Raw genomic sequence first — 285,269 nt, 5'->3', positions numbered from 1 at the left:
TTCACAATGCCTCTCTCTTCAGTCTCACATCATTTGACTATGGTAGAACTGATCCTAGTCCATTCTGCAGACACAAGTAAGGTGCCTTAGCTGTGCCAGAACTGCAAGAAGTAGGAATCAAATTGTTCGGGCTCCTAACTTCAGTCCCTATATTACACATCTCCCTCTTACTGTGGTACTGTTGGAAGGTAAGATCATAGAATCATAGAATTACAGAATAGTTTGTGTTGGAAGAGACCTTAAAGACCATCCAGTTCCAACCCCACTTCCATGGGCAGGGATGCCTCCCACTAGACCAGGTTGCCCAAAGCCCCATCCAACCTGGTCTTGAAGACCTCCAGGGATGGGGCATCCACAGCTTCTCTGGGCAACCTTTGCCAGTGCCTCACCACCCTCTAAGTAAAGAATTTCCTCCTTACTATGAGGGTGGTGAAAAGTTTGTATATATTTTTCTTTCTTTTTTTTTTTTTTTTTTAATATATATTTCCCCCTGTACTCGGCTCTGGTGAGGCCGCACCTCGAATACTGTGTTCAGTTTTGGGCCCCTCACTACAAGAAGAACATCAAGGTACTTGAGCGAGTCCAGAGAAGGGTGACAAAGCTGGTGAGGGGTCTGGAGAACAAGTCCTACGAGGAGCAGCTGAGGAAGCTGGGCTTGTTCAGCCTGGAGAAAAGAAGGCTCAGGGGCGACCTTATCGCTCTCTATAGGTACCTCAAGGGAGACTGTAGTGAGGTGGGGGTTGGTCTGTTCTCCCACGTGCCTGGTGACAGGACGAGGGGGAATTGGCTAAAGTTGCACCAGGGGAGTTTTAGGTTAGATGTTAGGAAGAACTTCTTTACTGAGAGGGTTGTTAGGCATTGGAATGGGCTGCCCAGGGAAGTGGTGGAGTCACCATCCCTGGAGGTCTTTAAAAGACGTTTAGATGTAGAGCTTAGGGATATGGTTTAGTGGAAGACTGTTAGCGTTAGGTCAGAGGTTGGACTCGATGATCTTGAGGTCTCTTCCAACCTAGAAATTCTGTGTGATTCTGTGATTCTGTGATATATGTACCTTCATTCAACAGCAGCAGCACAGGCATAACCATACAAGTAGCAACACTGACTCCAGTTGCAATGAAACTATTTGCTAATGATTGTTTTCTTCTAAGAAATTAGAATAAAATAGAGACATAGGAATTGAATTGTAGATTTTAGATGTAAAATTATATTTGTAAAGGACAGATATCCACACATATATGTTAACATGGAAAGTATTGCTTCACAATAGGAACATCATACTACACTGGCACACAACCATAGCTGCAGTGAAAGTAAACAGTGATGAACTCAAAATGAAAGAGAAAATCGTTTACATTGTGACAAGACTGTACTAGATCCACAATTAATTTAGGCATTTATATGACTTGTTTTTATGTGTAAGAATAATCAGAATTATGAACTTGCTATAAAAGTATAAAAGTTGAAAAGAAATTAAGTAATTTGTATCAATTCAAACAAATTTCCCTTTGTTAGCATTTAAGATAAGGAATCATATAAAAGGACAAAGTGTGAATATAAAGAAATGGTATGGGAATACAGTAACAGCATCAGAAAGGCTAAGAGGCAAAATGAGTTTTAAAATCAACAATCTCAAAAGGAAAAAAAAAAAAAAGGCTATATTAATACTTCAGAATTGAGTGGAAAACAAAGAGAAGCACAGATTCATTACTTCACAAGGGAAGAAACGAACAACAGATGACTCAGAGCAGGTTGAAGCATAAGGCAATAAGGTAGACTATGCAATTAACAGAGTTGCAGACTTACCCACCTTGATAAATTGGAGTTTCCCCCACAGACAAGACACCCCATGTCTCCATAGAAAATCTGCATAACTGTGAGGTAGCTACATTGACAGTCACAAAGTTGGTGTTAAAATAAAATCTTTGCTGTGGCCATAAAGAAGTCTGGGAAGGAAAAACGAACCATTCTATCCATTTTATAGTGTGGTATACAGGTGTTTTGTGTTTTAGGGGAATGGTTAGGAATATGACAACAACCTGTGTTTCTATGAAAAGCACTCTCATCTTGAAAGATATCGCATCAGTCTCAGAAATGGCCTCTTATCCAGCAGCTAGGGGAAGGAATGAGTATTCATGAAAATGGCTGCTAATCCAGGAGAAAGAATAAAGCATTAGAAGGGAGAAACTTGGGACACCAACAATTCAATTTTGTCCTGTTTCAGTCACGCACAGCAGCTTTCAGCTATTTACTGCATTTGCTCTTTCTTATAAGATCATCCTATTCGAAAGTACACAGAAACAGCTTTTCCTAAAGCAGCTGATCTCCTCATACAGGCTTGTAAACTGCCAACTTCAGTTCAGCCAAGGAAGGATTTTAAGAGCTGGGTTCTGTTCCCCGTGGATCAACAGAATGGGATGGATGCTGCCCGCAGCTAGATCGGCAGTAACTCACTGTGCTCAACAGGTCTGTATAGACAAGATTAATCTGAACACTGTGAGACTGTATCACAGGAAAGAGACAGCATAACTCAATAGCCCTAGCATAAAGATGGAATTATTTACTGTCACTTTTCAGAAAGCAACTAGAACTTTTTTTCAATTACATGAGAGCACACAAGTTATAGAAAATATGGGTGCTTTTGTATACTTGAGGCAGATGGATAGCTGCTGTGTCTTAGAAAAACACAGAGCTGCATGCTAGAAAAACAATATCCCATAAGTTAGTATTTAAATATTTATATATCAAATAGGTGACACCAGACACTCAAACATCTTGCACATGTTGTTCGCATTAGATTAAGCTGTTTTGCTTGATGATGGGAATATGACATTAGGAAATGATAATGAGCCTTTCTGAGGAGTCTGACTGCCATCCGGGTAGTATCTCTGGAGCAAGACTGGCTTCATAAGTTGCTTACATCCCCAGCACCCACTCAGAATTTCTGCCATAAGGCTCAAATCTGCTTTCGTATTATAGAGAGGTGAGAAAACGTACCCAGAAAACATCAATGCATCAATGGGTTGAAGCAAGATATTCTAATAGTTACATTTCTCTCCCAGTTCTGCTGGGCAGTGTATTGCAGGGGGTGTGGGTGGTCTGAACATCTCTGACCACCTGCATCTGAAGGAAGGTAAAAGCTCCATAGTCCTTTGGAAAGACCAGGACTAGTAGTTCTCTCAGCAACGGTGTTAAGAAAATCCAAGCCTGCAAGTTGCCTGTTATTAAATATAATGATTATATTAATGGACAGCCATTACAGCTGTACCTCAGCCTTTCTAATGACTTCATAAGAATGGGGAGCAAAATGGTTTCTGTTTTCCACAGAGTTAAATGTCACATTTAATGGCCTGAAAGATAAATAAGAACCAAGCTGCCGAACCCATACTAGCATTCAGTAGCCATGATAAACAAAATGATCTCCATAAAGAGAAGGCATTATATATTCTCAGATCATAATCTGAAATTTATTATAATCTTTGCCCTGAAGGCAGAAGAAGGAGTAAACTGAAGTATTTCCAGTCGTTTCTGTGTAAGTGGAGAGAATCGCTGCTCACAGTTGAATCTGAATAATTCTGAACCCAAATTACTCAAAAGGACAAGGCAGCGCAAAGTTGTTGTGAACTGTACAATTCTTCCACTGACTTACAGTCAACTGGACTCTTACTGTGATTTGTGTTCTATAAGCAGATAGTTCAAAGTGCAGATTTTCTCCTACAATGAGACAGTGACGTGCTGCTGACTGGTATGCTTGAGGAGGGAAAGAGAGACTTTATTCTTCTCCAATTCACCAGGTGAGGAAAGAGTCAGACCAAAAATAGATCCTGTTTCCACTTTCTCCTGTCATATGCTAGTTCCACAGTGAATAAAAGGCTGTATAAAGATACAGAGGTGTCCTCTTACTCCTGTGCCACAAAAACATATATTTCAAAGCTAGCAACAGTCACACTAGATGAGAAGGAAGAAACACAGGCAAGGATGAATACAAGAGACAACTCCATCTGCATGGACTACAGCAACTTGGAAAAGCAAGCTAAATGCAGCAAAATTGCAGAAGCTTTCCTGTTTCTTGTCTGATGCAGAGCCATCAGAAGCTATGGCAGCTGCAATTGTTCTGGAGAGGACTGGGAAATATGTTGAGAGGCCAAAGCAACTCAGGTCAAGTTCCCTTTTCATCACGTGGTATCAGGATAGGAACAATTAGTCCATCTCCAGCCTTGGTCTCAACTCCTAACCATTGCAACAGAAATAAATACTATTTCCCATGTTGCTGGAAAGCTTTGCAGCAGCCCTGTCACAATATTGGTAGAAAAAAAAAAAAAAAAAAAAAAGGTCTTCAACTTATTTTCACAAAAATGTGCAAAGTACATCCGTGTGACCTTCCCTCTCACCAGCCTGTCACCTTACAGATTATTCCTGCATTTCATCCAAGTATTACCAGATCAACAAACAAACAACCAAATCATCACAAACAATCCAAAATCCACTTCAAAGCGCTAAATGTAACAATGTGATAAAATGGTACCTATTACATTACATTAAAAATCCAAGCACCTAAAAGCAAGAAAATGAATAATTAAAAACATCAGTCTTCTGCTGCCCACAATAAAGCCACATTATTCCTATTTCATCACATTGCCATTAACTGTCACACTTTGATTGTTTTTAAAATGTATAATTTTGTTTTCTTGATGTCAGTAGCTAAATGTGTTCACTGAGAAGAGTGGGATATGAACGGAAAGTACCTAGAAACAGCTTCATTAAAGTTATTAAGGAAGCATTAAAAAAAAAAAAAAAAAAAAAAAAAAAGGAAAAGGAAATATTTCTCAGCTTTTAGAAATAGGTTGTACTGAATATTAGCTTTTTACTGATGTCTAATAGGGAATGAAGGACATAAGGCACATTAACTGAAACCCATAAAGGAAAGGAGGTCTAACAGAACCAAAAAGTGTAAGCCCAAAATACAGAGACTATCAAATGCAGGGTGTTTTTTTAGCCAAGAGATAGGATTGCTATAGAATAGCTGCTCCAACCAAGACTTCATAAAATTGGAAATAAACAGATAACCATCCCCACCACTAAATCACATTTTTCACCAAGTTTCTCTTGCACCTAAGTAGTCGTATAATACCTTTAGGAGGAGGGAATGAATCACCTGCTATGTTGATTCAAGATCATTCAAGGTAGAAAACCTAATCTGACTTCTTTAATATAAGGAAGTTATATTTCAACCAGACCAACCTGAAGTTGTAGCACAAGGGTGATATAAAAAGAGTTCGAATAAACATTCATAGAAATATTTATAATACAACAACATTAGTCAGTTTTGCATTCTCTTTTATTTAACTGGCAAGAGACATTTGGTAGGGCTGGGCATTTCAAAACAGTATGAGCAATTCTGAATTTTACAGTCTCACATGCAAGAATTGGGACCAAACCTGAAGCCATTTTCTTTACAAAATGCATGGGAACTGTGCCATTCACTCCAGTGTTGTTAGAATATCAACCACGTCTCCACTTAATCCAGAGATTGAAACATCAGGGCTGAATTGTGCATTTTTGCCCATGCACAGCCTTTCTGATTTGTTTCTGTTTAAGTAGAACCCTTTGCAGAACTAGGAGCCAGCTCATACTATTGGAACCATTTTCCTGAGGTGAGATAAGCACAGTTTTAAAAGCATTCAGGTAGTATGTGGATAAGTACATGAAGGAGCTGAAACCTGAAGATGGATTTCACAAGCTGAAAGAGATCAAATAGAATTATTCATCCAGTTTCAAACATTGATTAAATCCATAGATAGTGTCTGAGGGCTGAAGCCAACACAGATTTACAACTGAACAAAATTTACTACCAGAACTAGTTCCACCAGTGGCACTTGGCACAACAGGCTGCAGTTTCCCCTTCTCTCATTTTTGAGATACGCTTTTTTAATATCTCAATAGCTTGTTTATGTCAGGGAAGGGGAGAAGGGGATTTCCATTTTTCTAACCTGCAGTTCAAAGTCAATAGATATTTCTTTGCTTTTACGAAAAGTATATAAAATTGTATTTATTTTGTAATAACATAAACATATTAATTAAAAACATAGCTCCAAATATTTCCTTAAAATAATGTTAACTAACAATCAATGAATATGGATAGATTGTTTAAATTCTCAGAGCTGTGATAAGAGCAGGCAGAAGTTACTTTCTGTCTTCAGCATTTTATAGTTGGCCACATCTGAATAGCTGCTATTTGCAACTCTCATGTATTAGGTCATGGCCATTGTAGGAAGTAAGATATCTGACTTTATCAATCAATAGTCTAATATGATTCAGAAAGTCATATGTCCCTATCTCTTTTAAAACCCAAAGAAACATAAATGTTACACAAGCGGATCTAATAGAATCAGGCTACTTTCATGGTCTAGTTCTAATATACAAGGCAGAATGCTACTGGTGCACCAAGCATAAACTCAATAACATCAAATGGCTCTTGAAAGATGCAGCTTGTTGTTTATGTTCTGCCTACCAAGAGTTTTGTTAAGGGAAGCTGGGTACTGTTGAAATGTCATGGCTTTGTAAGCTCACTCCTTTCTGATGACTACTTCTTCTGGTCTGCCAAACCAGAGTTCATAAACCAGAGTAAGGCACAGCAGAATGCCCTGCTAAGTGCTATGATTTCTAGTACAAGCAGAATGTATGCATATATGTTATTCATACTGAAATGACATTTGGGGCACAAGAAAAACAAGGAAAAACAATGGGAGGCACATTAGTTTTGCCTGTTTAAACAAAGAAAATAGGAAATGTCAGGCTTGACACGTGCATTGAGTTTCCTAAAGAATAAGAATTTCTTCGGTTGGTTCTCCTTCTACTTATATTTGTTTTTCTATTGCCAGAATCATATTTGCTGCAGTATAATCACTCTTAATTTACTTAAGTGTGAGAACAAAACCGTTTAAAATCAGCATTGTTGTGATATTCTCAATACTTTAAACACTTTTATGATATTCAAAAAATATCTTAGTCTTCCAAAAATTGCTCTTCTTTAAGTTGTTTTGGTCAAGTTCCAAACTTCATGTAATTTGCGTTGCTAATATTACCTCATTTCCAAACAAGACTTCATACATTTTTTCAGCTCACGACCTTTCTTAATATAATCTCTATAATTGTACTTTAGCAAAAGCACTTGAATGCTTGAGAAAAATATCTTATTAAATCCATGATAAAGTAGGGACTGAGCAATTATATGCTGGAAGGGGAAAATTCACCAGCAACTGCATATTACAAAGGTTGCAAAGTGCCTTGATGAGCTGACTGTTGCTCTCTGATTGATGAACGGCAGTAGATATGCATAAAAGAATGTGGGTGCCTCCAGCTTGTCTCTGCCTTCAGTGAAGTCAGAGAAGAGGGAAAACAAAGTGCTTTACAGAAACACACTCCCTTGCCTGGACTGATAAGCTTACAAAATAAATGATATGCATTAAACATAAGTAAGGGCAATAAAGAGAGCATATGTCTTCATATACACTACGTTTCAGGATATTCATCCAAATTCATCTCCTGTGCTGTTTCTGTGGAGCTATTAAAAAGGATAAATGTAGCTCACTGTTGAATTGTATTCTGATCTGAACAAGATCAGACACAATAGCTGTGTGAAAGCCTAGGGCTCAGATCCACTCCCTTAATCCCTGGTGGAGAAGTAGTACAGTTTCAATTGAAAGGGCATCCAGGCTGCTGTGTCAGAAGCAGGCAGGTAGATTACTACAAGCAGCAGGAAACATATAGTCCCCATCTAGAAGACACCACCAATGCTGTACTAAGCAGAATTTGAAGAGACAAGTACCCCACCTGTTTCCTAGACTCCATGGGACAACCAGATGTCAAGCCGACATGGCTTCTTTAGCTGCCAAAAATGTGGAAAAACCTTAATCATAAGAATTCAGCAGGCAAGGAGAGCTGTGAGAAGCTACAGAAGAATCACAGGAAAGCACTTCTCTCTCTTTGCAATACCTGTGAACCCCAGTGCTCACACTGCAAAACACTCCTGCAGAGCATCCCCTAGAAACAGCATTAGCTTCAGCGGTTTCTAAAAGTGAAAAAAGTGTGAAAAATAACAGGATTTCCACAGCATAGAAGAACAAGTCTTTAAGGGTTAGGGGGACAAAAATGTTATATTTAGAATTTTGGAAGGGAATGGCCTTCCATTTATTGTTTTTGAGAATGGGTGCGATCAGACAGCGGAGAACTGATATGTGAATACTTTAAGGTTAAACCTTCTTTAAATGTATCCTCTGATTTCTTACCTACACTCTGCTGTGTTTCACAGAAATCCCATGCCAATATTATTTAGCTATGACAGGAATAAATACTGGGCTACATTATACCACTACTTATAGCAACAAGTCCTCCATTTTTCTCCCCTCCAATAACTCCTAGAAAGAGTTGTAATTTTCAGCAATATACCATTGTTTCCTATAGTTACAACTTACATGTCATGACTATTATATACTGCACCAATGGCAAAACTCAACTAATTGGAAAAAAAAAAATACCAATAGTGTCCCTGGAGAAAAACCCACTTTTCTATTGGTCACAAAATAACCAAGTCCTGCATCTGTAGCAAAGGCAATACTACTTCTCACCACTGTATCACACCGAATTTCCTACTAAATTACTTCTGTAGCTTAAATGTTAAACTCCCAGTGATTCAAGAAAATGAGAATTTTCACACCTGTTACTTGTCAGCTGTGGAAGCCCCTTTCCTGCCATTTTTTTCCATCAATATCTTTCCACTACTGCCTCCTTCTGAAATGATAAATAAATTATTGTGAAAAAATAAATAAATAAATAAAAATCACATTGTATACTGGTCTTTTTAGGATTATGCTGCTTGCAAAGCTGTTCAAATTGCTTCAGTATTTAACTGTGATCTGACCAACATCTACCTAATCCTGAAAGTAGCTGCTTTTATCAATGTAAGGCCAAGAAGCATTGCACCAAACCAAGATACCAGGTTTTCATTTACATACTGCCTTAAAGCTCAAGAGCCCAAACAATTCCCAGCCCATCACAATTCAGTGGACAACTCTTGTTCTGTTTCACTCTCCACTCGCCGTTTCCCTCTGTCTGATATAAGCCAAACTTGTAAAGCCTACTTACCTTGCAAATGTTCTCACAGAAAGTTATCCTAAAATAAGTCAATTATCATCTGGGAACTGGGAACCAGAACATGGCCCTTTTGTGCATGGGTCTAGTGCAAGAAGGAGATCAGCAATCTGTAACGCAGCCCCATACCTCGAGAAGCACTTCCCTTTGCAATGAGATCAAAGGTATCTTGGCTTTGGTATTTAGAAATCTAGATACCGATTAAAATTCTGGAATACTCTGACAACAGCTGCTTTAAACAGAAGATACCAGATGGTAATATTTGTGTGGGTACCACATAGTCTGGCAAGGAACAAACTAATGATGCACAAAATGCTTTGATGCACAGCCTTCAAGCACTAAACTTAAAGAGATATGAAGCTTCATACAAGGACTCATCTGCCCTGCTGTTCAGTTGTGTGTGAAATAATTTTTAACAAGTGTACAGGTAAGGAGACACAACGTTATTCAGCGTGGTGTTTTGGGGATTAAAATGAGTACCGTCTCTCAGCATGACTAGTATTTGTGAACTTGTCCATAAATTTTGCAAAAAGCTATAGGCCACATTTTAGGCGTATTGCAGTTAAGATTTCCCGGTGGGTGTTTGGAATATAAAAATCCAGCAGTCATATGGAGATTAGAGCACAGGTCTCTTTCAATCATATTTGGGAAATGAAACACAATGACAGCCTAAAAGCCCCTATCCAACAAAGTCTGTCAAATTAAGGACCACAGGAAAACTCATGAAATACTACTCATATGGGTATATTATCAACACAAACAAGACTAGAGTTGTACCCTACAAATGGTTTAGGACAGAAAATTTCAGGGCTATCTGCTGTATGCAGATGGATAAGAGGCTCTGATTACATGCCTTTGGTAGGGATGATGTGATCAACAACAGAAGAATGACAGAAATAGTGAGAGGATTTCTTGGATGGTCTTGCCACAATGTGTGAAGACTCAGAAGGCCGTAAGCATCACCTATACACTGTTGTGGTTTTTTATTTACTGAAGACATCCACAGAGCATGGTGCAGAAGTAAGAAAAGTAGCAGTATCTATGAAGCTGTGTGCTGTTTAAAGGAATGTATGACAGTGGTCTACTTTTCCACTCTTACTCTAGAGTTCATGTACTGTATTTGTAACCATCCTGGCTAAGCTAAGTGCAAAGCTAAACCCAGCCTTCAGATGCACATTGATTTGTGTTTTTTTTTTTTTTTTTTTTGTGCGTGTGTGTTCTTTTTGTTTTGTTTTGTTTTGTTTTTACTCCAACCCTGAGCATGTACAGCACAAAAATAAGAACCTATGTAAAGTATATACATTTACAGCTCAGGGCTCAGGTGGGATCTGCATGAAAATTGCATGGGGTAGATAAACTTGTTGTTTTCTATTGCAATGCTGAAACTTTTATCAAAGAACACAAAGTAATGTTGAGTGATTAGTTCAGCATTTTTGTGTGCTGGAAAGCTTACAGATTTTTTTTATTATTATTATTATTTTGTACTAAAAAGTAAGTGCAGCAAACCTTCTTTGCATTAAATACTCTATTTCTCATAATTGATCTATTTATTATAAAATAAGCAGAAGTCTGCTAACAAGTAACAGATAATTAAAGCTTGACCAAGGTCAGATAAATTATAATAACCATTATAAATTATAATGGACGTGTACCTCTATAAAGCACAACTATATTACTCTTTCATATTATTTGTGCTCTTAGGAGAGACTCCCTTAAGTATGCATATGCTAAAGAACTGACTGTTTAAAATAATCTAGACTAAAATTCACTATAGATGATCTAAGTCAGCTACTGGACTGTGACTCCAGTGATGGTCCTTTTTTTTCCTCTATCTTGCTATTTAGGACTTCTGAGAAAGAAATTAGAGTGATAATTATTGTCCCTAGAAATTTAAGACAGAATAATCACATCAAATCATAAAAACTTATTTATGTACTTTTTCATTTGTTCTGTTGGACCATTTGTCCAGGATGACTATTATATTCAATATCCTCAGTATATTAGCATCCTGCAGTAATGTATTTAACTTGGGCATGTTTATTATATTTATTAACCAAAGGACAAAAATAGTAGAATGAGATGCAATAGAATACATACATCTTTTGTGTAGTTAGCAAGCAATATATTTAATTGTTTCTCCTACATATATGTTGATTTAAATGAGAGTCAACAACAGATTCTAAATCCAATACAATTTACTTGGTACAGACCACGTTCTGTGCCAGGGGTCTGAACAACCCTGAACTTAAGTACTGCTGTAACCATAGAAGTTTTTGCAGACACAGTGAGAAGTTCCCACTGGAAAGCAGCTGTATGTCTGCACTGGGGAAGGAAGAAGTGTCCTACACAGCTCTGCATCCATCTGCAAGAACAAAGTCACAAAGTTCTGTCCACCTGTTGCACATGGCACTGACACATGAAGTCTGGCTCATGTACTCCTGTTGTTTTCCCAGCAACTGAAGTATAAAAAGAGCTCTTTTGCAACCGTGAAAAGCCAGAGTGCACTTATGCCACCTGAATGATCTGGAGGACTAGAAAAAAGTATGGGAAAGCTACAAAATGCCCAGTGCTAGAAGGCCAGAGCCTTGCCAGCAGCTAAGACAAGAAGTGCCTGAGGTCACCATCACTGGTGTGAAGCCATCAGGTGAGGACACAGAAGGCTGGCACAGCCAGAACATAGCATAACCTGTTCCCATTCACAGAGGTACAAGCTCCTAAAAAAGGTACAGCTCCTAAAAAGCAGCCCAGACTAAAGGTCCTGCCGGCTCAGTACCTACCTTTGAGAATAGACAGAAGTATGTACATTAAGTAGAGGACAAGAACGGTAAGAAAAAAAATCATGTCTCTTGGCAGACCCTCTCAGATGTATCACTATACAGTTACCTTTTTTTAAATGGATGAGTTGTCACTGTTTTACCCTGACTTACTTCATCAACACTTCTACTTTCCCCAGAGATGGGTTTAAGCCACAAACTTCCCATGCAGCTCTAAATTCCCCTGCATTTTCAGATGAGGAGATATGCCACAAGTTTTAAATTTATTTTCCCGTAGCTTGGAAATTATTCTTACAAAACAATAGTTCTCTACATTAAGTGAGCACACATTTTATTCTCAAACTGTGCACAACTGTACACTGGTTCTATGCTGTTTATTATTAGTTCTTCTCATTAGGCATGATTTCACTTTGATCACATCCACATGAAGTCACTGTGGATCTGTCACAACTATTCAGAATGACAGAACAACTGGCTTTCTTTTCAAATAGTGAATGAAGAGCAATGAAAGTAGGGAAAATGTGCATCCAACATACTGCTGGAGTGTAGATGCAACAAAATACCTAAAATGTTAAAGGATCTTAGGGCCTAAGGACATCTTTTGTCTCCTGAATTATCATAGGACTATTTTTGAATGTTACACAGAATTGGGGTTGGAGAAAATACAGAAGTTATTTAGAGCATTGCAATCTTCAAACAAAACATAGCTGAAAATTGTAGAAACTCCGGAGGTCATCTTACTGTCATTGAAACAAATTGCAAAACTATTGCAAGACAGAGGGAGCAGAAGCCAGCTATCTGATAAGTTATTAAATACCAAGTACTTTTTAAAAGTACACAATTTCTTTGATACTCTCTTCAAAGCAATTTGTCATACGCTATCTAGTTAATTTTCATAACATAAGTACTGCTTCTGCATTTTGAAAATAGGGTAACTAGGGACAATTTAGCATTAGCAATCCTTTAGTGAAAGTGGGGTAACTAAGCCACAGGAGGTGCCTTATTCTTTCTGGCTATGAATAAATGTCAGTATCAGTTTTTAAAAACAGAATTTCTTGGCTCCTCTTCTTGAGGAACATATCCAAAATTCTATCTCACTTTCTATGCGGCATGAAAACAGAACTAAAACACCACTAACATCTTCTACCTTGTACTATGCATATTCCTTCATTTTAAAAATATTTTGTATAGTTCTATTCAAGCTAAATGGAAAGGACATACAGTCTGAATCAGAAAGTGACAACTATAGTACTGCCCAAGGTCATACCCTTGTTATTTTTATTATGTCTGCACTAGAATGCCTGCTAAAATAGTTATGTTATAGGTTAACCTCAGGAGAAGATCCTGCTTTTGCAGGTCTGCTTGTATTAGCATGCAGCAATACCAGAGTCATATAAGGCTTGCTAACCTTTTGATCGTCTGTACAGCTTGTGGGTAAACAGCAAGTGCAACCAACTCAACTCTATCTCTTACCTCAAAACTGCTGAGATCCAATAATTTCATATCATTGTAACAGTGAATTCATCTTTAACCCACAGCACTGCAACATGAATTGAATCTACAGTGGTCTTAATGTCTAAGCAAATATCCCAGATTAAAATTTCAATTATTTGTACTATCTTAATAACAAAGAAATGATAATAAAATAGCCATAAGATTAAGTAGTTACTGCCTAATGTTTCCAGTCTTGCTATGAATTGTACAAATTCATTACAGGTACTTCCAGATCCCAGTTCTCACAGAAGGAAAATGTAACTCATTTTTGTTCAAATATAATGCATTATGACAGGAAGCATTCCTAGTGATGCACAGGTCCTAACAAAAATAGCGGCTGGATTGAACAGAGGCATTGTGCTCCTTAAAGACATTTAGCAAATGGGATTTTCTTGTCAGTGTGCACCTGCCATTTTTAAGCGATCCCTCCTGAACCTCTGCAAGAATGGGCAGATGGCGCTAGGTGTTTCCTAGGGTTATGGACACCAATATCTACAGGTAAACATAACCATGCTAAGCGTGTTGCTTTTAACAGACTAATATAAAATTATGATCCTCATTTATTTTATAGAGATGTGCATAGGGGTTTTCGCTTTCCTGATCTGTGTTAATCAAGCATAAACTTGACCTCAGCATGAAGCTACTATGACCAGAAAAAAAAAATGGCCTCTTTTAATTACTTGTTTCCCCCTCTGTTTAGACCAGTAAAGTGCATTACAATGTCTTTTAAGTTGGGGTATTCCATGTCTTGTTAAATACCTGTGACTCTAGCATTTATACCCACTTCACAATCCCTTTGTAGCTTCCTGTGTAGGTAAACCGGGTTTAGCACAAATGAGAGCCCAACTACAAATATAGACAGCCGTGTTTAGCACATTTGTTACCACATTAATTTCCCGCATTCCTGTTCCAACATGAATGTCATTTCCCAGTGCAGAAGAGCTTCAGCTGTAGACAGTTCACAGAGATTAGCCTCAGGCCACTAATATTCTGGAATAAAAATGTTATTCTTTCCTTTGAGACCCATGCCATCTCTGGAATGAAGGCTGATGTGTCAGCATACAGACAAGGATGCTAAGTGTTTTTCGGAGCAGGCATTCCCAACATTTTCTCAGCAACAGGAAAGATTATTCTTTCTGTGGCATCAGTGCCAGGATTACATATTTTCAGAAGCAAAGGAATGACTTTGAGGAATGATCAGTTCTTCTCCTTTATTTCCCACTACCACCAAACATTTCCAGCCCCTTCCCCTTACTCTTGTCAGGCTGATCACTTTCGTTACCTCCCTATTTAAAATTGTGAGGGAGGAAAGAATGTTTTATTGGTGCCAGAGAGGAATGGTTGCAAGGGACAAGGGAAGAAAATTAGAAGAAAAAAAAAAAGGTGAATGGTTAGGATTCCCTATCTGTGCAATAAAGATCCAAACCACATCATCCTCTCATAGCACATATTGTCTCATGTAGAGTTAAATCATTTTTTAATTTGGAAACTTAACAATCAGCAAGAATGCTAGCTGGCAGTACACAGCAGCTCCTTCATCCAAGGAAGGCTTCATATCTCCAAGAAGGACATATTCCTTCTGCTGTCAGTGAGCCATTTCCTACTTTGTGCCAACAAGTCTGCTGAAGGCTTGTCAGTCAAGACAAAACACAGAGGTCCAAAAATATGGTGTACATTTGGCCATAACTTTCCCCACAGTCAACTACAGAACTATAGGAGATAGCAGTTGAGGAAGCTATGGGAGAAAAAGAGATCTCCAGTTCACCAAACTGCATGAGCGTTGAGGAGATATGCCGCTTATAGTGTCCTGAACGCACCTCAGGTCCACACCCACATTTACACACATCCATAAAAAACAGCGCTGAAACTCCCAGTGCAACAGGCTGCATTGCACTGCAGCCCACTATGCTACTAGACCAATCTAGTAGCTTCCATGCTTCTCTGGGATATGCCTCGCATGCAGCCTGCCCATCCTCACTGTATAGCACTGCGTGCAGGACTATCCCTCTCTCATACTGTCCTTGTTTCAGTTTTGGCATTTCCTAAGCTCTCCTGCTTTTCTCAGTCCTTCTGTGGAGGTGATTGTATCATTGCAATTGTCCGAGGGCAGCCATTCTTACCTTCAGATCTTGCACCAGTGTCTTCACCAACAGCAGCTGACATAGCTCAGGTGACCCATGGTCATAAGCCATGTATAACTTACATGGCATTGGCTTGGTTGGAAAGAAGCTTTACTTGGAAACAGAAGAGTGAAGAGACAAAGATGGATGTACCATTCATCTCTCAGATATGTCTGGAGGTACATGTTGCTGCAACAGATTTACAAGTAAACCAATTTTTTTTTTTCGATTTGTTTTCAGTGCTCAGGGTTATTTTTGGCCAGGAATGTTATTCTTTGAGTGTCTGAGCTCCTCTGGAGGCTTCTTCTTCCTGTGAACCATGACTGGTTCACTGAGCAGCCTCCAAGTCCTGTGTGGTAAGCTATCAGTTCCAAGAAGAATGAGTCAAGTGTTTGCCCACATGAAATTCATTCCCTGTTATTTTAGGAAAAGGCAGAGAGGCTCATAACTCATTCTCATCATTGCTGGGAAGCAATCACCAGGTCTCTTGCACAATACAGAGAAGAGGGCTTCATAGTGATTTAAGCAACATAATGTTACAGCCAAGGTAACACATGACATAGCAATGCCATGGAATGTGCCATTGTCATAAGAATTAAACACTTCAGTGGATATTCCTGAACTTCACTTCAACAGGGATCACCCATCTGCACCCAGCAGGAGATTTTTTGAAAAAATCATAAAACAGACTCTGCTAATTATTTTTAAACAAGTTAATGAAACAATTACATTACTAAAAAATCACAGCAATAATCTGACTTGCCCTCGATACCATGGATTACATCTCACAGATATCCATCAGCATCTATGTTAGTCACTTTTTCTTTAAGCGTGAAGGGCTTGGAAACCTGTAGTCTTGGGTTTCCTTTTGGAAAGGGTGAAGCTCAACCTGCAAAACTGTATTAGATCTTGCTTTTCTCTAAAAGAAACTAAATCTGTGTTAATCCTTCCTTTAGCTGTTTAGATGTAGATTCAGCAAAGAATGTAGAAAAGTGATACTCAGAAGAGTCCCAGGTGAAGGTTTTAATCCCCCCATTCCAAGCCTAACCTCATCACAGGCCCTAGAAATAATCTCTACTTGAGTGCCACTGCAGAGACTAAATTACTGCAGTGCTCCATATGGCTGGTGGATGGGTTCATCCAAGCTGAGGTACTTTACAACTGTAAAGCCTAATTAGTTTCATGAATCTACAACCTGCAGAATCCACCAGCCCTGTTTACAAAGTCTGAGAATGACAGTGTGCCCTGAAACTGGGCATTGAGCACAGACTTCTTGCACCAGCTCCCAAATCTTGCCTTCTTGTATGGGGTTGCATTTAGCCATGTAGTTTCCTATGAAGGTTTGAGGGACAATGTGCAGACGCACACTGAAATAGTAAATACAGAGTACAATGCCATAGAAAAAGAGTGGCAAATGGTAACTGTAGCTGCGACTGAGGCTAAATTTATTTCTAAAGCTTCTCTGTCAACAAGCTATTTAAGGCTTGTTGCTATATTTTTATCCTTCCTGCTGATTTGAATTCTGGATCATTACTGCAAATTAATGATAAAGATATTAGTAAGATACACTTCCTTCCAGTGGTTGGAAACATGTATTTTAGAAACATGTTCCTCTACTATTTTATTGCAGCCAGAAATTAAAGGTTTCCAAGAATCAAATCAAGCTATTTATATATTAGATGAGAAACACAAAGGATAGGCATTACTTTTAAAATTTCAACAACAAGAAGAGTAATTTATAATTGCATCATTAAGATGTACTCGAGCTAAATGAGCAGATGTAAGTACATTTGTACGTACCAATCAGGTTAGTTTGGTTATGAGTGAGAAGACAGATTTTTGTATGGTATGTAGTTTGTACCAAATATAAAAGACTATAAAAATAATCTGCAGTCTTTACAGTGTGTTTGAATTTGCAAGGTGCACAATCTCCACTAACGTTCACAGGGTAGTCTAAACATTGGCAGTTAGTTTGTTCTCTTGAGCAGTAAGACTTGTGCTGTAGAGAGCCCCTTAAGAAAATGGACTCCTTCCTCGGTGATAAATTTGTTTGTGGCAACCACAGACAATAATATTTTTAATTTCCTGTACTGCAAGTAACCTTCACCTAATAGATTGAATGTCATATTGATTCAAATTGGATCCTTCGCTACTGCGATCACTTCACAATGTAAGAGGTCTGTTAGTTAAACTCATGTGATTGCAGCTTCCTGGAAAGAAAATTTACAGTAGTAATGCCACAGAAAACTGCAGAGAAAAATCCAAATACATTACAGTACACCCAGCTTATAATGTTCACTAAAAATACACATAGGTAGGAAAGCAAAGGACTAAAGGATAACAGAAATTTCTAGGAAAATCCCACAAATTCGTTAAGATTGAAAAAGGTTAGGAGTCTCCAATTATTTATGTTATAAATATATATGCTTCTAAAGCCTCTGAAGAGTTTTTGCAGCACAACTACATTTGCAGTGTAAGTCTTAACATTTGTTTTACTCCAGCATTGTCAGCCATGGTTGGACTAGCCCTGTACACAAAGACAGTGACTAAAGAGTGTAGTCAGGCAGCTAGAGAAGCTCCTCAGACCTCTTTCCCTGCAGTGATTCAGCAAGAGGGAGACTTTTATAGATTGGTTTAGGTTTTAAGATGAACTAGCATCTCGCTTTTGCCTCCCTTACCAGTCCTTTGGGGTGTACCTCATGGAAGTAGGGAAAAATTCCCTGGTGTTAATCTGTTTGTGCTTTTAAGATAGAAGAGGTGGAGAGAAGTGAAGGAGGGAGGGAAAAAGGGAAAGAGGAAGGGCAAGCTGGTTAATGTTTTTCTTTTGGCTTGTTTTTATGAGTCACTCCACTAAGTATTTGCATTAGCAGGTCTCCTGCTGCTGCTAGATCATTCAATTGTTTGTTTAGTTGCTGTGCCTCTTGGAAAGTCCAACAACACTGAATTTGTATACAACTTTGTATTTTGCTAAATAGTTAAATCTTTAAGAACCAAGCAATTCCCCATTACCATGGTCCTAAAGCAACAGCAGTCACCCCAAACTTGGTCCTATTACTCACTTGAGTAAAGGTTACAGAACAAGACTGATATTTATTGTTACTTTTTCATGTTTTCTCCTGATTGAATTTTATCAGAAAAAGTGAAAATAAGAACATAACTGAAATGTCACAATAATCAAGTTCGAAGTTCAAATCTTTTTATTCTGGCTTGTGAATTGGAATTAAAAATTTCTTAATCTCAAACTACATTTGCAAAACCAAACTCTGAGTACAACTTTACCAAATTCCTTTGAAAGAGTTGTATTTCTTTCTTCAGGTAACAGACTAATATTGCTTAGAAATATATCTAAGTAGATTCTGCATAGCCACTGAGATGATCATTTCCTTATGCCTGCAGAAAAGGGTCATCAGAAAATCTTGCTACTGAATTGAACAAGATTAGAACTGTAAGCAAAACTTTACCACAGGCAGAATGAAAACGGTGGCTAAGTCTGAAGAAAGCAAAGGTAGCTTTTCTACAAAGAAAAAAAAAAAAAAAGCCAGCTTTTTCTGTCTTTATGAGGATAACCAGCATTTTTTTTTTTTTTGATGTCTTTCATCTCTTGCTTAGTCTTCAACTTTCTCAGTTTCTTTGTTTTAACAATTTGCTTCCAATAAACCTTTTTTTTTTCCTCTTTTCAAGAGTGCCAGCATAACATATATTAATTAAACACAAGCTAGGAACCTGTCCATTAGATTAAAAGGCAATAAAAGCTTCAGAACTTACCTGTTCACGGAGAAGGATGGTTCAGACAAGAGATTTGTGTTATGTGAGAGACTGAATCCCAAGAGGAGCATTTGTAAAGGAAGCTCTTCAAAATAGCTCTATATCTTCTTCATGAGGTGCTCATTTTGTTTTTCCTTTTCTTCAGTCAAAACAACAACTGATAGGAGAAAAGTGGTTGTTTAAAAAGACATAAAAGTCTTGTCCGGGTTCTAAAAGTATCAGCACATTAAGAGCAACTTTTCTTGATTGCAGACTTAGGATCTACGTAACTTTCTCTTAAGCACAGTTCAACCCCAAATAGCAAGTGTGTATAAATGGTATCTTCTTACTTATCGCATCTGTTCCCTGTGTGAATTCAGAGATGCAAGTGCTGACTTCAGTAACAAAAATACTTTTTTTTTTTTTTTTAAGTTTCTTGTTATTCTTACTGCACCAACATAACTGAGGGAATATGAGCTATAGCTCTTGTCTATCACCAACAGAACCATGGGATAATTAAAGGACTAGTCAGTTATTTGTTTGCAAATTAACTGCCTAGGTGAAATTTAAAACATAGCTTGCCTTTCAGAGCATTTGTCACCTCTAGTTATCTGCTAGAAGACATGAAGCTAGCAGATAAAATGTTTAGTTGCCTGATTTAATCTGAAGACTGTAAGGGAGGTGAAGTTTCTCCTCTACTTGCCACCTGGGCATATTTTATTTTGAAGCTGCTGGAAATATTAAATACAATTTTCTAAAGCTGAAAGTTTAAGCTCCTTCCTGTAGAGCTGTTGCTTTATTCTGTATATGTTCTTGCCCTGTATGTCACTTTGGCTCAAGAAAGCCTTAGAGAGGGGATGTCACCAAAATGACTCTGGAACAGCAGTGACGTTCTACTTAAAACTTAGAGCAAGACACTGCTGTAACTTGTCATCTGCAGTTTATACTATTTTCCAGGGCATGCTATTGATGTTTAAAACCCTTTAACTTTACATAATAAACACCAATGATCAGTATGCTACACACAGGGTCCTTCCTCATCTCTTGCTTTATAGCAGGTTTAACTCACTAGTTGGAACAAAGATGTTCATCTGCATTGGCTACAGCACAATGAGTAAGCATATACAATAACAAGCAGTTAATTAAATATTCCTTTAGGTGATATGGTAAGAAATGTTCTGGACTCTGAAAGCACCACATTTAATCCCTGCTATGAATCCTCGGAAGGGTTTGATTCAAAATTACATGAGCCTGTGCAGTTGCTCTACCTATGGTATTCAAACCTCTGAATGATACTGTGGCCTGTAATTCTTCCACTGCAGGTTCTTCAGTTCCAGTTTATCTGTGGCACCAACTCCTCAACAGTTTCTTCTGGAGATAACACAATCTGAAATGGAGGAGACACAAATATCTGGATAAGTACATTTTTAAATAACTGCACAAAATATCTGAGTAGCGTTCACATATCTAATTTATCATTTGGTCACCTAATGCACATAATGGACCCCGGTGAGGAATGTGTACGCCCTGGGCTATCCGTTGGTTCATTACGCACATGCAGCTCCTTTTAAGTTCAATGTAAATTTAACATACCAAGGAAAGAGAGGACATATCCTTCATGGTGAACACACTTTCTCCAAAAATAAAAAATAAAAAAAATAATGAACTCCTGCAATAATGCCTTTTTCTAAGATGTTAAAGACTGGATATTGAAAACTAAGCACTTTGATGACTGGCACGTACGCTTCAATTATTCATATCCCACGTAGTAGCATATCATTCTGATGACACAAAAATTTTCTTTCCTACAGCCTCCTTGCCCATCCAACCACATCCTTAGCATCAAGTGTGTGGAGTGCATTACAGTTTCTGAAATTGTATTTTTTTATAACACCTTCACAGAGAAACACTGCCAGGATGCACATTTCCAAGCGGGCTGCTCAGCCTGTAAACATCGCTGATCTGGTTGTTTCAGCTCTTCCACCCAAGACCATCCACAGAGGCTTGCCTGCAGGAGCATGATGTTTGCAGCAGCCCCGGCCCCACAGCTCTAAATATTTATTGTGATGAGCTGACACGTTTTGTTGCTCGCTCTTTCAGTCTCCCCACATGCACCCTGCCAACCTTTCCCGCTGCAGAAACCTCTACTCAGCACTAAAAATAAGACAGGTGAGCTATAAATAGGAGCTGCTGAAAGCTCTATCAAAAAGCCCTACGGGCATTGTGAGGGAGACCGCACCTTCAGGAGGTGCCCTGGGAGGTAAAGGCAAGCAGCCAGGGCCACAGGGCTCCTCCCCGGGTGGCCACGTTGCCAGGAGAAGCCCTGCTGCCTGCCAGCAGCTGCTGCCCAGGTCTCGGCCCCAGCGGGCTCCCCGTGCCTTTGAGATACCTCAGCACTGATAGCAGGGGCCTGAGGAGCAGCCAGGGACCCAAGAGTAACTCTGTGCCCTGCTGCAGGCATCCTTCCTCCGTGGCAACATTGCCACAGGAGAAGAGGGGGCTACGCGGCATCTCAGGGTTGCCCCTGTGCTCTGGTGACCGAAGAAAGGCAGGAGGGGAGGGGAGAAAGAATTCATGAGGTAAGTTTAATTAGAGGTGAAGGAGGAGCTTGTAAGGGTGATAAGAGGTGATTTGGAGAGCACGATACAGGATTGAATTGTGGCAAAATAAAATCGGAGACTGGAGCAACCAGAGATAGTCATATATATAAATATATATATATATATATAGCACATCCCTGAGAGCCTTGTGCAAACGCTTCCTGAACTCCATCAGGCTTGTTGCTGTGACCATGTCCCTGGGGAGCCTGTCCCAGTGCCAACCACCCTTTGGGTGCAGACCCTTTCCCTAACCCCCAGCCTGACCCTCCCCTGTCCCAGCTCCATGCCATTCCCTCGGGTCCTGTTGCTGTCCCCAGAGAGCAGAGCTCAGCGCCTGCCCCTCCGCTCCCCTCGTGAGGGAGCTGCAGGCTGCCATGAGGCTTCCCCTCAGCCTGCTCTGCTCTGGGCTGAGCAAACCAAGGGACGTCAGCTGCTCTTCATATGTCTTGCCCTCTAGGTCCTTCACCATTTTCTTAAATCTTCTTTGGACCCTCTGATAGTTTTATGTCTTTCTTATACTGTGGCGCCCAAAACTGCATGCAGTTGTTGAGGTGAGGCCACACCAGCACAGAGCAGAGCAGGACAATCCCTTCTCTTGACTGACTAGCAGTACACACACACACCTGAAGGAAGAGTGCAAAAAGGATGGTGCCAGGCTCTTCTTAGTGATGCCCAGTGTCAAGACAAGAGGCCACGGGCACAAAGCGTAGCACAGTAGGTGCCCTCAGCACCAGGCAGCCCTCCTGTGCTGTGTGGTGATGGAAGCACTGGCACAGGCTGCCCAGAAGCTGTGGTATCTCCTCCTCAGAGATGTTCAACATCCAACTGGACACAGCCTGCTCTGGGTGTCCCTGCGCCAGCCTCCAGAGGTCCCTGCCAGCCTCACCCTGTCAGAGATGCTGTGAAATTCTGTAGGGCCCTCTTCAGAAGTAATAGAGCAGAGAATGAGGATCCTCCTTTGCAAAGACTTCCAGAATTGTACCTAAATTTAATAAGAGCTTTATAGTTCACTGCTGCAGCTGCTTATGGCTTTATGGTGGAGAAGGTCTCTTAGGGCAAACTTTGATTGCAATGAGCAGGCCTCCAGTTGAGAGCTGCCTGTGCCTTAAGAGAGCAAGCAGCAGGGAATTACATTTAATACCTCCTCCTTTCAGTTCTGACGTTATTTCAGCAAGTAACAGCAGGGCTCCCCTACTATGCTGTATGATCTTGCTCTGATAACTAATTTCCCCTTGTAACAGGAATGCTTTTGCTTGCACAATGAAAAAAAAAAAAAATCATGTGCTTGTAGAGTCTGGTAGTTTAACAGTGCTGTAGTTTGAAACAGTGTTGTTTTGTCCTACAGCATGTTCTTCTTGCATTTTAATTTAACCTGTGGCTTGTGTCATTTGAAAAAAAAAAAAAAAAAAAAAAAAAGCAAATATAAAAACTTTCCTACTTTACAATAGCCTATTTTTATTTCTGAGAAAAAGAGCTGGGTATCCATGATGAAGACAGACAGAGCTTTTCTGCAGTAGCACAGACATATGTCCACAGAAAATACTCCTACACCTGATCATTCTCAGTCCCTCTTCAGACATATTCATTGTAATTATGTTCATTTTTTTTTGTTGAACTACTAGTACATGATGACTATTTTCAGAAAATGGAAATTTTGATTGCAATAGTCCAGTTTTGGTACATATTTTGGAGGGTTTATTTTATAATGTCTTCAGTTGCCAACAAAGTCTTTTCTTTTTTTTTTTTTTTCCCACCAAGCCCTAATGGAATTTGAAGAATCTAGCTGAGTACATAGCCTTTGAATACAAGACAGAGGTGTGACCTGCCTGTTGCTCCCACAAACAAACACACATGTACCTGCCCCTGTGTTTCTTCATACCTTCTGTCTGGAAGCACCCATAAGCTTCTAGAGGATCAAACTGTGACCTTACTGAAGTCAATGTCAGAATCATTATGGACTTCAGTGGGAGGTGATGCAAGCAAGTTTACAGTGTGTGGTGATCGAAAAATCAAAAGTCGAATGTAGTTCCCTGTTACAATCATTATAAATTTGTTACTTATATCACTTGTCTATTTTTTTTCAAGGAATTTTGTAAGGGATAAAAATGGAAAACAGAAGAATACCTAACATTAAAAAATATGCAGAAAGGCATTCTGGTGATTTCTTGACTACTATAATATTAAAAAAAAAAAATCAAGAACTTGCAACAACATAAAAAGATTTCCATCTAAATAAAGGAAATGGTTACATATTTGGGTTATGGGAATATGCTCATTTATGTAAAAAGCACTACTGGAGTGCCTTTTCTAAAAAGCACAATGGTGTATAAAGATGCAGATAGGTAAATAAAAGCATAAAGATCTGGACAGTGCTGGCACCTTGATCCATGAAAATAATGAGAATTCTTAACTCTCTTGTAGCTATTTACAACTGGTTGGCCCCATTCTGCACATGAAATGAATTCTTACTGAAAGCTTTTACGCCTGTCAGTCAAGATAGAAGCATTATAATATTGTTTTTGGCTTGCAATAGCTGTTATTCAACCTTAAAACACACAAACATGCCATGTTAACTTTACTGCTTAGAATTCTCCCATGAGCTTATTGGTCTCCATATTGGTGGAGTTTATCATTAACATCTGATATTATATATCTGAAGGAGAGGGCATATTTTGCCCTCTCCTTCAATAGCACATTGACTTTCGGTAGATGTAGATACCAGTGACTGCCTTTATTTAATTTAAAATTTGGAAGTTGTTGATTTGGCCTTGTTACTAAAAGGGTTAACAGGAGAAGCAGTTGGAAAATTTGCAAATTTTAAATTAACATTACTTAGCTTTTTAAAGGAATTTAAATGATTCCAATGGAGCTGCTGAAGTGATTGCTGAAACTACAAAGTATGGATAAATATCAAGATTTTGTGTCTCATCCTTTTAATTGTGTTTAGAGAAGACACAACCTGACATATCAAGTATTCTGTAATGAGTTCCAATAGATTTATTACAAAGAAGATTAAGCATCTTCCTTTATTCAGAAGATAACAGCAGGGTGTTTGAAATAAGGGACCTAATATGAGGACAAGAATAGATTATTATTACATATATATAAAAACTGATGGAGTTTTTTTTCAGATACCTGAAAGGCAGGTTCTTGGCAGCAGAATGATGAACTAGATCAGCTGTAGTTCTGGTACAGAAACAGCAATCATTTCCCTGATGTCTGTCACTAAAAAGTTACAGAAAGCTCAGCTTCTAAACTGGTTATTTATACTGGCTCTGTAGTTACCGCCTGAATCGGGCTTCCTACCTCCTCCTGTGGGTTTTTTTGGCACGTAGGAACAGACACGTTCCTGTTCCTGCTGTCCTTATGCTAGAAGCTTTATGACTAGATAGAGCTGAGCTGCTTCATTGGCTTTTGGCCACCGAGAACTGTTTGCCTGCTCTGGAGGAATTTCCAGTTTGCTAGCATCCAGTGCTTATCCTTCACTCGTTACGGTGTTAAATTAGCCACAGCTGTGGCCGATCTTGGATTTGCTCTGTGACACCTGACGTGGATGACTCCCCACCAGTCCAGAAGGTACAGAAGTAAGCTTCCTGGCAGCCCCACCAGTGCACAGCATGCCCCAAGTGACATAAAAAAGTTCTCAATTTTTCCTCCTCCCCTTCACCATCAATCTGTTATTTCTCTCTGCTGCAGCTGCTACAGGAAGAGGCTGCGTTACCTTTGTGAACTGCTGAAACTCACAGCTAACTGCTGTGAGCCAGCAGGTTTCAGATGTGAACTGCAGTCCCTTGTGAAGATTTTGTGTTCAAGATGGGCACCTTTGACCTACCACATGGCCCATCAGGGGTCATTTATACTTATTTACACTCCTGTGGGTTTAAAAATGGAAAGTAGAAATAATAGAATAATAAACAGTATGATAATTTAGCAGAATGAAATTATTATCTTCTTGAAGTCCTAACAGCATAAGTGATAGATTTATTCGTGTAGTTCATTCATGTAACATTGTAGTTCAAACAACTGTAGTGAATACACATTCACTGGGCAATACATTATACCTGACTAAAAGGGGGGAAACTCAGTAATTACTCATTGTATAGAAAAGAAAATGACTTTTAAAATTTCTTGCTTTGTCAAGCAATAACACCTCATTTTCATGTCATGTTAGAAAAAGTAGAAGCATGTGCATAAGCAGAGGGAAACCAATTGAGTAGAAGAAAAAAGTACCTAAAATTAGGGGAGAAGAGACAGCAATCACCAGCTGCTCAGTTTAAATATTCTTTTCTGTACTCTTTCATTCTTTTAATTATTTCTTTTCTTATTTAAGGTGCGTTGTTATTTTTAAACCAATACAAGATCTGCTATTCCTTGGCAGCTAGACATGAAGAGGCATGTAGATAAAATTAACAGTAAGACCATTGCAGTATGAGGTAATATGAGGTAAAGTGCCTTTTTCTTTTTTTCTCTTTTTTTTCTTTTTTAATATATTTCACTAGGCGTTATGTCTAGTTTCAGCCCTTGTAGACCAGAAGAGCCCAAACAGTAAATAAAACATGCAACACTGGTAGAGCTTGTGTTGCTTCTGGTTGGAGATCAGCAGCCCTGATTCATTCTGCAGTTCTATCTTGCTCAAAGCAAGGGTTAACAACCCAGCTATACAGACAGAAGAAACCAAGTTTGAATATTTCTTTTCTAATTTGTAGCTACTGAAAAGAAAGTGAAGAAGTATGAGAACACAGAAGCATTTTGCCAGCACTGCCCTGCATCTGACTAGAAGTTAATCTAATCAAATATGTATGCAACACTGGCCATAAGTAGATGCCTGGGAAAGTATAAGAACAGGGCAACAGTACAATACTTTCCCTTAATACTATCCCTCCTCCCTTTTTCCTTTCTCAGCCCTTTGGGAGAGAATGGCCTTTAATTTTTGGCTAACCAGTGTGGTGGACACACAAACCTCAGAGTTTTCTAACAGCTCCCGTCTCATGTTTCAGTGCTTATTTGTACTTAAATCAGTTCTCGTGACTTGCTGATTGTGCTGTCTTAGTGTTTTAATCTTACAGATCAAGGCTCATTGTGTGAGGCACCTATCTGTGCAGAGTGAAAGACAGTTATTGCCCCGAGAAACTTTAAATTGCTAGTTAAACTAGACAAGATGGATGGGAAGACAAAAAGGTATACATCGTGGTCTTTGATGCTCGAAGTCACACGCTAATTACAAACATATTCCTAGAGTCATTTCCAGGCTGGTAGATAGAACATTGCTGCAGAGCCAGGGCAGCAGAACCCTTCGCAGCAATTTGAAGTTCAAGGAAATTTCCACTGCCACAGCACTCGACCTTCTTCACAGGGAACAGAGAGAAAGCATTTGGTTGCTCGGGGAGGGGAGCTGAGCCTGCAGGCTGAGTGGGCTGCACATCAGTGGCTGGATGCTGCTGCAGACCTCCCAGTTGGTACAGAAAGGGACACTTCCAAGCCATAGACCATGGCTGAGGCAGTTCTTGGACACTGGGAGAACGGAGGGACCATACTGCACCCATCCTGCTAAAGTCAGCCTTTGTCCTGCTGAGAAGAAAAGAAAGGGGATTTTGGAAGGGGCATGGGGTTATAAGTGATTTTAAGGCTTGAATTTTCAAAGGAGTCTAAAATAAATTAAGTAACGTGCCAGCAGCAGGTTAGTATCCATCAGAAGAGACAGCATGAATTTATTTATATCTTGCTTTTACTTGCCCAGGATGGGGCCGTATTTCTTGTTGATAAATGAGATCTGAAGTGCTTCACTTACAACGTGCTTATTTTAGAAAGTCATAAAAGGGTTCCTACCTTTATTGAAGGAACCACTTGACTGTTGCCCACTGAAATCCACTGAGCTACCACAGCATGGCTGCATACTTGAGAGGCAGCTCAGTTACTTTCTCAGGCAATCAAGTCATTTGTTCTTCCTCAATTAGGGATTATATATTAATGAACAGACTCCCCACTGGTAAGAAGTTCTCTCATTTGGATACTGTGTAAAGAATAGCAATTTTCAGATGAGTTTTGGCCTGTGTTCCACAGAAAAGCCCGATGAGAGTCATTCTTTATCCTGCAGGGCATGAGTATAGGCTAATCAGTACTTGTGTAACCCTCAGCTATTTAATTGGGAAAAAGGGGCTGACACAGTTATGGTGCTCCTTCTATTTACTTGAGAGTCTTGAAACTTTTACTAGGAAGTTACTAATCTGTCCTGGATGAGAAGAAGTAATTGATATATATATGCAGCTACCAAGAAGTGTCGCGCAAGAGTGAGTGAAAATGGCTGAGCTACTACCAAAAAAAAAGGCATCCTTCTAAAATATATTGCTAGTTAAATGGTGTCCTGTTCTGCTAATGAAAAGAGATAGAGAGTAAAGATCAGAGTCAGCCTCTACAGTTAATTTTTCTGTACACTTTGATGGTTTTCTTATTATTTGTCTTCTGTTCCTATTTTTTCTGTCTGTACAGATACCCACCCTATAACATCTCCTTTTTACATCAAAGGGATTTGAGAAAGGACTGCCCTGATCTTTCCTCCTTTCATCCGTCTCTTCTTGCTTCCCCATGTTGTTGTTTTTTGTTTTTTTTTTTTCCTCTGTAGCTACAAGTGGATACCACCCAGTGACTGCAGAGGCATTTCAAAAGAAGTTTTGTTGCTCCATTGAGGGGCCTTAGAGCTGACAAGCACACTGTTAAAATTGGATCCTTCTCATCAGTGGGAGTATGGCCTGGGTATGGGTTCATGCCTATCTTCACAGGGCTCTCCAGGGTATCACTTACGTAGCTGTAACAGTTGCTTAATTTGCCTCAAGTTCTTTATAGTTAGTCACATGGTTTAATGCATCAGATAAGTAAATATCACAAAGTGCAAACATCTCAGTCTTCATGCAATACAAGTATGGTAGCTTTTGGTAGAGGTAGTCAAGTTCCACAGGAAGGTCCCAAATTAAGGGGGATAAATGATGCCATATTAGCATGCATATTAGAACTCCTCTGCTGTAGGAAATGAAATGATAAAAGGGTTTGAAATCATCTTTTTTTTTTTTTTTTTTTTTTTTTTCCCATTGAATCTGGCTCTGTCTTTTAGGTTCCCCCAGATCTTTTCCCAGAACTTTTGCCTTTTTGTCTCTTCTTACCAGAGTAAGCCCTGAGAAGCCCAGAGCAGGGTCTCCCAGGTGTGCAGGACTCAGAGTGTCCCAGACCCTGGGCATAAGCTGAGTTCTCAAAGGTTTTGGGTTTCCTACTGCTCAACTAGAAGGCAAAATGTGACAGGTAGTTTCCAGGTTCACAAGACAGAGAGGATGGCCCTGCTATTTCCACAGAGCAAGTGGGCCTGGAAATGGCAAGTGCCAGAGTGGCCAACGTCCCCTAAAGAGGAGCAGGCTATACAGTGGGACCATTTTGCAGCCATGGGTGCTGGGAGCCAGTGTGCTCCAGCACAGGTGAGCTGGTGGGATTCTTAGTGTTTTGTCTGAAGCTTAATGAAACCCATCTGTCTCAGAAATATTTCTGTTTTGACAAACTGAAAAAAGTACCTCCGGAAGTCCTGTTTTGCTGGAAATTTTTCAACCAGCTTGAAAATATTGCACAAATAACAGTAAGTTCAGTTTGTTTTAATGTTATGGATTAAGTCTGTGTATGCTGCTTCTGATGCTTGACATGGGACTCAAACTCCTGCAGATATTCACGTTTCAACAAAGAACAATGTCAGTCCCCTGGGAAATTAATGTGGATTTTAGGATGCTGAAAAGTGCAAGGTCCTGCACCTGTGTCAGGGCAATCCCAGGCATGAATACAGAATGGACAGAGAATGGATTGGGAACAGCCCTGAAAAGGACTTGGGGGTGTTGCTGGATAAAAAACTCAACATGAGCTGGCAACGTGCACTTGCAAAAAGCCAGCCACATCGTGGACTGCATCAAAAGCAGTGTGGCCTTCAGGTTGAGGGAGGTGATTCTCCCCCTCTACTCTGCTCTTGTGAGACCCCAAATGGAGTAGAGCATTCAGCACAAGAAGGGTACGGACCTGTTGGAGCGAGTCCAGAGGGCCACAGAGATGATCAAGGGGCTAAAGCAACTCTGCTATGAAGACAGGCTGAGGGATGGGGCTTTGGGCAGCCTGCTCTCGTGGGAGGTGTCCATGCCTATGGCAGGGGGGTTGGAACTGGATGATCTTTAAGGTCCTTTCCAACTCAAACCTTTCTGTGATTCTATTCTATGAAGCAATATGTATCTAATAATCAGTTCTGAGCACTAAATACAGTATACATATGTCTGTATGTATATACTGTAGATCTGCATTCCTACGGGTAAGGTTCCTCTCCTTTTTATCTAAACTTGTTCAATCAATAGGAAACACCTGGGAACACGTTCACTTATAAATTCCACTGCTAACTCTGTTTTATCAGATCTGTTTGTGTTTTAGAACAACACCAAACTTTCCACATTCCCATCAATGGAACAGCCTAATGTGTGATTAATTGTTACCCATGCTATAGTATTCACCAATAAATCTTTAAGTACGAATGAATATGTGAACCTGGGTATTTTATCACTAGTGAATAATAGTACAAGAGCCTAGACTGGTTCTGAAACCTTCTTAAAAATACCACTTGCCACTGACTTTTGCTTTGAGAGTTAAAGCTTGCAAGACAGAAAGCCCTGCAAGTCTGGGAGCTGACGCTGCTCAGCAGCCTAAGGGAGGCAAGTACAAAGCTACAGATTCAAACACTTTGGCTTCAGAGAGTGATCCTCTCACAGCAGCAACTGCTTAGCCGTATGCTTTAATCTGTTTCATTGTACGTCATTCAAATACTCAGAAAGAGTCTGTCTTGCATCTTCACTGAATGCCATTAACGATGTCATGTTGTACCTGTGCATTACTATTAGCTAGCATGTAAAGAAACATCTCTCTTCCCTGAAACTTCAATTCAGTGCTTTTTCTGACACCTTTTTTAGTTTTGCTGTGTTTTATATTCAATAGAAACAATTCCCAGTGCAGCATTTTAGTATCAGTCTGTCTGCTATGAGACTTAATTTTTCTTCCGTAATTTACAGCCTGGGTCTTCAGTTAAAAGAACAACACATAGATATGAAATAGCAAAGTATCACATGTACTGATTGAGTTGTTTTGTTATAATTCAATAAAATTAAATCAGTTTAGCACAGACGTAAGTAACTGCAACAGCATTTGTGTAGGGAGACAGATCCAGGTATTGCAGAAACGCAGACAATATGAAGAAACTGAAGAGACTGTGCTGACATCGGAACATGTCATTACATAAAACCAAGCCTCTGCTAGGGTTGAGGCTTGTGCCCTTTCCTAGTGACTGCAAAGATTTGGGCTTGATTTCCAAATGGATGGGAAACTATTGAGCATTCAGTATAGGTTCACTAGTGTGCTTTATACAAGTTTAACAGAGGTAGATATAATTTACGGCAGATCTAGGAGAATCATCCTTTCTGAAGTTGTCCCAAAACAGCAATTTCTGTTACCATACTTGACTACAAGCAGAGACAGGGCAAGCTCTCCGATCTCTCAGTTTGCTACAGCTCAAAGGACAAGCTTGACCAAAATTAACAGTATTCTTCCAAAGGCTATATTTATGAGTTTTATTGATGCTTTTTTATATTTTTTATTTATATTGATGCTTTTATGGCTCCACAAGTCAAAAATGCTTGCAGTGACTGGAACTGCAGCGTTTCTCCTTACGAGAAAGAAAATGCCACATATTAGATATGTAGATAACATTTAAAGTAGATGTCCTGAGATTTAAGCACTGGTCTGGTACCCAGTAAACCAAGTTTCATATCTCTGCCACTGTATCTTTTGATCTTGTTACAATGAGAAAATCACTTATTCTTTTTCAGAAAGTAATGAATGATTCTGAAATTCATTCTGAAATGAATCTCATGCCTTTTTTTTTTTTTTTTTTTTTTTTAATTCCTGCCTTCTGTTTATCTGGTTTGCAAATTTCAGCTATAAATTCTTTGGGTATGTTAATGAGTGACTGACTATTTATACAGAGCCTGGGACAGTGAACTGATTGAGACCAGAGGAAATCACCAGAGTCCAAACAACAGCAGCAGCATTATTGCGTGAGCGAGCTGCAGTAAATGCACACATAGATGAAAAGCTACTGCCATCATTGTGTTCAATCATAACAATTGTTGAGTTGCACCACATAATACCCATAGCATGCATATACTAATTAAATGCATTCAGGTCAAATGGTTACATTTTTCATACATGCTTGTTCCAATTTTATCTAGTCTTCAGTCAAAGCAGTTTCCCACTGATGTTTTTCCACTTAAAATCATAGCTGGGCAAAGATGATAGGGTTGGACACCAGAAGATACCAAATTGCCCTCTCATCTAAAGTTGCACGTGACTAAGAGCTCTCTTCAGTACAGTGTCCTTCTATCTGTCATGCCTTTCACAGATATTTGGCATAAAAAAAGAGAAAGCAATTAGGAGTGGAGGTTTAGCCAGAGATAATTTATACTTCAAAAGAAATTAAATAATTGAAATGATCATTAGTACTATACAATGAGATTAAACTAATTTGCTTTTAAGTCTTCAGCCAGTATATATGAAGGTATGATTAAGTTCCACTTAAAAAATGAAAAAGGCCAAAAAAAAAAAAAAAAAAAAAAGACCAAAAAAACCACTAATTTTAAAAAGATTCAGATGTTTTGATGTGTTACCTTGGCTTTGAGAGAGGTAACTTCCTTCGTCCATATCCTGTTGTGACTATAGAGGGATGTTTTCAAAAGATAAAAAAAATAAGCTGACCTTTTGATGATTCTATTAACTTAGGGACATATGACAATTAGAAATATGAGCACAGAGGAAAAGCAATAACATTTACTCAGATAACTCCCATTTATTTCATGCTGTTTTTATTTTAAGCCTGTGATCTAAGGTGGCAGAACTTGATCCAAAAAAGGACTGCTCATAAACAGCCTTGCCAGTGTTTGTTTTCTGAGAGCACTGTTAAGGCTCTCTTTGCCACCTGCATCTTTAAGAAGGCTTTCCCAGACAAGAGAAAAACTGAGCTACCACAGGTGATGCCTGAATTCCAGAAAAAGGTTAAGCACGTGTCCTCTGCAAAAAAAAAGCTTTGTCAGGTGCCACCAAATCAGGCTCTGAAACTTGTAATCACTTTCTAAACCTTCTGTTCTTAGGTTTTGGTTATAGCTGTATAAATACAAGAGGAGTTGTGGCAATGCCTTTGAAGCCAAATATTATCCTGAAATGTGCGTATGACAACACAAGTAAAGGTTCCTTTGTTTAGGAGTGAGATGCTCCTGGTTCCTCCCCCAAATAACAATGCTGTCTTGAAACCAAAGGAAGAATTGCATTGATTTTTCTCATTCTGATGGCCCCTGGCATGTCCTTTGACATTTGGGATCGTCTCTAAGGAGATGTTTCCTTTGCAACTCATAAATCTCATCAGTCAAATATAAGTTCTCAATTAAGCTGTTTCCACTGGTAGAAGGCCCTTTGCAATATAAAGTTGCTGAGCTTTGGGCTCCTCCATGCCAGTTGGCTTATCTGCTTAAGAAACATGAGCTTGAAGTGTGGTTTTAAAGTGGTAACAATTTATCTGATGGATAATGCACTTTGCACTGCTGACTGGTTGCTTCAGGTTAACCAGGAACAGGTTTAAACTAAACCAAAATAAGATTTTTAACTGGAGAATATCTATTTAAATTATGATTTAAATTATTACTGCGACTTTTATATATAGACAAATCCTAAATCATTTCCCAAAGTTAAATGTTCCATAAAAATGAGGACTCAAGTTCAGGCTTTATATCAGATTTGAAAATTAAAGAACCAGCTTCCTCTTGATTTCAGTGAGAGTTAGGGATTGCCTTTGCAGGGAAGGTAGGGACTGAAATCTCCTGGATTTCCTGTGAATCTGTGACCACCTGACTCCTGCGAACCCAGGTGACTGGTGAAGTGGCATCTTGGCCCCTTCAGCTGTTAAGGCACAGAGTAAAATTTACCCTGTCACTCACCTGAGATGGACTCAGTTGTCAGCAGTGGGACCTTTTTTCATAAAACTGGTGAAATTCAGTGGAGGTGGAATTTGTGGACTTGCAGCTTGCCCTTTATTTGCAAGGAGAGGGGGCTTGTGTGCTTTCTTTACTGTGCTTTCCTAGGCACCACTTCTGTGCTGTGTTAGCCTAATAACTTATTTCACAGATTATCTTCAGAAAATCTTTTTACGCTGTGCTTTCTTCCCCACTACTTCCCTTGGGCACAAGCAGCACAGTAGCATACTGCGCTGCTCCTTCTTTTGCCTGGAAGATTTATGTTCTGCAAAGGCGATGTTTCACGTTGCAAAATATGTGACATTTGCGCAATGCCATGGCTCATTTTTGTGGCCTGCGGGAAATTGCCCTGTAGAGGCTGTTGTAATAGGGAATATTCTCACAGAGCATCTGGTCAAAGTGGTCGCACTACTTGGTAGGAATTAAAACAAACAAAACTAATCTGGTGGGGAAAATAAATTTCAATGTGCCAGCCACTTCATACCTGTCTTAGTTGTAGCGGAACATTCTGGCCAGGAGATGACACTTCCGCAATCCCCACAGGGCCTGCAAATAGATGATCATACTTCTCAACTCAATGTTTCCTTCATATGTAACCAATACATTTTCCTTCCCTACCAAAGGTGCCAGATAACCACGGTGCCTACATACTCCATGATGTGGCCTTTCAGAGGACACCTGAGTCTGAAAAGTAGCAGTAAGTATTCAGATTACTACTTGAGGGGTGCCTACCTGCTCTGATTTTGGAATAAGAGCTTGAATATTATGAGATTATTGGAGATAGGCATTTTATTATAGAATCGATATAAAGTAGATAAGTGTTTCTAATATCTGTTACTGCAGAAGTCTCATCTTCTGAATCAGTCGATCAGCTTTCCTGTTCAGGATCTTTGCCAAGCACCTCTAGAAGAACCACAGAAAGCTGTGCAGCTGCCTGAAGCTTCTCTCCTCAGAAATGTTTTTCTGCTTTACCTTCTCCAGATCTACATAGTTTCAGTCCTTACCTAGACACTGGCAAACCACCCCACCCACCCCCAGTTTTCTCCTTTGTCCCTCCCTTGACAAAGCCCAGCTGCAGTTGGAAGCATTTAATTCTGCACACAGTGAGTGCTGCATGTCAGGGTGTTATCCTGCCATCCTTCTCTTCCTGCCATCCTTCTCTTCCCACCTTTTCCAAGAAACCCCAAAAGACCAGCAGAAGGACATTTACTATGTTTCCACCTCAGCAGTCTGTCAGATTGGTTTCTGTATGAAGTGATACATGCATATTCTCTGGAAGGGAGAGAAGCAGAGACACCTCTGTTAGATCCTCAATGCAGGAGCCAAAGCTCAGTGCCTGCCAGTGCTTCCTGTAGCTGAAAATACAGAGAACTACTCACACAGAAGGAGAGCAGCTTGGAATAATGAAGCTGAACCAAAGTAAGAAGATCTGTAAACCATTTGTCAGGCATTGACTGGGCCACTGTGCTGAGAGATTGTCTCACTGGTTACTATTTTATCTGCACTGAAGCAAGCTCTGTGGCTTTAGCTGTGGCTTTACCTTGCCAGGTGTGAGACAAAAGCAGTGAAGAGGTGGTCTCTCTCCCCTCCAGGTTAGGCTTTAAATACAAAATGAGGCAATAAATGTACACAGACGAATAGATGTAGAACCGTAACAGTGAACTGCTGCTTATGGTACTGGATAGCTCTTTCCTTGTAGTGGTAGAGGATGCTTTTATCAGTTTACAAAAGCAAGGCCAAGGATGTTGCAGAGATGTCCACTAATAAAAAGAGTTAAAAAGAATTTGGCGTTTCCAAGTTTTTGATGTTGCCTTAATTATTACTGGTTTTATTTGTTGATTAGAAGTACATGTAGCTTTGTCCCCACATTGTGAAACTTCCACTTGTAGGAATTAGCAGCTAGTGATGGTATAAATATAAGCTATTTGCAGCATGGAAGCACCACTGTTACACTAGCCTTTTAAAGAGTAACAGTTGACATATTCTTGAGAACATGCTTTTCCTCTTATAAGACACAAAAAGTCATGGCTTTCAGCCAGCAGGCTGGTGAAAAGCAAAGTCACCTCTTGTGTTTTGCAAAAGCATATTTTTGTTTTTCAGCTACACAGAAAAGACATGTTTTATCACTGTCATTGTGTATCAGTCAAACTTTAATACTGCTACAACTGGATTTATGGTATGACATTATACCTCTGGACATGATATATTCTCCAGACATGATTTGCAGGAGTAATCTGTTGCAGTTCAATCAGTGGAACTAAGTAAATTAGTTGTCACACAACTACACATTCAGGACTATAATAAATTACTAGGGAAGTTGTTACAAAGCACAAAATAAAAAGAGTCAGTGTTTAGAGACTTGTCACTGTTCTTTATATCTCATTCTTGGATCTGTGTTTCCTGGAGATCTCTCCTCAGATGTAGAAGCAAGACAGAAATGTCTTGAAGATACAACAGTACTCAATTATAGAAAGATTTTCAAAAGCAGACAAATTCCTGTGTGTAGATCTGTGCCCATACATAGAAAATGTCAAAACTCCTGAAACCTTGGATAAAGCAACAGGTTAAATGTTGTATGTGGAAGATGACAGCAAATACTGAAATTTGATTCTGTTCAAACATGGACTTGAGAACTCTGTCTGCCTTTACAGCACTCCAAAGGACTTCTTCAATTTGACCTGACGTGTATTTGCCCCATACAGACACAAACAGAGCCTCAAACAGGGCTAATAATATTCCCTGAGTATTTCTATTTAACATTTCCCTCAATTTAAAGTTATTCAAAGATGTAAACGAGAACAAAAGAAAAATCTGTATAAAAGTGTTAATTTGCCAGTGTGCTTGTATAAACCCTTTCTACGGGTTGGAGGTATTCCTGTGGCATCCCATCCTCTCCATTTTATTGTGTTTATCCTTAAAACATCTTTGAGATATGGATGGGTTTTTCATGTCCTCTTTTCAGAGGAGAGATTTCTTTCTTTCTTTCCATTTCTTTATCTCTCTCTCTATTTTTTTTCTTATATAGGAATAACCACAATGCTTCTTATTGCACAATGTTAGTAATTTTCTGGACCCAAGATAGATTTAGAAAATATGAAAGACAAAAAATTAGATTAAACTACTAGTGCCTTGTACATCTTCAGCATCTCAAATTTGGAGCTGTAATTTATTTTGAGAAGAATGTTCTTTTATAAATGGATTTTCCATCCCTTTTTAATCCTTGGATATTGTTTGGATTGTCACGTTGTTCTTCTGTCATGCTGTCTTTTTCACTTCATATATTGAATCCAGGCTGTCACTGCCAATTAGGGAAGTATTTGGGATATTTCCCAAAATACTATTTTATTTTCCTTAGTGGCAAGAGCCTCAGGTTGTTGTGATTTAGGATACTGGCATTACTTGAACTCACTAGTGCTGCCCCACTTTACACCAGCTAGGGATGTTGCTGCCTATTACCGAAGAGCTTGTTCCAGATACTTTTGCCAGCAGGAGGTTCATGAAAAAATTACATTTTTGAAGTTTTGGGAAGTGAGTAACTACTAGTCTCAAGTACATGAAAGCTTTGGAACAGAATAGTAGTGATTTTAACTATTTGATTTCTTTAGGCTGGTACTGACACCCATGAGTGGTTTCACTGATTGAAATTGGACTCATGGTAAATGCTTATGATTAGAATTTTTTTGAGCTTCACATTTGTCTGCTTCAAGTATCAGATCCCATTGTGGTACTTGTACTACACACTCTGAATTTCATTGTGACAAGAGATAAGTGCAATTTGGTCATAATTTTCCACCAAGTTCTCCATTGTTTTATAGCAAACATAGAGTCTTTATTTCAGTTGATATCTCAGCACCTTCTTGTGTCGCTGTGCAAGCATGCTGGCTGTGCACATGTGTTTGATGAACAATCAGAACCAGTGGTCCTAGAGTGGGAGTAACACCACGTTTCTCTGGCTGGTCACGTTGGGATGTGATGTGTACCTGGACAGGCTGTTGAAAGCTGGGTTTCATGCCAGTGCCCTTCTGGCATGCCTTCAGTCACTTGCCGGAGCACATTACTAAAATAATACTAAACGAAGCAACGAAAATGGCATTAGGTGTTCTGTCCCACTCTTTGTTATGGTGCTTGTCCAAAAGATGACACAACAAATTGAATGTAGTCAAGCTCCCTGGCAGTAAAAAACAGTTCATAGCACTGTCTCACTTGGTAGGCAAGTAATTCAGACAAGAAAAAGCAACACAGAAAGAAAGCAGCCAAACTGAGGTTGGAAGAATTGATTCCCAAACTCCCAACAGAATGTCTCCTCTTTTTTCAAATACAAATAAAATTTCAAATACAGACTTTGAAGCTAAGTCATTAACTGAAATTCTACATTGTGGACATGAATAATGAAATGGTCTTTTACTTCATTGTGTCAGAAAGACAAATTTGAATAGGTTGGATGGGTGATTATATCTGTGTAAGGGCTATTCGGTATCTGTGGATGAAAGGCGAAAGGCACGTTAAGTTTCTGGTCTCAAGTATTCTGACTGTATTTTAGTATTATTTGCTAGCAATTTTCTATATAAAAACCTTATCAGGTGATTTGAGAAGAAATCCAAAAATTATTTTTTTGTTGTTCAGAAACAGCTTGAAATAAAATAATCTATCCCTGCCACCGTACTAGGTTAAAATGACAAATAAGTGAATACCTATCCATTTCTTGAATTCTTCCCTGGGCTAATGAACTTCTGTCCAATATAGAGACAAATTCTTCCTGACTGAAGAAATCTTGCTGGACAGAGATTCAGAGGAGTGTCACGGTCAGTTTGTGCATAACACATTTCTTTTCCACATTCTGGTTTCTTTTCTGGGCCCACTTCTGTCTTTGCATATATTCAGTCCATTTTGCTCACTAAAAAGAGGTAGAATTAGGCCTGGTATTACCAAGAGGTGAGATATTCCTCTTCATTTTTTTCTAGTTCTTTGTCCTAGTCTCTAGTATTAAATCTTTCAAAATGTAAGTGTTTCTTACTATATCAGATATTATATAGTGAGAGCTGTTCTTCTCCACAGTTCTATAATGTCTAATGCTAGTGCATTACTTATTGCAAGCGATAATTCTCAGGTATTACAAAATATTCAAGAAATATCAATAATATACCACTTTTTAATGTTATATCTTCTGTTACCCTTACTTCTTGAAAGAAATGAAAGAATATAGACTTGATTTTGTTACAAGCAAGAGATGATAAATACTACAATGTTTTCAGAGCCATCTCTTGAGATATTTCTTGTCCCACTGAATGAACTAAGACTTTTTCCTTTTACAGTTTTTTCTCCTGGATCTTCCTGCAAGTTCTTCAGTCAGTACATCATTCGAGATCACATGGCTGCTCATTACAAGAAACTGATGTCTGCCAAAGGTATGTGTGGTCTTCAATGTTGATGTTATTCTTTTAGTTGAAAGGTGAAATGATATTCCAAGAGACCCTGGTTGTCCTTAGTTTTGACTGGCTGATGAATTTCTTCACCCTTTCTCCATCTCCCTTTCATTAACTCAAGAGGTGTAGGAGAATTTAAAGCTGAGACATAATACAGCATGCTGTAAAGGAGGAGATATGTAGACCTCTTGATCAGAACTGTAACCTTGCTTTGGGAGAAGCAATCCTAAGTGCTGAGAAGATTGAAGTATACAGAGTATGTCCATTCTACAAAAGGACGAGTTAATTTTAGGAAGGGAGATATTGTTTAATTCCCCTGGTTTCTTTTAATAATGGTTTCTGTTTAGATAGATATGGCCGTTGACTAACAAGAAAAGTAGAATGAGAGCTAGGACAGGTTTTTGTTTAATGGGGAGGATCCATTAGAAAAATAACAGTGAGGTTTCAGCTTTGGAAGTTTAGAAGGTTATAGAATCAGTCCTAAATACCCTAGAGAGAAGTTCCAGTAGTATGCAATTACATTTGAGAGAGCTTTTCAAACATCCTCTCTTCTGTAAATAGCTGCAAACTGCTAGAAGGAGAATTTGGAATTAAAAAAAATGTCTTCTGTTAGTTGTCTGGAGCTGTGTAAAGTTCCTGGTGCTTCAGGTGCAGACGAAAACAACTAAAGTGAATGGTCATAGCCCTAGTTAGGTTACTGCAAGACTTACAGTCCTTGGGCTCCCAGACTTTTTAACAACATTGATAACATGCAGCGAGCTTTATAATAACACATAGCTGTAGAACAATAGATCAGATTGCTGCTGCAATCATTTTTTGCCAGGAGAGCAATCCTTTTGGCAATTTGCAGTGCCAAGTGCTTTATCTTAGACTGCCTGCCTCAAATCAAGTGCATCATTTTACCATGGTATCAGAACAAACATTTAAAATTTGCACGACCTCCACCTCCCTATAGTTCGTGACCATCCCACTCATATTGGCGCCCCGAGGCTGGATTGCTGCTGCATACTGTTGTACTTAAGTGACTTTTGCTACTGCTTGCCTAATGTCACAGAAATAGAGAACTATAAGGGCTGTAGAACTCTAGTCCTGGTGCATTGCTCATAAATATACAGAAGCATCAAAACTAATTAAGAACAGCAAAGACTGCCACATATAATTGAAACTTGTTTCATTCTCAACTGGTGAAGCCTAAAATGAGGGAGTGAAGATTAAAAAATAAAAGGAAGAAAACAACTCAAAGATGTTTTTTCAGTTGTTTTGTCTATTACATTCTTAGAGCTCCAAAGAAAATACACAGAAGATATTCTTGGCATAAAAGAAGCCAAGTGCTTTGTTCCAAAGCAGGTTTCAATTTTCCTTTTCTCAATGTCAGTCCTGCACGTCTGTAGCACAATTCAGTCAGACTGGAAAGACCTTCTCACAGTAGATGTCAATCAAAATTTCCAGTGGCTAAAATTTCTAATTATCTTGTGTTTTACCACCTGAAATTATAGTTCTCAGAAGTTAGATTTGGAGCATACTAGAGCAGAAACCTCTAACATTAAAACACATATTTTACCTATTGTAATGCTTCCTCATTCCTTTCAGGTTCTCCTTGTAGAGTTAAACTCACAAACATTGAAAACCATGATAATGCAAGGATATCAAGGTTTTCATCTGTACATACCTTGATGCTCTAAAGTGCTGAGTTTCCACATGTTGCAGATGATAGGGCTTTGTACCTCTGAAAAATCTGGTCAGGGTTGTCTAGAGGCCTTCTCCAGCACCCTTCTAAATATTCACCAGTCCTTTGGAAATATAGCTGCTTTTTGAAATTCTACCTGTTTGGCCTCACTCCAATCAGAGCTAGACCTGCACGTCTGAAACATCGTTTGGAGCACTTTTACAAGCTCTGATTTGCTGTGACATTTAGCAGTAATCACCAAAGTGCCTTGGATGAAAATGGAGTCAATGTCCTTCAAACGAAACTGGAGTATCGTACTTCTCCTGAGTGATTACTTTTCCCTCCACAGTCAAAAATTGTATTTCCCCATATATTGCAGCTATCTCCAAGTATATGCAATCAGACATACAGCTCCATTAGCCATCTCCTGTACAGACATGTGACTTACTGAAGAACATGAAGCAGTAGAGTGACAGGGCTTTGTTCCTTGAAATTCACTTGATTTAACCTTTTGCAACAAAAAAAGAATAAGCAAATGACAGAAAACACTATATACAAACTGCCAATGTAATCATATAATCAAATAACTTCTCCTGATAGAAAGATGATAAAGAACTGATGACCTTGAGTCTCAGGACAACCTGAAAATCACTAATACACCACCACTTGCCACTTTACATTGACTGATAGCAGCTGTACTACTCATCCCTGAAGTATAAACTTTTTGGGAAGCAATAGAGGCTGAAATAAAATGTATACAGCTTTTCTTAACTTGTAAACTGAAAAGAAGTTATATATAAAGTTATATATAAAGTTAGCTGCACTAACTCTTATTTCTATACTGAAGTAAAGATGCGCTACAGCTGCAAAATTCAGGTCCAGGTTTGATATTGAATCAACAGCAGCACTGCTGAGGCACTTATCCTACTATTTTACCCAGCTAAAGACAAGGGTTCAAATCCTCAGTTGGTGTAATATAGCATAACTCAAGTGACTTGACTGCATCTAAGCTATGCTACCTTTGAAAGCTGACTGTTGGGCAATATAATAGCAGGAAGAAAATAGTAGAGATCTCCAGGAAAAAAATAGGATTAGATAGTTTGCAGATCTGCACTATGAATAATGCTAACATTGTGCATACTTGTACAACATTTCCATGGGGAATTCAGCACCTTGAGATGGCCAGCTTCATCTCTGTCCCTTTTTGGTAAGATTATTTGGGATGTTAGTGTTTCCTTGGACTGAACTTTCTTTTTGTTAATACAGCTGCTGTTGATTCATCTGCACCAAAGAGTTTGCATACCAGTGTTAAATGTGAGTATAGTTTTGTTTTGTTTTCAAAATAGGTCTGGCTTCATTTGTTTGGTTTGTAAATACTTGCCTTCTTTTATGATGAAGATATTCTGAAGAGGCATATGTGTGCCTAAAATACTCATCATTCCAAGTGTGGTTAAGATAATATCTAGTATCTATGTATCTAAGCATCTATGTATCTAAGTATCTAAGTATCTAATTTAATATCTAGAATAATAGCTGTAGATAGCAGTTGGTTCATGTTTGCACAGACGCATCCTAACTTGCAAACTGAGGGACTCTTCGATATACATACTTCAAAGCAATGGTTGTTTGAGGCATACATCGTTTGAGTTTTCTGGTCTAAACTCAGACCACTGTCCTATTGAATTCCTTGCTTATCCACATTGTGTTTTTAATTAACTTAACTGCTTTGTGTATCCCTAGGCATCAGGTATGCTGTAGTTAAAACAGGTTTTGAGAAATTAATGCTTTTTTGGTAAGAGAACATTGCACTGCATCTTAACGCCACCTCTTGGCTGAAGCCTGCAGTACCCAATGTGTAGGCAAAACCTCTTCTACCCTTCCTTGTCTGAAAGGAGGAAAATTGATGAAAAGCAATACATTCATCGCTACCTGAAAATAAAGAGTTCATTGTGGAATTAGTTTAGATTTCTTCATTCATCGGGTTGTGAGGCATATCCTACTGTCTGTTTGATAGTTACATACATGGAAGCACGCACCCTTTCTACACAGAAAACTGGCATTTTAAGAACAAATTTTAAAATCCAGAAAAGTGGAAGTGCTATTTTTCCACAGGGCATGCACAGTAGGTATCATTTATCAGAGATCTGCAGTAAACTATTGCTCTGAGTGGGGAATGCAGTTGGAAGCAAAGACAGCTCAAAGACAATACCGAGATGCAGTTGTTTAAGCAAGATACACCCAAGCCTTGAAGGCAAACATAACTCATTCCTGTAAAGATTCAGAAAAAAAAAAAAAAAAAAAAAAAAAAAAAAAAAAAAAAAGATCATAAGGGATCTTCAGTATAGGAGAGCAAGAGAATTAAATTCAGGATCACAACACATCACAGTAAAAACTCTCTTCTCTTTGTTTTTTAATACCTTATGCTCGATATCATATTAGCCTTTCCTCAGTACTGTCTTTCATATAATCATTTTAAACTTACTATTCTTGATTGATTTTAATGTTTCACAGAGAGATGATCCTCTCACAGAAGTGCATGAGGCATAGGATCTCCCTTGCCAAAGAAGATCAGGAGGACATAGTATTTGTTGAGCTACCCATGTTAGCTACAATAACAAGCTTTCCTAGAAGATGATGAATCAGAAGGAATCTGTGTTTGGTATAATGTTTTCCTAGCATTTCTCTTGTACAGCTAATTAGGAATGTACTGTTGTGTGTGATTTCTGTTAATTTAGAAGCCATGTGAGTATAAGACTCCTGCACACAGAAGACATAACATGAGATTCTCAGTCAGAGGAAGTGAGGACCCATTATCATTTGTGTCTTTTAACTATCAGTATACTGCTACGGAATCACCTTCTTCATTTAATATTTTTCTTCACTAAAACATACTGTGTATCAACTATGTTCTTTTTCTACCAGGTTATCTACAGAAATGTATGTCTTAGCAAAAGTAGTTTTGTCCCTGGAAAGATAAAACGCAAAATTTAGAAGTCATGGTAAAAGGACAGATCAGAATTTATTTCATGTGAAGTGTTAAGTAGGACAGTAGCACAATGGAGGTACAATCACTGCTAATAGGGTTGATGTGCAAATCATTTCTACAGCATAAAATGACTATGCCTACAAAAATAGGCTTCTGTTTATCATTAGCATATTCAAAGACAAAAAAAAAAATGAAGGCTTTTTTTTTTTTTTTGCCAGCCTTCTAGAATAATATGAGAACAAAACTAATTTTCTACTTAGTTGAAGATTATGCATTTTCTTCTTTTCATGTAAAATTCTCTCCTACAACCATTTCCACTATTGATACTACTAGCTGCTATTTACGGTGTGTTTCTAAAACCTTGAAATTTAACAGAACACACAAGAAATTTGACAGATGCACATTCTGATGCAGTACATTTTACCTGTCCTCAATCCATACACTCATGTAGTTAAAACCTTGATTTCCAAACGTGCAATGTGTGTTGAACAGCACCCATTTTACCAGTCAGCTGCAAGGAGAAAATTCAGGTCACTTGGTAGTGATGAAGACATATGCAAACCTCTTAAAATAAAGAAAATATAGTGAAACAAAAATAATAAAATAAAATAAATGAAACAAAACAAAACAAAATGAAACACCTGCAGAGATCAATTCTGAAAAGCCAGAACAAAATACAGTGTTTTGTTTCATTTTAAGAATAAATACACTGTAGATAAAACACTAAATAAAATGTAAACACTGTAAATAAAACACTTTTTTGACAATGTGAAAATGCACCATTTCACAAACTCTCTGCATTAGTGCACTTTAGGTTAAAAACTGCATACATGAGATGGGAAACATGCAATGTGTAGGGCTATCTCCTGAGTGTCTTCAGGTATATCCTGGATTTTCAATTTTAGGGGTAAAAAAAGCATGGTTTTAAATTGGGCTTTTTGCTGTTTTAGGTTTGCGTGGAGTTACTAATGTTGCAGTTGGTAAGAGTGTCATTGAGTTAGCTGTTTTTATTTTATATAAGGAATTCTGCTCATGACCTTTACATCTGGTATACAAAGCATTGAAAGTGCAAGCTTTCTTAGTCATGAGAGCGGCATAACTTTTGAAACTACTATGAAAACAGTGATTCCATGGCCATCCCAATGTTAAAAGTGCCTGACTAGGAGGATGTTTACATTTTATGTTCTCAGCAGAAGCCACATTTACTAGAAAGAGCATCTAACAAGTATGGAAAGCGCTTAAGTTATGCTGAACACAGCAGTAGCCAGGTTTCAGAAGATTGTCTTAGCAATCAAAAAGAATTTCTGTTCCAAAGGAAATGTTAAAGTTCTAAAATTTTACACCAATGAAAGTGAAAAATCAAAATAATTATTTATACAGCAGTGAGCTTGAGAATTAAACTTACCTGTTGCACACAGGAAGTCCTCCAAGTTCCTCAGTTATTAGGCATTAAGAGCTATAGCTGAATTACATTTCATGGAGCTTGAAAGCAGGAAAGAGTGTTCCCATGGCCTGTAGGCTCCAGCAGTCTCTTCCAACCAATATTCTGTGATACTGTGATGCTTTGTCCCAGATTCACAGAGCCCAAGTTTGAGTCAGATCTCCTGAGGCTGCTCAACTCAGTAAGACAAGCAGAAACCTTGGCTGATATGCACATGAAGCTGTCCCAGATGAGCTGGCAGGAAACTGGGAAAAACTTAGCACTCATGGAAGATTTATCAAAAACAGACATAAATGGAGGAAGCCATAAAGGTAACCCACACTTCGTGCAAGAAAATGAGCCACCCAAACTGTTAGTTGTTAAGTCCTGCAATCTGAAAAGCCTGACTAAAGCTTAGCTTTTCGGCTCCATCACAGACACAGCCCACCACTCCAGGGAAAGGTGCTGGCTCTGGACACCCTGCCCTAAATCTTTTCCATTCCAGGGATGAGAGTGACTCCACCAAGGCCTGCTTTGGTGTATGGTTTTCCTCACAGTTTTGTAGTCCCTGCTCTGCCTCCATTAGCATAGTATTGAGTAATGGTTCAGCAAAACAAGCACACCTGCACTGTCAGAGCTGTGGTAGGGTACAGCAATTCACTCTACCCAACTTAATAAATCTTGCATCTGAGGACCTAAATTAAATTTGGCTCTCTGGGACCACCCTTAAATCTCCAAGGTCTTGGTTTTAAGACAAAGCCATTCCTTTGCCTATTGTACCAGGATCTGATTACTGAGCCAAGGTCAACTACCTACAGTGTCAAGATGAGAGTGTTGTATGTACTGCACGATTCCCTTTTCCTTCTCAGAGTACAGTGTATACATTTACCCAAAAGGAATTACGAGTAATATGGCTTGTAAGTACATGAGGCTAGATGTGGCACACTGCTTCTCATTCACCCTTTGCAGGGTGTTGATCGTATAATTGCTCCATGGATTGTGACTCATTTTTATAAATATGAAACCCAAACATACCAACAAGTATGCAGATACAGATGCTTTAGTAATTGGAAAAAAAAGGAATGGTAGCTTTCCTGAAGAGAAATTTTATTTTTCTGTCTACCAGCAGAGTAGTTAAGTGCTTAGATGTGGCACACAGTGGTCTTTTTATAACCTGTGTTTATTCCTTTTTAATTTTCTGCATGAGACAGACATTAGTCAAAATAGTAATTTCTATTTGTGTTTTTGAACAGTTTAAAATGAAATTTCTTTGTGACTTTCAAGACCATAATACCTGAGAAGAAGAACAAGTTGTTTCTCCAAACAGTTCAGACATACAAAATTGCAGCATTTTATCTCAGGAAGGTTAGAGTTTGTGTGAATAATCTATACAGTCAATTATATAAACATAATTTCATCCTTACAGATGTAGAAATCCTAGTTGTCTCTGATCTTGGGCAATTGAATGGATCATTTAGCAATCAGTGAAAATTAATGTGTTTATATATGCAAACATCAATTTTCTATCATTGCAAGTTTATGGAGCATTAGTGAGATGTTTTTCAATAATAAATGTTGCAGTCTGCTGAAAAGAAACATGTATATCAGCATTACAAGGGAGCCACAAGGAAGGGAATATTGAACATGGCTGCACTGCGACATTCAGCTAGCAGTGATTATTAACCAAGCAGGCTGGTTCATAAATTCTTCTCCCACTTTGAAGTCTGTGCTAGTGCTGGCAGCTCCGTTTGGGATCTGAGTTCCTCTGGGGTAGCCACTGCATGGTCTAAAGATCATCTTCTGGGTATTTCTGCCCAAAAGGATGAACCAGCTGGAATGAGTAAATGTGTACTATTATAATATTTTACAGGGAGGAAATTAAGACACCAGAGATTAATTATCATACCTGTGATCACACTAGAGCCTGATGTAGAGCTGGGAATTAAACAATAGTTTTCTAAGTCCTACTGCAGTCCTTTAATCACAAAACCTTCCTTCCTCACAAAAACATCCCTCCTTTCGATTTCAGAGTCAGTGTGGTTGAAAGCAGGTTTTTTTGAAAGGGGAAGAAGAAAGTACTGGGAGCTACTGGAGGGTGCAGGGAGCAGGAGTCATGACTATTTCATGACCACTGTGCCCTAACTCTATTTTAACTTTGCATTCCTACTCCACTGCCAAAGGGGAAAGCAGCCTACTTCAGCAATCAGTACTTTAAACAGGGTTGAAACATTTTGACATTTCTCTTGTACTTCAGCTTCTAGAATTCCCTTCCTCCTTGAATACTTATGTACAATATCCACAGAAAAAACCTGCCCATACCCATTCAGAGGTTTGTATGTTCCTGCCAGTGATCTGCAAACATATGCAAGTCTTCTTCTTCTGGTCTTACCAACTTACCAACAATGTCTTTCAATCACAAAATGTAGAGTTGCTTCAATTAATTAGCAACTTAGCTATAAGAAATTTTGTTTGCTAAGGTAATAAAAATCTAAAAAAAGATTCTTGATAACTTCCTGCCATAAAGCAGAACTGACAGGTCAACATCCCTCCACCTGCTGCCTTTTGGCTTCAGGTAAGAGACAAAAATCTATCTTGGATAAAGAGGTTTTACCAAATTTTAGTAACTTAGGAAAGCAGAACCTTAAAAAATCAAAAACAACAATGCTAGATTTATTCTCCTGTTGGACCACCTTCTCACAGGTGTAAATGACCATTGTACATTTGTACTGACACAAAAGGGAGGAAGAGAGATCTGGTTGATTTTTGATCTTTCGTAACAAAAAAGTGCCGAAATACACTTCAGATGAGAATCAGGCTGAAAGAATGGGAAGTGCTCTAAGTGAAAGAGTTTGATCTCATTTGCTTATGCAGGAAGTTCTGCATACTTAAAGGTTAAGAGTGGGTGGTACTCACAGAGCTGTGAATCTCACCTTTTGTATAAGTCTAATTTACACTGGCTAAAAGGTTAAGAAAAATTGATTACTTCCCCATATAAGGAAAACAAATGCCAAATCTTGACTTTGTATTCTCAAATAAAAGAAGAGACAGTGTCCTTTCTTTATTTTGATAGAATCTACAATGGAATAGTGTCAAATGCTGACATCTCCATCGATGTTTGTGAATTTTTTCATAAAGCAAAACCAGTCACAGCAGAAGTGGGTTACGGCCAAAGGTTTCGAGAATTCCCAGATTGGATGGTTTACTACAGAGAACTGATTCCTTCTTGCCTTGTTCATGCGGAAATTCCTGTTAATGTCAGTATGAGAGCACTTACTTTAGCAAAATAAGATGAATTTGGCATGGGATTGGAAAACAACATGGCAAACAGCAACAGGCAAGGCTGCTTAGCAGTGTTTCCTGAGTATATCTGATGTTTGAGAGGATTTTCTTCCTCTATAAAAACATTGTTATTCATTCACTTGATAGTATTGCAGCATTTAACTATTGATGAAAACAAATAATGCTGAACCAGAGCTTGGGGCTTAAAAACACCCACATGCTGTAGATTAATGTGCCAACGTGGGCTTTTCACAGTGATAGCTAACATGGCAAAGAGCATCTGAAATCAAAACAAAGCATTTGAGCCTACCTTAACACTGGTTTCTGTTGAAAGAGTAGTATTGTTTGCTCTGAATTGCCAAAATAAGCAATCCCCACCAGACAAACTATTATCAGTGCAGACTGCCGTGTTGGGCCCACGGATGTGAACATCACAAGTAACTGTTCTTGTATCCCTTTGTATTGCTCTGCCCCAAAATCAGAGACGGTATCAGTTAACAATAACAGCAAAAACAGAAAAATGTAAATTCAGAGAACTTGGTAGGTGATCCATAATGACTGACACATCTCAGAGTTTCATGGACACAGCAAGAATAAACCATGTTATCTATCCTGCTTTTTCCCTAAATCTTCCCTCCATGCATCACTGCTTTGCAGAATTGGGGCAGGGAGCTAGAAATATGTCCAACCTCATTTGTTTACATCCCACCTGTCATTGAACTATTCCAAAGGATAATTTACCTCACTATGAGGGACGTGTACCTTTCTTTAAGGTAGAATTTGTCCAGCCTTGGTAAATCTTTGCTTGACAGACTGGATTGTCTAATTTCTGTTTCGTGTATAGGTGCTTGTACACTGGAATGAAGTTACTTCTTAACACTGCTTTTGAGGAACTAAATATATTAAACTTCTTAAATCTGTCACCGTGAAGAACGTTTTCAAGACTTCATCATTCATATGGATCTTCTCTGCATCCTTCCCAATTTATATACTCTTCTTGAGTGGTAAAGCTTTAGAGCAGGTTACGTAATTCCAGCAGCAGTCATCCACCTGTCAAAGGATACTGCAGTAAAGGCTCGCTGTACTTACACTTCAGATTTCCACTCTTTATAGGCAATGATTTTACACTAGTTTAGATTACACTATCGTTGCAGAAAATTACAAGCAGCTGTTTTTGTAGGAGAAGGTAGGAGTGTTTTGGAGCAGCACTGATTCCCTGGCTAGACCCGCCTCCTATAAGTAAGGACTTGAACTGAGGGGTTCAGTTATCCATGCTGAAAAGTGTACTACTTGCCTGCATATACCTTATGTGAAACAGAATGCTTTGTTACCATAAATGACTCCTTTATTATTCATGAGTTCCCCAACTGTAATTGTTCGATCTTTACAAGCAGTGTTTTTATGTTTTTACAGATAACTGAAAGAAATAATTTAATAACATAATATCAGAAGTTATCCCTGTATTAAAAATGCCTGCCTTGCAAGGAGTCCTCACTTCCAGTAACATTTTCAGATAAACCAGTTAGACATTTCGCAAACACATGTAATTTTGTTATGTTGTAGTTTCTTTGTCCAAATGTCATGCAGAACAAAGCCAAGGAGCTTACAAAAACCTTTTAAACCAACACATTTTTACCACTCAACCGTAATCAAAATCACAGTTTTTTTTTCTTATCAAGTTAGCACGGTGATTTTTTGTAAACATTTTTGATTGGCATTGCTTATACTATTTACTTTAACTGAGGCTTCTAACAGCCATTCAGTTTTTATATGCTCAGGACTGTTGTCAGTCTGACAGGTCTGGAGTTCATTTACCACTTTTGCTGTGCTTTTTCCCTGCAGTCCTTTGAAACTTCCTTGTTGTTACAAAACTCATCAGAAGTTAAACATCAGCCAACTCTTTTAAAATACTTGGTAGGAAGTAAACCAGAACTCCCACTGCGAGTCAAAAATGAAGGCATGAGCCAAGGTGTGGATTCTGTTTCTAACTATAATCACTGAATTTTGTAACATCTGGTAAACAACTTAAGGGAAGCCTGTTCTGGCTTTATATCCCATTCTCATACTTGGGCCACAATGTTCTGTTTTAGACCTGAAAATAACCTTCTCTTTTAGAAGGCAGCTGTGGAATCAGTCTAAGGTGTTTGCTGCCTCTTCATACTATTTAGAACAAATATAAGTAGACCTGAAAGCCTGATTAAAAAAAAATAAAATGTTTGTTTTGGGTCATTCTGATAGAGCCATGTTATCAGCTAAACTGTTTCTACTAAGCTGAGTAAATTTGTGTCTGCTTGTTCTGTATGCGGGCCTTTCACACAGCAGCAAAGGAGAAACAAGATTTTTTATTAACTAGAAAGAAGAAACAAGAATTGCCAGGAAAACAGAGCAGGGGCTATAGCATCGGAATCTTTCCGTATTTTTGAAATGACTAGATTTCGACTAAATCCCTTTTATTTTCTGTACTTCCTGTTACATTGACAAGTACCAGGTACCAGCACAAGTACCAGTAAAATTGCACAATAGCACTAATAAATTAACATCTGCCACAGTAGGAAGGATCATAAATTAGCAAATAAATGAGTTTAACATGAAGGCTGTTGAATACATTTGCCTAAATAACTGCTGCACTGGCCATGCCATGTGATCGGATTGCCTGGGAAGCAGCAAATAGGTAGCCAAGAGATACTGGCTGTTGCAGGAATAAAAATAGTTGCATCCTGTAAGAGGATTCAGGAAAAACACTGAATCATGATACGCTTCGACAAGTGAAACCCTTTCCCACCACCCTTAGGTTGATGTCCACAGTTTCAGTTTTGACTGTAGAATACAGCCAGTTCTTAAACACCTTGGCTATGATGTGAGAGCAGAAGGCACAGGATGTCTAATTTTTGCTCAAAAAAAAAAAAAGACCTCTCATTTGGGATACATAGTTTCCATGTTCTTTTTTGTTGACGGTCATTATTAAGAAGTATTTTGAGAAAGGAAGAACAGGAAAGGGATCTGGGGGTTTTGGTTGATGGTGAGTTTGGATATGAGTCAGTAGTATGCCCTGGCAGCCAAAGGGCCAACCCTGGGGTGCACCCTAGGGTGCATCGGGCACAGCCTCTCCAGCTTCCCAGGGAAGGAATTGTCCCCCTCTGCTCTGCGCTGGTGTGGCCTCACCTCCAGGGCTGTGTGCAGTTTGGGGCACCACAATATAAGAAGGACATAAAACTATTAGAGGGTGTCCAAAGGAGAGCAAGAAAGATGGTGAAGGACCTAGAGGGGAAGACATATGAGGAGCAGCTGAGGTCCCTGCGTTTGCTCAGCCCAGAGCAGAGCAGGCTGAGGGGAAGCCTCATGGCAGCCTGCAGCTCCCTCACGAGGGGAGCAGAGGGGCAGGCGCTGAGCTCTGCTCTCTGGGGACAGTGACAGGACCTGAGGGAACGACATGGAGCTGGGACAGGGGAGGGTCAGGCTGGGGGTTAGGGAAAGGTTCTGCACCCAGAGAGTGGTCGGCACTGGAATGGGCTCCCCAGGGCAGTGGTCAAGGCACCAAGCCTGCCAGAGCTCTGGAATTGCGTGGACAAGGCTCTCAGACATAGGGTCTGTTTTTTGGGCAGTCCTATGTGGAGCTAGGAGTTGGACTCAGTGATCCTTATGGGTCCCTTCCAACTCAGGATACCCTGTGGTGCTATAACTGTGATCCTCTACATAGTTCTTGCTGCTGAGCAGTGCATGTGGCTGGGCCAAGCTGCTAAGTGTGGCAGGGTCACAGCTAATTTTCAAACAGAAATTTAGGGTAGATATGAAGACCAGCAGTGTGACCTGGAAAACTAAGAATGTCTTCCATTCTTATCTCCTTTGTTCATGCATCAGGGGAGAATGCCAGGTTAGCATGGGGTAAGGTCATTTCAGGAAGAGACCTGGAGGAGGGGAGAGACTTGGAGAAGAGGCAGCGCAGAGCACAACTGGTGCCGGGGTGGGCAAGACACAGCAGCCCTTCAGTCATGGGAAGGGGCATGGGAAAAACATGAATGGGGAAAAACAGTAGTGAGGTAAGAGAAACTGGAGAGAGCAGAGCTATAAGGTGAGGGAAGCAAATAAATCCCTTAGCAAACGTGTGTCAGCAAATCTGGCTGTGGTGTAGGACCCCTCAGTCTGTCTCGTGGCTGAGGCTCATACAAAACCTGACAGATTTTTTTGGAAACCTGGTGTCTATTAGGGAAAGGAAGGGAAAGTTGCTACAAGGCACTCTGGCCAAGGAGTTTTTGCTAACTACTCGAAACAAAAACTATAATGCAGTGGAATAGGACTTGTTTGAATAGGCTTAATGCCACATGGCATATTTATAACCCACATTTATAGTAAAAATATCAGCGAAATACTAGATGAAGTCTGTTTAAAACCCGTGACTTTCTGACCTGGAACATTTTATTTTCTTGTCCTTGGCATGGCTGGGTGAATGCTCAGCCTTGCCTTGGGTAGACAGCTGTTGTCCTGCTTCACCTGCATGCAGACAGACAGCACGTGCAGAGGAGCGGAGAGGCACTGATGTGGCTTTTGCCCAAGGCCTCACAAAAAATCCCTGGCAGTGCTAGGAAAGAAGCCAGGTACCCTGACTGGCAGTACCGTTGCGTAGACACTACATCAAGCTGCCTTGTCTGTTGTTTTTTTTATAGGACTACAGAACGCAAAGTCTTTAATCAGGGTTGGAGGGTAGTTTGGTTGGGCCCTGTACAAACCTAGATAAAAGGGAAAGGTATTAATCTTTGCACGAATGCAATTGAGCAAGTACATTTTGTGTTTTTTTGTTCCAGTGAGTTGTATAATCCTGCTTCCCAGTCATCCAAATAGGATTTAGCATTGTCAACATGTTTTTCTTAATAGGATGATGCTATGAACTCATGTCTGTGCACGACTGGAAAGCCAGATTATATGCCTCGGGAGACAATATATCCCATTTTAGCTATTAGTGAAATCTATGTGTTTTTTTTCAGTGGCCAGGCCACAGCCTTGAGGCAACCTTACAGGGTGTCATGCCCCATACAACAGCTATCACAGACTTCTTAGGAACCAACCATTTAGTGCAATATCTAAGTGCTTTAAAAAAATAAAAATAAATAAATAAATAATAAATAATAAATAATAATAATAAAAAAAAAAACTCAGCTATTCCTTTTCTAGAAGAAATATTACTTTTATTAAGACTTACTAAAACCCTATATCTCTTCTGTGAATACAGAATGATACAATACTAAACTAAGGGCAATGCATCTCCCCTTCAAAAGAAAACCTGCAGTAAGTGCTGCTTTGCCAGGTTTCAAGCATTATTCTGCCACATTACTAGTGAGATGCACAGCAATTACACTATTTCAGTGGAAGATGAGCTGCTTATTAGCAAAAAAAAAAAAGAAAAAAAAAAATCCAGCTTCTTGTGAACCTAAATTCTAGTACATTGCCACAACAGCAGTGTAAGGACACTAATCAAGAACCAGTCATGCATGTTATCAGGACTAAGTCAATATTTTTCACAGTAACATCATACAGGCAGAAATCACATTTCACCAGCTCACCCAAAGCCTCTCTAACCCTCCAGAAGTGCCTGTCTGTGGAGTCTCGGCCACTGCATCCAGAGGGGAAGAAGCAGAGCACATCTCTGCTGGCCTGCCTGTCCGTACTGGCACCTGCCACCATGTGCTAGAGCTCCACAGGGCAAAGAAATTTTGACAGAGCTGCATTTTCAACCCAAAGGGGCCATATGCAGCCTGCGGGACCCCATTTTACCTACTTTGTGGGTGAATCCTTAGTTTCAGCTAGCGCTGCTGGGGTTATTGTTTTTTAAACACCATTTTACACAGAAACAGATTTTGTTACACATAACAATTCATAGCCCTTTTCTCTGAGGTAAGCCTGGGAGGAACACAGTGGGTAAAAAGGGTTGAAAATTTTGGTCATGCATCATTCATGTTTGCACTGCTAAAAGTTCGGTCATGGCAAAAGATGATGAATTGTGATATGCTCATGAGGGCATCTATGGTCTTGAACAACTTATACATGTATCCCCTTCTTATTCCTACATATTTTTCTTCTTACTGTTATATATAATAAGTATATAATACAAACAATAATAATAATGGTTATTTTAAGTATTCTTACTCCCACTCTCACTTTAATTCCATATTTTCAATGATATTTGAAGATCCAAGGGACTAGGCCTGTTTCGTTCCTTTTCATGTGTGAGGTGCTAGCAGAAGTGTCACCCTACTCTTTTCAGCCTGAGTTTGATGAGTACAGAAAGCATGCCTTCTTGGCAGTACAGTCTGCCATAGGCTTGAATGTCAAAGACTTAATTGCTTCAGCTTTTCCTCTGTTTTGACCTGCATCAGCCCCTGTCTAGGACAGAGGAAAGAGTAGGCAGGAGATGGGAGCGAAATGTTGTTGTACTCTCTTACCCTTCCACAGCTCATTACTTACTGCATGAGTTGTATAATGAAGTCCTGGGTTGCATTCATTTCACATACAGATGTGTGCTTCTAAGCACAGAGGCAGCAAGCACCAACTGTTAGAAGAGGAGTGGTTGTCTTCTTTGTAAGGTGTGTTTGTCTTCTTTGTATGCTACCTGCTATTAGAAGAGAAGGAGACAGAACAGCAGTGGGAAAAAGATGAGTGAAGGGCTGTAGTCTGTGACTTGACCACTGATTAAACTGGAAAGGGTTGTGTTTACATTTTTACATGTGCAGACAAGGATCAGCAGAAACGAGACAAATTGATTCAAGCCCTTGAGAAATATGAGAAGGATCTTGTACATGTTCTTCGTGCCTCATCATCCAACTCCAGAAGTTTTTCTCCAGGCCAGCAGAAGGTATGTGAGATTCTGACAGCGTAGGACCTGTCACACAGGTTGTACTGAGTCGTCCGAAAGAGACCAAGTTCCTCGGAAATAGCTGCAGTCTGAAGTGCAGGGCAGTGCCTGTAACACAGCAGTAAGTGCAGGCTTGTTCAGTGTCGATTTTTATAGTCTAGTCAAGCAGAGATAATATTTGACTCTTAGTTTTGCCTGAGAGGAAAGGCACCAAAAAACACTTTGTTCCTCTCACCGTCTTAAAACTAGTGAACGTGTTTGCCCTGATGGCCCACTGAGCTTTCACCTAAGCTGCAATGACTTAATCATGTTTTTGGCTAGATATGGCAGCTAACCTCTCATCTAGCTGTTGTTATCCCTACGTGACCTATGCTGTAGACCTGCGATGACATGTAATTGTGTCAAGTACATGTACTCATGCACTGACAGCACGTGTTCTCTTTGCTCCTTTGACAAATGGGATTCATCTTTATCTATTTAACAAAGTATTATGTGTGCCTGGAAAACAAAAATAGAGTGAATTTATTGAAATAATTTGGTGACGTCTGTGACAATATTTTTATTAGGAATATTTCTGTACACAATATTTCAAAAAAAACTAAATCCCAATGATTTTCATAGAATTGCCACTGAATGTAATGCAATAACATTACTTTTTTACAGTATCATCTGCATTCTAAAAAGGTGTTTATTAGTAAAAACAAGACAATAAAGTAATTAATCCTAACTCCTTATATTCTGTCAGGTAACAGAGACTGTACAACCTCATGCTAGTGTGAGTAGGTCTGTTTTTCACCAAATTCTGCCAGTGGACATCACCACAATAGACAAAGTCATCCAAAACATTTCATTCCGCCATAGCCTTGAGTGTCTTTGGGGCAAAATTCCTCAGCAGACTATATTTAGATTGTAAAACTTTCTATTTGTTGCGAATTATAGTGGGTTTACCACTAGATTACCAATGACGCTGTTTATAAAGTAGGTCATCCAATTCAAACATCTGCATTATTTTGATTTGTAAAATCTTGCTCCCACTGAGATAAACAGTGAAATGACAGGCCATGATTTCACCTATGGTATTTATGAGAATAACAGTGGTTCTGTTGGAATCCAAACTCGTGAGGTGGAGTCATACTGCACTGGCATAATACCAGTGTGAGCATACAAGGAGAACAAATAAAAGATGCCATCCTAGTGCTCCCAAAGAGGAGCTGTAGGATTGCGACGAGAATGCACAATGTCCAAGGGATGAAAAACTCTCTTCTCTGCCTGAGAGTGCTGGCAAGGAAAGTGGAATTTCTGTAATTTCCTAAGATTATCTGTCATTAGAAACCTCAACCTTGCAAAGAAAATGAAGGAAAAAGAAACTAGGAAAGGGACATGTTAACCAGCTCTAGCACAGTGGCAGGGTGGCTTTACTCCTAACTGCAGTTCTTGAAATCCTGCCAGTCATTTAGACCACCTGAGACAGTTTGAAAACTGGTTCTTATACTTCCTTGTGAGTGACTCAGTTTGTAGGAGGCACTGCCTTCAGCAAATTCCTTCTGTGATTTTTCTGTCAGCTATTTTCTTTAACTTACAGGCAAGATGGTCACTGTTGGAAAATGGTCACCGATATTTGACATCTGCTCAGAACAACTGTTCCAGGACAAAGGGACAGCAGTCCCCCTCTGTATCTTTTCAGAAGCTCACATCAAAAACCCTGTTGCCAGCTTCTACTGCAAAGAAGACTGCCCAAAATACTGCTCAGCATGCTTTGTCTCAGATTCCTGTTCATGCCTCTAGCACAGACAGATCATCTGCTTTGCCACTCCAACAGCCTCACATACATTTAAGCAGTCACAACAGGAGGAAGGCATTTCAAAACTCTTTTAATAAAACATACTCTGGGGACCTCCTTGACAAACATTCAGCTTACTTCACAGAAAAAAAGCTTTTTACCCCTCAAATCTTAAAGACGTCACACCAATCTTTTCTTGTAAAACACAGGTACTATAATCCTCCTCCCTCAAAAAGGAGCTCAACTCCTGGCAAACGATCACTTAATTCAGCAGATGTCAGTAACGAAAAGGAAACAGAGTTACACAGGTACTTACTCATTTTGCTGATGCATCAATGCTAAAAATTAAGTAACTTCACTTTCAAGCACATTCATTTTAAGCTGAAATAATTGTTTTTTGTTGTGCTTTTAACCTTGCAGTTTTTTAGAAGATGCACATGTGAGACCACACTCAGATAACTTCTCTCAGCAGCCAGTTAAGGTTGGTGTACCCAGTTTGTCAAAAAGAACAGGAATGGAGCCCACTGTTCATACACAAAAGTTGTCCTGGTTGTGTGGAAATGAAATGTATAGTGTACTCTTTGGCTTTGGGGAATATACAGTAAGAGCAAAACTAAAAAAATTAAATCACCTCGTGAGATGTCACTAAGATTGCAATTGAGAAATCTAGCATATGTGGCTATATAGGGTCAACAGACTTCTGTGAATCAAATAGGAACAGATTAAGTAACCAATCTCTCTGAGAAACATAAATCAGCTATTATGCAATGTGAAAAACAGTGTATTCCAACACAAATGCACTCTTCTGAAAGCAGAGCTTTTTCCTGCTTGACTAACATCTCGCTGTACTCTAACTTAATTTCTAGCAGTGGTTTCAGCTTTTGCTTCATTTGCAGCCTTTTCATTCAATCCAAATAATAACTTGGAGCATAGAAATGTCCAGGCAAAGTGCTAAGCCCTCAGCCTCCAGTCAGCACTGTAACACACCATACAAGACTGAAAGGAAGTTGCACTCTACTGGTCACCTGGAGTTTTAGGATGAACGGGGGATTAATTTAGTGAATTTTAGTGCTCTTAAAAATAAGTGATGGTTAACTGTAGCATAAGCCATGCATGCTAGAGAAGTTGTGTAAAATTCCTTGGCTTGCTCACCCCCTTATGGAGCCAGTGTTGGACTTCTGCACAGCTCAGCCAAGGCAACACAGGCCTGATGTGTGTTAGCTCTGTGCTAGCTGGGACTATTCCACACTTTATTCCAACCATCAAAGCTTTCTTTTTACAACATTAAAACAGAAGCTCCTAAATGCAAGAGTATTCCCAGTTGATAATCTGCAGGAAAGATAATTTCAGTATCAGTCTGCTTTTGTAGGTCTTCTGTGTCTGCTTTTTTTTTTTTTTTTTGCACATCCTTTTAAAGAAAAAGGTATCTTATTTAAATGAGCTCTGCAAATATCTCCCATTTTGTCAAAACTTCTGATTTCATTTAGACTGTTTGCATTGTTTTTCTCAGTTTGTACATGCTTGTTTCCATTTCTGCTAACATGAGCCTACCTAGTAGTAATATCCTTTCTTTATTCATGTGAATGATTGACACTAGACATTAATTTCACATGAGCTGGCCTGTCACTTTAGTATGATTTTGTTGTGATTTTGATATATTACAAAATCAGATCCTTTTCCCCAGTGCTCTAAATGGAAATATGAAATGTTAATACAAAGATAATCGAAAACCTGCTTTTCCCCTTTACTTGTTTGTGGCAGAACCATGAATTATGGATTCCAGATTCTGAAATGCCACTTTTTCCAGGACTGCAACTTAAAGAAAAGTAAGTTAAATATTTGTTTGTCTCTTTTAACTGCTTCTAAGTTTTATATCAAAATATTAAAGCAGGAATCTGATGGAAAACTAAAATCAGGGCACAAGAACCAATTACCAGCAGCTATATAAAGTGGAAAGAAGTGAATTAGGGCTACAAGATTCAGATACTTGCTTGGGAAGTGTGGGATCAGAAAATTGGAAGGGATTTTCTGAGTCGTGCCACCCAGTCACCTCTTACTGTAGGCAAACTAAATAATAACAAAATAATGTTAATAATTTGCCTTATGATACCTATGCTTTGTCCATTGGAACTATTTTTCTTGAATTAATTATTTTAAAAAGGCAAAGATATTCTTGATTAAAGAAATTTATGGATTAAATTAAATTAAATTAAATTAAATTAAATTAAATTAATGGATTAAAGTAATTAGAAAGCTGACCAATAAAACATGTGAAAATAACTCATTTAAAAGCGTATAAACCTGGAGAGTAAAAAAATGCAGACTAGTAAAGAGATTCATCACTTTTGAATATGCTGGCAAAATTCCTTATCTGAGATAGTTTAATTACTTTAGAACTGCCACCTCTTTGGACGGTACAGTAAATCTTATTTGTATTCTGGGTATGCTAAAGAAAGATGCTGACAGCTTATGTATTTGTGTAGAGGAGAAGAGTATCTTCGTTTTCTTCAAGATCTTACAAATGATATTTTGACTAGAAGTTGTTACCACAAGGAGTAAGTGCTTTGCATTTCTTACTTACTTGTTTGAGTAGGAAAATTTTGACCAATTATTCAGTCAGAGTAAGAAATTGGTGCTTGTAATGAGATTAAATTGAAACCTGAAGTTAGTTTATCTTGGTTCACACTTCTATGACTGCACTTTATTGAAGTCATGATTTAAACTGAACAGCTGAACAGAAAATACTTTCATTCACTCTCCTCTTTCCCAGTAACTTCTAGTAGAAACATGGAAATGTCATGTTTTCTGACCCTGTACTCAATCTTATTCCCATACAAAATATCATGATAGGCATTATTGCTACAACACTCTCATTCCCATTCCCAGTCAATCCTGGGCTATCAAACCAGTGAGCTACAATGAGTCATCCAGCAAAGTGCATCGCAGCAGAAGATTTTGTATGTAGAAGTCTTCCTCCTATGTATAAGAGCAGAATAAATAAATGCAATAACTGCTTCCTGTAGGATCCTAAATTAATGATGCACACATAAATCCTAGAGCCAAGTACACCCAGTACTGCTGACATCCAACTGCAACATCCTTTTCTGGTTTCAAGTTCTGTAGGTGAAATCCTGTTGTGCACACACACCAGTACGGATTCACATTCTCTATCACATTTCTAATAGAAAACTATCCTGTTTGTAACATTTAGAGAACTGTGACAAACCTTAGGTCCATTTGTAGGCCTGCTCAAAGTTCCAACATATTTTACTCTTTCTCTATAACATTGTCTGGCCAGCATTTTAAATGGGAGGCATTTTTCCTTTGACAGAGAATTTAACCCAAACATTTACAAGTCCAATCTTTGTCAAGTGCTGTGCTTTTATGCTTAAGAGGTGCTAACCCCCCTGATACCAATCAAACCCATTCTGAAACTGACCAAGATATTTCCTTGTCAATCTAGAGGATTTCAGTTAAAATTTCTAGGGCTCTTTTATTTTTTTTTTAAGTGGTCATTATTATGAATGGCTAGTTTGTCTTCCAAGCAAGCAGTTAAAAGTAAGAGTTTTCATTCTTCCTTCTAGGTGTAGCAGTTTTCAGACTGCCTTCGAGGCCCAAATTAGAAGTGCATATGTCAGGTTTCATTTTGAGTTTTCTGGTTACATCAGGAGGAACAGTAGTAGCTTTGAAAACCACTGACTCAGCATACATTGCAGAGGTTGCTGAGCTTCATGCCTGCCCATACACACAAAGATAATATTAATATAAAATAAAGCCTCAAAAAGCTACTGTGTGTCAGCCCCCAAGTTAACAGGAGAATTGGTATCCTTCAGAAAATGTCTTTTCCTCTATAGATAGTGAAAACCAAACAAAAGAACCCAGACTTGTACCTGAGCGATGTGACAGCAGTGGGGGTCGTGTGTGTGCTCCACGCTCAGCCCAGCTCAGAGCACCGTGGGGCACCAGGGTGTCCGTGCTCAGGCTTATAGGGTGAAAGTACCAATCTGTTGACCTCAAGTGGAGATTGCTTAGATGCTGTGCACTCTTGCCTCATAACTAAAGGTTACTAAAAATATATGAATAATCATTTTCATGGGTGATCTTTAATAACAGAGCTTAATTTTATGCAGAATAAAAGCAAATGATCGGTAGTTGCCTTTCATTTTAAATCCAAAGTTCAATTTTTAAACAGATTTTTGTAAGACTAGGAAAGACACAACCAATAGCCTTAGCTACCCTGCTGCAAGATTATTATGATAGGCACATATTTTAAAATAGCTCTGTTTATTTTAAAAAAGCTTCTTTACAGATAGAGTTGTAAATGCCCTCCCAATTCAGATAAACATTATACAACCAAAACAGCCCTGCTAGCACCTCCAGTTCATTGCAGGCATTTTCATTTTTTATGATTGTCTGAAAACCCAAACATTGGGTTAGATTTAACTGAATTACAATTGCAGAACCTGAAGATCTAATTTCCTTGTCAGTTAGGTTTATTTTTCACAGCTTCTCATCACAGTGAGTGCACTTTTTGCTTGCAGCTGATCATACCATCAAGAAAAACATTCTGAGTGCTTTTGGAAGGCATCTCTCTTGGCCTAGTCCAACTGATTAACAGAACTAAGACCATGAAAGTTCAGCCTTTTCAGTGTTTCTCTTAAAAGTTACTGGAAAAGAGGCCCAAGAACAAGGAGACCATACAAATGACATGTAGAGGTGTAAGAAGTATTGACTAGAAGCAATTCAAAAGTCAGCTTCAAGTAATGCAGTATCCTGGACAAAGGAACTACAGCTATAAATGAATCTGGGAAGCTGCTTCACCAGTTTTAGCTAGTTAACATGGAATGGGATGGCAACAGAGAGAAATACAGAGGGGGACTACTGTGTTGCCATGGAGAGCTCCAGCACTCTTATTAAATGCAGAAGAAGAAATTGGAGTTATATACATGAAATACTGTCCCCATCCTGCCAAGCTGCATGCATTTGGAACAACCTTACAAATGTCAATACATTATTTTTTCAATCCATTTACAACTGTGTTAGGGGCAGGGGGAGGAGAGGATGGAGCAAAAGTGAAAAGTTGGGATATGTTTTAAGGGATCTGAAAGACAGGCTGAGTGGTATTTTTCATATGAAAATATAAGGCCTTTGAATAGTTTTGTGTTTTGTTTTGTTTTATCACTGATTTTCCTTTTTATTCTATTTTAAGGGCATTAGAAGATGTATTTCAGATGCATATTAAAAGTAAGAGGCATAACCTTGATGAGGTGAGCAAAAACTGTCTCTTATTAAATACTCTGTTGCCTCTAGGAGAAATGTTGTATATCAATGCTGAGCAACAATTTATGGCAGACTGACTGCTACACAATTTAAATACAAGGTGAGGAGAAATTACTTCTACAAAATCAACAAGAAGGGTGTTTTCCATAGAGGATTGGAAAAGAGATTTTTCTCTAAGTTTGTGCACTATTCTAATAAGATTTCCAAAAGGCAGGTAATGTACTTAGTGTACAGAATAGCTTTAATTATATAAAGCTTGTTTATGAAGAATGTTTCTTGCAGCACCTTTTTGCTGTGACTGCTACTTTCTGGAGTAGAACAGCAAGAGAGCCTTGTAGACTGTGACTAGACCCAGAAAGAAAATGTTGTTTTTTAATAGTTTGCTTTTAGGAGCTTGGTCACCAGAGCAGAATAAAATTCCAGCATTCAGCATTAAGAATCCCCATGTGGTTTCTGCCAAGAATTATACATCTTAAAATGCTTGTCTGAAAATCTCACATGCTGAGAGGGAAGTTGCCTATGGAGAGACAATAGGAAATGACAGGCACAAATATGCATGCACAGTCCTCTCTCTCTCCTCTGCGGGTCTGGCATCCTATTTAGGATGAACAAAAGCACCTCTGCCTGATTTAAGCCTGATCTTAAAGCCCTCTCCTGAGAGCAGGACTTATAACTGCTCTTTGAAAAACCTGAAGGAACACACTGTTTTCCTTTTAAAGTCATTCACAAAGACAGTGGTGTTACTGGCTGCTATGTCAGAGCGGTTGAAGTGTTCCCATGAAATGGGGGATGCAAATCCCAACACCTTCCCCAGACTGGGGAGGCCCAAATCCAACACCATACCTCATGAGCAAATGCTCCAACTGGGCATTTCACTCTACAGGTTTTGAAATTGTTTGTTTGTTTGTTTGTTTTTGTGTGCAAGGTAATAGGAGCAAAAAAAAGAGATGCTAGCACTCTGTGTTAAGGCTGCAGCACTCATTTAAGAGGTACTAGATTTTTCTCCACCCCATGACTATAAAATGTAAATTCTTCCATCTTCGGAGTCTCTATATTAAAATAAGAAAGAAAAGGAAGAAAAGGAAGAAAAGGAAGGAAGGAAGGAAGGAAGGAAGGAAGGAAGGAAGGAAGGAAGGAAGGAAGGAAGGAAGGAAGGAAGGAAGGAAGGAAGGAAGGAAGGAAGGAAGGAAGGAAGGAAGGAAGGAAGGAAGGAAGGAAGGAGGGAAGGAAGGAAGGAGGGAAGGAAGGAAGGAAGGAAGGAAGGAAGGAAGGAAGGAAGGAAGGAAGGAAGGAAGGAAGGAAGGAAGGAAGGAAGGAAGGAAGGAAGGAAGGAAGGAAGGAAGGAAGGAAGGAAGGAAGGAAGGAAGGAAAAGACATTCCTAAGAGCCTGAAGGGTGCAAGAATTTAGTCACGTCTTCCCACTCTTATTGCCTGCCTGCTTGCCAGAAGGTCCCTGCTCAGCACACAAGGTTTGGGCTTGGGACCTCTTTCATCCCACACTTCTCCCATGTCCTGCAGGGAGTGAGGCTGCTAGTTCCAGCCTGGAGAGGGAAGAGGGATTTGGTGTTTGAGTCCTTTTCTGGATCTGACTTTAAGGGCCTTGATACAAGAAGGCATTTTGTTTGGTTTGATGATCAAGAGGAACTCGTGGTCAGGGGCATGGACTTTGCCTTCTAAAGCTTGCATTGCTGCAGCAGATTCAGGAGGGAGCATTTCTGAGAAACCGATGCAGTGCAGCACTTAAATATGTTACCTTTGCTTATTTGTGTCTGTGAATTTGCAGCACTGCCTTTTAGCATTGTACTTTCTTCAGCAGTAGGCATGTGGGAGTTATGCATATGCTTTGCACGATAAATAAATAGCAATCAAAGAGATTATAAAATAATTAGAACTCAGAAGGTTATTTTGTTTTTCAGAGTGCCGTGATTAGGAGATAAACAGTGTTTTGGTATCTGTTTAGATGCTGGTCTGACTGACAGTCAGTAGGCAGCAAAAGTGTTTGGGGAACAATCTAAGCTCAAATTTAGTGAATTTTAGGTCTGTTTTGTGGGGGAAAAACTCAGCATCAACACCTCAGTTTGAGAAGATACATAATTCCCATCTGCCTAGGGGATGCAGAGCTTATTTCTAAGGCCAGTGCCTGCAAGACTCTGAGTGCCTAACAGAGAGAGTGAAGAAGCCTTTAATAGGCTATTGAAGGTACTTGATTCCTTCCGCAAGGATGAGTTTGCAAACAGTAGTGGATTTGAACTACGTCCCATTGCAATGTGCGATATCTTGTGTTGCTCTGTATTTGGGCAGAGCTTAAACCTGCTGTTGTCTTCTCAAAAAGTAGTGGCTGAAGGCTTTGAAGAAACTCAGAAAAGAGGAATAAAACTAACTGGCATAAAACAGGCTTAAAGGACTTCTTTTTAAACCACAAATTAGCCTGTTTAGTCACACGATGATGAAAGGAAAAATACCCAGACTGCCTCTATCTGTTAGAAGGACGTAGCAGGCACAGAAGGAAGAAAGGTTCTTTGGAAAGGCTAAATGAGAAGTGTAAGGACAACACTAGGAGAAGCCTGTGGGCAGTGAGATTCATTAGAAGGGGCACAGTTCCCACAAGGAAAGTAATGGAAGCTGAATTGCTTTGAGACTTTTACAAGTGGATTCGCCAGTGGATGGAAGGGAATTACAAAGTGCGGGGACTTTCTGTCCTACAAAAATATATTGTTCTCTTGTAGTTTGTTGTCTTCAAACCAAACCCTTTTTTAACTCACTATGTTTTCTGGACCAGGCAGACAAAATAGGATGACAGAAACATTTGTCAAGGCCTTTGCAGTGTGTTTTTCACCCATGTTGGATGTCTGCCAACGTGTTATTTGGGTACTTGCTTCCCTGGGCTCTGCTCTGCTGTGCGCTTGCTGTCTAAAGCCAACACCCCTCTGCAAGTTCCTGCTGCTGCGTACTCTAGCCTAGCATTGGAGACCATTCCCTAAAACAACCTCCACTCCAGCCTGCTGCTAGTTCATGCATCACAATGATGCTTAAACCCCTCTGGCTATACTGGCTAACTGTACATGGTACAGTTATAGGTGTGAAGTGGGGGCACAGAGGGCAGCTCTTTCACTGGGCTCCAGCCCAAGACAACTTTCAACGTGGTTCATCAAGGCATGTCTGAGGAGCAATTTTCCTTGCTTTAGGCCATGCCACTTCAAATTGCGTGCCCCGGAGAAAGCATGCACTGCTCCTCCCATCCAAGACTCATTTCTGCTCTTCATGCTGTTTTACCACCTCTGCATTCTGTGGTCTGCTTGGGTGGTTTTGAACTTCCCAGGTTCAAACATACTCCTTTGTGGCTTAGAACTACATTTTTTTCTGCAATACTTACTATGAAACTGGAGAGTTTCTCTAACATTTTTACAGAAGGGAAAGGTTCCCCTATTTTCTAATTAGTTACTAATGAAGTGACGTCTACTCAGGAAAGCTTGAGATTTTTACCTAGCCACTGCATCAAAGCCAGCATTAGGCAGTTTTTTTACCCGTACGAGTGTGAGGATGACATTCAACTGCAGTGCAGTGGTCTCAAAATTGGATTCATATGCAGTTACAATTCAAGAAGCCATCAATTCCGTGACAAATATTTTCTTAAAAAGAAAAGAATACTGGTTCTTGCTAGGAGGTACAGGTAAAAGAACAGTTCTTAGAATCCAGGAGACTAGAAAAAAGGTCACTCCTGGGTTTGAAATAGTCACTAAAATGTGTCTGTAAGTGCATCATTTCAGGAAACTGATGGGAAACTAACACAGCACCTGCAGGGGGTGGGGGCTCTGGTGCCAGCCTGTCTTCCACCAAGCAAAACTGTTCCAAGTAACTTATTTCCTGGAATTTTATCATATAAATCCAAAAGCTCCCAAAGAAGTAACAGCTGATACTTTGCTTTTAGGAGGATCATAAAGTGTTCGGTCCACCCAGAAACACAGTGTGAAGACATCAGGTTTACCTCAGGAGAGGAGGTGGAAGACAGCTGTTCAATGGCATCCAGCAGCACTACCAAACATTTTAAGACAGGAACATAATGAGGTGTAGGCAGTTGAATGCCACAGTGGTGTAGAAGCTGAGGGGCCTGCCTTCCTTGACCAAATAAAATGATTTGCTTTGATTATTGAGCGAGTACAGCCTCAGTGATAAGAACTGGTGGGAAGTGTCACAGGGTCTTTGGTAGCCAGTAGTGGAAAGGTCTATTTTTACATTCTTATGCAAGAAAATCTATTTTGGTGTGCCACGTCCCATCACCATCTTAAGTCACACTGAAGCAGACATGGAAGAAAGCAACCACTGGCCCAACCTCCAACATGTTCCTTGCCCTTCCCTTCTTCAAGTGCCATACCCTCCCTACTTGGCCCACCACGTCTCATGGGATTGCCTTAGAAGGAGAAGTATCGGCAGACAAGTGCGGTTTAGAATCACAGAATCACAGAATCACAGAATCACAGAATTTCTAGGTTGGAAGAGACCTCAAGGTCATCGAGTCCAACCTCCAACCTAACGCTAACAGCCCTCCACTAAACCATATCCCTAAGCTCTACATCTAAACGTCTTTTGAAGACTTCCAGGGATGGTGACTCCACCACTTCCCTGGGCAGCCTGTTCCAATGTCTAACAACCCTTTCAGTGAAGAAGTTCTTCCTAACATCTAACCTAAAACTCCCCTGGCTCAACTTAAGCCCATTCCCCCTCGTCCTGTCACCAGGCACGTGGGAGAACAGGCCAACCCCCACCTCGCTACAGCCTCCCTTGAGGTACCTAAAAAGAGCGATAAGGTCACCCCTGAGCCTCCTCTTCTCCAGGCTGAACAAGCCCAGCTCCCTCAGCCGCTCCTCGTAGGACTTGTTCTCCAGGCCCCTCACCAGCTTCGTCGCCCTTCTCTGCACCCGCTCAAGCACCTCGATGTCCTTCTTGTAGCGAGGGGCCCAAAACTGAACACAGTACTCAAGGTGCGGCCTCACCAGAGCTGAGTACAGGGGGAAAATTGCATTTAGGATGCTAATGCAATAATTACTGGCTTAATCATCAAAGTAAATAAGCAATTTACCAACAGTCACTTTCAGCACTGTGCACTGTTACCATGTAAATACAGATTTTTGTATACCATAATTAGATGTGGCACATGGGAAAGTTTTAAATGCAAACCAGTAAAAATGAAAATGACTGCTCTGAGATGAGCACAGGGCCCATGTTTATTCCTCTCACAACAGATAATGTCAGTGGTCTGGTATGCAGAAACTTCCCTCTGAACCAGTACTGACCCCATCACAGGCAGAGGGGGAACTGCCCTGTGAAACAGGTTCATTTCTGTGTGGCACCTAAAGCAGGAGTCTTGTACTTTGGCGAGGTGGCATGGGTAGTAATTTTAGAAATTCCAGTGGAAATAGTTTCGTTTCTTCTGAAAATTTCTTCTGAAGTTTTAACTGGACATATTCATTTCACTGCCTGCCCTGGCAGGATATACCTCATATCTGGGCATGTTCTTCCCATTTCATACACACATCCCTTTGTGTGTGTGCAGTGGCAAACACTGATAGCTTCAAGTATGGAGGTACCCGTCTACATAAATCAGGATTTCCACATACAAAGACAATTGGAAAATATGTAGAAAGTATATGTAAAAAATATGACCGTCATTAAACTTGGTCCACCTCACAACCTGCACGTGCAGGACACTGCACACTGGAATCTTCACACCTGCGTAGCTGACAGCTTTGATTATTTTTGCTACTGAAACCAAGCCAACCTGTTCTCTAAGATCATGCTTTAGTTGCAGGTCAGCAAGCTTCAGAATTAGATTAGAGTGGAAAAGAGGAAAAAGTGATATGTACGTAGTTAAAGCACTGGATCAAATTCTGCTGGCTCAGCACTATGCAGGTCTGGCCATAAACACTCAGTCCTCAGCCTTCCAGCCCTGGCCACCATACAGATTCTTCCCTTTTGTTGAAGCTTCTCTTTAGCAGTCTGTTCAGCAAAACAGAACATGAGATATAAAATTACCTTTTACTATCTACAAAGAGTGGTCTTCCGGATAGTTTTTTTTTAATAACGTGTACATTGTCTCAGAAATTATGCTAAAAATTGCTTTAAAGTCATGGAGAAGGTATTAAAGTTGTTCTTTTCACTGCTCTTGGGCATTTCTAAATGTTTGTCAAGGCCAAAAACCTCTCAAAAGAGAAAGAAATCCCTTGGCTTTGTAGACTGCAAATATCATCTGTTAGTTTAAGAAAAGATGTGCACATTGGATTCATGTGCACAAAGACTGTGATCCATTCAATCCCTATCACAGACACAAGGGATTGCTCCATATCTCCTTACACCGCTGTGCTGAGCTAGAAGAGTGAGTCAGTTCTGAAGCACTGGCTATGACATGCTTTTTGCTCAATGAGAGTGGATTATCCATTGTGCTTAGTGTGTTTCAACAAGATGAATTAATTTTCTGCTGAGGATTCAAAGCCCAGTATAATGACCTTCAAACTGAGCTCAAGCCTTAAGATTCTCCCAATAAATTCCTTGGAATCTGCTGAGTCACCATCCCCGGAGGTATTCAGGGGCCATGTAGATGTAGTACTTACAGCATGGTTTAGCAGTGGACTTATCAGTACTAGGTTAAAGGTCGGACTGGATGATCTTAGACTTCTCTTCCAACCTGAACGATTTGATGATTTGAATTCCACCCATCCTTTTTGCCTTCTACCTGACAGCTTCTGAACTCCCTTTTGTGCCACGAATACCCCCAGGTCACCTTCCACAGAAGAAAAAGAGAAGAGATGACAGGGCCTTCATGGTTACTCTCTCTTATTACAGCAGAATTCCTTGGGGATGCTCAAGCAATCTTAATTGATTAACCTATAAACCATTTTCCTCTTGATTCATTCTGACTATATTAAATATTAATAATTTCTCAGTCTTGAGCAAGTCACTCTGCACTGGCTGAGCACTATCAGTCCATTTTACAGTCATCTGCCATTCAGAATCTACTCTTGTATTTTTCCAAGATAGTAAGCAATCACAAAGTCCACCTAACTGGCTGCAACCCAAACTGCACACCACATATTTCATCACGTCCTCTGTTTTCCCTTCTCCCGTGATGGTTATACTGGGTCACTGATGTTTGCCTCCCGCTTGGCTCTTCGAAGGCTGAAATAGATAAATTACACGGGGGCACCACAAAACATGCAAAAAAAAACACCCCTTGTTTTGTGCCAATTAATTAATTTCACTGGAATTTCAAGGCAGTGCCTTACCTCTGAGGAACCTGTGCACATGCAAGGCCTTACCTTAAAATACGGGGAGTCCCAGGCTATGATGCAGTAGCAATGTTCTGCAGCAGTCATACAAAGGCAGATTTGCTGCTACCTAAAATGTTTTGTGGATTTGCTGCTGCACGGTACCTTACTACATGCTGGCTCTTAGCGTCCCATGGGCACTTAGGACAGAACAGCTCACACCAAGAGAATGAGATAAATGTGAGAGCTTCCGAGGAGTTACCTGCACCACAGAAGCCTGAAGACATTTGTGTACAGCCACAGAAGTACCCCGATGTTGCTCAAGCACTGCTACCACTGTAAGAGTTGGAATTTTGTAAGGCAGTGCTTGCCTCTAGCGTCAGCTGGTAGACAGCAGAGATGGAAACTGCATTTGTGACGCTCAAACAAGACTTCACCACAAAGTTCCAGGAACATTCCCACAGCATGCCGTGACTCCTGGCTAACACCGCTCATGGTCTGCTTGTGCAGCAGCGTTTCAGGCACACGGCTTCTAGCCATGGCCCACGGAACAGCCTTCTCAAATGACCAGCTGTGTTTTGCTTCCCTACACCGACTGCAGCTTTGGTTTGGTATTGGGCAGCTTTTCACCACCTCTGCCGCAGCCTTGCCTCTGTGCTTCATGCCACCACTGGATGCATTTTGCAGGGGATTTAGCTGCAGAGAGGTAAATCCAGAGTGCCGAATTTCTTGCAAAGGAAAGATAACATCTCATAGACTGCTTCAGTGAGCTAAAGGAAATAAATGAATGGGGTAGTGGCAACAAAAGTGAAACACCTACTTAACTGAAAAATCATTTCAGTCTTTTTCTGCAGTTAATTAAGTAGTGAGGAAAATGGATGTAGAAAGCACATTTTAAAGCAATCAAGTACTGCCAGAAATCAAACCAGCAATTTGAAAAGAGAACAACACTGCTCTCTGGCATCTGACAAAATAAGATAGTTGACAGGGAACAATATGTGCAGTACTGGTTAATTGAGAGGTGAGGAGAAGAATAATCATAGATGCATTATTGCATTTATAGAAGTGTCTCCAGCATGCCACAGGGACTATGCAGGTTTGTGGAATCCTCCTGCCTGCTACAGCAAGCCAGCAATCTCTTACATTCCCATCAACATTTTTACTGTGTACCCTCGGCAGCAACGCAGAAATAGCAACTGTGTTGGCTGAAAATGAGAGACTTGCCTTTAAAAGGACTGTAAGCACAAACTTCCTCAGCTAGTGAAGACATAAGAAACAAGAGGGAGAGAAATCTTCATTAGTTTGCTCTGTCCACAGCACCCTTTGCTAGAGCTCCTCAAAGCACTGTACAGCCCTTCACTAGGTCCTGTGGAGGGGAACGCGGCTATTTCTCTGCCAGTCCTGCAGCTGGTTAGGTTGAGTGTGTTTTCAAAGTGTCAACATTAGAACAAAGGCAAGACTTTACATCTCCCTCCTTTGGCTCAGAGCTGTAGCCAAATGCAACGTCAATCCTTCCCATGAACTTATCTATGTTTTAAAGGATGATGCTCTCTACAGCTACCTGAAATAAAGGTGTGGAGAGCTGGGGTCGGCCTCTTCTTGCAGATAACCAGTGGTAGGACTAGAGGGAATGGCCTCAAGTTCCACCAAGGGAGGTTCAGGTTGGAAATGAGGAGACATTTCTTCTCAGAAAGAGCAGTCAGGCACTGGGACAGGTTGCCCAGGGAGGTGGTGGAGTCACCATCCCTGGGGGCGTTCAAGGAGAGGCTGGATATTGTGCTTAGGGGGTGATGTTGGCAGTAGGGGGATGGTTGGGCCAGATGGTCTTAGAGGGCTTTCCCCAGATAAAATTAGTAACTTCCTACTCCTCTCTTTTACCTCTGGAAGCAGTAATCTGATGTGGATACAGACTTCACAAAAAAGTTAATTTTCCTTCAAAACTTCAGCGGCATTTGCGCTGCATTTCCTATGGCAGCCAGCAGGCCTCCAGCAAAAGGATTCTGAAACACCACTCAGTGCTGGGAGCACATTTTCACTCAGCTTTCATCTATTTCATTTATGAGATGTGATGGTAGAAAAGCAAAACACTGAAAGCTGCTGATCTTTACGTGCACCCATCAATCATCACTGCATTCACTTAAGTATCTTAATAGCTGAAGTGTGAAGAGTGCACGATCTGTCTGCTGTTAAAAAAGCTTCAAGGGAGACAAATAATGCAAAAAACTGAGCAGATTTAGGTACTCTATAGCTCAATCCTGTTTTTCTAAGTTCCATCTAAGTTCTGATTTTACACTGAAATAAGTGTTTGGGTGTGCACGTACGTGGCTGCAGATCTGCACGATCATGGCTGTGTGTGAGGTATCTGTCCCGTTACTGGATTCATTTATGTTCCAGGCTGTATTTTAAGCAAGTCCACAACATTGCCTTTGAACACTGCCAGCCCACTTTCACAGTAGTGTACTGCGTGTTCAATTGTCAACATCTTCCAAGAAGCTCAAGCAGCTGTTTTGAATTACTGCTGGGGTTGGCTGGTTGTTTTTCAGAAGATTGCTGGCAGCCTTATTATAATTTGTGGCTATTTAGGATAAGGTGACAAAAGCAGAAGGAAGGGGAATCATTTTAATGGTTAGCTGAGATCTCCAACAGCAGGAACAGGGACCAGCAGCTGAAACCAGTTCTCAGATAGATTTGGGGTGTTCTCACCAAAAAGAGGCAGCACCTGGTCTATGGTGCGATGCTACGTCCCATACTGTACAGAGAGGTTACATCTTTCTGCTACATTATCCTGTCTAAAAGGAAGTAGTCTGCAACTTACAGTGCAGAGACAATCCTCGTTAGATGTATGTTGCACTTTCCTCTGTCTTTGCCTTCAGGTTTTAGGAAGGAAGGAAGCCGGTGCTTCGGAAAGCAGCATGAGCCCATGCTCTGTCAATGGCAGCTGGTCCTGCCATCTCCTTTAATGGGTTTCTTTCATTAACCAGGTGAAACGGAGAAGAATAGTTGAGAGTCTGAAGAGAGAGATGAACATTACAGATCAGCCGGGCCCATCTGTCAGCTGCAACCGCACACAGTGAAAGGACAGCGGCATTCCTGCAGCGGGTCTTCAGCCTCCAGCTCTTGGTGTTTCAATCAGCGTTGGAAATTAGTTAGGGCATCCAGGTAGTTTAGATAAACACCAAATACAATGTAAACCTCGGGCAAACAGGAAAATGAGGAAGAGATCCAGCAAATGCATCTGCCTGTGATATAGCATGGTCAGGTTACCGTGCTCAGAACAATGCCAGAGCACCAAGGAGGGCATTTTTACAGATTTTCACAATCCAAATAGAAAGCCAGATGCAAGTGCCCTCTCATTAGTTACTGACAGCTGACACCAACACTTCCTGTGCAATCCTCTTCCTAGAAAGCCCGATGAGGCATTTTGATTTTTTCCTACCACACACTTGATTTACAAATAAGTTAGAAATTAAGTTTTAGGTACAGTTTTCAAAACCTTACATGAATTGTGACCTAAAGTCTCACTGGTTTACAGTGGCATGTAGAATACTAAGTCCCATTTTCAAGTGCTTTGGGTATTAATCTAAGTAATTTCTCATAAAAACTTAACCTTTATTAGCTCATATGCACAAACCTAAGATGAGCTAGTACTACAGTAGATACCAGTAACAGAGCAAACAAACATTGTGATCTTTCAAAATGTAAGGTTCACATTTAAAAGAACCTACAGGCTCGTAAAATATAAACATGGCCAAATAGGAAAATATGTAATTACAAAAGCCTCAATCCTTTCTTTAGTGATATTTACTTCATTATAACTTAGTTGTTTAAACTTTTCTGGTTAAGATTAGGCAGCTTTCTAAACATAGATTTTTTTTCCACACTCTTCTCCAAGTGGGACACTTTTCAAGGCATCAGATGAAAATAGAAAAAGATTGGGATAAATAAAACACTCCAGTGTTGTCTTTTTTTCTATTGTCTGTTACCAATGCATTTTCCTACTCCTGCTTCTACCTCAAAATCTGCTTTGTAACGAGAGTTATTTAAAAAAAATGCTATAATTCTTTGCACAATCCCTAAACACTTTGAATATACAAAGCTTTATCTGAAATAATTGAACTTTTATGAGCAGCTCTGTTGGTACACTGACAGACGCTGAGGCAATCAAAATGTGTTCTTTAAGCTGGGCCTCTTTCAGGCTCCCTTGAAGATGCCTCTAGGCATAGGGCCACAAGGAATTGTTTTAATTACCTAATATCTGGGTTCACAAACAAGTGGAGAAGCTTAAGAAAAAGCCACAAGATCTACTGATCTGATGCCAGCCGTAGGTGTACCTAGTTACTGAAGGATAACTTGATGTTTTTGTTCCTTTTAACTAGATGGAATATTTTAGTCTGTGTTATCATTAGGCTCATTTGAGAGAAATGTTGAATTTCTTTAAAGATCTTTCAGTTAGACTGATGAGAAAATCAATTTGTTCTCATAAACCGTATTGTAGCAGACAATGCTGTCAGCAAGGCAGAAAGCTGGTTTGTATGTGTTTGTAAGAGAAGAACACCAAGTGGAACACTGACACAGCTTGGAGCAGAACCTTGTCTGTATCATTAGGGAAGAAGCACTTACTGTATTTTGAAGTTCACCTTGGAACAAAAATATTTTACTTTAAAATTAAGAAACTTCTTTCAAGGAGTAGAAAACACTGATACCCACCTATGTTAAAAGAAGAAGTGACACCTTTCTGATGGAAGAACAACATGAGAAGGTTCCTCTGCTGCACAACTTGAAGTCTCAGAGGACTATTGCTCATGTAGAGCAGCTTGGTTTTCCTAATACTTGGGTAGGCAAGCATAAGCAAGATGAATTATTGGAAAAGTAATTTCTCTTCAGTTGGATAATGACTGATTTAGTTGATGTAACCCTCTTCTCCTGTGCAGAATTACTCTGAGCTACTGAGCAAGCCCAATTAGATCTCTGAAATCAACAAGCACAAGCTTGCTGTGCTGAGCTTATTTGTAATGAATCATCGTAAATTCAAGTGCACAGTCATAAACTAGACAAATTTATTTTCTTACATTGATGATACCAGAATTTTAGATGGTATTTCCAGCTAAATTATTGCTATCCCTACCTTCTTTTAGGATATAAACTAGGATTTTTCTCAAATGAAAAGGAACCAGCTCAAGGATTTACATGCAACTATTTCTTGACACCTGACCATTTCTCCAACACATCCACTCCTGTTATATCAATTACAAGTCAGCTATCTGCAATCATTTCCATATAAAATAACACATTTGAGGACAAGGATTTTAAGGGTAAAGGGTGACTTCCTGCAGAGAATCAGCAGGCAGCCACTGCTTGTAGAAGGAGCACTGCTTGTCATCACGGCGTCCTTCATGGCTAGGTACACGGCTCCCACCCACCCCAGCTTGCTGGGGATTGCTGGCTGGCCAAAGGCCAATTTGCAGAGGTGAAGATTATCGTTGTAACATCTTCAGCTACAGCCAAAGCCAGAGCATAGTGGGCAGTACAGAGAGATGGACTGGAAGGTACTTAATTTCAGGGAAAATAGCTTTGTTTGGAGCAGGGTTCCTCTCTGCACAATGTTATTCTACCTGGAAGAAGGGGTACCAAGAACACAGTGGACTGAACCTGTGCACTCCAGCCTCTGTCTGGTTATATATATGCTTTTGCAGTTACAAACAAAGTCAATGCCTCATTATAAAACCTCTAATAGTGTTTGCCTCATTTTTCCTGGAACCTAATAGATTGAGATGCTCAGGTGAGTTTAATTTCCATTTGCAAATCATCATTCAGTACACAGAACAAATGGTATCAATGATGTACAAGGCAACATGTAGTCCACTTTTTGGCTTAATGGTTTAATTTTATAGCAGGTTTATGTACAATTCTTTACAGAAAATTCAAAGAAGATCTGTTCCTTCAGTATCGTTCCACAACTTTTAGTGACTTGATATTACTAAATATTCATGAACAAGATCTGAAGATTACTGTTAATCATTCGATAAGAGAAAATAGTGTCCTCCATATAGGTCTGGTATCTACATGACAAACTGTTTTTTGTCATCAGTTGTTCTGCATGGTAATTAAATTGAAAGAAATTTACAGCACCTTATAATTTTCTTGTTTTTCATCTTGCTTGGGTAGTGCTTGCTTGTTTAGGGAATTTTTGGCTTTGTGAATCATAAGTCTCCCTAGTATTGTCAGAGACAGTGCTTGTGGATTGCTTCTATGGGCAAAGTGGTGACCTTGAAGTAGATTTCAGTGCTGGAAGAGCTGTCCCTGCTTGGGGCTGCTGTTCACCGTTTACCTGCAACACAAACATAAGTGTTCTGTTTGACTTGTAATGGTAAAATGGTAGCTTTCTGCAGTAAGTCAAAAGGCTCATTGCAAAAAATTAACTATTGGGAATTTGAAAAAAAAGCGCACATGCACAATAACAACAATACAAAATATTTTGAAGACATTTCTCTCTTGAATATACAATGCAGTGAGACTTAACATCACTTGTTTTGCTGATGGGTAAGATGGAGTATCTCCTACACAGCTGGCAAGCTATTTTGCTAGGAGCAGAAACAAAGCTTAACCAGGGAACAGACAGTACCCTTAGTGTGTTTATGAAGGTACCAGGTATTGCAGAGATCTGTATTTCATTTCCTCTGCACGTATTCTGCAAACATAAAACAGTTCTCACATTTTTACTGCCATTTGAACAGAAACCACTGCTTTCACATTTAGCTGATGTGCAAAGCACTCGAATTCTACATTAAGTCTACATACAAAAGTGAATAAATGTGTATGACAGAGGGCACATTTTAAACACCTTGAGAAGTTTGCAACAGTTTGAATCTGGGTGTCTGAAATGAAGTATATGTAAGTACCTGTCAGAGAAGAGAAGGAAACCAAACCTATTTCACTTTAAAATAAGACACAATATTTACTGTATTAATATAAAGCATGAAGCAACACATTTTGATAGTTTCCACAAATGATGAAACAATACTCTGAACAATTCCTCCAGAAATTCCCAGATGTTCATGGATTTGAAGTAAAACCAACCCATATATCTCCAGCAGTGTCCAAGAGAGAAGTTGGACACAGATTCCAGGAACTGGTGATTCTGTATATTTATACTTGTGGGAAAAAAAAAAAAAAAAATCCTGAAACCTTAATTTCTCCAACGTAGTTAAAAATCAGGAGTAGCTTGTCCTTAGAGCCAGACAAACACAAGTTTAGGCAAAGAGAAGGACTGTTTGGGAATACCTCCCCCTAGTTAAATTAAAAACCATTTATTACTGATTACTTTTAACTTGCTGTAGCCTTGACTATGGTCAGTGAGAGCCTCCACCTAGCTTATGCTCTGACAGCAGGTAATTACTCTGCAACTTCCTGAAGCCAAGGTTTCCTTTCTTTTTGCACTATGGAGTTGTTTTGGTTTTGTGTGTGTTTGTTTTCGTTTTTTCCTCCAACAAACATGCTCCATTTGTTTCTAAGGTTATAGGAAAATGTATATAAATGAATGTAAATAAAACTTATTGGCATCACTTAAAGAACTAATAAACCACAGGCCTTCAGGCAGTACCTGTGAGAAGCAGCATGTTTTGACAAGCAGGGTAATTCACCCTGAAACATGCACGCATGCAGGGGATTCACTCTCACTTTAATATATGGATTTCCTAACACTACAGCTCAAAACAAATTATGGCTCTGATCTGAGTGGTCATTCTAATGATGCTTTCTGGCCTCAAAACCTATACATCTACTAATGTACGTAATCATAGAATGGTTTGGGTTGGAAGGAACCTTAAAGGTCATCTAGTCCAATTCCCGTCATGGGCAAGAACATCTTTCACTAGATCAGGTTGCTCAAAGCCCCGTCTATGTGGCTTTTGCTTTTACTTTTGGTATCTTGCCAACATGCTTAATGTGCTAACAGAAAATAATTCAATTAAAAAAAAAAAAACTGTATTTATCCTTTATGACTTCGTATTTAGTTGTGTGGCAGACTCCTCTGATTGCCTAGAAAATATTTTTGTGTAACGTGGCACATTGGAAGGATTTGGATCTACTGGCAAATTTCTGTGCAGCTGTCAGGTAAAGAAGTACCAATAGATGGTAACTTCTCAAATTCTCATTGCTCAGCTTTAAGATAGTGCAGTTAACAACTTTGGAGAAGATATCAGACAAAGGTTTATTTCTGTTCTGAAGCTGGAACATTTTCAATAGTCTGCAAAGCATTTTCATTGGCTTAGAAAGAATGTCCTACCGTGAAATACACCGTAGTGTGTCATGTTACTGAAAACACTTCAAACTTCATGTAAATTTCATTTACTGAACTTTTTTTTTTTTAATAAAATCATCCTTCAAAAACTTAACTCAGTTGTATTTATGTTAGTAACCTCAAAATCTGGTAATCACTTACATTAAAGTTAGCTCCTTTATCATCTAAATGTTCCCAATTTACATGTTTAACAGCCACTCAAACATCTGTAGTTATTTTATAGCATTCAGAATGAGGAATTTCAAGAAAAGCTGTTAGCAGAAAAATATAATCCTCAACTCTGACTCCCAAAGGTTCTTTTGCTGATTATTTTTTTTTTCTGAAACCTAAGAAATTACAGTAAAATGAGTACCTGGCCTTAAATATCCATCAAAAGAAACTGAAAATATACGTGTATTTCATTTACATTTCCCAACAGATTTCCCAATGAAGTCAAAAACTACATCACAGGAACAATTTGCAGGATGCTAGCATGGTCAAGAGCTCTGCCGCATTTGAGTGATTCGGTATTTATGATCTTAACTTCACTGTACTGCTAAGAAATTTAAAGAACGATGATATATCCTCAAACTTACCTGGCAAGATGAATAAACTTAGTGAACATATTGGCTTTCCCCATGGCCTTCATGTACAGATATATTTTTTTTTAAATTACCTTTTGTGATTTGCTGCCACCAGGTGTCGAACAGGAGCGCTCACTGAGATTCTGATCCTTTCTGTACATCTTGTGTCTGTAAGAGGAACTTCTCACTTGAGGAACCCACACGAGGACTGGTCCCTAGATTTAGGGTTGTTCTGCGTAAAATGTAAGGAGTAACCTTTCCGATGGGGATATCAGCAAACCCTGGAAAATGAACAGCTTCTATTAAACACAGCTAAATAAGTTACACTTTTTCTCAAATAAATGGACTTTTTTTTTCCCCTCTTCACACTGGGGATAAAAATACCTGATTAAAATAAATAATTTATTCTCCTGAAGATCAAAAAGATTACTGAATAGATCTTCTGTATTCCAAATTCCATATGCAAGCCCTGAAAATTGCAGGCAAGGTACAACAGTAATTCTATAGTAAAGTTTTTCAAACAAGTTCTTGGTCTTTTTTTTTTCCCCATAGGCACATCATCATCTGGAGAATAATTTTAGTCTGAAAACACACGTATTGTTCTACTAGAATTCATTAAGAACACAATACCACAATACAACATTCTTGGTTTTTCCTATTTTCTCCATGTAGAACTATACTGTCACAGATTCTGTTAGAACTACGCTATTATAGATCCTCCATTATCTTTCCATCTAGCCTAGAAGTCAAACACTAACTGGCACATGTCCTCAGAACAGGTACATTTCCAGAAAAATACTGATGCTTGTAAGAAAACAAAATGCAACTGATGTATAAACTAAGAATTCCTGACTTCTGGGAGTGATCACTGAAGCTGAGGTGACTCAGTACCTCTGCAGCTTGTCTAACAATTACAACTGCATTTATTACAGAGGCACCTCACCAGTAGTCTGCATCTATTCTCTTGTAAGTTTGTTACTAGCCCACAGAATAGTTTTAAATGACTAGAACAAGTCACCTTCCAGCAAAACTTCATTGCTACTAACATATCACATGCTTAGTGTCTAATACATGTGCCACCAGAAACTACAAAGTTGTGACTGCCAGGATCATTTAACTACAATTAACTTGGCAGTAGTGTAAATGTATTAAAACGGTCTAACGGCACAGTTCCACAAGTGCTGAATTGGCATTAAATGGCACAACTCCCACTGGCTGCTTTCACCTGCCATCACTGTCACCAAAAGTTTTTCACATAGTCACCTACTTACCCAGATTAAAATTAATTCAGCTGAAACAGGAAAAAAAAAAAGTGAGAGAGAGAGAGAGAGAGTTCTATCACCTGCTATGGTGATAGAACATTTGCCTTTACCAAAAATTCTAAATACCTTTTCTCACTACTTCTGGAAGCCCATCCGGCTCACAGTCTGAGTTCTCCTGACACAGCAAGTTTTGACAGATAGAATCCTTCCTTTCTTTTTTTGATGAAGGCTCTGGCATAGGGGATCTTGGTTCTCCATTATCCTTCCAGGTGTCTTCAGACCGCTGCCTTTTACTTGAAAGCTCAGCAGAATCTTCATCTCTTGGATCAGACTGATTGCTCACTGTTGATAAGTTGCCTGAACTCAGCAAAGGGCTGCTGACAGCATCTCTCGTTGGCTGTTTCAGCTGACTACTCAACAAAGTGACTTGTGTTTCTAGCATCTCGTTTACTTGCTCTAGTTTATAATATTTAACAATCAGAGAGGAGTATTTCTCCAAGTTCTCATTTGCCTCTCTGGTTTTCTCTTCTACAGATTCCTGTAATTCTTCCAGTTTTAACTTAGTTTCTTCTGTAATGGCATTCTCATCAGCACCTTTCAAAGCAAAGTACCGTTGTTCATATAACTACTTAAAATAAGGATGAATGTAAAAGAATTTATAACACAATGATCACAGATCTTTTAATTAATTACACATGCTCTACAACTGTACAAGAACAAAATAAGTGACAGGATATACAAATATCAGTGAAATGTTATACACTACAGTGGTTTGCTAAATAGTAAACAAACATGCCAAATTTGAAAAGAATCTGTGATTAGTGCATGGACAAACATTTCCTCTGTCATTTTGTAACTTCACAATACTTGATTTTGCAACCCTAAATTTGCTTAAGCATCATTTAGAGTTCATCTCATGCAGTGAACTTTAAAGGAAACAAGGGAACAGGAGTCAGAGGGGAAAGCTAGGGGAAAAATGACAAATATTGTTATCTTGTTAATCTTGTTAAAAAAAAAAAAAAGCTTCTCCCTTTTTCCTTAAGCCACTTTTGACCAAAACAATGTAATATTTAATATATATTCATAATCCGTGGTTGCTTCTGATGCTTTGAGATAAAGGAGATGAATTACATTTTCAAAACTTCTGACATATTTGCAGTGGTACTTACTTGTGCTAATTAAAAATCATGCTCTGTATTAGTGCTGCATATGCAAATGGACATTCTAGGAAAAAAAAGTTTTGCCAACTAACTCATTGCTAGAAAAGCATTAAGACCGAATCTAGCTTCAGTTACCTTCTTTCTCTGACACATTTAGATCTTTCTTCTTTAACATTTCTTCGCATTTTGTTAGTTGTTGTTGCAACCATTCCTTTTCCTTTTCCATATGCTTACAGGATTTCATCCACAGCTGCACTTTACTCTCTGCAAGTTCATTTTGCTTCTTTAGTTGAGCTATAACGTTGGCGTTATTAATCTACAAAAGAAAAAATACAGTTGTTATACTAGAAGCACAATTTTTCTGTTTAAACGACACACTATCAAATGGAACCTCCTCAGCTGCTATGCAATATTAGTTGTAGACCATGGAGGTAATGTAGATTTGTTTGCTTGCTTCTGTACAACCTCATTATAGCTGCCCCTTTATCCCAGACCCAGGAAAATCCTTTTACTGGACAGATATGTACGTGAGATTAACTATGCAGAAAAACCCAGGGTCTGACACAACAGTCCGTCCATTTGCTACCTGTTATCCCAGCACTGAGGCATGCTAGGTAATGTATTTCAAATCAATATTCTGAATTGTAAAGCACTCTCCTCCTAGTTTGAGTTTCGTTGGTCTTCTTTTTGTCCCTACTGCATCTCACTAGCGCAGAAGCAAGAAAACCCAGGCCTGCTTTGCACTCTCAATCTCAGCTCAGAAGTACCATTCTGAGCAGCAGCACACCGGTCCTGGCTATCTATTCCCACTCTCCTGCACTGCTCCCTATTCTGGAGCAAAGCTGGGTGCAAATGCCACAGCGAGCACAGCTGGAAGCCTTCTATCATAGTTACAGTGCCATGGGTACCGCGCTTTGTCACCAGTACACATCCTGGAGTTTCCTATCAGCCCCTTGTTGGTATTAAGCAGAATAATTAACAACTAACACTACACTGGACACCCCTATTGAATACGGAACTTTTGAGCAAGGGAAACATTGTAATTCAGCATTTAATTGCAAATATGCTGAATCGATCACTTATCTCCAAGAGTTCTTTTAGAGAGAGAGAAACTCATTTCTGAAGTGGAAGCACGAGATTGAAAGCCAGAAATCAATCCCAGACAGCAGCAGGACAAATAACGAAGATAAGAAAAACGCAGGGAAAATTAATAACCGGAATTCCAGCTACAGGGACAGTTAAACTTCACCTGTGCTACTAGAAGCCAACCAAGCACACCTAGAACTGTTCCCGAGCTATCAGTTGTTCACAGAAAGTGGAGCTCCAATTCTACCATCGAGTTCAATCATTCACAGAACGACGCTAGTTAATCATTTTAATGAGAATTCTGTATGAAATGGAGTCGATAAACTCTCAAAATCAAGAGCAAAGCATCAAGACATGCTTAAGACAGAACATGGTATCCTTTATCATTGACGTAATTCACAAACAGAAAACAGAGGCATTGCAAAGCCACTTTTGACTACAGTCTAACCATGTTATAACCAAGTCGAGATGTTCAGTGGAGACAACAGATGGCTGTGCTTCGCATCACAAACCACTTGTAGGTGCTCTAAGTCATGGCATGCATAACAAAATTTTTCTAATGTAGATCAATAGTAACAACATTTCTTCCGTGCTCTGTGCTCTCATTAGTGAAACAAAGGCTGTATATTAAAGTCAAACCAAATCTCTGGAGCACAGATTCCTACATTTACATTAACGTACTCTACCTTAACGCTTCAATATTTTTTTCTTACCTGAAGATTTAGGAGCTCTCCTAAAGTCTGATTAGCTAGTTTAAGAGAATTATTTAATTCTTCATTAGCTGACATCAATTGCTCAAGTTCCAATTTTTGTGAGCTGTTAAAGAGCCCTAATGAATTCATCTTATCTTGACAGGCCTCAATTTGCATTTCATTCTAGAGAGACAAAATGTGCCTAATTACTATGATGCTAAAAAGGACACTAAGCTATATTTTGAAGATATACTTAAAAGCATATCACTGCCAATGGGAATTCCATAGCAAACTTGCTTGGTATGTTTTGAGGAGTTTAAAACTGAAAGACTGATTTGTCACAAGTATGTATTTTTTTATACCAGTTTGCCTCTAAAAAGTCTGCCATTTGAAAGCCCCTATATTTTACTATAACTTGCTTTTAAATTTACTTCATAGTCATAGAAATGGAACTTACTTAAAAATTAATAGAGCAAATTGTTTTTCAGTGTCTTCCTGGTCTCAAGTACATATTTATAGACGTTTATGTCTCCTCCATACAAAGACACGGCTCTTTGTATAAAACACAGAACTGTAGAATGGTTTGGGTTGGAAGTGGCATTAAAGACCATCCAGTTCCAACTCATCTAATTCCATGTTGAGCTTCTCATCAAGGAACACCCCCTAGCCCTTCTCCTCAGGGCTGCATGGCTAAAACTGTGGTATTTTCATCAGATTAGCCATTTATATTCTTCATTTAACTGTTCCCTCACCATTCCTACCAAAACAACTGTTCCCTGGACTGAAACATACAGCTGCTCTCCCTTTTTCAAGTGTATAGCCCCAGCTAAGTTTATATATATCACTTAACACTAGCTAAGTTCTGAGGTAAATTCATCTTTCACTGTTTGCTAAAAGAAAAAACAATTTAACACTTCCTGAGTTCTGAGGTAAGTATATAGAGAGTTTGGAAATGTTGTTACCAAAACCAGGTTCTTTTACAGTAGGATCTTTTTTTTTTTTTTTTTTTTAAAATACCTAACATTTAATTAAAAAAATCACAACACCAATCTTCCCATTTCCTGATTTACCTTTCTGTTTGCTTCTGTCAAAGCATCCTGAAGCGCTTTCTCTGTTTGAAGTAGTCTGTCTCGGTACTCTGCTATTTCTCTTTTCATTTCACTTTCTTTTTCTTGTAGTTCTTTCTGGACCATCCCCAAAATCTTCGTCAGTTCATTTTTTTCTGACATAGTTAGATGCAGCTGAGTCTAAAAACAGTAATAGAACATTATTCGATATTTAGAATTTTATCAATGCAGAAATAGCCAACCTGTTAAACTATTTGACTGTACATCTGAAATTTTGAATTTCCAAAAACAACTTGGTAAGATAAATGTATTTTAGAGAGGCTAAATAGACTGTAATTACAGAATGTAGAACCTGAGCACAAAAGGCAGGATAGGAGGCAAAGGAAGGTCTTCTCAAATATTAGGAACTGAAGGGTACACTGAGTGTAAGTTTGCCAACACTGTTAAAAAAAAAATCAGCACTGCCAAAACCAAAGCTTAACCTCTCCAAATATAAAATTGTTCCCTCAGAGTGACTTGAAAGATTAAGGGTCACTTCTCTCACCCTCTCAAAGGTAACAAATATTTAAGCATTTTCATTTTGATCCACTTTTTTGATGGTACTTTTTGGACAGCTGGCCAAAAGGAAAATTTATTTCCATGCAGGACTTCTGAAAGCTGCAGAAATCTCAGTTCTATTTCCACTCAAAATCTTCAAGGCCACAACAGAAAGAAGCCCCTGGTTATAAAATTTTGTAGCTGTCATTAGCATATCCTAAGGCCATGTAAGCTTGTTTAAAGATATAATATTGGCCACAAATAAACAAGACCTACATTTATCTCCACAGTAAATCAGCCTCTGAGAATTAAATATTAACAACTTAAACTAAGGACTCATATTCTGTTTCTTCCTTTACTTTGTCTTGAAAGTTTTAAAGAATAAAGAGACTTGAGAAACATTGCATTTTTTATCTAACATCCTCAGCCTAACGATTGAATGTCTGCACTAGAGAACTCTTGGCACCAGATTTCCAGATAGCCACCTGTGGCATTTACGCTAAGGAAACAATTCAGTTCCTTCAGTGGAAGGAAAAGGCATAAAAACATTAACTAATCATCATTCCATCTCAAAATAGAACATAAAATATTCAGAAACTTGGAAGCAAGAACCTGGAATACCGGTCAATAGAGCACAGCTCCCTTGACCAGCCCACACACATTCTCAGCTAGAATAAATCTGGCCTTGAAGACAGAAATAATAGAGGTGCAGTAACTAACTTTGTTCTTTTCTGAGAGTTCTTGAAGAAGCTGTATTTGTTCAGCAAGCTTGTTCTTTTCCATGGTAAATTCTTCCTGTAATTTGGAAATCTTCTGTTCAGTATCACTTAGTATGGCTTCCAGCTCAATACAACTTTCAGTCAGTTCATTTACCTGAAATGAAATTTTATTTAACATTTTTTCTTTAAATTTTAAATTAGATGCATCATGACCTCCCAAGAGTTTTTGTACATAAATATGAGCAGTTTTAAAGGTGAATTACTTTATTCCCATTGTTGTTCGCACTCCAAGCAAGGGTCACAGCAGATTAATGTCATTTTGACATAGCACTTGTCCAATTGATGTTTAACTTTCTGTTGAGCTCTCCTAGTTATCCTTGATATAAAAACTCACTCACCCACTATTCACTTGTCTTTCCTTTTTCCTTCGACAGGAAAGAGGTAAATATCCTACATTATCTGATTCAACTTCTATGCCTACTTCCAAGCAACTGTTTCATTTGGCCTACATAAAACACAATCATGCTTTCCAGCTCTAAATACAGCGCAAACTTGTTCTCAATTTGATCACATAATTTTAAAAATAGGAGGCTTACTGTAAAAGTCTGAGGTTAAAGTTATTTTAACATATAATTTATTAAGGAAGTGGTAAGCCCAGAGGACACTTTATCCTCGTTCTTAAAAAGGGAACTGTGCCCTAAGGGAAATGGTATTACCTTTTTAGATAAAGCAGTCTTTTCACAAAGAGTAGATTCCAGCTCCTCCTCAAGGTCTTTATAGGACACTTTTAGAACATTCAGGATATCCGGGAAGCTTTCATTATTAGAAAAACGTTGCGCCTTTAGCTTCAGCTCAGCAACCAAGTTATGCAGTGCTTCTTTTTCCTGGTGCCAACATTCACGCTCTTGTTCCATGTGTGTCAACTGTGAAGACAGCTCCTCTGTTTCTTTCACCTGCTGCTGAAGAACACAGTTTTCCTGTAGTTTTTCATCCAGCTTTTGTTTACAATCCGTAAATTGTTGAACAAGTAATTCCCTTGTGTGACCCAACTTGATATTTTCATTTTTTATTTCCTGACATTCCTGCAGTAATATTGTTTTATCTTGCTCAAGAAGAGCAACCTGATTAATCAAGACTTGCTCTTTTGCTCTGGCAACTGCTTCCTCCTGGGAGGAAACCTCTAATTTCTCACTTACATCTTTCAGCTCAGATTTCAGCAATAACATAGAATTTTCAAACTCCTCCTTGAGTTGCATCTTTTCTTTCTCCTTTTCTTCTACCAGTTTTGCTGTAGCCAAAATTGAAGACCCCAGTTCGAGGATTCTTTCTTGCTTTTCTTTTCCATCTTTTGCCAAACACTCGTTTTGTGAAGTGAGAACATCAATCTGTAATTGAAGACATTTCAACTTTTCAGCCATCTCTTCCATCTCTACTGTTAACGTTTCTGCCTCTGTTTTAGCAGTCTCCATTTGGATGATGACACCTTCTAGATTTTCCCCTGACATTTCCAATTCTCTTTCCAGCCTCTCGATTTTATCCACAAGAAAGTCAACTTTCCGTTCATGCTCCTTCAGCTTTTCAGCAGCACGGCGTTTTTGCCTCTCATCAGATTCAATTTTTACTTTCAGCTTCTCAATTCCGTGTCGCATTTGATCTACCTCTTTCTGTGCTGAGTTGAGTCTAGCAGCAAGTTCACTTTTTTCAATTAACAAGCCTTCCAAAGATCTAGAAAGCTTTAAGTTTTCCATTTCTGATGCACTTAACTTATTCTGCATAGCTTCAAATTCTCTTGCAAGCAGCTCTTGCTCCTTGTTCACATCTGCTGCTTGGTTTTGAAGCTTTTCTTCTAAACTGGAAGACACTGCATCCTCTCCTAACTTCTGCAGAAGGTTATCTTTTTCATTGGATAGCTGATTTATATCAGATTTAGCAAGCTCAAGCAGATTTGTTTGCATCCTCACTTCATCCTCTAACCTTCTAATGATTTCAGTAGAATCCACCTTAGTTGACTCTAATTCTTTTAATTTCTCTTGTAACTTCTGATACTTTTGATCTAATTCTTCTTTAGTATCAGACAAAACACACAGTTCTTGGCCGATATGGTTTCTCTCAGCTGTGACTGAAACAAGCTGCTCTCGAAGGACAGAAATAGCTTTTAGGTCAATTTCCCTCTCCCTTTCTAACTGCTGATATTTTGCCTGAAGCACTTCAGTATTGTTATCTACGAAAAAGTCATGGTTCTTAATATTATCATTCTCAGATTTTGGCTGCCTTTGCTCATTTTCAGCTCCAAGAAATTGTTCATGACAGTTTTCCTTGGCCATTTCAACATCATCCAGTGTGTCTGCTGCATTAGACAATTTAGCTTGATATATCTCCACCTCAGACTTTATTTTCTCAGGTTCTTTTTCTAAAGACAGAACTTCAAGAGATAATTGTTGGTTACTGACAGAAAGTGATTCCAGTTTCTCCTTTATACCACTGTCCTCTTCCTTTGCTACAGTAGTTTCCTCCAGTTCTGCAAAAGCTGAGCTCTCCAGAGCTAATTGTGCATTCTGAAAGTGCAGGTGAGAGTTTAACTTTTTGACTTCCATTTGTAAATCATGGCTTTCATGGCTTTCTTCTGTCTCGCAGATCAGCTTCAAATTTTCAGGAGTTTTTTGCTTTGCCTCCTCCTGAAGAGCTTCAGCGCTTATTTGATTTTCAAAGAAATCCTCTGAACCCAAAAATATGCCACTATTAGAAAATGACAGTGCACTAACATGATGGGAAGGGCTGGTGATTTTTCCTGATGTATTTCTACATTTTTGTTCTCTAGAAAACTCCTCTGAACAATCTTCTACTAATCTTGCTTCAGGAGTCGCAGTTACATTTTCACACACAGAGCTGTCTCCTACAGGAGATTTCTCAATGGGGATTAGTTTTGGTTTATTGTTTCTCATTTCTGGACTTCCAGTAGGGAAGGGCTTCCAAAAGGGGCTTCCCGAGTGATAAAGACTATCGTTTTCCTGTTGAGCGTTCTGCAAAGTTTAAGAACCAATTAAAAAGATAAAAAATATATGCATATAAGTAAAAACAAAAGAAGCAAGGTGAGTTTTAAAAACTTTCTTAAGCCAGCGAAGCTTCCCCCTTATGCAAAATAAATAGATAGCATCCTTCTTAACTTCAGAATCCACACAATTTTCCTACGTAAAGGATTTTACACTGCATGCACACATCTTTGGCCAAAAGATTTTAAAGACATCGAGGGAGAAACGTCAGCCAAATTTACAAAAGACAAAATACAAAAATTGTGAAAAACTTTAAGTATCACTAATGGCAAAACTGCTTACTGCTCATCTTCTATTAGGTGCTAAAGAATCTTGAAGGGGAACAAGACCCAAATCTTCAAAGAATCCCTTCTCTCAATTGCCACTGTCTGTCAGAGCTGGCTTACACATGGCGCCATCTCACGGTCTCATATGAAACAAAACTGAGTGACTTTGAAACCTGAGGACTCCAAAAAAGAACAGGGACCACAGGGAAAAATTGAGTGACATGTACTAGGTACTTCATCTTGAGGGAATTCCAGCTATATGTGGTAGGAACAGTCTTCTTCAGGTGTCTGTGTGTCAATGTGGACACTCCAAGTGAACTGTGAGCAAAATATACACATGAAAGACTTTCTCCTCTGCAAGGAGCAGTTGCTCAGCATTGCAAAGTTGGACAAAATGGAGATCTTTGAGATGCTCGGTCTGAGAGAGCAGTGTTAAACTATTATCTCCAAGCCTATGCTGACCAGGTGCTGGAGACCATTTGTACAGGACTTAATGACCCAGACTGGAAGTTCCCCAAACAGAAAATAAATCCGTCAGATTTACGTTGGAGGGAATTAGTTGAATACACTTCGTACATGAACTAAAGTGGTTTTCCTCTAATCTGACTGAAATTCTGGTTCTGTCATAGAGGATACTCTTTACAAGGAGCAGGAAAATCGAGCTCATTGGTTGCACATCACCTACTGTGCTGAAAGATAGGACAGCACTGACTTCCAAAATGTTCATCCTCTAAGGTATTTTTGAAGAATTTACGCAGAACTGAGAATTAGCTGTTCTGCTACCAACTAGCTCTGTCCTGCTGTTGAGAACGTTAAAAGGAATTAGGGGCATGGAAGCAGTCCTAGCTTGCTCTTTATGGTCCCATGAAGGGGCGTGGGAAGTGCAGGCATCTTCAGCAGGCTGTATTAAATCAGAGAAGATCTAAAGCTTGCAAACGCAGTACAGGTGCATACAGCACACGTGCACCAGCTAAGACAGCACTTGATGGAAAAACAAAGTGGCACACGCTGTGCTACTCTCACAACTCTAGTGGACTAAACCCATTGACTTTATTTCTCATTATCCCTGGGATGCATAGGCCAGAATTCACGGTACAGATTATTGGTCTACTTTCTTTAAACGGTACCAAATGGCTGTGGGTACTACTTTAAACATATTTATTTTCAAATCAGTAAAATCCTCATTTGGCTTTGCCATAAACCAAGAGGTTTACGTGAAACTGTTTTGCACAAGAGCAATTACTTACATTTTCTGTATCAGTGCACAGCTGTGAATGAGAACTTAAATCAAGGACTTGTAGCTGGAGTCGCGCTGCTTCAAAGTCCGAAGACAGATTCTCAGTTTGTTTTCTTTCTTCTGCCAGTTTGCACTCCATTTCTGTAGTCAGGTTACTCAGTTTCTGCTGCCACTCTTCCCTGTCTGACAGATTTTGTTGTTTAAGATGATCTATTTCTTTTCTCTCTGAAAGTATAATGTTTTTCAGCTCTTGTATTTCCTCATTTTTCATATTCTCTTGAATGTGAAATTGGTCTTCAAGCACTTTGAGGGCCTTCTCATATGTCTGACAAAGCATTTCAAGTTCTTCAATTCTACCCTCAAGGTTAGATGTGCTAGGAGTAATGCTCCCAGTCTCTTTAACAGAGTCCAGCGTGGTATCATTATGACAATTTTCAACCAGAACATTTGCTGCACCTTCTGAATTTATTTTTGCAGAACTTTTCAGCTGATTAATTTCCTCTGTCCATTTGCACATACCACTGTTAAAAGAATTATCAACCTCACTTACTTCTGAGAAACAGAGACCTGAGAAAGAAATTGTGGATTTCGTTTCATCTAATTTAGATTGTGTGCCATTTTGGCTAGAAGATAGTGGCCCTGACAGATAATCTGTATGAGCACTGCTCAGACTTGTTGACAATGCAGCATTTTCTGCCTTTAGTATTTCAATGCAAGACTGTAGCTCAGATATCTTTGAGATCATACCACAATGATGTTCATATAGCTTTATATGCTCATTCTGGAAAGAGAAAATTTTCTCTTTCACTTCAGCAAAGTGAGTTTTAATTTCTTTGCTGGACAATTTTAAGTCTTCATAGTCAGAACTAGGTCCAGCACTGCATTCTTTGAAGGACATTTCCTTATTATCACAATGCATTCTCAAATCGCTGTTATCACTTGGATCCATAACTTCATTGAGAAAAGTAGTTTTCTCAGCTCTTAAATTTGTATCTGCACTATTCATTATGTTCTCTTCTTCCTCTGCCACCTTATTAATATCTGCGATACCATCAGTTTTTAAGTCTTCAAATCCAGAGGTTAATGCAATGTTCTCATTCTGCAACTTCTCATATATTTTTTCCAGCTCACTCAGTTTGCTTATTGTTACCTGCAAAGAGGATGACAACAAGACTGGTGAATAACTTTCATCCATTTCTCGTTTTCCACAGTTCTGAGAAACATCATCATCACTATACTCCAATGAGTGGCAATCTTCACCTAATACCGTAAGCTGAGAATATGAAGCTTCCAATTTTTTAACAGACAACAGTTCTTGCTGCAGTCTCTCTTTCTCTCTCACACTTTCCTCAAGTTCTGTTTCCATTTCCCTTAAAGCAGTCTTCAGTCGTATCACTTCTAACCTGCAGTTCTCTAGGGAGAGTTCTCTGTCCTCAAAATCCATTTGAAGAAGCTGAAGCTTAAATTGGTGTTTATTCAGCTCAGCATCTTTTTCTTCCATGCATTTCCTCAAATGTTCTGAACAGAGTCTCCTTTTGCAACTAAAGTCACATACCAGAAGTTCATGTTTTGTCTCGATTTCCTTCACCAATTGCTCCTTGCCTTGAAATACAATGTCCTGTTGTTCTTGCATTGCATTTAGTCTTGCCTCAACATTTATTATTTCCTGTCTTAAACAGTCAGGCTCATGAGAGGGCACATGTTGGATGTCAGAAAATTCTGATTGTAGTTGTTGAAGTTCTTGAATCAAATCCTTTTTTATCTCTTCTGAGGCTATTAGTTTATGTAAGATATCTTTATTCTCACTAAGTACTAGTTTCTCTTTTTGTTCTAATTTTGCTTTCTTTTCCTCAAACTCAACGGTCTGCTCTCTCAGAATACCCATTATGCCTACATTTTCTTCTTCTACCACTTTATACTTTTCTTGCAAAATTTTCAGCTCTCTTGTGATTTCTTCAGTTCTTGCTTCAATACATTGTTTTTCCTCCTTATGTTTCCTGGACATTTCAGAAATGATTTCTTCTTTTTCCTTTAAACTATTAGAAATATTTTTATTTGCTTCCTGTAAAGTTACTTGGTTTTGCTCTAAAGCTCTGCTTAAATCCCTAATGGTTGCATTTTCTTGAGTAATTTCCTCAATTTCTTTTTTATATGAACAGATCATTGAAGACATGCCCTTCTTTTCTGAATCCCATGTCTCAGACATGAGCTTCAGCTGTCTTACTGAATCCTCAAGCATTTTATTACTGATCTTTAAATCCTGAAGCTCTGCTTCTTGGTTTTTTAGTCTTTCATTCAGAGTTTGCAGTTGCATGTCCTTTTCTTCAAGAATAGCTGAAGTTTGTCCAACAAATGTCTGACATGCTGAAATATCTGCTTGCAAATTACTAACGTGCTCTTTAGTTTCTGTCACAAAGCTTTCATGCACCTGTTCTATGTTACTTTCTCCTATTTCACCCTTGATTTGCAGTAAGTTGTCATTTTCATTATTCCGTTGAGAAAAAGTATTAGTCTCTTTTTTTAATTCTTCATATTCTCTCTGTTTGAATGCAAGGAGACTCTGCAAAGCTTCTGATTCCTCCTCCATTTTATTTATTTTACAGTTCAGTTCTTTAATATGATTTTCTTTTTCCTCGATCAGGTCCTGGGTAGAATCTCGCTGCTTTTCCATGTCAGCTAAAGCTAGTTTCAGTTGCTCTACAGAAGATGAGCTTTCTTGCTTTATACATTTCTCTTCCAGTAACTTCAGCTCTGCTTCCTGAAAAGCATTCTTATCTGTAAACAGAAAACACCATCACATCATTGTCAGACAACATTGGCCATCCTACTGATAATGTTTAATGAGAAATTACTATTTTTACTCTTTTCAATGATCATTTCAGTGCAAAGTATTACTCGTAAGTTATCTCACAGGATAAAGGATTAGTTATGCCATTTCAGGCTATCAGACACTGTGTACTCCTAGACATTGTTAACGTTCTGTTCTGCAGCCTAATACAAGTCTGCACTCCACTCTGGTAAGTACACGTTTTCTCAGGTGACTAGCTACCTGTTATTTCTGTGTCATTTTCACATTTTTTTTTTCTTTTTACAGGACCTGTAACAATATGACCTTTCCATGGATCATTCTTGTGTTCCTTTTCTGCCAAAAAAGATGCTTAATTCTACACAGCCATTTTTCAAAATTGTCATAATTGTTCCTCTGCTTTAATAAGAACAGAATAAGAAGCAGCATGTACAAGTAGCAAAAAAGAAAGAGATAATACGTTCCTCCAGATGGCTCGTAAGGACTGCTAATTGTCTACCCAATCAAAAACAAATCAACAGTTGAAAGGCAATGAAAAGTGTGGGCATTAATTTTCAGGAAAACAAAATCAAATTCAAAATCTTCGTTCTAAAAGCTCACATTAAGTTTGATTTCCACACAGAAGCAAGTGGGAATCTATCCCCTTTTATTAGTCAAATCCAGCAGAACTACAAAGAATATTTTATATTTCAATTTAATTCCTGAAAAATTGTGTTCTCGATTAGAAACAAGCACTGCAAAGAAGAATCAACAATTAGTAGCTCCATAACGTTTTCCTTCCCCCCCCCCCCTTTTTTTTTTTTTAATTCAAATAAACAAGAATTATAAAACAGAAGTTTCCTGGTTTAAACGCATTCTCTGAAATTTTGTTTGTTGGTAAGTTCAGTATACTTCAGTTAATTTCAAAATTGTGTATCTTCTGGAATTGCATATGTTTAGATAAAAATTCATTTCCATTTCAGACAAACTTAATGTTGGTTAAAAATACCATCATAATCATATCTCACAGAGGAAACCCTTTTGCTTAATTCACAATCAAGTTTAGAGGATTGCAGCAAACATGCATTATTGAGCATCCATCAGGAGTCCTGCAAATGTGAATACATAACTCACTTTTCATCTCTTCTGCAAAATTCCGGCTCTGCTTTAAAGATTGCTTGACTGTTTCTAGTTCCTCTTCAAGCTGTTGGATCTCTTGCAATTTTTTCTCAAATTGCAAGTCCAGAAGGTTTTTTTCCTGCTTCACTTCCTAAAACAAAAAATAAAGAAGGACCAGATTTTGTAAGGTTTGCCAAGATCAAAGAATTCAGTTCATTTCAATCAGAAGACAGATATTCCACTAGGTCCTCTCTGGGCAGATGGACATTGATTCCTAAGCCCTGTTCGAGAACATTAGCTGAGCATAAACTTAAGTCGTTGACAGCATCTGAGGGATGCTGCCGGTTGACACAGTCAGGACACCCTTTGTTTGCATACAACAAACAGCTCCAGATGACCTACCCCAAAGAGGCAGGACAGAACATATCCTACAAAATAAGAGGTGATTAAGTTAGGGTGCTTTCCTAAAGCAACAAAGGAAACAAACTCCTGAAATGGCATCAAATTTAACAAGAAAATTATAGATCAAATTTCACTTATCTCATGCAAAGTCCTCTTTCTACTAAAAAATATTATCGTGGCAACACTGTTCAAATTTTATTTAGAAATGCTTATACTTCCAGAGGGTTATTTTGCCATTAAGAGCATTTTCTTCCAAATAAATTGAGTTTTAAAAAAGCAAAAAGCCAACTACATAACTATATTGCATCTAGGAAGCAAAACAAAAGTTCTTGTAGGGAAACTAATTTTTTTTCTCTAAACTCCTGTGCTGCTGGACAACAGATGGCATGGCTCTGGCATGGCCCGATTGGAAACAGGCCGTCAATTATTCATCCGTTTACTACTAGCAGATGGACAGCAATTCACAAAAGCCAAGCTCAAGAAACAGAAAGGTCTGGATGAAAAAAATTAAAAGCTTGCTGGCATGGCAGGCTTGTTTTTGAAACAACATAAATAAATCACCCTCAGAACATGATTAAAATTGTCACTGTCACTAGCAGTTACCTTCCCTTCTACTCACAGCCTTCCCTACACAGAATTTATAATAAAAAAGTCACATAAAAGTTTCAAGGAACAAAGTTTTCTGGCAATCTCAACAATAATTTTTCAAAGTAGTACTCAAACTTCCTGCTTTCAAAGCACCGCATGTACATGCAATACGAGTCCATGACTGAACAACCCTGTTCATTAGAACATTTAGGGTGATCTATGGACAGAAGAACAAACAAGTTTAAGAAATTAAAAAGGCTGAATGGTCCAATTATTTTGATTCAGTGCAAACGTTTTCAATAAACAGCATTCAGTAAGACCCAGGAAGCCATGCTTTAACAAAGTATCTGGTAACAATGAGCCGTTTGCTCTTTCCAAAGCTATAAGCAATAGAATCAATTTGGTTTCAATCCAGTTAATGCTTCTACTTGTATGTTGTTTTACCCAATTTATCCATTCTGCAACTATGCCTTGAAAAAGCAAAAATTAAACCAAAGTCCAGAACCTACATACTGGTGGTACTGATTTCAGGAGGAACTTCAAATTGTTTTGAAGTCTTAAAGGCTTCGTTGACTTTCCCCTGATGACTTTTTCTGCTTTATACTTATTTATGAGAGTAAGGATAACAGCCAGGCCTTAAATTCTGCTAACTACACCACATTGTCTTGTGTGAGTCAAGACAGAGAAAAACAGTTACTGATCTCTTCAAGTGCTACTTTCTCCCCCAGACTCAGCTTCTTCATAAATATATTGCTCGTGTTCTGAAACATCACTGTCACCAGCTGTTCAGTTGTCTGGCCAACACAAATACACATGAAGAAAAAAATATTATAGTTACAGACCAGTAAGGTGGATACAAGATTGGTAGATAAAAAGAAGCTTTTCCAAGAATTTGCAGGAAAAATGCTATCTCCACAAATTAAGGCGCTCTCTGACAAAAGAATTTAAAAAAAAAAATCCAACCCTAAAACCACCTGTACCAAATCTAACCTCAGTCTATAATTTCAAAATAAGAAAGGGTATGAGCCCACAATATTTGATATACAAAGCCCTTTTTTTTTTTAATTAAAAATATGAAAGATCACACTGAGAATGAGTAGAAGCTTTCTAGATGTTTTCCTCTGAGATATGTTGGAAGAACAAGCACATTCTTGATTAGCATTACCACTAGAAGGCACTGGCTACATTTATTTGCTAAATAAATATGTGCCAAGGACCACAATCCAGCATTGAGGCCAAGTGGCACGGAACAGCCTGTATCTGTACCACTAAAATCTTCTATCTTCCAAAACAGGTGGCTGTAACCAAACTGCTTGCTGGGAACAGTGCCAGGCTCGTGTGAACTCCCAAACTGTGCCTGGGAATTGTACAAAAGAGTGCTAGTCAGCTGGGCCAAAGCCTTGTGAAATACTGTTCTAACAATTAACACTTTAAATAGTCACATTCCAATACCTGGCAATGCTTCCAGATATTGTAATCCACCAGCAGGAATGCACCTAAACTTTCACAGTATACTAAAGCTTTATCAAGGCTTGTACTGATCTGGTCAAAAAACCCTGGTGTTACTTTAATTTTTTTCATAAAATTTTGCCGAGTAATTTTTTTGGCAGAAATTAAGCCAGATTATTTTATACCCGCTCATGATAACAGGCAACAAGGAAGATAAGAGTGTTTAAATGAAACAAATCAGTGACAAGGATTACATAGCTATCAAGCTCTCTTCCCTTTTTTTGGAGAATTAGAAGTAGAAAATAAAAGAAATTCACTAAGAGGTCTCCTAGTAGCACAACTGTAAGTGTTTCTAGTGTTTCCACTCTGATTGTACCAAAGCAAAATAATGTAACAGAAGACCAAGGAGATGCTAAAGTTGAAAAGATTTTTGCACAAGTGAATGAGGTAGTATGTCCACAGCCAAAAACTTCTCTGAATTAAACTTTATTTTGAGGGAAGCATTAGGAGCACTGTGTATGTGTTGAACTGTATTTCTTCTTAGAATAATGCAATTTTTTCAAAAGAGGATATAGTAAATCTGCAGAAAATCTTTGAGTTTGGCAGCATGCACCAAAGAAACTGTCAATGATTCTGGAATTTACTTCTAAAAATCAGACAAATATTTATTCATTTTTATTTCACGACTAAAAGCAAGAATCTCTTAAAACAAAAAGCTACGTTTGGTAACAGAAGTCCAACATGAACTAGAAGCTCAGCAGTAATGCTACAGTATTGTAATCCCAATCCTTCAGCCAAATATGCAAATTCCATTAGTCTACATGAAGTTAGTGAAGACCTTGTTTTGTGTCATGACTAAAGTATTAATAAGATAGTTCATAAAAACATTTTAAGATGGCTTATGTGGAAATATGCTATGTGGGTAACTACTAGACAGTCCGAGCGTTTACAGCTTGTTAATTTATATTATTAATTGTACCCATTACTCCTCTGCATTATTTACCTCAAAGCTTCTTGTCAAGTCACTTTCCTTAGCCTGGGCTGCTAATAGAGCCTGCTCTGCTCTGCACAGCTTCTGAGTGAGATCACTGCTATCACGTTCCAAGCGTTGCTTTGCTGCCATTATCTGCAAGAGCGAGCATTGAAAATTCACATTGTGTTTACAGGCATAACATTTTTTTTTAAACCTCCTATGCTTAAACTAACACTCTATTACAAAAATTACCCCAGCACAAACCTAAGGTTGCTTTAGAGTGGTTTAGAAAACAGCTTCTTATTGCATTTCAGTTCCTTTCCCTCTGATCAGAAAGATAACGTCTCTAAAATACATATAGACTGTCTGAGGTGGGTTAATACATCCAACTTGCAGCTACATCACTGCAATGATAACTCTAGGCTTAAAATGAGATTGGCAGCATAATAGCCTTGTTGGTAAGCTATGTGAATCAGAAAGGAAGAATCACAACCATTCTTCTCACTCCATGGACACAGTATTTTGAAGAAACTGAATATGTCGTAGCTCTTTGAAACAGTCCTGTAATGCTCCAGATTTAAATAGAAGGAAATGGCATTATCAAGCCAAAACAGGAAAACAAACAATAATATAAAATCTACTCTTAGATCATTAGATAATAAATTAGCTTTCCTGGAGAAAGAACTAAAAGCACTTCTTTTTCTATACAAAATCAATTTATTCAGTAAGTACACGTAAAATAAAATGTGCATAAAGAAACCTCCCTTGAAAACACTTGACAATGTTTTCACAGAACTACATTTCTAAAATAAAACAAGCTTGTAAGAAAGCTGTTGTCGCTTTCAGAAATACTGTTTTCGCTCAGCCTCCCTGCTAATGGCCCTTCTCAGCATGGCTTTCAAAGACTCATGGCCCTTTTTAATAATTCAGTTAGCTCTGCTGCTTTATAGCTGCTCGCAAGAGTTTTTTGACCCATACATATGTATCTTTTTTAGTCTCTCTTTAGGCTGCTGCTGCTTTCCAACTTCCTTAAAACTGTGGTCCCATCACAACTAGTGGAATCTAATGGTCAGTGGGAGAGACCTCCCTTGTAGTCAGGTTCCTCCTCATACAAGCCCCGATTCATCTGGATTTTGTGGAGAGGAAGTCCACAGAGTTAAACTAATGGGAAACTCTTATTATTTATATATTATTTATATATAATTTTTATTTGTTCTTTTAGTCCTTGTTTCATCTCTCTGTGTGTTCAGATGAGTGAGGATGCTGCTACAAATGAAGTAACAGGAATGCATGAATAGGGAGCATAAAGTGGGGCTGTGGTTCCAAAAGGCAACTACTTGTTGATCAGTTTAGCTCTACAATCAGACTGCACCTCTGCAGGTTTTTTGTACAAGCTGTCTCTTGTGATCAGCCCCAACTAGTCCCCCCTCACACAGCAGCTTTATTTCAGTTGCACTGTTCCCTGTGGAAAGTAGACTAGCCCCAAACATTCTAAACCCTGCAATTCACATTTAAATACATAGTACTTCAGTGAGAAATGGTAAATACAAAACAGCTAATACAAACTGCACAAAACATCAATATAAGCTTCAATATTAATTATTATTTATTTTTTTTTTTTTTATGTAGAATTAACTTAAGGCAGTGCTGTCAAGATCAGTAAATCCTAAGCTTAATAGAAGATATTAGCGTAAAAAGCCTACTTTGTCAAATTCTGCCTGCAGGGAGTTGAAGTCATTTTTGGCTTGCTGTAGCTCCTGGTTCAGTTTGTTTCTTACATGGTTGCTCTGCTGATCCAGCTTTTCTAAGGAACGTTGCTGACAAGCTAGCTCCTAGAAAACAGTGGTACAATATCAAAGAAATAAATACACAAATTAAAACAAGTTTTTATTTCGGTTACTGAACCAACAACAGAATGATTTTCATTAGCTGATACTGCCTGCTCTGAAACACAATAAACAAAAACTTGAAAACAACTTTGATGCACACTTCTTTCTCATGGGCAAGAATGGCTGTAACACCATTTGTGTCATCTGCTTAAAAACTCCATTACAGCAATGTTCATATCATGAAAAGGGAAAAAAATCTAAAACTAGTAGAAGTATCAGTATTAAAATTTGTTATCTTCAGGATGTGTTTCAAATAAAAATTACATTAAAGTACAAGTAGACAAATTCATCTCTTCTTTGCTATTATATGCATACCATACAGTAGGGTTCATTTTTTTTCACTGAAATGGGGCCTTTATGTCCCACAGCAACCCAACAATTATGGAAATTTGAAGCTCAGATGGAAACATTCAAACAAAAATTGAGAGAGAACATTGGAAACTGTTTAGACTCTGAAACCAGTCTACGTTACCATCTCTGAATAAAGCCTGAGAAGTCCCAGGCCATTGCCTAGAAGTTAATGGAATGCATACCTGAATCTCACCTGACTTTTAGAAACAGAAATGGGACAAGGGACACACAAACAAGGCTTCACAGGGCAGAATTCATTAGGACCAGGACAGGGCTTAGGTTTCACAGAATAGAAAAGTCTCCCCTGAGAAAAACGCACAGATGAGATATTCCCAAGATAGGACACATATTTGGATGCCCAAATGCATAAAACAAAACCTTCACGTGGGATTTGGCTGCCATGCATAGCATCCAGTTCATACAAATAAAGGAACATTAAACAAACTTCATAATAGCTTTTAACAGCTTACAGATGACAAACACTACAGAGAAAGTGTTCCTCACATCAGCTGGCCTTGTTGAACAACCTAGAATGACAGTGTGTGGATTTACATAGTAGCCTTGTGAAGGCCTTTTTAACAAAAATAGTCTTCTTCACAGGAGCAGTTCCTGTGCATGGCACCTAGACTGCCTGGCATCCAAGCAAGCAGCTGCTGAAGCAGGCTGTAGCACCAAAGCACCCGTGAAGCAGGGTGCTGTGCTGCTTCTCTGCTCTCAGCACCGCCACCCCCATGAAGGATTCCGGTCGGTGCATGCACCAGCCAACATGGATTGGATTTGTAGGGAGAATCAACAACATAATGCTTCTTCAAACCCAGCTTTGGATGAATACAATTACTGCTCTGTTTGAATCTTATGACACTCTTTCTCATGCAATAATTATTCAAAGATTAACTCTTATTTATCACTTCTAGACCAGGCCCTGTATCTCTCTGAGATCCTTGGTTAGCATCTACTGCCAGATTTTATGAAACCACTTTTTGCACTCACGTATCAGTATTGTTTTATAAAAAGTTCCGCCTTACCTCTTGGTATTCTTTCTCCTTAGCCTTTATTTTCTGTTCTAAAGACTGACGAGTACTCTCAGCATTTTGTCTTTGACAATTCAGTTCTTCAGACAATCTTTTCATCTTTTGCTCCATCATTTGGACCTACAATAATTAGTTATCAATCCCAAACGTTAAAAATGCAAGAGATGTTTTACGTTCATAAGCTGGACAGAAAAAAAAAGGCAATTATCTTAGTCTACCTGAACAACAAGTGGGTCTTTTCCACAATTCAGACTTTAATTACGAAAAAATCAGTGTATTTTCTGGTTTAACCTCCACATGAAGAATATGTCAGCTTGCTGTCTCATTTAGCTTACTATGTTAATATTATGTTATCTAAGAGGGTGGTACAATGTCACCCAACTCCCTGAAAAGTAAAATCTGGTTTTATTCCAAAAACAGCCTGTTAAGGCTAAACACCTTTTTTTTTTTTTTTTTTCCCCCCAGAGGGTAAGAAATAATGGGAAAGTGTGAACAGGACTGGTTTTATTCCCCAGCAACAAAAGCTGGTGAATGACTTACTGAAATAACAGTGCCTTTACGCCATAAGAAAACAAGATGCAGGTAGCAGTACAGGGATGCTGGGTTATTAAGAAGACCGCAGGGACCGTGAGCCCCTGTAAGATCCCATGGAAACTTGCCTGCCAGTCAGAACCCTGCCAACTTCATAATATGTGAGAACGTCTAACACAGGGGAAGTGCTGCAGTCAGGGAATGGTGGTAGTGACAACCATGCAAGAGACATGCCAGAAATTAAATTTGGGATATGAGGCTGGAAACTAAAATCCAGAACCTCAGCGTCATTCGTACAACGCACGAATGGTGGGCAGAGATCCAGTTTCAGTGCGAGAAGGAAAATGTAACAGAACGGAATAACTTTCAGCTGTCAGGACCAAAGGATGCCTCTGAGCTAAGGAGATGCTGCACGGTACCTTAAGGACAGGCTGTGCCTCAACTCAAGCGGGGCCAGCCAGTCCTACTCCCAAAGCCAAATGTTACACGCTCTCTCTCTCTCAAAAGACATATGGGTTAACCCTCAACACACAAAGGTTTATTTTTTACAGACCAATACAGGAGCTGTGGGAAACAGCACAGCTTTCCAATATACTGAGGTAGCAGGTAGAAACTTGCTGAGAAAAATGGATAATAATCATTATATCTGGAGAAGACACAAATATTTTTCTCCTATTCTGTAGGCAAGTCAAAATAGTAGGAAAAGAAAAAAAATAGATGGAAATGTGAAAATTCAAATAATCATGTGTATACTAGTCACTGATTACTTCAGGGTACTATTTTCATATCTGTCAAATGATGTGAAAGAGGAGTTAAGGAAGATGCTGTCACTCAGCTGATCAGTAAAAGGGAACTTCTAACTGGTTATCTGCAGTTTTAACTCAATGATTTTAAACAGTAGTGTTCTCTTCTTGGCATGATCAACAGCAAAAATCAAAGTGGATTCATTTTTATGTATTATATATTTAAATACACTCTAAATCGTCAATTAAACAAACTGAACAAATTGTACTATCTTTTTCTTTACTTAGTGTGCCTACACATGCAAACTGCTTAGGATTAGATCATGGAATCTTATTTTAAAACTACATACATTCTCAACATCATCTTGCATGGCATTTTAACCCAGATTTTAGTTTATACAAGTCATTTAAAATCCAGATTATCTCACCACAACATACTGTATTTTAGGCAACAACTTCTGATTTTTCACTTTTTTTTTTTTTTTTTTAAAAAAGACTTGATTTCAGTTCTCAGTTACACGACAGTCTGTTCAGTGTCACAACTTGCCACCAGATGTCACTGTTGCTCTACAGAACTTAATCTAAAATTATTTTTCAAAAATCCAGTCAATCTTGCCTGAGGGCTATACCTAATGGATGAAAAATATTTCTTCAGGTGGAGTAAGAACCTTCCAGAAAATGGCAACTGCTTATGAATACTTACATTTTTACAGGTAATACACAAACTAACAGTCTTCTCAAAACTGAAATCTCATCAAATGTCCAAGAGACTTAGCAAAGTAACTTGGTTCTTACTAAAATGACTGAAAACTGACACACGTTAATACTGGTAATGGATTGTAAGGATGTTCAGAAAATGTGATGCAACATCTCACCTGTGTCGTTGCTTGATTGAGTTGCATTGTCATTTGAGTTATTTTATCTCTAGTTTTAGTTATGACTTTATCCTTCTGTGTTAATTCCAACTTCATTCTGTCCAGCTTGAGTTCAGCCTCTTGATGTTTATTCATATGGGATTTCTTCTCTTTTTCTAGAGCTTGCAGTTGTTTTTCTAGGTCTTTAACACTGGAATTTAGCTCTGAATTTTAAAAACAGTTAAGATAAAAGATAAAAGTTCAACTCTTTTCTACTACTGTCATCTTAATGACTATAACTATCAAGACAATAAGATAGTTGACTAAATCAACCAATTTCGTTTTGCAACGTATGAGAGCACAAGCAAAATGCAAAGTCAGGCACAAATGTTGCAAAAGCAAAGACAATTTGTTATTCTGCTGTTATTTTTTTTTCCTTTGTTGTTTTTAAAAAATACAGAAAAATGTACCCAACAGATTTTTATCTTTGTTTTATTTATTTTTAAAGGAAAGCTATACACTGCAAACATTTATTTGGGGCAACTGTAAGCCTTTGCTTCAAAGAGATTTTTGAGCTATTGCACATTTTAATGCTTTTCTTGCCCTTAAAGCTACATATATAAAAAGTAAAAACCAAGTGACCTTATTATACTATACAACAGCAGGAGTCTGCCTTCCAAAATCACAATGCAATTTTATGGTAAAAAGCATTAGCCGGCTACAGGACTGTTATCAAGGATTAATATTAATTGCTAAATTTTATTTATTAATACACAAAAACCTGTTCTCCTGATACTGAATTCATATGGCTTCCAAACTAAAAAACATTGCCCAGACTGAAGTTTTACATGTAGACATTTGAATAAACATTTGGAAAATACAGAAACCAATAAAATAAAAAAAATCCTGCAAAAAGCAGTTAGTGGAAAACCTGGTCCAAATAGCAGGTTTAAGTAAATGGCCACCAAATCCATAACTAAACAAATCCTTGTTCGCTTCCAATTATCAGATATCAGAGAAAATGTATTTCTGCCAACATGCAGAAAATAACATCATATTTTGCTTTTTCATTGTATTTTTAGTATCTTATTCTATCCCAGGCTTCCTGTAACATCCTTTATGGATGAACTCAGTTATGCATTAAGCACTTTCAATCAATGAATTTTTAAACAGATATTGCTCAGCCATAAATCTCAATAGTCATACAAAATTAAGGAAAAATATAATTGAATTTGAATACAAGAGAATTTTTAATACACTGAGATGGAATGAAATCCTGAAAAGTTTTAACTTTGTTTTAAGAGAACTGTTCCATAAGCAATGGAATTATTAGAAAAGGTTGTTCTCCTTCAATTTTGGTGTGATATCCCCTGCCCACGCCATAAAATACAAACTCCCCTCCTAAATCCCACACCCATTATGTAAAAGCTACCACAGCTTGTGGATAATCTCCACGTACTGGCTGGTCATTGTGAATACACACACCAGTAGCCAGCTGAGCTAGCTGCCAAAGGCAACAACAGGTATCTTGCTCTTTTCCTCACTAAAGCACTAATTGCAGTGCCTCTCTTCTATCCGCTCAGCAGCTCTCCTGAAGCCATACAGGAGGTTGCCTCTGGCTTTTAAAGAAATATACCAGATACCTTGGTTTTGTGCTCTGAGCGGGGTGATGAGTGAAGAGTTATAATTCTCAGCAAAGCTGTTGTCAAACTCCTTCTTCTCTGATATTATACTAGAATTTGTTTCCTTTTCCCATGGAAAATAGGATGTTGTAGAACTTCTCTTTGCAGGGGTTTCTTGATTTCTAGATGGTGTCTTTTCTGGTTGCCATGAAAACACAGATGAGGAAGCCTGATGCCAAGCAATCTCCCTATGACTCAAAGAGCTTTGCTGAGGATACGGCTGATTTATTTTCTGTGACCAAAAAAAAAAAGATCTATCCTTACACAGTTCTACAGCTGACATAAAACAAAACTCATTTATTAATAACTAGATAATAGGTCATGGTCATTTCAAATTGTTATGGTAACGCACATCATACACCATTGCAAATTACTGATTGATATCACTGCTTTTTATACTACATAAATAAAATAACATTAATTCAAGTATAAAAGCATAGCAGGTACTTATCAGCACAGACCAGGATCCCTGAAAAACTGAGTTTTATGTGTTTATGTTTAACATCTCCAGATTTTTGTGTTTTTCAAGAGAGAAACACCATTTACCTCCTACATTTTCCAAAATCAATGCCTGCATTCTAACAGGAAATTTCTGACACAAGTAAGCTGCAAGAAATATAGAAGTCCAGACTAACACATCTGATATCTGCCCCATATTTATTCCGAACAAACACAGGTAAATTCAGAATATACCCAGTTATTGAACCTTTTATGCACAGAATAGCCAAAATCACACTAACAGAAAATTCTAGGTACCAGCTTGTAACCTCTTTGCATAGAAAAATTAGTGACAGTCCAAATCTAATTTTTTTCCTTCCTGTAAATGTTTTAAATGAAAAAACTCAGACAATGCCCCCAACTGTATTTTTAAAATGGGTTTTCAAATGCCTCCTATTTACTATTTTTTTAAACTAATGCCCTAAACCAGGTAATGCCCAGTCTGACTTCAACCAGAGAATATGCTCTCATGTAGAAATAGCTGTGCTAGGACCAGAAACTTATTATAGTTCAGGATACTGTCTCCAATCTTATAATTTTATTTTATTTTATTTTTTAAATGGACAGGAAACATAAAAACCTAACAATAAACAAGGTAATCATTCCCCTGATGTGCTATTTAAATTTCCTGAGTTCCTGAGACAAATGTTTGAAACTTGGAAATTAAAGGAATTAATTTTTACTGAAAAGTTTCACCTGTATTTTCTCTTTTGGATCTGTCTGTTTTTTTTTTTTTTTTTTTTTTTTTTTTTTTTTTTTTTAACGGTACTCTGTGACAAAGAGTTCTGTCATTTAACACTGTATAACATTTAATAGTTTTTGTTCAAATCCTGCAGAGCTGGTACTGTTATTGTGCCTTATGAAAATAGAAAAATGACCATTTTCTGTTTCCTCTCTTGATCCTCATTTATCTCTGAACCATCCCATTCTACTATACCTGTTTTCAGATTAGATGACCAGAATTGTGGAGCATGCAAGGAACACAGGCAAAAAAATACTTCCCCATTAGTTACTTCAAATAAAATAATTCTTTTTTGCCATTGTTGAACATAATATTGAAGTTTCCAGAGATCTAGCCACAATAATTACAGAATTACTTCCTAGAATATTTTCACCAAATTTGGAGCCGGAGTGCATCAGATATGCAGCGTTCAGATTGTGTTTTCCAGGTGCATTACTTCACATCTCTGATGCTGAACTGAACTTGATATCTTAGCTATTGCAATGTATTATAATAAAGTCATGTGGACTTCAGCCATATTGTTCAACACTTTTTCAGATAGTTACCAAATATGCTGAATAGCACTGTTCTCTGCAGTCATCCTTTTCAGGCTCCACTGCTGATCATTCCCCAGCTGCAGAAACTGACTATTTATTCCTAGCCCTCAATCTTTACCAGAATTCACAAGAGGAACTCCACCTTATCAAAGCAGTTTATTTTTTTTCAGAGCCTTTTAGATATCCAGCAACATTACATTGAATTAATCACATTTGTTCTCTGATTTACTCTAACAAAAAATTGAACCACACACCTCTGAAAATATGTGAGGCATGATTTACCTTTACAAATAATAAACAGTTAGTTGGTCTTTTCTCCATGTATTATATATACACATGCATCAATACTTTTAGTCTGTTTTATTTAAGTTTCTAACAATTTGTCCATGACAAAAGTTGGTCTTCGGAAACTACATTCCCAGGAACTGGTACTGCAAGCCTTTCTAAGAACATGTATCACCCTTGCCACCTGTTAGAGCCAAGAGGAAACTGAAATCAGTTGCACATCAAAGTGATTCAGCAGTCCCACTTTGAAGTGCTGTATTAATTCATTGGTAAATATTGCCTGTATCTGGTGGGGTTTTTTTAGTACCATTCATTTGATCAATTTCATTTAAGACTTTTTCTGGCTTTTCAATTTGAGTCTATGCCACATATTCAACCACCATAAAGAAAGGCTTTGATATATATATATAGCTATCTTAGCCTTTAAAGAGTAAATACCAAGTCAAAAAGATTTGGTCTTCTTGTTGTCAATGAGAGCCTTTACAACTTCATCACCTATTGGCCTCTGAGATCCTCTAAGATACTGGCTACTACTTACACATTTAAAAAAAATTACTGATTTTTGCTTGCTGGGTGAATTATTTCTTGTAATCTTTTCAAAGCTATTTTACTATTTTATTATATTTAAATTGTCAAAACTGGCACTGCTTTGCTTTCACTTGTCCTTGACTGCCCAAGACTTCTGGGTTTTGAAAGATGTGTTCTCATTTTTAATATCCTTCTTTCCTTTGCTATTCAATTATGCTGGCTATAGATTACTTTGAATGGCAGGACACACTGATTAATCTTTTTAATACATATATAAATTACTCTTGAAGTGATACAGAATATATGTCACTTAGTTTCGACTTCATTTTCCAAGTTTAAGCAGTACTAACTTTCTTGGCACTAACACATTATTTTCAAAAGATACTTACGTTAACCTGGATGGTTCTCAGTTCTAATTCTAGCTTTTTTCTTTCTTCTACTTCCTTCTTGTATTTTTCTTCTAATTCTTCAAACTTAGCATCTACAAAGACATGATGAATACTTTTTCGTAATACAACTTAGGAAAAGGCTAGAAAAGATTACCTATATACTATCACAGGAGTGATGAAAATGAACAGCTGTCAGAAGCATAAGATCATGAAGAAATAATTACATAAATATGCTTAGTAATTTAGGGCCTCAAAAGTACACCTGTGGCATACATGGAACTTGACATTAGAATGAAAACACAACTGTTAAAAGTAAGGATCCAATGCCAGAGTTTATTTCTGTGCTTTTTTTTTTTTGACAACATGTAACATCTATAGAAAAATGTATATAATGCATATAATAATGAACATGTATCTATATTTCTTTCAAAAACACATATATATTTAATGATACATGCACGTACGTATATATATATATATAAATACACAATATCTATATGTATATATATAATTTTTACACTACCAGCCCAGTAGCATTAACATTATTAAGAAACAGAGGCCGGATCTTTCCCTTTAGCAACTTTCAAATGTAATAGGTATCGGACAGGATTCTTTTGCTGAAATTTTAGAAGGAATATATTAGTCTAAAGCAAGTCTTGCTTTCCTTTTCTTGAATTTGTAAATAATTCTACATTTAAAAAGAATCTAGAACTAGAATACTTTGTAACATCCCAAATAACATACCAGCTTTCAATGAAAACAAACTTCTGCAACAACACCATTTTAAGGTTACTCTAACCTAATCCTTACTTCAGGAAGGTCACACTTCTGTGTGAATCTGGAATACCTGACATCACCAGTCCTGCACCCCTTTTTGGATATGTATAAGGGAATTAAAAGAAACAAGAATACATGAAAATATCTCAGATTTCCAATTGGAGTAAGACCGAGACGCCAAACACACAGAACATTTGTTCACAGCAAATAAAGCATTCTCAGTATTGAACCCATCGCAGTTCTTCAGTGTATACAGCACTGAGGTGTTTGGCTACGTAACTGTTCTCCTGTTATAGAACCTTCCTCTCGTTTTTCCAGTTCATTCAAATATTTTAAATCTATTTGATGTCACTAATTTGAAGATAGAAGTGATGCTTTGAAGTGGATACAGAGGTTTTGTTTTAATTGTGCAGATTATTATGCACAATAATATCCTAAATCAAAAATAATCTCCTAAAGAAAACAAATGACTGTTGATTGAACTTTAGTTAAAGTACCTGCAGCACATGAAAGAAGAAATTTGCTCTTCACTATGTGAAGGGAAGAGCTGACACTAGAAACAAGCATTCAAAAAGATTGCTGCAGTCTGTTGATAAATATTCCTATTGTTATTCCATGCCCATCAATGTAGTGCTGAAAAGATGTAATATTTGCAGTAACAGTTCAATCTGCACTACTATTTTTTAAACTTGGAATTTACAGTGTTACAAACTAGGCACTCTCATAATAAGTTACACAGTACAGATTAGGCAATTCGGTACCTAAGTGTAATATTCAAAACACCTCTCCCACCTTTCAAGGGAACTGACAATTGGCTATCTGTGCTAGATGAAGAAAAATTCATTTACCATTATGACTTTGAACTGGTGTTAAAGGAGCAGTTACATTTTTCTGTGGAGTACCACTGAATGATGAGTCTCCTGTAATCAATGCTTGCTGACTTCTCTCAAGCTCACATTTGTATCTGTTTAGGAAAGAAACAGGAGAAATTACTAACGGAAACCAGAAGGTCAATTATCTATTTTTAAGAGCCCAAAATACACAAGTAAATACGATTTCCAGTGCTTAGTTTGAAAATCCATTTGGAATTAGAATTGATTTCCAACTGATTTTTGTGAATATGAACAATTACAAGCTCATCCATGAAAACCACATCACTAGTTGGGAAGTTACACACAGGAACTGCAGCCAATGGAACAGCAGCTTTGGTCCTGCCCAGTGAGCCCAGATGAATCAGGCAATGGTTCCAGGCTGCAGCCCATCACATTAGTGGCTCCACAACTTCCTGCTCCGTTCTCCCCTCCATTTTATAGCACAACACCAAGGATTCTTCTCCCAGGGGGGTGTCAGGTGCTATGAAGTGGTAAGTGATCAACTAGGATAAAGCAGACCCAAATACAAGATCAAAACTGATAGTGGGGGTCAAGCTACACGTAATCCATTGTAGTGGATAGCTATGCAAAGAACTACAAAGGACAGCAGAGAATTCAGTAAACTAAGCTTTCTGTGTGGTTTTGGAAATGGAAAAATGTGAAATCCCCAGCCTGTAACCTCTCACAGCCAGCCTTTTACAGTAGGTTTACTCTATATTTCAGTGTGTTTCTAACAACCCTGCTGAATCACACTGGATTCTTCCTTGATGGATCTCAGCAATTCCTTGCACAAAGATGTTTCTGCGTGTCATAAATTGTTAAAATCTAGAATCTTCTCACAACAGTCAATATCTCAAGCTTCCTTAGTTTTCCCTAACTGTAAAATGATGACAAAAAAGTATAAAGAGAAAAAACAGGAAATGCAATGCAGCTCCCTCTTTAGTTACTTTATTGGGACATTAAGTTGAATGAGCCAAGTCCAACGGTGTCCTGGGGTGCACCAAGCACAGCACTACCAGATGGTCAAGGGAAGGGATTGTCCTGCTCTACTCTGATGCAGCCTCACGTTGAGTACTGCATGCAGTTTTGGGCAGCACAATATAGTAGTGATGCGTAAGTATATCAAACTAGAGGGCCTAGAGGGGAAGACGTATGAGGAGCAGCTGAGGTCCCTGCGTTTGCTCAGCCCAGAGCAGAGCAGGCTGAGGGGAGGCCTCATGGCGGCCTGCAGCTCCCTCATGAGGGGAGCGGAGGGGCAGGCGCTGAGCTCCGCTCTCTGGGGACAGCAACAGGACCCGAGGGAACAGCATGGAGCTGGGACAGGGGAGGGTCAGGCTGGGGGTTAGGGAAAGGTTCTTTCTGCACCCAGAGGGTGCTCCACCAAACGTCCATCTCTGTACCCAGGGAACAGGAATCACTTCTTTACCAATGCAACCAGATGCAGTGATTCAGTCACAGCACCATGGTTTTTGGTAACTGCTTCTACTCCAGGAAGCGTTCACCCCTTCTTCCAGCTTTCATATTTTATTGGTAGACTTGATCTTAAAAGATCGAGTTATCTGTGCAATTATCTTGCAGCTCCAAGCCCTCTGCAGATTACTTTTGCAAAGTAACTCAGTTATGCTAACAACTTGTGTTGTTGTTATCCTAGAATGAGCAGATTCTTATCACATGGTATGACAAAATCCCCCCAAATTAAACAGGAACCATAGGTGCTTATTGCTTGAAGTGAAGTGACACAGAGACTTGTGTAGATGCCTGTGCATGCATGTGTGAAAACACACAAATGAGAAATCAACAAAACATGAGAAAACAACTGTTTTTATATTAGAGACAAAGCAAGTCCTCACCTTTTCAGTTCCTGTTCTAGTCTTTCAATTTCTTTCTTGCTGTCATTCAGCTGCCCTGATTGAATGTTGATTTGAGATTCTTTTACTTTAAGATCATGTGAAATTTTCTGCTTTGCCTTGTCAAGACTTTCGCACAATTCCATCAAGCTCTGGTTCTCTCTCTTCTGAGTTGCAGCTTCATTTTTTTCATTTTCAACCTATTAGGAATATGGACCATTTCAAAGTTGTCTCAAGTCTTTGCTCAACTTAAAGTAATAGTTACAGTTTATATGCTGTTATTTTCTTCACAATCTTTCAAAACCCCTGACAGCACTGAAAGCCTCAGATATACACACTGTTCAAATATTCTTGGGTATAAACAAAAAACGCTTCTTAGAATTCATCACATTAACACCCAAACAACTCCTATTTACTGACTAGACACAATCTCATCAAGAATTCATTAGACCTTAAGTACTAGTCTAAGCTGAATCACTCCTCTGTGATTGTCTCACTTCTTCACATCTATCAGAGTTAGCAATCAGAATACCTTGACTCACTACACAGAAGATGCACAATTACCAAGGGTCACAGCTTTTAAATTAGAAATAGAGACACACAACAGAGACTTGCTCTGCCTTCCCTCCAGCTTCTGAGGCAAACTACAGCCACCTGCTGCTCAGCACTAACCAGTGGGAATTAACAACTCCAGAATTCCATTCAGCTTTGCTTTCAGCTGATAAGTATTAAGTATTAGAATCAGCAACTAATACTAGCTAAGAGTTTTAAAACACACCTATTTGAATACAACCCTTCTTTTTGTTTGGGGAACACAGCAGTTGAGACAAGATGAGACAAGAACCTGGAAAGTCACAGGAAAAAAGTCAAGGTAAACTACTAGGCTTGAGTTTTGCTAGAAAACTGTAACAGCTAACAGGAGTAAAAGGCAACCTTCGTCAATTGCCTCTAAACCCTGTTCAAATGTTACAAAGCAGAACTCAGTCAAATGGATTACTCCTGACTGAGGCACAAAAGTACCCTGACAAGGAGGGCAAGTGTAGAGCCAGATGAGACAAAATTTGTCAAAAATATCATAAAATAATCTCTAAAAACAGAAATGAGATGCACACAATCTAAAGCAACAGATAAGACAAATTAGGTGCACACTGGCAAGGAGAAACAGTAAGAGGCCATCAATCGTGCGGCTCTGTGATAGAGGATGATAGAGGATAGGTCTAGTTATTGTCAAGATTTTTAACAAGCACAACAATAAAGAAATGTTTTTCTTAGTCACAAAGCAAAGCCTGGAAGAAGGTCTCTAAGTAAACAAACACCTGGACATCAACAGCCATGCCAAACACTGATAAAAGGCAGTAATGACCTTAAGATTCGATGAGAACTTAAAGAAGAGGAGACTATGATGAACAGCTATGAAATAATGATGAAGATAAGCAGCTTATATTTCTACATTACCTTTTCAGTCAGTGGAAAGAAACAAACCAAAATCACTTTCTAACAACAGAGATTATAAAGCTTTATAATCGTGTTTGGCTTGCAGAATGGCATTGTAGGGAAGCAACTGTAGTATTTCCATTACCTTCTGTTTCTGTTTTTCCAAAGCTACCTCCAGAGACTCTAACTGGAACTGTCTTTGCTGACGCTCCTTTTTAAGCTTGTCTACTTGACTTTCCAGCTCCTGAATCTTCTGAAGGACTCGGGGGGACAGGCCTTCCTTCCACTCCTCCACAACCCAGCTCATACTGACTGGGTTCTTCTTTTACACAAATGGATGGTAGCTATACCTGAAGCAAAAGGAAGTACAATTAGACCTTGACAGACATCAAATAAGCCTCTTATTTAAATAAATTGCCTCTTTATGATGAGCAGTAGTTAGAATTTAGTATTGTACAACCTCGAGTTGTAGGCCACCAAGAAGGGACTTTTACTATTAGGTCCTAATGAGACAGAAGTGTCAAAATAAGATGAGATGGAGGAAATCCACCTTAATCAACCCCCCTGACAAAAGCAGGGTTTCTGTTCTCACAGATGCATGCGACTGACACCCTTCAGCAGCCGTTTATCAGCACCTTATCCCGATGTTCACACCGCATTACGCTCGCCTCTCGCCCAGCACCGACCCGGCGGCGGTTATCTCAGCCCCCCCCTCACGCAGGGACCACCATCAGCCGGAGCCCGTCCCAGGCTCCTGCAAGCCACACAACCCCGGAACTCGACCCGAGCAGCTCCCTCTTAGCCCCCCAGCCCCAACTCACGGCTCGGAGCAGCACCGGCCGGCGGCAGCAGCCGCCCCCCGCCCGCTCCGTGGCAGAGCCCCCGTCCCCTGCCGTCCCGCCGCCGCCACCCAGCCGCCCTTCAAACCTGCCGCCGCCCCGCCGCCCGTTGGTGCGCCCCGGCCGCCGGCGCTCCGGGTTGGCCGCTTCGGCAGCGTTCAAACGCTGCAGGAGGAGGCGGGGCGGGGCGGCGGGGAGGGCCGGCGGGTAACGGCCGCGGGGAGGCTCGTCAGAGCGAGCTTTCAGTGTCCAGCCGGAACTCGTGGTTTGAAAAAGTGTCAAGAAATAGAAAGTATCCCAGCAGTGCCCCGGTGATAATCGGTTAACGAGGAATAAAGCCCTACAGAAGCTTTATGGAGTGGTTTAGAATCATAGAACCATTAGGGGTGGAGAAGATCTCCGAGAGCATCTGGTCCAACCATCCCCTTACCACCAATGTCACCACTAAGCCATGTCCCTAAGCACCACGTCCAACCCTTCCTTAAGCACCCCCAGGGACTGTGACACCGTCACCTCCCTGATTCATCTGCTCTTTGGTGGCTCTGAGGGATGGGAGGTCAACTCAGCCCGCTGCTGCACTTATCCTGCCCTAAAACAGAATCCTAGAATCATTAGGGTTGGAAAAACCTCCACAATTGTCTGGTCCAACAAGGGGACAATGCAATCCGTGGGGTGCAAATGGCAGGAAAAGTGGTTTGGGAAGGCCCAGGACCAGTATTGGACCTGAGCCAAAGGGGATCTTTCACATGGTGGACAGGGAGAGAAGGCATCAGTGTAACCATTTTGACAGCTGATAAATTCAGGGCTTTTAAGGTGCAGTCTGATTAATGCCTGAATGCCTGAATGTCTGAGATTTAAAAAAAAAAAAAAAAAAAAAAAAAAAAGACACCTGAGCACTGTTGTAAACTTAAAGATGTGTAAAGAGTTGTTCTGAAGCCTGTTCCTGGGATGTGTCAAAATCATTCTGGGTTTCTGTGGAGAAAATGAGTTCTTTCATATTTGACATCCTTTATTTGATAATCCCTGTAATTAATTAACATGGAAGTTAAAAGTTCTCATGGAGGGCACAGAAACTTGCTTTTCTTTTGCTGTATAAACCATATTTTGCACAATAGCTTCGTAAGTATTGCATTGTGTATATTAGTAAATGGAAGTAAAAGTAAGACACGAAACTATTAGCAAATGTAACATTGAAGTGTAAGATACAAGAATAAGTCAAATACAATTACAAATAAATATTTATGAAGGGTGTTAGTAGTAACTATCAGCTTGCCTAACACTTTTAATTATTTCCATCACTCTCTGTTAGCTAGAATTCCTGAGATCTTTCTAAGAGCCTCTCAGAATTCCCCGACGTGGAGCACCCCATGATTTTGAGGAGGGAGAGAACTAGTTCACAAGAGAGAACTTGTGAAGTGGCTTTTCTTTGTCCTTGAAATTCCATTCAGATCTTTCCAAATATTAAAAATCACTGTTTACTTTTCTCACCTGCACTCCTTACTATGATTTTGGGAAAAGGTGAAAATAGCAAGTAGAATACAAAACCCATTAAAGGTTGTATTCATATCCTGCAGCTTATGTCAGAGCACACAATGGAGAGGAAAGGAAAGGGGAAAGAAAAGGTAAAAAGAAAGGGGAAAGGGAAAGGAAAGAGGGAAGAAAAGGGGAAAGGAAATGGGAAAGGACTTCTCTTGATAAAAACCCACTCTGCTTGGACACTACAAGGAGCAGAAACCAGATAGAGATTTTCGCCATATTCCACCCTGACAGACTTGGAATCTTTCAGGTAAAGCCTATGTCATGTGTGTCTGTGTGTGTGTATATATATATATATATATATTTACATATATACACACACGCACACTCATCAAAGAGCACCTGAGGAGCTGGAGCGTTCCCCTTGACCCAGACAAAGAAAGAAAGAAATGGGCCAGGCTCTTCACATCTGACGTGGTTGTAACTTCTCAGCTTTTCTGTCAGGCACTGGAGAGGCAAAAGCTCTGCCAGGCTGCCAGTGAAAGAAAAGAAAGACAGATCTTTTCCTTTAGCCTCACCCAAACCCCACCCTGTGCTAAGTGATGCGTCTTGCCTCCGGAAAATGAAATTTTCCATCTCTGCCAATGCAAGTAGGTAACTGAGAAGTTAGCAGTTTTGGTGTTAGTACTGGAGTGACAAGGTTAAGCCTGCACCAATAAACCCCAGCAAGCAACTGTTGTAAACTACAGTGCTTGATTGCTCATATACCTTTGTTTTAACTTTATTCTTCATAGGATCATGTTTCTCAACAGAACCCATACTCTATTCAGTGATCAGAATGAATACAAAGGCACCATTAGGATGCATAGAGAGCCTTAACACCTTTTGTTAACTATCTAGTTTTAAGCTCTCTGAAAAGGCTGAACTGACCTAAACATATTTTTTTACAGTTAATTAAGAAAACCAGAGACCACAGCATAGCACAAATGATAAACTACAGCTTTGTTCACAAAGGGAATGGAGCATTTCTCTAGTGAGAAGAACTACAGCATTTCCTACCTCCTGAGGGAAACTGCTACTGAAGTGCTCAAAGTGACACCAGTGCTTGGGATGGATGTGCTAGTGGCTAGAATTCCTAAAGCTGCTCTGTTTGGTGATCGCATCACTTGTGTAGCCTACTAAACACCAGTGGGTAGGTTTCCGAGGACTGCAGAGGTGACTGAGGTTAGCTGGCTTGTCTGAGGTGACACGGTGAATCACATCCAGGTGCTGGACAGGAACCCATGGGTGCGGCTCCAAGGCAGTTTAAAACACCTCAAGGCGATGTTGCCACATTCCTGCACTCCCTCCTGTTCCCCACCATGGCTTTGGTGCTCATCTGAGCTGCTAGGAGAGATGGTTAAGTGGATGAAGAGTGTAATGCTAGCCAAGGACCTTTCTGGTAGCATCAGCCTGTACACAGCTTGGGGCTCCGAACTGCTGCACTGTGCAATCGGGTAAGTGCCTGATCCAGCTCAACAGATAGAGCAGGGATATGCAGGTGAGAGCGGGCAGGACTGTGGTGACAACTTAGATCAGTCAAAATATTACATATCAAGACCCTAAGTTCCTGTGCTCTTATCCCTAACCCCTCACATAAATGATATCAAGAATTATTTTTTTCCATAGTAAATGCATTCGTCAGAACTTGTGTGTTTTGCTGGGATAATACTATTTTACAGCTTCTGCTTTCATTTAAGTTTCTCTTGCATACTAAGAGCAATTACTCTGAATAAGTTTCATCAAAGGAAAATATTCTCTGAACTTTGCACAGGATGTAGTGTTACTGTGATTTTTTATAGTCTACAAACCTCTGCAGCAGTGATATCTTCTGAATTTAAAGCTGCTGAGCTGCTACACAGATGAGCACAGATTGTGCTCATTAGCACAAGCAATAGTAAACTTATTTAGCCATATAAACAATTGAAAATGAAGGGGAGTGTTAGTTGTTTAATGTTTGTTAGTATATTGGAAGGGTGGAGGAAGAAAGCAAACAGATAAAAGAAATGCTAATTAAAGTGCACACATACTGTCTTGACCTGAACAACTGTGATTTACAGCTATTGCGGTGCTGTTACAGTAGTGAAAAGGTATTTATGCCTTTCCTCCCTGTTCTAAAACCATTCTCTGCAAGAGACTGAATACATCCATTAGCATAACACTTAGAGAACTAATGTGCACATATATGAAGAAAATGATAAATAATTGCAGCAATTACATTACGATATGACACATCAAATCCGTATTGTCTAGGGCTTCTAATTACCAGTTACTGAGCTGTAAATAAGATTGGAACTCTTTTCTTTTTTGTCTTAGTGGTGAATTCCCTCTTTTTATATAATTCTGCTGCCACCTAGAAATGGCAATACCAAGCAAATCTTTCATGCTACAGACAGTAAACTTAAAAATATATTAATTGTACTATCAAATTGTGCAATATCTTACAGGCAAGTAGTAATCAGGTTTCAGGGGGCATCGGCAAGACAGGATTCTATTTCCTTTATGGCTCACTCCTCCCTGACTTTCATGGGTCCATGAATTGTACCTCCCTTGGCCCCTGTTTTTGTTAGGATTTTATTCTTAAATGTACTCAGGTACACCTACTCCAAGTATCATTTTGTTCAAGCAAAAAAAAAATGATTAAGAAAAACTATAGTATACAAACTGCACTATACTAACTGCACTATATAAACTAAAAGGCATTCACCTTTCATAGCCATCTCTGCCGCATTCCATCTTTAACCCTCGCTTTTCTTCTTTAGTGAGGCACGTGGAAATTATATGCTGACATGTATATTACCTCTTTCTCTTGTTGGGACTCTCTAGATCAGTTTTTCTTTGGTTAATCTTCAGTAATTTCCTCTCTTTATCCTCTTTAACTCTTTTCTTCAGTTTTTTTTTTTTTTTTTTTTTTTTCCAATTTCTTATTTCTGTTTTCCTTAAAGGCAGCTCTCACCATGATAGGTGGCCCTCATCTGCCAGATTGCCTTCAAAAGTCTGAGTTTTCCTTCTTCACCAACTCTTTTGTCCTCTCAAGTTCTTGATCATTTGTCATGGCTGTCCTTGCTGTGTCTAATCTCCGTTTGAACATCCTGTTCCCATGAACTACCTACATTAAAGCCTTGAGCCTATACTCTGTTTCTCTTTTGTTATGGCTTATACATATGTGTGTGTATATATATATATATATATATATATATATAACCTTTATTTAAATATACATAAAAAACTTCTGTACTACTTTTATGTAGTTATTATCTGAAAATCTGTACTTGTTTTCTATTGTGTTCATCTACTGCTCAAATCTTTTATCAGTGAAACAATTAAGAATGTCACTTTACAGAGTTCATGACAAACTAACCAGAGCAGTTCTTAGCCTCTGCCTATCTTAATGCTGTCTCTAAAATCTTCCAATGTTTTCCTGTTAAAAGGCTGACGAGATAAGAGAAAAGTATGCCTTTATCTTACACACATCTTAACCACCTCAGCATTACTTCTGCCATTTTTGCAGGCAAGTTCTAGGGTGACTGAAAACTCGCTCAGCTAATTGCAGTGGGAAACCCATCTCAAACAACGAACCACACGCAGTAGTGATCCAATAGAATAAATAAATATGCAAGGAGAAGATGACAGCATGCTACATTTCAATGACTTCAGTTATCAGTTGATCTTCTTACCTCTTCCAAGTCTAAATCTCAACAGTTTTACTGGTATTTCTCATGCCATTTTTGTATTAATTCTTTACAGGAAAATGTTAGTGTGAATTTTAAATTTTTCCAGGGTATAGAATGTATCGTGAAATGATAGCACAGAAAATAATTTTATATGCATCTCTCAACACTCTAAAATTACTCTGACAGGAAACTTTTTCTGAGTGAGTTTCAACCAAAAAAGTAAGAATGAGTATTAGGGCTTTGTTAGAAACAATACATAGTATTTAAAAAGCTGAAGTACACATAGCTGAAGCATTATTCTTTAACAGAGCTCTTTGCTGTTGATTTCAGAAAGTCTTAAAATTCAGAGTCTTACAGTACTCTCATATACAAGCATGATCTTGTGCCCATTTCACAGAGATAGCAAACAATAATGGCTCAATTAAAGTTACACAAGTTTGTGAGAGTCCCAAAAACAGACTCAAGATTATGACAATAGCTCTTTGCTTTCTCAAGAAACCATTTATCCTGGAGTGGCAATTAAATATTTTCAGACCTGTGTGACCACAATCAGACATCCAAATCCATGCCGAGACACATAAATAAAGATTACAATTATCAGAAGAGAGCAGCAGGTAAAATATCTACAAATCAGTTGCGTATGCTGACTTCTAGGCATGCTGCTAAGTCCCATGGACTTACAAAAGAACTGAAGCTACACATCTGTAATAAATTACATCGAAGGACTGGGTCCTAAAGCTATAAGCTGATAATTTTTGATAGGCGATTGATTGCTTTTATTTATACCTGCTGTAGACTTGCTCTCCCGCCATTCAGGCAGATGTTATATGCACGTATAGAGTGTATTACATAACAGAGCAGCAAATTATGTACTTAGGTTTATCATAATAATCCTAAATTAGTTAAATGAACTTCTGTTAAAAGTTAGTCATTTTATTTTATTTTACTTTACTTTTTTTTCCTCAGGAGACCACGTTGTCAGAAATCTGAAGACCTAATAGCCATTTTAAATGATATATCTAAAAGTACTCAAATTGCTAAACAGTGATAATGGAAAAAATGTCACTCATTCAGTCCTAAAAATTAGACTGTTTTAGCTTGGAGAACAGAAACAGATGCATAGAGAGATACATTGCTTATGTCAATCCCATTTGGAGTGCTTACAACCATGGAATCAAAAGTTCATTATTTCACTGACAGATGCTAAAAGTTTTTAATTTTACGACTCTTACTGAAGAGCTAAAAACAGGCACAGGTATTCAGTAAGTCCTCAGGCAGACTATAAGCAAACTAGAATATTCAACACAGCATAGTTTATTTGCACAGATAATCAACCAAGACTTTTTCTGGTCTACAAAACTGGGTGCTGGCTTGCTTGTGATAAGCTGTAGAGTACTACAACATGTTAGCTCATGCTTGGTGGCAACAGGTTTGTTTTCCAAGATTGCGTAATCCAAATTCCTTTTCTAAGAGATGACTTTGAGAAGCTCTATTAAATGGAATAATTAATGAGAGCAGAGAATACTACAGAAGTAAACTTTTTTTTTTTTTTTTTTTTTTTTCCTTGTGGTAAGCTTCAAACATTAAAAGTATGTTTATAAAGAACAAATATGATTTTAGGAATGGGAATTTATACTCATGTACTACGTGTCTGCTTATGTTACAATCAGGTCAGTGTACCCAGCTGTTGCACATGACAGAGATTTTAGGAACACAGTTAGGGTCACATTTACAATACAAATTGGGAATGTGTTGCAACTGCATTCTTTGATTTGATTGTAATGTAGATGACTGTAGGGCTAATTAAACATCATCTGCTGTTCACAGGAGAAACCACCAGCTGTTGCTTAAGCACAGTTTAAAGACAGTTTTATACAAAACAGGTTATGACATGGTTTCACCAACCAACAAGGACTGAGATTTTTCCATGTTATAACAAGACTCAAGAATTGCTCTAGCCTCAGTTTAAACACATTCAAAATATGTTTAATACAGGTCTTGCTAGCAAGGTGCTAAGACACTTCAAATTGAATTGCACATGACTCTTCGGGTAACATCGACATCATAAAAGTCTACTGTATTTTGACCCACATAAAATCAATTTTCCCCTGCTGATAGTTAACCATTTGGTCAAGCTGAATGGTGCTGGGCTAAAACTTTTCAGAAGGGTTTCGAGACAACATTCAAGCCTGTCAAATCCGTTCATTGGACTTTTTTTTTTTTTTTAAGTAATGCCTATCTCCTATAGAGTGCTTTCATCTGCAAATCAAAATGCACTTTCTTAAGATCACTATCATTAGCTCAATTTTCAGAGAAGAAAACTACGGTACAGGGATGTGCTGCTACATGCCCAAGATCTCACAGAAGACTAGTAGCTAAGGTAGCTGAGGTGCAGTCCTATGTCAATATTTTTTTCCCCATCTACTCTACCATTCCATAGAGCGTCTTGGTATAATAATCCCATTGAAATTGTAGAAGGAACCAATATAAAAATTAACTTACACCAGGGCAGAGGTAATGTTTTGGAGGTAAATTCCATAAATCATTATAGTAAGTCAATAGTCTCTAAATATTATTTAGAATTTTCACCTTTTCAGCAAATAATAATAATAATCATCATCATCATAATGCTGTAACATGATCCCCTAGAAGACAATATATAATCCAGCCTACAGATGGCTGATAGAAGATTAACCTGTCAGTTTTCTGGACAAATATGAACAAGTATAGAGGTTTGGAAACAATTGAATGATTTGTATCATCTGAACACGGTATTCCTGAAGCAGCATGAGAAACACCTAAATTTCCATATTTTATGAAACCATTCCCCAAGAAGCAGGTGGGAACTCTCTGTTTTAACCAGAGTTATATGTTCCTAGCAGCTCTTGGAAAAAAAGGTTCAAGGTATCAACAGTCCTGGAAAGGGACAGTGGCACCAACATAACAAACTTCCTTATAGAAGATTCCACGCAGTAACTGACTATGATGTCTGCAAAATTCTGTATTTCTAAAGCACCTACTGCTGCAGTCTGAGAGTTTCATATAGACATTAATCATTGTGTTAAGTACTCTCATGAAAAAAGTAATGGTCTTCAGTATTCCAAGTTTCAGAAGCTTCTCTTGGTTGGTAACTTTGAAACACATTTCATTTTGCTGAGTCTATTGAGCTGACCTTTTAGTAAAAGCTATTGCTGACAAATAACGTTTATTTATTTTGACTGTTTTTATTTCTTCTAGGGAACTGCACTGCTGATAGCCGATACAGAAAATCTCCCCTCCAGAACTTTCACCTGTCAGCACGTTTATGCTTCTTCTAACATTATTTCAAGTGAAGGTAACTGAATAAGTTTTCTTCAAATGCAGGGAGACCTGTGAGAGTAAAAGTGACTGGCTGCTAAACCACAAGTTCAACTGGAAGACTCCAGGCAGCCAGCACACCACATTGAGGCATAGCTGCAAAAGTCAATCTTTACTGTCTTAAAAAACAAAGACCTTATACCTCCCACAGTGTGGGGAGAGCCTGAAAGGAGCCTAACAAGTTCAGCCTTAGTTTTGAAGCATGCTACCCTCTCATGCAACCTTCCACTCACTAGGAAGAAGCCGTTTACTGGCACAAAGTTGAACCGCAAAAAATTCAGAGCACAGCAGCTCTATGCTCCATCTTATCATCGCATTCTGACACCCGATGTTGCTTCCAGATTGCTACTCATAGTTCTGTATCTATATGTGGTCAAGTATAATTCAAGCTGAAATCTTAAATGGTGTCACTTCTCAGTGCCTCGGTGTAGCTATACGTAAAATGGGGATAATTACTTACTTCATTAAGGTGTGGTGTTTGTAAAATGTTTGAGAGTCTTAGATGAAAAGGACTTTCCTTGCAAAATGTAATTATAATAATATTATGCCAGAGGTAAGGCATAGGCCTGTGATTCCACATACGGTATTTAAATACAATTACTTATCTATCAAAATCAAGAATCTGTACTATTTCTCCCTCTCTCAGCTCCTGATCCTCTTACCATTATTAATCCGAGTGAGCCGGACTCCAATGAATCTGCTCACATATTGCTTAAGTGTACAAGTAGCAGAAATACTCAGCAACTCAGAAAGAGCATCACTCCTCATTTATCACTATTTTTCATATATTTAGCATTTGTTAAAATCTTTAAGTTCTTTTGTCACAGCTTTAGCGTGCCTCCATTTGACATTTCTACAGGTGCCCGCTGGTAACAGTATTCCTGTACGCTTTCGGGCACATGGATAATTTTACACAAATGTAACGTAACACAGAAATAATTGCAAATTGGCCACCAGCGATGACAAGCAAGAGTGTGTGCGCATCATTTCCAACAATCACACCACCCAAGCCCACTGTGCTCCATTCAACGCCTCCAGGTAGCCCCAGCCTTCGTGAGGGCGCTGCTTGTTTCCCCAGCCCCTTGGCATGTTCTCTTGAAGCAGGCATTGGGAATTCTTGACTGGGTTGGGAAGCCTTGACCGTGTTGGGAAGCCTTGAGTGTTTTGGGAAGTCTTGATCACGTTGGGAGGCCGTGACTGCGTCAGGAGGCCATACTCAGTTTGGGAAGCGATGCCCATTTTGGGAGGCCGTTCCCGTGCCTGCCAAGCACCGGGCACCCTTCCTGCTTCAAAGCAGCACCACGTCTTACCCACCCCGCTCCCCAGCCCAGCTCGATGCCCCCACAGCAGCCCCTCTCCCGCAGCCCTCTCCCTGCCTTGCGGGGAGCCGCAGGCATGGGGGGCTCGGCGGGGAGCAGCCGCCCTGTGCCCGAGGCCAGGCTGCGGGCGAGGGGCACCCAGCTGCCCCGGGGGGGGACACACAGGAGCACCGAGGGCCCGTCCCGGCCGGTCCCTGCCGGCCCGGGGAGGCGGAGCAGGGGCGGGGAGGCGCCGCGGGCCGGCCCCAAACCCTGAGCGCTGCCCGCGCCCGGGGAGGACTGCTCGGGGCAGCCGCCCCCATTGGCAGCGGCGTGCGCCCTCCTCTTCCTCCCTCCTCTTCCCTCCTCCGGGGGGGGCTTCAGCCCTCCTCTTTCCTAAAGGAGGAGGAGGAGGAGGGGGGGGAGAGAGAGTCTTTAAAAAAAATTAAAAGAAAAAGAAATCCCAAGTCGTGTCCCCGACGTCTCAGCGGCCGCCCCACATTCCTGGCATTCCTGCGCCGTGACTCCCCGCACCGCGCCGCCCCAGCCCCAGCCCCGGCCCCGGCCCCAGCCCCAGCCCCAGCCCCAGCCCCGCCGCCTCCGGCTCGCCCCCGCGGGCCGCCCGTCCCCGCCCTGCCGCCTGCCTCCTTCCCTCCTTGCCTGCCTCCTTCCCTGCCTCCCTGCCCGCCTCCCTCCGTCCCGCACCCCGCGGGCGGCAGCAGGAGCTCCGGGCGCCGCCGCCGCCCCGCCGAACTTCCCCGCCGTGGCCGGGCCGGGGCGGCGGGAGCGGCTTCTCCCTGCCCAGCGCCCCGGGGAGCGGCCCCGCCGCTGCTCCCCGCCCGCAGCCGCGGAGCCGGAGCCGCCCAGCAGGTAAGGAGCCGAGGGCTCGGGGCTCAGCACCGCCTCGGGAGCGGCCCGGCTGGGCGGCAGGGCTCGGGGGGCAGCCGGCGGCGCAGCCGGGCTCGGCCGGGGGGCGCTCGGCGCTGCGCGGTGCCCGCCGCTCCCCCCCACCCCCGCCGCCCTGCCGCGGCCTTTGTTGCTCGGGGAGGGGGTCCCGGAGCCCGGTCCCGGTGCTTTCAGCCCCCCCTTTTTTTTGGTGTGTGTGCGGCTGCCGTGGCGAGCATCCGTCCCTCCAGCCGGCTGTGCCCGCTGCGGTGCAACGTGCTGCCGCCCAGAAAGTTTTCTTGGGGGTTTTTGGCACCTAGCCTGGTGCTGGAGTTGGGAGGCATACCTCTACCTGAAGCTGCTGCTTTATATATTTATATATATATATAAAATACATATACATATATATTTTTCCCTTAAACTCTGTAGATAACCACTGCCGGCTTGGGTTATTCTAGAAATGCTGCTAGGTGCCGGAACCCCTCGGAGTTGGGGGAGCATGCCTCTAAAATGGCTCCCCCCCATCACACGCTGCCACCTGCCAACCTCTGTATCACGAGGGGTTTTTTGGGGGGAGACAGCCCTGATGGGGCTGCTCAGCTGTCCAGGGGTGTCGTGGCACGCAGGTGACAGCCCTCGTGCTTGCCCTCGAGGGTCCGTAGCTGACATCCAGCCCTCGTTACGGGGCACAGCATTAAGCGTGTGTTATGTTATAGGAATGTAAGTAAGCTGTAGGCCCCGTGCTGCTGTTGGCAGGACTTTCTTCAACTCCTCTCGGTTTCTTCGGGAGGCTGTGCCAGAGCTGCTTACAGGCAGAGGGCACTTGTGTGTATCTAATGGGTCGCGATACAAAAGTTGGGAGCTCTGTGAAACTTAGGGCTGAAAGAACGGCCCGTCAGCTGAAAGGCGGTCCCCAAAATCTGTGGTAGAGCCTTTCCGCCGTGGCATTCGTGTGCAACAAGCTTGAGAGCAGGACTGGCAGCGTGCGGTCTCGGAGGATGCAGTGGTGCAGACCAAGGCCAGGGGGAGGGCTGCAGGGCTGATCTGTGAGCAAATTGAGGTTTTGTGTCTGCTTTGGACAAACAGTTTTAAGCAGGCCTTTTATATGCTTCTGTAAGAGGAGCAGTGTTGGTCGTGGGGGTTAATTAGCAATCAGTGTTAATGCTGATGCCTGACTGCTCTCCTGGTCGTTCTTGTCCAGCAGAAGCCCGTGAGTCAGTTATCGCAACATAGGCATGGAATGGCTTTCTATGAAAAAAATCTGCTCCTGCACACTTAGAAAATTGTTTTGGCCACCGGTGGCTCTTCCAATCTTAAATAAAGTATTCATTATTATTAATAATAATAAAAAAGTTACCTACCTACTTCTGGTAACTGTGCTGTTTCCTTTTTCTCTGTTTGCTTGGTACCACTACAGCCAAAGGGCCTGCTCATCATTGTTTCCTCTCATATCCAGCAAGGCTGTGTTTGATTAAATGGTACTCAAGTAGCTCATTTTAATTTGGATTTAATTTTAGCATAGGTGTGTGCAGTGTGAGAAGTGAACTTTAACTGCAGCTCCTCAGCTGCAAGCAAGTCCTTCCCTGTTGCAAGGGTTAGCCAGCTGAGAGGGGGTTATAAACTGCTGGTGATGTGCAAATCATAGCAAGTTCTCAGGAGATGTTGCTGCTCAGGGGCTTATAGGTCTTAGTCCTGCAAAGACTCACCCGTGTGCTCTAATTCATCCTCACAAATACAGCTTTTGAAACCATGGAATTTCTTTTATATATGTAATGATAAACATGTATGCAAGTCTTTGCAGGAGCTAGGCTATAATATTTAGTATGTAATATATTTGTGTATGTGTATCCAGCTCAATTACAAGGAGACTTTGATAAAAGCTTAATTTTTATGCAGAGCAGGTGCTGTAAAAGTCTTTTTGATGTCCATCACGAGCACAGCGCGCCTTGGCCTGTTGTCCTCTGTGGAGTTCCAGAAGAGGAGATTGGTACTGCGCTGTGCCACTGGTCCTTCTGCAAGGAATCTGCACAAAATTCTCTGAAATTTTTGTCTGAAAAGCGAGTGCAGTCTGTCCTGCGGGGTGCCCAGCTTCTGCTCAGGGCTCCTGCACACCCTTATGATTTGTGCGCAGTGAGCTTGGAGCTGACAAGGTGACCTACGAGATGACATCTCGCATGCTCTGCTGGGATGGGGCTCCTCATAAATGTCAGAATAGGCCTTGGAGCAGGAGCTCTTCCCATGACTCTTCCCCTGTCCTCTTTCTTTTGGCAAGTATGAGGGAGTGGGGAGAACTCTGGAGTCTGCAAGGACTGAGTTGAATGTTCAAGTGTTGGAAAGCTGATGTTAGGTGCTTGATGGGAGTTTTGTTGACTCCGTCTTCATCCCTTTCATGAAATAGTGGAAATTGATTTAGACAGGTTTATACTGCATCTTTACTTTTGGTTTGTGCACGTTATCAGGATGCTTGTTTCACACCTTGTACTTTGGTATGTAAGAAATAAAGGAATCAATAAAACAATACTTCTAAGGCAGCATGGTTGAGATATTTTTCTTCTGAACTGATGAGCATGATTTCCACTACATCTGTTGCTGTTTTTTATTTGTTAACAAATACAATTGAACATTTTTTAAACACTTCATGAATTCAGGGATGGCTTTGTGTGAAGGATCAAAGGATTAGGAGCATTTAATTTTGTCATCTTCAACTTTCAGTGCATACTATCGTGGAATTTAGCTTAGTCTTAGGGAACTACCAAAATGAGATGGTTGTCAAATGAAGGTAATGTGACTATGCAAATGCAGTCAATGCCTTCTGAGCAATATTGATTGGTATTTTTGGCTTTAGATGCAGGGGAAAGTACATAAGTCTTCAAGAATGCTCTTCAAAGCATTTCTCAAGGTCAGACTTATCAATGCTAGAAGTGTCGTCTGTGATTAAGGGTGCAAGACTATGATGCAGCACGAAGTATGGGAAAGAAGCATGCACATTTGTTTTAAAATATGTTTTCTGCTATCATTGCTATCATAATAAGTAGTTGTACATGTTATAATTAGCTATAAATGAACAGCTTCTCAAAAAAAACTAGGAAGATACAACCTAAGAGACTACAAACTTAGTATTAATTAAGCATGAATTTAACTGATACTGAGAGGGCTTTCTAAACAAAGGATTTTTCCACAGGGAAAAGATGTGTGAAATGTTCAGTGAGTGATATTCTGGAGAGAACACTGTCCTACAACCCCGGTGTAGTGTTCTGTATTGTGGGGCATTCTTGTGTTTTGCTAATGTAAGGAGTTTAGATACCAAGCTTTGCTCAACACCATGCAAGACTTTCTGAAGTTGCAACTCTGTTTCCTAGTTCTCAAAGAATGTACTTTTCCTGTTTATTTCACCGGTACCTAGCTGAAATGATCTCCTTTATGACTAAGAATACATCTCTTTTTTTTTTTTTTTTTTTTTTTTTTTTTTTTTTTTTGTCAGTAAACCTTAAATTACCATGTGATGTAGAAACAACTCTGAAAAGAGGGTGGTGAACATGTATGTTGGTGATCTAATAAACTAGATGAATGATGGTGTGCCAAAACTTGCTAATGATGCAAAAGTATTTGGATTAGGCAAGATTGAAGAAGACTGGAAAGGGAATCCAAGAAAGCTGGGTAAAAGGGAAGCACAGCAGATGATGTTGATAAATTCAAGAATATGCATGTTGGAGGTAATAATAATCAAGTTACTTGTTCATGTTACTGGATTGTAAATTAACTATATATTAAGGTGGGGAGAAAGACTTTAACAGTATTTTATTTGAACCTGTGCACCTCCTTAATGCTTAGCATCAGGCAGAAAAAAACGACCGCAGTTGTTGTGAAATGCTGTGTTAATAACGCGAAGGAGGTTATTAAACCAGTGTTCAAATTCACCTGGAATACTGTATTCATGATCTCCTATCAAAGGAAAGAGATTGAAAAATATTCATATGAAGTTGAACTGAAAATATGAGTGTAACTTTGTGTCAATGCTATCACTTAGAGGAGGTAGGATATATATGTGCAAAATACTTATTTGATATTAATAAGTGATAATTACCCTTTGGTACAATGCATTGACTAGGTGTAAAGTGTAGTTTGAAAGGCAGCATATAAAATACAGCTAAATCGTTATGTACTTTTTAAATACAAATAACAGTAATGCTTACTGTTGAAGGAGAACATATAAACCAACAGCCTAGTAGGATAAAAAAGAAAAATGAACTGTTTGTAGGGATGGGAGGAACAGTTACAGCTACAGCTGAAGGGATGTTAACTATGGTGCTCCAGGGCATAAATCAACCATTATCTGACAGGGATTAAGAAATTTCCCTTAGGACAGATCATGCTACAAGTGTCTGGTGTGATGTTTCTTATGTCTTTTGGAGACGTAGGGTAAGCTGCTGCTAGGAACAGGGTAATGGATTCCCGTGCTCCACTGTGGTGGCTCTAGTTAAAGGCAGTGCAGGTGGAATTGAAATACTGTGCTTTTGTGTATGATCAGGATTCACAGAAAGCTTGTTTGTGACTTTAACTCTTTCATAAAAATGAAGCATGTTTTAATGTGTTGAGGCATGCTCTGCTGTGGCCGGGGCTGTTTTAGGGAAGAACATAAATGTCAGTCAGGCTTCATTTGAGGAGCACTGCTATTAGTTACTAGTCAATTCAGTTATCTGATGATCAGCAATTTCTAGTATGTGCTTTAATGGACAGAGAAGACTTTCCAATTGATGTATTTATTGCAAATATTTCTACATTCTTCAACTGAATGACTGTCACAGTCAGACAGATGACTAACACTGGGACCAGTTTCAGAATGTAGCTAGGTCTTGTGTAACTCAGTGAGTGGGCCTTTCAAAGAAAATATAGTCAAATGGTAGTGTACCGACTGCTGTGGAATTCTTGCACATCTATAGGCTGCAAATGTTACTTTTGCAAAAGACAAAGTGGGGAAAAAATTAGTAGCAGGCAGTGTGACCCATCTAAAAATCAACTCATGTAGGCAGATTAGTGTCTGTGCGGTGTTAACACAGATAAGCTTTGTCTACAGAAATTTCAGAAAACTACACTGTGACTCAAAGGATAAAAAACATGGTTTTCTGCAACTTTTAGGTGACCTGACCAACCAGAATGAGCTGCCTTGCTGGCTGTCTGGCAGCTCTCTACAAAATATTAGGAACGGATTTTCTGACTTCCCCATTGAAATGGCCCAAGCTACTTGGATGATGGTCTCGTGCTGCCTTTCTGAACTTGGAAAGCAAGGTGAATGGAAATAGCTTGTGAAGGTACAAGAAAGTTGATGTCCTTTGGGACTCCATCAGTTCAAGGCGTAGCTACCCAGTGGACACTGGTCGGGCCTTCACCTGGGGTCGGTTGGCTGGGTAGGAGAAGTGTGAGGTTACCAGTAGTTGCTTTAACTTGCGTTTGTGCAATTCTGTCGTGTTTTTACAACTGACAAAATACTTTGCATTCCTCGGGTTTTTTAGATTAGCTCTTATCATGGAACTCCCTCTTTTGAGAGGAGGCATTCACTACCTTGTAGATAAAATGCCTTTAGCTTTTTATTGATGATGTTAATTGAGCTAGGTTTTTGGACAAGCCTGGGCAAAATCAGGGGGCTTTGCCCATCAGAGATTCAACTCATAGGAGCCAGATCCTGTCTTTGAGATCCTGTGTACATGACATTTTCATCAAGACCCCTTCCCTCAGTGCTTTCATTTATTCTTTCAGTGCAAAACTGTATCCCACTTGTAGTGGAAACCCCACAATTTCTGTGTATGCGATATGCAGCGCTTACCTCAGATCCTTTAAAGGTGCGGCAATGTGTAAAGGGATTTCTACACAAAACTTCGGGCCTGTTTTTCACCAGGATGGAGGGACAGAAGAAGGAAAAGTAATATATTCACTGGCCTAACTTGTCACATGTTGAAGTTCAGTAAATTTTCTGATGCTTTTAGTGGGAACAGGCCTTGAAAGTCCTGCCCCAAATATATAAAAGAGAGATTTCTGAGAAAATCTGCACTCTTCCTTAAGAGTTTTCCAAAATACTTCGTGTGAGCAGAACTGCCACAAGATGAAGAATGCAGATGATCAGCTGATAAGTTTATTTCAAAGGTCCTGGAAAAGGGGCACCTGAAATAATAGTAACTATTAGTATAGTTTTTTCTTTCTTGCTTGCTTGGCATACTTTAAAGGGAGTTAGAGCTACAAGGTTGTCTGGATGTTTGTTTGTATTCTTCATAGTGTTGTGAAGATTCAGTCTGTTTCAGAAAATGCTTTGGTCACTTTACCAGGAAAGCAGTTGGCTGCTAACTTAAGGGGATGGCTAATGCAGTCTTTTGCTGGTAGACAGAAATATTAGCAGAGCTTCAAGAGCTCTGGTAGTTTCAAACTGGAGAGTAGACAAGGCAAGTTTCTGCTTACAAAATAAACATGTCATGTAGACATATTTGAGTGTAGGTCCTGTGATTCCTTGCAACTTAGCCAAGACTGTTGTGGGAATCTGTGATAGCAGAGAATGCTAAATCACACTATTGCTACTTACATGCTGCTGCTTCCCACTTTGTTGTGGTTCTTTCTGAGAATAGAGAAGAGCAGTGACAGAGTTGTCTTGCAAGTTTTCTTCCATGTGTCCATGTTTCCCTGGATAGCTTGGTGCCTTAAAATGCATTTGTGCCTAGTTTGAAATTTATGAACTGTAGGAAAAAAAAAATAATAAAAAAGAAAGAGAAAAAAACTCTTTGCTTTTGTAGGGTATGTTTTTGTGCGACTCTTCACTGCTGAAAGGGTACATGGTTGGTCTGGGTAGGGTTTGCTTTCAGAAGACATGAAACCTTGCCTAATGGTGTCCCAGTTGTTCCTTCTGATGCACAAATGGGTTTATACAAGGAAATCGATATATTCTTACAGTTTTCCTAGAGCCTGACTTAGGTATGAAGCTCGTTACCCATGTACTAATTAATCTGTCAAAATGTCTAAAAAGGGCTGGGTATGCTTAAGAAACAGTCAGGCATTTCACTACTGTAAGTCAGCAGTGTCAGCTTCTGTTGATGCTATGTAAGGTTTCTTTCCTACTTAAGTATTTACACCTAGTGTTACAATACAAGTTTGTTCATATGGAGCTGTACTTTCATGTTAGCCTTATGTGTTTAGTGTAGTTGACAAGTACCGCTAACTCTCTGCATGCTGCTGTGAAATGTTGCACTTCTTTCCACCCCCTCCAGAGTACTACTTTAAAATATTCGTGAGCGGCAAGACTGTGAGCTTGCCTGAGCTTACTTCTGACAGTAAGTTCTGTGCAAATAAATTGTTATATGAGTGGGGTATTCAGCTTACTTCAGAAAATACTGTCCACTGTTAAATCCCTCTGAATTTTGCTTTCTTTATGCTTATATTAGTGTTGACTTACGATGTTGGTTTTTTTTAACCTTGGGTGGAAGCAGAAGAAATATACTTCCTAGTCTCTTCATGATGTATGTTTCAGTCAAACAGAGCAATGAAGGCTATGACAGTGACAGCAAAGGAAACCCTCAATTATTCAGGTAGTTTCTTAGAATGGAGAAATGGGGTGGTGGATGGTTGTCTTGAACAGGCTGCTCACCACAGCCTGAGAGCGCTGTGGCCACAGTTTTGAGAATGTAATGTGTGTTGATTTTGTTGAGTGCCTTTAAGAGAAGTTAAAACAGGGGAATGAAAATAAAATAATATTTAAAATTTCAGTGTTGAAAAATACCCTTCTTTGGTAATAGAGTGATTGTATGAGATTAAGACAGAATCTAGACTGTTTACCATGAAAAACTTCTGATAATGAGCCATATGATTTATTATATTAATTTCTCAAGAATACCAAGAACTTTGCTGTGGGGACAATCTTAAAATAGACAGTCCACTGGAGCATTTGGTGAAAGATTTAAGTCTCTGTGAGAAAAAATGTACAGTGCTCTAGCTTTATGATGGTAGAATCACAGAACGCTCTCAATGAGTTCCCCCAGCCTGCACTTATGGCTGGAATTGCCCTGATGCAGGTGCAACACCTTGCACTTGGACTTGTTGAACCTTGTGAGGTTAATGTGGACCAAGTTTGTCCAGGTCCCTTTGGACAAGCTCACCTCCTTTGCAATATTTTGTACTTCTTTACGTGTACTTTGATATGCACTTGATTTGCTTTATCCTGAGATAATTGACAGGCCATGTATCTGCTCCCCCATTTATATTCTCGCCCTGTCAATGATGGTCTTGGGTTGTGGTGCCCAAGCCAGGTTGATTCAAGCTGTGCTGGTGCTTGTAGAATGGTTTCATCAGTACCGTATGCATCAGCGGGTCTAAATGCAGCGTGCATTAAGCAAGGTGCTAAACCGATCCCATGGAGATGGGAACTGTGCATGATGACTTGAATGCAGATATTTCTTGCTGGTGTCTCACTGAGTTATTTTGCTGGCATGCATGGCTATCTTCGTGTGCAGAGGTCAAAGCTAAAGGAATTTGACCAGCCTAACAAACCGACAGTGCTGGATGTCAAATGCTCACTGCAGTGTAAGGGACTGTGCAAAGTGCCAAACAGCAAAGAGTCTGTTCTGAATAATGTTGTCAAGGTCGGATGTTTGAAGTCTTTATGTAGCAAACCTTCACCTGTTAGGAAAAGAGACTGAAGCTTTTTTTGTTTGTTTATTTGTTTTAAACACGGTATCTCTCTTACCCCATCATGGTAGGGAAATACAGAAAGATTTATAACATGACTTGGATGCTGTAGTTCTGTCAGCCAGTGAAAACCATTAATTTGTATCTTCCCAAACGTGACCAGGTTTATTGCAGGCCATGTGTGACTGCATCATGTGCTGCCCATCTCTGTACCTGTTGTTGCATTTGGCATTGGAAAAACAGTGACTTGACTTGTCCATAAACTATCTAAACTTTCTTTCTGCAGTTTTGGTGTATCAAGAGTTAAAAATGTGTGCATGACATGGTCGCTCTGTATGTCGGAGAATTTGACAAGTTGAAATCAACTGCGGTATTTGTCTGCATGTATTTTCCTTGAAGGCTGTGTGTTAAGTCTCCCGTGTTATGTTTTTGGTAGTCAGTGTACTTCCATCCCTTCTTGACGGAAGGACCATGGCAGTGAGTGGTAGCTCTGAGAAGCCGATGGAAGTGTGCACAGAAGACATTATCAAGAATGTGGAAGCACTTTGTGTACCAAGTTTATGTAAACATAGATGCCTTAGCTTGCCAACAGCGAGAACTTTACAAGGACAAGCTCTAAGGTCAAAGGAAATTAAAAACAAAAGGACGCCCAATTGCTGTGTCTGGTAGGACTGAACACTGATTGTTCTCTCCTTGTCCTGCCAGGATCGTGATGATAACTGTGTTTTATTTCCTCTCACCAGGTAGGCCATAAGGCGTAGTTACTGAGACTTGGTTAGTTTAAATTCAGATCTTTTCCTGGAGATAGTTGTGGAGTGGCATAATTAGATAAAAGTGGCTTGGAGTCTTATGCAAGAGAAGCCAGTGCAATCCTTAAGTTATGTTCTAGGAGAAGGGAAAAATGCAATTCAGTTATTCAGGACTGCAGTAAATGTATTTGGTACCTCATACATCTGACACGTCTGGGAAGGTGGCATCATGATAAGCCCCAAGCAGGAAGCCCAGCCGGTGAGCATGGCATCCCAAAGCCTCTGACCGGTGCTTATCGGCCCCACTGCTGCCAGCACGACCAGCAGCCCTGCTGACCAAAGCAGAACATTCGCACGAGCAGAGGTTTGCAGGATCAGGACATCCATTTGTAAGAGGAAATTGCATTTCCAAAGGTGAGCACATGAGAGCAGTCAGTAACTCTTGGCACTCGTTGTAAAGTCAGGCGCTGTTATGTTGAACCTGGAGGTTCATTAGTTACAAAGGCAATTGCTAGGATTTAAAACAAAAAGCTCTAGCAGAAAGATTGATGTGCTTAACATGAGTTCCTTTCGCATACTTTTTAGCCGTGTCTGGGAATAAGTAAACACCTCAAATAATCTCTGGTTTTGTCATCTCTTTGGTAGTGCGCTTGCTTCCTGTGTTATGAAAGGCATCATTAGATTAGCTGTGTTTAAGCTTCCTGTCTCACTGTTTTTTTTCCATTATTTTTACAATCTCTTTCAGAAGGCACCGGTATAATATTTCTGTAATGAAGGTTTTACTTTAATTATATATTTTCAGGTTGAGATTTTTTTTCCTCTCCGCGTTCTTCACTTTCTCTAAAATAACTTCCTAACTGATGCTTTCTCTGATTTTCTGTTTAATGGCATGTGCTATTGTAATAACATACAGGCTGAGAAAAATAATACTACTTCTGTCTAGAACCGGTGTTCTTTGGTAATTTGTACAAAAAGCTAAATGGCCTGTTTATCCGTATAGCTTCTTGTTCCTTCTCTGTGAAGTCCTACTTTTAAAGTATTATTATTTTTTGGTGTGGTGTATGTGCTGCAAGAGCAGTGTCCTTCACTGTGCCAGAGCCTGATGACTTCAGTTTCCAGGAGTCAAAAGAGAGCAGGTCCTCAACGTATTGCATCAAAGTGTGGGTATTTTGGTGGATTGTTTTCAGTTTGTTAGATGTCTGCTTATCGGGAAGAAGGGTAAACTCACCTGTGTGATAGCTTTGGTTCGACAATACAAATCCTGTGAACTGTGTTGTTTACTTGCTCTAACCAGCCACTCTGTTACTTTTCTTGGCATTTCGTGGGGAAAGTGCTTTTGTTTGATTGATAACCCTTTGTCTGTGAACTTTGTTTGAAAAAATAAGTATGTGACGTGCACAGTGTCATGTTTGGCTCAAATCTAGGGTGGCATTTTGGAGACCTTCTGGCTTCTGTTAATAAAACAAGTAGGAGATTTCTGTTAGTTACTGTGAAAGCAGCAAACCTGACTTCAAAAGGTGAGAATTCTTTGATTCCATGTTTTCAACTTTTAGCATCTGCCTGCAGGTGAGGGACAAAGTAGGAAGCGGGCTGAACTCTTCTAATCTTGAAATATATGTTTTAGCATAGTCTCGTTTTAGCATAATCTCATACTGTTAAGCTTGAAAAATCTGGACACTGAGTATAACTGTGCTGGATTTCAGATGCAGTTGCTTACTTATCAAAGCAAAAGGTACATCTAGATAGGAGGCTTTAAAGCAAAAAGCAAGATAGACTTTTCATAATTGTGTGGTGAGATCTCCTCTGGGATGTTCTCGCATTCTTTAGACCACGGGCAGACATTTTGTCATTGGTGTGTATCCTGCTCAGCCATTTGCTTCTCTCCCTTATGCATAAGTCTTATTTTCTGTCTAAAAGTGCTGTTAGTGAAGGGCTTTTTCTGATGGGTTTCCCTTGCTGCTGTGGCAGACTCTGGGTCCAGGTTCAGGTATGGGTCTGGGGGTTCTGGGTCTGGTTTCAGGTATGTTCCAAATACATTCTTTTTCTTTTCATGATAACTTTGGAGATGAGATGATCTTTATTTCTAGTGGACCTCTGTATGTGTGTAAGGCCATTTCTAATAATAGATGCTGTTTGCTTGTCAGGGTGTGTATTTGCCTATAATGTTTGTGAGTTTGCAATCCTCAGTGTAAGGAAGGAGTGAAGTAACAGGTGAATATGAAGGTCCTTAGGCTTGTATTTAGGTCTTACCACCCTGCTTAGAGTTGTTTGGTTTGGCAAATGCAGCTGCTGCCTTGCCAATTGATGTTTCTGTAAGGATTTCACATCAACTTGTGTGTTACCGCTATCTAACAGGAATTAGCTCCTTTTGTGTTTTTATATTTAAATATAGTACTAAGCTTGGGAATTTGCAGGATCAAGTCTTCAGATTTATTTATTTATTTATTTTTTTCATATTCCATTTTTTTGGGATGCCAGATAGAATGCAGTGAACCCAGAAACTAATTATTACTTGACATTTTCCATGGCCTCTGTTTCTTTCTTTGTGAAGTCATTGCTTCATTTATTAAATCATTTAGGCTCTTTCAGAATATGACACCTGTGGCAGAGTTAAACAGAAGAGTTTGCACCAGTTTGTCACGAGCATTCATGTTAATCCACTAACTTAATTCTGCTGTGGCAGCTGCACTATGGTGTAAAATCTTGATCTTATTTCATAATGAGGCTTCTCCTTTGCACTTCCTGTCATTTAATTTATTTGCCTCTTAGAACCAGGTATTATTTTAGCAAATGACAGATTTATATTTTTAATTTTTTGTCTATGGCCACAGGACAAGTAGCTTCTTTCTTTCACTTGAAAGCCAGCTTCAAGGGCATCCTAATTGATTGCTTTCACTCAGTTGCTGATGTTATGCTCTTCATTTGAGCGTCATTGTCTTGGTAGTAATTAAACAAAAGCCCAGTTAAGTCTCATGCTGTACTCGGGAAGTAGCTCGCCAGAATTTGACAGGTGAACAAAGGAAGTTCCATTGACAAATTTCTTCAGAGGAAGATGTCTCAGTGGAGGTCTGTAAAGCAGTGCATGTGATTTTAGCCGTGTAGCAGCTATCACTTTTAAATTATTTTAGATCTGTGGCTAATTCTTCTGCTCTGAAGATGTGAATGAGAGCTTGAGAGCTAATTTCCATCCAGCGTCAATGTGAGTGTAAATCTATAAAGAGTCACTTTAAGAGTGGAAAGAGGAAAATGAATTAGAGCAATGTTTTTTTTCCAACTGTGTCTCGCATGGCTCTTGGCATTCACCCTGCTGAAGAAAGTGGCTTGAGAAAGGTGGGGAAGGGAAAAAGATGCCTGGGGAGGAGAAGAGCCTGCTTTAACAGAGCTTTTTAGAATAATTAAGGGACCGCTCTATTATTGCATGAAAACTTGTCAAATGTTAGAAGCAGAATTTCAGACGGGTCCTCAGCTTTCTCTCCTGTACTGTTAACTTCTTTTAGTAGCCACAGCTCTGTCTCACTGTATATCAAAACCAAGACAGTAATTGTCGATGGTTCCAAGTATGTGTGTACATTGTTATGTTTGATTTCCACTGAGCCATAAACACTCTTTGTCCTTTGCCTTTTACTAGCTATTGGCTTGGCTATTCCTTGTGGACAGGAAAGCTGTGTTTAATGCTTTGTAAAGTGGCCATCAGTTCCTTGCTTTTATCTCCATTCAGCATAAATTATTTTCAGCAAGGCCACAGAGCTGTTTTGGCCAAGATTTTCAGGTGTCCCTTGTGGAGAGCTATTTCAGGGTAAAGGCTTAATCTTACTTTCTTCCCCTTCTCTCTATTTCATTTCTCCTTGAAGAATACTGATCCTGCATGATTGGAGCCCATGGTTGGTCTCCACCCTCTTTCATGGCTTTTTTTTTTTTTTTTGTTGGCTTTTTCATAATTAACCCGCAACTGGATAGACTGAAGCATATTCTTTTGCCCTTAAGCTTGGAAACTTGGTGTGCGCTGCAACTGCAATATTTCTAAGGGGAAATTCAGCCTCTAATTATCAAATTAGATGCACATTCTGGTTCTTTGGCATGACTTTACTTCTGCCCATCTGTTAGGTTGGCTCTTTGCCCTCTCCGAAAGTAGACTACCAGTCCTAGCTGAGCAGAGGAGCCAACCAAAGATGGGTTAAGAGAGGCAGCCCGCAGAACGCTTTATGTTAAATCCCGCTTGCCAAAAGCTCTTCCTGTTTGCAAACAATGTCAGCTTAAGCCCATATGCTTCATTACATGGGATGACATCTGTGCAGACAGATGCAGGCATGTCAATACAAATGACATTTGATAAGGAAGGGCATATGTTATGAAACCAGACACCACGATGGGTTTAAGACCTTGTCTTTACTGCACGCGTGCATGGAAATATAGAGCGCTTCTGTGCTCTGCTGAGAGAGAGCATTCCTCAGTCAGGGTCGGACCTTTGGAGCACATCGGTGTTGCAGGTTTCTGCTAGGTGTAACAGCAGCCGTACGATTCAGTTGTTGAGAGTTATTAGCCTGGATCAGTGTTTGGCTTTGGTACTTGTAACTTGCATTGAGAGTCCAGCAGTTTGCACAGTGTAACAAAACATGTTTGGGTAATGCCAATGAAGGAGGTTCTGTTGTGGGCTGTCGTATTGAAAGATTGCAATGCTATCTTCCAAAAATACCTTCAAGGAAATTCACATATTTGGTTTTCAGAAATACATGATTTGAATGCGAATTTTACATGTCTGGGTACACGAGATCCTTAAAAAGCTCATCTTTTAGAATAATTTGTTTGTCCCTTTGCTAGGCTGTGCTGCTTTTTCACCAGAGGTGAGGTTTCTGTCTAAAACTACTTTTCTCAATTACCTCTGCTCTTTGGATTTACAGTGTGAGCATTGCATTTAAAAACTAGAAAATAATTTTAGTTATTGGAGGCTTCAAAGAGATACCATCGGGTGAAGATCCAGTTATAGCTCTCTTAAGCCAACTTCCACATTCTAAACCTGTCTGAGCCAGTGTCACTTACATGTATTTTTCTACTCCAGCAATGCTTTCTGTTGTTACTGTGCCTATGGTATAGCAGCATACATACAAATAAGGGACTTGGGGTTGTACTTGGAGCCTTTCAGACCAACGAAGTCAAAGAAGTGATGCAGAGCCATGCAGCTGGCAGAGGAGAGGGGAGAGCAAGCAGTGATCCTTGCACTGCGACCAGGGAAGGTCAGTAAATGGTTCTGAAGGTGGCTCCAGAGTGGTTCAATTTCCCTCTGCTGCCACATCCAGAAATCCCTAGGTTACGTTTAGTAATTTTGAAGTAAGGCAGAGCATTTACTGGTAATGCAGACAGAACTGGCCTCAATCACAACAGCACCAAATAGGAGGGCGGATTCGGACTCTGAAGGAAAATTAGCACTCTTTGTGTTCTCCAGATTAAGCTTTGTATAAACTGAATCATAGCAAACCAAAGAAAAGGCATTTTAAGTGTTTTTGCTTTGATTTCTATGGTCAGCAAGGTATAAATTGCAGCAAGTCCAGGCAAAACATTTTGATGCTGAGGTGTAATGTAGAGAAATATTTGTGATATTCACAGGCGAGTTGATTTCATTTTATTGGGTAGTAGTGTAGAAACAATGTTAACTTAGTGTATTTAATTAAAAAAATACACTGAGTAAATATATTCTGTTGGAGGTCTGGAGCACAAAAAAAACCACACCTGTGTAGTATAATTGTAGAGGGTAGGTGACTTCAGTTTTTCATTCACTGGGATTTATTTTTGCAGCATTTCATGGAGTGGTGACTCTCATTCCTTGCTCGCTTAAGGTCAGTGCTACATTTACTAATTGAAAGAGCTCCGGGAGCATGTATAGCTGTTAAGTGCTCAGGCTGAATGTGGTTAGTTGAATTTGTAGCATCGTGGTGGGGAAGCCAGTCTGGAGGAAGAGGATTTCCTTAATCATACTGATACAGTCACTTTCACTACAGAGCATTTTTCTGCACTTCCAGGATGGTTTCACTTCCAGTTTGGATTAGAGAAAGGAATTCTATAAAGCCTTGAGGACTGTTGGTTTCTCTAGTTGGTTGGGGTTATTAAGAAACTTTTGAGTATTTCTTTCTATCCCTTTTCTCTCTTGGTTGCTTCATCTGTAATAGAGGGTTAATAATAATATCCTGTCCCTCCCCCAAGTGCTCCATCGCCATGGTAGAAGAAATACTGTCAGTGTTAGGTATTAGTCATGTTGTGCTCGTTAACTCTTTCCTTAAAGTGCTTCCATCCCAAATCACTCCCCTGTTTCATTTCAAACCTGATTTAGGAGCTGCATGACAGGATTTCTGATAGCTGTCCAGACTAGATAAAAATTCAGTGCAAGTTACTTGGATTAAATTGTAGAGACTGAGGTGTGTATTGGCATTTCTTCTCTCACTTTACTAAACTGCTAAAAATTGCACCTGTTTGTAAAATCCATGTATCTGTATGAAATTATCTGGATTTTACAGAAATGTATATGGAAAAGCTGGCTTTATTTTGCAGATGGTCAAGGATACCCTTATAATTCACGTGTACATTTTTGGATACGTAGAGCGTGGCTTAAGTCTGCAGCACTTTCAGTTATCATTGGCTCTCTGTGCGTCTGCATCTACACATGGTTTTTCCTGCTGAAGGATCAAAAAAGTGTTTTATTTGTTTGGTTACATGATGAATTGCTTTGTTATTGCTTAAGCAAAGTAGCCAGAGGAAAGGCTTTGGCTTGTTTGGCCTGCACAGTGTTTTAATGGCAGTATTGCTGGAGACAGCAAGCACTGCAAACATGGGCGAAACTAGCGGTGTTCTCCCTCGTTCTCATAGTGTGTTTTCAGGGGGAATGGCTTCCCCCCTGTTTTCCCTTTGTGCATTGATTCTTAGTGCTGCTGTGCCTTTTGTAGTTAAATGTGCCTACAGAGATTGTGTGGGTTTTGTTTTTATTGTTTTGAGTTGGTGAGACAGGAAAGGGACTGCTGGTCATGAGGCATGGCACAATGCTCTTTAATAACGGGAGTCATCTTTCCTTCAGTATTAACTTCCAGAGGATTGCTCTTCTTGCTTCCTTGTGTTGCTCCTAAAAGTGTTTTCAGTGTGGTGTTCTTCCTTGCATGCTCTGGTGTTGTGCCAGCTGTGGGACTGGGCTCTCCAGCCCAAGCCAACCATCCAGGCTGTTGTTGTGATTTTAAGAATCAGCACTCAAAAGAATTCAGAGGAAATCCATTGCCTGGTGCTACCAGCGTAGCAGCTGCATGAAGCTTCAAAGCTGTCATCTGACACACTGAAGAAATAGTTTTCATTTACAAAAACTCCCCTGTCAGTGCTTATTAGAGAATTTAGATGTTAGGAACTTCCTTGGATAGCTCACCTCCAGAGCTGATGGCTTGCTTTGAAAAGCCTGTTTGCTTGCTCCTCTGGTACAACAGTGTCAGCTATGAGGAAAGGAGGAGCGAGACAACTCTGAGTTACCATCTGGACCAACCTGGGGATCTAGACCATTTCCCTTTAGAGTAATGCTGAAAGGAATGCCTGAAGTCGAAGGCTGCTACATCTCGCAAACCAGATGCTATGTGAGTGTTGAATATATTGATGCCTGGCAGCAGTGGGGGACAATAAGAAGGTGGTGTATGTGTTACTCCTCCTTTGAAACTTGCTAAATTAAAATGACAGTAGCTTCAAATAGGTAGCACCACTGATGTTATATTTAAAAAAAAAAAAAAAAAAAAAAGGATGCTTGTGTTGTAATAGACAAAAAGAACGTTACCAGAAAACAGGGATTTTCAAATCATCAAGGAGATTCCATACCCTTAATTATTTTCTTTACAGAGGCAACCTGTAACTTAGCCCATGGTTGTTACAGGAGTAGTTATGCCATTGCAGATCTCTCCCAATGGTTTTATTCCTAACCGTGATAACTGATGATATTAATCCTCTGACACGAGCTTTCCACTGCTGTGATCATTTGTGCACGGTACTCTGGAGATGGGGGAGAAACAATGTCAGCAGCTAGCTGGTTGCTGGAGGAGCAGGCATGTTAAACCACCTGACATCTGGTGAGTCACCCTCCAAGAATGTGTGATTGAATGATGGCTAACCGATTAGCCCAGTTGATTACAGCCAAATATATCTGAAAAGTGGAACGCTATTTCTGAAGGTAGCTGGAAGTGCAAACACCCATAGTTCACAGACCTTACTATAGAATAATTGATGGCTGCAAAAAAAAATCTGCCACAAGAATAGGCTTGTGCAGTAAGTATGTGTTCCTTTTTTATAAACAACTATTTCTAACATTTCTTATGAACTTTTTAATGTTGTTAATTCATTTCTATTGTTAATGACTGACTGAGAATTGCTACAGCTGGTTGTTTTCTGGTTGGTTCCCATCTGGTGAAATGACTTGACTGTTGAGGAGCTTCCACGCTGTCTTGACTGAAGCCTGCATCCTGGCTCTGATGGTAAGAACAAAATGCAAACATTGAGCCAACATTTTTCTTACAATCCACATGCTGAGCAAGACAAAGAAAAGTTCAGTTCGCTGGCACAGATGCTGCGTAGGTAAGATGTGAGCATAAGTCATGGTCAGATATGTTCTGTAACACATTTGTGTTGGGAACACGGGCCAGGGATTGAAGACGTTGACCTATCCTATGAAATAGGAAAAAGCAGAGGTTGTTCTTAAAGTTTCGTTTAGCTATATTTTCTGTTAAGAGAGAACAGAGTATTACCTAATAAGCCTCAAACAACCATTGTAAATAAGGAATCATAACAGAACGCAATCACGGTTGTAATCCTGCAGCATTTAGATTTTGGGCATTGCCAAAGAGGCCTGGTGTGCCACCTCCTCTCTTCAGCCTGTGTTGCCACTGCCTGCTAGTTTTATGTTCAAGGGCTTTGGTGCAGATTGAGCAGCTTCATAGGACATAGCTATTCAGATGCACAGGGTCTCTATTACAATACTTAAGCCAAGTGTTTGATTTCTCCAAATGAAGGTATCTTTTGGATACTATGGATTTAAAAAAAAAATGGAAATGCAATGAAGATGAAAAGTGAAATGCCGTGCTGGATTCGCTAGCAGTAACTTGTTACTGGAATGTGAAACAGTCTAAGATCAGTTTGTGTTTACAGATGGAGTATTGAAATTATGAAGCTGACTGGAACATGGGGCTTTGAAACAACTAATCCTGTGCAGTGCTTTTGTTTTGGTCACTTTGTAGATGCCTTTGTATCTTTGGAAAGAGTTATGACCCTTGTTTCTGGTATTGTATACACTTACTGCACAAGCTTTTACTAAATTACCATTGTGAGACTTGCGTCTTGTTAAACAAACATAGATTGAAACAGATTCCATGCTGTAAAAACAACCGCACACAAGCCAACTTCTTTGTGCATGTGGGTTATGTATCATTTCCCCTCAGGAATTAACAGCATACCTTGAACTCCACTTTTTAATTTGACTGAGAGAACGAGCCTTGCATACAGAAGAAGAAGGGAGGAGGAAAAAAAAAAACAACACACACACAAAAAAAACACAACACCTCCTGGACTCTAATCTCTTAATCTCCATAAAATGCTTGAATGTTTAGCTTTGATAATATATGAAACAAATCTGGTGGTCCGTAACATTTCTGAAGTGCATTCTCCCCCCCCCCCTTTTATTTTTTTTTTTGTAGCAAAAAGAAATCAAAGCAGACATAAAATGATGTATGACAGATGGGTTGGTGTTGTTTAAGAGTTAGCCCTCAAGCGTGAAGAAATTCCATAGCTCTAACTCTGCCTTCTAATATGCCAGTGGAAAGTCACTTTGGTGGCCTGGTGATGATTCCTTTCCTGATGTAGCATAATTTTCCTGCCAGTGGGGTCACCATGCGTTTTGCATACTTATTTATTAATCCTTTTGATGGCAGAAAAGGGATTATCCAGAAGTAACGTCAAGAAATGGAACTCTTTGCCTAACAAGATTTTACACTTGGAGGCAGATCTTCTGAAAAATGTTTGATACCTGCCTCATTCTTGGGATCAGAAACTGGCTGAGATTCAAAATTAGGCAACTGAAATGAGAAGGCAATTTAACAGTCACAGATACAAGTGTAGGTTTTGCAGTCAAAGAAACTGCTTTGCAAAAATGCTGTATGCAAGGGAGAAGAAGCTTTCAGTTCCGTTTTCTACATATATTTCCAAAGAGAGATAGTTTCAGGGTGCTTTTGGATCCAAAGTGGAACTACTTTCCTTCAGGGTTGCAGGAGAGAGCTAAGCCCTATTTTCAGCATGTGTTTGTAGGTGAGGTGATCTCCAAACATGTTGTAACTACTCTGCTATAATTAGTTCTAGTGCAGGGAGGTTCAGCCTCTGTTTTTTAAGTCTCTAAGGTTGAGTTTAGTTGTGTTAGTTCTTTAGTTGTTTTGGTTTTAGGTGCAGTGTTTTGATCTTTCTATGGTAGATCTCATACAACCAGCACGTCCTGGTCATTGAAACATAGGCAAAATGGATGTGTTTTAGAAATGCTTTTAGCTCTTAAAGTTGATACCTGTCTTTTGTATTAAAGTGCTTGTCTCTGGTATTTTTCCAATCTTTGTGATTTTATACTATGAGTTTAAATTCATAGCAGGGATGCCTGCTTGAACAGTCTGCTCCAGAAATGCCTGCATGACCTAATCAGAATAAGAAACATAAAATAATAGCACTAAATGGTGTGGGGATTCGATTGGCAGGAAACTGGACCATGGTTAACTTCATTCGTGTGTGCTGCAAGCAAGCTGAGCCCCACACCCACACTGTTGGTGTTAGTCTTTAAAGTTTTGTTGGCAAAGCGCTGCCTTTTAGGAGTGGGAAAACAAGGCATACCCACAACAGACACAGTTCTGCTGGCAAAAAGCTCCGTGTAGTTTCTGCCAGTTTAACGAAACCCTTTTGGCTTATATTGTTTATTCCATTCAAGGAAGAGGCTTGGCTACCCCTTCCCTGCCCCATGCCTTCTTCTCCAGCCCCGCTGAAGCTGTGTCTCGGCGAGTGGGATTCACTGAGAGAGTGCTGCCGCCGCCGCAGTGCCTTTCGAGTACTGGTAAGCCATTAGAAGGAGCTGCCATCATCTCAGATCTCAATCTGTTTTAGCAGATAAAGAGGAAAATGCTATCAGAGGAGATGGAGATATCATTTGGGTGCAGAAATCGCATGAAAAGAACGCGAGTTGTGTAAGAAGTGCCAAAACCTCTGATGAGTTTCATTGGGACTTGTCAGTTTTCGTGCACCGACTCCGCTTTCTCCGTGACACGTTTTGCCTGGAGGCAGCAGTAAGCCATCAAAATATAACAGGATATCCTGCCACGCAAGGGCGAAGATCTTAAGGATCCAGGTCTCCCAAGGCTGTGGCTGGCTGATGTAAGCTATTCTCAAGTGGAATCTCCAGTTTTGGAGTGATAGTTTTTTAAAGTTGTTTGTTTTGTTTTGCTTTAAAAGAAAAAGTTGCATGTTTTTTGCATACCACCAACTGCTCACGGAAGATAAGAAATTGCAGCAGCCAGAGCTTCAGATTTATTGCTGTGGTCGATTTCCTGTTATTTTTAATAGGATATGGCCCCTCCACTTTCAAACTACTGAGCTGTATCAAAGAGAGTGGATCGCGTTTCAGACCGCCGTGCCTGTAGGTTTTTGAACACATGCTCGTGACTGGGCTTCAGGCGCCCTGAGCAGGGTTAGAGCTGGTTTAACGCTCTCTTTGTGTTTGCAGACATGTGCCAGCTGCTGGGGACAAGGATTTTTAGGAGCTGGTATTTGGTTCAATTTAAAGTAGCTTTGTTTGTTTAAAAAACAAACAAACAAACAAAAAAACCTTCCATAAATTTGGGAATTTGCAGCTGGCTGATAGAAGAGAGGTTCAGGCTCTTTGTGGTAGCTGGAGGGGTGGGTGGAAATTGGCTGGTGAGCTTTTAGCAGGTAAAGTTGGGGTTAAACATCAAGGTTTTAACAGAGAAATGTGCCTCCGCCCCCTCCGATTAATTTTGTTTGGATTCTTTTGACTGTTTTCATTCAAAACCCTTCTGAGCGCTGTGTGTAAGTAGTCAAAATATCCCTGTGTTCTGGTGTGTGATAAAAATAAGGGAACGGCAAACTGAGCCAGGCTGTAACAGAGCCCCAGAGAGAGCTAGGGGAGGGAGTTCAGCTGGTCTGCAGTTGCTGTGGTGCTGGTAGGACTTGGAGATGGAGGGGGGCTAGTGCCCTGCTCGGGGTCCAGAGTAACGCCCTGCAGTCCTTGTCCATGGCGTGACGCAGTTGCCCTTTGGCAGGCTGGATTCATAATTGTCATTGTTCAGTAGCTATTTGTAGACTCCATAGTAAATTTCAAAACTGCTGTTTACAAAATGCTTTGTTGTTTTGCTTTTCAGTCAGGCTTTATACAGGCCTTTTGTGTCTTGGTGGGCTTGGGTGGTGTCTTTGTCCTCAGACCATCTGTTTTAATTTCAGTAATAGCAATGAGCAATGAAGTTAATTTTAGGGGTGTATACTTCAGTGTTTTCATCTACCAAGGTTTTTAAACCTCAAGTCACACAGAACAATAGGTGCTTCTCTGACCAATATTTCACAAAGCTTAAGGCCATGGGTACACGTGATTTAGCATTAGCAATTGATCAGTTTGAGGAATAAATTTTCAGTGTCCATCCTTAAAAAGTCATGAGCTGCATCATAGTTCTGACACCTTGACAGTGTACTTATTTTCCCTTTCTCTGTCCTTCTGGATAAGATTATTATGTCTTCTATTAATGATGTTGTTAGGAAATAAAAGCAAGCTTTTCAGGTCATTTTAAGACTGCTGATTTGGTTTCTCATGATAAATAGTTGCGACTGGTACAATCCTATAAGGACTTTCTGTGTGTGAGAGGTGGGGAAGCAAAATAAAGATAATTTTCAAGTGCAGGTGACTTGAAAAGTTTATGTAGGATTCAGCATGTCTTGAGGACTGGTAACCTTTGTCTGCTGATTCTGAACAAGTTATTGGAAATGCATGGCAGGTTTCAATTCTGAAGGTGAGAGCGCAATTTTCAAGGATCTAATTAATAGTGCGTTTAAAGAATGAAATAGTGTTTTATAAATTACATAATACTACCTGAAGGTATATCTGAATTATAAAGTTTGTTCCTAATTGAAACTCAGTTGCTGATTAGGCAGTTTGTAATTCTGATGAGCTGTGTTCTGATGACAGAGTTTTGCTGATACTGGGGAGGGAACTTCTACCAAGGAGAGCATCACTACCTTTACCAGCTTTTTAAAGTCAATGGAAGGGCCTTTTTGTGCCTCAGTTTTGGCACCAGTTTTCCAGCACTGATACTCCATTTGTAAATAGAGTCTGGCCTTCAGCTTCAGAGCCCATAACGTAAAGATTTTTATCCATTTTCTCTTTTTGGTATTTGCCTTTGTTTACTGGGAGCTCTCCATACAGAAGCCATGTGTGCTCTAGTGAATATAAATATTTTCCTTTAAAGGTTACAATGTCTTTATGATGTTGCCTGAAACTAAAGTTGAAAATAAACTTTACATTTAAAGCATGTGTAATTTGTTTTTACAGTTACAGTGGGAAAGAATTTATGCTTAGCATCCAAGGAGTGCATCTCCAAAGGTTTTCTGTAGTTTTGTGTCAACAGAAAATGCATTTTCTGCATATTTTTTTAAAGGGAAATAAAAGGCTACTTTTTAATTTCAGAAAAATCTTTGGTAGTAATGGTGTATGTGTTGTCTCTTTCAGTGCTGTTGTCCTAAAGAATGACCTTTCACAGAAATTCAAGTTTTGTGTGCTTTAAGGGAAGAAAACCTGGTAGTGCTGCTGAAAGCAGTGACAGGGCAGCAGGGGCTGCTCTGCCAGCAGAGGTGTCTTATGCTGCCTTGAAGTGTAGCAGAAGTACGGCGAGGTGTTCAGCATCTTGTTTTAAGAGGGCATGTGTATTCTCTCCTTTGCTTGATCAGTTTAAGTAAACTGGAGTTCTTGTATCTGACTTAGCTACATCTTAAATATGTGCAGCTACTACTTTCTTCTCCTCTAGCAATTTCATGAAGGATTTGAACTAAACTTATTTTCCATTTTAGCTAACAGTAGGATGTCTCATGTTTCCTGGAGAAATTGCTTCCTCAAGCAAATCTGTTGGCTGCTTACAATGTTCCAAACCATCTACATTTTTATACAGATACTTATTTTGACTTTGTTTTCTTAGAAAATAAACAAGTTTCAGCTGTCACAGATTTATTTATTTTTTCAGACTGTATTCTCCTTGGGATGTTCAGAGTGCATTTCATATACTGGATTTTATTCCTTTTTGGTTGCAAGAAGTATAATAATACCTGATGAAAGTGTCTTTGAATGCAGTAAAACTGTCTAGAAGCTCTCTGCTTCAGACTCTAGATAGGAAAAATCTCCCAGCTAAGTTTATGAAGACTACTGGCCAAATTCTTTAGGCCAAAACCACAATGACTTAAGAGAAAGGTTGTGTCTAAGTTACATGCAGACGTTATAGTTCCTTCCGTGGAGTCATACTAATGCCAGTCTCTGTGCTTGCTAACACGGCATGGGGCTTGAAAATGGCTGCAGAGACTCTAACAGTGTTACCCTTCTCAAAGATTTTCCGTTTTAGAACAGAGAGCTTATCAAGCTGGCAATAAGCTGTGATGACTTTGTAGTCAGGCCACTTCAGATGCAGGGCTTACAGACGTGTTGTTTCCCTCGTGGGAACTTGCCCAACGCAGTCCTTACCTCCTGTGCACGTCATGCACTGTCATAGTTCCTTTCTGTATGACTTGTAATAACAATTTGTTTCTTGCCATCTTCCCCACCCCCCATTGCGGCAGGAGAACTATTTGTCTTTCTAAATTTAGATATCCATGGATACATATAATATTTTTCTGTTTCAACTTGGCAGTTTCAATTGCGTATGGAAAAGAAAAGTGCATTCCACCACAGGAAGTCTGCAAGCGGTATTCTTCGTTTATAGGAGAATAAAATGTTACAGGGACTGTCTCACTCCTCCTTTTGTAGAAGGAAAACAATACTTAAAAAAGCAGGTTTACACTAATGTCTTTAGCCAGACTCTTCCTCTCTTTTCATTGTGCAGGGTACCACCCTGTAAAGGGGAGATAGTGATAGAGGGGATGCTACAAAGGCATGTAACTTTAACACCACTTGAGAATTTTTTATTGTTCCTGTCTTGTTTTTCTAGCTGAAAGAGTGTGTTCAAACTTTCTCAAGTATGTGTACCATTTGTACACAAATAATGTAGGTGTTTTTGCCTGGACATCTCCCTTCAATTTGCAAGGTCCCAGACAATCTTTTCTTGTGTCTAATTTCTTAAGACCCCACCAGTAGCTATGACCATTGAAAATACTGTAGTGGTGTGAAGTCATGTAATACATTATTGCTTTTTGGGCTATAAAAATAGTTCTCTTTGTTTTCTAGAATACCTATGATGTGTAAAACCTGAAGGAAAGAACACATGAGAGATCAGCAGGCTATTTGGTGTCTGTTGTGGCAGGCAGCCTTGGTTCCAGAACAAGCTACTTTGCCTTGTTAACTTGCTGAAGCAACTGTAAGGCTTTGCTCAGCTGTACACAAATACATTACTCTCACTTCTGAGGTGCCAGAGGAACAGAAATGAACCTGCAGGAGTTGATAGCAGCAATATGCTAATGTAAAGTTATTGTCATGGAGTGGCATAATTGTGCTCTTGGTCTCTGAATAATAGCCCACATAAGTGGATTAGCCTGACCCTTGAAAATGGGTAATGAGTTGTTATGTTGGACCTCTGTACTGAAGGAGCTAGAAGATAAATTAGGTTGAGGAGGTTTCTAGCTTTGTTTTCATATTGCTGATGCGAGTCCCAGATTTTGGGGAATTATTTTTTTTTTTTTGTTTAGTAGACAAATTAGATGAAGCAGGGCTTCTTTTTACTTCTTCCCTATAAGAAAGGGAGAAAAAAGTGGATGAGTGGAGGGAAAAAAGTTCAGCTTGAATAGGCAACAGAGTTAAGGAGAAGAATCTGGTCTTCTAAACTAAGTAAATTACATGGGACTCATTCTACCCGCTGATTACTCCTTAAGAATACTTTTGAAACTTGTACAAATTGGCCATTTGGAAAGTTTTTTGCCCTTTCCTATCTGCACTGAAGAAAACCTTTTCTCTGAGTTCTCTGGTTATTTTTGGCAACCATATTGTTTTCTCCCTACTCTTTCTCTACTTTATGCCAAAGTGGCGGGCTTTTTTCCTGCTTTAGCAAGCAAATACCTGCCATAATTCAAAAAGTTTGTTTTCCTTCCTGTAAAGCTGAATACTTTCATACCTCATGATGAGGAGAGGTGCTGTGTGGGTCTTACTAGCAGGCAAAATAATATTTAGCCAAGTGGCCTGAAGAAGGATCATGCAGTGTGAACTTGGTGTTGTGGCTGTTTTTATTTTCATGTGTGAAACCATGGCAAAAGATTTGCACTGCCCTTGTCACTGTCAGAATGTGTATCTGCCAGGGTGTATGTCCTACCACCCCTTTGGAATTGCTTTACTCGAGTGTTCAGAGCTAGTAACGAAGGATTGTAAAACTTGTCTGTTGTAAGTAGCTAGTGTATGGATGCTCTCTTCCAAGCTGGCATACGCTTCCTCCAGGAGGGGCTTGAGATACCTGTCTCTCGTAAGAGTTGAACTGCTGAAGAGCTGTTTATGGCATCGCTGAATTACAACTTCGAACAGGAGTGAACAGCTCATGCTGTGTCCTGCAGCAGCTGATTGTTCAGGTGGGATTAAGTGGTTAGAAAGAGGAGTGCATCCTTGCCTAGTATGGTGTTTAATTGCAAATTAGCAATTTTTGATTTCCTATGTCAGAACACCTGATGGAGTAGGAGGATCAACACAAGAAACAGGGTTCTTGTACTGTCTTTTAGGTTTTATTTTTGTGACCTTTTGGGATTCCCTCTCAATCCCCTGTCTTTGTTTTTGTTTGTTTGTTTTGTTATTGTCATTTATTTTTTTTTTTACCTGTTAACTTTTCTTCAAATTTCTTCATTTTCTTCATTTTTTTCCTCCCTCCTTCTTAATGAAGTCATGATTTTTTTAATAAACTTGAATATTTTGCAGTATTCTCTTTCCACTTGAATTCTAGGCTTTGTGATTTTAATAGATCTATATTATTTTTGGCATAAGCTGTATTATTAAGGGCCAGGTATATTTTACTCTGACAAGTTTATATATCAAAGCCTAAAACAAAACAAAAGACTGAAAGAATGTAGCAGCTTGGCAGCCACTGAGTACATACCCCCAAAGCAATGAAAACTGCTGTTACGGTATCCCGTAGTACTCTGATAGTATTCCATCAAATCTTCTTGGTTTGGGGCTGAGAAACACAAGGCTTTATGAGTAGTTCATGTTCGTTGCTTTTAGAAACTTTATAAAAATAGACAGGTATAATAACAATAAATTCATTATTCTTACAAGGATATCCTGAATTTGACGTGCCAGTATTTGACTTTGAACTGGAGTCTGACTTAGAAATGGAGGTTGTTTTGGAGATAGCCCCTCAGAAGGATTCTCCTATTTATGCTGCGTGAATGCCTGTGTTATATTTAGGCACTGAGAATACTTCTGGGCTGACTGTCCTGTGTTCAGCAGCGTGGGGGGTGGCTGGGGAAGATACGAGCTGTGCTTTCTTTCACAAGAGTAGAATCATAGATTTGTAGAATCGCTTGTGTCAGAAGGGACCCTGGAGATTGTGCTGGAAGGGAACCTAGAGATCATCTAGCTCCAGTTTGAGTACTTTGGACTCTTCCCAATGATCTTATTCCCCCTGAAAAGGATTCACAGCTGAGCCTCTGAGTCTCTTACAGCCCCACTGTGGGCTGAGGGGCTGTGCCATGCCTGGCTGTGGCCTGGCCACCTTTAGAAGAAAGGGAGCATGGTGGTGCTGTCCTGGTAGGGCTGGGCTCCCTCACAAGGCCCAGTAAAGGATGGCAGTGTTGGTTCTTCATAGTGTCTGCTATGTGGTGGACTTGACTTCTTGTCCACCCTTCCTCTCCCCCGCCTTAAGTAGATCCAGTGTGAACCCAGAGCACTGATGGCCTTGAGTCAGATTTCGTATTTTCATTGCAGTCGGTTGGTGTCAAGTGGGAAGAGCAGAGCTGGAGCTGTCTCTGAGCTGAATCACACTGCATGGGGATTGCCAACGATTTGCAGGAGTTTCTCATTCCTTGCTCTGCATGGTCTTGGTAGTGGCTTTATCTGTCACTTCACCCCTGGCATCAGCTCGCTGAATAATTGCCATGTGGTCCTTAGTAACTCTTTCAAAAGCACAGCTAATCATTTGATAAAAATAAAACTAAGTTTAAGGAGGGGGGTGGGGAGGGCACAGACCACTTACGCCTTGGCAAATTGATCTCAGAGCCTTGTCATGGCAAACAGAAATGATAAACTTCAGCAGCCATCAGAAGCACGGGTGGAATCCCAGCTCGCAGACATGTGGTGGGGAGCACTTCTGTCTCCCTTCCCAACCGCGGTAAGCTGCAGAGGAATGTGAGTGTCAGGCTTCAAGTGAAAGAAATGAGATGCTTCCAACTCGCTAACCAGAGACAGAATTACAGGAAGGGACATATGACATGGGCTTTCTTTGCTTGTTTTGGTTTTGTTCCTTGTTTTTTCTCTTGCTTCTCGTGGAGCTCCAGTTAATACCCAGTGTAAATGACAGGGATACTTTGTCTCTGTGAGCTTATACAAGCCTGAAAACAGGATAAGTACAGAGAGCTTGTTAAACCACTTTTTCTTCATCTTCACCTCCTTCTTATAACTGGTACTTAGTTATAAGAAAAGTAAAATTGTGTACTGATATTGTATTTTTCTTTACTTGGATTCAGTAGCACTTCAAAGACCACCACAATGTATCAAAGACCTATTTGTGCCACTGTGATATGCATGTACAACAAGTACACCTACCTGTGTTCATGGAGAAGATATTCTGACTTTGTGGAAGTTGTGTGTTGGTTTTTTTTTTTTTTTTCTGTGCAAATTCCTTTCATATATTGTGCAGCTTAAATTTGGAGTAACTTTCCTATTTTTTATATGAGAGCTGAGAGCCAGGCTAACTTCTGTTTAAATCTGAATTGTTTGAAAAGAGTGGTAAAATAAGATGATGTTAGTTGTTAATTTTTGTGTCCCTCTCTACTTTTATATATAAAGTCTATTTTGTGAGCTCAGGAAGGTCACGAATTTACAAGTCAGTTTTGGCCCTATCTTGCTCCAGTCATATGTTAGAATGCTAATACGAAAATGGATTAACCAGAGCAAGGAATAAAGCTGTTGCACTTTTAAAGAAGAATTTCTTTCCAACTCATGACCCAGTAAAAGTTTCTGCAAAACACTTTTCCCCTCTGAACTGTTCCAAAGCAACTACCTTCTTTAATAGGGTCAGTTAATAAGAATTAGGCTTTAATCTCATTAAGAGCTGATAACTTTATTTTGAATTATATTTGAGGTTATCATCATATGCAAAGGGCAAATAGGCCCAGATGGACTTACGGGGAAGGGTGGTAAAGCATTTATTGAAGCAGTGTTATAAAATATGAGAAAGGATGATGTGCCACAGGTTTTAGAACTTATTTCAGCGGTTTTGTATATCAAGCTGCAACTTGGATTTTATCCTGCAAAAATAATAATAACAAAATAATTTTACTAGCCTTCTGTACAAAGCTATTTTTGTTAATGAGAATTAATGATGAATAATATGTTACAGGAAATAAACTAAACTTATCTATTATAATACTTTATAATTAAAGAAGAAGATTACACTTCTTTATGAGGAAACTATATGGGATTACAGTTTGTACAATTCCTTCTGCTGTACATGCAGTTAGCAGTGCTTACTGAAATGCTGTGGAACCTATCTTCCAAGGTTCATTGAAAGCTTTTGCAAAATGTACTAGTGGTGAAGGGTTCACGTTGATGGGCCTGTGTGGTACTTGAAGCATATGAGTTTCACTGTTTAAAATTGTTAGGAAAAAAGCACGGCATCTGTTGTTAGTAATATCTCAGTTCCTATGTGCCATCCAACTCTGTGGTACCCAGGTAATTTTTTTCAAATACTGTTTATCAACGTGATGTGCAGAAGAGATGAAGGAAAACCATAGCGAGCTGCTCACAGAGAGAGGTCCCTTTGAAGCCTTGTAATTCTGAGATGCTGGTCAGAGAAGTCAGCTGCTTCAAAGAAAGCCCCCATTTTGGCTATAAATCCTACTCATAAGTATTTTGACTGTTTTAGGCCAGTGTTTAAGCCCACACAGTGGGCACTGGAAAATAATCCTTTAATACAGAAAGAAAAGTACAATTAGCTCATATCCGGCAGCTATTCTGTATTTCAGATGAGGTGTTTTTCTGTTTTGCTGTTGAAACAAGTGCAGTTATTCATAGGCCCTGGCTGCGTGATTTACATCAGGGCCTGTATTCAGCAAAGATAACAGATTTACTTTCTTCATGCATGTGCTCACAATATAATCCTTCTTTGATAAAACTTGAAGGCATTTTTTCAGCATTTTGTAGCAGTGATTTTTTTAATATATTGAGTAGCAGAGATGCTTTTTTCCATGCAAGTTCAAAAGTTCATGTTGTGATCTGACATCAAATACCTTCTTATGTAACTAAATGTGCACTCTTGCGGGTTAGGATGTGCAATGTGCATGATTTTTTTTATCATTATTTTTCTTCTCCCTCTCCTCCTGCCCCCCATCAGATATGACTCTGGTTGCTTACCTGTAGCCACACTTCCCCCCTCACATCATTCTGGTTCATTACCTAATATCTGAATGGGATTCATTTATGGGAGGCTCTCCCATAAAGTAGACCATTGCTATGAACTTCAAGAAACTGGTAAAAGCTTTACTCGTACTGTAAGCCTGCAGGTATGGGTCTTGCTTCATTCGATGTCAGAGCCTGGTTACTGGCATCAGTGAGGAGAGCACTGGGTCTCAGTCCCTGAAGGGAGAGGGCAGATTTGTGGTTTGGAGGGGCCACCACACCGTTTACATTTGATTTGTTGCAAGTTGAATGTTTCTTGCTGGTCTTAACCCTCTTTCCTAGTTGTACATGCGATTCTTCAGGTTCATGCCTGTACTTCAGTCCTGGTACTGGGAGCAGAGAGCCCTGAACTAATCCCACAGCACAAGTTGCTGGGGACTGTGGTTCAGAGAGGGTTGGCAGCACCTGAAGCCTGCCTGGGTCCGGAGCCAGCCCCGTTGCATTCGGGAGCGCTGTGCCAGAGGTAAGGCCACGTCCTGCAGGGTCTCAGCAGAGTGCAGCACTGTGTGAATGCAGCCAGACAGCTGCTGGGCTCATCTGCATCACGGGACCCTTGTGGGCTCGCAGGTGTTGTGACTGTTCTGCTGCCTAGTGTTGAAGCGCTCTGCTGCAGTCCCCTAGCAAAATTCTGGTACAGAAATTAGACTGAAGCCAGCTCTTGAAAGTAGCTATTTTTTTTATCTAGCATTCATCAAAGCAGGATAGGTGATGTCTGAAGTTGTGTGTTGTTTTTTTTTTTTTTTTTCCCTTAATATTTCTAACAAACTTTTTATTGCATTGTTTGAAATTATAGAACTGACACCAGTGTGTAGTAGTGCACATTTAATTAGTGTGAATGTACGAGTGTGTACAACTTCACTCCACACCCAATTCAGTTACTTACCTCTACTGGAATTGCCACTTCTGCTCATCATGTTACCATGTATTTAGAACTTTTATTTGCGGTTTTACTCGTGTCTTTGTATCATGAAAGAATAATGAAAACACTAAGAAAATTTCCTGTTTTTTATTAGGCATATCTTTTGCTGTTTTTATGTTTTTGCATGCCTATCAATCGCATTTAGCAGGAAATGTAATCTCTTATAATCACTGTAGCTTTAGTCAGCCTGAAAGAGTTGAAACCCATCGTAAAGGTGACTGTGAAAGAAAAAATGAACGGTGCCTGTAAATGTTGCTGTAAAATACAAACAAAAAGTGAATAATCTTCTCAGAAGTTTTAAGTCAGTTGACAATAATTTATTCTAAATAGTTGAATTTGCTAGCAGTTAGCTTTTGCTTAACAGTTAGCTTTTCCTGATCTTTGAACCCCAGGTCCTTCTCTGCAGGGTTGCTCTCTGTGAGTTCTTCTCCCAGTCTGTGCTCCTGTCTGGGATTGCCCTGACCCAGGTGCAGCACTGTGCACTTGGCCTAGTGGAACCTCATTATGCTCACATGGGCTTACTTCTCAAGCTTGTCCAGGTCCCTCTGGATTGTGTCCCTTCCTTCTGGTGTATCAACTGCACCACTCAGCTTGGTGTCATCTGCAAACGTGTTGAGGGTGTGCTCAATCCCACTGTCTTTGTCATTGATAAAGATATTGAATATCACCAGTCCCAGGAGAAACCCCTGAGGAACACCACTCGTCACCTGCCTCCACTTGGAGCCATTGACCATCACTCTTTGGGTGCAACCTTCAAGCCATGGTCTACCCATCAAATCCATCTCTCTCCAATTTGGAGACCAGGATGTCATGTGGGACCATGTCAAAGGCCTTGCAGAAGTCCAGGTAGATAACATCGGTTGGTCTTCCCTTGTCAAGTGATGTAGTCACACCATCATAGAAAGCCACGAGGTTGGTCAGGCACGATTTGCCCTTGGCGAAACCATGCTGGCTGTCTCGGATCACCTTGGCTTGCATGTGCCTTGACATTGCTTTCAGGGGGATCTTTTCCATGATCTTGCCGGGCACAGAGGTGAGGCTTACTTCTCTGTAGTTCCCTGGGTCCTCCTTTCTCCTTATTAAAAATAGGAGTGTTCCATCCAGACTTTGTAATCTTGACTATATTCTTACAGGCATTCAGTTCCAGAGTGAGTTGCTTTGTTTTGGAAAAAAATAAAAATAAAAGTAGGTGCGTTTTGAGTCAACTTGCTATTCCAGGTAAAGTAACTTTGATTCTAGCACAGCTCTGTCATACAGGGAAGACTGGCCATCTAGTCTGGCTGTTTCCCTGCCTACTGGCACCTGAAGCTTTCCTTGGGCTGTGATTTCACAAACTGCCTGGCTGATCTTGCTCTTGTTCTTCCTTCTCTGAGCAGTGTGGTGCTGCTCTCTTCCCTGTGCCAGGTGGGCTGCTCATGGTGGACTCAGCCATGAGGAGCCAAATATGATCCTATTCTTTTAGCAAGTTGGGGAGTTGAAGTGGCTCAACCAGGAGAAGGTCCCAGCAGACTTCCAGAGTTGGCAGCAGACCAGCTGTGGCTGTTTGCTCTGAAATTAGGGAGGGGAAAAAATGAGAGGAAAAAAAAAAAGGATCAGCACTTTCCTCCCTCCCATTCCTGGCAGTGGTGAGCTCTTAGGTGAGACTACCTCCCGTACAAAACTGCAGCCTTGGACAGGTGCCATCAAGGCACCAATCATTCCTGGCTGCTTCTAATTTGAGGTCTTGCAACAACATAGGTGAGGTGCGAGAAGGTTGCGAGTGGTTAACTGCTGTACCCTGCGGAGCTGCACCCTGCCGCCGCAGAGCTCGGCCGCGGAGCTGCGGCAAGTGCCTGGCACAGGCAGCCTGGGGAGAAAAAGCTGCTGGGGCTGGTGGTGTGTGCATGCCTTGGACTTTTTTGCTCTGTTTAGTGCAGCACAAAGTTCTGCTAGGTGTCCCTGTGAGTGGTAAAAGCTCCAGCTTCGTTATGTTCCTATGGATTAAGGCTGACTACAGTGGCAACCTATGTGCCATTTAGATACTTCATGCAGATCAGCTCCTGTCTTGACTGAGGGCAGTAACTCAGAGTCCTTCATCAATAGTTGCATTAGAAAGACCTGTTTGTTGAAAGCAGTCTGGAGCAATGAGTGAGGAAGTAATGGGCAAGGTGCTAGTGTATGGTTCGGGAAGCTCTCATCACTTCTGTGGTAGACACTGTTGGACACTGACTTAGTGCCCTCCTCAAAAATACTTTGTACTTGTGCACCTTGACAGAAAAGAGTAATTATGTGTCTGCCTACTGGGCTTTGATGTCCCCAGACTCCAGAGAGCTGCTCTGTGGGTGCATAAGAAAGGTGTTCTTACACCAAAAGAGTTGGTATAGAAGGGGGGAAGGATGGCATAACAAAAAACATCTAAGCATCTAATAACATTTATGTAGGTATTTCAACAAAAGAGAAGAAAGAAAGGGTAGAATTTTGACTAGTCAAAATTGGAATTACTCTTTTGACTTGAACTACAGTTAAGCTGCTCAAGACAGTATATTTGTACCATGGAAAGTAGAATCTGACCCAAATGGGATACAGTAGAAACATATGACAACTTTGATATAAAAATATCTGTTACAGCAAAGATGGATCTCATGGAAAACTGGGAAGGGAAGCCTGTGATGAAGTTGTGGAGGTAGAAATGCCGAGATGATCTTTTTGTTACTGTGTATTGGTACCTGGTGATGAACAGTGATATTAACAGCAGCTATGGTCTTCTGCTTTGAATGTCCTGAGTATTCCTTGGCTTTTCTTCATGCACATAAGCAGGGGATTACTCGATGCCTAGAGGCTTCGAAAGTTTTGTGTAAGATAAGATACTCATGCAGATGCTTAAAAAAGGGAGTTAAAAAAAAAAAAAAAAAAAAAAAAAAAAAAAGGAATGAAAGTGTAATTTGACTCTCTTCTAGAATGTAAAGGTGAGAATGTTATCGGTTTTACTACTTGGATTATGGTAATACTTAAATCTCCCCAAGAATTTTTAAAGATTTAAATGCCTGGGGATGAGGTCCCTGTTTTGCCAGGAGCTGTATGAATGAGTAGGTGAAAACAGTGGGTTTTCAGCAGAAGGCTTACATTATGTAAGGGTTGAAAACCCCTTCCATCAGTCCATGGGTGAATTTGACTCCTGAGGGTTTCTTAGGTTGTGTGGGAATGTCACCCGTAACCGTGTGGGATACAGACTCCTTGCTAGCTACAAAAATACTCCGTGCACATTTTACCTGTGTGCTACCCTCCTCACGAAAGCAACCAAGTGAGAGGAGGCTGTTTGACAGGGAGAGGCTTCCTCCCTTGGAGAGAACTCAGTGGAGAGATGGATTGTGCCACATCCCGACTCCCATACGCTGTTATTTTTATTCTTCCCTAAAACCGTAGGCTCGCACCCTCCTTGCAGCGCACACCAAGCCCTGCGGTTTTGTGCCCAGCCCAGGGTTACATAGCTGCGCGAGGTGTGCTGCTGCTCCTGCAGTGCCAGGAATGCTGGAAGGGGGCCAGGCGCTGTTGGTAAATACAGGCTGCAGTTTGACAGTAATTGCTTTCTTCCTGGAGTTTCAGAAATTACATGCAAAAGCCAATGAAGTGAGAGAAAGCATTCTGTTTTAAGTGCATTTTGTATCAGATGCTGTTTTTGTTATTTTCACTCCTTTGATTGTAGTGCCGTAGTAGTATATACAAAGTCTGTAATAGAGGAGCAAGTCACATGCTTGGAAGTGTCCTGCAAGTTATCCTGGCCTTAATTATTTATAAGTCTCTCTTCTCTCCTGGTCTTTAAATAAATTTAAGGAAGAGAGCAAATGCTGTGCAACTGGAGCAGTTCCCTTCATCATGCAAAGGGGCTTCTGCCATATGACCTCTCCCTCTTGAAACATCGAGCAGCTTCCCTTTGTCCCTTCAAAACTTTTAAAAACTAGTAGTAAGAAACTTCAGCCAGCCCCAGCTGTCTTTAGGAGAGCGAAGGAATTTTTTTTTTTGTACTTCTGGTTTCTTTCATTTTTAGGTTTGGAGAAGGTATAAAATTCAGTTACTTGCTTTTTGTGTACTGATGGCTTATCTGATTTAATTGTAATGTCTTGTAAAAGGGGAAAAAAAACCTACGTTCCACAGCCATTAACTTTATCCATAGGGCTTTTTCAAGCAAACAGTATAGGAAATAGGATTTCAAAGTCTGATAGCAAATGGGTTGGCTTGTTGTTCAGTTTTTCCTTGATTTGCTGAAACAATGTTAATATTTACCAAGAACCAGCTAAGATATGGTGCCTCTTCATCTTTGTGCTGAAGAAACTGCATTTAGGATAGGTGCTTTTTAGAAAAGATGTTTTGATTTTCACACTTCATACATGATGCTTGTCATCAGGCTGTTTCAGAAGAAGTATTTTATAGGGTGGAGTTGTCTTCTCAAACGTGTAAGCATGGAAATGAGCTAAAGGCTTACATTCAGTCAGAGCTCTCTGTTGGCCACTCCTGCCCCTGAAAATTACCTTGTGTGTGCAGTCCTGAGTGCACCCACACACCTGGCTGGCCTCCGTGGATATACCATGGGCAGGAGCAGGCCATGCATTGCAGGCATGCAGGCCATGCAGTCACAGGATCACCAAATGGCTGAGGCTGGCAGGGACCTCTGAAGATCACCCAGTCCAGCTCGCCTGCTGAGCAGGATCACCTAGAGAACACATGGCACAGGATAGCATCCAGGTGGGTTTTGCATATCTCCAGAGGACGCTCCACAATGTCTCTGGGGAACTTGTCCCAGCACTCTGTCACCTCACAGCAAAGAAGTGCCCCTTCATATTCAGCCGGAACCTCCTGTGCTTCAGTTTGTGCCTGTTGCCTCTCGTCCTGTTGCTGGGCACAACTGAAAAGAAACCGGCTCCATCCTCTTGACACCCTTCCCTCAGATATTTGTACACATTTGTGAGGTCTCCCCTCAGTCTTCTCTTTTCCAGGCAAAGCAGGCGTGGTTCTCTCAGCCTGTCCTTGTATGACAAGTGTTCCAGTCCTCTAATCTTCAGTCCTCAGGGACCCAGTTGGGTACCAGAGCGCTGCCTGCCACCAAAAGATAAGATTTTTAGCAGGGGCCATACATTCACTGGATGTGTCAGGGCTAGGCACAGATTCTCTATGGTGCCTGGAAACTTGGCCGCAGTAGGGATGATTATTTTTCATTGAAAAGGCGTGTTTGTCTGCATTCTGCATTTTGAAGAGTGGTGGCTGTTTGCTAACTTAATTTAACCTTAACATTTAACTTCCTGGCAAGTTTTTGGGAGAAGAACTCTACTTGTGGAAAAATTCAGCACTCTGGTAGACCACAACCCTTCTGTTTCCAGTCATCTTCTTTTTCTGTCATCTGCAGCAAGTAAAAATTGATAGTCCTGATGCTTTTTAGATTATGCAACCATAATGAGGCAAAAATACCCCGTTTCCTTTAGGAATCTGTAAATGATCAGGACCTATAAAATGTAAGTTGTTTTTTTTTGTTGTTTGTTTTTTTTTTTTTTTTTTTTATTTAGAAAACTTGACAGAGACTTTGAAAGTGTCGGCTTAACAGAAAACCAAAACATAAAGTTGGCCCAACATCCAGAAGGTGTGTAAATAGAAAAGTTAGGCATGCGCATTGCATTGAGAATTAATGGTTATTACAAGCTGGGCCAACTGGAGACAGTTAAGGCTGTCTCAGCCTTGCCATCCGAAGTGTGACATTTCATATGAAGGAGCTGTCATCAGGCTTTCATGTACGTGCAGGTGAAATGAAAATGTAACCCAAACTGTGTTACACAAAATGCATCCATTAACCCATTTCTGTTTCTGCATTTTTAGAAAGTGGTGGTGGCAGATCGCCCTCGATAGACTTGAGGAAAAATTGTTACTTTACTAGTTCTTGAAAAGTGGAGGAAATACTGTTCTTGATTACCTAAGCAAATTGGGTGATACAATTTACAGAAATTTGTTTGCAATCCATGTTAACATTTCCATTCCATGAGAACTGGTGGCTGTATTCTGGAATAGTATGTCTGTACACAAGTGTTCTGCAATGGCTGACCAACAATAGTTGGATTATTCAATTTTTCTGGTAAACAAGGCAAATAAGGCAAATGATTTTGGCAAACAAGCCAATTTTTCTACTAACATTGATTTCACCTCTAGGCTACTGTTATCTATGCGATTACTGTACAGGGGATGGTTCATGTTCTGTAAGGAAATGTGTGCAACTTACACTGATGCAAGATAAGTTTTGTTTTTTTTTTTTTTTTTTTTTTTTTTTTTTTTTTTTAATTGAATTGGCTATCTAAAACTCTTTATGTGTCCCACTTAAAATAATCTGCAAAGCCAGAGACTGAACAAGAATACTGTTCTTGATAAGCCACAGTCCTCCACACCCTTCATTCTTTGTAATTTCCTTCCATTCTTCCCACTTTTCAAGTTTCTATTCTAGTTTGGGGTAGGTTGATAAGAAAAATAATTGCCAAATAGCCAAGGGTTAAAGCATTAGCCTGGCCTGTGTGTTGATGCATAGATCTTCTGCGTTCTCCTGAGCGATCTTGAACAAGCTGGCTGATGTTTGTTTCAATTCCTCTTCTGTGAATCACAGATAATATGTCCCTGCCTCATCAGATTGTTGTAAGGATATATTAATTTGTGTTTGGTGGCTTCTGATATTACAGTGATGCAAGGTATGCATGCAATCGTGAAAATATTAAATTATGTCTGTACTCACAAAAGTCAGAAACAAGAGATTATAAAGTGCAGCAGCGAGTTTGATAGGTTCGTTTGCACTTCAGTCAAATAGTAAATGGCCCTTCTGAATCTGTAGGCTTTTCTATCCTCAAGCCAGTAGATTACCAGGGTACTCGCACACCTCAGCAGTGAGGAGTTGCCTGTATTTTTCTATCTGTGGTTTTGGTTTGGTTTATCTTGCCCTCTCTCTCTCAAAAATGCCAAGATGTACTGACTTTGGAATATATACTTAATCAAACGTGTGATGGTTACGTTTCTAGTATAGTGATAATCACTGCAGTCAGTTGGGCTGCTTCTAATAATCTCCAGAGCAACTGCATTCGGTAAACCCTGATTCATGCGGTTCTGTGCCAGATGCTGCATGTGGGCAGCGTGCTATCTGTTCGAAATGTCATGGTAGCTAAATGCTGCACGCTCTGCTGGCAGTGCTTCCTGTCATGTCCCTTCAGAAATGGGAGCTAGCTTTTGTTTTTGCTATTATTTGTTAGGAGAAATGGACTTTTAAATGCCACTGTTACTGTTCCTCCATCTCTCTCTCCAGAATATTGAAACAAAACCAGGAAGGCTTGGTAGCAAGTGAATTCTGTTTTCCATTTCATTCGTGCCTGCATGTGGAAAGTGATACTGTAAAGGTGGTTATGCCTGTGCAAAGGCTTTATTTTGGTTCAGCTTGAACTTGATCCAATCTAAAAAGTTAAAAAAAAAAAAAAAAAGTGGATCTCGCAGATGAGGATCATAGGTTATTAGATGTCCTTATTCTTCACCTTTAGTTCTTCTGTCTATTTTCTATTTTGGTTTAATGTTTGCATGTGTCCCCGATAAATTTCAGGAGTAGTAATTAGAAACAATTTCTAGAATGTGTTCTCTTCCTCCCACTCGGTTTTATCCTCGCCTCTGACAGCTGTTATTGCAGTTACTCATTCCACCTGAAATGGTGAAATGCAGAACTGCTTTGGAGATGGAAGTGAGCAAAATGTCAGGAATTGCCTCAGAGGAGCCCTCCCTGTGATGTCTGGGATGCTTCTTGCCTTTCACATGCATACCTAGGTTTGATTTTCAGAGGTGCTGAGCACCCGCATTTCCTGCTGACTGCAGCCAGCCTTTCTTCTTTCAAACTCGCACCTCTTTTAAATGCTTCTTCCCCTCAGTTTCTTAAGCTAGCTTTCAAAGCTGGCCTGGGGGTACCAAAAACTTAACTTAAAGATTATGTTATAGACCCCTGTGGTGGGGGAATGGTGGGAGAGTTAGCACCTCTGGGTATGTGCCCTGTAGAGTTGCTCTTTGTGTCGAGCTTCTTGTAGAATGACTTTGCAATTAAATTCATGCTTTAAATTCAGTGCCAAAGTAGAAGTTTTGAAAAGATTTGTCGTATAATGTGGCTTTTTGGGGGAGATGTAGTGAGTGCCTGGCAATCTGGTGTGTGGAGGTGTTTGTTTTATGAGCTTGAATGTTGCTGTTTTCCTTTAATCTTTTTTTTTTTTTTTTTTTTTTCTGTTCCGCTGAAATTTAGGAACCTCTTATTTCACACTTAACTCTACTTATCTGTATGTGTTTTGCAGGAATCCTGGGAATGGGCATCCACCTCCACTTCTGGAGGAGAGTAACGCCAATTGAAGAAGCCTTCAAGGCGAGCCAACGAGTGTGCTGATACTCTCAGAAGAGTGAAGGGAAGGGACGACCTTCCAGGCCAACAGCCATGCCTTTCGGGCTGAAACTACGACGGACCAGACGCTACAACGTCTTGAGCAAGAACTGCTTTGTGACACGGATCCGTCTGCTGGACAACAATGTCATCGAGTGCACCCTCTCTGTGGAGAGCACGGGGCAGGAGTGCTTGGAAGCTGTTGCTCAGAGGCTGGAATTACGTGAGGTAAGAGTAACCCAGGAAAGACCATCTGTCACTTTATAATTTGACGCATTTTTAGCTCAGGCAGTCTGTTCATTTGAATTGTGTTATTCATATTGCTGGCCAGATATGATCAACAGCTGCAGCTTGGACAAGCGTTTTCTGGTTGCATGAAGACTGGAGATAGAACAATACCCAGGGTTTCATGCTGTTGCTCTTTCACTGTGCTTTGAGAGCTTTTTGTATTATTAAAATGAATTTTCTTTTCTTAGTAAAGGATGGGTCTTGCTTTCTGAATTGGGATGCTAGTGGGCCAAGTTGCAGTCATGTTTATTTGAATGTTTACTAATTTCATTGACACTGTTGAACTATGCCAGTAGGAAGGAGATCGCTGGCATTTAAATAGCCACTTTGACATAAGTATATTCTTGTTACTAATGTACTGAAACAGGCAGTAGTTGTGTTATAAGCCAGAGCAACTAGTAACAGTTTGAGCATGTTTTTTTTCTTCCTTTTGTTTAACTGAAATATTTGGCATCTGAAGCACCAAGAGTCTTCTTTTACATTCCCAATATTTCTGAAAAAGTTAAGAAACACAGACTTTTCTTATTAAAGACTGAAATCTTTTATTTTCTTGCTGTAGAGTTCAGTGTTTAACTCTTGAGCCCTTTCTAGAGGGGCTCAAGCTCTCTCCAGTAAGTGGCACAAATGAACAGTCTTTTACCTTCTGTGGACTCATTGTGTGTATCCTGCATGCTTCTAGGCTTTTGCAAACCACAAATTGAAAACCGTTGCCTGGGAATTGCTGTATATTGTCTGGCTGTCCTGATGGATGCTTTCTATAAGGACAGCTGGGAACTCTGTTAATCTTGCAGTGTCTTATATTTGTTCATATAGGGCCTTTTGTAGTGGTGGCAACTGGAAGGTAGAATACAAATAGCTAGTACAGATGAAAAATAATCACTCATTTTAGTATATCAGAAATGATAAAGAATGAGAGAGTAATTTTACTGTGTGTATCTGCAAAAAAGGCAGAGCAATGTGCAGGCGGGAATAGGGCAGAATCAGAATATTGTGTTTACTAAAATCCTCTTCTGAAAATAAATAGAAATATTTTTACTACCCCAATCTTCTAGGTGTGAGGAGTTCCTAATAACTATAAATGTTTTTTTTTTTTTTTTTTCCTGTTGGTTGTACTTTAAGCCTCCTTACAGAGGCTAGGTCTTTCCCTCTTCTTCCATTGCAGAAAGGAGTGAAATGAATGAGGTGATTCTCCTCATATTCCTTATGGGTTTTTCTAGTTGGCACAGCAGAGATGTGGGGCCTAATGATGCTTTTGATGCAGGTCCACCTGCATTTGCAAACAATAGTTCTGTCAGTGGGTTAACATTTTTCTTCACAAAGCATTTTATGATTTCAGAACATGTTTTGTTCCAAAGGGGAACAAAGCCTGAAGTTTCAAAATTTTCCAGAGAAAGAGATCAGACAGTGGAGTAGCAAAGGAAGTTGTTTTGGTCAGTATTAAATTTCATGGGGGCTTTGTATTGCTTTGGTGTTTTCTTTCATTTTCAAAATTGTTTGTGTCACGTAAAAAGAAATGTCAGCACAAAAAGTTTGTGTTCCAAGATTAAAAAATATTTTAACAACGCAGGAGAGAATGCTTTGATGTTGTTGGAACATTTTCCCCTTCTTTCATCACCCTCCGCGCTTTTTTTCCAAACAGAATTTTGGCAACATTGAACCAATTTTGTTAAGTTCAAATTTCAGCAGCGCAGCATATTTTAACAGATCTTTTTTTATTATTATTATTATTATTTCCCTTCTCTTATGATTGATTCTGGCAGTATCTACTGCTTCTTTAAATGTTTTGGAGCAAAGAGAATTACCTACCTCTTCAACCTTGAGAGGGTCTCCCTGCAACCTCTCTGCTCATCACATAAGAAATAGTTGGAGCTGGCAAGCTCAGAGATGCCTATTGCTCTATGCTGTCCTTTCTCTCTGACCCTAAATTCAATTCTTACTCTGACCTTCTAGTCTTCCTAGCATGGTTTGTGGGGAGAGAAGGCTAATGTGATCATTCGGTGACTGTTCATGACCCTCTCTAAGCCTTCCATAATTTTACAATTCACTACCAAGTAAATTTCAGAGAAAAGGTCAAAGGTGTTTTCACAAAGTTTACGCTTTAGATTTCTGCTACTAGGTAACTGGCTAGAGGAGAGAGACCTGTGTACTGGTGTAGGTGGTCGAGATATGAGTGTACTGGTCGAGGAGGAAAAACAGCTTTGCAAGAATCCATGTTGGAAAGAGACTCTGTGAATTCCCTAAATGCAGCAAAAAACTTTTATGGCATATGAGTAAGGCAGAAACCAAGTTTCATTAAATCCCATGCTTATAAAACTGTTAAAATCCTGTTTGTTTCCTCCATGCAGCCTCAGGTAAAAATGTCTGTTCTCTTAAAAATAACCAATTTTTGTTGGATGCTTTCATTTGCTCTTATATTGAAATAAATCCCAGGTGTATCCCAATTTTTCCCTTTGTGGTAGGAATGTATACATTTCACTTGAGCTGATTTCTTAGAAATAAAACAAACAAAAAAAAAAAGCTGTTTGAAGCCCCTGCCAAAAAGCAAAACTGTTTGAGATGACTGTATGTATTGTTGTGAAGGACTGTCAATCATTACACCACACAACTGAAAAACAGTATCTAATGGATTATGCATATTTCTATTTGATCTCTGGGGAATGCAGCTCCCTCCCTGACTGAGTCAGGGTTCAAGAATAGGTCAGTAGAAAGTGTAGCTGTGTAACTCCTGTAAGATCTGGTTTTATCCTTTTTCAGCAAAGCTTTTGACAAAGCATCAGGTCTAGTAGCTGAACAGTTACCAGTTCCAATGAAATGAGCTCTTAGGCGAACATAATGTAAAAATGAGAAAAGGAGGAGGGGAGACAAAGGGGAAGAGAGGACACATCCTCTTAGAGTCTTGTATGTGTGTGCACAGATTATAATTTTTTTTTTAATCTAATGACATTTTTCTCTTTGAGTGAAACTGAGTGAACTTGCTTAAAATAAGCTGTACAAATCTGTTGTGGGACTTTGTTTCTCCGTTCTGTTCTTTGTTTGCTTTATAAAATAAGTTTAAATAGCTTAGCATGGTCTGATGTGCTTTAAGGGTTGGTCTGTGTTTTTTTTTATTTTATTTTATTTTATTTTATTTTGGATAGGGAATGGGATGGGCAAAGACAGCTGGCCAAGAAGGTCCCTTCTATCCAAATTTACCCTTGGATGCTGAATCCCACAGTGGTAGTTCCAGCAGTGCAGTGTTGTAAAACCCAGCCACAGCAATAGGATGTAAGGCTGAGCACTGACTACTTCCCAGGGCTCACCATTTGCTGCTGTTCTGGCCTTTTTTCCTTTTTCTTCCCCCTGGAAGATCCCCTGTCCTCGGTGGGCAGCCCGTGTCGGGCCGCTGGCTTGCCTCAAAGTTTGGCTTGGTCAAACTTGTCTCGACAGCGAAGCTGGGGCTGAGCTGAGGCAGCGCTTGCAGGAGAGGCCTTCTAGGAACAGTTGGCTGCCGTAAATGGTGCCTTCCCTCTGAGCGAGCGCCCCAGGACAGCGGAGTTTAATGCTTTTTGCCTGGAGGAGCTGGAACTCTGCCTCTTCCTCGAGGATAAATATTTAGTTGGCTGCTTAACCAGATGCCTTAATAAACACCGAGTCTGTCTTGCTGGATTTTTTTGAGTGAGACTTGCTGGTTTAGTGAGTGTCTGTAGCCTGATGGTGTTGACAATCCTGCTGGTTTTGCCTGGCAAAAAGGCAAGTGTGGACTCAGGCAAAGAGGCAAGTCCTCTGGACTTAGGAGCACGGCTAGCACCAAGTACAAAATGATTGCGTTGTCTCCTGAACTGACAGATACCTTTTTTTTTGTTGTTTTGTTTATTTTGCCTTTTTAAGCCCTTTAAGCACCGTTTTTACTGTCCAGTTTTCTGACTTGCTGAATTTCAAAGATCACCTTTTCACTTGGTGCCATTTGGGTGCACAGGTTCTCTGGTTCAAACCACATCTCCTGCACTAGCATGAGCCGGGTCTCCTTGTACCATGGATGAAGTGGTTGGTGCCTGGTAGGTGGGGAAAATTCTAAAACCTTAAGAGAAAATTCACACAAACTCTTCTTGCAGGTTTCTTCTTGCATTTGAAGATTAGGCAGGCCAAAAACACTAGCAACTGAAGCTCTTTGTGCACAAAGTGGATGAGTACGTGTATATTCTGTGTTACAGAAAGCTTACCATCGGGGGTATCACCAGAGTCCCTGGCTAGGAGAAGAAGGTTTTCCAGAAGTGAAGGCATCATTTATTTCCTGAGCCACTTTGCTGATTTTGCCTCCTACAGCAGCCCGTGTTGCTTCAGAGTCTCACAGGAGTGGGTGTTGATATTTATTCCATGAAAACTGGAATGGAGTTGGTGGTTTACATGGATGGACAAACAGACCAGCTTCTGGAATCAACCTTGTTTTCAATCAACTGCTTCTAGATGAAAAAGTTCCAATGTTTTTATTATCCTCTCAACTCATCTGTGGGTTGTTTGTGCTGTAAAAATGTGTTGTGGGCTGGAGTGTGTGGCAGGCAGCACATGACTGAGGCCGTCTGCAATATCATGTGGCTGTTCACAGCACACTGGACTTGAAGGTCCAGCTATTTCCAGTCCCATGTTCCTCTGGTTGTGTTCAGGAACTACTGATGTCCCTTGGGTAGAGGGGTCTCTTCAGGCGTTTGCAGTAGTGGTTGTGGAAGTCCTTCTACACAGCAAGCAGTTCAGAAATGCTAACATTCTCAAAAATAAATTCCCAGCAACTGGAAGCTGGAATTCAGATAACTGTGTTGCTCATCTCTTCCCAAGTGCATGCATTTGTGACTTGATCTCTGCTCCGCAGTCTATGTTTAATGTAATTGCTTGATCCTCTGCAGGCCGCTTTCCAGGAAAACAGACATCTTTTGGCTGTGTGAAATGCATGCTTGCCGTGGGGCACTCTGCTGCATCTGCTCTGCTCTAGAAGCTTAGATCTTGCATTCCCTTCGCTTCATATTGTTTGAAAGTGATTCGGATTTTCTTTTTTTTTTTTTTTTTTTTTTTTCCTGGATGCGGTATGTTAAGAGCCTTCTACTGTAGCAAATCAGCATTTTTGTAGCTCCCACTGCTCAATGTGGTGGAGACTGCTCATTCAAGCTGTTTAATTGTAATACCCTCAATCCCTTTGAATAATTGTTTTAGACTTCAGACTGCAAGTTGAAGCAGCCGATTCAGTTGCTAAGATGTTTAAAAAGTACTTGACACTGAAAACTGGGGTCCCAGGTAATGTGGCTGTTTACTTTTTAAGGTAATACAGAAGATTTGTGTTCACAGATCTGCACAGTTTCTTGCTGGGGATGAGCTGCCCTGTGCTGATTTTTCAAGAGTTCATATATTAAAGGATTTCCTTTATGAGGTGGTGAAATCACTGTGTGTTTTTCTGCTCTCACATGAATTCTTTTCCTTTATTGTCTCCACTGTCCCTCCCACTTTCATTTTAATCTAATTACTATCACAGTCAGCCGGTCCAAAAGAACTTCTAATCAAGCAATGTCTCCATAGGGAGTAGACATCTATCAGTGTATTAGTGAATTTTTGTTTTCAGCTTATCCTATGGGAGACGCTGGCTTCTTGATTTATTTATGCCCTGAAATTGATGGTTTCATTGGAGATGCCTTCTCTTCAAAAAGGAACCAGCTTGCTACACTGTACCAAACTAAGATAAAAGAGAAAAGACTAAGCAGCATACAAGGTTTGACATGCTTAATTGGGGGATCAAGTTGAATTAGTTATCTCTTCAGCTATGTGCTAGTCTGGACATTCCCAAACTTGGAATTATGTACATGATGAGACCATAAAGTAAATACACCTGTACTATGATTCACGGTTTTTGCATATGATATTTACATGCTGTCAGCTATTAAAAAAAAAAAAAAGTTAGAGCAATGTTGCCTCTGCTGCTTTGTTTTAACTTTCAAGCAATTACATTATTAATACTGAATTAGTTGCCATGTCTTGTATGCGAAGTCATTGTAGATGCAATGATTTTTAGAGAAGTATCCTTTCCCAAGTGAAACAGGCTGGTCATGGGTACTTTTGCAAAGTGTAATGTTGCTGTTTGTCTTTTGACAAGAGATTTTTGAAAGTGAGAACATCTGGGAAATTCAGTTGGAGAAATCTTGATGGTTAATTTCTAGACCAAACTTTTTGAACGGATTAAAAGTAATTTCAAATGAAAACTTTGTAAGACAGGCCTCAAAGCTTTTTTCCTCTTCTTTCTCCAGTATTTTCATTTAAAATATGGTGCTGTGTATAAAAGAACGTGACTGCCTGTGGAAGGATTGTTGTCCAGTTAAATTATAGTAACAAAATAAGTATTTTAGGGTGAATCTAAACTTACAGAAACTACTGGGAAGTTTTTGTTGAATAGGAAGTCAGTTGGATTAAGCCTCAAGAAATAAATATTTTGAAATAAAACAACAGAAAGATGCAGAAATAATGATCCTACTTTCAGCTCCTAAATCTGCTTGGTGTCCAAAAAGTTCCTTTTGCTGTTTCAGTTTGATTCATTTCAGTGTTAAATACAGAGTCAAATTTTGTATTGAGGGCATTGCTGGAAATCTGATGCTGTCAGCTGAAATATTGTAGAAAAAATGTTGGTATGAACTTCACAGTTAGGGCTACAGTCAGATTTCCAAGTAAGGAATGGCTTTTTTTCCTTTATTAAACACAAATGCTTCTTTTGCTGCTTTTTCTTCATATCTCTAGTTACGGTACTTGCTGTTAATCGTAACATACGTCTTTGGGCAGTGCTGATGACGTGGGTTTAATCTCGCAAATGCTTTTTAAATTGTTATATTTTAATAAAGTGTGCATTATGTTCTGTATCAGGAAAATGGTTCTGGTATTGGTAGATAATTGTTGATATGTGTATAGGTCTGCATTATTTCTGTATAGTTGGAAGAGTTGCCTTGTCCTTTGATTGCAGTGGGCCTGATCTCATGAAGTCTCTGTGCTTTGATTAAGACTTAGCCTTTGCTGTCTGTTCGCAAGGTGCAGGAGTAAGCATGTCAAATAAAACTGAGCCAGGCACTTTCTGTAAACCATTTGTTACCTGTGCCATAACATAACATGTCTCTCAGACAGACCTCTTTAGTATATGTTTGGAGACATAAGAGAGTTGATAGTACTGCGTGAAGTCTATTGCGATATTAATTTGTCTTCAAGGCTGTTCTAAAAGGCACAGGACAATAAAATAAATAAAAAAAATTGCTCTCATGCTGCATATGGGAATAGAAAATTTGACACAATGCCATCTGTTCTTATTTGCATTTGTTGTTGGTTTATGTGTGTGGTCTAGCTGGAAAAGATAAACTGACACTATTTTGTTTCTTTATCTAGACACACTACTTTGGCCTTTGGTTTCTCAGCAAGAGCCAGCAACTCCGCTGGGTTGAACTGGAAAAGCCTCTGAAGAAGCAGCTGGACAAATTTGCCAATGAGCCTTTGCTTTTCTTTGGGGTAATGTTCTACGTGCCCAGTGTTTCCAGACTGCAGCAGGAGGTAACAAGGTATGTGGATTCCCTCTGTTCACACAGTGGTGTTATAGCTGGGAGGGAACAGACAGTTGCTCTGTTTCTGGCATTCAATATTTGCTCAGGTATCATCTGGTTCTTTTCCTTTCCTGCCTACAGCCCAAATGGGAAAAAGAAAGAAATCACCACTAGGTTATACCTGTTAGGGGGGAAAAAAAAAAAAAAAAAGAGGTATGAGTATTGGTGAATGATTGTATGTGGTAAACTGCAGAAACAAAAAAGGACTAATAGATACACATTTAAAACTCTGAAATATGTTTTAAAAGGGACCACACTGACCATACTCTTCTTTAACCTCCCAATGATTAAAAGAAAGCCATAGGGAGATGACTTCTATATACATTTTTAGTTTATTATTCTCTTGTGCTTTGCTGCAAGTGAACTTTGGTTTCTTTTCTGGGTTTTGCCCATCCCATTCCTGGTCTTTCCCCTTATAGTTCACAAGAGGATTAAAACTGTTAGAGGGTATTAGTCCTTTAATTATGATCAGGGTGTACCTTTGCAAACAACTTATGTGGGAATTACTTTTTTATTCAGAGCCCTGTGCTGTGGTTGTAACAATGCAACTGTTTTGAGGGGCTGTTCTTGTAAACCACATCACTGTGGTTTGCTCACATCTGTGTTGTATTTGGGGGGAAAAAAAAAGCCCACCTCGCCCCAAAAGGGGTGGGCTTGTTTTCTTTTTAACCAAAGTTATTTCATGTATCTGGTTTAGAACAAAGTTGCATCAGCACAACTGTACAATGTGAGGTCGAGACTGTAGTAACTGGGTAAGGAGTAAAGGCTGGCAGAAGTTTTCTTTACCAGCCTTGAAAAAATGTCCTGTTGCTGCAAATGTGAAATGCACCACATGGTCATCGTATCTAAAAATGATGTATAAATAGTTGAGAAAGAGTGGAATAATTCTAGAAAGTGTGAAATATTCTGGGGATTTGCAGATAGTATATTTTAAGGGATATAAAGGATTTTTTTCTTAACACTGGACTGGGGAATTGGTTAGGATGCGAAAGATGTGATTTTTAAAATGACAAATGTCAAGAAGTCGCTTGACTACTGTTTGTGCAGAATTCTTGCCAAACAGTGGGCTGACACCACTTCCATTTCCGCGCAAATAGACTTGAGACTGAATGTCAATGGTTATCTGTAACTGTGTGTTACTGTCTTGTGTGCTTTGGGAGAGGGAAACCTCACATCATTTCCTTCAAAATTAATTAATGTGAAGTCAGAATGTCTGATTTTTTTTTTTTCTTCTGTTGCTCACATTTGTTAGCACAGTCCCGGCCTAATTGTGTGCAAGGAACAATTGTAGATACTTGGATGCTATTATCTCTTCGAGCTGCAGCCTGCAGTGCTGATTGCTCATTCATAGTTCACCTGCAGAGGTATATTTGCTCATGCTGCACAGGTTGGTAATAACAAAACATTTCAGCGACAATTGAACTTCACAGCACTCTCAATTTGAGTGGCTGCTGATTTTTTTCTTTCTGATGTGAGTGATAACATAAGCTGTAGAGACTTACAAGTGCCTCTCATATTTCTTTGAATATCTACAGCAAAAACAGCAGCTTCCTAAATGGACCTCAGATACAGAATAGCCTGTTAAGATTTGTTTTTTGTCTCTTGAAAAGAAATTGCTTCACTGTAGGTGTTGTAATAGCAACAAACCTTCAACTGTGCAATTCTAGGTAGATGCAGTAAATCTCAAGTTCAAAGTGATGAGTGGCAGGGACATGGAGAACTGTTCTGAAGGAAATGGCAGAGGAAAGCATAGTCTGAAGTGTGATTAGGTGGACAAATAGGGTTGGTTTCTAGGTTTCTGGGGGGCTTCACCTACTGTTGGTAAATAGATTAAACATTTGTTTTGAAATTGAGACTAGCTGCTTTTGGGGTTAGACTTGATTGTGATGTGATTACCTGTGATGGTGAGACAGGACTTGCCTACTCTGTGCGTATGTGTTTGGCTTTTCTATGTGTGCATGCAAATGACAAATCTGTCTTAAATGCAAAACTTCTGATCAAGCACTCATCTCTTTCTGGGAAGCTGCAGAACTACCTCAAACAAATAAACCCAACCTCAAAACAAAAACATCACCAAAGGCTGAAGCTGTGAAAGTAGTGACAGTGCTGCTAGCGTTGATCCTGTTACCTGTGTAAGCTCTTCATGATGGAAACATCTCTAACTCCAAGCTTTCCTGGATGTGGTGAAACCCATCTCTCAGTCCAGGCTTTGAGTTAATTGAAGACTCCAGCATTGGGTAATGTTCCTATGATGAAATGACAAAAAAATCTTCTGAGAATACCTCAATAAACACTTGCATAGGCCACAAGTATTCAGAAACCAAGGGATTAGTTCACTGAGATGGTTTACTCTGCCTCTGATCTGTAGGGTTATAGGCTGTGGCTTGATAGCTGGTTATGAAAGATTTGTCCTGAGCTGAATATTTTGCCCTACTTCCAGGGACTGTAGCCCCCAAACCCAATGTGCTGTTGTTGGGAAGAGGGGAAATGATCCAAGACTTAAATTTTGTTGAGCAAGAAGAGCTCTGCTGTGGGGTTGGTCATGAGCCTTGAAGCAGTCTTTCATTATCACTTTTATTTGAAAGACTGACTCTTCAATCTTTGGACCATTTTGTGTTCTACTGTTGGTTGGTGATTGGGACTAACAGGAGGAATCCTTGTACAAATAAAACAACTCCTATTTAGGTGATGCCATAAGGGTTTGTTTATAAAATTGTAACTTCTGTACACTTTGCTGTTGGAAGCTCTAAAATGCTCATAATGCTTGTAGGCACCTGGATTTTAGCTGCCTGCAGGTGTTGGTAGTGATCAGGAGCTTTTCATGGTTTTGCTGGTAACTTCTTATATTGGACAAGCCAAACATGGATGTAGAAATGAGAATAACACTGCTCTGAGCCCTGTGTGGCAAGTAGACGCTGTGGAAACCTGTCCGTCTGTTACATGCTGGGAGAGGAATTTACTAGTAGTCCAGTGACTGCTAGTAACTAGTCAGTACCGTCCATCTGAGGTACAACGTGAGAGTGTCAACTGACACACTGAAGCTAAAGAAGAGTAGCAGCACAAACCACAGGGTGTTTGAGGTTGGAAGAAGTCTCTGGAGATCATCTAGTCCAACCCCCGTGCTCAGAGCTGGGCAAGGCTGCTCAGGACTGTGCCATGTTGAGTTTTAAGTATCTCTAGAAGGAAACTTCATAACTTGTCTGGGCAACCTGTTCCACTTCTTAGTCTTCCTCACAGTAAAGGTGTTTTTTAATGTTTAGATGGGAATTCTTGGATTGTAGTTTGTGCCCTGATGGTCTGCTTTCAAAGGTGTGGATGACTGTGGAGTGATGGAGTGGGTGAGTGGGTTCTCTAGGTCACTGTGTAACTGCTCACTGAGGACCTTCAGAGCTGCAGGTGCCTGTCGTGAAACTGCAGGCACAGCCCTGGCTCTGTGGGATGTCTGTAGTTAGGACATAAGAGGTATTTGTGATAATATGAGAGAGAAGGGCCTGTGGGATCCTTGGGAAAGAAAAGTGAAAACAAGTCTGACAGAGTGGTCTATTCAGCTAACAACTCCTTGAAGTCAACCTCAGAGGCCTGCAAGAAAAGATGGGGCAAAAAAACTCAGGGGAACACACAATTTGTTGTAGCAGGTCACATCTGACTCTGTGGCTTGCTTACTAATTTGTTACTTGCTTAAAGATGCAAACACCAGTGGTGAGGGTTTTGTTTGTTTTATGTTGTTGTTTTTTTTTTTTTCTTTTTTCTCCTCAGACAAAGCTAAGTGGAGCACTGGGACAGAGTAAGAAGCAGCAGTAACACAGTAGCTCTTGTTTGGCTAGTGATTTTGCGTGCAAGTGGTGAGGCTTCTCAGGACAGCTGCGTTTCCTGACCTATGAGGGAAGCTTCCGGCAGATATCTTTGGGAAACATACAAAAAGCAGCCACCTGCCTCTTCTTCCTGGCAGAATTAACAAAATATTATTGCCATGCCTTCCTCTCAGAGTAATACCATTATACTCTTGGTGCTAGGCCTTCTCCTAAAAGACCTTTTTCCATGCCCTGGTCCTCTTGTTTCCCTATAGTAGAGAACAGTAGAGATCTGTTTCTTTTGTTTCTTTCATCTTGGGTTGAGGCTCCCATTTGTACATACCTTCTGATCATACCCCTATCTCTTCTGAGATCCCAGTGACTCCAGCATCTCCTCCTCCTCTAGTCCTAGCGTCCTACCTGCACCCAGTCCCACAGACATCTTCCAGTGGGAATTACGAAGTATAGCCCCACAATCATTTTCTAAGGCATCAAAGAACTTGCACCATTTTATAATCACAGTAATTAAAAAAAATAAAATAAACCAAAACAAATAAGCCAAATTAAGAAAAAAAAATCATCTCTCGTGGAAGCTACAGCAGATGCCATTTGTTTGGGAGTACAGGGGCTGGCACATTAGCAAAAGGAATTTTTCATGGAAGGCTCTACAGGCTACTTAGATAACCTCTTTTTAGTCATCCAGCTGTTCTTGGAGTGAGCAGCCATCGCAGGTGGAGATGCTGCTCATGCTTTTGGCATATTTAAGGCACCTGGGATTTGCATACTGTCTGATATAAAGCAGTCTTTGTGATGCCCTGTAGAGTAGATATTTGCATAGATTAGAAATATAAATCTGCCTTTTATTTTCTGCTAACTCCTCAGAGGGGAGGCATCGTTTCAACCACCTATTTAAAAAAAGTAAGTCTTTGTACAGTGTCTAGAGTAAACAAGAGTGCTTTCACTGTGCTCCTGTTCCAAAAACAGAGAACCCCCACACTCTTGTGGCTTTCTGAAAATGTGTGTGCAGTGCTGCTTTCTGTACCAGTGTCAGACAATCTGTGTCCATCTATGTTTTTTTGTTTACATTTTCAAGGGAAAACAGAGATACTGTGGGGACTAAAATGTTACTTCAATCTTCACACATCATACCGCTAAGCCTCTTGTGCAGGAACGAAGATGTAGTTTGGTCTGTTTTCTATTTTTTTATTTTATTTTATTTTATTTATTTATTTATTTATTAAAGATTTCTGTGTCTTATTATGTGCTCTGTGCCTAATAATGTCTGATGGGGCTGATGGGGTTTGCACTGTTTCAGAGTGGGACATAATAGTGCAAAACAAGAGCAGCTCCCAGTCTTAGTGCTATAGGCGGGCAGGGCACCTGTGGCACTGTGCTTGGCAAGTCTGGTACGTCAGTGTAGGAAGAGATGTCCTCCAGCGTTTGCACTGTGCTGCATTGGGTGCTTGCCTCAGCTTCAGCTGTCAGCTCTGCATTTTCCCCAAAGAGCATGCTGCGCAGCTTTTCAGTGAAAGAAAGCACTGAATGTTTGGAATGGGATGACTGCACCTGCATTCATGTGTTTGCAGGTGGAGAATTAGTCTGTGGCTGCCAGGCCTGTTTTTTGGAGGGCCTGTGAAAAATCAGCCTTGAACTTACCCTCCATTAGCTAAATGAACAACTTCCTCTGTTTTGTCGACTTATCCCTCTCTTCGACATTTCTTCTAGCTGTTTTTTTTTTTTTTTTTTTTACTGCTTATCTTTTAAGAAAATATTTCTTCATAATCCCCCACCTTTCCATTTCTTACTTTTCCTTCAACTTCTAGGTGAAGAGTTTGAAAACAACTGGTTTTGTCATGCATAGCTACAGACAATTATGACTGTGAGTTTGTAAATCACTTGAGGATAAAGCAGAGAGGAAGAATATGGTGTGTGACCCTTTCATATTTACTGGGAAAAATGTTCTGGCAAATCCATTTTTATTTTTTATTGAACTCTGGACTTCTTTTCCTTCTTCTCAAGGTTATTTCCCTCCTCTCAAAAAAAGTCCTTCTTAAGCTCAAGTGGATGAGACATTTATCTTTGCTTTTAGTCTGTTTTGCTTTACTTCTTTTAAACAAGCTAAAGTTTCACATCCTCATATGTTGTTAGGTTTTAATACAAGTGCAGTCAGATGAGTTTTTGTACCAGTCACTTTTTTTTTTTTTTTTTTTTTTTCCCTGATGGTGCTTTTAATTGCTCTGTTAAGGTTGGGTAACATATCCTTGTGTGCCAGTCTGATTTTGTGGCAGGCTCAGTGATGTGGAACTCTTTTTTGACTGTTAGGGTAGTAAAGTACATTAAACTGCTTTGCTTTTCATGCTTGGTCACATCTCCAGCTTGTGGCTGTCTGAGAAGCCTCTGTGTGTACCTCCAAGTTCACGGTAGTTGATTTTGAGTACCGTGGTGGTGACTCCATTGTCCAAAATAAGCACTTCGTATATCATGGTGTGTCAGAAAAAACAACACGATATGTACCATACGGCTTGTTCAGGACAACCCTGAGTGTGTTTGCCTGCAGTGATGGGTTGGGGCAGGTTATGTGGTTGTGCTTGTTAATACACCTTTGGTAGACCTTTAGGAATTTTTTTTTAATCCCAATTGTTCTTAAAAATTCAGCAACACTTTAAAATGCATATATGTATATATGTGTGTACACTATATATGTATAAAAAAAGATAAATCCCATGCAGGATGGGAGGAGAAGAGATGTGATTAATTTGGATGGGTAGGCAGATGAGTGAGAAGTGGGGGTAAGTGGGAAGGTGGAGTATTTTAAAAACAAAAGGCCAGTGTGGTCTCTTGCACCTGGAGATCCAACCATTCAGTATCACTGGGGTAACCAAGCTGAAAAGTCTGGTTTTAAAGTTTGGTTTTCAGACAGTGGAAGCCTTACTGCCTTGTCCAAACTTGTCCCTCCCCAAGAGCATTTGTCATTTTGAGTTTATGGTGTGTTTTGTCCCAGCACATTTTGAGAGTATGCCTGCTCTATTGGAAAGACATCATCCAGGAGCAGGCTGTATAGCTTGCAGGGAAGTGAATGCAAGCAGTTTCCCATTGCCCTCTTTTCTGGGAAATGTCTAAGCTACATGCAGGTGCTATCAGCTGTGTTGTGCTTGCAGAGCAGCTCTGGTCACATTACTCAGGAAAGGCCACGACACAGCCCTCGCTTGGCATAGGAAAAAGCTTTGTGGCCACCCACCTGGAAGGACGATGCTCGTCTTCACTGAGATAACTGTTAGCTTCAACACAAATATGATACTAATGATCAGCACAGGCATTCTGGTTTTAACTGTTTCTGGTTAGGTCTCTGTGGATTTTCTTTGTTTCTTATGTTGGGCTGGATCCTTGTGTAGCATGAGCCAGTATAGTTTCTCTTCTAACAATGCTTCCAACTCTATAATTATATACATTTATACTGCATACATCATGTTTCTATTTTAGAGCTGTGGGTCCATGGACTGCAATTTTAAATAACTTTCATGAATTAAGACAATTGCTTCCATACGTGAAGGTTGTATATAAAATGAGCAGAAAAGGATGGGTTGGCAGGCCTTCAAAATGGAAGATGATTTCTTCCCATGATTCAAACTTTTTGTTCTCAGGTAAATGATTTGGAAAGTGAAATTGCTAGATAGTGTTTGCAGGGTAGTGGTGGGGAACAACTATGAGCATGGCATAGGCTGAAAACTGATCTATATGTGGCAGAACTGATGCTTTCCTTTGAACTGAAGAACAAGAGCATGGTGCTGTGTCATGAAACCAAGTAAAAGAGTTAGGACAAGCACCAACATAAATGTCTTATTCACAAGAATTCATTGTGATGGGGTCTCCCAGAGGAAGCAGCAGGAACTCTGGAGATGAAATTTTGTAAACCTATGGGAGATAAAATGTCTGCTGGAATTGAATCCTGTTTTGGTTTAGCTTGAAGTTGCCAGCCTGTCTGACCCTACAGATCTTGGTCCCGATTGTCTCTGACTGGAAGTCCAGTTTATCTTGCAAGGCAGGGAGAAAGGCTTAACTTTTGGCATCACTGGTAGGTGGAGGTAGTCCTAAGTCCCTGCGGATCCCAGATGTCTTCTTTTGGACAATTGTGTGAATGGGTTCTGCAGTGATTTGGCAGCACTGGCTGCCTTTTTCTTCCAGCTGCAGGAATTTGGGATCAGCAAGCAGCCCTCAGCCACCCCAGCTACTGTCCAGAGAGCTCAAGCAGCTCTGCAACTGCTTGCAAGCTGGATGAGTGTTAAGAGCCTGGTGTGGCCACCCAGGCTTAGGCAGTCTGGGATATTTGCATTTTGGTGCTCCTTTGATGGTTTTATTGTTTTGTTTTAATTATTAGACTTTTTTCAATATTACTGGCTACTGCAGCATAAAAAAACACACATTAGGCTTGTTGCCTACCTTGTAAACAAGCTGATACTTAATTAGCTTTAATGTTTTTAGAGGACAACAACAACAACAAATAATGTGCAGTATTTGCTTAGGTCTTCTTGTGTTCATATTATTATGCATTGTTTTGCTTTTCAGTAATATTCTTGGTTGAGGGGTTTGGGCTTTTTTTTTTTTTTCTGTGTATTTTAGGAAATGTTTGAACTCTAACTTAAAAATAAGAGCTTCTTCAATGCAGACCTAAGATTCAACATTAATTCCCTGTTTATAAAATAATTTGCTGAGGAGGGCAAACCCTTCTCCCTGCTGACTTTCTTCAGTGAATGGGGAGCTTGTTCTCTGTGTGTTGATTATTGAAAGCTGAGCTCTTTGTGCCAGATATTTTAAGAAGCTGTTGATGCTTAGATCTAATCTATTACATTATACTTTGCTTTTAGACCAGAAAGTGAATGTGTTTTCATGTGTGTGGTTGTGCAGTACATATGTAGCAATGCTAAAAAAGCGTTGCGTAACTATAAATACAGTCTTGGATACTTCAGCCTACATTCTTGCTTTACTGTGTTTTGAAGGCCGCGGCGGTGATGGTTGGAAATGTTGTAAGAGGAATGTCTTGGCATTAGGCAGCACCACATTTTCATCTGATCATGAGGAAATAATACCTATTTTATGTTCTGGTGCTTAGTCACGTGTTCTTACATATCTCTCCTCTAATGGGAACTGTTTGTATTCAATTTCAGTAGACCTGACACTTTTTGAAGTTCTCTAACCTGTTTATTGGGCCCTTTTAAATGGCAACAAAGGTTACATTTTGAGTTTTTACTCTCCTTAAAGAGAAAAAAATACCACCATTTACACAGCATGCTGGAGCTTCCTCTTTTGGTCTTAGGTAGACCAGCTTGAATTCCTCCATGCCAGTTAGGCTGCTAGAAGCATTCACACCTGGGATAAGGCACTCAGCATCTTCCTCTTCTGTCTTAGACACGTGTTGTTGGAGGCACTTGCTGAGTCTGTGTGTTGGATGGGTGGCCCTAACGCACACTGAACACTGAGCAGCTCTTACTAGAGGATGAAGAGTGTGGATGGCTGGAGGCCTGCTAGATGTCAGCTACGGTTGTGCACGTTTGGAAGCTGAGGGGAGACAGTCCTGGGACAGGGAGACCTGAGCATACACAGTAGGGCATGTTATGGAGGACTTAAAAACATGCTGTTGTGAGGGCAGAGAGTTTGGGTGCTATACTTCTAAGGCTTCTACTTCCACTGCTGGAGGAGTTGTGAGAAGTTGGTTAACAACGTGGCCTAGCTAGATTTACTTGTGAAGCACTCTACAAGAAACCTACAGCTAGCTATTGGCTTCCAAGAAGCTTACCAGGTTAAGATAGGATATTGAGATATAAAGGAGCAAGCAAAAAGTGAATTTTGTTTTGTCATCATTTCATTTCTAAACAGAAATAATGATTTGTAGGCTTGAAATTCAAGCTTAATGTCTTGTAATAGACAAAAAGCACTCTGCCATCACCACGATGGATAGGGAGCTTGTTCTCTTTAAAATGAAGACTGAGCTTCAGTCGAGAAGATTTTGCAAACTTTAGTGAAGAAGCTTTTGCTCTGGTGGTTGTTGGAATGACTCTAAACAGGGTAATTTTGGATGGATTTTTGTTACTGGAAAGTTGTCAGTGTATTGTCTTCCCCTTGTTAGAACAGATAGGCGCAACTATAAAAGCAAGTAGAGGTGTTTTTTTTTTTTTCCTTTCCTATCATGCAGAATTGCTCCTTTGGTTTAGACTTTGTGACTTTTTGTGTTGCATGAAGAGAAAGTCATTTGAACTAAATTAACTGTCACTGAATTCGGGAGTGAAGTAACTCTTTCTCAGTGTGCATATGCAGAAAGTAAATGTTGTTTTTTTTTAAAGCTGAAGTGCCTTTAAAATTTTTTTGTTTGTTCTTTCATTTATTATTGGCATCAGGAAAAGCACTGAGAAGAAATAAAACTAGTTATATTGTTTTCTTGTACCTTAAAAAATAGCAGCAGAAGCAGGAGCAATGTGCTTCCTTGGCTCTGCTATGCAACAGTTACAGCATTAAAAAATTTGCAATGACAATACTGTTTTCAAATGGTAAGACTATATTATATGCTGGAAAACTTGCAGCACTTCAGGACATCTGTTAAATTGTCTTGTCAGTGTTTCCAGTGTTCTCAAACGGAATCCAAGGGCTTGATTCTGAGCTGCTAGGTGTTATTAGTCATGTCTCCCATTGGGATTGGCCATGGGTAAGAACATTTAGGGCTTGTAAGCACTAGGAAAGTGTGATAGTGGATGCAATTCAGTGTTGTGGGTGTGTTACGTTATGTCAATATAAATGTTTTATGCAGAGGCATTCCTCTGACCTGGCAGTTAGCACAGAGCAGAGGACGTGGTTTGTAGGAGCATGGAATAAATGCAAGAAGTAATTGCTACCCTAAAAATAGTCCATATTTTAATACACTTTTATGAAAATAAACAAGCCTATGGAGTTCTAGTATCAAACAAGTGGCGTGCTGGTGCTAGAACTGTTTCCCTTTGCTCCTTTAATTGTGGAGAAGAAAGAGGAAAAAAATTATTGTTGCCCATAAAGTAGAAAGAACATTTGCTTCAAAGTAAAGGCCAAATGATGCATGGTTATTTTTTAATGTTTTTAATAAAGGACAGTTTATCATCCACTTCATTTGTGATTGCCATACTAAGGCCCTGCCCAACTTCTCAGAGCTTGGTTCTGACCTCTACTGCACTAATGTCTTAAGCTAGACTTCGCAGGGAGAAGGTGTTATGTATGTTTTTAAGCTATTTATTATGTTTTTGAACAAAAAAGGGAATCCATTAGTTCAGCAAATCTGTTTTTAATTTTTCACTTGCAGTTTACAGTGGGAAGCTTGAGTGTTATACAGAGAATTACTGAGTATGTAATGTCTCTTCTCTTCCTCTAAAGTGAAATTTTAGTGTAACTGCTATAGAGATAGCTACTGTAATGGAGTGATTTTGCTTTCCTTTAAAAAAAAAAAAGGGGGGGGGGAGAGGGGGGCGAATTCTAGTTAATCTTTTTGGTTTATGGGAGATGGAATAGGAGAAGTGGAAAAATGGAAAGCACTTGTCATCCCCAGATGCTTGAGTCACAGAAGTGCCCATCAGCCTTTATGCATCTCCTCAAATAAAGATGAAAGGGATCCTTCTCTTCTAATCCATGAACTATGCTTCTCACTGCCTTTGTCATTTAGACTGTTGCAAAGTGCTTAACTGCCTTTTTTCCCCTTAAGGTGTAGTAGCAATGCATATCATTGCAGAATAGGGTTGCCCATTCATTAAGTACCATGGTATATACAGTGAATATTATGGTGTACCTCACAGACAGGTATGCTGCTTTTGACTTGTCTCCCGGTGTAGTTTAAGGCACTGGTTTTGACAGATGAATATGTTACCCAGATTGGGACTATTATTCCCCTGTTTATCTTCCCATGTACTGCAGTGGCTAGCACTGTCCTTAGTGAAGTGCAGACTGCTACAGGACGTTACACCTCAGGTCTTCACGACACAGTCTGGTGCAGCTGCAGTCATGCAGCTTCTCTTGGTGAAGCCTCAAGAATAAAGGTTGTTCTAGACTTCCTGTATAATCAGATGAAATGGGCATGATTCAGGATTCCTCTGTTGTGGATCACTTTCTTCAGGTGATTCATTCTTTTTTCTACTGGTTGTGTTGAAAAGGGAACTGCAGATCACTGGTCTCCTATTTAGGAGTCTCAGGTAGATGTCTGAAATTTGGCTGCAGCATCAGAAAGTGTCATCCAGGTCAGAAACCTGAGAGCAAACAGACCTGTGCTTTTGTTTGGGGTTACTAACTATTATGTTTCAAGAATTCAGCAGGCAATAGAAATCTTGGTTACAGTAGCATTGCAAGACTTCAGTCAAATTTATTTAATTTTGATGGCCATACAGCTGAAGCAAACTTTATTCCTTCTCTACCACTGAGATGCAACACGTGAAATCCAGTTTGAAACACACCCGTTTTCACGAAGCTGAATACCTTTACTGTCTTTTCCCTTGCTGGCAGGGTAGAAAGCTAAAAGCTGCAATTGGATGTCAGTACAATCCTGAAGCCTCTGAATGTGTTTAAAAGAAGCATTTGCATGGGGGCCCTTATGCAGCTGAAAATCTCAACAAGAATTTGGCAGAAGGCTCAGTATCAGAAGATGGCAGATTCCTGTGCAGTGAGATGTTTACTGGTCCGCTGTTTTATCTTTGGCAGCTGCTTCTGCATTTGATATCTTCAGCTGTTTTTGAAGACTTACAAAGAATAATTATTTGTTTCATGAAATGATTCTACTTCACCCACCCAACAGGGCAATGATTCACATATTTCTCTGGCAACATTACCCGTTGTTATCTGAGCTGCCTTCACTTTTGTGGGGTTGTGTTCACCGGGACGTTAACTTCCCAGCCATGGTTTTATTGCATGTTTTGCAGACGTGGGGTGCCTGTTTTCAGCCATTCCTCTGAAAGCACTACAGTCACCAAGATATTTGAGAAAGGGAAATAACCTGTTTTTTCATGTTTTCTGGTGATCATAAGCACTAATTGTAGATGCTTCAATAATAATTGCATAGGAGTATGAGCTACTATACTCAAGGCCCAACAGATAAGTGTCAACTTCATCGTGCCTCATTTCAAACAGTTTTTTCGTATTCCCAGTGAAGATAACTGTAAAAGACAACAGTGAATGGACTGGAGTTTAGCACCTTCCAATGCAGAATTCCACTAAAATCAATAGACCTTTGTTTGGATATTGATTTTATGACATTGGAATATTACTTAAAGGTTTTACAACAACAGAAAACCACCACCAGTATTTAAATGAGTTCCATAAATCCATGAACAAGGTTTCATTGCAAACTAGCAGAGCCTTTATTTGAAGTTCAGTTTAAGCACACATTCTGGAAGTTTGAACGTGTTCATTTTTTCTTTGACTGAAGTAGCAGTGGAGTATAATTGCATGCTGGCCTGCACGTGCAGACTGATCTTGTAATGTGCTTCCCGGATGCTTATGTATGCATACAGGTTGTTCACTGGTATATGTTCTGTTCAACTTTAGCATTAATGCACAGAGGTATGCTTACCCAGAAAAGGCTAGTGCACTTCTGTCATTTCTGAATTTAGAGTTCTACTGGAGAAGACCATTTTTAAAATATATTCAAAAATGAGACTGGATTTATAGGGTGAATGCAGAAGGTTGTAATTAGTCCAACTGATATAAAGGAGGAGGGAAGCAAGGGGAATATAGGAATCCTCATCTCTTTGTCTAAAGAGTGATTTAGTTATGTCTGTACTTAACCCAGTTTTAAAAAGACTTACCTATGTATTTCCAGTATTGCAGAATATGAGTTAGAGTTTATGAATGTTCTAGTTAACTCACCACATTTTTTTAGCATGATATTCTAACCTGCTTGGCCATTAACCTGGCTGACTACCAGGAGAATTTTCAAACCGTTGACTCATATTGCTTCCATATGTAACTTAAACCACCTTTTCCCACAGTGAAGACAGCTTGAAGGTTAGCTGCATATACTTTTCAGGGTAGGGAACAGTGTGTTTTGAACTGAGTCAATATGTGTGAGTAAAGGCAGTAACATCTAAGCTTTATTAAGAATTTGGGGTCTAACCTCATTTTTGCTGAAATTGTTCCTGGTTCCAAATTAGGCAGACCAAGAAGGTTTTTTTGTGCTTCTCTTCCCCATAAGGTTTAGTAGTCTTCACCATACATAGCCATGGCTCATCTTTTCAGTTTTTGCAGTTTTGTGGCAATGGACCTTCACAGCTGCCTTTACTTTCATGCCATCTAAGGATTTGAGGGCATGACTTTGTGTGGGACCTGATATTTTTAGGATGTTACTATTTAACTGGGAAATGGTGCATAGGCTGCATGCAGTGTCACATTATTGGGCACATTTTATTTACATGTGTACAGGGAGAGAGCCTGTATGTGGTTGGAGCTCCAATACATAGCTGGAACCATGGTTTATGTCCTGCAGCAAAGGCAGGGTGGTGCTCAAGGCTAGATCAGTCAGAGGGGTGACAGCTAGCAGCACTGCTCTACACTGTGGTGTCTTCCTGGGTGGTGTGCTCCATGCCTTCTTGGGATGCAGCTTTGTGCCCCAACTGTTTTGCTGCTGAGTCAGTGAGTGGCTTGGCACACGAAAGCCCTGACAGCTCCAGGGTTCGGGTCCTCCACCAGGTATCTCCACCAGGGCAATAGCTGCCTCTGGCACACAGAGCCCAAAGCGAGGAGAAAGAGTCCTGGGATCCTATTTGGAAATGGGGGGGGGGACCATGTTAGTAGGTAGGTGAAGATGTAGGCAGCAGTTGTGTGAGACCTTGTTGGTTTGCAATTGCAAAAATAAATAAATAAATAAATAAATAAGCACACACCAAAAATGTCAAGGGCTGATAATTTTTTTTCTTGCAGACTGCACAGAAGAACATGAAGAAAGTCTGCCAAGAGGGATTTTTCTCCATAGGCTTTGATAATTGCTCTGTGTATGGAGCCTACTGATGAAGAAGAGATCTGGGTTTTGTTGCAGTATTACTATTATTATGGGAAGTTGCATCCTTCCTTACCCCCAGTTTGCTCACTGTGGTGGGGTTTTTGCTTCTTTTTTTTTGTTTGCTTTTTTTTTTTTTTTTTTTGAAGGGGATAGGCTGTAAGGATGAGAATACTGGTCTTCATGAACAGCCTTTAAGATATACATGTATGTATTAAAAGTAGTAGGTGGTATTGCTATGTCTGGCCTCTTGGGTAATTCAGCTACCTGAATTGGTTCCAGTTCCTTTTTAAGGAATTAATACCAAAGTCAAGCCTACAAGTGTTTCCTCTGTCATAACTTTTGGACCTCTGTAGCCAAAAAAGTGTTTGTCTCAGTTCAGGAGACATGGGCATGCAGTTAAGGTTAACTGTGTGAGTAGTCGGAAGTCAATACGACTGCCATGTTGAAGAATAACATTTTAAGCATGTGCTTAAAATACAAAACAGATGGCTATACAGCAAATTGTTTAAAGAAATGTGGCTAATGAACTCTTCAGTTCCAAATGTTATATTCTAGTATTTCCATGTAATATTTGTGCTTGTATGGAATGTTGTTTTTCAGCTGAAAATGCACTAAAGAATAGATTTCTGTGCATCATATGATTTTGATAATTCTGCTTTATTTTTGCAAGCCCACTCTGACGTTGTTAAGGATGAATGCTTTAGGGCCTGACTCTCTTGAAGTCCAGTTTGAAGAGAGCAAGCTTAGCCTTTGCTGAGAGATGGGACTTGTAAGGCAAGAGAATATGGCTTCCCACATTTTTTACTCTAAAAGGCATGCTGGAGTTTTGTACTGTATAATTCTTTAGGTATTTGGATTAACCCTGATAAAATTATAGGTGGTTGTGAGGGAGTTTATTGTGCTTATAAATTGTAGTAGGGCTCCCTGTAATTTGTTATAATTAATTCAAGAGTTCAAGGGCAGAAAATCAGGATCAGGTTGTGGCATGCCTTCCTTTCTTGCTAAAGCATGCTATTACTGGCCTTTTTATTTAAGGTTTGGCTTCATATTTGTGGGTTTATTTGAACTCAGAGTATCCAAAAAGTATAATACACTGTTAGCAAAAAGTATAGATCCTAGGACAGAGGATGGACCTGTTGCGGTTGGGGGATTCCTTTTTAAATACAGAGGAATTGGTGGATATAAAAAAGCTGCATCTGCTGGCTAAGCCTTTCAAGAAAGAAGTACGTGTTTTGGAAGGCTCGTGTCATGTCTGCAGGCCTCAACAGGGCCTGGGAGCGTGTAAGTGCTTGTGGTCCATACGAAATGACAGGAAAAACAAAACACTTGCAGAGCATTTCCTTAATATCTGAGCTCCCTCCTCTCAAAGGACTCTATCACCGGGGCAGGGCACGGAGCTGATGGCTGGAGGCAGAAGGCATCCACAGCAAAGGCACGGCCTGAGAGTGGCGGCATGGTGCCTAGCGGTCCTGCCCACCTCCCTCAGCTCTGACCAAGGGAGAAACTCCAGCGCCGGACCAACCTCCAGATCTAGTCAGTCTTCTGCTGCCAACAAGAACACTGAATATGATGCTGTTATCTTGGGTTTAGCTGTGAAGAGTTACACTCATCATCCATTTAACACTGCATGCCAGAGAGCTGCGATATTTTGATAGCAAGCTGTCCTGAAAGCACCTGTTTATATGTGGGAGGTTATAAAGCACGAGTTACCTTCCTCAACAATCCCATGTCAATTTCCCATATTCCGTAAAGAACACAAGTACTCTTGCGTTTTTTGAATGCTCCATTTTGCTGCAGGAATTTCACTTTGTTGAATGACTCACAGCAGAAAAAAGCTAATCGTGCCTAAAACGCAAATATTTTGCATTTACTTTATAAATCTTCTGCCAGCCATTTAAAGTATTGGCTGGGGGTGGACATGTGAGATTTTAAGACTGCCCTATGGAGAATGCAAACAAATGAACAACCTTTCAGGAGTAAACTGATGAAACAAAAGTGGAAAATAACAAGTAAGCAGTGAAAAATTATGATCAGACTGTTCTTACATGTGCAGAAGTATTCCTGGTCTAGTATCCTTAGGCAGGAGTTGACTTCATAGCTGGACTTTAACCGTCCACGAAGGTATTGGCCTGTGGTAGGAATTTAACTGGTCAGATCTGGTAGCTTTACTTTGTGTGTCTTCGCACACTTGCAGAGCTAGCAGTGCTAGCTATTATTTGTCCTTATGCTTACAAATTGTGTGTCAAAATAAAATGCCAATCATTGTAAAATTATCCTGTTTTATCAAAAATCCCTTGTCTCTCATTCAGCTATAAACTCTTCTCTTTTAGAGAGAGATTGAGAGATGTGGAGGCAGATGTTATGAATTGTTTTGATCTGTCCTCCTTTTTTCAGTCCTACAAAGACATGAAAATGATGCTAACCCAGCATTGTTCTAACTCGTTTGGAAGGGGAAAAAGGAATGACACATCTTTCCATGTATTTCATTTATTTTATTTTTAGTTTCCATCATCTTTTCCACCCAGCTGCTGAAGGAAACCAGGATGTAGACAGTTGGATGCTGCTTTTGAACAATCTCATTGCTCACTTACCTGAAGCTAACCTTGACCTACCTTGTAGGGTTGTTTTGATCAAGGAGTTCCTACCCTAAAAACTGTTATGACTGTGTTTTTACTGTTGGCATTGACAGTTTGCGCTTCTGAAGGAATATCCTTCTGGATGTGTGACAAAGGCCCTTTCGTCTTCTTCCCATCTTTTTCTGGCATGTCTGCTGATCTTTCTGAAGGTCTGTTGCAGGGTGTGGCAGGTTTGTCTTCAGTAATGTTCTTCCAAAAATATTATTCTTTAGAAGTGAAGCACGGCCATAGCTTTTTATATTCCATCACAAATCCCAGATGAATGGCTATTGTCTAGTACTGTGAAAAATCAGACTTTCACTGGGAGATAAGTTGATGAAATTCCAGAGAAGCGAGCTGTTTATCAACACCATCTTAAGTTTTTTAGAAAGGCAAAGACAAGACTTTGTCTTACTGTGTTACTGTCAATGACATCATCAATGTATGTACATATTTTTTTTTAAATGCCTTTAGATTAAGATGTGCTGATTGAATCCTTGCATCTAAATGTGTTTCAGCATGCTCAAGCCCAGAAATCAAAACACCAGCTTTGCCAATATACTGAACGTTTTATCTGAAAAGACTGGTCTTGTCTGCCTCCATTTCTTTCTTTCTTGGCCTATAGAATGTAGTCCAATTGTGTGGTCAAAAAAATTTTTTTGCAGTGTCTTGAGTGATTTGCATGAAATAAGCAATATCCAGTAAACCGTGCTCTTGACTGAGACTTGGGAACAAAGTCCAACTCTACAAAATCTGCCTTTTCCTGCATGAGTTTAGATGAGTTACTTCACCAGCTATGTGGCTTAGTTTCTATTTATAAAACAAGGCTAATAATCATTAATACTATTTAAAGCATGTTTTTCTCAGAAAAGCAACCAGTAAGAGTTAAAGTATTGCTCATCTCAAGTATGTGATAAATAAAAATATTTTTTTATTAATTACTTCCATTGCTTGCACAGTGAATAACTGTCATTTGGCTTATCTAAAATTTGAAAGACCCCATGTTTAAATTAAAAATATTTCTCTTTAAAATGTAGCATATAAGTATCTGTGGAATCCTGTTGCTAAATAGTATTGAAGCCAACATTGTGAAAGATTTTAAGGTATAAGACGAACAAGAGGCGCATCAATATCAAAGCTAATGCTTAAAATAATTTTAGTACATGATAAAAGTCCTCTGTTCAGGAGAAATTGCTTCCCCTGTGGGCAGATTATTGCATAACTGTACATTGCGGAGTCTCTGTTCAGAAGCATAGTACCATTCTGAGATGAACCCAAATGAGCTGAGTTGGGCTGTTGTTGTGATTCAATGAGACTTTTATTGTGTTCCTAATTTTAAAAGATCATATTGTACTCCAATTGCTTTTTTTTTTTTTTTTTTTTTTTTTTTTTTTTTAGTTGGGAAAGAGCTGAAGGACTTGAGCTAAATCACATATGGGAAAATCTTTCCTTTGAGTCTTAAAGAGTTCTTATTTTGGACATATGAAACAGTAACGTAGTTCTCTCTTCCTCCAGAAAAGAAGTTAAACTACATAGCTATGCAGTTATCCAACAGATAGGCTTGATGCCAAAATGGCACCTAATGAGTTATAAAAAAAAAAAAAAAAAAAAAAGTTAGTCAAGCCAGTAATTGCATCATTAGAAACAATTTTAAAGGAATTGTACCTCATGGGTGACTCATGTTTTCTAGTGCTTCTGTGCATTTTCAGGTATACTCAAGGTAAATAGTTTATTGATGCTGAAATTGTAATGAATTTATATGTACTAGCTTGAAGTTTCCAGCAATACACACTGACCAATTAAAAAGTTTTTAAAAAGTGTTAGCTGCTGCTCCAGAGATGTGTATTTTACAAATCCTTCCTGTTCATGTGATACAGAGAATGAAACTAAAATCAGGGAAAACCAACAAAAATCCAGACTGATCAGTACAGCATTAATTCTTACTATCTCTAGACTGTTATCTTCTATATAAATGTATATATATGTCTGTGTGTGTGTATGAAATAGATGGATTATAAATCCCTTGGTCAATAGACATTTTTTTATCCTTTTTTTGTATGTTTCCTAACAGAGTTGGATATTGCTTGATTATTAAGGCAATCAGGTCTGATAAAATTGAATAATTATTGATGAAGTATTTATACTGTGGTTCTTTGTGGAAGTTCATAGCAGAAAAGTTGTGAAGATGCAGTGTACCAATACAGTTACTCTGCAAAACTAACCCTTGTTCTTGCTGTTGTAGTCTAGCCTTTAATATCTGCATGCAGATCTCATTTCCACTATTGACTGGGCCAGGTTCAGCACAGTTTTAAGTGTTTGAAGCATTCATTGTGGAAGAGAATGTAAACCAGTAGAATGAATTCAGTTATTTTCTGCATATTTAGAAGAGCAGCAGAGGTTATACATCAAATAATCAGTGGTGATTGAAGGGTACAACGAATTCTGTGACTCTATACGAACTCCTACTTTTTTTTTAAGTGACAGCAGAACAAACATGAAACTGGTCTTGGGAGGTCTGTGCAGAATTGTATGGGCAAATGGAGTTATTCTAGATTTACACAGCTGCAGCTGAGTCTGAATCTGGGTCTTGTAATTAAATTTTAAACGAGTACCCTTATTCATGTTTCTAGTACTATTTGTTTTTTTACCCTCTGATGTAGTATATATTGCTAAAATGCAGATGTTGCTTCTGGAGTTCAAATATTTTCTCATAATTGTCCAATTGCAGCTTATTTACTTTAGAAAAAGTATGCTTTTCAGTGCAATAGATGCAAATATACTCTTCATGTTTTCTGTGTTGGCTAAATAGAGTTGTGGGAAATGATATCCTTACAATTATAGCTTTGTTCAGACTTGTTGTCCACTCCTATTCCCCTTGGAATTAACTACAAGCTGGCAAACTGTAGTAGCCTTTATTATATTGAATACACAAAGGCTCTGCTAAAAAAATTTAACCCGAAATGAGCAATGAAGGTGAGAGACTTCAGCTGTCCACCCACTTGGCTGTGGCAGTCTCTCTTCTGTTTTGTGTTCCCCTAGTATGCCAGACTGGCTCTGTGATTAAAGCTTTGTAAGTCTTAATTTTCTTGTCTTTTATTAGTTGGGGGTGCAGTTTGCAAACTTCTCTTTTGTTCAGTTTCCATATGCTTTCCCATCTAAACCACCTAATAGGAGGCTTATGAAATGCATGTTTTTATCTGCTGTTCATGAACAGCTTTCCTCAGTGAATCTATAGCCAAATCATTTTTAAAACGTTTGATTTCCTTCAAATTACAGATATACTTTTACAATCCAAACAAAGAGCAGTCTCAGCTAGCATAGTGACATAATAATAATGTTTAACATAATTTTAGGTGCTGGAGCATCAAATCCTTGATAGAATATGGGCCAATTTCTGCTCTCTGTTGACTGGGCAGAGAGCCTGACCACAGTTTTGAAGCACAACTGAGCCATGAATCAGTGGCTCTCAGAGCTATTGTGGCCTTCAAGCAGAGCTTCCTCCAGGGTATTCAGTGACAGCCCAGCTCCTCCTCTTCCTTGACAGTGGAACTAGTGACTCCAGTTTATGTCTTAAGCAGCCACAATCTGTAATAACAAATCCTAAACTTTTATTCTGCTGCAGTGTTAGTAAATGTAGTATTGTACTGTAGTATTATGGAACAGCACTGCTAAGATTTTTAAGCATGACCTGTTCCCAGCACAGGGTTGAACACCTTTAAATGGCATCTTTCTCATAAAGTGGATGCTGCATGCTGTCTTAAAACAAATTCTTAGAACAACATTGGCAGCCTACGATTGCAGGTACAGCACATCACTGTTCCTTTTCAAAGTCTTTGTCATAGTAGTGGGTACTACAGTAACTGCATTGATGTCCTGTTTTTGATGATGGTTACTTAGATAACCCTTACCATGGCTTATCTACATTTTTGTGGGCACTGTGGTTGAAATCATGGCTTCGCTAAAGCTGGTAAGACTCTTGATTTCTATAGAGCTAGGGTGTCTAGGTTAGATTTTACATTATTTTGGATTTCATGTAGTCTCGTGTTTGTTTTAGCAATAGTTCTACCTATATAGAGCTTTAAGGCAGATGCAAGTTTTATTTTTGTTCTGCCCAACTAGAATGTGCAACTCATGCATATATACGTACCACTGCCATAAATAGCATGCTTTCAGATTACAGGTCTGTAACACCAGATTCAGCAAACACTTACTCACCTGCATACTTGACAAAGCATTTTACGTTAAGCTCGTGTGAAAGCGTGAGTATTTTCAGAATTGGGATTTAGTCATTGCAAAGAACTGCAAATAAGTTGACTCCTCTTCAGGACCAAGCAAGTGTGAAGCCTGGGGCTGAAATACAGGGATCAGAGAAGCAATATGTTTTTTGCATTGCCTTTCACCATCAAATTTCAAAATCGACTGAAGTTTTAACCTTCATTAGTCTGTGTGAAAGCCAAATCTAAGCATTTTAAATGAAATTATTTTTTCTCTGAAAATATTCTTAGCCCTTTTTGGGGGAGGTGAGGAGAGGGGAAGAGGAAACCTAAAAATGAGTAACCCAACAATTAACTTTTTAAGTGCACATAAAAACTGTGAACTCAAAGGGGAATTTCTCAGGTATTAAGGATACATCCACAGGCCTCTAATCGAGAGGATTCATCTGCACTGCAACACTTGCAGCCACGTACAGCGCTGCTACCTTGAGAAGACAGGTCTGGTCAGGGCGGTGGTGCTGTCTAGTGGCAAGTTACTGCATCTCATCACTGACAGAAGACTTAACTGAGGAAAAATGTAAAATGCTGTATTAGATTAATATCCCTCAAAGAATGATTTGGGCTATGCTGTTTTTGAAGCACATGGGTGTTTTCTAGTGCCTCTATACAGAGTTAAATAGTAACATTTTGGGAGTATAGTTAAGGCAGTGCAATCCCTGTAACACAGGTGATGTTGTAGTGGTTCTCCCTTCCAGGAAGGAAAAGTTAATTGCTTTGGTTCTGGGAATGTGACTTATGCACATGAAATCATTATGACAAGAACTGTTTATATGCTATTCCCAAAGGCTCAAGGTTAAGGTCAGATGGTGAACTGGTTGCAGCCAAGTCCGGTTAGGCACTTATTGCCCCCAGTCTGACTGCTGTGCCTTTGCAGAGGTTGTAGTCTCTGAGGCTGGCAGGCATGCTTGGCTACGACTTCTTTCTTAACCCAGTTCTTGCTGAGTGATCTGTTTTAGCTCAAGTAGATAGTTAAAAATCCATGCTGTTTTGAGCAGCTGAGGTCCCTTGGTTTGCTCAGCCCAGAGTAGAGCAGGCTGAGGGGAGGCCTCATGGCAGCCTGCAGCTCCCTCAGGAGGGGAGCGGAGGGGCAGGCGCTGAGCTCTGCTCTCTGGGGACAGCGACAGGACCCGAGGGAATGGCATGGAGCTGGGACAGGGGAGGGTCAGACTGGGGGTTAGGGAAAGGTTCTGCACCCAAAGGGTGGTTGGGCACTGGGACAGGCTCCCCAGGTCCGTGGTCACAGCCCCAAGCCTTCCAGAGCTCAGGAAGCTCACAATGCTGTCAGACACATGGTCTGTTTTTTGGGCAGTCTTATGTGGAGTCAGGAGTTGGGCTGAGTGATCCTTATGGGCCCCTTCCAACTCAGGATATCCTGTGGTTAGGGAGGATGAGCAGGCATGCTCAAGAAACTTGTCAGGAAGCTGTAACCTTGTAACTTGGTTCAGTGGCACCAGACTGATATGTCTGGTCACAGGCTAAGAAACATCTTTGGTGGATTTGGGGATTTCTGAACTTGGGTGTCCCAGGCACACCAGTTACTATCAGGAAGTCAGGGTTGGGTGCATGAGGCTGAGCACACAGACTGTGGCTACGCTGGTGCAGCACCTCTGCCTTTGGGCTCCGGCTTGCTGAGCTGTTGTTGCTTGTTGGCTGAGGAGGAAATGTTTCATCTGAGCTAGGATGGGTTACTCATGCCTGCGCCAGAATTTTAAGCTGATGGACACTGGATTATTATATCACTGTAGTTTAACTCTAATTATTGTTGTGGTGATGGCTGATAAAGGTGTCCTTGCATTTGTGGCTGTAATTTTTTCAGCTGCCTGTTTTGCCCCTTGCTGGTTTTACTGTCCATCCAACACAGATATTATGATGAACCATGTGTGAGTGCCCGCAGAATAAAATGTTGTGGCCTGTTAACAAAGCTGTCTCCACTGGATTTTAACCTGATATGCCAGAGGGACTGGTACATATCCCTGCTGCTTTGGTCAGCTCTGCTGTGAGTCTGATACAGTTCAGTGGATGGAAGGGATGCACAGATGGGGACAGTAACTTGTTAAGCTTTTGTGGAAAGCTTCTTGTTTGTCCTCACCTACTCTCTTGCCAAATGTAAGCTGAAATGTGTGAGTTCTGTCGTTGTGGTTAAAACTCACATAGTTTACTTTGTGATTAGTTGTGGATCAGCAAGTGTGTCATTAAAGTTGGTTTTGCTTGATTTGTGTCTAAGTCAACCTTATAGATGAGAGATGCCAATTCAACTTCTGTGTGGGCTATAAAGTTATGCCAGGCAGCAAGAGTATATTGCTAAAATTCCGTTTCTCCCATCCAAATGGTGGCACTGGAGGGGAAAAAAAAAAAAAAAAAAAAGATATGGAACACCCTCTTTCTGTATGGATTAAGACATGGTCTTCTATAATCTCTGCAAAATTTATGGAGGGTATAGGTAGTCCCAGCAGATGTCCCTCTGCTGTGTGGTCTAGGGAATACAAACTAGAACGCTTTATTTTGCTTTTCATACCTGGAAGAGTTGCCAATGTAGGGATCATTTTGATTTATTTCACTAACACGCATATACCTGGTAGATGACATGGAACTTCTGAAACCAGGCACAGACTGCTGTTTAACTGCCTGACATGTCTGTGGTGAGTTTTTCTTGCTTTCAGCAGCTTCTTGTTCAGTTGTAAACATATATCCATACTGCCTTTCTGATCTGTTCTCTCTTCTGGTTTGTAGATACCAGTATTACCTACAAGTGAAAAAGGATATTCTTGATGGCCGACTGCGTTCTTCATTGGAGCAGGGAATTCGACTAGCTGGTTTAGCAGTGCAAGGTAAGATGATTACCTGCCTAGCTATTTTCAAACATGGACTGTGTGTTTTTTTTTGGGGGCTGGGGGTGGGTAGGGGAATTGTTCTAGATATTGACTGGGTGTTCACTAAGGCCATGCATGACTCCTGTTCACAACAGCCAGGTTTTTTGTTTGTTTGGTTGGTTTTTGTACTTAGGTGGGCTGCTGTTGGTGAAACTCACAACATCAGGGAGGGACTGCATCCCTCCCTGACTGACTGCATCACAGTGTTCAACTTTCCCTTTTCTTAAAGCCGTGCTAGAGAGTTCGAACAAAACTCCAGTTCTAGCCCCAGCCACAGAGTACTTTGCAGTAATGAATTTACTTCACATTCTCTGGTTTGAAATGGAGTTACATCAAAGAGCATAGCAGCAGCTTTAATTTTGCCTTTAATTAAAAACTCATTTTGCTGTGTAGTGCTATCTGCATTATGAAAGAACACATGACCATAATTGTTACATGAGTTATAAATTAATAATAAACTACTTCTTACAATATGATTTTTATTCCGAGCCTCCTAATGACATCAATAAAAGGGTGATCATGTAATGTATGTGGGTAAAGGAGGAAGTCCTGTGTTTGCAGAAAATATATTTAAGGCTATCCGTGACTATGAGAGCTCAAAGTAGGATTCCAGCAATCATGCACTGGGCGCTTCTCTTTGGTTATGGGTGGGACAGAGGGAGGACAAGTATGTACATATAATAACAAACATGAAGATCTGATTCTTGAAAATTACAGGTTCTATGATATAAAATGCCCTAATAATATTGTTAAATTTGAAAATTTGACTCTTAAAATTCAGTGACTGAAATCTGGTTTTCTGTTTTGTTGTAAATACAAGACTTTCTTAGTTTTCATTTAGGACTTTCTGAATCTTAGTTAATCCTCATGCTCATCTCTGACATTGAGGGGAACATAGTATGTACAGGTGAAAACCAAGGCACTAGGTACTGTCTGCACCAGCTCCCCTGACTATTCTCTAGAAAGGTATTAGCAACCACTTTTTTTTTAATATTGTTGAAAATCTTTCTTAGGGCAGTAGTTGTTCTGTTACAGTATCTTATTGCTTGGTTAAAAATTGAAGGAAAAACGTTTTCCATTAAATATTGAAATATAAATATTTATGAGTAATGGAGATGATGTATGCAAAATTCCATATTAAGCCTTGCACTCTGAGTAAATTAAGTTTTTCCAGCATTAAAGTTAATGATAAATAGACACTGGGTATTTTTCACTGGTCCTGTTTCTTGCAGCTTTTTGCTGACTTTGGGAGCTAGTCAGTCTTTATAACATTTTGCAGCAGTCAGTATTATTCTGAATTTTCTATGTGATATATTTCAAAGACCATTGCATCAGGATCCTGCATCTAATCTTGTTTGCTTTATTCATGACCTTGTGTTACTCCCTTTGTCCTTTTCATGTGAGGCAAACGAAGATACTTGAAATACTTACTTTTAAACTTACAGAGTCTGTTTCATGTCCATTTTGATTTCTTTATGTTTATGTTAAAACATAACTCTGAGGTGAAAACAAAATGAAACTGCATTTTTGGCATCCTGCAATACGTGAAGTTCTCTAGAAGCTTTGAAAGAATGTTTAGCTAATATGATTTATGGTGGGGATTTCCAGCTTCTATAATATGAGAATCTTGTAGATGGCGTTTGATCCAGTTCAATTAATATAAAATAGAAACCTCCAGGCAAGATATTCTTTTGATATAAGTTGTTGTGTATTTAACAGATATATACGTATATACACTTTTTTTTTTGTTTAAAGTAGCTTAGCCTTTAGGAAGCATTTTCAAAATGCTGCAGTTTCAAGGACGTTTAAACAAGAATCCTCAGCCTGACTTAGAAGTGAAGGTGGTCATGCAGATGAAAACGTCTCAAAGATACACAGAAGAGGCAGAAAAATGTAGAAAAGTCTGAAGGGCCAGTCAATTAAACTAACACGTTGCCTGGACTGTTATATTGGCTGCAGAAGGATAAGACTTATTCCCCACGCTCCCTCCCCCAGCCATGTTGGTTATCAGCAATTTTTAGTATAATTGGCTAGTTGATCTTAGCCTTCTAGGCTGTTAAGGTAAGCATCTTCCTTACAATTATGTAGAATTGTAGTAGAGCTAGGTTAATTTTTTTTTTTTTTTTTGTCTGGTCAGGGTCAGGTTTGGGGATTTTAGAGAAGTAAACGTATGTACCATTTTAAAGAAACCAGAATATCCCAGTCTTGCACGTCTGATAGTAAATCGTTGCAAATGGCTATAATATAAAGGAACAAAAGAGAAAAATTACTTGCTGGCTATTATTTGATCTCTAGTAATAACGCTTTTATTTTCAGACCTCTGTGTTAAAAGCTAAAGTACAAACAGAAATCTTTGTGCTGGGTTGTGGCTTCAGAGAAAACTCGCCCACTTGAAGTTAAGCATCTGTGCAAAGACTGAGTGTGGTCTTAACATGTGTGGAAAGTGCTAAAATGAGTAACTGTGTTGTTTTTTCCAGCGGATTTTGGAGACTATAATCAGTTTGAATCTCATGATTTCCTCCGAGAATATGTCTTGTTTCCTATGGTGAGTTCCTTATCCTCTTCTCTTGTGGTCTTTTCTGAGTAATTTCTCCATGCCTCAGAGATGGCTTCATTGATAACAGAATAAAAGCACCGGTGCTAAATTATTAGCAGCGGATGTAAACTTTGCTCCCCAAATCCTGCAATATACTTGGTTGGAGCTGAATGAATATATGCTATGGAAATGTAGCCCTTTTTCAGTTCCTGTTAAGCCTCCACTGGGAATAGCTGTCAACAAAAGAAGTGTACTTATTTGAATCAAAAAAGAATTTGCAGCTATTTAGAAAGGTGTATATTAGTCATACTGCAGTATTAGTAACATGGCATGTTATAAAGGGATATGAAAGCTGCTGATGTAATAAATGTTGTGTCACAGGACTCAAGAGAATGCGAATTTACATCAACTGACTACTGGACTGAAGAGAAGCATGAATCAGTTCTCAAAATATCCTCCAGGGACAGTGCTGTAAATTTGTTTTAAATTTGAATTGGAACTAGCAAATAATTTGAATGCTGAGGGAATTGTTTTAGGTCACTGATGACATTAGAAACTGGTGATAAATGCCAAGCACTTGCAGCCCATGACACTGAGCCCATCTGGGAGGATGGATTGGGGGGCGGGGAGGCAAGACACGACACCACAAGCTGCTCAGATAGAGGCTGGCTTTATCTTTGGACACCAACTCCATCAGCACAAGAAGTGAGTCTAAGCTTCATAAAAGAAAAAGAACTTGGAGTTCTTTCAAAATAGAAACAAAAATTGGAAGTGGGTTGGGGTTCCCCTGCCCGAAATGTCACTGGCTAGAAGTTAGGCATATGGTTTTCTTCTGCAATTAGTGTCAAGGTAGACAGAGAGTGATTAAGCTCACTATACTTCAAAGGCATTAGAAAAATACTTCCAGAACCATTTCATCCCATTTACCTTCACTTTTTGACAGTAGAGAAGCTGCAGCCTTCTCAAAGTTGGTAGTCAATTCCCAAGTTCAAACAGGTAACATTTGCACAGTGTCTTCAAGTGGAAGTGCAATTTCAAGCTAGCAGGCAGTTGAATATAGAAATTCAGCAGAAAGAGGAGAAAATAATGAATATGCAGAGATCCGAATATGCCTTTGATACCTAGAACGTGGCTTCAGTATTGACCTTTCACTAAGGAGCTTCTGTTAGATGAATTAACAGCTGCTCTGTTAAGCTATTCTTGTTGCAACAAGGATTTCTTGTTAATAATAGGTAATTGTTAATCCTGTGTATGGTTGATGGCTTATGAAGTCATGTGGTAGTCTATGTGGGAAAGGTGATGGATGAAAATATAGACAGGAAGGTGTAGTCAGGTTGTCACTTCGTAAATTACTCCTGCAAAGTTCTTTCGATGTGCTGATGGTATTTTTCTTTTCACCAAAAAAAAAAAGAAAGAAAAAAAAGGGTGTGTGCGTGAGAATTTAGGCATCCAGATGAGATTTCAAGCCACATTTGAATGTAGCTCAGCAGTTTACTTTTCAGGCCAACCTCCTAGGACCTCCTTTTCTGAGTCAGCTGCCTTTGTTGTGTTGTGGTCAGCTCCCTTCCGTTTTGGATGTGCTTACACTGTGGTATCTAGCTGTTCATCCACGCTGCTACCACTAAATTTGACAAGATCAGCAAAGTGTCAGCTTCCTACAGTCTTCGGGAGCCTACTCTTAAATCAGTTTTTCTCTAGGCATCTCTTTCCCTTTATTTAACTTCTCGTCTCTGCCCTTCTGGGGAGGAGTGGATAACGTAACAGTAAATATTTCACTGCAACTTCAGTGACAGCTGTGAAGTGCTGCAGATATGAACTAGTCCTGAAGCAAGTGGGAGTATGTGAGCGGATCTCAGGCATAGAAGGAGCCTCCAACAAGAACGTTGCCATAAATTCATTAGCGAAGGGAGCTGGTGAATGAGGAAGGGGCAGCTACATTTGTACTGTTTGATCTTGTGAGGCTACAATGTGTGTCAAATGGCATTTCTTCAGCAGCAAAAAGAACAAAGTTATGTACACAGTACACCCCACAGGTGTGTAGCTGTGCATAGGCATGTACCATGCCATTTTTCATTAGCACGCTACCACTTTCACATTTTTTTGTGGCAGAAGCAAATATCAGAGGGAGGGCCCATTGAGCAAGAAACAGGCAGTATATTTAAGTATGTTACATGCAGCCTTAAGGCTTTTTAAAATAAAAATAAGAACTTTGAGGTTTTGCAAAAAAATATTTCAGCTTCCTTTTTGTTGCCTTGAATTTATGAGCAGACTTCATTTATTAACTTGCTCCCAATTATTTCAGACTTGTTTCTATCACACAAGCGATTACATTTGTGGAGGGTAAATTCTACTCAGAAATGTGTTGCAAGTGTAAGGTGAATTTCATTACATGCTTGAAGAGAGAGTTAAGTTTTTGATTCCTATTAACGTGAGGAAGGCAACGCTAGCAGGCTGTAGAACAGAAAATACCCATGGCTTCAATTTGCATGATCTATGGAATATTTTAGTCTGTTTAAAAAGGTATGTAATTGTCTGTAGGCTTCCAAGTGCTTTTAAAGGCTTGTTTGGTCCTTATTCAGGAAAAGATCCCTTATCCATGCTCTGTACTCTGTTTCGTATTGTGGAATAAAAGCCACCTGAACCCTGTTTTAGCAGTATCTTTGTAGAAAAAATAAATTAAAAAAAACAAAAAGTCAGACTCATGTTTTTCTTGCATGTTTTCAGCACCCTGTGCTTGGATATGTGCCCTGAATTTTCAATGTATTTGGTGCTAGGCTCTCTCTGTGTAACTACGTGTAAGAACATGAACGGGAAGCAACCCTGAAATGTGTACCATCATAATTCCTGTCTTGTACTTTATTCTCTCTCTCATTGGATGACAAGCTTTTGATGCTACCTCGTTTTCTTACAGGACTGGACCCAAGATGAAGCTGTCTTGGAAGAGTTGACACAAAAGGTTGCACAGGAACACCGAACTCACAGGTGAGCTTGACATGTGAAAATTCAGCTTTTTTTTTTCTTTTCATTTGTCATCAACCTCCCCGTACTTCCATTCCTCTCCTGTTTCTTGCAGTGATATACCAGCCTATCTCCATGTTACTGTTATGCTACATCTAGCTGGATATATAGTCTGTTACAAAAGATTATCTGCCTCTTGTGCACGCAAAATGGCTAAGGAACTTAATCCCAAATAAATGAGGATTTCTACCACAAGGTTTAATGAATATGTGTAAAACTAGCGGTGCTACAGAGTAGACTTCTTTCTCTTTTAGTCTTCATTTAAATCCTGGTGCTGAAAGACCTCATGGCTTGATTGGGGGTTGTCCAAGGGTCTGTTCAAGGGTTTTCTCTCATTCAAGAGAGAGAAAGTTATACACACTCCCAGTGTAACACAAATAAAAATAACAGGACATGGAGTCCCTTTCTTGTTGGGTTTTAAGTCTAGCTGTGGAAAAGGTAAAATACATTGTCACTAATTAATGACCTGTGCATTAGTGCTCCAGAACAAATACCTTATTTTTAGTAGATTTCTTTTGTGTCATCTAGGTGTCCTGGTGGTAAAGGAATTCAAACTTCTCAAGTTTGGTTCTTAGAAAAATGTCAGTGCCTATATGGCATTGAAAATTGTCTTTCTTATTATGTTATGAATCTGCACTTAAAACTTGACTATATGAAATGCAGTAGGAATAGTATGTGAAAGGTACAGCATTTCCCATTGTATGCCAGAAAATGATCCTAAAGGGGCAAACACGAATGTGTGAGTTGAAGGCCATTTTCGTTGTGGGTTTTAATGCAAGCTTGGGCCTTTGCAGCCAAACTGTTAGTTTGTGAGCTGGCCGTGCATACGCCTGGTTCTGTTTCTCACTGTCTCTGCCACGGGCTGCTTGACATGTTATTGATCTTGGTTAACTCCCAGACTTGAAAGGGAAGATTTCCATTCCCCGTTGTGCTCTTTAGTGCTATTTCAGCAACACAAAGAACAAATACTTATTCTCATTTCAGAAGGTAGATCAAATTCCAGATTCGTTCTTTCCCTGTGTCTCCTAGATATTTGTTGGTTTCCTATATTTCTGTTTATATGCTGTGGTAAGGAGGAGCAAAGAGGAGAAGCATTGAGTGACCTTCTTTTGGAACAACCTGCAATCTATTCTGACCTGCTTTTGAGAACTGAAATCTATCTGAATTCCTGAGCTGTGACAGGAGCATGTGTGGACACGTGTGTAGAAGATTTTTTCAGATGATTTGTTCTCTGTTACGAAAGAGAACCTGCTCAAAATTTGGATTCAGTGCCTGTGTTTTTGAACAGCAAATATGAATATTTGGGTCTTCGCTTTTAGGCCATTTTAAGCACCTTCAGTGAATTGATAAGCTAGTTATGCAAATTAGGAGCCGCATGGCTCAAATTGGCCATCCAAGGCTAGGCACAACCTGTTGCAGTGGCCTGATGTTTTAATAAAGTTTGGAAAACATTTGCATGCAGAAGAAACTGAGTAAAGGGATCACTTCAGTTTGTTCCTGCTCTAATTTGAACTAATGCTTTGTACCTTACCTTAGCAGCACACAGTAAAATTCCTCCCCTTCCAGATTACGATCCTAGCATTGAAATTGTTGTACGTTTCTAGGCTGCATTTCCAAAGCATCTTGTGAAGTGGTTTGTGAACCTCCCATTTTTTTTCACTAGTATTTTTTGTGTGCATGTAATATTGAAACATTTGCTGCCTTTTGTTATTCCAATTGCAGTGGCATTACAGCGGCAGAGGCTGAGTTAATGTACATCAATGAAGTGGAACGCCTTGATGGATTTGGACAGGAAACTTTCCCTGTGAAGGTATGTCAGCATATATTATAAAGAAACCTCTCAGTTAAATGATGTAGGAGTCTGTGGCAACCTTTGTAACACATGCAAGTTGTTCATCCAAAAGAGGCAGAAGTTGTTTCGCTGTTCCAGAAGATGAAATGATTTCTGGTAGTTGAATGCAAACTGCAGCACGAGGGTATCTCAGGCCTCTGCTGTTACTTTCCTTCCACCAAAATCTTTTTTTGACAAAAAAGGTTGCTATATGCAAGAGTCTTCCCGCAGATATTATTGCATGTTAGATAAGTATGAGTGGTGGACTGGGTGCTCTGCAAAAATGCAGAAATGCATTTGTACAAATTTGTACGAACTTGTACGAAAGAGTAGCAGGCTGGTATTGCAGACAAATAAAACTGCATTTGAATATAAAGCTGAAAGATGTTGTTGTTCCTGTTATACATATTTCTAATAGCATTTTTTCTCATTATATGGAGATACCTGCATATGTATGCATAAGTATATGAATATTTATACAGACAAAAACACACACATTTTTTTTTCCCGTGTCCAGGACAAGGAAACGCATGTGTGAGTTCTCTGAACAGCCTAAAGTAAAAACTGTCAGCTGTAGGACCTCTTCTGCCTTGTAGTGTAGGTGGAAATATCCTGATGAAAGTGGCACTGAAAATTAGTGCATAGGCTTGGGCTTGAAAACTGGTGTCCATTGTTTGTTTGCTGCAGGACAAATGTTTGGAAACAGATGCAGATAGTCCATTGCCGCCTTCCAGGGATAAAGTACAAGAAGGCCAGGAGAACAGCTTCAATCTGATCTTTTAAAATCAGGGGCACCTCATGGTTCCTAGAACTTAGGCATGTGTAGTGCATGAACTTCTCTTTAAACCTTTCTTTTAGCAGTTCTTTTTAACCATGCTATTTGTTTTACCACTTTGAAGTGTGAATCCATTGCTGTATATGAAGCTGTGAGGAGTTGTTTTTGTTGATAACGTTCAGAAACCTCTTTGTCAACAGCATTAAACTTTTCTAGCAAAAGTAAAAGGCATTTTTAAGAAAAAAAAAAGTTTGCAAAATGGAGCAGGAGCACATGCTTTTCAAAAGGGAACGTGCAGGAGATGTGGGTAGACACAAACAATAGAATTTCTGAAAAGCAGTGCAAGAGCAGTGGACAGTGCATGATGCAAGTAGATGAATATTTAAGCAATAATTGAAAAACAATGAAGGCTGTATCTGTATAAAGATACAACAAATACTTCTTCAGGGTGACACACTGTGAACTTCTACACAGTACTTTAAAAGAGGAAGGGTGAAGGGTAGAGCTTTTGAGAGGGATTCCATCTCCAGGTGTGGTTTTCTGAAATCTCTGCATGTTTTAACAGATGACTGGAGCAATACTGCGAATGCAAAAGAGGACTGTTGCTTTTGGTAGTCATACAGGCTCTAGATAGCTATAATCACAATTATAGGGAAAGTGGGGTATTGTATAACAAACGCTAGTTTGTGGTGTGCATGTTGTTTCATAGAGGAGAACCTTGAGCTCACTTAGCCTTAATCTATTCTCAGTAATCAACAGAATGAATCCACTTAAGTGTTAGTTGCTTTGAAATAATGAAAATCAGAGTCCAATAAAGCAGCAAAATATAGGTTAGTCAAGGGTTAGTCCCCCATTCATCCTGAAGAATGGCTTCTGTTTGGTGGTTCAGCATGTGTTCTTATGCACGTCTTTGCCGGTTTCTTTATTAAACTAAATATATACCCTTTTTGTGCAGGATAATCATGGAAACGACATACACCTTGGTATTTTCTTCATGGGAATCTTCATAAAAAACAGAATTGGAAGGACAACTGTGATCTATAGGTAAAAACTAGGGACTTCTGTATTTAAAGTGAGTTTCTTTTCAGAGCTCTGTGTGTGGGGTTTTTTTCCTTACATATGTGACTTCAATAGTGCCAATGCTCTAACTAAGGAGTAGTCACCTCACTGTTTTCAGCATTGGCCTCTTGGCCGTAAGAGATGTGATAAAAAATAATTTCTGATGTCTCTGAATGGGTTTGACAGCAAGAAAGACATAGTTGTCTGTCATGTATCTTGTTCTACTTACAAGGCTTTGATCCTTTTTCTTTGCTTGCCTTTGTGTCTGCTTCTTTGATGCATCTGAATGCAAATCTGTTAAACCTCACTGTTGGCAGCCTAGGCGCTCAATGTTTCTGAAAATCTGGTTGCCACATTTAGATACCCTGCTAAAAAAGCTGAACTTTCTGTAATTTTGAAAATCCTGGCTGTGTCACTTATGTTGTTTGTACTGCTGTTTGTTTTGGTTATTAAGAATCACTGAAGCCATTCCACTGACCTTCGTTGTGCGGTTTGTTACTTCTTATAAAAATTTGTTCTGTATGAAGGTATTGCTAGAAATCTGCATGATTCCAGGGAAGGTGATGTTTCTGTCATTTCTTTTTGCTGCTTTTGGGCATTTCCCTTAATGCTGAAGTCAACTTGAAGTGGATTTTTCCCAGCCCTTGTTGCTGTTAGAATATCAATCAACACCTATGCAGCCAAAAAATTGTTTTATGAGGTACACTCATTTTTAGTCAGTAGCTAAGGCTTGTATCAGGCTTGAGCAAGAAGGGTGTTGGGTTTCTTTGTTTGTTTGTTTGTTTTTGGCACCTTATAAAAGATTTAAGTGGTCATCTTCAAAAATGTCAGGGCTACCTTTTCCATTGAGCTGATGTTTTACATATGTACTTTTGTGAAGAAATTAGATAATTTTAACTGTGCCATTCTGAAGACATGTTAAAATGTTGGTGACAAAGGCAAGAAGTTTCTTAAATGTAGAAATAATAGTTGGTGCTGGGATGCTTACTCTTTGGAAATATGTGCTTCAAGCATCCTGCCATGACATGAAGAGGAATGCATGCTGCAAACAGAACAAACAAGTCTTTTCCATCTCCATGGATTGCATGCAATGTACGCCAATGTGTCTGTCAGCTATTTGTAAGAAGATTATAACTCTGATCTTGGGTAACTTGACAATTACTTGAAAAAAAGATTGCGAACGTTAAACAGGGTATTAGCATGGTATGCATAGCCTACATAACCATGTTGTCAAGTTAACCTCCTTTAGGAAGAATTGACTATGTAGGAAAGTTGGAAACAGAGTTTGGAGAGGAATGGCATTATATTAAAAGAAATAATAATTAAAAAAATCCATCTGATTAAAGTCAGTCTGTACCAAAATGCTACAGTTCAGTATAATATTTAGTACTAATATATTTCTGATGTACCTTCTATTGTGATTCTTCAAATCAATGTTTTTAAAGAGAGCTTTTAACTTTCCTGTTTTGGGTTAAGAACAGAATAATCTCACTCCTTGAATCAGAGCTTGACTTCCGCATTTTCCTGACCATGTTTCTTTACCAAACAGCTACTGAAAAGCTTTCCCATAAAACAAGGCTAATGTTGACTAAGGGATTCTTAATGTGTTTGTGAAATGCTCGAGTGTATGTGTTGGCAAACTCTACCCCATTTTTTTTTTTTTTTTTTTAACTCTTACAGGTGGAATGACATTGGGAATATTGCACATAACAAGTCTTCGATTGTTCTAGAGTTGATCAACAAAGAAGAGAATGTGCTTTTTCACACAGTAAGAAAAAGATCTAATCAGTGTTATCAAGAATCTGCTTATATAAAACATAAATATATATATAAAAAAAAAAAAGCTCTTTAATTCCACTCCAATCATACTAAAGTATAATATGCTGGGAAGTTAGCAAAAAAAAAAAAAATACACCAACACCACCAACAAAAAACAGCTATGTTACCACACACACACTGAAACTCAAGGATGGGTGCAGTGCTGCACTGCACTTCTTCAAATCGCTCTACATCTCACTGAACCAAGGCCAATGTAGAAACTGGACCAGCAACCTTGAGCCATTTTTTGTTGTTGTCCCTCTTCCCCTCCCACTGTGACTTAGCACTGAAGTGGCAGCGTGTAAAGGCATGCCAGTGTATTTCAGTAATTCAATGCCTTAAACACTCTTGAGGGCACTAGACATGTTCTTGGCAGCCAGATCCTGTACATGACAGACCTTACCAAGCATTACTGCAATTTGATTTGTAGAACTCTTCTTTGTTATTGGTGAGAACAACAAAATGAATGATTTTTTTTCTGATTTTTCTTGTGTTTAAAGGATGATCTTGAAAATGCCAAATATATTTCACGGCTATTTGCAGCAAGACATAAGTTTTACAAACAGAACAAAATCTGCACAGAGTGAGTACTCTTTCTTCAGAGTTATATTCTGACAACCCTGCTTTGGAAGTGCTCTGAGTTTTGGCGTGTCTGTTTTTGTTTGTTTTTTCTAGTCACTTGTGTCAGTTATTCTGTTCTACTTTGCCTTTTTTTTTTTTCTTTTTGTTTTAACCACCAGCTAGAACAGAAGAATGAGAATGAAATTTAATTCTGAGCCTTGGGAGGCTTGACGCATGAGCCCTGTTGGATAGTGCTCACCAAGCAGCCAAATCTGACAGAATAATGAATTGAAGCCCTTGGTGTCTGCTGTTCATGACCCAGAGTGTTAGTATAAACTGGAGTGAAAGGTGACATAACATGCCAAAATATGAATTACAGTAGTGTTTTGAGGACGCATTACCCAGGTAGCTTCTAAGGCTGGTGGAGAACCCAGGTTATCCTCTTCTAATTTAGGTAGCATAATTTATTCACTTCTTACATGCACCAAGCAAGGCAGGACACATGGGAATGTTCATCAGCATAGTCATAGTTGCATGACTCAGCAGAGACTGAATCTGAACCTAGAGTTTCTTACAGGCACTGCTTTGAGCACTTACTAAGAAACTGGCCATGACATAGTCCTTTCACAGCTGTAGTCACTCTAACTGGAGGAATTCATAAGGCTTTTTTTGTAAGTCAAAAGTAAGTTTATTAGCTGAAAACATTTCATTTATACCACTACACAGCCAATTTTAGTTTGAGGTAAATTTAGTTTTAAGAGGTCTAAGGTTTTTTGAAACTTTTATAATATGCCATGTTTGTATAGCAATGAAGACATGAATTCTTTGCAGAACTTACCAGGTTAGTTAGCTGGAAAGCTATAAAGAAGTCTCATCTCCAACAACAGCTCTAGTTAGAGCTGGGCATCCCATCTGTTCATCTGGGTAATGCCATCTGTTGGAAAATAAAGCCAAAATGATGAAGGGAAGATTGGAAGGTCTAACTTTCTAGTATTACATATGCGCATAGTATATGAACATACGCTGAGTTACAAGTATTGGAGAAACTGATGAGTTGAACTGTATAGAGTGATCTTTTCACATACAGGAATAAATGTTGATTAGATTTCAGATATTGTTCACAGTTCTTGGGAGTTGAGTGGAAGACCAGAAAAGACCTTCATTAGCAGCATATAATGCATTTCATTAGTCCAATGCTAAATGTAATCGTTTCAGAGAAATTGAATTCAAACAAAATTCCTCAGTCTTTTCCCTGTGATAGTCAAGAAAAATAAAACAAAATACCATCATCCACTGTATTAGAATATTCCCCCTTCAAAGCTGTTAATTGGGGTCAACAGAGAGGACTCTTCCATTACAGTCCATAATCCAGACTGCAGAAGCAATAGCTTTTGATCATGTTTATTTCTGACTACTAAACCATAAGTGTGTGGGTACCATGAATTGGGTGTATGTAGCAGCTTCACATACAACTTCCAAATATTTGGACTAATAAAATAGGGAACATCATGAAGTCAATGAGCAAAACAATTGGAGTTCAAATGTATTTTTGCCATTATAACTGCCTTCCTTCCTATCACAGTCTCATGCGGTATGAGCTTCTGTGTTAGGGCCACAGATATTGATGACAGCATATGCCAGTGTGTGTTTTCTAGCCAAGTAATTTTCCTGACCTCTGTGTTAAAATTGTAGTTGTTTGTTTTCCTGTGTGCATTTCCTCTAATTGCACATAACATCATTCACCAGATCAGAAACTGTAAGAGGAGAAATCCCACCTTTCCTCTCTTCACGTAAGCACTATATTTCTGCCTCCTTCAAATTGTTTCTCTTCCTATTTAATTTTCTTCCTCCCACACTCCTCCTGCTTTCCACTGCACCTGGCTACTCTAACATTGTATCTGCCTCTGCTAGTATCATCTAACCAGTTGCTTTCTTCCTCATGATCTGTGTGCATTGCTTTGGAGTGATTGCTATGAATTTCATAAAATTGTCATTGTTTCAATGTTCACTTTAAGTCATCTGAGACAATGCCTGCGTGGCATGTTCAGTTTTTATTGCTTAAGAGATTTTTTGTTTGATTCATTTTTAAATGAAGTTTTTTTTTTCCTTGTGTTTCCAAATAAGCTAAATAGGATAATGAACAGAAGGCATGTATATTTTGGAATTAGAATACTGTCTGTATTTAGGGAAGGACCTGAATTATTTTCATCTTATTCATATTTTTTAATCTCATGAATGAGCAAGTATTTACAGATTCTTCATCTCTTGTCTTTCCCATTCATTTGTGAATTAGAATTGAAACACTGCAATTTCTAATATTTGCCTTTACTTTTTCTTGCACAGACAATCAAATTCTCCTCCCCCTATCCGACGACGGCCCACTTGGAGTAGATCATCTTTGGTATGTACCATGGTGTTTTCATTAAGAATGCCTATGGCACTTCTAATGGAATGGGGCATTGTGTAAGATGGAATATTTGCTAAATTTCAAATAAGCACATTAGCTTGTTTCTTGTAGGCAATATGATTGGAATGAGTTTCAAGGGTGTGGCTGCCCAGGTTGATTAATTTAACTGGATAATATCATCACTGAGTGTTTAGAAATTACAGTCTTCAAGGCATTATATTTTTATTTGCCCTACAGAAACTAAGCATCTTTTCTACTGGATTGAGATTATATTCAATATGTAGAGAAAATAATTCTCTACAGACTAGAAAGAACTTGAAATGTCTTACACTGTATACGTCAAAATCTATTTATTGCGTAATTTTAGAGCTTCTCATCTTGTGTTTCTTCTATTCCTCATGTTTTTGTAAAGTCTGCTTTTACTGTTTTACTGTTTACTCTCAGCTTCTTGGGCTGAGAGCTTATTCTCCATGTGAAGTTTATTGTGATTTTAAGTAAAACTTTTATCATCAGTCCAAGACCTCTGAGTTTTTCTTAGTCTGTTTCCATTTTAACTGATCTTGATAAATAAATAAATACAACTTTTTCCTGAAATCTTGACTTCAGATTTCTTTGTCCTTTCATTCTCAGCATGTTTCTGGGGTGTTACACAGAGACTGTATATCGTGTTCTCTTAAGCACACTTACATTATTTTTGGTATCTGCTATTTTGGTCCCTGGAGATGACTCTGAAAAACTTAAGGTGAAGAAAGGAAATGTGCTTTGCATTCTTATGCTACAGCTTCAGATATATCACAAACGGAAAGAGAGAACCTTCTTCTGTTAGATAAGGAAAATATAAATCTGCTTGTTAAAAGGAAAAAAAAAAACTGCTGCTTGTTTGTTTTGAACATATGTAGGCAACAAGTGTTTGGTTTTTTTTTTGTGTGTTTTTTTTGTTTTTTTTTTTTGCAAAAAGGCTCAGAAGGATCAAGAGGAGGAATAAATATATACTCATAAAAAAGTGATTCACATTAAAAAGTGAACTGGACTGTAAACTATTCACGAAGAACTTTTAAGTGTTTTTTCATAGTTGTTTTGTTAACTTGATGGTACAGTTGTTTGTTAACTTGTTGGTACAATCATTGTACAGTTCTTATTTGGGGAGAGACTCCTGACTGTTCTCCGCTCTGTACAACTTTGTCTGCCTACCTATTCACTTCTCTTGTATGGTAGTAAATCAATAAACATAGATGGGAAGCCAAGTCTTTGGGATGAGACTACCACTTGACCGAGAATCATATATGTTACTTTTAGATTAAGGCCCTTATCACTGTTTTGGCATCATAGTGAACCTGTATTTTATTAACCATTATTTTAAAGTCATTTTACACTGTCTCTTTCCTGTCAGGCTACCTGGTGATGTTGCTTTTCCAGAAAAACCTCCTCCATGTATGTGATATGTTTAAATAACTGTTTTTTGTTTTTTTTTTTTCTCCAAGTGATCCCTAAAATGGATATTGAAGTTCTCTACGTTTTTAATCCTATTTTTTTTTATTTCTCTGGAAGAGGCAGATGAGCCTTCAAAAAAAAGAAGAGGGAGGGGGGACCTTCAGCCCACTTGTGAATAGCTTCCATTACTTCATAATACCTATCTCAAATACAACTGTCTGCCCCAAATTTATACATTCTCAAGTAGAAATAACTTTCTCCTTCCTTGTGTATTTCCTCCACCCACTATCTGTTAGGTTTGCAAACATCTTGGCTTCTTCCAGGCTAAACTCTCATTCATGGGTTGTCAGGAGCAGTCTCCTTTGCCCAAAATGCTCAGTGAGCATACGGTTTTATACCCTTAGAAGTATAATTCATCTAGCAGAAATATTTCCCGTCATCTTCCAGTTCTGGCTTAACACAGCCATTTTGTATGCAGGAATTCATATATGCACCCAGTTCCTTTTATTCTCATTACCTCTCCCCATTTACAAAGAAAATGTAAATTTAACCCATTCCCCACCTCTTTTCAGTGGCAAATTGTTGCTTGGTGCTCATTTTGTGCAGGCAAAGCTAAATTGTTTGGCGTTTATTTTTTGCCTTGGGCATCCACAGAATTCCTTAATAGTTCAAACTACTTAAATAAGCCTAGATGAAAAGCCTGTATTCTGTTGTTAAGGAAGACACGTTCACGAGACAAGAGCATCTTCCTTCTCTCCTTGTATATCAAAGCATGCTTTCATAAACTCTGCTCAGCAGCACCAGACAGGACATTACAATGTAGGTGGTAAAATGAAATTGCAAAATTCATCAGTTTACTGATGGACAAACTAGTGAATATAGAATCAGCTGTGGCTTATTTCCCTGTAAATAACTCTACCGATTTAATGCTGAATTACCCCCTGTGATACCTATACCATTAAAAAGTTTGTTGTGGTGCAGATTGTTCAAGCAAGGCTCCAATTCGTTATCTAGGGGAATGCAACATTCAATTCATCTGCAGAGTTATTTTAAGTCTGGATGCACTCCTGTTTCTTGTATAACAGTGTTCTAGGGCCTTGAGTTTGTTCCATCTGCTTTTGTCCTGATTAGGTGTTTTTTTTTTTTTTAATTTAGTTTTGTTTTAATTGTTCAAGGGTAAGGGCTTTTAATAAACTTTTCAAAAGTTCTAAGTGAGCTGTGAGTCTGTTGTTTTCTGAAGTGGTTTACTTTAAAGGAGTCTAAATGGTCAGTTTTGGGTTCCTTAACAAAACCTAACAATTTACAAAATGCTGTTCTCTGTTTTGTAAAGAAGAGCTGAGCATGTGTATTCATCTGGGTAAGAAAGAACAGCATTCAGTTCCTACGTTTTCCTGTGTTTCATCTGCAAAAATTCTAGCAAACTGAGTTCCTAATGCTTCTTTAACCTATTCTTTTATTTCAGCCAAGGCAACATCCATTTATACTGCCTCCTATGCATGTCCAGTGTGGAGAACACTACACTGAAACACATAATTCACAAGGTACGTAGAATGTATATATTACCTTAGGGGGACTTAAATTTTATGCATATGCAGAGAAGATACTACTCCTTATATCTAGAATTCTAGTGCTGTGCTGGAGGACAGCTAGCAGTTTTATAGTTAATACTGCAGTAAGTCTTGTGTTTAAAGTCAAATTTCAGTTTTAAAATTTCTCTAAAATATCTGCAGATGTTTGTATGGATCTTAGACTTGGCATTCCAGTTAAACGAACTGAAAAAATAATTTCTGAAGGAAGTATGATGGCTGTACTCAAAGGCAGTGCCAGCTGGGATCTTGGAGAGAAATGGAGTGAGGGAAAAGGAGACGGTAGAACATCTATTGCCATAGGAGAAATCAGCATGCCATAGTCACAAAACTGGTGATATTTAGATAATGTTTTCTACTGACTTACCAATATCTGCCTGCATTATTATCCATATGAACTTAAGTAGAATTAACTACTCCTATCCCCATGTTTGAGAAACAAATCCTCTAAGAGGTTGTACCCGGTTACTTTGATCAAGGCTGGGAATAGAGCCCAGCCTTTAAACACCTTGAGTCTCACACCCTTAACCACCCCACCTTTTGGAAGACATGCAGCCAGGTCTATTAGGCTATGTTCTCAGCAGCTCATGAGAAGTACAGTTGAAGTGCTCTTAGTTGTATGTGATAGCACTTTAGAATTGTGGTTGTCTGACTAGTTTTAAGGTAGAATTTGATAAGTTTTGAAAGAAGCCATTCAGTATCGTTCCTTGTGTACAGTAGAAGATTTATTTTAGTGGCTACTACTATTTCACTGTCAAGCAGAGCCTTTCAAAGGGGAGGTTTGATTTTAATTTTAGATGAACTGTAAAGTTCCTCATTTCTACCACAGATTTCTCAGTATTTTTGAAAAAACATCTAATTTCAGAGATTTTGCTACTTGTTTCTTATAAGGTTTTTGATATGGATGGCCTTGCAGTAAAGTTGTGATGCAGGACATCATCTTTAACATCTTGATTCCCTCTCAGATATCCTTAGCTGAACTAATTTTTTGCATGTTTTTTTTTCCTTAGTCTTGATAGCTCTGTACTTCCAATTCAAAAACTGTTGATTTGTATGAAGTAGGATTTCCAATTTGACAGTCAGACACTACTTTGAGTAATGGAGAGCAGTGCATCAGCAGAAAAGATAATTTTAAGGATTACTGTAGTCCAGCAGCGCTGAATTTCTAAGGTGGTAGCAGCAGCAGCAAATCCTTCCAAGATGCTGAGAGAGGCGTCATCCCTTTCTTCCTCACCACCCCTAGCAAAAAGCATTTTCTCTCTTTCTCATTTCATGTCTCCCACAAGGATCTGAGATACCATGTTTTGCTAACTGTTGGGAGAGTTTACGGGGATAGTTTTGCTTTAGTTCTATTTTGGTGACTCAAGGATGCTCCCAAGACCAAATGTTCCCTACAGTTGTACACACGAAGCTCTCTCTCTAATTGTTGGTACAGGCTGCATTTGAAGTGTTGATAACATTGAATGAGTCCTTGTATGTTAAATTGTCAACATCTTTATCTCTGCTCTACACAGACAGCATTTTCCATGGAAATGAAGAAACTTTCTACTGTAGGTCTCAGACCAGCTTGGACAGGTGTCCAGTGGACTTCAGCTACTTGAATGGTAATGGACCCAATGGGAGTGTATGCAGTGCGCACAGCATGAACTCCCTCAATCGCTCACAGAACTTCATCCAGGCATCCCCAATGTCCTCAAATCTGAGCATCCCTGGAAGTGACATCATGAGAGCAGACTACATCCCCAGCCACAGACATAGTGCAATCATAGTGCCATCCTACAGGCCAACTCCGGATTATGAAACCGTCATGAGGCAAATGAAGAGGGGGGTGATCCAGATGGATAGCCAAAGTCAGTCTTTGAGAAATCTCAACATTGGAAACACACATGCTTACAACCAGCCAGAAGACCTAGTTTACAGTCAGCCTGAGATTCGAGAGAGGCATCCTTACACAGTTACTTACGGGCCCCAGGGTGGAGGCTATAACAAGCCTGTCACCCCGTCTGACCAAATGACCCCTAATAACGCTGTGCAAAATAAAACAGCAGCCAGTGCCATATCACACACGGTCAGCACACCAGAATTGGCTAACATGCAGCTACAGAGCAGCCAGAATTACAACACCGCTCATATGTTAAAGAATTATCTCTTCAGGCCCCCGCCTCCCTACCCGCGCCCGCGTCCCGCCACTAGTACACCTGACCTGGCAAGCCACCGGCACAAGTACGTCAGCGGGAGCAGTCCCGACCTGGTCACACGCAAAGTCCAGCTCTCAGTGAAGACTTTCCAAGAGGACAGCTCGCCGGTTGTCCGGCAGTCACTGCAGGAGGTCAGCGAGCCTCTCATGGCGGTGAAGCATCACGCAGCTGTGAACAAGCGCCACAGCTTGGAGGTCATCAGCAATATGGTACGCGGTATAGAAGCCATGGCACTAAAAACTTTAAATGCCCCTCTGCCGCGCAGGAACACTTTGCGGGAGCAGGTGCAGCCTGAAGAGTCGGTGCAGATGGGGCACGAAGTTCAGCAGGTTCCTCATTACCATCACAAAAAGACATTCTCTGATGCCACGATGCTGATACACAGCAGCGAAAGCGAAGAGGAAGAAGAAACCACAGAATCTGTGTCACAGATAACAGCCCTCCATGAGAACATGGAGTACAGTGCTCAGCTGCAAGCTGCCTTGGCTAGAATACCAAACAAACCTCCTCCAGAATACCCTGGGCCTCGTAAAAGTGTCAGCAATGGAGCCCTGAGGCAGGACCATGTTAGCATTTCTGTGGCCGTAGCCAGGGCCAAGGCCATGAGGCCAGGGCCTTCCAAGGCCATTAGTGTGTCTCGGACTGATCAAGTGGCAATAAATGGGTCTTCGCTTGGGCCCTCTATCTCAGAGCCTGACCTCACGAGTGTAAAGGAGAGGGTCAAGAAAGAACCTGTCAAAGAAAGGCCTGTGTCTGAAATGTTTTCTATTGAGGACAGCATTATAGAGAGAGAAATCATGATGAGGGTAAGTGCTTTCCTTTGTTGCTAGGGCTTCTTGAAAACCAGTAATCATACTGCTTACATCCAAAAAAGCTGTTGGATCAGTAAACTATAGGGACCATGTAGCTGGTTGACTATGGGGACCTGGTAAACTATGTAAACTAAATGCTGACCACAGGGGGTGGCAGGGCACGCAGCTGGGCAATGAGGAGGTGCTCAAGTGTGAGAAATAGTCCTTTTGAACAGGCAATTAATTTAGAATAAAAAGTGTGTATATAAAGACTTAAGTGCCACTGCATGCAGTGGGAGAAAAGAGGGGTGCTTAAATTTCAGTGACTTTGTGGACTTGATACTACATTCTGGGAAGTGCAATTGCAGTCACAGAAAGCAAGGTGATTCAATTTTTCAGAAACAGGGCCATAAACAATTCCCAAAACAAATTAATGAAACATCTAAATGGAGCAGGAAAGAGTTTAGAATATGCTAGATTAATAACTAGTTAGATTTACATATTACTACTGTATATTCAAAGAAATTTTCTAAATTTATGTATAATGCTTCTTACTCATTAGAGATTCTTCCATTGATGTAATGGTTAGGAATTAAACTTGGGCCTCTACGTTGTGTCATGCAAACTGAGTTTACTCCATACAGAGTCTTAAACATTAAATATAAAACAGATACCGGAGTATAAAACATAACATTTCATGAATGAATACTGCAGACACTGGTGTAACAAGTGTATATAGGCTCTTTTGACCTTTTGGGGAAATAAAACATACTGAGAAGCAGGAACGCAGTGGGTATTTGGATACAAATGAAGGTGAGAAGAGAGCTTAAAGGTTGTGTTTGAGTGCTCCTTTGAATAATCATGCTGATTAGCCTTTGGTCAAGAGGTATTTTTGTTGATTTCATGTTTGAAGTAAATGGGTGGTCTTAGTGTTAAGCTTTTAAGGTGGTTTTAGCCCAGCACAGGTGTACAAAGGCATGCAAACCTTCTCTTCTTATAGGAATCACATATTACATTAATCCTGGTTTGAAGACCTTAATCTTTTAAACACAGGCTTTTTTATCTAGCTTGTAAATATTAATAAATAAAAAATCCCCAAATAAAGGAAAAATCCTTGCATTTTCCTCCTTTCAGGAAGTCTAGTAAGAAAAGAGAGCAGTGTTTTGGGATTTTGTTTTGCCTTTTTGTCTTTATTTAGCGCTCTGGAGGAAACCAGTGGTGGTGAAGTCATGCCATTTACATATGTCTGAGGGTATTCAGGTTCAGCAGTGTGTTTCCACACTAAACTTGGCCCGTGTGGTGACCACAGCTTTCGTATGCATGCTGAGAACCCGGCTTCCTTGTGCTCATGTCTCCGTCCAAGTCTGACAGGAAGAACTGTTAAGGAAATGCAGTAAAATATTCCTGCTTGGACTCCTTCTGGAGGTTGTCTGTCTTCTTTCTCAATGTTTCAGCTCCCAGTGGCAGCAGGATGAATTTAAAATTCATACTTGGGTTCTCCATGCTGCAGCATAATACGATGCATGAATATGTTAAACAATAACCCTCCCTGTCTGCTGGTGCATTGTTTCAAGGATTTGTGAGCTCAATTTTTAGTGCAAAATATATCACGGGTGCTATTTGAATCGCCATAATAACTGAGCGCATCAGAAGACTTCTCATTTTCTGTATTAACATCACAGAAGAGAAGAAACTATCCTGTGTTTTTCTGTTTGTTGTAATAGATTGAAATTATTTCTTTTTAAAAGATGCCCCAGGTATCTTGGCTACAGCAGAGCTACTTTAACGTAACAGGGTGATGCGTTTTGTGTCCTACATTCAGAATAATGTTTGCAGAAAAATGCTCAAGATTGTGTTTGTATGTCTTTTGATGGCATGTAAACTGTATTATATGCTGGGATTGCTTCTTTGAAATTAAAATTCTCTGCTCATGTAGGAGCAGGCCTTTGAGGAATAACAGGAAGAATAGAGGTTGTATTTGAATTTACGATGCTAATGGTGATCATCTGCATTCCTTGGCCAGAGAGTTGCAGATTTTGGAGATTAAAAAAACATTCCAGCATTTTACTGGCATTATAAATAATCACACAGAGATGAAAACGTGCCTTTTCTTGCCAAAAGAATCTAGAAAAGCAGAAGATGGCAGGCCTGGAGGCCCAGAAGAGGCCCTTGATGTTGGCAGCACTGAACGGACTCTCAGTTGCTAGGGTTCCAGTGCCGGAGGATAGCCAGGATGAAGCATCCAAGATGCCAATGGACGAGAGGGTAAGATGGAGGCTCATGAAATGTTGTTTGTTCCCTTTGTTCCCAGCAGCACAAAGTTTCTAAAAATATTAAAATTTGATTTAAAATTCAAAACAATTTCTCATAACTGTTTTCAGAGCAATTAATGTCAAAGATCTGCAGTTACCACTGGTGCATCTCCAGATGCTAGGTGTTAAATATCTTCAGTGTTTACTGAAGTTGGTGGAAGTTTTTGAGGCTGTTTATCCACATGACCAATCAATGTCATATAAAATCAAGTTGTAAATCTAATCTTTTGCACATTTTTTACTTTTTATCATCCTTGCAATCTCCATGCTCTGATACAGCTAACAAGTTCAGTTAATATCTCTAACTGAATTAAAAAAAAAAAAAAAGTCGTCTGTCTCCTAATATTTGCACATGCGGGTGTGTTCATGTAAATGGAATTTTGGAAATTTAAAAATGGTTGCTGCTGCTAGGATTTGAGAGACATTTGCTAAGAATCTTTCTTTCTGGCTTTCTGAGAAGAATTTTGCAGCCCTATCTTGTTGCCTGGCATGCAGACGCCAAAACTTAACCTCAGTTTGCATGTATGCAGGATTTTGTTCAACCACAGAAACTGCATACATGCGAGTTACGCAGTATTTTGAAAATGTGGATTGCATCCACATTTTTGGTGTGATCTACTTCATAAAAAGATAAAATTGCAATATTTTCACAAATATCTGTTGTGGGGAGATAGCGTACAAATTCATACTGAACGGTATTGTATTTAGCAAGTTTTTCCTTTTTTATGGTACTGGCCTTGAAAATATGGAGGTGCAATAAAAAAATGTAAAACTTGCTTGTGGTTTTATTTGGTAGAAATAGAGAAAGTCATGTTTACTCAGATAAACGTGACTGGAAAAAAAAAAAAAAAGCGAGAGAATACTGTTTTGTATTTTTGAAAGAGATTCAGAGATCTGATAAACAGGTCTAGTAGTACATCTTATTATTCCAGGAAGAGTTAACTGATTGATGTTACTTTCTGTTAAATCAAAGTGCAAGAACCTGAAGAGGAAGCTGGAAGAGGGGATGGTGTTTACAGAATATGAGCAGATTCCAAAGAAGAAGGCAGACGGGATCTTCACCACTGCTGCCTTGCCTGAAAACACGGAGCGCAACCGCATCAGGGAGGTCGTCCCTTATGAGGAGAACAGAGTAGAGCTGGTGCCAACCAAAGAAAATAACACAGGCTACATCAATGCTTCACACATAAAGGTAAAAGCTTTCTTAGGCTTTGTATTGCAAATTAAGGTATGTTGGAACTTCGTTTCTGGATGTACAGCAGCATTTTCCATAGTTCTGGAACTTAAAAATGTAACTTGGTCAAAACAGGGTGCGTCATTGTACCTTCATGTCAACACAGGCATCTGTAAAGTCCCATATCAATTAACATGCATGAGTTGATTAATTTGCTAGAGACTTGGAATTCATTTTAGAGAGGCATCTTTATGTTCATCTCTGCCAACTTGGGGAATGTCTCTGTTGGCTAATGTAGAAAGAGATGCTGCATTTCTTAACACTCGTGAAAATGTGTTAGATCTGCCTCACTACCTGCAATGTATATAGTTGTCAGGAATGTGTACTTGAAAGAAAAAGCAGCAAAGTACAGAGCAAGGAGATGTTACTGTCAGAGGGGAGTACATTCAGAGTTTCCAGGAGTGGAAGTTTTCAAGAGAGAAACAGCGGCAGGCAGACTGTGCATTCAGTCTGTACATGTTCTGACCGATCGGTCCCAATAACCTTGCAGGCCACAGCAACCCCTTTCTTTCCTAGATAGAAAGGGTTCCTGCAACAGACAAGGACAGCCCAGAAGTAATGCTTTACTAACTTTGACTGAAATATTTTTTCTGTTTACTAGCATATAGGTTATTATTTAAAAAAAAATCGGGCATGTACATGTAGTTTCATATACATAGCTCCATGTCCAAAGGAAACGTATGCAGTTATGAGTAATCCATATCCACATAGATATTACAATTGTGTAGATCAGTAATTGATTTCTGCCTCTTTCATTGTGAGTTGAATTTTATGTATTTGTGTGTGTGTGTGTGTGTGTGTGTGTATAAGTTTGCAGTGATAGAGAGCACTTCATTAAAGAACTTCCCTATGTTTCTGCTAAGGTACTACATTAGATTTCTATGTTTCAAAGTAAGATGTTGTCAAGATACTTCAGATTGATTCAGATACTTCAATGTGGAAATAATTTAAGCCATGATATGACTTACTTATGAACATGACCAGTTTTAAGCGAACTGTCTTGCAGTGGCTGCAGATGCTTGGTTTTTCTTTACAAATAGTTATTGGAAGCTTAAAAATTTTTTGCTGTTTTTTGCTCTATCCTGTGAGAACTAACAGCACCCCTCTCCCTCAGATGACGGATTCTCTTGTTGTTGGGGGGGCTGTCTGCTCTATTTCCTTGTCAAAATCCAAATTATAAAGAAATAACTCAAAAATAATAAATAAAGCATCCTGTTAAATTGATATTTTACTGGGGTAAAAGCCCTTTAAAAGTTTAAAGAGAATTGCTGGCCTCTTTGGTTGTGATTTACAGTGCTAAATTGTGTTGATTCAAAACAATTTCTGAACCAGGATCCTGGCTGGCTATCACTTCTCTGCCATAGCCTGGGAGGTAGCAGATACTGAGTTTTTGCATAATCAGGCATTGCTGTGATGATGGATTTCTGAGCCCAAAATGTTTCTCATACTTTGTGGGAGGACGAAAAAAGAGATTGCTAACATAAATTATGCCCACAAGCCAGTACTAGCCAGAAAAAGAATTTTCCCTGGCCAGTTCTGAGTCTGCATTTCACCTTGTGTGTCAGTGTTGGACACGCACTCGGTTCACATTCACAGAGCACCCAGGAACACACACAAATATTTTAGAGCATGACAGCAGTCCTTGCCAGTATTTTTCTCTTGCACTCCAAGTGGCGCTTACTGAAGCCAAGCAGATGTTCTTTTGCTTAGAAGGTGAAATTGCATCTGCGAAATTTACCTCGGTGTCACAGCGTGTGTGTGTTTGCAGCCCAATATTCAATTTTTAATATCCTGCAGTCAGGGCATTAGAATGCAGCAAACATTCCAGGCATCGCATTCCCTCCAGACTATTTATGGACCTTTCATTTCGTGTGCCAGGAGGCTGGATATTTGGACCAGAAGTCAGGAGACAAAGAAAACTCCTATATCATCCTGATAAGATCCATGCCTGGAAGATTCCAGCTCCCACTGCTCAGTCTGTGAGCCCTACAGTTCTTCAGTGTTTATCTGCTTATTTACCATTGACCTGTGCTGCTAAGACACCGAGATCATTGCCTACACCAAAGATGCAAATCATAATTAATTTTTTGGATTAAGCAAAAAGTTCTTAAGACTGCTTCATCATATTGTTTGGGTCAGGCCAGTACTAACTGAAAGGCCTCAGTAATTCTATACCAATGCTTGTGGCTGTGGACCAAAAGGCAAGTGCAAGAGCAGAGCAAGTTGCAGATTAGTGCTGTGCTGTGTTTCCACCTAGTACAAGAACATGAGGGATTTGCCTGCATTGGCCTTGCAGCTTTTAACTGTCAGTCACAAAGGAGACTGATGCATAGTATGAAATAAGAAAATGAGCTAGGTGTACAGGACTGAAAATTGTTTCCAGTGCAGTGAGAAATTTGTTACCATACAAACACTATGTTAGCTGTAGGTGTAAAAACCCAAGCAATTCAGCTTCATGAGCAGCTGTTCGAATAACAAATTTGATTCCATTTCTGAAAATGTATTCAAAGACGTGTACCTCAAATGTAGTATATGCTTAAACCTGTCAGAGTTATTGATTTCTCCTTGTAGCATTGTCCGCCAGCACCTTGATATTTATGGACGTGTCAGCACTTCAGTTGTAAATCTCTTTCTCTGGGATTTATAACTCTGTTGTGAGAAGTGGCTCTGGGCTGACATGTAGAATTAGAAGGTCTTAGTCTGTGAAGGAAAAATGTTCAAACTTTTTCAAAATAATTAGTTCAGCTGTCTGTTTTTTTTGTCTGTTTTGTTATTTTTTTTCTTACTGTTAAGGACATTTAAACATGAGATCTAGTAACTCTAAGAGTGGTTTGGCTCTTGACCTAAATCTTTGCTTTAAAAAAAAAGTTTACCTGATGTATAGCAAATAATCAGTGATAATATTTTTATACACACACACAAGTGATTTCTGTGCTTTAAAATGTTTTAATTAGTCATGTAGAAAAATAGTGATATAGGATGTGGTTGCTAATCCAGTTACATATTGGGAAACAGACTTACATGACTCCAGCTTTAGATAATTTTAAATCTCACATGGCATTTGAAACCCATTTAGTGTGCTGGATTTACTATATAAGTAGATGGCAGATTCTAAACTGAAAAGCCCGATGAGCAAGGAATAGAAACTTGAAACGGTGCCTGTCTTGATCTAATCCCTAGCTGGGCCTCTGTATTTTGTGTTACGTACAGTGTGTGGGCATAACTGCATCAACTTTGGGCTTTGGCCTCATCTTCAACAGTCATCGGTGCAGTAAGAGTCTATTAAAGAAAGTATTTTTTCCCTGACTGGAAAGCTGTTGAGAGAGGCCTTAAATAGTTGGAGATGTTTAGTTTTCCTAGTGCAAAATGCCATTTGCATTCAGGCTTTCTACACTACTATGAGTTAATTTGCATCAATGCAATGCCTTTAAATACGTATAGATGCTTTCTCTGGTGCTCAGTTCTTTTTTTGTCATGGGTTTGTCACAAAGCCCAGGGCAGTCAGTCAGCTGTTTATTTGTACTTAAGGCCCTGTTTGTGAGATGGCTTAATATTTTTTTCATCTGTATGATCTAGATGCAATAGCAAGAAGAATGGGTGACGTTTTGCTCAAAGCTTTGTTTATGGGCATCAAAGAAGGACTTGGAAATACCAAACATGGTGTTTTGTCGGATTTGCTCTTACCAAAAGGATGGTTCATGTTCAAAAATTTTAATCAACAGTGGAAGAACAAAGTAGTAAAGGTTCTCTTTTGTTTAAAGGGCAGTTCTGGCACAAACACTGCTGAGACCTTGGGCACTGACTATATTTTATGTTATTTTTACTTCCAGGTTACTGTAGGTGGGGAAGAGTGGCACTACATTGCTACCCAAGGACCTCTGCCACACACGTGCCATGACTTCTGGCAGATGGTGTGGGAACAGGGGGTGAATGTTATAGCCATGGTCACAGCTGAAGAGGTATGTAAAATCACGGAGCACAGTTCGTTCTGATGTGAGTGAGTCTCCTGTTATCGTCAGTTCCCACTCCAGTAACCTGTTTTTCTGTCGACAGCCCTTTTTCCTCTCATTCTCTTTGATGAGCATATGCCTGTAGTGCTATAATGCTATATTTTGTAACTCTCTAATATTCAGTTTGGCAAGTACTGAAGTGAAGCAACCAGAACAGCCCCTTCCCCCTGCTTCACTCCACTTTGGCCAAGCAAAACAAAGATGTTTCCATTGGAATGTGAGAGTGCTGAACGGCTCCTGGTTAAAATGACACAGACTTCCACCCTGTCCAAGGCCAGTCCTGCATACCGTCGCTCTTATCAGCTGAAAAGAGACCAGAAGCTGCTGTTTCCGTAGAAGTGTCCGTGTAAAAAATAAATAACATCTTTTTATTCTTATGCCAAGCAAAACAGCTATTTCTGTTGTAATCCAAGAACTATATGCTTGGATTTCTTTATATTATAAAATCTGACACACGTTGCTAACTAACTCTGCGTTGAGCTTTATGCCTGGTTGCTTTTAACAAGCACAGGGGAGTCCCATACTACATCAAGTCACTGTCTGGTTCCCAGGGCTGATGAAAAACAGATACTTAGAAGTTACTGTAGGGAATCTCTTTCAAGTGAAAGGAAAGACATACCCAGGAGAAGAATATTTCCTGGGATGCTGTAAGCAGTAGCTGGCTTTTGCCTTGAGACAAGAGTTTGTTCTTCACATGTTTCTAATATGTCTGATCTACCTATGTAAACATTTTCTAAGTGTAAAAACTGGGAATAAGAAATATGTTACTGAGAATTTTAACGGATACTTTCTTTACTTCATGGGATGCTCCTTGCTCTTCCAGTAGTTTGAAATGTGAAAACTTGGCCTATCTGAAGAGTTTTATGCTCTCTGTTTGTAGAGAATAATAGCTACAGCAGCTAACTACCATTTTTTCTTTTATTTCTGTGTAATTAAGGAGGGAGGAAGAAGTAAGAGTCATCGTTATTGGCCTAAACTGGGCTCTAAGCACAGCTCAGCCACTTATGGGAAGTTCAAGGTGACAACTAAGTTCCGCACAGACTCCGGCTGCTACGCGACCACTGGTCTGAAGGTCAAGCATCTTCTCTCTGGGCAGGAGAGGACAGTGTGGCATTTGCAGTATACTGACTGGCCAGACCATGGTTGTCCAGAAGAAGTCCAAGGGTTTTTATGTAAGAATTCTTTAACTTGCGTGATAAAAGACATCAAACAAAAGGTTGCTTGCACTGGATTCAGCTCACTGCACCTGGTTAGAGCTGAGACTGATAGCAAATATTTATTGCTTCGGCAAACAGAGGTCTTAACTAGGTCAGATGTTACTGTGATTTGGAGAAAGAAGTAGGATTGAAGAGGTAGGAGCTGAGGTGGTTGAGGGTCTTGGTCCTGACATAACAGGAGGAAAAACCAGAGTCAGCGACAGTGTTGTTTTGATCCTGTTAATGGCAAGAATTGCTGTAAGTAATGTCTGGAATCATCTGTTTAGGAAACCTGGAGATTTGCAGAGGTGAAAATGGAATTTAATTTTTAAAAGGTGCAGTTTAATTTAAAGGAGCAGACTCCCAAGTAGTAATTGACAACCAGCTGGTACTTGCTGGATTCAGGACTGTTCAGTTCACCCTGGCCAAAAAATTAGTATGTTGTAAAAAATGTAAATTCTTGCCATTTTGACAAAGAACTACTTTTTTTTTTTTTTTCTCCAGTTTTTACATTTAGACCTATAGATGTTTGCAACTTTGTGTTTTACCCTGCAGCTTACTTGGAGGAGATACAGTCGGTGCGTCGCCATACCAACAGTGTGCTGGACAGCAGCAACAACTGCAACCCTCCCATCGTGGTTCACTGCAGCGCAGGGGTGGGAAGGACCGGCGTGGTTATCCTAACAGAACTGATGATCGGGTGCTTGGAGCACAATGAAGTAAGCAAGCTTCTTTTTCTCAGTGCAAACCCTGAGCTCATTCCTTGACTGACTAGCTGCCTTTCTGAGGTTAAACTTAAAGGGTATTGGAATGCTTCCTTTCTAGTACTTTTGTGAAACAAGGGCCTTAATCTAACCTGCAGAGATCTACCATTGTAGAAAGTACTTCTGGTTTGCTGTTGGGTTGATGTTACACATTTTTTGTTGATATTATTTTAATACATTAAAAAAGGCTTTTTTTTTTTATGTTTAATTCATACCTGTATTTAATTAACAGTCTAGATAAAGTCAGCGTGTTCACAAGACAGTCTGAAGTATAATGCCAGCATCCATGCTCTTCTAACTAATGCTTCCTGCTGTATAAATTCACTCTTTGGACTCCTTCATTTCCCTCGTATTGTGTCTAATGTCATGTGGAACAAAACTTGGCGGTGCCTTGAGGAAAAGGTGTATGTGTTGGGAACAGATCTTTAAGAGTAGCAGCTGATATAAAACTGGTAATGTAGTCTGAGGCAATGTTAAGAATAAGAGCACTGGGAGAGTAACCGTGTGTAGGTGCTTGCTTTTCAACTGTCTTTTGTCATTGGAGGCCTGTCCAGGAAAAACACTACATCTTGAATAACAACATGCCATGCAGTTTCAACATATGGAAAACAGCTATTGAAACGGGGGATTTCTATTGCCAGAGGAACTGCTCAGAGACCAAAACCTCTTGCAGAGCAAGAATACAGCAGGGGTGACACATTGGCACTTACCTGCCCTTCCCAGTAATCATCCATTAGATGAGCTGCTTGAAGACTGTATGTGCAGGCCCAAAATGCTCACTGACCTTCTGTGTTACCATGCAGTTATAGATTGGAGCCTTCCTGTGCAGGGTGCCATGTGAAGAGCTCCTGGCTCGTTCCAAAATCAAATCCTAAAGGAGACAAGTTGGTACTTCATTGCTTTTTTTTTTTTTTTTTTTTTTTTTTTTTTTTTTTTTTTTGGAAAAGTTGCACTTTCCTGTTCACTATTAAAAAAAAAAAAAAAAAGTCATGCAAGAACATCACATTTTTTTAAAAAAGTGATGCCTTGTGTTCTACTCTCTGTCACCCTCCAGCAGCTCATGGTTCTGTAGTTACAAGATCACCTAGAGACCATGGGCTCATTTCAGCCACAACGAACCTCCTGCAACTTCAGCTGGGCTTCTGTAGCAGCTGGCCTCTAGATCTGTGTCACAATCCCCACTGTTCTGTGGGGAAAGGGGCAAGAAGGAACTGGCCTGGACAGAAAGAACCCACACGAATGTGCTTTGGGAGCTCTGCAGCCTTCTTACGGCAGCTGCTGTTTAATAACTGCTGCTGTGTGAGGCAGTGGTTCTGATTATTTGAGACCACTTGACTTACTTCCGTAGGCACTGAGGTCTGGAACTGACTTCTTCTGTTGTGCACACAGCAGCAATGAAACCTCTGCTGTGCCCCAGAAGAAATCTGGATGGTTTTAAGAGCCAGGCCTGAACTGTGAACAAGTTTAGCTGGGTCAGCTTTACGGTAACCTCTGGATGCTAATGGTGTGCCCGGAACACATGCTTAACAGTTGTGCAACACGTTTTGGCCACCTGAGTTTGTCTGCAGTTTACAGAAGTCACCTCTTTGGACAAGAGTAGCCAAATAGCAAGTGAAGATAAAGGAGGTACCTCGACTTCTGAGCATGGGGGTGAGCCTTGATGTTCAGAAGAATTTCCATCAGCTTCAGTAGGAGCGGATGGTAGCACTCAATAATAAGGGATTTCTCTGATGTCTCTTAATTAAAGCATTCTTTTGTCTTGATTAATGGTGGAAATCATCAGTAATATTAAAGACAATTTGCCTTAAGGGCTTTGTTGCTCTAGATCATACTAAGTTAATATTTTTGGTTTGTTAAAACCTAATTAAAAAAATATCTTATTATTTCATTATTTGTTAAGCAGTATGTCTTCAGCTTGCGACAGATACTGCATTCTGGACAGAGGCTTCCTTTTCACACAGCAATTTTACGGGTTTATTTTGAAGTAGATTTGATTATTTTTTTTCTGAAATCAAATGGCTTATTACTTAAAAAGCTTTAGTCTTATGAATTGGTTGATTTCTTCAGAAGCGTCCTAGTAAGGAGGCACATTAATGTTAACGTTTTAGTCAAGAAGAAAAAAGGAGAAAAGTTGAAAATCCCCATATAAACCATTTTGGAACGTCTATAGCAATGTTCAAACCCAGTCTCTTGATTTCTGAGTGTTCAGGTTTAGTTGAAAAGACATTTTTGGTCAACTGCTGTACAACTTCAGTCACTGTGACTTGTGGGCACTTGCTGTTCGAGTCTGAAGCAGTGTATCTCATTGCAGGGATAGATTTTCAGTAGCTTGCCATACGGTAAGAAATACAGTAAGTCACATCATTACATCCTTGCTTCTCTAGTCATGTAGAAGAAAGTAATTGAGCTTGTTGTGTTCTACTGACTTCTAGTTCAGACTTGGCACTGGGACATGAACTCATGATTACACTTCCAAGTGCATCCTCATAAGGAGATTTTTATGTTGGGAGTCAGAAATTAACATTGCTTTTTTTTTTTTTTGTGAATGCCACTTCAGCAAAGCATTACCTGTCTTTGGTTGACACATGTTCTGGTGAAGGTGAATTTAAAGGTTCTGCTTGCCTGAAGTAAGATGCTAAGGTGAATACAAATAGTGAGGTGAAATAGGCAGGACGGGCTTTTCTTTCGTTTCTGAGAGAAAAGGAAGCCTCATCGGTTACAGGGAGGCGCGTGGAGTCACTGATCACGGTGTGCTGCAGGCCAAGTAAACATCAGCAAACTGTCAAACACCGAACCACTGAGATGGTGATGTGGTTGTGCAGGTCGAAGCTGGTCTGTGTCTTTGTTGTAGTTACTCAGCTGAGATCGAGTTCTGCGTGACTTTGCTCAGCAAGGACCGAATGGCTTTCGTAAGCTTCTGATTCCACAGGGAGGCTTTCTCTAAGTTTGCAAGTGAAAAGAGCTTATGTTTGCCTTTGTACCTGCTGAAAATAATACGACATTACTCATCCCAGCTTACAAATCTTTATGCTTGTTGACTCTCTAGAGCTGTTCTTCTGTAACAGATTGTTTGGGGATGTGGCAGAATATTTAACCTCGCTTTCAGAAAGTGACAGTGTATGAGTTTGGGCTTGTTTACAAAGAATGGAGATTCTGAGCTTTATACAAGTGGACAGAAATAAATATGCAGCGTGATTTTTATTTTAAACTTTCCAGAAAATTTCTACTGTGCATGCAAGCAGAGTCCATGCTCAGTTTCTTCTCCAGTGGCTAGCAGAAATCTTGATACATTTCTCTGTCTTTTTGCCCAGGCATTGTACTTGAAACACTCTTCATTGCAGCCAGAAGGCTTGCCAAGCTCCTTTGTGTGTCTCTATGCAAGCTGGCATCGCAAAGTGCGCGTTGTGTAGCCTGATAGAGTAACTATTCCTCAGTTTCTGTCTTGCACCACTTAAGGACTTCCCTCAACAGGAGCATGTATCCCAGTGCTTGCATCTAGTGCTGCAGTAGAAAACAGAAAATCCCCCATCTTGGGTCAGGCTGCATGCACGTTCTTTGAATTTGAGCCTGGCAGGCTGAGCTTCCTGGCTCAGTGACTTCGGAGTAGCTCCTGGTGTAACTGTTAGAACAGCTGAGACATGGTAACATCACAGTGCTTTTCCTCCCTCAACACTGGATGTAGGATGGTAATGCCTCATGAGTTTTCCAGCAAATTCTAACACTTTACCTCACGAGGCTCTATGTTTCAGACAACCCATTCATTTTTTCATTCAGAACATGACAGGATGCACGTGCACCCGTGTGCTCATAGGATTAGAGGTGCACTTTTGCAGTGGGTCTCCCAGTCTGTCCCCACTTACTGTGCTCTAGTTCCTGCTGCAGAGCATTTTAAGGGCATGAGTGAATTTCTCTGGGATGAAACTAAGCTGGAAGATGTCCTTTTGGAAGGCACCTGATGTGTCCCAGCTCCTCGTGGCCATTCAATACGTGACAACAGACAGATGCTAGCCTGAAGTCTGCAATCCCAGCATTGTGGATCCTCAGGGCCAACTGTTCCACTTTCTGGATGCACGTCTTCCAGAGCCTTGTGCTCTAGCACAGACTTGGCTGGGGGAAGTCAGGTGTTGGGGTTTCTGGATCTTTTGGTGACAGTCGGTTTCCTTCTCTTAGTGGAAGGGTCAGTTGTTTGCCTGCACTTTAATTTTGTCTGAGGAACTTTTTGTTCTAGAGATCCTAATGCCTGCTTGCCATTTGAAAAATCTCTCAGATCCTCCCTCTGTGAATGAGTCTCACCAGGGATCAGAGCCATGTGCACTGAGTGATGGAGCCTGGACTTAACTGTATAATCTTAAATGTTCAGTTTTTGCCTTAGACCTTCCTGATATATCTAGCCTTTAGCCCGAGATAATACAATATACTGGGTTTATTCTGTTTAGTTGAAAACAGGCATATGGAACCAGAAACTTTCAAAGGGAAGAAATCATTTATTATGAGTCCCCACCTGTAGTTCTGTGTTCAGCGCTGGGGCCCCCAGCAGAAGTGGGACATGGATATATCAGAACGAGTCCAGAGGAGGGCCGTGAGGCTGATCAAGGAGCTGGAGCACATCTGCTATGAAGACAGGCTGAGGGAGTTGGGGTTGTTCAGCCTGGAGAAGAGAAGGCTCTGGGGAGACCTTACAGGGGCCTTCCAGTACCTAAAGGGGGCCTAAGGGAAAGCTGGGGAGGGACTCTGTCAGGGGGTGGAGTGATAGGACAAGGGGCTTTAAACTAAAAGAGGGAAGATTTAGATAAGATAATAAGGAAGTTCTTCAGTATGAGGGAGGTGAGGCACTGGCACAGGCTGCCCAGAGAAGCTGTGGGTGCCCCATCCCTGGAGGTGCTCAAGGCCAGGCTGGATGCAGCTTTGGGCAGGCTGGTCTGGTGGGAGGTGTCCCTGCACATGGCAGGGGCTTGGAACTGGATGCTCTTTAGGGTCCCTTCCAACCCAAACCATTCTGGGATCCTATGTTAAAAAGTTGGTGGGGGGGGGAAAAAGGCAATATTTCACTACAGTTGGTTAAAATTAATTTCATTGTATAAGAGTTCTGTGTCAGACAACTGAACTTTGAGGTAATGATTGTTTGACCTGATAAGCCTACATCCTTATGCCTTTTCTCCTTTACTTTACAGAAAGTGGACGTCCCTGTGATGCTGAGACACCTGCGGGAGCAGAGAATGTTTATGATCCAGACCATAGCCCAGTACAAATTTGTCTATCAAGTGCTCATCCAGTTCCTGCAAAACTCCAGACTTATTTAATCTCTTTAAACATCCCAGACCCATCTCTGTGGATCTGACTGAACCATACCTACGAACAAGGGGAACTGCCTTGACAACACTGTGTGCATATATTGCACTTTTTAAAGTTGTCTTGAAAGTAAGGAATGTATGTTCTTTACTATAGTGTCCCGTGGATTATTTTATAGAAGATATAATTTATTTTTCTTAGAATAATTTGTGAATTACTTTAATAACTTGTAAAACTTATAGTGAGCTTTGAATTGAACTATATTTGACATGACTGGTCTGCATTGTAACATGTCCATAGGGAAAGCAATCCTTCATAAAGCTGAAACACTGGCTTTTATTTTACTACATAGTTTCTGAAATGAACAGTTATTTGGCAGTGGGCTTTTTTCTCACATGAGAACATTCTGACCCAGATAAGTGGCTTCTATGATTTAAAAAAAAAAAAAAAAAGAAAAGAAAAAATAATTGCTAGATGCCAGCTACAGTTCTGTATGAGAGGAAGCTGAGAACGCACAGTCCTGGGACAGGGAGACCTGAGCATATGCAGCAGGGCACATTATAGAGGGCTCAAACACAGGCCGTTGTGAAGGCAGAGAGTTTGGGTGCTAAACTGTTCAAATTCCATGAGAATTAAGCTTTTAGATTAGTCCTTGAAAAAAGCAATATTGGATCTTTTAAACAAAGCCTTTGCTATTGTCTGCAGTCCTTGGAGGGATTCTTAAGAATTGAAGCAGTGTTAGAAAAGTGACCCAGAGCACTGGGACGTCAGTGAATGAGTCTTTCCTGTGGGTTGAACAGTTGAACAGCAGACCAATTTCAACTAAATGCAGCTTTAAAAAAAAAAAAAAAAAAAAATTAAATTAAATGAAGCATCTCCTCATGAACTGCACAGGAAGTTTTATTGCCTAGAGGCTAACCTTGTGTAGGGTAGAAAAGGAACCCCATACAAGTTGGACATCTCCTGTCACCTGTCTTAGTTTCCTGTGTCTTCATTGCTGTAGTCATTTTATTTTCTGGTTCTTTGAACTTAGCCAAAATGATCAGTATGGTCTTTACTCTGTAGCTGCATTCTCCTAGCAGTGATCCATGAGGGCTTTAGCTTACAGCCTTTCTTGATTCTTCCCCCATCACTGTCTTGTGGTTTATGAGCATACCAAGCAGTCTTCCTTTTGGTATTGGCAGCCCTCACTTTGTTAGGGTGTTCTCTGTATTAAATTGCACATACCAGCTCTCTTAGGCTGCTGTTTCCATGTCTGGTCACTTCGGGTTCTCCCTCCTATTTATTATAACTGTTTTATTCTGGCAGTTTTCAGGGATTCCAGTAAGGATTAGAAATCTGTTCTGCCAGACACTGTATAAATACATAATGGAGAAACAGTCCTTGCCTGACGTTTACAATCGGAACAGAAAAGGGAAACAAACCTCCTCCACTTCGTAACTGGATTAACAGATTCTTAAGTGGTTTGTTTTAGTCCAAAAATGAAATCTGTGGCAGAGCTAAGAACAAGCCCATGTGTCCTGCAAGTATTTCAGCAGCTGGACCTGTCCTCCACACTCTCTTTTTCTGTCCCTCAGCGTTGACCAGAGGCTTTTGCACAACTTTGTGCACATCGCTTTCTCCAGGCTTTATTTCACTGGAGCAAATCACACTATGAACTACCTTGCAGCGTATGAATGGTAGCATTCACTTACAGTTATTTAGAAGGCATAGAAACTGTATTTAGTGTTGGTTTTTTTTGTTGTTTGTTTGTTTTTGGAAAAAGCTTTAGCAAGTTGTGCTGGGGTTCCCACACTGTTGTTCCCACTCTGAACCCCTGGCTGCCTGTCCTTATCTGTTCACTCCTCATTTCAGTCTCCTGCACCCAAGATCGCTCTTCTTTTCCAGAACCCCCACACCTTCCATGCATGCTTCATCCTCCTCTGCCTGGGGTTTTGCATCCCCTTAATTCCCCCCCTGGTTGCTTGGTGCCCTGTCTTCATGTCATCCTACAGCTTGGACAGATAAACAAGCTGGTGTCCTGGTTTTGTCTCCCAACTTCCTACTGCGTTTCTCCTTCCTGGATGAGTCTTCCTGTCTTCTGAGGATACAGCTGCTATGTGGTGGCATTGTGTGAACTGCAGTTATCTGCCTTTCTGCAAAGATCAGCTGCAGCAGCAGGTGGGACAGGTCAAGCCAAGTATTGTTGAAGGCCATGGGACAGCACTTCCCAGCTCCCGTATCAGTCAGGTGTGTCCTAAAACCTGCTGTGGAAACGCAGGCTGCAATTTGGAAAGACTGCAGTGCGTTTTCTCTTTACGATAGTCAGAATCACTCTGCATGTTTGTGGGCATCTCACACTGAAGCTTTTCTATAATTTCCCTCCTGTTTGGCAACAAAATACCATTTTTTTCTCGTTCTAAATGCACGTGACCAAGCCATAAGTAGCTTTAAGTTGGTACAAAGGCCTACCCTAATGAGCACTCTCGATTTAGGGATCACTAAAGGGACCCACACATCTACCTTTCTGTAAAAGCAGGAGCTTAATCTAAGGCCATGTTCCAGAGAGCTTCCTAAATTCATGTAAAAGTCCACTGTGAGTGTTTTGGTGCTATGCAATAGGGATGTAACGGTGCGATGAGAATCCTGGTGGAGATTTCCAGCAACTAACACATGGTTAAGAGTTATTGAGCTGTAGTATCTCGACCATGTTCCTCTTAGGGATTAGTCGAGTTTTCAGTCAACTTCGGTTTTCCTCTATTTCCTTCTGCCAATGCCAACATATCTCTTGTTAAATTAGCAGCAACCATTTAAAGTCTTTTCAGCAGCATCTGCATGATAATTGCACAGAGATGCTTTATATCTGGGAAACAATCCAAGGAATAAACCTTGAAGCGAAGTGTATTAAATTAGTTATCTCGTTATAGCTTTTTGAATAATTTCCTAATGATGAATTAAGTTTGAACTCAGAGCTGTCAAGTCCCATTGCTCCACTTGGATTTGAGAGGTAGAAAATCAGGAGGGGAAATAATCTGTTCCTGTGTCTTGTTATTCAGCTGCTCTTGGCTGAAGCGCATCCTACTGCTCCCGCAGTCGGGACAGCAAAGTTACTTCATAAAAGAATGTAAATAGCTGTGTTTAAAAGGAAAATTAAGCAAGCACCTTCTATGCAAAGATACATCACGGGTGTCTTAGAAAAATATTAATTACGAAATGGCACTGAAAATCCTTTCCAAATTAAGTCAGTGCCCATTAATGAGCCAAATGAGTGGCCACCTAATAAACAGTCATTTCCAATTAACTCGTAACGTGGCTGGTGTGGTAGATAGAGGCCAATGTGACTCACTTTTTCCCTTTCATTGTCAAAGAATGGTAATTTTAAACTTTTCCTTTCATCTCACTTCAGTGTATTTTTCCCTGCTAGATTTTATCTTGAGTAGATCTGCTAATATCCTGCGTGAATTGGGCTGGAGCATATCTTCAGAGATTCCCTTCCACCCCAGCTCGCAGCCGAACCTCAGCATGCCAATGGGTTGTGATTGAAATGTGATCCACTTCTGTAGGGGAACATCTGAACCTCCTGACTTTGAACCCGTTGTAGCTTTATCAGTCCTAAACCGCTTGGGCAGCATTTCCTAACCTTTTAGGGAGTGACAGGAAAATGCATATTGTATCCAATTTCGTTAGTCATAGCAGGAACGAATGTGTGAGGCTTAAAGCAACAGTACTGTTGGCCCACGGACCGGACAGAGGAGTCCTGCAGCAGGAGACATTTTGACTTTCTGTTGGTTCCATACTTCTTAGCCTCAAAGCACGACCTGACCGTGGGTAGGTTACAAAAGAACAGTCTCATCCGTTTTGAGTGGTTTGGATTGAAAATCTTGCCAAAAAATGTGTCAGTTTCAAAAAAAAAAAAAAAAAAAAAAAAAAAAAGAGCTGGAAATGGCCAGTCTTCTCCAGGGTTCCCATGCTGCAGTCTGGTGAGCTCAGCCTACACTCCCCGACTTATTTTCTAAGAACGAAGTTGGAGTGGATGAGTAAGTGTGACTTGGGAATTCATTGCGTGTATTTTCCCTTTCATGTACTTAATCTGTATTTAGTTTTGCAATTTGACGGCTTTTTTCCCTTAAACCTTTAACAATGGTGGTATTGAGGTTGCTGGCATCAAATTTTTCTTTAAAGTTATGGTCAGAGCATTTCATGCCTAACAATACCTGGATCAAGGATGGGAGAGATGATGGCTGAATTCTGTTCTCGCCAAGTCAGCTCAGGGCTGCAGAGCTCCTCTTCCTGTCCTCTATGGGCTGCACAAAGGATGGTGGAGCTCAGCCTGCATTGGCATCTCTTGCCCTTGCTCAGCTGAGGTAAGATGAGGTTTGATCCCACAAACCTTCTCCTATTATAGAAGTGTATAGGGACCCCAAATGCTCAGCCCTATTGGAAATAGCTTTTGCCTAAACTACTAAACTAGTGTTTCAGGTGAAGAGACACACCTGTGAGAATTTATTCTACTTATTGCTAATGCAGTCCTTTATAAGAAGTATATTGAAGGACACTTGTTCCGTTTATTTAAATTACTTGCCTCAATTGCAAATATTAAATATTTGCATGATTTCAAGAGCTTTTTTTAATTACTTCTTTCTTGTAATCAGACAAATGCAAATAGAAAACCATAGGTTGGAAAGGAATGAGCAAGTGTCTCTGCTTCTAATAGAGAAGGTTATTTTAAGCCAATGCATTATTTTTCATCCAACACTTGCTGTTGCTGTAGCCCAAAAGTGACCCTCAGGTAAATGCTGACAGGCAGTCTCTCACCTGGGTATAGCGCAGACATCTGTGGGGGGAGATGCAGCAGCTACAGACCGTACTGCGTTCACCACAGCTGACTTCCCAGCTCCCACCTGGGATGAGATGATGACTGAATTAGCTGTCGTCAGTCTTGCTAACCATTTGTGAGCTGCATGCTCAAAAAACGGGAGCATGAGCTTGGCTGATACCTCATGTAGCAGCTCCTGTACCTCACTGGGAGAGGTTAGATTTTGCTGCTTGTCTTTATGGAAAAGAATGCTTCACACCCCAAAGTCCCGGGTGGTACACATCTTGTGAAATAAGATGTGTCCCGCAGGCTTGCAAGGACTGTGCTTTGAGGAAGGGACAGCTGCTTGCTTGGGCTGTGGGGCCAACAAGAGGAGATGGAGTTCTAAGCCACAGATAAACTACTGTTAGCTTGTGAAACAAAACACTACTGTACAGCTCAAAAATAGCAGTGTTTATATAAATATTTAAAAGTAAATAGATTTTTGTCAGTGTAAGATAATCTAAAAACAGTGAAATTTGCTTGGTTCTTCCCAGCCATTTTTCAGTTGACTTTTTTTTTCAGCGTTAATGTTTTGTTGCTTGTGCTTTGTGCCGTCACTGAGCGCTCCCTCCTGCACCAGCAGGACCTGGCCCCAGGAGAGTGAATGCTGGTGGGACAGCAGCTCTCACTGAAGAAGCCCAGCACTAGTTAGTGGTAATGAGAAGCCTAATGTTTGAGCAGATCCCTGAACTGAATGCAGTGCTTCGTAGCTTTACTTTTTACCTGCATCAGGACTCAGTGTCTTGTTCTGAGCCTTTTTACACAGATGCTTCGGTGGCAGCATTCCCTATCAGGCAGGCAAGACAAAATGAGGACGGCTTCCTACAAAACACTTCCGTGGCAGGTTGGTAATTGGCACTTAAGTAAGAAAGATAAATGAATGTAGCACAGGGTGTTTAGTCCCTCCAGCGCACCTGGCCATTAGTGATTCAGGGGCTTCCCCAGGTTAAAGCTATATCCCTCTTACCGCGTTTAATAATTACTGACGAATTCATCTGCAATGAATTGCTTTTTTTTTTTTTTAAAGTGCATTTATTCCTCTGGCCTTCACAACGTCCTGTGTTGGGGAGTTCCACAGCTTAGTAATCCATAAATATGTAAGAACTTCCTTCTTATGTATGTTAACTAGAAGTATTTTCTTGCTGCTACTCAGAATCTTTAAAAGAAACCAACTCTTCAGAGCCAGAAACATCATTAATAGCTTGTTAATTGTTTACCCTGTTGAGATTGCTCCATATGGAAAACATGTTTTCCTCATTAGTAAAATACCTTCTTGGGATATTTTACAAAGGAAAAAGAGTTTACACATGCAGATGACTGTAATATTCCCATATATAATTGTGTGGGACATGTTAAATGAAATAACATGTTTAAGTTTTATGTCACTGGATTTTACTGTCCTGTTTTACTTTCAGTATTTTGATGCTTCTGTTGTATTTTGTTCTTTAATTCTGTACATGACAATTAAGCGTGAACAGTGATCTAAATCTCACAGCCTCACTGTATGTACACATTTTGTAGAGAAATGGGACATCCGTTGCATGCCCTTCCTGTCCCCCCCATCCCTCTTGTTAGGGCTGAATGGCAGAACTATGCTATGCTATTGAAAGCCTTTAAAAAAATCTATGCATGCTATTTTATATTCTAATGTATTATTCATATCAGTACATAAGCTTATGCTTGTCAGTTTTATCTTGTGTATAGAACTGATTACTTTTGACAGTATTTTTGCACTGTTTCTTTTCTTTCTCTTTTTATAAAGTTCTATTCAGCATTAATTGACTGCAATAATTTTTTTTACCCTTCACTGCCTTTATGTAAATAGTTTCTTATATGCCTTTTCAAATATGAAAATGTCTTCCATCACTAAGGTTTTTTGGTAAGGCTGTCCTTCATATTCACAGTATACAATAAACCTTTTTTTTTTTTTTTTCAAGGAGAAGTATGCATGCATTCTTTCCTATACAAGCTTAAGGTTTCGTATTAGCACCTTTCACGCTTGTTTGTTTGCCATGGCACAATGGGGCCACAGTGAGTTGTAAGGAACCTGCTGCTACTGATCGGAGGCCAGACATCCCATTTCTAAAATGAAGGTGCTATTTATTTCCCTGGACAGTGGTTCGTGTGGTGAGATAAAGTTAGACTAGAATGAGGCAGTTCATACGCCCTTCCCAGACTTGGCTGTGGGTAGAGGAGAGGGCCTTGGATCTCTGCAGCCCTAAGATCTGGTGCAGTTTTACGTACTCCACCAACAGTTGCTGGCTAGAGTGCAATGAAAGCTTTCAGCAGAACGATTTGACAAACCCCTGGGCTGTAGCAGTTTTATTTTCAGACTAACACCTACAAGAAAGAAAATATGATCTTGAACAATGGTGATGTGCTGTCTCTCTCATTGTATTTCCTAAGCTGTGAAAGCAATAAGGAACAGTCGCGTAGTTTTGCTGTGCAACATCCTTCAACTGTGGTACTGAAAGTACAGAGCCACTCTATCACTCTTCTTCCTCCTCCTATCCTTTAAAGATATCTCTTGTCATCGATCTAACTCAAGGATAAAGAGCCTTTAACATCTTAAAATGTGCAAGGAAAGCTAGTTCCCTCTGGCTTTTTCCTCAGAAATTGGTCTTGTCCCTCCCTCAAAAGTAATTGCTAACAAACTAGTACAGCTTTACCCCACTGAAATAAAATCACCTTAACTTGTAAAGGGGACTAAAAAGCCAGGAATTGCACAGTGCATGTCTTGTGTGATCCTTTTGAGCCCTGAGATAGGCGCCAGCATTCTCTGTACAAAGCATGCTGAGCTCCAGGTCCTTACAGCAATGAATTCCCACCTGCCAGGCACAATGCTGGGCCTGCAGATGAACTAACTGAGGGCAAGGTGCTGAAGAATTCACCAGCTCCATTTCTCCTTTCTTTCAGCTAAGCCACTGCAAGCACAAATGATTTGTGAAACAAGAAATTGGATACTAAACCACAACAACAATAAAAACATCCCAGTTTTGCTCATTAATTTGACAGATTAAGTGAAACAACTTAAAGTAAGTGTCAAACGAGTTGCGCTCATGTAAATGCACAGGTGGAGTCAAGAGGGGGGTCAAGACCGCTTTATTTATTTTACACAAATAAGATGCACATTAAAATCCATAAAGAAAAATTGGCCATTTTTGCACAAGCTGTTAAGCAGCATACCCTCTAAGAAACCATGGCTGTTTCCTTTAAAAGAAAAAAAAGGCAATTGTAGATTTGTAGAAGATAGAAACATTTTGCAAACCCTAAGTGTGTTTGTCATTCCAATTATAGGACAGAACTGTGTTCATACTCTATCACTTTTCAAAGTGCTCCTGAAGGTTCCCGTAACAAGGCTTTTTAAATAAAGGTTTGAAGGATTGCATAGATTCAAAGGCTCAGTGGTCCTCTAATTCCTTTTTGATCTCTGAAATGTATGGATGATCTTTCCCGTGTGCTACTTCCATGATAGCAATTGCCTATGAAAAGAAAAAAAATATTCACACAATTGATTCATATATAACACCAGGCTATAAATACTCTCTTTGGAGGTTTGAAACAGTCTGACACCTCTAGCTACTTTTTGTCCCCTTGTAGTCATAAACCCAGTAGGAAATAAAATGAAATTCAAAACTAAGTAATAAAGGTTTTTACATTCATAGAATACATCTTTCATCTTAAAGGATCCCAAAGCACCTTTCAAAATGATATTCCTGACAAAACTGCTTTGAATGCAACCAGCTCCAGGACAGAAAATTGCACATGGGGTGGGTAATGTTCTGGCAGTACACTTAACCACTGTCAGATGGAGCTCGGCTCCTACCAATTTATCCTTCAGCCATCAGACTGACAAGCATGGCTATTGCAGGAGGATATATATATATTTTTTTTTTTTAATAAAAAAAAAGGCATTTCAGACTCGATTCTGTAAACCCTTCACTGATTCCAGGGGGCCACCGATGTTTTAGGAAGGAAGCATCTGCTTGTGCAGCTGCTGGAGTGAAAGCAAGATCTCCTCAGATCCAGGCTCCCTTGTGGCAGACTCCTTGCAATTTTACCTACAGACAGCTCTGGTGCTACGAGCGGACGTTTCAGACAGCCAAACACGCTGTCTTCCAGCTTCCTGCCAATATCCACAGAGAGTGGATAGAGTGCAGAGGCAAGATTTCCACTTCAGAAAAGGACAGCAGTAGCCTCAAGCAAATGCAATAAAATGTAATAGATAGGACTGGAAGAAGTAAATTTAGACTGCCTGAGAATATTCAAAGACCACAGTAGTAGGATAAAGCAAGGAACTGCAGCAGCCTAACAGTAAGAACGTTTAGTTGTTTCCTTCTCAGGAAGTTTTTATGGACTTAGCCTCTTTCCTACACTTGTTAAGCCAGTACAGCAGGAGCCTTGGGTTCTACCTCGACAGCGGTGAGCAACGGCTCCATCCCCCTCCTGCCCAAGAGGAGAAATGGCAGCCTCCTGGATGAGCTGCTTGCAAACTGACAAAGAACAATGGTTTTGTTTTTCCACTAAATTCCAAACATCAGGGGCTGGGATAACTTTGGGCAGTTCCTGTAGGCAGCTTTTGGAAATGAGTCATTAGAAAATGTTTGTGTTAGGAAGCTAACTATGCCAGCACATCTACCTACAATCCCCCGCGCTCCCATCCCATGTTCCCAGTGGCACAAATCCCAGTTTTAGTCGAAGCTTAAACACCACGGTGAAGAAAAACCTCTGCGAATTTTAAACTAGGTGATGGTTACATTTTAGAGCATATATGCTGTATCTTTCACCATGGCTGTATGGCTTTGTTATTGCTGGCTAAACACTTGCCAGCATCTAAAAATGAGAACAAAAAAAAAAAGCCCCCAAACCATGACATTCCACCCTAAGCCATTATATGCTGCAGTAGTCGCTCAAACTTAAGAAACTAAAATAAACTTCTGTCCAACAGCAATAGGGGGAGAAAGTCAAGAAACATGGTACAGACTAATAGTAATGAAAAAAAAAGAACCAAAACCTGAGGAATAAGGAACAGGCTAATAAAGAGGGGTGAAGAAGAATGTAAAAAACCAAATGCTGTATTTGCCAACTTCAGCATTACCATATGCATTAAATTCCCTTCAGCTATTTAAAAATAAATTGGTTCCAGAACAAACAACCACCAAAAGCATGCCTAGTTTAACTTGGACATCGGAATCGCAGGCATCAATGAAACACTATGTGCCTTTTATAAGAACCAAACGTTTCTTCCTGTCTTTACCCTGCCAGGCAGGAGAACCCAGAGTTCTGTTTCATTTACACTAGCACAGCTCTAGCTCAGAGAAGAACGTGTAACAAATGTTTTAGGGTAACGCTCCCTCCAAGTGCTGCAGTGGAAGTCCACTGTGAAAAGATAAGGCCCCTCGTACGAGAGAACAGGCCCAACATCCAATCTTGGAAAAATCGAAGCTGAGCCAAAATTCCTGTAAGCAAATACATTAACACGTGCTGCGTTTTCAGCCAGGCCAGGCTTACTGTCAGAGCAGCACATCGTGTTTCAGCAATTCCATGCCCAAACCGGTGTTATTAACAAAGAAAGCAGGAGATACCCTCTTCAGGGCCTTAACCCCAGCCGGTCTGTTCTCCAGCGCCATGTGCAGCCTCCCTAATTTCAGCCACATGGAGGCCACGTTCAGCGAGTAGGCGGGATAATGCTGACTGCAAGAGAGAAGGAAAGTCAACTTCATCAAACCCGGCAGTGGCGGAGCGTTCCCCCAGCCCCCTCCCCTGCCTCTCGCTGCCCCGGCCCATTCCCTGCTCAGCCCCAGCGCTGCTGCGGCTGCCAGGAGCCAGCACCAATTGGTGGTGGGCCGGGGCTGCCTGTCACTGGGGAACTGAACCGCCACGACCATATGCCTCGCCGCAGCTGTCAGATGGCAGGGCTGTTCTGCCACCAGCTTTAACCCAGCCAGCTACAGAAAGAGACGGCATCAGGCCTGGTTTTCACCCTGCACCCATGGAAGCAGCTCTGCTTATTCCACAGCCGGGTCCCCGGCAGGCAGCGAGGCCCCCAGCAGCTCGCACCCTTCGGCCCTGCGGTACGTGGAGGTAGCGGAGCGCGGCTCGGCAGAGCTGACCCGGAATGCCAGGCACCTGCCAGCGGAGCTGGGCAAGTCCCGGGGAAGATAAATGGCACCGAGTCCCTGGGGAGAAAGCACTGGCTCATTCTTTGTATCACTGCCCTCTGCCAAGTGATCTGTGACTCGACGCTGGCGGCTGCTCCAGAGGGAGAGCTCGACTCGCGCCCCCCCAGCTGGCAGGGAAGGCTCAAGATGAGGATCTGCCTGGGAGATGCACGGCAGGACCAAACGCAGCACCCAGTGGGCTGGCTCTAATAACACCACTGCTGTAAAACCACCAGAAATTCATCAGAAAAAGTATTTTTTTCCTGCAGAGGTTGTGCACTGCCCTGCTCCACCGAGGGCTTCAGCCTGTCCATTCTCCCATGCCTGCAGCGAGATCAGGGTCATCGGGGCACCAGCACAGCCACGAGCACTGGAGCTGAGCTCGGCTCCAGCTCCCTCTGCTGCTCAGCCCCAGCCCGGGACAGGGCCCTGCTTTCCACCGTGCTGCTGCAGAGAGGGTCAGGAGCTGACTGTGACACCTGGGCTTTGGCTCCACGCCTCTACACAAAATTCAGGCTGCAGATGGGTTTCGAAGCTCTGCTTTAGTGAAGTATTAGGAGGATATATAAAACAAAACAAAACCCAGCAGTATTTATCTAGCTAATCAGAACTAGCACAGTACCCATGATGATATAAACTTATATAATCAAGAACTTCAGACTGAAGCAGGCAGCGTTCGGATTGTACCAAAGTCTGCTGCAGAATTTAAACACTTTTACAAGTGATGTCATGGGTAGCATGTTTATACAAAAGGTATTCTCTCACCGAGAGGAGTGATCTCTGCCCAAACTTGTCTTAATTATTCAGATTACTGAATTAGAGCATTAAAAAAAATAAAAGAGTCTCGTATTTACCTGTATGGTCTGATAATTTTTTGCCCATAACGCAGTGCACCTTCCCAGTCCTGCATGTAGAGGCAGACACCCATGGCCTGGTACATCATATGTAACATATAGACATTACTGTCTTCAAACACGGCACCCATCTTGTCTAGGCTCAGCTCACAAATCTCCAGCAATTCACTAGGAGGTACGAAGAAGTCAAGGAACCCAATGAATAGGTTGTTTCTGATCAGACAGCTACCTGGTAGCACCAAAAAGAAAATGCCTTGACCTTGTTCAGAGCGGTTCTGAGAAGTCCTCTTTTCTCTTCAGTTGCATCAGAGAAGGGGAGTGAAATTCCCTGTGCAGTGGGTACTGAATCAGGCATCAGACAGCCTGGTCTGCTTCTGGCCCACCAAATCCTGCACTTTTGTCTGCATCGCACCAGCTAGGAAAGGTAGGCTTGTGACCATGAGCAATACCTGCAGCTTCACACGCACTCTAAATCAGGCAATGTTACCGTGTCCTAACACCCCCCTCCCCACGCTCATTCTAGTCTCTGGCTTGTTTTATGAGGACAGCCGTATGGCACGCTAGGAGAAACTGCCAGCTGCACAGACAGGAACAGACCCAGGCCCTCACAGCCCCACACCTGCAGAGTTAAACTGCCCCTTGTCTGCGGGAAGAACCCCTCAGACACGGGAAGGGCAGAGGCACGTTTAACTTCTAGAGGTCAGCACTTCTCCTGCAGGTACTCCTGAAGCAACCAGCAGGTGAGCTTTTAGGTCCCGCACCAAGCCAGAGAGACAAAGGATATATTTGTAGTGCTTGGCTCGCCTGAATCCCTCGATCACATTCCTGGCGTATCTGATCATGTCCCGCACTGCCTCTGCCGACGGAGGTTCATTCAGCTTGCGGATTTTCAGTTTCTCTTCATCCTGAAGGAAACAGAGTGGATGTCATAAATGCAGGTTCCAAGGCCTACAAATAAAGGTGCATCTGCTGCACAAAATTAATAAAAAGACACAGATGGGAACTTAAGCTCCTCAAAGTGTAAAAACAAGGGTACAGCATGCACCTGCAATTTTCTCTAAAGCCTTGGCTGGGAATCCTAGAACGCTCTGCTTTCCAGTTCATTTGCCATTCTCTACTTGCATGAGGTCCCTTTCTTTTCTGAAAGATTCAAAAGCTTTTCAATTTTGTGATGGAAACAGTTTTGCATAGGAAATTTCACTGCTTCTAAGAGATTAAGGATTAAAATAAATTTAGTTTTAAGGCTAGAAAAGCCCAAGTACCTTAGGCCTTCTACAATGTGATAGCTCAGTCGAACATAGCATGATATTAAATAGAGAAGAGTATCCTTCATATCTGCAGACAAAAACACATTTCCACACATTTTGTTGTTAATATACCAGCTTTCTGCTGGACAGCTCCATTTACTCTTATTTTTCTATCTACCTTACAAATTCATGAAGAGTCAGCTGTGATCTGGAGACAATCTTTTGCTGTTTAAGCCTCACACTGCTGCTAGATTTCTTTCATCCTTTATGATTTCAACTGTCAGCTGAGAGGGCTATAGGGAACTCTTTCCAGAACTGAAGGAGGCTGAGTGATAGGTGATTCCATGTTCTTAGAAATCACGGATGAAATCCTGGCTTCATTAAACTCAGTGCAAAAATTATCAAGGTAGCTGCGGGGAAAAACACAACTACAGTATCAACAGAATGGCCTCAAATGAGAATGTTGGGTAGTATTTGGAAAAAAAAAAAAGTTACAAAAGACGACACGGTTTAGTGGGAGGAGATGGTTGTCTGATCAGTTTGGGAAGCAGCTCTTAAATGGACACCTTTAGGAAAGGGTGGGGGGAAGTATCTGGAACATAAGGATCAGGATTATGACAACCTGCTTTGACTGGAATGACAGATGAGCAGCACAAAGCTCAATTCTCCTAATCAAAGTAACTGACACCTTGCTTTAAGGAACACCGTCTGTATGTTTGCCTTTGTCCCCTGAAGGGCACCAAGCGATGCCTCCTGAACACAGACCTGGCCTGTGCACCACGAGGGGCTGTCGCCCAGGACAAGACTGGCATGATGCCACTGCAGGAAAACACATTCTGCAGATGCTGCTGGGTCTCCAAATTGCCCAGCAATATCACACAATGTCACCTAAAATGGACTGGGATGTCCCAACCAGGGACTGCAGCAGGACTCTGTGCCAAACAGGAGCCCAGAAATGCTCCAAGCAAGGTTCCCTGAGAGGAACAAGAAAACATGTAGTTTTCTGAGAAAACTCAGTCCTGAGCTAAATTCTTTTGGCCAGGTAGTGTCAACACCATATAATTATCCACTTCTATCAAAATATTAATCTTCTCTTTGTAGCTCGACTTTAAATAAGCATCTAACAGGAAACTTCCTGACGTGTCATGATTTACACTTAACGAAATAATGGGTAGCAAAAGACTTATAGACAGAAAACCCAAACCAAGTCTCCTCTCTATTATCCTACTTTCCAAAACTTAATGAATCAGATAGAACATTACATCTAAGGACCTGGGTAGTGCCCTGAGAGTCAGAAGCGTATTTCACATCCATTTTATCCAATTTTATTACCTTTTCTTTTGTAGTGCACTCCCTGCAATCGCAACTGAAGAAATAGGAGTCTTTTAACCGTTCATTTCTGTCTTCTGTGGGATACAGCAGGTCAATATAGCTGGTAAAAACCTAGACAGTAAAAACACAGTAGCCAGTGAAAAGCAGTATAAATATATATATTTATCTCTGCCAGTTCGGTGGAAATCATACTTAGCACGACAACCACACACTGACACAACTTGTGAATCCCTGCAGCCACCTCCCCTGCCTTTCCCCCTCACATTCCAAACCTCTCGGCAGCATCAGGAGCTGCCATTTGCAAGTGCAATCTGACAGAGAAGTGTTTCCTTTTCTATTCATTATGGAATTTCCCTCAAATATTACCCTGGCTTCAACCCAGGACAGCAAGATTCAGGTGTGGATAAGGAAGCTATCACACCATAAATCTCAGGCTCCTGTCAAACTACAAAGAGATGCCGACTTTTCAGAAGTAAAATAATGATTTCAGGTATCCAGCCTAGAAAAAAATTACAGTGGCCTGGTTTTTTGGAGGCTGGAGTCTCAAATTTTTCCTTCTGAAAAGTGACAAAAATTGGGGCAACAGCAGCCACTGGAAGCTTTAGAAACTTGGGAGAAGACCTTCAGATCTCTGAAAATAAGAGAGGCCCGGCGCTCCAGTTCTAGGAGAATGAATATCAGATTTACTTCAGTGGCAACATTTTAAAGCAAAGAAAACCTGCTTTTGATCATTTTAAAGGCCCTTCACATACACTATTCTTAAGTGTTCCTCCATTTCAACGACCTTCAGAAAAGAACCCCTGCAACTACCTTCAATGCTGTTTTTAAATGACATCTCCCCCAAGAAACATGCCATATGCACGCTGCCGTTGATCATTTTGCAGACCGAGAAGCAGCTTTAGTTTCATTTTAGTTTCATTTCTTCATTTTCAGTTATTTGAAAGTAAAATGTATGTGTAATTTCACATTGCATATGTTCCTAATCTTACTCAGTGTGATCTCACATTTTCCCCCACGCTCCTCTCCTCCTTTCCCTGCTTTCAAAGCACGCAAAAGGCAGAACTGCATTTACAGCAAACACTTCAAAAATTCCTGGCGCAGTGGCTGCGTTGGACCTGAAGATGGAGACACAGCCCATAAGACTGCACAGAGCCCAGGCAGAGTAGCTGGTCCACTTTTAAAAAATCCTTACATGTCAGAAGAGCAACTGCACAAAAGCGATGAGAGCCTGTAGAACTGATGCAGCTTATAAGACTCAATTCAACCAAAAAAAAAGACACCAAGCAAGATAAAACGCTCATTTCCACCTCTCACTGTAAGTACTCTCCAAAAATGCTGAGAATGTCTGAAATTCCACCGGAAAGCTCCAAAACGGAGACTGGTCCCTGTCCATTACCACAGTGCACATGTAGTGACTGCCAACACCACAGTCAAATCACACTATCAGCAGAGAAGTTGCTCACCTGAGTCACCCCTGGCTCCAGCAATTAAACTCGCTTTGCTCATAGGGGTGAACAGCTGCAATCCAGGACAACGACCCCAACTCTTCACCCAAACTACTGTTACATACTGCAGAAATTGGTTAGAGTTGTCAAAATCAACTCTGAACTTATTTTGACCAGGATTAACCTTGCCCACTAGGTTAACGTTAGTGAATGACACCAATGAAACTCGATGCAAACTCCATCCCCAAAGAGAACATGTGGTATTTTTGTCCCATGCGGATGCACGAGCATCCTCCCCAGCTCTGCCTCATTTCTTTTTTATTTTTTCTTAATAATGCAAAAAGAAGCTCTGCTGCTGAAGTCTCCCTGTCAAGTCCAATATTTGACTGAGAAAGTTTACTGGGGCCACTCTTCAGCATTGCTCCAGCTGAAAACACACTCTGGTTCTGTGACTACACAGCCATGCTCTGCTGCTGAGGTGGTATCACTGGACAGAGCATCCACAAAACAGGAGATTTTCAAGTCAGAGGACTTATCTGTCCCCATTTACCTTGTTTATTCTGGCTTCAATTGCATTACCATTATACTGGGAACTATTACAGCAGTAACACTTTTCTTTGATGTTGAAATTTCAAAGCAGCAGCCACATATCAGCAAATTAACCCTCCTTTTACAGGTGGGTAAACTGAGACAGAGGCTGGCATACGAAGTGACTGCCGCAGGTGCCCTTCCCTGGTTTCAACACAAAATAGGATACTGCCTCCTGGAATCACTTCAGGTCTCCAAAGCCACCCAACTTTTCTAAAACAGCATCTTAGGCTTCTTTGAGAAACAAGAGATCCTTCCCCCTTGTTATTAAATTGTCATCTAATTGGAATGAAGACTGAAAGCAGGACGGATCCTGTTTTTAGGACACGTGCATACATAGCACTGTAGTACATTCAAACATAGTGCACTCACCTCTTCTCCAGGCTCAATCTCTCTAACAGCTCTGACTTCAGCCAAGGTCCCTTTGTAAGTTACAATCACATTTGGGCAACAGCTATGGTTCATCAATGCAACACTGTAAAAGCAGAAAAGTAAACCTTTTTTCCACCTCACCATAAGCAACAGGCAGAAAGTTAAGCACCACTTCACAAAACAAACACATCTGAAAGACTGAGTCAGTCTCTCTTTGCAAGCTGTTTTTACTGAGGCTTAACATCAAGGTAATCTTGGGAAAATCTGTTGTGCTGGTTTTTATCCTAATGATATGGAGAAAGGCTATGCTAATGAATCATTACAATCTTAAGATCTTATTATTGCAGGACGAGGCGAGTTATAATTTTCCCATTCTTAGAGTGCTACAGTGCAGCTGGTGGGGTATTTGCACAGCTTAACTATCCACAACCTATTTAGGCACCTATGACAGACAGTTTTCCTTAGAGGAGACAGAAAGAGAAACCCATTTATGAAAAAGAAACAAGAAAGTACAGGAAAACAGTCAGTTGCTGCATCATAACTTAAGATCAGCATTAACATTTTAGCTGGCTTCTGTGCAACCAACCGACCTCCTTGTTTAAAGTGGGAGGGAGGAGGTTTGTTTGTTTGTTGCACAAGCACACAAGTTACACAAAAACTCAGTCTGCTAGAGGAAAGCGCTCTGCCACGCTACCAACCTTGGAAGAGTAATTTGTTGCTTATTTCAGATAAAATGTATAATCTTAATTATTTCTCTTCCATTCTACCAAAATAATAATTGTGTTTTCAGTCTTCTTAGCTCACGGGCATAACTGCTAAGTAGGAAGGACGTGGCCCTCGGATGCTGAGCCTTCCCAAAGGTGTTGGATGTGATTCCAGAAGATCCTGGTTTAATATTCTCTCTCCCCACCACGACCCTGGTCCTTGGCAGGACTTTGGGGCCTCCATTTCCAGTCTGTAGGTCAGGGATAAGAACTGCAGACAGACCCTCCCAAAGAAGGACGATCTGTGAAGCAAGGACTACCTAACCCGTGTGCAGCAGATCAGGTCCTGCTCTAATTGGGCACCTCTTAGTTTCAGACAGCTTCGGCACAGATAACCTGCTAATAACCCATGCCTAGCGAGGAAGTCGACAGAAGCAAAGTGGCCGTGCTTTCAGCATGGGGTTTGCAAAGAGCAGGGGCAGAAACCATCCTCCTTTGCTCCAAAGCTAAGTGGGAAGCACCAACTTAAGCAGAAGAAAGATTCCTCAGCCTCAGAGAGAGTTGTGCTCCCCAGTTCCCGAACTGCAGTTAACGCTTAACATCTGCAGTTTATTTGTAAAGCTGAGGAGCTTGTACATATTTTTCCCACTGTCATAGCAACATAAAGCATGGCAGTTTTAAAAACATCTGAGGAGGCTGAAAGAATTTATGAAAGGGATTTACTGTTTGCAAAGGAACAAAGGTAGAAGGGATGTTGTTCCGAGAACACCAGGTGAAGGATTATACCCAGCCAAAACAGAAAGCTGTGAATACAGCAAGTCACCTGCAATCCTTTTCATTTTGTTTTGATCATTACTTGATGTCCCTGTCCAGAATCTGCTAAGTAAGCCATTGTTTCCTACCAGCCTGAATGTAGTTCACAATCCAAGCTTTAGTACTTCAAAACAAATTGCAAGTGCAATTTTAACAAATTTACCAGATTTTAAAGCAAAACTGCTGCAAATCATTAGCTGTACTTTATTAGTTAGCATACTTTAAACAAGACAAATTAATATTAAATGTAAATTAATATTAAATGTTTGATTAAATTTATCTCAATACAAATCTAGAAAAAATAATTAGAATTTCTGTTTGTTTTTAAGTAAGTTATTTTTATTTTAAAACATATTAAACTCAACCTACTCTGGGAATATGGCTGATCCCAAATGAGAGAGTTCTTCGTCTTCAATCGTGAACCCATTACAGTTAACCTAAGGAAAAAGAGGGAGAGGCTAGCTCAGACTCCGGTCAGCTTAGTGCTCCACACTCACATCCCATTCTCAGACTCCAAAGCCAGTGGCAGCTATTTGCTTATGATTTTCTTTACCCCTCACCAGTACAGAGAAGCTACATGACATCTCAAAAAGTGAAGTGAGGACCAAATTCCTCTATCCAGAGGAATGTGCGGGACTATAAAGCCCTATACTTGTGCCTGCTCAGGGCTCGACATCTATGGGATTACACCTTGGATGGCCAATCAAGAGAAAAGAGGCTTGCAAAAAGTGCTGCAAACACTGTCAGACAAAGCAGACCGCTGCAAACACAAAGTGAGGTGTGACACTGACGGAGAGAGCAAGGAGACTTCACGTGGCTGCTGCATGTAAGGGGCCTCAGCGGAACTAAACATGCAAGGCACAAGGCAGGGATGACAGCAGCAAACTCGGCCAGGCTAGGGCAGCACAGAGCTCTGAAGGAGTGTATGTTACAGAGACCTGGCACAATGACACTGTCATCCGGTCAAAGCTACGTATCAGCTAAAGCACACATGAAGAGCAATAAAAGGAGTAAGAAAGACTGGAACCTCATATAGACAAAGAAGGGGACAGGAAAAGGAAAAAATGTGTGAGGAAGTCTATTACTAATTTCATCAGAGGACAAAAAGCTTGTTCATGTATCTTTCTTATAGATTCAAGCAGGTTTTAAAGTCTTCTCCTGTTCTATTCTCACTAAGTTCAAGGGAATCTTACCAGAGTTTCAGCTTTGTGTCACCTAAATGCACCTCAAACAAGTACCCTCTTCCATTTGCACTGCAAGTCACATATGTGCCAGCATGAAGAGAACTCCAGCCACACTCACCAGCATCTCCCTACAATCCTCAAAATGTTGACAGCAGTGCCAGAAAGGCACTACAGCAACTGTTGTCACATGGTAAGTCCAGCTGAAGCTATAATGGGCAAAGGCACATTCAATCAAGTACAGTGTAAGGACTTGCTCTGGAAGGGCAGGAGCTAAAAACAAGCACTACCAGCAATGTTTTGCTCTGCAAGCTGGCATGCGAGTCAGACTGAATTTTAGAAATGCACAAGTACTTCCCAAAGCCACCCCTCAGGCATGAATTGCTCAGGATGAGTTTCCAGGTAAGCATCCTGTTTCTCTGATTCACTCATCAGTGCTTTTTGGTATCTTTACCTGATCTTCATTCTATTTTTAGCATCCAAAGGCTCCTTGTCTCCCAAGATGAGCATGCTACTGCGCTAGCCAACGCGTGAGCATACCTGAACCCAAACCAAAATGTAATTGCTGAATACAGAAACAATAGGAGAGAAAGATCGTATCAACAGCAAGTAAGAACATAAGGCTACAAAGGCTGACACAGCGAACAGCTTGGTGGTTCTGAATCACGGGAAAATATTTAAAAATATGTCGTGAGTTATCATCAACTCCCCTCCAGCAAGCCAGAGACAACCCACTTCTTGAGTGCATCATACCAGAAATGACACATGAGGAACAATTAGAAGGGATGAGATAGCCCTGTTTTCACCAGAGGAATGCATGACTAAAAAAGGCAATGCAGAGGGAGCAGGAGACTTAAGTGAGAGAAGTAGAGCTCAAGGTTGTTCCCAGTGGTGGAACAGAGGACAAAAAGATGTGAGAGGAAAGGATGAGACGCTAGAACTTGAGACAAGAGGGAAACTTTTTAAAGAATATGATGAGATGAGACTGAGAAGGTAAAAAGTGACACAGTCTCAAGTGTTAAATTCCACAGGGACAGAAGAGAGTGGAACGGTAGCAGTGCTCTCTTCTCTCTGGGGACTAGGAAAGACTAGGACGGTTTGGAGAAGAATCTTAGCTCCATGCAGGAGGACCAGCTCTGCCTTAGCTGTGTTGGTAAGCAGCAACACCACACCAAGCCCACAAGAAGCAGCGCACAAGAAGTCAGAGGTGCCATAGTCTCAAATAACTGCTCTGTGCCACGGGAGGAAAGAACAATGAATGAAGCAGCAAAGTAAACACCATGGGGCCAGAGAAACTGCTGAAGCAAAACAAGGGAGCATCACCATATCCAACTACTGCTTTTAGCTTGGGTTGACTAATTATTATAAAACGTGTCTGTATGTATCAAGTAGAGACATGCCTCCTCTTCCAGAAAAATGTGTGCTAGAGCCAAAGCCTCAAAAGGTTGTGTCCTGTAAAACACCTTTGAGGAACATCCAGATGATCTTTAGAGGTTTTAGTTCAAAAAATAAACAAATAAATAAATAAATCAATGTCCACAGTCACAGATAGTTGCCTTGTAATGAGATGAACTCAAGGTGACACCTGAAGGTGACATTAAGCACCCAGAGGGAAGACTGGATGGAATACCAGACCTAGGAGTCAGCAGCTCCCAGCAGTCGAAGTACCATGATCTGGTGGAGCTGGTCCAGGACAGGACGTGAAGGGAAACTCATTTTATACAAAATAACTTAACTCTTGGGGGATTTTGGCTACATCTCGCAAAAATACACAGAAGCAGTGTGAGAAACTGAATGCACAAACTTCTTCAGAGTACCTTTCTAACGAATATAAATTCCAAAATCTTTAAAACAGATAAAAAAAACGTACTCAAAGGGAAATGTATAGCTTGGAACAACTAAATGCACGATGAGCAGATGCTAAACATACTGAAGAATTATTCCCCTACAGCACAACAGCAGCAGTATTAAGGTAATAGTAATGGTGCCTCCTTACTGATATGTGCCTGCCTACGTGCAGAGGGTAGTGTCATCTCAGCATTCATTACAGCAGTCAATATTTATCCACGTCTCCAACTTTTTACTCAGAGGTTTTATTATAAAACTAGCTTATTTTGAAGTACAGGAGAAAAGGAAGAAAATGCATCTTCCAGCATTCACTGGTGTTATTCCACCCACTACGTATGGTTTAGATGTGGATGAAAATCAGGTGAGAGAAAAGAGGTGCACTTATCTACCAAGACATCCTGCCTTCTTTCGCCTCTCCAGATGACCAAGCCAACTGGTTGTATTTAAAAGCCATACATCAGATAAAATTTCAGTCTGCTCTTCCCAGTTCTCTGAAGTTTACTCCCTGTGAAGGTCAAACACAACGATGGCCTGACCAGCAAGGGTTTCCACAAAGGAAGCCCGAAAGAAGGATTCTGCCTTCACAGGGTCTCAACCCAGCAGCCTTCTGTGTATGTCCAACAGCAGCTGCGCTGTGCTTGGCCCACAGCCTAACTTTACAGGGTCTGTTATGGGCTGATTCTCCTTTTCTTCAATGTTTAAGAAGCACCTCATAAAGAAGTCTGCAGACAAGAATCTCTCCCCTCGCTACTGAAATGGGAGATGTCCAGCTGCTTCTGGCCACAGAAGTGCACCTTTGCCATCAAGCACACTCAGCTCTCCCCAAAACAAGCAAAGAGCTCTCACCTCCAGTGCCATTAAGATTTTGCCTCTTTAGAAAGGCAGAACTCCTACAGTGCCACCAACCTAAGCAGACTGTGATCTGGCCAACTTACTTGTGCAAAGAGAACTACAAGGGCAGCATTGTCAGGGAACTCCATGTGCTTTGAATAAAAGTGATGAAGAGCAGCAATGTCGTTCTGAATCAGCTCTCTCTTTTCATTGTCTAGTTTGTCAAGGTCTGTGGACAAAGAATACATTCCAGTTCAGTAACAGGAACTCTCCCCACGAACAGCAGCAAGGCTTAAGTTAGAACAAGCCTGGACTTAAACAGAAACCCCTCAAGGAAAAGCTGCTTGGAAGTACCACAAGAAGCATCTGTTCTTCCACAAATGTGATGCTTCTTCTGCCAAGGCCACACGTGCAGTACAAGAACATGCAAGATTAAAAAACATTTTCTAACACCTTTATATTAGCAGGTAATTGGACATGAATTTATCTTTGCTGGGCAAAGCGTTACACTGTTTAAAAGGCGTTTGTTAAACTCAGCGAGCAGATGAGCAACCCCAGGCCCTCTACAAACACATCTACTGTGGGTACTGTGAGCAGCCTGCCCCAATCTTACGAGCTACCTGGTCCCATCTACTGTGGTATGAAGTTACCCTTGCTGTCACACTTCTTAAAACACGTTTTACACGAGGAAAGGTCCTCATACAGACCTAAAAGTACCAGCTCAAAGTACCAGCAGAGAGAAATACATGCTGGAAGAGAAAAGGGTGTGTAACAGTGGAAGAAGGGGGAAAGGATTTGTAAGAGCAGATCTGAGGGTCACCAAAAATATTGGGAGAAATTAAATGCAACAATTTGATGATAATTAGGACTCGCCAGAAATAATAGATTACAGCTTCCAGATGAAAGCCATGTGCCTTTTCCTCTCCTGTGAAGGTTGTTATGAAGAGTAAGACTACTCCTGAACATGGCAAAGGTGTGGTGAGAGGAAAGTCAAAGGACAGAAAGAGTAAGGGCAATCTTACTAGCAAAAAAAAAAAAAAAAAAAAAAAAAAAAAAGAAACAAAACAAGGGCTCCTAGAGGACAAGGGAGACATTGCAACAGAAGAAAAAAAAAAAAAAAAGAAAAACAAAACACTTCAGCCTTTTAGCTCCCAAATTAATACATGATTGAAGACACACTGCAACACAGAAGAATACAGAGAAATTATTTCAGCACTTACCCATCTTCCTCAACCTCACACTTACTAACCTACCTGTGAAAATTATCCTTGCCTTAGGCAAAGTCAAACATTGGCACTTTTCCCCCTTATTTCCCCAGCTGTCTCAAGAGCTGTGATGGAAATTTTCGTACAGGAAGCAAATAAAGCTGTAATTTTGCTGTATTTGGTTACTCTGCTACCTCAGGTTCTAGCAATGGCTGCATTTATTCAGCATTTTACAAAGGGTTTTGGAAGCCATCAGTGAGAACTGTGAACACACAAACCTATTGTCTCCTTGTATATTGCCTCCAGCACCAAGAGAAATGACAGCCCAGTGAAAACTATGCCAGGACAGTTACTGGTCCCCTAGTTGCTCAATTTCTAACTGCCTCACAGGACGTGAAGAGTAGCCTTCCAGTTAAAAGCAAGCCATTGCCTCATCTCCTTCCTTGGATTATTTTGGAGCACTTAGGACATGGAATTTCAACACAATCATATATAACATGTCAGATTTGACTGGCAGTGACAGATATCGAAGCACAGTCCAGAGGGTTCTGCAATTAGCCCCTTAGTCACTGTCACCATCAAGCAACTGTGCTGTCTCTGATTTTATGCCTCCTGGTAACAAATACCAGCTATTTTAATTTTACAACATTACAATTCTCAAAAGACACTAGAGTACCAGAAAAGCCATGAGATGGATGTATGCTACATAATTAATTCTGTCTACGTTTTCACCCTTGTTTCACAACCCCCACAAGCAGCCAAGGGTGGAAAAAAAAAAAAAAAAAAGAGAGAAGAAGAAATAAGAGCACTACACTTTTAAAAAAACTAGGAACCACGATTCTCTTTGTTTACCCCTTTCTCAAAAAAAAAAAAAAAGTCAGATGCTCTGAAAGGATTTGATGAAGGGGGAGAAAGGGATAAAGCAAACATGAATATAAATAACTGCCTCTGTTTACCTGCAAGCCTTTTTTACTTACGTGACTCAAACTCTTTTACAGCAAGCAGCTCCTCTGACTGTGTTTTTTCAGGGTGAGTTTTCTAGCAATAAGGAGGAAAAAAAAAAAAAGGCAACAACAAGAAAATACTTTAATGTTTTTAATTAGGCACTTTTGTCTATTCTTTATAAGCGGGGAACTCTTACCTGTAAGTCAAACAATAACTCAAATCCACACATGTATGGAATTTACAGAAGTCAACCAGCAATGGGTTAAATGGACTGCCCTTAGTAAAGCCACAGCAATATTCGCTCTACACCAAATTAGGCAGCCAAAGATTAACTCCTATCAAATTTATATACATAAACTGAACAGTATTTTAAATATGTCATTTGCTTTGTTCTAGACACCCAGAAAGCTGCTAACAATAGCAAGCAGGCAGGAGACAGGCTTTGCTTTGAGGAAAGTGAATAAACTGACTGTTGACAGAGTTCAAAAGCAATGCTCCATTGTTGGCCTAAGGCCACTTCTTTGTAATCTTGGCCATTAAATATGGCTTTGCAGGTGGCCCAGCAGCTGAGGTTCAGGGACTATGGTTTGCATATTTAGCTTTTATATGACATGTAGGGTTCTCCCCCCTCCCTGTAAGCAATAAAAGCACAAATTTATTCCAATGACTTTTTGTCATTAAACATTCGATTTTGTTTGTGGATCACCACTAAACCATGCTTTAATTAAGTCACACACACATACATTCACACACACATCGGCACACGCAGCAAGCGGAGCAGCTACCTTCCCAGCAGGCCACCAAAATCCTCACTACATACAATATCCAGGTCGCCCTTGTCACATAAGCAGACCTCAATCACACAAATATGCTTCAAAGAGGATTTGTTTTTGCGGAGAGAGTTCAGAGCTCTACAAAGACACATAGTGTAATAACCTTGAAACTCCTGGATCCTTTCCCTTGCTGTAAGGACCTACGTTATCCTCAGTTTCCATACAGTGAGGAATGCTGAAACAGTGGTTGACATTGCAGTCTCATTGCCTTACTACTAACGTTCTTTCTTGCCAAGGACCAAGGGCCTGAGGTTTCTCTTTCAGTCTCCATTTTTTACCAGTTAACTCCAGTAAAGGTAAACATTGACACCTGAGTGTCTCAGAGGTGTTTCTGACTCACAAAAGCACAGGGCAGCATAGAGTACAGTGCTACAGAGTTATAGCTGAAAAACAGACAGCAGGCAACTGCTTCATGAAGATGTTTGTGCCTGCAGACACCTAACCTCAGGATTTAACCACATTCACCACCAAGGCTCGTTCTTCTCTCTCTGCCACCAGCACGGCTTTGGTGCTGTTCCACACGTCACCATGAGCTCCCACCTACCAGAACAGAGGCTGAAACGCCGTGCACATCGTGAAACTTACCAGTCAACTTCACTGGACTCTGTTCAACCATTACCTTGGTGACAAGCTATAGCTGTGCAGCTTAAAATCTCACTGGCCTTTTACTGTCTCCCCATCAGTCTGCAGCTGGACTACCAGGATGGCCTTGACACTGCTGCAGCGGTTTGACGGTGCTCTGGTTGAGCTGTTCGTGCTCTGTATTACACCCCCCTGTACACAGGAAGCCAGCAGGCATGTGCTTTGCTGGGGACAGTTACTGTAGGTCAATTTTCATCTTCCTGCCTTCCCTGGCACCCGGAGTAGGAATGCACCTCCCCAGCCCAGCCTTCTGCTCACCTGTTTGGCAAGGATCCTCGCCGTTAGCCTCACAGTCTCTGAGGGATTCCAGTTCTGCCCAAAAGCACACATGGCAGAACACTCCAGCTTGTGCATTGGCCAGTCTTCCTTCTGCAAAGGTAGAAAAATATTTGTCAAAAAATAGGCCGTGAAGATAAAGTGATGAAAAAGAGGATACAGCAAGTCCCGCCAGATCCTGGAGGTCAAGTAAAATGTGTTTCCTTTAAAAAAATAAGATGACGCTCACTAATTCTGAACAAAAGCTTGAGTCACATTGGAGGGGTACAGCTATCCTGCTTTTTTCAAACAAATTCACAAGGGATGAGCTGAGGTCAGAACATCTTCATTTATTCAACGGAAAAAAAGAATTAAATGGTGAAGAAGCAAACAGACAACATGATTTATAAATCACCAGTTCTTATTGTTCAGATCAAGCATGTGAGGACAGAGTAGGTCTGAGCTTGATGGCTTTATTGGGTTCATTTCCATTTAATACCTTGGCCCCTCATTATGACACGACCCTGGTGTAATCAGGAGTAATGTGTCTGAAGTCAATGGATTCACAATCACTAAGAATGAGTATATGTAAGGTCAAAACCAGACTTACTGAATAGAATTACCAGATTTTTTCCTTAAATATTGTAGAATAAGAGTACAGATAGGCAACAAAAACATACTTACAAAGACAAACACATTTCCATTAAGAACGTACAGTATACTCCTAGCTCTGCATACGATAAAATTTGGAGGGAGAGCACAAGCCACTGGCTTTTTGCACCCCTACAGAGTTCCTCCAGAGCAACTGAAAGTTTCAAAGATCAGCACAGAATCAGATTAACACTGCAATGGCAAGCAGAGCTTGGCATGGGCTGTCCCCAGACTGCATGAAATTTCATTTTATATCTTTGTTCAGGTGTGTTCAGGTTCTTACTTCTACATTCAAGCAATGTGCAATTATTTACTTCTCTCTCTCTCCCCAGACATATTTCGGTGTTAGAATAAACACACAGTCTTCTGCCTGTAGAGGGAGCACCAATTTTTAGTTTTTTTTCCAGACCAGATTTAAACTGGTGGTAAAGAGCAGCAGAGGAATGGAATCACAACAAATCCCACAAATTTCTAATTGACTGAAAGTAAAAACTTGAAAAGCTTCTTGTGGCCTGCAGAAAGCTGAAAAGGGATGTTATACTTCCACTGAAAAGGGACGTTTAATTGCCCTGGGTACACGCAGCTGTCGGAGTTTATTCTATTATTAAAAGAAAGGTGAATGCCTGCCCCAGCCTCATGCAGAACTTGAAGCCGTGCAACGTTGCAAGGGTATTCAGCCCCTCACAACGTCAGCCTCATCGTCCTAAATACCCCAGGATGGTATTTCTCCCCTAAAAAACAGTGCACAGGCTGCCTGAAAAGAGCTAAAGCGTAGCTGTTCTAAGAGGACACGGCCGTGCAGACCAGGCAAACTAAAATAGTACATTACGCTGCAATCATGTCATGTGAAATTACACTCGCAACCGTCCTACAGCTGTCACACTACAAAATGCATCCCCCCCAGAGGCTTCCTTCCTATGTATGCCCCAAGACTCTTTCTGGAAAATTCCTGATAGTCTTTGTTTAGGAATCCGCAGGACCCCTAACGCTAAGGTTTGCAAAGTAAAGGCCTCGTCTCTCACCCCTTCTGGTGCACCCGCACCACCTGCCAGCTTCAACCTTTTTTCTGGGCGTGCAAGAAGGGAAGGAAAAGAAGCTCAAGTTTTGTACCACCAGCACTCCTACACGCCGGTTAAACAAACAGGAGAGATTACCTGCTAAAACAAAATCAAATGCAGAATCCCGTGCATGTCTCAAAGCAGTGTTTTGAAAGACCCGTTTGTTCCCTTTCTTCTTGACGCATTGCTAATTAAAATCCTTCCCCAGGCAGAATCACACTGAGTTATGTGAACTAGTAGGGAGGTTAAAGGGACAAGATACGGCTGAATTGTGTGAAAGGAGATAAAAGCCTGAACCACTACAAGAAGAGAGAGCACTGAGGACTGAGTAATACCTGGGATGGAAACCCCGTGACAGCAGCTTTCCCTGCGATCTCAGCAGGACTGTATTTTGCATTCTCTTCCACGGTTTTCTCTAAGTAGTGTGAATTATAACAGGTAGCATTGTTCTAGTTGAATCCCTAATGCTGCATTAATGGTATTTTCTTCCTATTTTCATTACACCCTCAGTGTTTTTTCCCTTCGTTTAGGAGTAAGTGACAACATTTTTGGAACGGAAGCTCTTCAAAGCTTGTGCTTTTCACATCAAAGCATGGAAACAATCTTCTCCATCGAGTTCTTCAAAATGATTCCACTGTCCAGGGCTACTGGATTAATTCCCAGAACGCTGACATATATCTCAGCATAAATTAAAAAAAAGACACGTAATTCTCAAAGAATAAGACTCAAGCCCAAACAAATCTCCTGGCCCCTCCTTTCTCACATGGAATTTTTCAGTAGGATGTAAACTTCCTGTTGTGTTTCACCTGATCAAGAACAAACACACATAAATACTTGACAGAAATGCCTGACAAGCCAGTGTAGGGGTTAAGCCCACTTCTTCAAATGCTCATAACCTGGTTACGCTGCAATGGTATCCTAGTCTCTAACTGAATTCCAGTGAGGCATCTCCTGATCCCTGACATGTTCCAGTACAGTTCTCCACACAGCCCTTCATCAAGCAGCAAAGGCAGGAGTTTCACACACCCTTCACATCCTTCCCTACCACCATTTATTGAGTTCTGGGCCAGAGAGAGTATTTGACTTCCATGGGTTAATGTTCAGAAGACAGGAGACATTTAGCAAAAAAAAAAAATTACCCAGAACAAAGTTTTTGGGCAGAGGAATGGACTCTTGCCAATGGCAGGCTTAACCAGGGCCTTGCGGTTCAAATTCCTCTTGCTCAGAATTGCGACAGCAAGATTTTTGTGTCTCCTACAGCTTGCTAAAGAGGACTGGACAATTTCTGCAAGGTCCCATTTACGACACACCCACTCAGTGCCACCCCCAGATCTCCAACTCCAGTTTGAGGCTTACTAGCTGACAAAAATACCCGTTTCCCTTACTCCGGAAATACCAACTACAACACTCTTTAACACGACATGTTAAGAATAACCCCTAAACATTTGATGCAAAACGTATTTCAAATGCGGAAAGTCGTGACAAAAACATCTCTTCCTGCACTTTGGCTAGCTGATCTCCACTCTGTCTGGGATAAATAATAGCTATGTGTAATAACAGAAAGAGGAGCTCCAGTAGCTGGTTCAAGTTCACCAGTTCCACAATTGCAGCCACATAACCCTCTTAAAACATTTCTCTTCAGAGTGTTTCAGCAGCTAATTTCTGAGGAGAAAAGATAAGCACAGGTCTCCTGCTGTTTGACTAAAATTATTATAATTTAAGAAGTCAAGACCTGAACAGCTGCAGATGGGGTCTGAAAGCCACTACTATAATAACAGGCCTGGGCTTTGAGGAGCCAATCGTGAAGAGCAGAATTGGTACGAATCAGCTGGAACTCACAAACCCTTTTAAAAGGAGAACTGGATTAGGGGCTGGAAAAGGAAAGCAGCAGCAAACTCAGGCTACATCCTCAGCTGCACCCACCCGACCCACTGAAAAATCAAGGCAGCAAGGTCCGGCAGCGAAGATGACTTCCACTCTCACATGCCCCACATCTGCAACTGAACCCGTGCCTGTGCAAACACAGATCAGACTTAAGGTTATATGTCTTAGAAGCAAAATAATAGAGCAAAACAGCCAATGGGTGCATATCTGCACCAGGCCCAGAGCGAGCCCAAAAATGATCAGCCCCTACACAACTGCAAGGCTTTGTCTTCCCCTGGGATCAAACCCTGACACCTCAGCGCTACCCCTCCCTGGTGAGCAGGGCAAAGAAATCACACTGCAACGCAGGATTTTATGTGCTAAATGCCTGGCCATATGGCAGGAGATGCACCCTTTTACCATCTGTGTCAGCAAGTCAGTGCATATTTGTGCATCTATACCCCATTTGCAGCAAGAGAAATACCACAGACACTGTTGTGACGCTTCGTTCATTAAATGCTTGGAAAGTGCTTTAAGAACCTCAAAACAAGGCTATTGTACGGTGTCAGAGAGCAGTCCAAAGGATGCCTTCAAGGAAATCTGTGCAATGTTGATATCTTTGCTTTCAAGAACCATGTTATTATGACAGGGAAAAAAAACAACACAACTTGCTCAGTCGAAACGTACTCTAGAGTAAGGAAGATGTCTGCAATTATGTAATTTATTATTCTGAAAAAGACATCCAAAGAATCTGTTGCCTGCTGCACACTTTGCACCTTTCTCATCTCCTTCTGATCCACCTCTCCTCACCACTAGAAAAAAATCCTTTAAATGAATTATGGTGTAGCCAGTCTTTAAGAAGAGAGTAAGTTGAGAAGAAACTGTTATTCCATCCTGTACAGAATGCATCATGCAGTGAACAGTTCTCAGACTGAACTGCATTGAGTTTTATTAGAATAACAAGGGACTAACCAACACTGACATTGTACCGTGTTCTGTTAGGGTACATATAATTTCTAGCTGAACTAAGCAAAGAAGATGTGGATTTACAGAGAAAATTAACTAAAAATAAAAAACAAATGAACAATGACACAACAATTTTCAAGTACAGCCCTGCCCTTACTAGCATCACATGAAGTCTTGCATCCATGGAGGCAAAAGGGAAACATTTACTGTACATGCCAGAGTTACAAGTGCAGTATCAAGCAAAGATGTCCTTTTTGGCTCTGACCAAGAATTGCTGAACTGCTGAAAAGTGCCTTTGAACAAGCCAGGGATGAAGATACAGTGCAGATTGTCTGTGCATCACATACAGTCAGTGGAGACCAATTTCCAGAGAATATTATGCTCGAAGGTAACTTTGAAACAATGTCAAAGAGTTCAATCTCAGCAACATTCACAAATTTCCTAAGGCTGACTCAGAAAGGCCCAAAACATGGCAGACAATGTTACATCAACTAAGGATTTATAAGTAAGACTGACTACTTCCACCATGGTATCCACTTGCTGTATTTCCTGGCACAAACCAGGAGCTTTCCAACTTCAGTAAACCTTGCAATGACAATTATCTGCTTCTCAAACCATTGTGAGCCACAAACCATTGCTGTTTCTCTTGTACGCTAAGAGAACAAACTCAGAATCTCAGATAGAAAGTGCTAAACAGCAAAATAATTTATTTTCAAAGTATTGCTTTCCCTCACCTAGTTATAAGCTTGCTAACAAATAATGTCAAATGGAAGCATTTCTTCCAAGTAAGCATTTCTCATGAATGAATCATGTTTTTTCACTACACTGTCTTTAAAAACTCTTCCAGACTTCTCTCAAGGGTTTTAAGAATGCTCACACAGTAAATGTTTCCTTTCTTCTCAGTGCTTCTGCTGGCTGATGCTCTTTCAATACTGAAAATACAGTAAAAAAGACTTATTTCTTGAAAGCATTGTGAGTCCAAATGCTGCCTCAAAACCAAAAAGGCCATTTGTTTCACTCACAACTCACTAAGGCAGTGTAGGAAAGCTGGAAGGTGGGGGAGGCAACAGAAGGAAACATTACAACTTGCACAATGGAAGAATAAGATACAGTCTTGAAATAAAAGCATTCAGGGTACTAGATCATGAAAAAATATTTTTTGAAAGATACCTATTCCAATAAGTAAAAATGTAATTAAAACAAATGTTTTGGAAGTCTTCATATTGCTCCACTCTGGTGCACACTTATATTCTACTTTGTTAGGCTTTTAAAAAACAAAGCATACAAAAGAATGCCAGAATAAATGATTTAGAGAGGACGTATGGTAGTTTTGAAATGGTTTTGTCTACTGTCAGTTGCAGCCACCCAAAATATTTGCAAAGATTCTTTAAAAAGAAGGCCCTTAAGATCTTAATATAGATATTTAGTGATTTGATTTTTTCCTTAGACACAGACTCTCCTACCAGCTTAGTAAGTTAATGTTAAATTATCTGGTTTGTGCTTAAAAAAAGAAGTAATACAGACATAATTAGTGGGCTGACAGGCAGCTCTAATCAAAGTCTCAGTGGTACCAAGCCCTGGAGCTACTGATCTTGAAAGACTCACGCAGACCACGTCCAAATCCTGTAATTGTCCAGTGTACAACTCCATGGTCAGCATCTGTCGGATGTTGAAGCTGCCTGGCCTACCATTACCAAGAATTACAATTAGAGGCTATCAATCCCACACAAACAAAAAAATTGTGTTCAGCATCCTCACAAATTGCATTGCCATACCTGACATTCCACATCGCAGTAAAAAGCCTGCTTGCATCTTCCACACTTGGACAATCCTTCTTTCCTTAAAAAGAAAACAGAAGTTATTCTATTTAATAAAGCTGAGCGAAATACAAGTGTGTCCTGTATCACTAACAGAGATGCACCACTTACTGGGGACTAATCTCATAACACCACAATCATCCAAGTACAGCACGACATTTCACCAAAAATTGTATTTCCTTCAAAAAAACACAGCTTCTGCCTTTGGACAGCAGACACCATTTTGATTTGTTTAGAGTTTCAAAAGCTTTTTTTCCCTAACATCTGTTACTATGCAAAAGCACTCTGTTGTCTTAAATTACCAGGTTTGGAAATGTGTGATTCTATGCTGCTGGACTGACGGTAACATTTTTTGCCACTCCAAGCTGTATACCTATAGCTAACTTTTCCTCATTTTCAAAACTTCCCTGTTGCTCCATATAGTTGCTCACCAATACTAACTTTTTGCTTCTGCTCTTCCAGTTTTACTCCTTCTCCATCTGGCCACGGAAAGCATGACTGCTGCTTTGTGAGTAACCACCTCCCAACACCAAGAAAACATGCTAAAATACGAAATAATCTGTATCATCTGTCACCACACAGCTTCTTACTATCCTGTCCTGTCCTGGGACAGCTGTGTATTCTAAGGTCACCTAAGGCTTGCACTTTTTAATATCTGTGTGTATCCCAGCACAGGGAACTGCCAAAATGAAGGTCCTTTTCTGCTTCAAGGTACATGTGCTGTAGCAGGTCCTATCAAAAATACAATGTGTTATACAACATGTGACATTTTAATGTGACATTAGAGATTTCTGTGGTACCAAATAATTTAAAATGTATATACACCCAGTATAAGTTGCAACAAAATTTGTCTTAAACTGAGGGAGCTTTTATAAGGTGCACATTTGAGTAAAACAAGGGCAAGTGTCCTCATCCAACATGACAGCGAACAGCATTTCACAGAGGTCACTGTCATGTGGAGTCCGTAAGGCCTAGGGAGCCCCGACATCATCTGGTTGTTCTGGCAAAGCAGACAGTGAAGACATGGGTGTGGCAGGCTAACATCACAACTGCTGGCTGACAGCACGTACCTCTAGTGCAGCTGCCTATTTAAAGTAACAAATATCACCAGACACAAATACATCTTTCGAGTCTCAATCTGTCAATTTTACTACAACGGGTTTATGATGGCACAGAAAAGTGTCTCTTTCCAAGACCAGGGCTGGCCCCACAACCTTCCTAAACCTGCAATTTCAATGAATAGAGTTCAAATCAGGCCCTTTTTTTGGTTATATATGCAAGTTTATTTCTAGTTCAGTTGCAGTGCAACAAGGAGCAGATACAGTCTCTGAGCACAGACAGATCCAGTTACACACATCACTGAGATTTTTTCCTTCTATAGGAACATCGCTCCGGAGTGAAATAGGTTTGGGACTACTGCATTGGGTGTGTTTTCCCTGATCACTGTGCTCCTCCAGAACTCTATGGAAAAAGCTGGCACAGAGATTAAGCAGCACTGAAATACACTGTCCCTGATGATCTTTAAAGGTCATTCCCTGAGACCTAAGTATTCTTAGTTAACTATTATCACTACAATATTATTCCATGTCAACTGAGAATGTAAAGTATTCCTTCCAGAGGGAAATCTGCTGGATGTGACACGCAAACAGCCAGTTTCTTTGACAAAAGGGAATTTATGGTTAGAGACTATAAGAAAAAAAAAAAAAAAAAAAAAAACAACTTTGGGGCTTGCTAAAGTCCCAGGTGTGAAGGAAGGGGAAATCATCTCAGTTCTACAGTATTTTTGAATTAATGGGACTTATTTCCCTGGCTTCACTAGGTGCCCATGTGCAACGAGAGAAAGTGAGTAAAGTGAATAGGTAATATAAGTAGGTGATGTAAAGCTGAAAGAAAATGGACAAGATCAAGATAAAAGAAAATGAAAAGCATAAGGGAGCTGACAGGACAAGAGGCGAAAAGACCTGTTAGAGTGTAGTAATTATATGCTTTGCTCAGCTTCTCAGCCTACACACGCAGGCAGTACTCACTTATTGATAACGAGACTAAAAGCCCAACAGTGGTTTTCATTCACAGGGGCACCCACTACCAGGTGCTGAGTTACAACCAGTCAGGCACTGCGCTTCCTCAGCGGGCTTGCAAAAAAAAACAAAACAACCCTACTGGTTTTGAAAATTACAAGCAACGGTGTGGTGTCTGTGTCTAACTCTCTGAGGATAAGCCAAAACCAATATATTTTTTGCTTCAGTGGCTGTCATCGAGAGGTCAGCGGCAACCAGAGAAATACCAGCGGGGCTCCCTCGGGCTGCCTGGCACAAGGCCGGGGAGCGAAGCTGGAGGCAGCAGCAGGCTGGGGCCTCGGGTTGGGAAACGCTGGCGGCCCTGCGGTGACCAGCCTCGCCTCTCATCCTGTGCTCGGCCTTCCTAAAAACACCAAAACAACGACGGGTTTGGGCACGGAGGAAGCGCTACACGGATGAGGCACTCGCAGCACGGAAACCCAACGCCTGAGTTTGGCAGCCGCAGCCCCTTCCTCCCCTGTCAACCCGCATCAAAATGGGAGCCGCTACCAAACCGGAGCGATCCGCTTCAACATCCCACAAGAAGTCAGCCCTGTATCCTCGCGGATGCGAGCCTACAAGCCACAGCCCAACTTTATTTTTTTTTTGTTGTTGTTGTTGTTGCTCTCCCTCCTTTCCCGGACCTCTTCAGCGAGCAGCTTGAAGCACCGCCTTTCCCCACGGCACCGCTGCAGGGGAGGCAAGCTTTGCTCCCACGGCGAGCCGGGGGGGGAGGCACCAACATAAAATAAAAGATTATTTTCACTTTTTTTCATTTCAGCCGCCCCAGCTTCCTCCCCCCACGTCCCGCCGCCCTACCTGGCGAAGCAGCCGTCGCAGTGGCTGCCCCGCTCGCCCACGGCCAGCACGGCGGTGTAGGCCGGGCAGTCGAAGAGCAGCTCCCCCACGGCGTAGCGCCGCAGCGCCCGCAGCCCCCGGCCCTTGCCCGGGCTGGCGAACCGCTCCAGCCCGCCCGGCTGCGGCGCCGCCTCCGAGCGCATCCCGCTGCGGGGAGAGGGGAGCCGGGAGCGCTGAGGGAAGCGGGACCCGGGCCGGCGACGCCCGGGAAGGCCGCGGCCGGGTCCCGCCCGGTGGCAGGGCCGGCGCCGAGCGCCTCCTCCGGGCGGCCGGGGCGCAGCCGCCCGTAACCCGGCGGCGCCGGGCGGGGCGCCCGGGGAAGGCACAGGGGGGAAGACGGTGCTATGGGGCCGCGGCTGCACGCCGTGGAAAGCCCTACTCGGGAGCCAGGCTGCGAGCAGCGAGCCTGGAACGGGTTGTCTGGTCATTACGGAGTCATAAAGGCTGGATGAGACCTTCAAGATCATCTGGTCCATCCATCACCCTACCATCAATGTCACCGCTAAACCATGTCCCTAAACACCACATCCAACCTTTCCTTACACACCCCAAGGGATGGGGACTCCACCGCCTCCCTGGGCAACCCATCCCAGTGCCTGAGTGCTCTTTCTGAGAAGAAATGTCTCCTCATTGCCAACCTGAACCTCCCTTGCCTCAACGTGAGGCCATTGGTCACAACAACCCCATGCAGCGCTACAGGCTTGGGCAGAATGTCTGGAAAGCTGTGTGGAGGAAAACGATTTGGGGGTGCTGATTGATGCTTGCCTGAACATGAGCCGGCAGTGTGCCCAGGTGGCCAAGAAGGCCAATGGCATCCTGGCTTGTGTCAGCAATAGTGTAGCCAGGAGGACCAAGGAGGTGATCGTCCCCCTGTATTCTGCTCTGGTGAGGCCGCACCTCGAGTACTGTGCTCAGTTTTGGGCCCCTCACTACAAGAAGGACATCGAGGCCCTGGAGCGTGTCCAGAGAAGGGCTACGAAGGTGGTGAGGGGCCTGGAGCACAAGTCCTGTGAGGAGTGGCTGAAGGCACTGGGATTGTTTGGTCTGGAGAAGAGGCTCAGAGGAGACCTTATTGCTCTCTACAACTACCTGAAAGGAAGGTGTGGGGAGCTGGGGGTTGGCCTCTTCTTGCAGATAACCAGTGGTAGGACTAAAGGGAATCATAGAATCTTTAAGGCTGGAAGAGACCTCCAAGATCATCTGGTCCAACGATCGCCCTACTACCAATGTCACCTACTAAACCATGTCCCTAAACACCACGTCCAACCTTTCCTTGAACATCCCCAAGGATGGTAACTCCACCACCTCCCTGAGCAACCCATTCCAATGCCTGACTGCTCTTTCTGAGAAGAAATGTCTCCTCATTTCCAACCTAAACCTCCCCTGGCACAACTTGAGGCCTTTCTCTCTACTCCTATCACTAGTTATCTACGAGAAGAGACCAACCCCCAGCTCCAGGTTTAGCACCGCCAACACCACAGCCCCTGTCTAGGACAGGAACAGGACCTCAGAAGACACAAGTTGTAGGCCACAGAATCATGAGCAGTTGCTGCTCAGATCTGGCTGCTGTTTTCATGGCTTGCTTCCCAACTAGGGCAAGGTGCTGTCCAGGTCCCCCCAGTGCCCATCCTGGTTTACCTCAGGCATTGTGGGGCTGCAACAGCAGGAGGTTAGCCATATGCCTGGTGGTATGGGGTGGCAAGGCCACCAAGAATGGTGAGACGGGCAGGAGATCACAAAATGAGTCAGGGGAAGGCACCTCCAGAGCTGGCCAGCCTCATCCCCTGCCTTTGAGTCATGCCAGGGCCTCAGCCAGTCCAATGTTGTCATCCATGGTTTGTGGCTCCCAGGTTATGCAGTGGAGGATTGAAAGTTGACCACCCTGTCCTGGGGCTTTTAGATAATATCCAGTAGTCTAAGCACAAAAAGTCCTATGGAATTAATGGCAAACTGTCATAATCAGCCAGCATAAAGAGTTAGGCTTTTCTTGATAATAAAGAAATTAAGAAGCAAACAAGCAAACAAACAAGGCCCACTTGCTGCCACACCAACAAGTCCGAACATGACGTCAACAGCCATGTTGTAAATATAACAAAATCTATACTCCAAGCAAAACAAACAAACAAACAAAAAGATTTTATTCAAAATAATTACTACCATTAAGAATAAATCTATTATTGAAATTCAGCATGCTGTAAAACGCAACCCAAGAGAAACAGCTAAAGCTGTCTGTGCTAATAAAGTATTATTGTTTTGTGCACAAGTATTCTGCATGCAATTATCAGTTTTACAATACCCTGATATAGCACCAAAAGAATATTCCTTTCAGAAATATGAGCAAAGCACTGAAGAGAATGAGAATATTTCTGGTGCCACTTGCAGTTCATGAGCAGCGTAGACTGATGTAAGCCTTCAAAGGATGCAATCTCTGCTATTAGTATCTGTGTACTTAGTTTTATGTTAAATTATTTGTACAGTAAATCTTTGGTAAGCTCCTTTTTGACTAAACACAAAGGTTAAAACTTGATGCTCAAAATTTCCACAAGAAAGTAAAGCAGTAAAATGGAAAGGAAAGAGGAATGTTGAAGAACCTAACTTTAAGTATGAAATTAGCTTGTAAAAGTGCTCTGACAAGATCCCTAAGTAGGTGTAGCCACATCTGGGGCTGTCCTAGCCCCATCACATTTTTGGCTGTGAAGCACTTCACCAGCTGCGTGAGCTCAACTATTTGTAAGGGCCACCCAGAGAATCAGAATTTGGAAGTGCTGCAGTGTAAAGGATGAAATATAACATGATGAAACAATTAGAGCTATTGCAAAAATGATGTATCTTTATGGGCCGGCATTATTTGAAGTAGCTAAAACATCACCTTTTTACAAGGAAAGAGTGATCAATGAAAATGGGTTCAATGACTGAAAAGTATGCTATCATCCTCTGGCACTGGGCTAAATGTTAATCATGGCCCACTGCAGATTTACAGATGTCAGGCATGGAATGAGTGTATCCAGTTGGAATAATAAAAGCAGTATTTAATTGACTAACCAACTACCACATTGCACGAGTGAGGGCTGCCATTTACTCTTTGTATCCCGGCTCAATGTAGCAGCTCATGGTAGTCTAGCTCAAAGGTCTAGACTTAATTATAGGCATTTCTACAACAAAGTATATTTAAAAATAATAATCGATAATGTATTCACTTTATGAATGAATTAGCATTAACTGGGAAACTGCCCTTGTGTTCAATCCAGTTTGATTAATAGACGGCTCCATTATATGTAGACAAATAGTGTCACAGCTTATAAAACCATCTCCTCTGACATAGCACAAGCTACTGAATTCCTTGAATTAATGCCTACTTGAAGGAGACCCAAACTTGTAGGAAACACCCAGTCTTGATTTCAAAGTGTCATTAATATATATATATATATATATATTTGTTTTTCTGAAATGCTACTAAGCATGTATGCTTTATTTCTCACATAAATGTGCCCAGTTTCCTTTTTAGTTGCTGAATCTTGCTAGAACATTGTAAACTGCTTTGAAAAGTTCTCAACTATTTTATTTTATTTTTTTTCTCTACATTAGTACCTGTAGACACTGGTAAATTAAATTAATTAAACAATCCGGTGTTTGCTTCTGAAATCTGGAAGCACAGCATTATATACTCCAGTAGTGAAATCATTGTCACTCTGAAGTCAATGACAAATTCCTACCTCCTTAATAAAGTCAGGTTTTAATTTCTGTTTCAAATAACATTGTGACCAAATTAATAATAATAATAATAATAATAATAATAATAATGATAATAAAGAGGTTTAACGACTCATACCTATTATCTATTTATGATTACTTCTAAACCATACCTTGTGCTAGGTCATAGGCTCCTCAAAAATTGCGTGGGTTCACCGATTAGAAGCTTGTGAGGAGATTTCTTTTTTGGGGGGAACCAGCTGGGATGATGGCAAATGTTATCACACTCCTGTCCCACATTATCACCCTTGTTGAACAGCTGACAATTTGATTATGCCTCAGGTAATGAGGAAAAATTTGAATTTTAGTCGCTTTCTTTTTTAATAAACAGTCATTTAGTTTTAAAAACAAAAATAATAATTTACTAAATAGGCTTTATTCCACACTGAAAAATGGAGCTTTCCAAAGGATAATGCCTGAATTAATTCACAAGAGTGAAATTCACCAGCGGCCTGCAGCCCCATCCAAACCCTTCAGGAGAAATTCAACCAGCTGCCGGCACAGCTTTTAACTTACTTTGGAGCTTTTCAAGAAATAAAACTGGTTTGATAAGTTATTAATGAAAACAGTTTTGTAAGTACTTTGTTAGGAGTTATCCTATTTATCCTGTATTTATCCTGTCGTCCTCCCCCCCCCCCCTTTTTTCTATATTTATACAAAACCTTTAAATAAAACATTCTTTTTGGCTCTACCTATTTTATCTGTGTGTTCATCAGAGAATCTGAACATGGATTTTTATAAATCCATTTGGGTGCCTAAATAAATATTGTGTACTGCAAAACACAAAACACTTGTTAATCAGTTTATGAAGGCTTTCAGGCCTGTATCCATATAACTGTGCACCAGATGGGTGCCAGTTATAATAAAGGGCCAGTTATAATAAAGGGCCAGTACCAGGAAGATTTAAGCAACCCACAGAAGACTGGAGTGCTCTCAGTTCCCACTGCTCATATGAGACAAGGGGAGGATCCTGTACCCCACAGGATGTGTTGAGGGCCTGGCAGGATTGGGTGATAAAATGATACGTTGCTAAATGATACCTTACATCTGCAGAGACTTACACTTCTCATCCCCTCTGTCTTTTTTTTCTTTTTTTTTTTTTTTTTAACTTCCGTTCCGTATGCTTTAAATATGAAAGACGATAGCTCATGAAAGGATCTGAAGTAGGGTTTGGGTTTAAGAAAGTCAAAGAACAAAGTGTCGTGTCTGCTCTTTGAATTTCTTAAAATTAAGGAGTCTTTAGAAGTAGAGCCATTCACCTTCACTCACAACCTTGGAAGTGCTTGACAGAAAGCTGCGAGCATTTGACGGGAAAAGATCTATCCCCGTTAGTCACTTTTAGTTAGGTTTAATACTTAATCTTCCAGAAATTGTAGTGCTAACCCGCAGATGGTATTCTCCAGGATCTGCTGTGCACCCTGTGCTGAAAGCTGTCTTGTTGTGTTACGTGTCACCGCAGACTTTAGCCAGAAAGGTTTTGAACTTGGAAACAGAGCAGGGAGTCACAGGGCCCCCAGCAAACCGAGGGGTGAGCGCGGAATAAACAATGAAATCAGCTACAGGGCAGGTACGAGGAGTAGCACAGGGCACCAGCCCGTGGGGAGAGAAAGGACAAAGGAAAGCGCATGTAACCTCTTTTATATTTAATTCAATTATTTCCAGAGAGATCTGGTTTACTAACCTTGTCTTTTTTTTTTTTTTCTTTTTTTTTTTTTTTCTTTTTTCCTTTTTTAATGTTTCCAAAAATCCATCAGTACTTTCGGCTGGCTGGTGCAGGTACTGACAGCAGCCCAGCTGGGGAAGCTGAACCCTGTCTCACGCTGCCATCCAAGCAACAACAAACTCAGCCTAAGCTGCTTTAATAGGCTTCGTGGGCAGATTTCAGGGCTCACCCTAAACTCTGCCCTGCTGGCAGCTAGGCAGCTGCTGCTGCTGGACTCTTGGCAATTTAGGGGTGGCTGGGGGTCAGAGAACTGCACCTTTTCAGCAGGTGAGGGCAGGTCGGTATTATTCTTTGCAAACCGCAGATTAAGTGTGAAGGTAAAACTCAGCAGGCACTGGGAAGCGCTGCCTTTCAATAGAGGAAAAGTGCAGTTAATCACTTTTAGGAGATAACCTGCAAGGTGGGAGATCAGGAAGCTTGTGTTGCAGTGGGGGCTGCCAGCATGGCACATCACCAGTTTTCCCAGCCCTGGAGGGGCCCAGGCGTGACATTCAAAATCTGCCGTCCTGCTGTCTCCCACATCTGTGCCATGGGTGGCTGATGTGTTGACAGTATTGACACTGCCCAGTATTGATACCCAGACAAAACACCCAGAGGTGCCCAGGCTCCGTGGATGGTCAGGCTGTTCCCAAGCAGAGAGGGCTGGTGGAAACGGAGAAGTGGGGCAACCCAACAGAGGTGTCTGTCTCCATCTTTCAGAGATATCTGTGGTGGTGATAGACCCAGAGATCTATCTGGAAAGTAAGTGGTTCTTTAGTTTTTTTTTTCATGAAGGGAACAAATTCTTCTGTGTCCTCACCCATCAGAGACCTCCTCCAATTTTAGGGATATTAACATCCCTCTTGCAAGTGGTTACTCTACCGGGGAGAGTGTGGATGTAGAAGTAAAGATTCAAGTTTCTGCCTAATACATGGAAGCGATTTGCCTGGGTGAAATATGTTTTAATCCACTCATTTGAAGTTTACAAGCATTTTCAGTATGTCATTACAGAAAGCCTGTACACAAATTTCCAAAGACAAAAAGTGACAGCAGCACAAATGTGATTTCGGGAACATATCATGATGACAGAACTGGATGACTGTGGGGAACAGGCAAGGGCAGCTGTTAGGTGTGAATGTGACACTCAACACTCAGATGCTTGCAGTTCACAATTTGCTTTTATCAGAATCAGCAACCTCACAACTGCCATTCTGTGTTAACTTCAGCCTGCCCCCGGCAGACCTGCATTAACCTTTGCTTATGGAGCCACGGCAGGACTCAAGCAAATAAAAAAATATAACATGTCAGATTCACCACTGGTGTAAATCAGCATCTCTGCACCGACTTTGAAGGAGCAGCACCTGCTTGCTCAAGCTGAGGATCTTACCCCGTGCCACTATAGCATCATTAAGTTGTCACATTCTTCCCCTGCCTCTCCTTTTGTCGTCGAGCAGCAACTTTTCTGTGTTGAAGACTAGAGTAGGGTCTTTGATCCTCTGATAACTCCTTGAGGCTCCCTCTGTCCCTAAGATAATTGGCCAGGACATTTCCTGAGTTATCCAGGGTCATCTTAGCTGCCCTTTTACTTGGAGAGGGATAACAGGCAAGAGAAAAGTCTTGGAGCCTTCACAGATGCAGATGACCTACACGAGTGCTGCCGTGTGTAGTAGGTCAGGCACCCCTCCTGACACAAGGGACACCCCACTGCTTAACCTGTCCTGATACTGATGTGGAAACAAACCCTTCAGGGTGGCAGCAGTCTTGACAAAGCAAGACTGTGCACCACTTTTGTCCCAGCTTACTGGGCATGCTGGAAAAGGAAAGAGGGTGAGCTGCTTTGCTGCTTTTCTGCTTATTAACATATTTACACACTACAATCAAGGAAGCCCACAACAATATCCAAAGTTCTCAGGGCAAGATGTTTTATTCAGTTCTTACCACCAGTTTTATAGCTGTTTTCCAAACCTCTGATTTTTTTTCCGCATCTTCATCAAAACATACGATCACTGAAAACGCGTGGCATGTCAGTAATCACACCAATGCAGTACAAACATGTAACATCACTTCGGTATTACTTGCTTTTCCATTTGTGTTAGCAGAGGTCACACTAACAAAGCCAGCAGCAGTGATTTATATTTACCTCAGCAGCAGCGAGTTCAAGTGCCAGGCCTAAGACTGACCCCTCTGCAGCCTTGTTAAAAATATCTTCATTTAACAATAGCTTCTCAGTGATAACTCATTTTTGGGTTTGCTGCTTAATAAGAGCACCATTCCACTAGGGGGTATTTCACTGGGACTGCACAATAGGATTTTTTAAAATCACAATGCTTTGCAAAATTAAATCCAATGCCTCACAGATATCTCAATATATTGCACCAAAGCAGTTATCTTTTCAGCCAAATTTGTAATCTAATCAGGTTTGTCTGACAAGACCTGTTTTCCATAAAGCCATGCTGACTGGCATTAATTACTTCCTGTCCTTTCATTCTTTATCAGTTGAATCCCATATTCTATTATTCCCCCCTCACCTCCAGTTTGATGGTAGGTTAGTTGGCTTTTATTTACCAAGGTCATCATATTCGTCCTTGCTGAATACTGGCAAAACATCAGTCTTCTTCCACTCTCCTGGAATTTCCATATTATTTCAAAACCCATTAAAAATTAACATGTGGAAGCAAAAATCTCCTTCTGCAACTATTTGAGACTCCTCAGGTGCAGGATATCTGAGCCTGATGAATTACAGGTTTTTATCACAAGGAGATGTTTAACATCCTGTTTGGTTACTAATGGACTGAAAAAGGCTTCGGCTGCTTGATATGATACTGCTGTCATCCTACTTTTTCCAAACAGAGGAGAGATGTGTTTATTGAATAAGGCTTTCTTTATTATTAATGATTTTGCCATCTTCATCTAGGAACTGCCTAATTCCATTGCTGGGTCTTCTTCTGTGTATAATGTATTTCAAATACTCTTTTTTTCTGTGTGTGTATCTTTTTATACTGCTGGGTATGCAGATATCTTAAGCTTCAATTTTACACTTGTCATGATTCCCCTTTTTATTCCTTGTGCTGTAGACCACTATTCTAATCTCAGCCTCCTACAGACTGAAGTAATGGCTGGGAGGAGAGAGAAGGGGAAGGAAAGAGTTCATCCTTCTGCTGTCATCAGGTGCCTCTACTTTTAGGTCATTACTTTTAACTAATGCTGTTCTTACCTTCTAATTTTCCTTATTTAACTTCATGAATGATTTGACTTCACCCCGTCCTCTAAAACCATTGAGTGGGTGGCTGCTGGAAACCAAAGAACCCTCTTTAAGGAGGAGCGATATCAGCTTTCTCTTATTCCCCTTTCTGGTGGTCCCTGCTGCCCAAGGGGTCCATCTCCCAGGAGGCTCATTCATGCCTGTGTAGCTGGTGGTTTCTCTATCAACCACATCTCCTTTTCCTTCTGCGACCACTTTCTTACCTGGAGGGAAGCTGAGAATGCACACACCTTTACTAAGAGAAGAGTCCCCATCCATCACCACATGACAGATATTTTAATTCTTGGAAGATGAAATCTGGTCCAGCAGAGTACTAAATTTTTGTAAGTGACCCCATGCTACGAGGCATCGCATAACAGCAGCTAGAATGCCTCCAGATGTGTTTGTACAGAAATGCAGCATTTTCCCAGCCATGCTTTTGGTCCCAGTGCAAGCCATGGGTGTGGAGTGCATTTGAAAGTGAAGCCAAATGTCTTTCTGTTGCAATTGATAACTTGGGGAATTCTCACTCCTTGCAAGAATAGTGCTGGTGGTGTTTTTTCTTGTTTGGGATCCTTTTTTACCTAGCAGGGGAGGGGAAAAAAAAAATACAGTCAAAGGCTTGGAGTTTTACTTTGAATGAAAGTAGGTCTGTGCCTATTTTAGGATAAGAGGAAGGTAGCTCTTAGGCCAGGTACTATGTTACATTTACACTTATTGAAATAGCTTAAAAAAAATATTGAAATAACTTAAAAAAAAGTTCTACCTCAACCTTGTTTGTAAAATCCTTTAAAATGTGTCTGAGAGCTATGCTGCTAGCTGCTGGCTGTGTCCACACTGCTGCTAGGAGAGGACGTGGGACACAGCCCAGACTTCAAGGTTGGGGCTTGATCCATCTCACATCCACACTGTGCAGACCCAACACCCTTTGCAGCAGGCTGGCAGCATCTCTTGTGTCATCTCTGCATGTGGGGTCACCTTTGGGACTTGGGTGGTGAGCCTATGCCCCGAGGAGAGCACCCCTAGTCTGTGGGGTTTGCTCGATGTACATGAAATAATGTGGCACTGAGGCTGCAGCCCCTTAGGTGCTATTTCCACAGATCAAAGTGCAGCAAGCCCTGTAATGTACTTGTGGGGCATGGATGGTGCTGGGATAGGGCAGGGAGATAACAGGATGTGGTCTCATCCGTACCACCTTTGGGAATGCTTTCTGGAGCAAACTGCCAGGGCACGTTTCTTGGGAGGTACTTGGAGCAGTCCAGAGCAAGGCCAGGGAATAACCTGTCAGTTATTGAACTGGTCAGGGATTTATGCTATCCAGCACTGTGGAGACATACATTGGGAATGTATTTTAGATGCAGAGCAAGTCTGTTTTTGATGAATACACACTTCTTTGCCCATTATCAGTATATATGAGCTTTCAGAGCTCAGAGAATGGCAGTGACAATTATAGTGCTAAAACTAAGGGGACTTTTATCTTCAAGCAGTGGCAGCCCTGCTAGTTTCTGTCACTGAGATGCCTGTGAAAGTGGTGAGATAGGAAGGCTATGTGGTGCTGGAAGTTCTCAGGCTCCACAGGTATGGCTGGAGCATCAGGACTGCATACGGTAAATGGACTGTAGGGCCCAGGCATGTAGAAAGGACCAGTACAGTAGACATAAATGAATGAGATGGAAAAGCAGACATTCTTTAAGACAATGACTGGGAAAACCTGAATACATAGCAGAGGAAATCAGGCTGTTCAGCAACAAATCTGGTTAATGTAGCTGGGTTTAGATCCACCCAAGGATTTGGTGTAACTTTACAATGAAAATAAACATGTATTCTTTTGATTTCTCTTAATGTATTCCATGAAAACAATACAATTAAATCAGGAGCACATGGGCAAATGCATTAACTATAACTTATGTGCCAATTATGTGCTTAATGACCAATTAACAGGAACTCAGGATATCTCCAAACACTAAAAAACAAGAAACAGAAATCATCACTCCCAAAGATGAATATGGTACTTTTCCTTCAGCGCTTGAAGAAGAGAGGCACTTGTTTATACTTCAAGAAATATTTTTAAAAGATCAAAGTAATGACAGAGAGCAGAAGATGCATCGGGATGACAGAATTAACAGTTGAAAATTACGTTCATTTGGACCCTTAGTACCAACTTCAGCAAACACGGTCATGACATAGATGCAAGTCAACTGCTCAAAGGAGCTTGGGAAACAGTGTTGAAATCACAGCTCATCAGTTCCAAACGTCTTCAGAGAAAATCCACAAAACTTCCTTAAAGGAAAGAAAGAAAGAAAATGAGTCAATTCAAAGCTGCTTCTCAAGGGAGTTACATTAAAAAAAAAAAAAAAAAAAAAAAGTAAATACTCAAAAGTATGCAGAAAGTAGATGAATTGAAACAGTCCTGAAAGATGTAAGAAAAGATATCATCGTAGTCTCAGAAATGAAAAAAAGATTAGATAATAAAACTAAGTGGATACATTATCCACATAAAAACTTTGAGAGTTTGAACTTACCCCTTTATGTAACATCTGATGAAATAATTCCTGAGAAGGCAGTTGCTTTGGAAGGCATTGAATTGTGATTCATGTATTCAGAGCTCCTTTTACACCATCAAAGGTATCCTCGTGAACAAAATAAGCTCTTGATGCATCAAAACTGACACAAAATAGTTGCTTGACAAATGAAGTTAGTGCTCTCAAGGAGGGTGGCTGTAACTTGTATTTTTTCAGTGAGTGATTTTAAAGACACCTTGACTTCAACAGACCTCTTTGAGGCTGCTCGCCTTCAATGCACAAAAGCTAGCATGTATAACCCTTGTGTCAAGAATCGACAATTAAATATATTTGGTTTAAATTGATGAGATCAATCCTCCTACTTTCCTTTGTGCTTTCATCTCCTGCATCTTTTTAAGATTAAAATGTGGTTATCCTATAAAATTCATAGAAGAAAAACAAAACAAAACAAACAAAAAAACAATAATAGACCGTAGGACCTTCACTGGTTCAACAACTTTGCCTTTTAGTTTTCTACATATTTCTCAGTATACCTAGATTTCACAGAAGTTCAAATTGCTTATTTCAATTACTACCACCAGAAATGGGAAAAAAAAAAAAAAAAGAAAAAAGTGCGTGTGTGAAATATTTGAAGCTATTTTTTTAGCCAGTGGTTCCTTAGTCACTGTAATCATATTGCTCGTCATGAGGCTCGTCATGAGGCACGCTTGCTTTCTTGCAGCTCAGTCCTTGTGTTGCTGCAAGCTCCTGCGATGGCTGTCTGTATAGAGCACCAGCTTGCCTGGCTCATGCTTGGTACCTGCGCTCTCAGGCACAAAGCACCGTCCTTGTGGGGCTGTCGGGGCACTTCAGAGACATCCTGATGGAAAGTGTGACCCCCAGCCACTGGAGACAACAAACGACATCAACTTGAAAGTAAAATTGCCGTGGTTTCCTAGATCACATCTCCCTCCCGCTGCCCAGACACAGCCCTCCGTTGCAAAGGAGGGGAAGCCATTTACTCTCTTTAAGAATTGCTCCCAGCTTGCCTAAAGGGCTCCACACATTTGCTTTCTAGGTGCAAAGTGCCTCCCTGCCCTGCTTGTGGGGACACGCTGGCCTTGGGCAGGGTACAGACCGAGCTGCCTCTGCTCACTCTGGACCCGCTGAAGTGTGTGCCACCGGCACAGGGCGTTAGGCTGTCCATGCGTATTCTGCTCATATTTTAGGAGCTCTTTGCAGAGATGCTATCGTATAGCTCAAGGGCATGGTGCAAAGCACTGAGACTTGGGGTAGAATTACAAGGGCGCTCAGTGGGACTGACTGTGTGGTGTGCCAGAGGGCCTGTTATGGAGTTACACCTGATGGTTAATATTTGCCACCCGCTATCACTGCTCAACGGGAAATACAGTGTGTTTTTATATGCTTCAAGAGAAGAGGTGAATGAAGTGTCCTGATTACCATAATCCAGTGACTGCCAGGCAAGGTTATCTTTATTTTCTACACAGTTATTGATTGGGAGGGACTGCAGGCTGACCTGGCTCGGGGAAGGACCTCCTGCAGTAAGGCTTTATTACCAGCCTGGAGTACTTCACACAGAATCACAGAATTTCTAGGTTGGACGAGACCTCAAGATCATCGAGTCCAACCTCTGACCTAACACTAACCAGTCCTCCACTAAACCATATCCCTAAGCTCTACATCTAAACGTCTTTTAAAGACACCCAGGGATGGTGACTCCACCACTTCCCTAGGCAGCCCCTTCCAATGCCTAACAACCCTTTCAGTAAAGAAGTTCTTCACATTATCCAACCTAAACCTCCCCTGGTGCAACTTAAGCCCATTCCCCCTCATCCTGTCACCAGGCACGTGGGAGAACAGACCAACCCCCACCTCGCTACAGCCTCCTTTAAGGTACCTGTAGAGAGCGATAAGGTCACCCCTGAGCCTCCTCTTCTCCAGGCTGAACAAGCCCAGCTCCCTCAGCCGCACCTTGTAGGACTTGTTCTCCAGACCCCCCACCAGCTTTGTCGCCCTTCTCTGGACTCACTTGAGCACCTCCATGTCCTTCTTGTAGCGAGGGGCCCAAAACTGAACACAGTACTCGAGGTGCGGCCTCACCAGAGCCAAGTACAGGGGGACAATCACTTCCCTCGCCCTGCTGGCCACACTGCTTCTTACGCAAGCCAGGATGCCGTTGGCCTTCTTGGCCACCTGAGCACACTGCTGGCTCATATTCAGCTGACTATGCACCAATACTCCCAGGCCCTTCTCTGCCTGGCAGATTTCCAACCACTCATTTCCCAGCCTGTAGCTCTGCTTGGGGTTATTGCGCCCCAGGTGGAGGACCCGGCACTTGGCCTTGTTGAACTTCATGCAGTTGACCTCAGCCCATCGGTGCAGCCTATCCAGATCCTCCTGCAGAGCCATCCTACCCTCGAGCAGATCGACACACGCACCTACCTTGGTGTCATCTGCGAACTTACTGAGGGTGCACTCGATGCCCTTGTCCAGATCATCGATGAAGATATTAAAGACGACTGGCCCCAGTACCGAGCCCTGGAGAATGCCACTAGTTACCGGCCTCCAGCTGGATCTGACTCCATTCACCACGACTCTTTGGGCCCAGCTATCCAGCCAGTTTCTAACCCAACGAAGCGTGAGCCAGTCCAAGCCACGAGCAGCCAGTTTCTTGAGGAGAATGCTGTGGGAAACGGTGTCAAAAGCCTTGCTGAAGTCAAGGTAGACCACATCCACAGCCTTTCCCTCATCCACCAAGCGCGTCACTTTGTCATAGAAGGAGATCAGGTTCGTCAAGCAGGACCCGCCTTTCATAAACCCATGCTGACTGGGCCTGATCGCCTGCTTGCCCTGCCAATGCTGCGTGATGACACTCAAGATAATCTGCTCCATGAGCTTCCCTGGCACTGAGGTCAAACTGACAGGCCTGTAGTTCCCCGGGTCTGCCCTGCGGCCCGTCTTGTAGATGGGCATCACATTTGCTAGCCGCCAGTCAGCTGGGACCTCCCCCGATAGCCAGGACTGCTGATAAATGACGGAAAGCAGCTTGGCCAGCTCCTCTGCCAGTTCTCTCAGTACCCTCGGGTGGATCCCATCCGGCCCCATCGACTTGCGCACATCCAAGTGCCATAGCTGGTTGCCAACCATTTCTTCATGGATAGTGAGGGCCACATCCTGCTCCCCATCCCCTTCCGCCAGCTCAGGGTACTGGGTATCCAGAGAACAACCGGTATTGCCGCTAAAGACTGAGGCAAAGAAGGCATTAAGCACCTCCGCCTTTTCCTCATCTTTTGTAACTAGGTTTCCCCCCGCATCCAGTAAAGGATGAAGATTCTCCTTAGTCCTCCATTTTGCGTTGATGTATTTGTAAAAAGATTTTTTGTTATCTTTAACGGCAGTAGCCAGATTGAGCTCCAGATGAGCTTTGGCCTTTCTAATTTTGCCCCTGCACAGCCTCGTTACATCCTTATATTCCTCCCTAGTGGCCTGCCCTCTTTTCCAAAGATTAAAAACCCTCTTTTTTCTCCTAAGCTCAAGTCACAACTCTCTGTTGAGCCAGGCTGGTCTTCTTCCCTGCCAGCTCGTCTTTGGGCACGTGGGGACAGACCGTTCCTGCGCCATTAAGATTTCCCTCTTGAAGAGCGCCCAGCCTTCCTGGACCCCTCTGCCCTTCAGAACCGCCTCCCAAGGGACTCTACCAACCAGTGTCCTGAGCAGCTCAAAGTCAGCCCTCCGGAAGTCCAATACAGCGGTTTTACTGGTCCCCTTCCTGGCCTCGCCAAGAATAGTGAACTCCACCATTGCGTGGTCACTCTGCCCAAGACAGCTCCCAACAATCACATCCTCCACCAGTCCTTCTCTGTTTGTGAAGAGAAGGTCTAGCAGGGCACCACCCCTGGTAGGTTCACTAACCAGCTGCGTCAGGAAGCTATCTTCCACGCTCTCCAGAAACCTCCTAGACTGCTTTCTCTGGGCTGTGTTGTGCTTCCAGGATATGCCAGGGAAGTTGAAGTCCCCCACGAGAACAAGCACCGACGATTTCGCAACGTCTGTCAGCTGCCTGTAGAACTCCTCATCCGTCTCCTCATCCTGGTTCGGCGGTCTATAACAGACCCCGACCAGGACGCTAGCCTTGTTGTCCCTGCCGATCCTAACCCAATGGGATTCAACCTTGTCATTCCCAGCCTCGAGTTCCACAACATCGAAAGACTCTCTAATATAGAGAGCCACACCACCACCCCTTCTGTGCTGCCTGTCCCTTCTATAGAGCTTATAGCCAGGCATTGCAGCACTCCAGTCATGAGAGTGGTCCCACCACGTCTCCGTGATGGCAACCAAGTCGTAGCCTGCCTGCTGCACGATGGCTTCCAGCTCCTCCTGTTTGTTACCCATGCTGCGTGCATTGGTGTAGATGCACTTCAGCTGGGCCATTGCCTTATCCCCTGGCCTTGCCATTGTTTCCCCGGCACAGCTCCAACAAGCCTTGAGCGAACGAACGGTTGAGCGAACGAACGGCTGTGCGAACGGCTGTGTGGTGCTTAGCTGCCGGCTGGGGGAAACCACGACGACAGCAATGTAGTCATGTAACCAAATTAAAGCCAAAACTTTCAGCCTGGTCCTTGACCTGAATAGGGAGTGAGGATCCCGAGCCTGGCATTTATACGTGATAGTTTATATGCAGCCAAAGTAAATACTGCAGTCGGAGGTCATGGCGCTAGATTTTGAAAAGTCCGGCATAAAGAAGAGATCTCAGAAAAGCAAATTTAAGCAACATTAATGTCAAGTAAAGTCTTTCTGATTGCTATATTCCTTATCTGTCGTGACTAGACAGATGAAAATCCAGGATGGCAATTTTGCCTTTTAGGTCATTTTCTTTTTTTCTTTTATTTATTTCTTCTCTTTATGTTGATTTATCTTATTTTAACAGGCTCTGTACTAATTTTCCTCACACAATGACTAGCAGAAATATGACCCTTACATGTCTTTTGTAGTTAATTAATTAGGTCAACTCTAACCACTGAGCCCCTTGTCAGGTTCTTTCTGTTAGCAATAAGGAGCAATTGAACCTTAAACATTGAAATGAGCTTGTTGAGCCTATTCCACAAGGTCTCATGACTCCACACATGTGAAGTGAAATCTGCCAGGTGGGGATCATTTGACCTTTGCTATATAGGAAGCATGAGGAGGTATGGGAAGACTTGCCACTCCAGAGGAGTTTGAGGTTCAGGTTACTTAGGGTGCTTTTCTACTGTTGTGGAGAAATGGACTCAGTGTTCCAAGATAGACTGCTTTTTCTTTGTGTTTTCTAGCATCTCTGAGAAATAGTTTTGGAGAATCTATGAGCTAGTAACATAGGCGGTGACTACTCAGAAGAGGAAAACCCTGGTGGTGCTACTTCCCTGTGAAGTTGTTTGACAGTGAGTCAAATTCAGAAGCAGGCAGGTAAGTGCTTTGGGGTTAAAAATTGGATTTGAATTGGGTTGGGGAGCTGGAGGACATCTTTCACCTTGTCTGGTCCCCAGTCCTGGTCCCCAGTCCTCTGATTATTAGCTATACTGTAGCTAGAACTGTTTTCCCATGTTGAAGTACCACTTTCTGGTCATAAGAATATCAGCTCATATTAATCTTCTGTCAGCTTTCCCTGTTGAGCCCTAGGAGGAGGAACAGGCAGATGCAGGATTGGGCAGAGTTCTGCTGTCTGAGCCTCTGATGGGATGTGTTAGCTGTTCCTTGTTGACCTACCCTGCTCTGAATTTGGGATGTTTGTGATCAGACTGTCATGGTCACTCTTCTGACAGAATCTCTTATCCCCCTGTGTGTTAGCGGAGTGTAAGTAGCTCGTCCATGTCTCCAGTGCCCAAATTCCCACCCAACATCCCTAGGTGGGTCCAGACTTTGTTTAGGAGATCATGGGGTGAGAGCAGGGGAACAGTGATCTGAATGGAGCTCACTTCATACGGTCATAAGAAGGTAAGAGTTGGGTAGGAGCAAACTGAAAATCTTAACTGATAGGAGAGGAAAAGACAACAAAAGTATCTCAACAGCTCTGCTTTGTGTCCATTGTCATTATAACTATTAAGTAGCCCGTTGTCATTGAACTGTTTGAATCAACATGTAAGACAACTATCGCTGCATTGCAGAGAGAGATATATTCAATATACATGAATTACATCAGAGTCATAGGACTATGATGTGCCAAGCACTTCCTACAGATTTTTTTGATTTATCTGAGGAGGTAAATTGCCTTTTGCATAACTTACTTGTGACATAACTTCCTGAAAGGGCATTCAAAAATGAAGGTTTCTGTAAACATTTATAATTTGAGCTTTGCTTCAAAATTGTAATAAGAAGGATTGAAAGCTCATTTTTCCTCCTTCATCCTTGTGTTATTTCATTGGGCTAATCAAGATGAGAAGACAGTTGCTACTTATGTTGTCTGTTTTTGACAGTTTGCTTACTGTTTTACTTAGCTTCCCTGCCAAAAGACCAGGAACACCTTTGCCAGGCATGGCAGCATACCTAAAACCAAGGAGTGGCAAGATGTAAGCATTAGGATACATATCTCCATACAGATTTTGCAACACCTAAAGGAAAACAGAGTGAAGGAAGGGGTATGTTATAAGATAAGTCTTTCACAAAAAGTCACAGATAAGATAATTGGAATAGAAACAAGGGGGTCCTACAGAAATGCAACAGGATACTGCAGAAATTACATTACTCTAAAACCTATGGAGCATTACATCTTTTATATGATTTTTTTTGAGCTATTGTATACAATTTAATAGCAGAGGTATCTGAGCTATAGGATGGCCAAAAAAAAGCCTGCAGAAAGCTTGTCATTTTGTGTTAAATTCTACAGGAGTTTTCCATAAGGGCTGGACTGCTTCTAAGGTGTATCCTGTGCGTGTTTCTTCTTTACTCCTGTGGCGAGCTGAACTTTGGTTTTAGTCTGCAGCACATTCTGAATGTGTGAGTAGCCTTTTGTGGGGAGAAAAGAAGATAGTTCTCTGTCTCATTAATCTGCAGATTCATGTGGAAGTCTATGCTGTCTTAAACTTCATTGGCAGGTCACCATCCAGCTGCATGAGTCATTGTGTTTGAGTTTTAAATGGGGATGTACAATAGGCACTGTACCTTCTGGTGTAAAATGTACACAGAAAATCACATACCACTTCCATCAGCAACTGAGGTTTTGTATTATTTCAATGGACTGAGGCCCCTTTTTTAGTGCTTTGGGGAGCTAAGAAAGTGTATACAAAGGACTGTATAACGGCATCCTTTCCTGACTTGGTAGAAATGAGAGAAGCTCCTTTTAAAATTATTATTTTTTTTTTTTATTTCAGGTAGATTAGGTATGAATCACAAACACAAGATTAGCTGTATGTTAAAAAAGATACTACTTTTAGAAAGCTGAGTGATTCAGATATTGAAGATTATCAATTGTTCCTACCATAAAATTGAAAACAAAGTTTGGGAAGATTGCTGCTGATGGCAATACAACAGAGATCAGAAATGACAAAAGGGTGTAAATTTCTCCTAAGGTAGGAAGGATTAAAAATGTCAAAACAGTAATAAACCACAACCAGGTCAAGAGGTCGATCCACATGAGAAAACCAACATGCAACAGAAGGGCCTCTGAAACTTCTGAAGAACAGAAGATCAGTAGGAAAGCATTTTTATGAGAAATAAAATGTGCCTTCCTGTCAGGGAGGAAGGGAGTTGCAGGGTGCTTGAGAAATGGAAAAAAAAAATGTCATTAAACTCTGATATGAATAAAGATCAGGTGAGAGAGGATGTCACCCTGTGGCCTTTGGAACTGTATTTCTGCTGCCTCCTGAAATTATGTTTTCCTGAAACAAAGGAACAGTGTTATGGAAAAGTGGGTGCCAGGTACTTTAGGAAAATGAGACACAGTGAAGCGGATAAAAGAGACAAAGACAATAGCAATCATATGCAATAAAGTGAAGGCAGCTGAGGTCTGAGACAAAGGTGAATATTCTGAGCCAGCAAGATGACTGAAGCAGGGGAAGGAAGGAGGGGAAGGTGATTCACAATAACATTTGAAAGACATTGGCCTGAATATTTATCAATGTCACGGCAAACTTAGCTTGGCAGCCTTGTTGGCTGACTTTGTTCTTTCAGCGATTTCCCACCCTTAAGATGACAAACAGCAATGCAGTTCAAAATACGG

At 40.5% G+C, this 285,269-nt stretch overlaps 3 protein-coding genes across 4 annotated transcripts; 1 reads left to right on the top strand and 2 right to left on the bottom strand.

Moving 5' to 3' along the window:
• Positions 1-76,016: 76,016 nt before the first annotated feature.
• CENPF (centromere protein F) lies at positions 76,017-112,446 on the bottom strand (the record flags this gene model as incomplete). The annotated part of the gene is given in 22 exon segments (XM_084283406.1): positions 76,017-76,101; positions 76,103-76,143; positions 76,147-76,224; positions 78,851-78,908; positions 78,910-79,039; positions 80,147-80,645; positions 81,332-81,496; positions 82,980-83,141; positions 84,029-84,205; positions 85,283-85,435; positions 85,998-88,301; positions 89,845-92,609; positions 93,754-93,889; positions 97,181-97,303; positions 98,854-98,982; positions 100,416-100,541; positions 102,571-102,773; positions 104,193-104,463; positions 107,210-107,301; positions 108,835-108,950; positions 110,709-110,905; positions 112,285-112,446. Coding segments are annotated over 22 exon segments (8,172 nt in total).
• Positions 112,447-123,304: 10,858 nt separating this feature from the next.
• On the top strand, positions 123,305-237,269 carry PTPN14 (protein tyrosine phosphatase non-receptor type 14). Of its 2 annotated transcripts, XM_084284704.1 has the most exons (19): positions 123,305-123,692; positions 163,179-163,489; positions 170,930-171,099; positions 195,545-195,642; positions 198,162-198,229; positions 201,132-201,202; positions 202,961-203,048; positions 204,800-204,888; positions 206,584-206,671; positions 207,222-207,304; positions 209,626-209,683; positions 212,583-212,661; positions 214,221-215,710; positions 217,817-217,960; positions 218,981-219,199; positions 223,072-223,200; positions 224,189-224,423; positions 225,003-225,166; positions 230,383-237,269. In XM_084284704.1, exons 2-19 carry the CDS (start codon positions 163,316-163,318, stop codon positions 230,509-230,511), a joined length of 3,576 nt encoding a protein of 1,191 aa, XP_084140830.1. In that variant the 5' UTR covers positions 123,305-123,692; positions 163,179-163,315; the 3' UTR covers positions 230,512-237,269. The 2 variants fall into 2 exon arrangements, with proteins under 2 accessions (XP_084140830.1, XP_084140831.1); XM_084284705.1 differs by lacking the exons at positions 206,584-206,671; positions 207,222-207,304.
• A 1,153-nt stretch (positions 237,270-238,422) lies between these two features.
• SMYD2 (SET and MYND domain containing 2) lies at positions 238,423-266,125 on the bottom strand. Its single transcript, XM_084284706.1, has 12 exons — positions 265,825-266,125; positions 262,907-262,970; positions 256,597-256,707; positions 254,896-254,956; positions 252,818-252,942; positions 249,223-249,290; positions 247,337-247,439; positions 244,932-245,042; positions 243,137-243,257; positions 242,353-242,527; positions 240,923-241,031; positions 238,423-238,819 (listed from the first exon to the last, which is right to left on the bottom strand). Exons 1-12 carry the CDS (start codon positions 266,004-266,006, stop codon positions 238,739-238,741), a joined length of 1,311 nt encoding a protein of 436 aa, XP_084140832.1. The 5' UTR covers positions 266,007-266,125; the 3' UTR covers positions 238,423-238,738.
• Between the last annotated feature and the right edge of the window lie 19,144 nt (positions 266,126-285,269).

This window comes from Netta rufina, assembly GCF_964035555.1.
Source record: "Netta rufina genome assembly, chromosome: 3".
In the NCBI taxonomy this organism is placed as follows: domain Eukaryota; kingdom Metazoa; phylum Chordata; class Aves; order Anseriformes; family Anatidae; genus Netta; species Netta rufina.
Note: the sequence above shows the minus strand (reverse complement) of the source record. Positions and strands in the feature narration are given on the sequence as shown.

Coding starts and splice junctions, on each gene's coding strand:
- PTPN14 (XM_084284704.1), top strand. CDS start 163,316: ATGCCTTTCGGGCTGAAACTACGACGGACCAGACGCTACAACGTCTTG. Junction 206,672..207,221: donor AGAATGTGCTTTTTCACACA/GTAAGAAAAAGA, acceptor TTGTGTTTAAAG/GATGATCTTGAAAATGCCAA. Junction 223,201..224,188: donor CCATGGTCACAGCTGAAGAG/GTATGTAAAATC, acceptor TGTGTAATTAAG/GAGGGAGGAAGAAGTAAGAG.
- SMYD2 (XM_084284706.1), bottom strand. CDS start 266,006: ATGCGCTCGGAGGCGGCGCCGCAGCCGGGCGGGCTGGAGCGGTTCGCC. Junction 252,943..254,895: donor TGTAAAAGAGTTTGAGTCAC/GTAAGTAAAAAA, acceptor CTTTGTCCACAG/ACCTTGACAAACTAGACAAT. Junction 238,820..240,922: donor GGGTTAAGGCCCTGAAGAGG/GTATCTCCTGCT, acceptor TTCTTTTCATAG/GCAATTGCTATCATGGAAGT.